Source organism: Echiichthys vipera (genome assembly GCF_963691815.1).
Source record: "Echiichthys vipera genome assembly, chromosome: 17".
Lineage (NCBI taxonomy): Eukaryota > Metazoa > Chordata > Actinopteri > Perciformes > Trachinidae > Echiichthys > Echiichthys vipera.
This window is the reverse complement of record NC_139842.1, coordinates 15,885,951-16,100,075: the sequence shown is the minus strand read 5'-3', so window position 1 is coordinate 16,100,075 and position 214,125 is coordinate 15,885,951. Positions and strand designations below refer to the sequence as shown.

Here is a 214,125-nt window from a genome sequence, read left to right as displayed (position 1 = left end):
ATTTTTTAATGTGTTTACAGCAGAGCTATTTGGCATTATTTTATCATTGAAATATGTTATCTCTGATTCAGTGTCACAAATGTTTAGTACTATTTTTAATACCTTGATAAGCCAGAAAAAAATGGAGAAAAATCTTTGAGAATCCTAGTTTGCTGGATACAATCACTCTTAAAAATGACGTATAATGAATTACAAATAATTATAAATAATGTGCCTTACACATTTCTGGTAGGTACATAGGCACGTAGCAGTGCTGACCAGCCAAAAGTGGTCCCCACGTTGCTCTTCTTGGCACGTACACTTCAAGCAACTGACGACTTTAAAATCAATGCATTAACTTCTGAGTGACTTGAATTGTTTTAGTTGTGTTCATCCTGTAAATTCACAGTTCCATTTTTAGGGATTACTTAATATTACAGCCAGGAAATTACAGTGGCACTTTGCACACATTGGGTTCCAAATAAAAAACACAGGAATGAGACAAGTTAAATAAGGGGGATCAAGTTTTTGTGTTAGGAGGGATAAAGAAAAACATTTGTCTGTGTACGCGAGAAAATTGTGGGGAATACAGTATTGATAGAAGAGATAAGAACTAGTGATTATAGTGGCATAATTATGATTCTGAAAGTGATTACAGTGTAGAGTATGTGTGCTGCTTAGCTGTACTTGGGAACCTCTGGGTAAAACTGAATACGTGTGGCTAACAAGTTTTCCAGGAAAATTACTGTAGTTGTGCCCTTCCTTTCTGCAGTTAAGTATATAGGGGACTTTTCTGTTCTTCAGTGGTGATAAAACGCAATTTAAAGGTGACTGTCTCGATTCTTTTCCAATCTTCCCACCTCAAAAGGGCTTTATTGTAACCCAGCATTATTAGGGATGGCTATGTTGTTAATTAGCCTAATACCTCTGTTCTCTGTCTCTGTTAAATGCACATTTTTTGTTACCTTACTTTCCATTCTAAGTATTTTATAGGTATTTAACCCTTTATTTAGAAAAAACAAACACAAAGAGACAACAAACCTACTTATTTTAACCCAAACTGTGATCTTTTCCTAACCCTAACCAATTAGTTTTGTTGCTTACAGTAGTTACGCTTCACAAAAATAACCACGTGTTTATAACTGCAAATGTTTCACAACATTAAATACAATTTATGTAATTTTGGGAATCATTGGCAAATGAGCAGCTTTAGGTGACCTGTAGTTGACCTAAATGACCTGCTAAAGCTGCTGCCCCCGCGACCCGACCCCGGATAAGCAGATGAAGATGAGATGAGATGAGATTGGCAAATGACCTAGTCTATCATTTTGGTCGTGTTGTTGAGGATGTGATGTTACAGCTCTCGGTTTAGTCATTGAATCACAGTTTTCCTCTGCCTGGTCAGAATGAAAAGAGCTACAGGTGTGAAAGAACCCTTGATTTTCTCTAACTTGTTGGGAGATTTCTGACAGTAATGTGATTTGTTGTGTAGTATTAAAAACGTTGTTTTTAAAGGTGCTTATCTATCTTCAACAAAAACCTGCATCATGAATCAAACACAGCTTACTGACTGCATTTGTCAACTTTAAATGAGTAACTATGAAGTCATGAGAGAATGAAAAACAGCTGGCCAGTGGAAAGCAGATGGAAGTAATACTGTGAGTGTGATCATCATCATCAGGCTAAAAGGCCTATTTCTGTCAGTGACATTGTTATAGTGCTAAAAAGATGTTTAATTCCAATTGATCTGAATACAGTCTAGAGAGGGGTTTTTTTCAAATATATTTTTATAAGAAGGCAAACATCTTGAATTAAAACACCTCGCGGTTTAAGATGAGAAATTAGACTTTCAAATTGTTATTAAAGATGAGAAACAGCTTTGTTCTTGACCGGGATGGGAATTTCAGAGCCCACTACTGACTTTGATGCAGGAGAGAAGTTTTGGTTGTGGGACAAAACCGGTGTAGGAAGCATTCATAAAATCTGCGAAGTGAAAATTCAAAAGAATACTGTGTCTTAACGGACAGAGCAAATGCGGCAAGATGTTTTTCCACATACCAAATGCTACAGCTACCCTCCCATATTTTTTATGGTCTTGTTCACCATTATTCAGTCCCAGCGGTGAGCTGTCATAACACATATTGTGCCTGACTGTACCAGTCCCATTTACTTTATCAACTCCATACTCCCCTTGTCCTATGCTATTTGACATGCATAATTCTTGATTACTTATCCAGACCACAGGACTGAGAGCATCCTGTGTCTCTGTAGCTTTACCTTGACATCAGATCGTCTGTTGGATCAGACGCCTGCTCTTTAGCTTTGACATGTTTTAACCAGTCTTCCTGGATACACTGAGACTCACGGAACTCACAACAATTACTCTAATTCCCTTTTTATCTCATTTCCTGTGCATTTTGTAGCCATGGATGGCATCTAACCACCACCACTGTAAGCCACGATTGAGCATGTTTTTGTATGAGCCGCTGCATTTGTTCCTCTTTGTCCCCTTTTTGAAGTTTCACACTTCTCTTCTGTTTAGTTTGATGTTTTCTCCTCACACTTTTTAAGTTCTGCATACAAGATGGAGTTGCTGGGAAATGACACAGCTAAGATGAATTTGACATGGTCTGCTATAGCCTTGCATAGCCAGTGCTCCACAGTCTCCACAGTGCTGTTTCAGAGCTGGAAACTGGTCTGACTGCACCACAAAAAACGTTTTGGTTTGTTTGTATTTCTTCAAACCAATCACATTTGCCTTGGGCGGTGCTAAGCCCCGGATGCAGCAATGGTGTCCTGGCAAAGTGGCTTTCTGAGATGGTGCCGGATGTCAGGCTATATCCCAGTACTGTACATCCGGTAAGCCAGACTGTGGCTGCTTTAAATCAATGGTGTTGCAATAGAAAACAACAATAATCACTACGTACAACCAAAGCTCACTAATGATTAAAACATGTTTAAAAATAACTTCCCCTGTCCCTGAGGACCCAATTTGTTTGTTCTTGTGGTTGAGTGCTACAAAAATTTCTCGAGAATAAAAGCAATCATGCTGTTTCTCATGGAGATTTACCCAGTTCTAAATGCCTAACAGCTTGTTTTGATCAACTATGTATTGGTTACTAGGTGAAGATCTGGTCCCTTGTTGATTATTTAAAACAAAGAAGTTCCACTGTATTTTGTGCTCTAGTATGATGAGCCCTCTGTGAGTTGAGCAAAATGACCTAGTGAGGGTTAACATGAGCAGCGCTGTGTTCCCTCCTCCTGACATTGACTGAGCACACACACACACACACACACACACACTTTCTTCGCTGAGGCCAGCACAGAGCTAGAGAGGAGGGACTGTTTGCAGCTCTGAGAGCCAGCTGTCGTTCGCTCAGAGCTGGGTCTATTCTCTGTCTGACTCCCTCGTGCTCCACTGGCCTCATCACTCCATGGGACTGCAGACCTGGCCACCAAGCAAACCACTGTCCTCTATGGCCTGCCTTGATGTGGAGACCCCTTCCATCTGCAGGGGTAAATTAAAATCAGGTGCTTTTTCTTTTCTTTGTCTAACCTGCATGCATCTCCGTTTTAATTGTATGTCCGCATAAAATAAAACTAAATTTTTTTTAATGTTTACCTAAGCTGGTAGCACTGACATGGGGGGTTGTAGTGACGTAGACGCAGCCCCAACAGGAAATGACAGGGCAACAGTGAAAGCTCATCACAATGACTCCTATCCAGCACCGTTCTTACAGGAGAGACTATTGTGTTGTATGTATCTTAAATCGAAGTTGCTCTAGAAAAACAGTCAGTCTGTGAGGGTGAGAATACTCAGTTTATACTTCCTATGTTTGGATTGGCACTCTGTTGAAACACTATTGTGGTTTTCAGTCACATAATATCAGCATGAATTCACACATGTAATGCAAGTACACACAATGAGCTTCATTCAGAAGTGCAATAACTAGGTATGCTGTTGATCAAGATTATGATAGTTTTTTTGCACATTGTTAATCACCCTTGTTTGCATTTATCTACAGCAAACTCCTTTGATTAGACCAGTAGTAACTTGCACTTAAAAATAAATGCAGTCTGATATTCAATGTCTCTGATGTTAAGGTATATACTAGATTATGGTTATCTTGTTGTAACATCTGTGAAGTCACCTCTGATGAAAACTCAGGTTCATGATATGTGTAGGGTGCATTTTGGATATGTATTGCATGTTAGTAAACAAAAAACAAAATGTAAATTTGTTTCTGTCAGGGCTATCATACAAGTTTCTCATTACATTAGAATTCCATGTCAATAAATTATTATGCATGACCTGACTAAATATAACTCTTTTTAACCAAACCCAGACCAGCTTGACAACACAGACTTGGAGGACACGCCCACTCAGAGGGAAGGAAACAAATGTGTTTTCTCATCATTTTGAGTCTGGCTTCATTTTAAACGCGTTTTGCTTTGGGGGAACAGCGACAAACCACTGTGATGTGGTTACAAATGATCTTAATTCCAGATAGTGACTGACTACCTACATCAGCATTTTATGCAGACATTCATTTTCAAGTTAAATCCAGTGTTCAGCAGCTACATTTTACCTTCTGTATACATTCTCCCTCCATATAAGAATCACCTAATTCACACTGCTTAAGCCTTGCTGATACATGTCTGCTTTGTTGAACTGATTTAAGAACATGCCAGCTGACATGTTTGTACGTAGACCTTTTAAATAACCACAAGCTGATTATACAATACTTGTTTTTTTCAAATTTCTTACAATATAAGACAAAGTCTATGCATGCAGTTGACTTCACGTGGAGTTTTTGTAAGTACAAGTTGTGAAAGTATTGTAGAAAAGTGCATATGAATCAACAACTGCACACACAAATGACTTTTTTGATAAACCACTAGAATCTGTATATTCAGGGTTTAGTCTATCTCTGGTTATAGATGCCTCGATCTTTGCTAAAATGGGATACTGTTTAGAGAATTTGGTATTTATAACAGTAAAGTCAATATAACCCAGTGTCCGTCTGTTTCTAAACTAAATTCAGCTTTGTCTGGGCAAAGAGTATCTGAAGCCTCACCAAACAGATTTTTGTTTTCTTTATTTGGACCGATTCTTCAAAAAAGAGAAAACAGAAAAGTCAAATAAAACAAAAGTTCTGATAGGAGACCTCCAGGGATGATTTGCTAAGAACAACATGAGTCTGAGATTAGAGATTACATCAGTAGACAGGGATTTCTGTAGAACAATCTCTGTGTTCCTTCACAACCTCTGTTTACGCTCTGCTGGTGAGCAAGAGAGCGGAGCCAGTGTGCATCATTGAGAGGTTAGCCAGGGTTCAGGTTGAACACAAGATGACACAAAGTGAGGATGGAGGACCCCGGGCATGAGGTGTACCCCCATACTGATGCTCAAATTAAATTTCCTTGTGGTGCTGGAAGGCAGCTTTTGATATTATTGATATGCAGCAATATGCACTCATAAATTCCCTTGCCTGTGGCATTTATTCCAAGTCACAGTGGGTATGAATATTGAGACAAACAAATGGAAATGTTTTATAATCTTTTGGTATGATCTGTCTCAGGCTAACCATAACCCCCTGGCTTGGGTTTGTAATAGGAAACACAGCAGGCGGGGCAGGCACACTGTGTTCTCTGCCCCAGAGTTGATGGGCTGCTGTGAGAGTAGATTCGGCCTCCCACCCTTTGCCTCAGCACTTGTCACTCTGTGTTCCTTTGCCCACCAGTGGAAGCTTTGAACGTCCCCTCGACTCTACATACAACTGGAGACCCCACCCCCTTAACTACCCCTAAATTTCATGGTTCCCAGGACTTGTTCTCACAGCTGCCCAGTTTATTTTTGCTACAGTGAGTCACAGAGGCTTGTTCAGACGCAGTGCTTTTCCCAGGAGAGTTGATCAGGTCTGTGTGTGAGTGTGTGAGTGGGAGTAGCTGTTTCCCCTGAGCCACTGAGTAGCTCCAGCAAAGCTGGCTTCACTTCACGATAGTGGTGACGATTAGGGTCTCATGTACCTCACACCGTCGCCTCATTCGTCACCATCACCCATTGCCTCTTCAAACAGTGTTCTTTTGCACTGAGTGGTGTAATTCTCCTGAACTAACATGTCCAAGCTCACTTGTTTATAAATGTTTAAACTGGGTTCTTACTGCAGTTTATATTAATGGGAAAATAACACAGAGGACTATCCAAGTTCTGTATGTGGGGCCTGCATGCAAAACTCAACCATTTCTGCTGGGAGATAATCATGTCTTTGATGTGCCACAATAACATAACTGATCACTGCTTATCCAGCCAAAGCAAGATTACAATTTTAAAAACAATTTATGAAATACATGCGACTCACTAGGCGCTTGCTGACCATCTCCAGTTTTGCTCATTATTGTGACTGCAGCCAAGCATTAATCTGTCTTTTATCTGTTTTTATTCTGTACTATAGTTACTTTGTTTGACTTCTCTACGTATTTGCATGCCACACAGAGATATTGCCTCTCATTCGGAAGGCTCTTGGCCAATCACATTGTGAGTAACTGTTATAAAACTTGTGGTAATCTTAACAACCATAGTTTAAACCATACAGGAAGTGAATAGGATGTCTGTGGTGGTGAACAGGGTTTACTGTTGGGCCTTTGGGCTAGCGTATTGATTGATAAATAATAAGTACTTTGTTTTATTTGAAGTCTGGCAGGTTTCACAGTTAAAGCCAGAGCTGGTTGTTAGTTGACTCAGCGGACTTGGCTCTGAATGCTAAAAGTTCAACTCTGACCTGTGTGTCTCTGCACTCTCACAGTCCTCCAGCTCTGTCTGCAGCAGAGGAGAAGTAGAGAGCAGCTTGTGGAGCAAGGCATCATGCCGCGTGAGTATCCATATTAAAAAAAAACTCTTACCTTGTGCTTTGAAAGAAAATCCTGATTAATTGAGTAAGGAATTTAGGATGGCCAAGAAGAAATTGACCAATATGTCCAGAATCCCGAGTGCCTTTCTCCTCTAATTTTATTCTATTATTATTTGTTGCTCTCACAAGCATAGTAGATATGGAATTCAACTTTTTTTAACATGTTAATCACCCACAGCATCTTCATTGACCAAACTTCTTTGCGACTTTTGGAGCGCATATTTGAAGTATTATGTTGTCATTTATGATATGAACTTTTAAGTGTATCCACGGCAACATGTACAGTATTCCTGCTTTACATGTATTTAAGGTGATGATGCAGTATATGTTGGAGCTCATACTGGTCTGTCAAAGAATTGTATAAATGGCTTAATAACATTGTTATCTGCACATAAAACAATGGCTTTATTCTAGACAGTGTGATGTGTATTGTCCTACTCAGACATTTGCTCATAGTCACGTAATTGTACTCGTGTAAAAATAGCCAATGATGGAAATTACTCAAAGATTTAACGCAGATAAGGCAGCACACCAGGAAGAACTAGCTCTTACTTGATACTGTCTGTCCTTTGATGAGACAAAAGTGGAGTAGACTCAGTCTTCACATTACACCTAATAAAAGATGTGAATATGTGACAGAATCATGCTGATAGCTGGAAAGGTAGAAAGAGAAAAAGACAAAGCTCTTTCTATTTGCCTTGGTCTCTATTGAGAAGCCTCCTGCAGTCGGGCTTTCATCTCCTCTCTGGCTCCACACAGCTACATGAGTCAGCGACTGAGCCTTGAGTGGAGGTCAGTGGCCTGGCCAAGTGTTGCCTGCACACAAACCTCCCAGGCCTTTCTCCACTAAAGCACTCTGCTCCTCCTACACTTATAGGCTTATGATAGGCATGCAGTGAGGTTTAGGTGACGAGCAGGAATGTTTTGCTTTGCTCTTCTGACACACTCCTCAGACTGCCCCTGCCCTTCGGCCAGTGTGTCCTTAAACCAAACAGTGCTCGTCATAGCAGGGGTGACTACTCAGTGAGCCAGGCCTCGCTTAAAACAGTTTATTCTGAGAGATCACATACTTACTCTCTGCAACAATCTCTCTGCTTGACTCAGTAAAGCTGGAACTTCCTATTGGACTCCCTTGTGCTCCTGCTTATTAATATCACCCTCATGCTGAACGACAAAGACAAAAACATGAAAATAATGATATGAATGATGGATTACACTGTCAAAAGGACATCATGATTACATCTCTGCAGGATATAGCCTTGTACTTTTTAGGAAGCAGCTTTGATAACTTCCTAACTATCTGCTTCCATTAGTCCGAAGACCATTACAAAGAGTGTTTAAAGTAGAACTATTATGTTATTAGTTCACATTATTCCACTAATGTTGTTACATCATCCTCTCTGTTATTGTGGAGATCGCTCTTATCAATAAAATGGTTTGCTAATTAAAGGTTGTCTGTTATAACTGCAAAAACAAACAAAAGGAAATTGCCTTTTGGAAATGGTAAGACGGAGGCCTTAAATCAATAAGGTATTATTTTAAAATGGAAGGAAAAGTTTGTTTCTGTGTGGAACTACAGTATATTGACAGAGAAAAGTTATGGATTTTGTTGATTCATCTTTTCCACAGCTCTGAAAACACCTGCTGCCTTTCATGAGCAGATTCGCAGCCTGGAGAGAGCCAGGGTAAGGCTAATGTCAGTATGCTGCAGCTCGGGATTTCATTCATTTAAATCTAGGTTATGCTTCCAAAATATATGTAATTTAATTTATATTTTAACAGACTGGGAGCTTCTTAAAGCACAAACTCTGCAGCAGACCCCAGCGCTCTGAGCTGGTCCGTATGCACATCCTACAAGGTAATCTTCCTCCTGTGTGTTCTTACTGAGTAATGGCATCTAGATACAGTAACAGAGATGAATAAGGTGCTTATTCATCCAATCGCACTTATTGCCTGTTTAAATTTGTTTTACAAAGTTAGAACCAGATAAATGTCTTTGAGGTTGACAGAAATTTGTGAGGTCCGGCTGAGGCGGCAGTGAGTCACCCTGACAAAGCAGTTAGGAGGCTGACTGATGCTAGTCATATCACAGCTCATGATCCTCTGTATATTTATCAGAGACACATGCTGAGCCATCCCTGCAGGCCACACAGATGAAGCTGAAGAGGGCCAGACTGACTGATGATCTCAATGAGAAGATTGCCCAGCGGCCTGGACCCATGGAGCTGGTGGAGAAGAACATCCTGCCTGTTGACTCGGGTGTCGAAGAAGACATTGGTAGATACATTTCGCTACTTACAGTCACCGCCACAGAGTTAACTCAAGCCAGCATTACAGCACATCATGCACATGTTTAAGCCATTATTGATGTTATTACACCTGGTTTGAGAATCCACACAGACATATCCCAACAACTGTTTAATATTACCTTTAATTTATTTCATAAACATTCATGGAGTGCGATGGATGAAGTCTACTAACTCCAGCACCACCATGACATTGACATTTTTGGTTATTAGTGAAACATCTCATCAACCACTGGATGAATTTCCATGAAAGTTGGTAAAGATGAGATTCAATTTAATCACTTTGGTCAGCCCCTACTTTTCATCTAGAACCACCTTCAGGTCAAAAATGTAAATTTGGTTCATGCCGAATACATTCCCATCAGCTGTCTTTGAGTTTAGTGCTTATTAGCCGATGATAGCACGCTAACATGCTAAACATGCTAATATGCAATCAGCAGCTGTAGTTCTTCTTCTCCTCATTCTTCTTTGGAGTTAAAGCAGCCAGCATCTGCAATCTTGAATTGCTGCCTCACAGAGACGCTAGCATGGCTGTAGACTCTGAAGAGTCTTGTTACTTCTATACAGTATGGTTGTGTGTACTTTCAAGTGATGACTTCTTTACTCTGTAGTCACTGATAACTCAAGTTTCGCTTTCTAATCATAAACCATATAGTTTTTATATATAGTGTATGTATAGACAGCATTCGCTGTATGTCTAAATGGGGACTGCCCATTGTTCTGACGGCCCTTTATTCTAAAACCCCAATAACCGCAATCCAAATAAAATCACGTTTGACACTCTGCAGGTACAGTATATATATATGCTGGAAATTCAGTCTGACAAATGTTTCTTTTTTCTGTTTGGATTTATCCTTTAAATTAATAATCAGATGTACTTGCTCATGTTTGATGCTGTCCCAACAGGTGGTGACACAAACTGCTCTAAGCCACCAGACATTTACAGCTTTGATGAGGACAGCACTGATGCCTTATCACCGCAACAGCCTGCCAGCCAAAAATCACCCGGCTCCAACTCCGCCTCTCCAGCAGAGTCTGGAGGGACTGAGGCCATTTCTACTTCCTCTAATTTAAACTCTCCCATACAGGTACACCAATACCTTGATCCATTACAATTTCTAAAACTGTCAGTGTCAGCAAACAAGCTGTCTTGAAAAGTAATCTTATATTGCAGCGTTTTAAAATTATACAATTATTAAAATTAAGTGAATAAACATATGTTTTAAGGATGGTTGGATCCTTGTAGAATAATATTTCAAGACTGAATTCTAACTGTATACACACTGTGTGCTAACTGTGTATAATGTATTTATCATTGGTAGAAAGTAGAGTGTTTTTTGGTTATATAATTCCAGTTGAGGTGCTTTTCTTTTCTTGCATGGGATGATGATTAACAGCCGTAGCGGCTTCACCGTTCTTACTGAACGGATCATGTGGTTTCTCTCTGTCTCTGCTTTTCTTAGCACTCCCCACCGCCTAACTCACAGTCCACATCCGATGTAGTCAGCCTTGTCTCCACCAGCGAGCAACAAAGCCACCAACAAGCATCCACACCTCAGCCAATCATCACTGTTGTCCCCAGTATCACACCAGTGCCACTTCTTGTGAAGGTGAGCTGTTTTTCCAGGTTAAAAACATTTCTCTTTTCATGTGCTTATAGTTGAGCTCTTTAAACTTTATCTATTTTCTTTTCTTTTACTTTTTTTATTCTTCTCTGCTCCTGCTTTTAACTGTGTTTTTTGTTTTTAGTTTTTAAAAAATGTTTTGTCGTTATGTAAAGTACATTGAGTTGCCTTGGTATGAAATGCGCTATATAAATAAAGATGCCTTGCCTTTTTAACAGCCCTAAGACCTAAGTCTGCTTACACTTTGATATTTTTTTAAAGATTAGTTAATTTAAGCAGTTTCTTCACTTACAGTCTTCTAATTTTTACAACCAGCTGACATGGAATTGACCTCTGGTACTGAGCGCCTTCTTTCTCTCTCTCTCTCTCTCTCTCTCTCTCTCTCTCTCTCTCTCTCTCTCTCTCTCTCTCTCTCTCTCTCTCTCTCTCCGTTCCTGATTTATGACTGTGTTTTGTTTTCTGTTTCCTTTGGAAATGTGACAGGAGATGCGACGTCAAAAGACACAGAGTGTGTTTTGTCATACTGAAAGCCATATCAGTTTTAGTGTTGAACTGAAAGTCAGCATTCAGCCAAGTTAAACGCAGTTCAAAGAACAACAGGGTTTAAAGTCATTTCACAAATCCTTGGGTTGAAAACTGTGCCAGCTACAGTTTGTCTTCAATTAGGGTCAAGTGACAGGCTGACCCTCCTCATTCATGCTGTATAAAATGTTAACCAAAAATCAAGGACAGAAGCGAAGCAATAACTTCTGCATTTATCATAATCCAGTTTTCCTCTGAGCGTAAGATGAACCCTCTCTCCCTCGGAATACAATGAGGGAATGGGCTTGACAAATTGAAGGGAGTGTGCTTGCTTAACCCAGCTTGAGTTTCTGGTTTCATAGCTAGAACCTGCTACTCTTATGCCAAGCTGTTTTCATGTGTATCCTGTAACTGCAGGTGGTAAAACAATAAAGGTCACATTTCCACTAACCGTTTCCCCATCCTGCAGTTCTCATCGGGCGTCAGAACAATGTTCTACCTTAATGCTTCGAGCTATAAAAGTCCAGTATTAGTTCCAAGTCTTGCAGTGTTGGTACTGGCAATTCTAACTGTATTCCCTGATAAACTGGACTGAGATCAGTCACAGGGATCAAATATCCTCCAGATGGTCCTTTCAGCTTTTACATGCCCTTTTTTATGTGTTGTGTTCTCCAGCAAAGCCTGCCCAAGCTACCCAGCGATAAAAGCCGAAGCAAAAAGAGCAAAGAGCCCAAGCCAAGGGTGAAAAAGTTAAAGTACCATCAGTACATCCCCCCGGACCAGAAGCAGGAGCTCAATGAAGTGCTGATGGACTCAGCTTATTCCCGTCTCCTGCAACAGCAGCAGCAGTTCCTGCAGCTTCAGATCTTAAACCAACAACAGCAGCAGTACAGCTACCAGGCTGTCCTGCCTGCCACACTCAAGTATGGCTCGATTTAGCAACACAAATGGTCCCTCTACGCAAACCCCACATAGGATTTTCTTTCCCACAAAGTTTACCTTTATGTGTATGTGTATAGGCTGATAACTTTGTGTTGAGTGCATTACTTAATCTACGGAGACAACTCAAAAGTACAAATGTTGCTTCCTTTCAAAGGTAAATTATTTGAATATTGGTTTTAAACATACTTAATCAAAATTTCACACCTGGTTTCACAGTAAGTGTTTAACCACAGCTGCTGTTTGTCTCAAAAATGTTATATTTCCTGCCCACGGCCTCCTACACAGAAGCTGTTTATTGTGAAAAATGCATAATAGTTTAGATTTCCTCCTATAAGCTGTACTCCCCTTTTTTCTTCTCATCTCATTACAACAGACAAACAACTGAGGTACAAACCAGCTGTTCCAGTGTTGTTCTAAGTGGAAATGCTGTATCTGCCCCTGTGCAGCCCCGGCACACTCAGACAAACCGCAAGCCAGATCATTTACCAGCTAATCTGGATGAGATGAAGGTGACATGTTGCTGCCTGCACACAGTCTGACTATATGCACCTCATAGATGCTGCGGAGGTGCTACATTTTTAAAAATATTTCTTTATAATCTGTTATCTTTACAGGTTGCTGAACTGAAAATGGAACTAAAACTCAGATATTTGCCTGTTTCTGGGACTAAGACAGATCTTATAGAGAGGCTAAGGTTGTATCAGGAGAACTGTAACCTCCAGACTGCTGCTGCCGTTGAAACAACAGGCGTCACAGCAGCCTCACAGTCTGAAAACAAAAAGTTAACTCCGCCTGTGTCCCCTATAGCCTCCAAGGTGTCCACTCTGGGTATAGAGGACAGTAGTACGGCAGACAGCCCAACCAAGCTTCCAGATGCTCTGTCTCCAACTCAAACCGCTCCCTGTGTGAGCTCCCCACAGAGAGCTCCACAGGACGATTGTCCCACAGAGACAAGGTACCAGGAGAAGGACTCTGAGAAGGACAAACGTCTCCACGAGAAGGAGCGTCAGATTGAGGATCTGATGAGGAAGCTGGAGCAGGAGCAGAGGCTGGTGGAGGAGCTGAAGATGCAGCTGGAGGTGGAGAAGAGGAGTCAACAAGGAGATTCCTCACCACAGCACAGTCCTGTAACTCCCCTCCAGGTGAAAGAGGAAAACCAGACCTCATCAAACTGCTCAGCGGCTTGTGTTTCTCCCGGTCTGCCAGTGTTGGTTAAACAAGAGGAGGTGGCGGATCAGAGCCACTTAGCTCCTCAAAATCAGTTCATCACCAGCCACCAGACTAATACAAAGCCAGAAAGCTTGCAGCCAGTCCAGGCTGGAGCTCAGATCCTCCTGCCTGCATCCCGTCTTGCCTCAGCAGTCACTATCCAGCTCCCTGCCAACAGCATTAAATTACACACTACTGTTAGCAGCACAGCCCCAGGCCTCATCCAGACCTCTGGACAGGTGCCACAGAAAATAGAGGCCTCAGCAGCATTACAACAGCAATGCAGCACTCAGACTCCACTACTGACAAAGGTAAGAAAACAGATTAATGCTTGCACGTGCTGCCTCGGTCTGTCTCTGTATTAGTCATCACTATCAGCTGTGATTTTCTGGTAGTTTTTGGATTTCTGCAAACTTGAGTTGCATGTGCTCATCCATATGTGTATGTACCTGAAACCATAAATAAACCTACATTTTGTTTTTGATGCAATATATTCAGGTTAGATTGCACATCATACATCTGGTGCAGTGTTTTCAATGGCACTGGCTAAATCAAACATCACAGGTTTTTTTTTGTTTTTTTACATTGTTGACATTCTATCATGGGTATACATCTTTCTTGTTGCCACAGTAATAACAGGCCTCAGCTGGGTGGTGAAATCCTTCCCTATTCACATCAAAAGAAGGCTTGTGGAAACTTGGGTTACTGGAGCAGGCGCTGAGTAAAGGCTGACAGTAGTGCCCTGACTGCCCTCTGTCGTCCCTCTGCTCTGAGCCAAACAAGCAGCCAGAATTAGCAGCAGAAACCACAACTCAATACTAACTGAGGAGAACACTCACGAGATACGCTGCATAGTGCTGCAAACACTGCAGTCAGCCGTAGCGTGAAAGGTGGTCATGCTTCAACTGAAGAGGGTCAAATGAAAATTAACTGAAGTAACATTGCTTAAAAAAAAGTGCAGAGCAATCTTCATTTAGGTTCCACAAAGATAACGGGTGTTTCCATGATGGCATCAATGTAGTCATTAATGCATGCCTCCGTGCTGACATGTTGAAATTTCTTTGCAGACTTGGAGGATGGGTACAGCACAAAGCTTACTCAACACATTCCCAACGAGTGGATGTCCTGTGGGAGCTGCCTCTCGCCAAGCCAGTCCTAAAGATCTGACAAACACGGTAGAGGATGAGCCTATAGTCTCTCCTACCTTCTCTCTTGTTTTTTACTTTTTCTCTAAAGCACTTTATAAGTCCTGTTTTGAAAAGCGCTGAGCCCGGTTTTATTTACTTTTCATGCAGCGTCAACTGCATCTGAATGATGGTATCCTGTTTTTCATTTTGTATAAGCGTCTGTTGTCTTTTCCTTTTAAACAGTCTCCCTGTTCCAGCAAGCCAACTTTGATCTTGCCAAAATTCACAAACAATGCGTCAAAGTGTAAAGACCCACCCCGCTATGAGGATGCCGTTAAACAAACACGCAGCATGATAACAGCTGTTCAGGTGACAAATAAATACACTATTTAGCACAGTATATCATTTAAATTCTTCCTAGAGCCAAACATTTATTTATCTCTTTATTTCTCTGCAGGGGCCCACTGCAGCTAGCCAGCAGATGGATGACTTGTTTGATGTGTTAATTGAGAGCGGTGGTGAGAAATACTGCAACTTTTCTTTTTTGGGGTGCACTGGTAAAATAAGACGTAATGCAATTATTGGATTCTCACACTGAACTTTCAGTACTTGTTTTTCCAGAGATCTCACCCTTCATCAGACAGGATCCTCCCAGCCTTGACAAGCCTCTCCCTGTGACAGCCAGTGTAACCACCCTTCCCATCAACACGGTTTTGTCACGCCCTCCACCCGTGGTCCAAGTTGCCCAGCTGCCTGCAGCACAGGTCAACCCCTCTGCCGGCTTGGCAGCCCTCACCACCGATGCCCGGCTGGAAACCCTCCTGGGTGCTCACACCGAGCCAAAAACACTGAAGCTGATGGAGGAGCTACACTCACCTGTGGTTACCATGGAGGTGGACTTTAATGAAAGCACATTGCCCTCTGCTTTGAACTTGCACAGCACCAACATGGACAATATGGATTGGCTGGACCTTAGCCTGTCTGTTCCAGCAGAGGGGGTCAACCCTTTGGACATTTCAGCGCCAGTGAGCGTCTTCTCCGCTGACTTCCTGGACTCGCATGAACTTAGCTTGACCTGGGACTGACTGCTGTTGAGGATAATTCATAACCTTTCAGACAGTTAACTCAGAAACTGGCCTTTTAATGCGAGCGAGGTCGGTTTTTGTTTCCTATGTGGAAAAATAAGGGCTTTTTGAGGTTTTGAGGCAGCTCTATGTTGCCTTCTGGCCATATAAAACAGTTCGGTAATAATCAAATTGTGTTGTGTCAGTTTATATGTTCCTGCATAGCTTCCTTTGAGGTCTTTAAACCCTCTGATTGCACGGAGAGACTGAAATAAAGTAGGACTGGTACCGACAGATTAAGCTGACAGTTGAAGTTTCAAACTTAAGTTATGCCGCAGATTTGTTATCAATCTGTTCTCATGTTACTGCTTTCTCCTTGTCATCTGAGCATAATGAATGTACAGTTTTATATTGGCTGTGTTAATTGCAGAAAGAGCAGGACAATGTCCTAATGCTGGTTAAAGAACTAATGGACAAACACTGCATATAGCTGGGGGCTGTTATATAGTTTCCTCCACCCTGTCTTGGGATCATATCACCATCAAAAAAGGCTGTAAACACACTCCTGCTAAATGTTCCCTGTGTATTTGTAAATTGTGTGGCATAAATTACATGTTTAACTGAATTAAGAGCGTGACCATAATAGTGATATATGAGACCAATTATCATAGTGTATAACTAGCCTGACCAACAAAGTATTTAATTTAAATGAGCAAATCAGCAAAATATTCATTCCTGCTTTGGTAGTGGGCCACTGACACATCACGTTAAACCAAAGAACACTTTCAGTGATTGGCTGAAAGATCTTGGTACAAAAAGGATCGAATGCTGTCATTTGACTGGATACGTTTCAGTACTACTTGGTAATGGGTTATTTCAGTCAAAATTGTAAAGGTGTTAAGTACTGATACTCAGCCCTAGTGCACATGTTTGGAAAACCAGTAGTCCTATTAGCTTAAAGAGAAGAATATAGTTATAGCTGAGCTATAGGTCTGCTGTGCTCCGTCAATACTGTTTACAATTGAATAATGATAAATTGTTCTTCGAACATCATTTGTTGACTCATAAAGGGTTAAAAATAATTGAATTATGGTCAGCTTGGTTTGTACTTAGGTAGTTTATTCAAGAAGTCAGGCCATACCATACCAGAATACAATATCTGTGCACAGCATTACCATTCAACAGACATACATACACATCAAATAACAAGATCTATCAGTGTGAACTAGTGCTGCTCACTTCATACTGAAATAACATTAATGCATTATAGTTGATTTGTATTGTAGTGACATCTGCTGGCCACATCTGGATCCATTCAGCTTGATCAAGCCAAGTCTGTATGCCTGTCTCCCCCTCTCTTTCTTTCTCTCCCTGGTTTCTCGTTCTTGTCCTCTCTTTCCACTCATGCTTCTCTGTGCTGGACCAAAGGCCGTCCTGGGACCTCTCTCTCTCCCCTGGTGCCTCGTTCCAGATGTTTTGGATCTGGATCTTTGTCCTGCAGGAGATTCAACATCTCCCATTGCCTCTCACTCTCCCCTGTGTGCATGTTGTCCTTGTCTCTCTCTCCATACAGTTTCTGTTTTTTTATATTTTCCCCTATTTACATATTTCCAGGAGAAAGTTTTACCTTATCCGACTTGAGGGTCTAAGGATAAAGGGTTTCATGCTGTACAGTTTGTAGAGCTCCTTTATAGAAAATGTGTTATTTGTGATACAGGGCAATATAAATAAAACTGATTTCACTTTGTATACAATGCACACACGTTGTGTATTTATGTTACCTTTGATATTAATGTAGCTTTAATTTTCAGAGTAAACCTATGACTATCCCCAGTATATCATCTACACTTTCACTTAAAAATACACAAGGAAAGGCCTTAATTCTGTAGTTTTGTTGAATAAACATCTTATGAGCCATAATAGAGAACTGAATGTGTACATGACTTCAGTAATTCCACATATTTGAAGTATTATAGTACATTGACAGTCATATTGATAGGACTTTCTAATTCAGAGAAAAGTAACGATAAGGTTGATGTCTGATGCAGTTCTCACCAGGTGCTTTTTTTTCTCAGAGCTTTTTAATAGATTGGATTAACGTTCGACACTTGGGACATCTGTGTTTGGTAGTTTTGCACTTATCGAGACAGAAAGGAATGAGGCAACAACCAGCCACGCAGCTGCAAAAAAAGAAACAGGAACAAAATAAAACATCATCAGACCTGGAAACATATACCAGTGACCACCCAGATAGTTTCATACCCAAGCGAAGCTGTGATGAAACACACCAGCCAGGTGACACTGCTGACAGAGGTATGAGTCTCTGTCATGACAAACTGCCAACACTCTGGACACTGTGTCCTGCTTGGCCATGGTGGAAGGTTTGCCACGTCCAGAATCACTGTAGGGGCTGTTAAGGACAGAAAGAATTCATGTTAGTTTCCCAAACAAAAATCTTCCTTCCCATTTAGAGGTCCCATATTACTCGTTTCTACTAGAACGTGTTTACATGCTTCAATGTAATTTAAAAAAAAAAAAACATTATTTTTCCCATACTGTCTGAATATACCTGTATTCACCCTCAGTCTTAACTTCACCGTTTAAGCGCCTGTCTCTTTAAGCCCAAAAAAGCTCTGTCTGCTTTGAGTGGTCAGTGTTTCCGAGTTTCCGCATCTGCACTCTCTGCATATTTGCATCATTATTGCAGTCGGGAAAAGACGTCAACCACAGCTTTCGATATACATTGAATGTTTATGTATTAGTATAGCTGTGACATCACAACTGTGACAAAGTCCTGACAGCTTTTTCAAAGGCACAGTTTTTTTGAATTGAGCGTATTCATACTTTTAAAGTATTTATATAGCGCCTCGACCTGCTTTGAAGATGTAGAAATCTCACTTAGGGGACTATAATAATCTCTCTAAACCATCTAGAACAAGGGTGTCAAACTGATCCAGTAAAGGGCTGTTTGGCTGCAGGTTTTCATTCCAACCAAGCAAGAACACACCTGACTCGACTTACTCAATCACCTGAACTGTCTTCACACGGTTGATTTGTTGGACCAGGTGTGTTCTTGCTTTGTTGGAATGAAAACCTAAAGCCAAACGGCCCTTTACTGGATCAGTTTGACACCCCTGATCTAGAAGAAAATAGTGAAAAACAGGCACTTAGAGTGAAGGGCAGATCTGTCTCACCAGGGAAATTAGGTGGAGGATCAATGTGGAAAATATCACAGACACGAACAGGTACACCAGGCACAATCTTCTGACTGGGGGTAATACTGACCTCTAACACAGAAGAAAAAAGGTGGTTACACAACCAAAGTATGATGATGAATAATGATTTGCTGCAGTAAATTCTCACCTTTCTTGCTATCCTTCTTATCTTCGCCATTGAGGAGGTTCTCGTGCCTTTCTCGGAGCTTTGCTTTTCTTTCTGTCAGTTGTTTCAGTTTGTCATCAATGCTGTCAATCTCACGCTGACTTAAGGCTGCCTCCTCTGGTAGGAAATATACATATTTAATATGAATATACAAAATACTTGAGATGGCTACTTCATTTTCATATAGTAAATATGTGTCTCATTACTGGTTAGGATCTTTTTTTATATACGTGTGACCTGTTTGTCCATATTCAGCACGATTCCTTAACTCCTGAAAAATGCACTGGATATTTTTCCTTTCCAGAAGTTGTTGTCTCCTGAGTGAAAGATGTTTCAACTCTGTAGCTATCATCCCCAGCTCGCTGTCTGGAGAAATCCTGGTGGATGCTGAAAAGACAGGGAATTGTTGGATTGTTGTTTTGTTTTTAGCATATAGGTCTGATATTTGGTTTACTGTTTAGTAAAAGCTTGCTTGCTGTGCATAGTGTTAATTAAAGCAGTAAATATGTAATGTATGCACATAGAATAGAAGCAGTGAAATTGCAGAAGAAGAAAATCTGATTTTGTAGGGAGAATACTAAATGTTACTTCCAAAGATATATTCATATGTGACCCCATTTTTTCTGTCGTGTGACTTTTTTTCAACACAAGTTGTTTTTAAAGTATTATTTCTACAATAGATACATAGTATTCACATGATGAATAGAATTTGAAACTTTGGAAATAACTCCCCGCACTTTTTGGTTATCTTTAATATATAATTACCACACTTTTTAAATCTTCAAAAATTCCAAAATTGTTCAATCTAATCTTAAGCAAATCTACTTACAGGTATCATTTGCATATTTCTCTTCCATCTGTAATATGAACCAGAGACAAGTTGATTAGGCAAAGACGACCAAAACTAGGTAATAAAGATTGTAGTGATGCCTGCCATGTTATCTATTCATGTAATCAAAATTTGACTGAAACATAAAAGTGCTCAGTCACTGTCTACACTGTACTACAGTACTGACCAAAAGTTTGGACACACCTCATTCAAAGAGTTTTCTTTATTTTCATGACTATGAAAATCGTAGATGCACTTGGAGACACTTTCAAAGTTTTCCTAATCTTTCGGACTGACTGAAATTCATTTCTTAAAGTAATGATGGCCACTCGTTTTCTTTACTTAGCTGCTTTTTTCTGCCATAACTTCCCAAACAAACTTTTGGTCTGTACTGTACATACATTCGATATTGATCGGTTAGTTTGTTTGTGTTATTGTGGGATTGATGTTTTAAAAGGGAAAGAAATTAACAAAGAAACTAACCAAACGAGGCAGCAGCATTTCTGCGAGGTTATTGTTTTTGTCAGTCGAGTCTGGTGGCTTTGGCGAGAGCATAGATAACAGCTTCTATTCCTCTTGCATAAACATAAACGTGGCAGTTTGACGGCAAGGTAAAGCTGTGCCTTTCTTAGGTGGCTAAAATACGTTCAGCTGCCGCCTCCATCAACAGCAGTACATTGCTTAGCTTTTGTGTCTGCTTCTCCAAACTGGGGGTGTGCTGACTGTCATCTTATATTGGTAATACACTGACTATGAATATGTACCTCATACATCCCCACCTCAAATAATCCAAACTGTCCCTTGTATTTGTGTAATGTATTTGGTAATAAAACATACTAAATATTGAGTCAGATACTGCTTTTCCTGCAAAAATAATTAATAAAGACAGGTAAAAACAAATCTATAAAACCAATTAGATTTTGAGCAAGCAGTAGTGCCAACTATAATAATTATATAAATTCTAAAATTTGTTTTCAAAGCAACATGTACCACAATTCCAAAGCACATTACTGTAATTACACTGTACTCACTCACTACACTAGGACGTCAAAACATTACTCAAACATATCAACTACTGACTTCATATACTCCTATTTAAACTGTATTAAAGTCAATATTATATTAAAGAGAAATAGTGTGTATTACCATATTTCCTCAGATGCTCGCAGTTCATCCTGCACAGGTAACATTCAAACTAGGTCAACAAAGGCATGTAGTGTTCACTTCTACCAGGAAATATTCAAATAGTCTGGTTACAATGACCCCCTCTGGAAATTACAGAATGCTTTTGTTGCAAGTAAAACACAAACACACAAATAAAACACTGTAATATATTTTAATGTTTGCAGACAACTATACAAAACCAAGAGGCTTAAAATGTAGCACTCCAGATTACTTATATACATTTAGCCTCTTTGAGAAGCATGCTCAGATGTAATGTGTACAAAGATGTGTTAAAACGTGTGAAAGTCATTGCGTGTCTGTGAGGCAGGTAGCAGCAGTACACGCTGCACAAACTGGTGTTTTTTTCCTGTCGTGACAAACATTGGCTGTGACATTTCACTTTTTCCTGAGTCTCTTCATGAAAGTTACTTCATCTCTGTTCCTGATCCCGTAGCTAAAGATATAAAGAGACCCAGAGTCAAACATTGCTGGTCATGACTGCATCACAAGTGAAGGAGGGGATTATTTTATGCACTTACTCTTTAAGCCTCATCTTGTCATCTTCAAGCTTTTCACCTTGAAATACTAACAGATACGTTCTCCAAACATATCTCCTGTAAAAGAAAGGGATCAAACAATGGCGATAAGTTTTTAAAATTTGAAATCCCTTTTATATTCTTGTGTCTGTGAGTGTATTTACCAGCTGATGTGTTTCACTCCGCCTTCACGTTGTTGTTTGAGCTCCATGAATCTGCGAATGGCCTTCTTCAGATCAAGAACAGTGGCATTTTGCACCACCACTATGGCTTAGGGAGGAATGTTTTTTTGTGTGTCAAATAAAAGTTAATATATAATTTTAAATGAGATAATTATAAAACATATTAATAAACATACAAGTTTTCTAGTGATGTTCCTAAGTTAATGATGTTCCGAAGTTAATGATGGTCTGAAAAACAAAACTCAACTATTGTTTTGTACACTTACGCATTATCTCTCCATCTGCCTTTAAAACCCTGACAGTCATCGCCTGGCCGTACTCCAAAGCAATCTGAGAATTGACCTCCTCCAGAGTCACCTAAAGTTAAAGAGCAGGTTTAAGGAAATGTTCAGGACTTCTTTTATCTATCAGTACAGATTCAGAAACAAAATTGACAATTCAAACACAGTTTGCCGGGTCCCCAACAGAATATGACGTGCAGCCATGGTGTTATAAATGAAAAGGTTGACCTGTAGTAAATGATCTTCAATTGCAAACAGTGCTGAAACAATTATTCAATTAAGTGATTGGTCAACAGAATATTAATTGCCAACCATGTTGATAAGTAAGTCATTGTCACCTTGGAGTCTGGGAATTTATTATTATTAATGTTTATTTTTATTAATTTTATTATCTGGACCAGACTACAATATATATCCGTTAAAAAAAACAGCAGACTAATTGATCATTTTTATATAACATTTAAGACCCTATTCTGTGTCACATCTGTTTAATAGTACTGACTATCATGTATTACCGTAAATTCATCAAAAAATAGATCAAATAGCTCACTTTTCTGTAGGTATAGTCTGAAACTTAATCATGGGACATGAGATGATGGAAGAAATCTTATTCTTTGTGGCTTGTTTTTTAGCTCGGACATTCACAGTGAAGAGTGGGAACTTTCTAAAAACAGATAAACGAAATTACAACTGGTCTAGAGTTATTTCAAAATAAGATGAAAGAAAAACAGGGATGTATTTCTGTGAATGTACTGCAAATAGATGTGACATTTTTCTTTTGGTATCTTAACACTTGTCTATTTCACAAAACATCGTTGTGACATGTTGCTTATTTCATTGCAGGGTATAAAGTGTCAGATCAAACCGATCTGAAGTGGCAAATCACAGGGTAGATAGATAGATAGATAGATAGATAGATAGAAACTTTATTGATCCCAAGCTGGGAAAATACAGTGTAGCAGCAGCCTTACACACAGTAACAACATACAGACGAATCAAAAACAGTAATATAAAACGCAATATAAAAAATACATAGAACATGTATGATTAAACGGTATAATAAGTGCAAAGAAAACCCACCTGGATTGGCAAATCACAGAGTAAAGGGTCCTGCACAAGTTGAGCAAGTCCCTCCTCGAAAATATCCAGAATCTCTGAGTGAGGAAGAGTCTCCTCATCTTCGTCCTCTGCTTCTAAAGCTGCCATCTCTGTCAGGTCCTCGCTTTCCATCTCTTCAGCCTTTACCTCAACAGTGTCCTGACTCTGCTCCTCCATCACCAGGCACTAAATTCATTCAACAAACAAGAGGGTAATGCCAAAACTACGAAATAATAAACTAATTTAAAAAAAAGAGTATTACATTTAACTTGAGGGTAATATTTAAGAAATTCAGTTGGCAAAACTGGTTTAACTTGAAGCAATTTCGCTGCAAAAAGCAGTTAAGTAAACAAAAATGTGTAACGTTACGGTAATTACATACCGGAAGGCAACCGTAGCTCCTTGCAAATGGTTCCCTATAATGGGCGTGAATTCAGACATCATTTTACTAATATATCAAAAAGTCAAATATTCCGGTTACTTAGTATTATTTATAAAATAATAGATAGTATTTTGCGATGTGGTCGTCAAATAGATGTAAACCCACTTACTCTCTTTGTATAATATCGTTTCCTGGTCGTTTCCCACCGAGCGTTGAAAAGAGTGGCACCATGCTTTCATCAGGCACTTCCGCTGCTCCACATGCACCAAACTGTTTACAGCAGGGAGACTGAAACAGTTTGACTAAAACTGGCTGAAATAGAGTCATAATAGTGAGTTTATTGCTTTAGTTTGTAGCTGTTAGCTACATATATATATATTACCGGGTAACATGCTTCTTTTTTGTCCAACTTGCGGAAATGTTTTAATTGTCGAGGAAGGACAGAAGTGTATGAGATTCGCCTGCAACACCTGTCCGTATGTGCACAACATCACAAGAAAGGTGAGTTATATTCATACTGTATACAGTCTATAGTTATATTCGGTTATTTTGAGATGAAACGGCAGAAACAATGCCTCTTCTTTGTGTTTTAAAGAAGTCTCAGTCCTTAGTTTTTACATTTGTGTTTGACGCAGGTAAATAACAGAAAGTATCCCAAGCTGAAAGAGGTGGATGATGTTCTTGGCGGAGCTGCAGCCTGGGAAAACGTAGACTCAACTGCTGGTAAGTGAAAAACACTTTCAGATCTCTCGGTTATGTAATACGTTTGCTTTGTTATTCTCATAGGTATCCCCCCCCCCCACTGGTGCTGACTCACTTGTGCCCCAACAGCCTGCACCTATTACACAATTTGTTGTGCTACAAGATTATTTTAACATCATTTCTTTATTTATCTTCGATCTCTATAGTGTTTTTGCAAATGAAAAACGTATATATAACATATCCGAAATTAAAAATCGACCATGCAAATGCATGGTTGTCTTTTGTGTACAGCCTGATTTAGACATTTAAGCCCTGTGGCATTTGTTGGATGTTTGCTATTTAAATCATGCAACCCATGAGTTAATGATGCTGCATGAGGCTGATGTCGGTAATATTCAGTGAAAGTCTTAATGTGTCACACAGATAGGTTATTCTGTAGTATGTGATATACTGTAATACATTTATCACTCAACAATTGTGAAAAATGTTGTGATATCCTCTATTATCTGCCGTTTTTAGCCATTTATAAAATCAGCTTTTTATTTAGGAATAGCTGGTGTTTTATTTTAAGCCCTCAATAAAAATAACATTCAACACCAAGGCATTTTCTGAATTTAAACGTTCGCACACCCTAATATAAGATGACATCCATAGTCATGTTTAAATGTAAAAAGGTGGATTAACAATTAGTTGTTTAATTGTTCAAAATTGAAAGCAGAAAACATTACAACTAATGGAGTGTCTGTAATCAGAGCGCTGCATAAAGCCTTTGCACAGAACTGAGATTACTGTTTAACTTTCTTGTAAAATCTCAGCACCAATTAATCTTGAGTGCCTGTTTTACTTGACAAACCTTTAGTAGAATTCATAAAGGCTGCACAGATTTCTTTTTCCTGGATACAATTATTTTAGTTTGAATATTAATCAGGTGAGCTTTTACAGCTGTATTGTCTCATACGTCTTCTCTTTTACACAGTATAAACCAAATATGGCAAACGGCTGGATTTCTTGTGACCCCAGAATAACACTTACTACTTGCATCCATTTACAGAAACTTGTCCCAAGTGTGGTCATCTTCGGGCGTATTTCATGCAGATTCAGACCAGATCAGCTGATGAGCCGATGACAACTTTCTACAAATGCTGCAATGCGCAGTGTGGCCATCGATGGAGAGACTGAAACATTTGCCCTTTTTGTAAAATTGTAATGTATTTAATGCTTATGTGGCAAATAATCTCCCTTCATACCTTGTCCCTCATTTTTGAGACTATTTATTCCCAACAGGCTCTGGTACTAAAGGGCTTTCCTCTGATGATTTCCAGTTTGTGCAGTTTCTCTTCTGTGAATAGGCCCAGCTAAAGAAACTTACATTTTCTTTTAGTTTTTGCAGATGATATTTACACTTGGTATCCACTTTGTAAGCATCATTCATTTTCCAAATAACATTAAAATGAGTTTCAAGGAAAAGTCATGTTCTGATTTTATTGATAAAATAGTACCTGTATACAACAGTCAAACAAATTTTGACTTACATAGTTATACATATCACAGACATTTAAAGAGCAATGCAAACCAGCATTATCCACAACATTGGCATACAGTACTTTGTATTAAAAGTTTAACGCAATCCTTCAACTCAAAATTCACTTTCTTGCACAGTTTAGCTCGCCTTAAGAAGAAAATAAATCAAAAGCACATATATTTAAAGAACTAGCCAGTGAGAATGATTGGTTTTGATGTGTGGCTCATGCAGACTAACTGCACTTTGTGAGTGAAGGTGAACGGTAGATCGGGCATGCTGTGGTGGGCATACAATGGTTGTTTAATTGTAAGTAGTAAGCTCAATGGAATCACAATGTAATTTTGCAAGATGTCTGATACAGTCATTTATTTAAAGCTTATTCCTAGTAGAGACTTTACTATTTAGTATTAGTCAAAAGACATCTTTGTTTATTATCTAACATGCATCTGAGCAATGCAGGTAATCTTAAAGGGCTGATGCCTTAATAGGAGGGTGACAGGCTAAACAGTGTTAAGCAATGGTGTCACCACTGTCATTTGTTTGCCAACATACTTTTCTAGAGAGGAAACAAGATTGTTTAGATGTCATCCAATGTGTCTCCTACTATACTAAAATGATACACTGCTTATGTCCACTGTAAGTCCTCAAAGCTCAAATCTCTCAAAGACTAATGATAGCTGAGGTTGATCGCTTTTACCAACGCATCAGAGGGGGGAATTGAATTCCAACTTAAAGTGCAAATCCTGGCTTTATTATAAGTACATCATGGACAGAGGGTAGTAGCTCTAAATCACTGAACATGTTGTGACTACTGACTGAAGCCCAGAGGATTAATACATATAGCAAGGAACATCAATCTTGGGCATTCCAAACAAGCAAATACATCGGTTTATCGCGCCGAAAATGGTTCATTAGTTTGCTCACATTCAAAAAGGGATAATGATAAAAAGAAAAACTAGATGTGTTAGAACAAAATGACCAGACATCGACAAAAATGTTCACAGTTCTCAATATTGTTAAAAGTGGATAAAATATATGAAATAAATACGAAGAAAACAAAGCTACCTCAGCATATTTGACTTCAATACATTTGCTTGTCAGCAAGATTCACAGATGAATTCAGATAAATAAAGTGACCATTTTCACAGCTTTCCCTAACTAAGGCTGTTTGTCTATCCTGACCTTTTGCCATTAACATGCGTAACATCACAAACTGTTTCTCCAGGCTTCCATACAGGATAAGATGCACCTGCTGCCTATTCACCTCTATGGATGTTTTAGTGCCCTACATCTTCTTTAGTTCGGTGAGATTTTTACATTTCAAATGCATGTTCATACATTAAAGTATGCTGAAAGATATATACAATAAATATTCTGTGAACTAATGAGAAAACTGCACTTACAATTTAAGAGGGCGACACAACACTTTGCAAAAATTGGGGGAGGGAGGGGGGCTGTCACTACCAGCAGGAGGAGCTGTGAGTTTATGTGTGTGCATGTACATGTCTCTGTAGAATACAGCTGTCGGTGGTTAGCATATACGCTTGTATGTGTAAATGTAGCCCTTACAGTAAGGGCAGGTGTGTGTCACATCCTTGAGGTCGTCAATCAGACAGGGAATCAAGCAGCAGCCGAGATCACACCTGAAAATGAGGAGCAGACACAAAATTTGATGTTGCAAATTTAAACATTTGCACATGCTTGTGTATGTTAAGCAGAAAATAAGCTAAGCCTATTGCAATAGGTCACAGACAGCTCTGTCTGCAAAATATGCAGGCGCATAATACAAGCTAGACAAGTTAAGCATGCTGAATTAGTCAAGAATGTGTAGGGGACTCTTGTAACTCTAGATGTCTGCATATTGACTTCCACAGAACCTAAGTATGAACACTAACAGTCAGTTAAAAGACACGATCATGAGTTTGAGCTGTGTTTTCTGATGCAAAGTATTTTTGTATACATCCAGTTTTTATCAATTACATTGCAATATTTAAAATAATGGATCAATTACCTGTTTCACCATTCTTTTTTAAGGAAATATACAATTTGACATCTTTAATATGTGTAAATGCAGAACCAGCCTTAAAAACTTAATTTCTTCCCCCCAGGTAACAGAGCCCTGAGTATTTTAGAACTGTTGTCTTATGCGTGTGTGAAAAGATAGTGTGCAAGCCTACCCACAATGCGACAAAACCCACCACAAACTAACGTTAGGTTGCCTTTAATCATTCTTCTACTTACCCTACAAAGAAGCAGAAGAGGCAGAAGAGTGTGTTCATGAGGCCGACGTCGTGCGAGATGCGGGTGACGATTGCCTGCTGACAGTGTGGACACACAGTCTGCACCGGTGAGGTCTGGAACATTTCCCCCTGCAGTACGGTCACAGTGGTGGCTGCTCCTGGAGGAGCCAGGACGGTCGCTGTGTGACCTCCCATATGGACAAAGTGACCGGGACCAGGGCCCATCTGTCCTGGCATTGGGTGAGGAAAGTGACCAGGCGGAGGTGGGTAGGCACCACCTGTACACAAAGAAATGGGATGTAATATACTGTATTGTATATGACTTTAGGCACAGAAAAACTTAACAGTAGCCAATAACATGACTCCAAACGGAACATAATGTTTCTCTATCTGCTTGCTCACACATTAGCTGGGACAACTTTATACACCAACCACATCATATATATCTCTCAAATTGTTTTGATGCTTTGTGTTTTTTTATGTATGTGTCTGCAGCACCTTGTGGTGGAGGCATAGGCATGGGCATTGGCATGGGCCCTTCTCCGGGAACATGTGGAGGAAGGAAGCCTGGGTGTGGGCCCTCATAGGGTGGAGGGCCGTAGTCTGGAGGCAAGGGTTGGCCCTGTATAGGAGCATTTCTTACTGAAAAAAGGGAAAATGGCAGTGAAGTCAGACATTTGGAGGAGAGGCTTGAGTCAGAGTCAACAAATGCTTAGAATTCATAATGCAATATTCAATACATGTAGTTCTTGGTATTGTGATTGGTGTTGTGGTTTAAGATGCGTTCAGGCAGCTTTATGATACCAGCAACCAGGATCCAAAATGAGCACTTGCCAAATGAGTAAAAATCTGTGTTGGAAAATAAGTCAGTAGCTATTGGCTGGTTGCTGAAATATGCCTACTCCATTGCAAACTCTCATCACTACAACACATTAGTTGATTGGCCACTTCTTATTTTGCATCAGCTCTGCAAACTGGTGGCTGTCTGGGACTATTTTTAAATCCCCATGGTGACCGTTTACTCAAGCCACAATGATTAAAATTTGTTCACCTGCTGCACCTGTTAGTGCCTATAAACATTCACCACAATACTGCATGTTTAGTTTTAGTACCTGGTTGTCCATTCTTCTCTTCAATAAGTGGGGCACTGGGACCTCCAGGGTACGGCGGTGGAGGATCACTGGACATACTGGCCGGACGACTGTATAGGGAAAGGGGTTAGACACGGAGCTCCCCTCACAACTCTCCTGTGGACTTTTAGTCTGTGAGAAAGAAGAAGAAAAAAAAACACATGCACAGTTTGAGTCCCATGGCTCATTACTCTCTGACACAGACTTCTCCCAAGTCATAAAATGTTCCAACAACAGTCAGAGAGGCTAATGATGTACTTGGTACTACTGATGTCAGTCTGCACATGTACCGCAAGTTTCAGAACAACTGAGTAAAATACAGTGAAGTTTGAAGCAATTTTGTGATTGAAACCAGTGACTTATAGTGTTTGTTTTTTTGTTAGTTTATTGAAGCACTGGGTGATATCACTGAATTATCGAAGTAATAATATAAAACGTTTTAAAATTGCGTGTGACAATAAAACAAACAATAATTGCCATTACAGGATCTATTTAACTGTACCAAAATTCAGAATAAACAGTTATTGGTGCGATTGTAAATAGGTAAATATGATCATGCCTGTACAAGCTTGATCTAGTGAGTTTTGTGGCAACTATGAATTTCATTATATGTAATGCTATAATTTTCTTCATGAGTGAATACCCTGGTTAGCACTGGCACAGTACAGAAGGCATGACAGTGAGCTCTAAGGCATTTTATAATGCATACCATGGCTGATTGCAGTGTTCTACAAATGTCTTTTAGGATTGTATAGTAAAGTCGGCACTATTATTTCACTATGAAGACATGAGCAACTTTGAATACAGCAAAACATGGAGTGTAGCTGCATATCCTGTGGCTCACCAACAGACAACAGATTGAGGATATTTCTGTTTCTGTTTGGTAAGTCAGTACACAGTGTGAGAGAGGCATGAAGGTGTAGGTCCTTACAGATGTGTATGAACCTAAACATCCAGAACAGGTGTGTTCACTGTATACAGTCAGGGGTTCAATTACAGATTAACACCTGTGCAATACAACAAACCAATTAGTACACATGCTGTAAAACTCTGAAACTCTCAGTGAGGTGTTGCTGCATCTATGTGGTTATTATTACTGAGAAGATATCTAGCAATACACCCTAATACATTTAAAGGCCCCTGGCAGATGATAATAAGAATAATAATGATAATACGTAAAACTGTCAACATATTCAAAAAACAGTCTAGTAAGTATTAAAAATAGGCATTTACCTGCTACTGGAAAAAGAAAGATTCCACCAGAGGGAGATCTGGCAAAGGTGCCACAACCTGTTATATGACCAAAATGCAAAAGTCATTTTAATAAGGCCCATAATATCACTGTAGTAGAACTCATTTACATAAAACCCAGCTGAGTGACACCAAAGAGAAACACTTCAAAGCAAGAGTGAAACACTATAGCAATGACAGGTATTTTCTGTAGGTGTAAGGCAATAATCAGCCAATTGGACAATAATGGCTGATCATTGTCGAAGTTTGTTGGGAGGCATTTCTCCTAAATGAATGCCTATCTGCCAACCATGCCACTGTGTGCACAATATTGCTGGATAAACACTGTATACAGATACTATCATTATTATTATAGATACTGCCACTTGCTGCTGCTCATGGAGGAATTGCTGGGTCTCTGTAAATTATTTAATAAGTCATAGTGGGGTCTAGACCTACTTTATATGTAAAGAGTCTTGAGATAACTTTAGTTATGATTTGGCACTATAAATAATACTGAATTGTACCAACTAACGCTAGCTAGCTAACTAGCTGATGTTTTTTTTTAAATCCATCCCCAGATAATCCAGCTCAAAGCTACTTGCACAACTAACCATGAATAACTCAGTTACGTAATGGAGTCGAGCGGAAACCAGCAGTGATGTTAACTTGAACTGGGGCGCGTATCTAGTGCAAGTATCTTGCATTATATCGGTGATAAACATGGTAGCACACGGGGATGGACGCGGGCGGTGTTGGCGTGAACGTTACTAGGGTTGTGTTAATCTTTCCTGATCCTTTTTGACAGGTAATGAACGACTGGCGGTGAGTGTTTGTTAGGTAACTTGGAAGACAAGGGTGTGTTTGTTCAGCTAAAGCAAAGCGATGTTTGCTAGCGTTAGCTGTCGTTAGTTAGCTACCGTCGCCATTCTAGACACAGAAACAACAGGCTGAAGATATAATGCCCGCACATGCAAATGAATGGACTAAAGGTGTATGCAGCGTTGTAAAATGTTGTTTCTGGGCGTAATGCTGCAGCTGTCAGTGCGCTGAAAGACATTATTACCTGTATTTAGTGAGAAACGCAGCCCGTCCGCGGTGTGACTGAAGTTGTTTGACGTTAGCAGCTCCGATCCTCCTGAAGAGCGTCAACATCCGCTCAGACGGATTTACACCTGACGTCATTAAGTATGAATAACACGGGCATGATGATTTTTTATTTTATTTATCAGATTATAACATTCCTGTGTTTCCTCAAGAACATGCAGTTGTCTTTGATGCAGTTCCTTCAGGTATTATCATTTTACTTTCTTTTTTGAGTATCAAAACAAATAATAGATGTATAAGGGAATTAATACAAAGATGCACAATTAGTAAACCTGCTTCTATATTTTTATGGAGTGAGCAGTATTTTGATATGAAATGGGAAAAAAACATGGTTATTACCCATGAAGTTGTTGTTTTTTTTAATCTCAGATAAGGTGTGAGGGGTGTCTCTGAAATGATTGCACAGATGTTATTCACATACATGATCCTGTTGATTCTGTAATTGTAAGATTATGTTAAATGTTGATCCTCTCTGCTCCTTTTGTCACATCACAGATGAAACAACACAACATCTTTTTTGGTAATGCTCTTTTAGTCAAACACTGAGGTATGAAATGACCCTCTTTTTAAACAGAAGGTTAGGTATACAACTCAAACTCCAAATGTATTTTATTTATTTTTTTGGTATTTTTGAAAATATATTTCTTACTTACTTTAACTCCTACCTGGACTCACAAGCATTGCACCAACTGCAAAGCTGTGAAAACCAAAGCCATTTGTAATGAATTTGATCTGTAATGCTTTATGTACATCAATGTTTTGTTTTATTTATGATATATGCACTACCTAGAGCGATATTGTTCTTGTTACTTTTGTTATATTGTTTGAAGCTTGAGCAGTAATCACTGTTGGAAGTCTATTTGTGTAAATAAAGTTAAAAAGTGGTCTGCTGACCTGTCGCATTCATTTATTAAAAACCAATACACGCCGTTTTGTGTAATTTAAGTGACATACATAATATAAAGTAAACAAACAGAAAAATAATAAATACAACTGAATAAATCTATTTATTTTGAAAGTATTCACCGGAAAAGTCGTTGTTTATGTTAACGCTAGCTTCACCATCTCTCGAAGGTGGACTAGTTAAAATATTACTATCACGCAACTATTAATCGTATTTGAATCGATTGCTGAACTATTTTATAATCAATCACACTATGAGTTCTACACATGAGTATAAATAGCGATTATATCGCTATCAACACGTAGCGTCATGTTAGCCTGTTGCAGTATTTCCGGTGCTAGTGAGGCCCACTGTCATCTCCAACTTGCGTATAGAAAATGCACTTTAAAAATGCACTATTAAATTATCAATATGCAGAACTCATTATTCGTCTTATAGTATATGACAACAGACAATCATATTTGTTTTAATAACACTTTGATGTGAAGACTAGTCTACCCTTAACCAAAATGATTTAGAATGATAAGTCTCTCCTGCCCTCTTCTGGTCACAGTGTGGAAGTGTAACAACGTTTGATGGCTAAAACTGTATCGTATTTTTAATCGAATTGCGACATTAGCAGCCATATAGGTTACTTAATATAACAGTTTTCTCATGTGGAGTGTAATCAAGAAGACTGCTGATCAAAGTTTCTTTAGAATATTTGTGGTCGCCCTCTTGTGGGCACAACGAGAAACGGCAATATTAATAAAGTCAAAGTAGCGTCAATGCAGACATCCATCCGCCGCTTGACCCTACATAGAGACAAACAACCATTCACGGTCACATTCACACCTACGGGCAATTTAGAGTCATCAATTAACCTAACACATGCGTGTCTTTGGACTGTGGGAGGAAGACGGAGAACCCACGCAGACACGGGGAGAACATGCAAACTCCACACAGAAAGGGCCCCATCCGGGATTCGAACCAGGAACCCTCTTGCTGTGAGGCGACCACCGTGCCGCCTCAATGCAGACATGAACAATGCAAAACTTCCGGTAAATACTTTCAAATAAATGTGACCAAGATAAAACTATGCATAGCATCTACTGTATGACACAACTGTATGGGGATTTTTTTTCCCACACCGTGTAATGAAGTTGGTCGCTGTGGCAACTAGAGGGCAGTATACACTCACAACCCACAACCATACACAGTAAAAGACTTCTCTCCAAACGTTATTGAAACAGATATATAAATACAATGATTACCTGTATTTATGTTACTGTTGTCATTTGTCTAGCGTTATATGTGTATGCATATGTAGTGTTAACCCTCCTGTTAACCTTGGGGTCGGTTTGGCCCCATTCAGTGTTTCACATCTCTAAATACATGGTTGACACTTTTTTTGCTTCATCTTAATGCCTTCTCCTAATTTTATGGGGACAATTGTGAAAACCTAAAATTGACATGCTTATATTGTTTCATTGTCCTGTAAACATACTAATCGAAACAGTGTTCCTTTTCTGTCAATTTGATCATTTTAATCATTAATCATTATTAGTACTATCTATTTTACAATTCAAATATTTAGAAATGTTTGAAATTGTTTGTTTTTCCTGAGGTCACATTGACCCTGTACGTAACTTATATTATAAATAACACAAAATAGTGCTTACCAATAATATACTTACTTTGAAACACACAAAAAAACAAATACCCCCCCGATGAAATTGTAGTTCAATCTGTAAAATATTGTTTTTTCTGTATATTTCCGAAGCCACGTGATAAGTATTCGGGATGTATGAGAAGGGGCTGTTTTTAATTTAAAATGCTATTTAGGTAGTCAACAAATACACGTGGAGTACCCGACATTAAAACTTGACTAACAGCTGTGATTATGATCATTTGTTGTTGTTATGTTGTTATTAAAATTTGAGCAGGAGGGTTAAAGCAAGTAGCGTAGGCCAACACTATTGAGCTACGGACAGGAAGGTTTGTTCCTGATCAGAATATTATTTATTGTTGATTGTCTTCAGCTACAGCCACGCTGTAGGAAGGTTAGCATCAGAACTGACATGTCAGTGTTTTCAAACCAATCATTTTACCTCTGCTCACTCTCTTGCCATCACAGTTTAACTCACTCATGAACGTGACTACGTAGCAGGCTGATATTAAAAACAAAAATATGACAGGAAATGCTAAACTTATTTTAAATTACATTTCACAGATCTTAGTTGAAGTGTTTTCTTAGTATTATATTGATTTAGTAATTCATGTTTCCTTTTTTTATTTTGTAGAGACCCCAGAGAGAGCTTGGGTACCACCTGCAGTACAAGTGCCATAGTTTGAGAACCAGTAGTATAGTATGTCAAAAAAGAAAATGTAAAAACATAATATTTACAATATTAGGGCAGCGTGTCTAAATCAGTCATAGCATAGATTGTTGAAAAAGTAACGAAAAGTCATAGTTTAACCTAAGTCAGAATCTAATATGTCCCAAAATGCTTGAATCACACAGCACAGTGTGTTTTAAACAGTCATAGACACGGTAGTGTCCAAAAAAAGAAAAAATATATGTCCAAAATGCTTAACTCAGTCATAGGACAGCGTGTCTTTAACAGTCATAGCATAGTTTGTGTGTGAGAGCACATTTGAGAGGGCGTGCGATGCAACTTTCCCAGCAGCCACCCTGAAACAACTGGTCCTGAAAGTAATGAATCTTTGTTCTTTATTGTTATACACATGCTGCTATACACACAAGGAAAGACAGGTATTGATTTTACAGAGCCACAAACCACCTACTGTGGAGTTATCCTGGATACCAGGTCAATAGTGGTCAGAACAAGAACAGGAAGGCACAGTGTCAAGTTGAAATGGCACATAAGAGGGGGTAAAAGACAAAATAACAATGCTACTTAAAAGCAGTAAGAGGTTTAAGCCTCCACAAATACACATGCAAATGCTAGCCCATTATTAAAATGCAATGTGTGCACTTATTGCATTGGATGTGGTCCTTCCAATCAAACATACATTAAGAGAATCTGCTTGAACCTAAATACTAAGATTAAATGCATAATTGATACATGGCCATAATGTAGTGAAGGAACAGTTCAATTTCATATTGCAATAAAAAGTTACATTTTTCTAGTAGCATGAAGTTTGCAATAGAAAAAAAAGGCTCTGTACATCAGCATCAAAAATCCTGTCTATGGGCTGAAAACTGTATATTGTGGCATTTATAAGAACACTAATGTCCAATGCAACAAGCAGGCAGCCATATCAATTCAAGGCACATAGAGCTATATGCATGGCGCTACACATACAGGACCAAGTTATGTAAAGGTGTTGCAGCCACACAAACACCGGACCCTATTTTTGCAGCTACATCACATAAGCAGACACTGGCATCGCCACAAAGAGACTGTACAGAGATCTGCCACATCTACGACAAGCACACCTACTGTGCCATAGTGAGTCAGCTTACATGTAGCTGGAGCATCTATGCTTGTTGCAGGCTTTAGCTATCTTTGAATTCAGCTGTTAGGATGGGAATCTTTAACGCTTATCGATTATCCGAGTCTTAAATAAATGTGCATGATAACTGAATCTAGTTCTGTTGTTTCAATACACAGCTTTTTTCTATGTAATGAGCAAGTACACAATATTGGAAGTAACTACACAGGACTCTAGTACAGTTATGGTACACAGACATCACATCATTAGAAATCATAAAAAAGTGACATGTAGATGTTTAAGACTGCAGACAATTTAAACTCATTTCATCATAAACTCATGTTATAAGGAATGGATTATAAATGATTTTGTTTTTGTGCGGAGTGCAAAATCACTTCAAATGGACACACAGATATATATATATGTAATATGTTTTCAGATTTCTGCTCATAACCCAAATAATCCTTACTGTAAAAAATAAGTTCTCAAGTCATTAATGTATTTCACTGATGAATGCAATATCTTGACACAAACAGTATTTCTAAAGTCTTCTGAATTTAGTGTTATGCAATAGATACAGAGTTAATTTAAAGTAAGTGTGCTTAAAACCACCATTACAGGTAATGAAATATCTCTGGATTCCACATTAGACTAGACCACAACTCTGGTCAAGACACACAACTGAACACTTGACAGTTAATGAAATGTTTTCAAAGGGGAAAAGATACCTATTTTTAAACATTAGTCATAGAATAAGGTACCAAGAACATCTTTGCAGGAGTCAAATTTCTTTTCTGTCATCAGAGACATTGATGGAATAAACAGATTCCTCCCTTGTCACGGTTGACTTTCTTTCAGGGCCGCCGTTGGCTCTGTTCACTTAAGCAGAAGACTAGGCTGGAGAGTAAAAGGAATAGAGGGCCTGGATGATCTTTGCAACGTATAAATCTGTTCTGATGGATGTGAAGGGAAAAGGCTGGGTCAGAGTCAGGGGTTGAGGTGCTCATCTTCCATATGAAGGCTGCTTGTGGGACACAGGAGAGGCTGGCTGGAGCAGTTTGTGCTCTGACTTTTCAGGCTTTCTGTTGACTCTGATGAACCTGGAGGAGAAGAAGAAGCAACAGATAAGGAGCATGGTGTGGCGAAGACAAGTTTCCAGTCAGACTTCACATAAATACAGATGCGCATTAGAAGATTCTTGATAAGATACGCCTATCTTGTGATTTCACTTGATAATACCTGCCAGATCTTTTGTTTTTTCTGGCTGTTATAGATGATGTTGAATCTACTCATTTATAGAGAATAGGATTAAGTGAGAACAGTAGAGCTCATACACAGAACCAGAGCAGACAGGAAAGCCTACATACCAGTTACTCCTCCATACCAATAGAGCAGGAATCAGGACCTAGAGCTGCCCAAAGTGAGGCGATACAAAGGGACAGGACGGCAGGGAACAGAGGAGGAGTGTTAGGAAACAGAGAAGCACAAGAGCACACAGGTTAGATGCAAAGCACCCTCAAGTCTTGGGTTTAAGAAGAGAAACGTTAAGAGAACCAGAACTAGAATCCAAAATAAGCAAGAACCAGAGGATTTGTAGTTGACAATGCTATGGATAAGCTTAAAAACATAGTCCATATTCTGCTTCTTTTCTTTTCTTTCCTGTTTATAGGGGCTTAAAGATTAACAGTCTGATATTTCTTCTCGGCCCCTGGCAGAGGATTTCTCACCTGGCAGAGACAAGTCGCCCGGTGGGTCGCTCTCTGTTTTGGTCAAGCTGCTGTGTTCACTGCTGCAGTCCTGTAGGATGTCTCCTCCAGAATGCATCCTGTCCTCTGGATCACACAGGAGAGTAAATGTCAGAGAAGCCAACTCTCAGCCAACAAATCTTTACAAGGGTTGGGTACAAAACTCTTTTAAGGGCATCAACCCAATTATGTCGGTACTACCGAGTTCAGATTCATGCTTAATCAACTGCTGCCAAATTGCGGGACCTGAGAGTGCGTTGGGATGAACTTTACTGTCCTCTCCTTTGCACATTTGACAGGGGCAGCTCCTAAACGCTACGTCAGCCCTACAGTTGGTTCAAGTCACTGAGTTAGGGCAACGGTGAGCCAAAAGTGGTCACATGCGCCGCAATATAATATAATAAAATATAATATAATGACGAGCTGAAAGTGGTTGCACTACCTCTGAGACACAAACATCAGTGTTCTCTATGCCCTGTTGACACACTGACAGGCTTTAGGTTGTAGGGTTTGTCAGGGGTTTTATTTTGTGGTATTTAAAATGTTCTGAATAAACAACAAAATGTTCAAAACAGGATAAATAGGTCTGGACTTATTTTTCCAACTGATATTACATTTTCATTATTGCACAGAGAATATAAAGCACCTGAAAAAGCTACCTTTCAATATGAACGGTACTAAACCGTGTGTCACATAATTAACTGTACAATGGCTGCTAAATTAAAAAACCCACCATCATCTGGAGATAGGGACTCGGCGACGTCCTCGGCGGCTGTGGCCTGGAAGAAGAAGGAAAGAGAAGAAAGCTTTTGTTTGATTTTCTTTGTTTCAATGTCAGGTGGTGAAGCGGTGGCTTACGTCAGTGGGGGCAGGGCTGCTGGACAGCATTGTGTTTGGCTGAGCATCAGACATCTCAGACAGCTTCTCCTCATCTTCTTCCTGGATGGGAGAGGATGGGGACCTAAGGGTGCTGGATGGGTAGACAAGACAATTAATCAATGCAGAAATACAAGTAGAACAGGTCATTCAATCCATCAATCAATCAATAACTGCTACTTAGATGGACTGATATTCACTCTAATTATACCTATATGGAAGGAAATCCGCAGCAGCCACTGTAATTTGTGGAAAACCAAGCCCAATGTAAAGTGATGTTTGCGATTCCTGTCCTAACCTGACTCCTTACAGAAATATGTTTGTGTGCATGTATGTGGAAATGTACCTGTCAGGTGACTTGCTGACTTTGCCTTTCTGCAGACTCCCATCACTTAAATGCTCCGGGGAGCTCAGCTGTCTGCCATCACCGCACAGACCCCCCGAGAAGTTGATTTCATCGTAGAGGGGGGCAGATGGAATGGCAGGAGACACTGACCGCAGACCATTCAGAGCCTCTAACAGCGAGATGGGTTCAAAGCCGGGAGGAACTGAATCTGTGCTCTGCAAAGAGACGTAGACAAAGCCTGGTGGTAACAGTGCACAGCTGATAAACAAATCCTAAGATACACTTTTTCATTCAGAGATGGGTAATTGAGGTGTCAGACACTGTAGTCATGAGTCTGTGCTGACATAAAGAATACATTTACCCCAAATAGTTGATGGATGGATAACATTACCAAGCTTCAATGGCAATTTGAGAAATAAGCCAAAAAAAAAAGGTGCAAAATTAAATTATAGATTTTTTTTGGTTAACCTTTTGTTGAGCAAGTTAGCTTTAGGTGGCTAAGGCAACATATCATGTACATCTCTGGCCTGCCTATGCTTTACAAAGCCATTCAGCAGCCTGGTGCTTTGCTCTCATCGGGATCCCGGAAGCTAATTTAACTCTGAAGCAGCTGCAGGCAGATGATTAAATGGAGGCGTTGACTTAGGCACAACATAACAACTTGCTGCTCAATAAAAGTTGGTAAAAATCTAGATAAGAGCGTATCTGTTTGAAACACATTAAAGTAGGAATGGACTTATATTTGTGAATTCCAGCTGTTCCAATCCTGCAATGTTTTTAATGCAGTACTTAATTCCGCAGTAAAGATATGCAACCTGAATGCATGCCCAGTTTGTCCTTAATTTACTGCACATCTTAGCCAATCTTATCTAATAATAAACAGATGTACATGAGACTTACCGAGTGCTCGTCATGATCCATAGTCTGAGCCAGAACAGGGCTGAAGGACACAGGGGAGAGAGCACCAGGCTTTTTCCTCACAGCTCTGATCTGAAGCAAGGCTCTGAATGCTGGTAAAATGAACACGAGCTCAAATCAAACCCAAAAATAAAGTAAATTCATTATATTTAACTTAGACCACTCTTCAAATATCAACAATAAAGCAGTTTAACGATTCAAATAATGTATGACTTCTTACGGAGCCTGCAGATTGGACAGTTGTTGGCCTGGTAACGCAGAGTGTCTGCGCACGAGTTGCAGAGACACAGATGTCTGCAGGGCAGGATGAGTGTATCTCGCAGGTCAGACAGACAGACAACGCACTCGTTGCTGTTGTCACTGTTCTCATCATCTGATGGCTGGAAAAAGAAAAGAAAAAGAAAAAAGTCACACAAATAAAACATTAAGTAACATTTACAGCATTGTGGTCCATGTATACAGTAACATTTTCACTGGAACCTTGGTTTCTTGGTTGTTTTTGTTCTCAATCCCATAGATCTCCTGTAAGAGGTAGCTCACACGGTCCACCTGAAAAGATGCAGCAACAGAAATTATGTTTCACAAACACAGCTCCATGCACACAATCAGGTCCAAGGGAGTTGGAAGGCAAAATGTATTCTACTATATGTATGTAATATATTCTCTTCACTGTCTTGTTTTGTCTTCATTTTATATATATACATATTAGAGTAAGATGTGAGCAGTGATACAAAAAAGTGACTCATATATTTCAATAATGAATATTATTTATGGTTATTAAAATACATCATCTGTCAGAACAATGTTTCAATGTGAGTTTATGTTAAAATACTTTGAGCCCTGAAACGTTTCCATTCAGTATCTACTCCACAGATCTGCCTTATTGCCAGACTCCTAAGTATTTTGGCGCAGATTTTTTTTTTTGTGGTTTAGCTTTTTCAAAAGCTGCAAAAGAGTGTGAGCATCACTCATGCTCTGCTTCGCATTAACAACATGCTGTAGCACACTCAGTATGTGCTTCAGGATTTACTGACTTTGATTTAGGGTGGTTAAAAAACTACTAATTGATTAAAACAAAGTGGGGATATTTACTCTACATTCAAATGAATCATTTGCTAATTCATGATATGATTAATAGTTGAAATAAGAACATTCAAAAACCTACAATTTGCTTCTGCTTCAGAGGCTTGACTGAGAAACTGCCATCAACGTGCTGGAGGTGAAAAAACAGAGAAACTTGTATTAGCTTTACATAAAAACTTGTTTCGTCAAGATTAATATTTTTTTTTCTTTTATTTCAAAGTATACGTACTCTTTCAAATGCTGCCAAAAGAACATGAGCATGTCCAAGGCAATCTTGAAAAGAACACACAATATTCTGGTTAATACAAATGTTGACCCAGATGTGTATTTAGTCTAAACAGACTGACTATTATGCAGCTTGAGTAACCTACCGTCCCCTTCATCAACCACAGCTTGGATTACCATGGGAAACACTCCTCGGTCAAGGTCAAAGTTCAGCTTGAAGGGAAAAAAATGCATGTATTTTATTAATCAATGAGGCAAGGAAATAAACAGTGTAAACGTGTGCAATAAGGTAAAAGTTGTGTTGTGCGAAAAGTGTTTAAGTAGAAGATTTGTTGGTGACAGATAATCAGTCACCAACGGAGCCACTTTGTTGTTGTGATGTGTGGTCCGGAAACAAACTCCACTAACTGCTACAGATACTTACATCTTCCTCTTTCCACTCGCTGAAATCTATTTTGAACGATGGCATGGAGAACTGTTGGCTCACCCCTCGCTTGTAATGCACAGTTTCAGAGACCAGTGATGGATTCTTTGGGCTGTACCTGCAAAACAGTATGTTCCAGAGAAAAATGATCAGCGTGCAGGAGGATGAAGAAATCTTGGATGGGGAGCGCACACTGTTTTCCTAACGGTGCAACAGAAAAATATATATATTTATCAGCAAGGAAAGCCCAATGGCAGCTGTCATTTTCAAGTATTCAATACAAGCATTAGTATCCATGGACAAACTGAAAATTAAGAAGATTGAATAGCATGGCACATAAGTAGCAAAATCTGATGTCTTTGATGCTGGAAAAAAAATGTATCATCTTTCTGTCTCTTCTCATCTTGACGCAATAACTTCAGTAGAACTATTACTTTCATCTTCTTCTAAGTCTTGCTGTATCCATGGCGACTGGAGGTTGCTAAGGACCCAACACATCTATTCTAGTCTTTAAGCTTTATGGTTTGAGTCTCACAAGTAAAACTGGATTTAAATGTCCCTGGCACACAGTTCCCACTAATATGAAGCTGCTGTGTCAGTGACAATGATCTGCTTATACGGCTCAAATCTGAACACCGGATCCTCTCATAGACAGATGGATATTCATTTCATAAATGGTTTCAGATGTGACATTTAAAATTAAAGAATAAAATACTCGCTAAGGTTGTGATTCTTGATTTTGAAGTAATGGTTCATCTTTTGTGCTTCTAACAGCTAAAGATTCATCAGCCAATAAACACGTTAGAGAGCAAACTCTTACACTGCCATCCCATTGGAGAACTCCTCAAACGCTTGGCAGTAGAGGGTGATGGCCACCCGAGCATCAGCATCAAAGGTGAACTCCACACCATACTGAACCTTTGGTTTTCCTCCTTCCTCCACTGGTGCGTCAGAGTCATCTTTATACCTAGAATAAAGGGTTTAAAGAATTTAGGCTTGGCACAATGTAAACTCTTTTCCCTAACACAATTGTTAACTTTTAATGTAGTTGTATCGTAATACTGCCTCCTTATCTTTACCTGACCAAACGCAGAGAGTCCTTTCGAATGTTGACCAGACTCCTCAGGGTTTTCACAGGCTCGTGGGGTGCAGGCGTCACATACGGAAACTAGTGAAACAGCAATATGAATGATATTTGATTTGAAATGATCAACATGGTTTGACTGATACTATTACTGACATGCGATGTAGAAATCCCTCATTGTAGTTTTAAAATTCTGGAAAATGTACAGCACTGAGTTCTCAGATAACTTTAACAACCGGGATGAAGAAACATCAGTTTTCACCTGCACTGGCCTATTTCCAAGAAAATTCAGGTCCATGTTTTCTCCAAAAAGGTACCCCTCTGGATGTGGCGTGTCGAATTTCTCTCCTCCCATGAAGAAGTGGCTCGCAAAATAATTCCCTGAGGACAAGAGAAAACACATGAATAATAAAGGTTCAGCGAGCAGCAGAATATTGTACTGATATTTGTATTTACACTTCTTTGTAAAAGGGACATTTCTGTCTGTGTCAATATAAATAACACAATATAAATACGGTTATTTCGAATGATCTTCCTTGTTGAATATGGAGAAGGAGCAGAACATCGCCATCTAGTGTCTCAAGATCGTAGCCGCAACAACAAAAAATTATTCCAGCAGTCGGGTTGCCAAGTTTGTTGCAGAGTGTGTCAAGCGATCAGCCTGCTCCATGTCAGTGATGAATCATACAGGGTAACGACTAATTTGGACTATTCAATTCATTTTACAACAGTATTTAACGTAAGCCAGTCTTCAACGGGAAGTTTTTCTTTGAGTGGTGTGTGGTTGCGATTAGCAAGCTCGCTCTCAACTCAAAATGATTCCTTGTTTCAGTAGCCTGATTGCACAAAGATAGCTGTCAGGCAGTGGTGTGGTGATAATGAATATAGAGATGGGCACCAGTCTACAGTAGCTGCGCCGAACAGCAGAAACCCTGGCAACCCCGCAATGTAGGCCGCTATTGACTGGTACAAAGTCAACAGAACGTGACAGAAAGTTATTGTCAAACCCGTCAAAAAAGTTTTTTTAACATTTATTCAGACTAAATATATTTTTTTATGGAAAAGCTATACTTTGATAATGAATTTCGTTCTGCATTGCTTCACTCATCCAAGTGGGCTTGCTCCATAGGACGGTGATTTCAGGAGGCTGGGCCTTATCCAAAATCCTTGCATGTGATTGGATAAACCACTTGTCCGTCATCTTTGTTAACGTTCTACTTCAACCACTCACATCGAAAAACCAACCCATGACGCTGATGAGAGCGAAGCAGGGAAAGCCAAAACAAAACAGCTGACATGGTTTCCACCGATAAAAGCCTTCAGAACCGTTCTTTTAAAGAAATCTTCACTAGATTGGACAACACAGAACGCGATGCGAGAATCACAACAGCCGCTTCTCTGCTGCGTCACATCTTTAAAACCCCTGCCCGGCGGTCATGAATGCCCGGCTACCTGAAATCCCTTTCCTATGGAGCGAACCCAGATGGTTGAGAGTTGGAGTCAAGGCGGAACGAAATTCATCTGGCGAGAGTCAAGTGAATACTTTCATTCTGTACACCTCAAAACACCCAGTGGACGTATATTTTATTTGTTTTAATATAGCTTTTAATAAAGATTCTACATACTCAACCTTTAACTTTGAAAATAACTAAATTATGCACTTTTGAAGGGGAAAAAAAAGTTTGCGTTTCGCAATCTTTTTGTCAGTGTCAAATTATTTAAAACATAACGATGTTGAACACTTTTTCGAGGGGCCCCATGTGAATCTTTGCCTCGGGCCCCAGCAGACTCTAGAATCGCCTCTGCCTTCATAAACAACTATAAATACCCAGCCATATTTCTATTACTCTGACATGTTTCCAGTCATTATCTAACTGTATTTACCAGCTGATCATAAGCAACAGAAAGGAAACAATAATTAGACCCTAAGTGGCTGACGTGCGCTCAGCGCCTCAATGTTTATTATTGATTTTTTTTTTTTTAGATCCGTGTTTAGAGACACTGCCGTCGATCACTCACCAGATTTCGGAGGAAATCGATAGGCCGAATTGGCCTGGATATCGATGTCCTCAACACCAGCGATTCTGCGACTCAGGATGGACCCCATCTTTCTCTAGCAGCTTGGCAGCTAACACCGCCTCGCAGCTCCGATTAGCTCTCGCCTTTCGAACGTACACTAACGCCGAAACAAAGATACCATCGACCAAGCACCGGCGCTTCGGTTAATTTAACATTTTATACGCTGTTCAGTTTGATCAGTGTCTGATGCTGATAATGCTAAATGCTAACAGGAAACAAATTGAGACGGGCTGTTCTGGCTGCTGTTGTTTTGCCAGCGCTGTTGTGACGTAGCAGCGGGTCAACCTGATTGGCTGTCTTCAAGCGTTCCAGAACTTCAGGGCGTTCGCTCTGCGCGCTGGGACCGCCCGGCGGGAGGAGGTCAGGGGGAGGAGGGTCGGGCCGATAGTCGTTATCATAAAGACACAAGTGAGATATTTGTAGATTTATTTTGTATAATATTACCTATAACTTCGAATTATTACTGTAAAATGTTATATTTAGTTATGTCAGATACGATACACTATGAGAAGGAACATTTCATTATCCAACCCATAATATTCTTTGCGAAGTTTTACATTTATTAATGAAAATTTTCCAAAGTAAAACCGCACTTTAATTTGTTCAAAAAAGAAATGGCGTTTTAAATTAAGACAATTACTTATTATTGACTATTATTACTTATATCTTATTACAGTAAGATTGTGCTCCCTGTTTAATGCTTTCAATACATTTATTTTCTATTCTTTAATGACCCCTGGCATGTTTTATGTTGTTTATGTATTCTTTTGTTTTGTTTCTCTTCTGCTTTTCTACTTGTGTGTATATTGTTTTTATTTTATTATATTTTTAATTTTTTTAAATATATTTTTCATGTATTTATATGTTTTAAATATCTTCTTAAGAAGTGATGTATTGTGTTTTTTTCGCATATGTAATGCATACCAAGTTTAAATAAAATGGGTTTTTTTTAAGTATACAGAGTTATAAAGGATAATATAGGAGCTTATAACACAACTGGAGCAGCAGCACCTCCCTCTGGCAGGGAGCGTTAACACTTAAACACTCAAATACACATACAAAACCACATACAGCGTGACCAATGGTCATAACAACTATACTATGACTATACAGTATTTCAACATACTATGGTCTTTTTATGACTTACTATAATATTACTTTTTCATGACATGCTATACTATGACTTTTTTGCCATACTATTATAGCCTACCATAAAGTGACTTTTTCCAACATACCACACTATGACTTTTTTGACATATTATACAATGAGTTTTTATGTACTATGACTTTTTATGACATGATACCATAAATCAACATTGTTCGACTGGCCGACTTGTGAAACAGACCTGGGGCCTACTGTTGAATAACTATTAGTTCTTACTCTTTTCTATTTTCCTTTAATGTTGATCTTTTAGTGGTGACACTGATTTTTTTCCTGGCATGAAGCACAGTTTTTCACTTGATTACTGTAGATAGTTCTAAGAATAAAAATAAAATAAAATTGGAGCATGTAATTGATTGATTTTATAGAATTAGCTCTCATCTTTAAAACAAGAACCGTGCTTTATTTTGTGCACATGATACACATACAGTATAGTAGCCTGCTGATGCGTAACAGTTCATTTCAGGAAGACTTTTCTAGCTGCCAAGCACTCTGAAAGTGTGTAATGTGTTTCAGATTTCAAACATAGTGACATTCTTCTGCAGTTTTGGTTAACTGTTGCTCTCTGCTCAGCTGGACCAACAGGTGTACACCAGCGTAAAGTTTAATGAGGATTCAGTTACACTGTGACCTCCAGCTTGCCTGTAAAAAGTGTGTGTGCAAGTGTATGTGTATACCGGGGCCTATGACACTTTCAGCTAGAGAAGGTTGTCTGGCGGGGTTTTACTGTAAACATATAAAATAATAAAATCAGAGTTTAATCTTCTATCAGCTTGAGAGCCAAAGTCCTGTCTCCTTTCCTTAACTCTTTTAAATTTAGAGTGTCCACAAAAGCAAAGCTGAAACATGTCGTTCAGTTGGCTATAACAGGCTGTTTTTAGAGGCCATGAGGAATTATTTCAGACTGCTTTTTCATCTCAGGACTCACAGATTGACAGAGTTGCATGTCAGAAAAGGTAACTTAATCTCTGGACACCTGTGTACGTGCTCGCCTCTAACATCTGATGATCTGATCTCACAGGAAAAGATGTTTTCGCATTTGTGATTGGTGAAACAATAATCCTCAAAACAAGGCTATTTTGGTTTCATCTCTTGAGGCTACAATATTAGCACTAAGCTCCAAGCCAGTTTAAAGTGGTGTAAAATGTTCCACCATTATAAAACCTCTATTACCTGCCCTACTTTCTTTATTAGCATTTGAGAAAGAAACGTTTGTGATAAAGTTAAAGCAACCAAGAATACTGTTTTAAAATATTAGACACTTGCACAACCATAATAAACTGTAAATAAAATACTCAGGTGAGAATTTTATGATAAAGCTTTCAGATTATCTTTACATTAAAAAACTGAAATGAAAATTTAATCTCACGAATATCCTGGCCTAAATAATTGTGATTCAAGATATTATCCAAATAATCATCAAAATACCCGTAAAACTCTCAAAATTGCACAAAACCCCTCTGAAATCACTTTACCTTTCATTTTATTACGAAACTAATATTATATTGTATCACAGATAGGCCACATATTTTTACTAAATACAGTACAATACAATTTTATTGACAGTGTAAAATTATAACAAAAGTGGTCTCTTGACACTCTTAAAGAAGGTAAGTATAAATCCTTAGGTCACCCTTATTCAAAAAGTCATAGTAAGCCTTTACTATGGTATAGTATAGTAACTTTAACTTGTGAGCTGTGGCCAAATTAATGTTACGGTTAGAGGACAAACTGAAGTAAACTGCAGTCAATTTGCAGGTCAAGTCACTCATGAGGATATTCACGATTAACTTAGTGTTTTTTTTATTTTATTACGTGATCCGTTATAGAAACGATTATTGTCCCATACTTAATTGTGTTGACAGTCAAATTGTGCATATAGGTTTACCTCAGACCAGTCAAAGCAAGTGCTCTCTCATTTAATTAGTCTGTGCTAAACCTCTTTGAGGCAAGAAATCATCCCAACAGCAATCCACACAAATCTCCACCCTCACTCAGTAGGGTTAAATTAGTCCACATGGCCCTGAAAACACAAAACATGTGTATCACCACATCCTGTCACACCACGTCCCTGAAAAATACACACCTGAGTGTACAATAAGAGCATGTGCCAATGTACACGTGTCAGATAAAAACTAATCTTATTCTGTCATCACATCTCATCTGTTGAAGGCAAACAGTGATGTAAAATAATATCTTCCACCATCCTAATAATATGTAATAATAAAAATAAAATTTCCTTAAAAATGATCATCCAATCTGGCGTAATATCATTGTCACAAGATACTCACACAGTGAATATCTGAAAATGCCAAAGATTTTCTCTTATGATTGAGATGTGGAAAATTTACAATTGAAATATTGTAATTAAAATAATCACAATGAAAAGCCGTGAGCTGTCTGTGTCTGTACTGGGATGCTTACAGTATGTAAATCACAAAACAAAGTGTTATTTGAAAGCAGAGGATTTAGAGACTTTGGAGACACGTGCAGACAGCCTACCTACTTTGAGAGGACCACTTTACAGTATGAGTTCAGAGAGAAAGAAGGAGGAGAGAGCAGGAGAGACACAAAGGTCATCATCTTGCCTACTGAAGTCTGTTACATTGAAGTCGGAGCTGTTGGACACACAGAGAACACGCAAAGTCTCGTTGGCAGGGACTTGATTTGACTGCATCCTTTATAGCATCAGTACAACATTTATTTTACAAAAGACTGGAAGAGAAGAAAACGGGTAATAAGAGAGTCTTCAAATAATCAGAACCTTCTGTATATATTTTATTGAGGCATCATGACACAGCAGGTCAGTAGCTCACCGTTCCTCAAGCCCTTCTTTCTGAAGACGCCTGTCAGAGTGGTCAGCCCTCTGCGACAGAGACGACACACACTCCCCGCCAGTGAGTTCAGGAACCTCACGGCACAGGACGCCATCAGTGTGTTTGAGATTGAGAGAGAAGGTAAGCCAAGTTTCCGCTCACCATATAACAAACCTGATATGTGTTTTTACACTACCATTAGGTAAGAACTTGACTATCTTGATGTGATGAGAATATACTGTATTTTACATCCTGTCATTGGGGGAGGTATGTATAATATCTTAAATTTTGCTTTGGGATATTCAATCTCGTTGAGTGCCAGTTTTAACTTGAAAGGGAATACATTTCTTTCATCCTTTGGTCTTTTCCTGATCATCATCATCATTACTCCCAGGCCAGGATCCACCGTTATGAACTGGTTCTTTTTCACCCCCTAGCATTTGTCTCTGTGTCTGGAGAGTGTCCACTTACCCTGGATGAAGTACTTAACTTCCTGAGTCAGTGCCCCGAGCTGTCGCTGGGTTGGTTTGAGGAGGGACAGCTGGTAGCTTTCATCATTGGCTCTGGATGGGACAAAGACAGGCTTTCGCAGGTATGAAAACACTTAGAACATGTTTAAAGAATAAAAAAGGGGACAAACCTTTTAATTCTATAAAAAATATTATAGATTTTTGACAAACTTGCTCTGATTCATGGAAGCTTTGGCTCATTGGTGCTTTGACTTAATTATTGTCTCTATTTAATCTCTTTTCTCCAGGAGGCAATGACTCAGCATGTCCCAGATAACCCCACTGTGCACATCCATGTGCTGTCTGTGCACCGTCACTGTCGCCAACAAGGCAAGGGCTCCATCCTCTTGTGGCGCTACTTGCAGTACCTGCGCTGTATACCGGGCCTCCGCCGAGCTCTGCTGATTTGCGAGGACTTCCTGGTGCCATTCTACCTCAAAGCCGGCTTCAAGGAGAAAGGAGCATCAGCCATCTCCATATCCAACATGCAATTCCAAGAGATGGAGTACATGCTCTGTGGGCAGGCATATGCACGACGGAACAGTGGCTGCTAGTCCATTAATACCTAACCCGACCCTCCTCCACTTACTCACCTCTAACATGGACTCAGGGCAGATCAGATTAACAAAACACAGCCAACACATGGACAGATAGAGGCGCAGGGCCGGTATGCACCTCCGGACTGGGTTAAGTATTGTTGTTACTGGACCTCCTAATCTCAGCACCTCACAGTATCCCACTGAGGACTGTGAGAGGACAGAGGGAACTCATACAGAGTGGATTCATGCAAAAAGAGGAACCAGTGGCTTTGATTTATTAGATATCGAATTATACTTCCTCCGTCATCGTTAGCATCTTGGCTTTGAGAGCTTAATATTGTTCCTCCATTTATTTATTATTTGTCAAATCATTCACAATGCACTGTTTGCAATATTATCAAGGCAATTCATTGTAAATTGCATCTGATGTTTTGATGTAAATACTGTTTTATTTTTTTAAACCATATAAATCAAAAGGTATGATGAATCCATTGAGTAATAACTGTAAAAGTTAGTTTCTTAAGGACGTACATACTAAAAATGCAGCCACTGAAAACGCTTGTTAATTGAATATTTGTAGCAGATATTTGCCGTTTCTTTGTTGCATTATATGAATAAACTATCAAACAATCTTCAACAGTTATTTTCTGGTAATTGAGAGAAAATCGCAGACCATTGTAATTTGTAGATTTTTTTTACTGTTGTTTTCAGTTACATGTGAGTAGACAGGTAGCTAAAACACTACCGTGTTCAAAACAATCATCACTTCTTGAGAAGCAATAAACAAATAAAAGAAAACATTTGAGTGCTCAGCATAATGTAACAAAAATATGGCAGTAGTTGGTACATTTATCAACAAGGCACCAACGGTATCAAGACTTGATTTTTGTCCCTGCTTCTGTACGAGGTTGCCTGAATAATAGATCTATGTCTGGAGTGTGATTGTAAAGAAAAATATCCTTCTCTCTGTACCAGCGCTGGCTTCTCTAATTCCTGCCTTACATGAAAAGGGCAGCTGGGAACTTTGATGAGGTTCAGAAGTGCCATACCTTTGTTTCACTGGACAGCGAAGGAGAGATAATGACTGCCGGTGAACAGGGAGGTGATTAAAGAAAGTGTTTAAGATGAGTGGCATAGGTATTCATACCGACAGAGTAAAAAAAAAACACAAGTACATTGTTCACAGAGAAGGGGACAGTCCCACAGTCACACAGGGGCAGAGTGGAGAAACAGGCTGGCTGATATCACCTGTTAATCCACATCTTTTGACCTGATGCCTTCCTGTTGTGCTCACACTGTCCACACATCAGTGGAGGTGAGCGTTGAGGTCATACTTCTCGCAGAATTTGTCCGTGAAGGGGATGCAGGTGAGCAACTCGCACCATTCACACTTGATTGGGTAGACATAGAAGAGCACCACAAGGCCCGAAAAGAGCCCGACAAACACCAGTAGGAAGACGATGATCTGACAGCGTTTGCGATACATGTCCATGCGGCCAAAGCTGATGTAGGGTAAGAAAGCAAAGGACAGGAAGAAGCCAGAGATGAAGCCACAAATGTGGGCGAAATTGTCGATCCAAGGCAACAGCCCAAAGGCAAAGAGGAAAAGGACCACACACAGCAGCTTGGTAAAGGCCCTCCAGGGCTGGGCTAGGATCTGCCAGCTCTGAAACAACTCCACGAACAGGCAGGCCAGGATCCCAAACTGAGAGCCGGCTGGGCCCACCTGACAGAAAGAAAGCAGGGAGAAGCGTGTAAGCCTACAGAAACATGTCCACAAACATTTATAATGTGATTTAAAACTTATTTGTATTACTTAGTTTTCTTAGTTAACCTAATGAGGTCCTAATTTCCCTATTTCTGCACTGATATTTTGTGGGTGTTAGACTGGTGGTCACCTCTGCTCTATAGGGTAAAAAGATGGCTGAGGCTAAGTTGCCAGTGATGCCGCTGAGAATGTAAATGATTGAGATGCGCAGCCAGCCTGCCAGCTTCTCCAGGTCCTTCAGGATGGTCATCTGGAAAGCCACCGACACCAGGCAGTGAAGGATCCTGGATGAGGATGGAAATGGACAGAGTGCTCATGTGTGTGCCTTGCAATGTGTGTGTGTGTGTGTGTGTGTGTGTGTGTGTGTGTGTGTGTGTGTGTGTGTGTGTGTGTGTGTGTGTGTGTGTGTGTGTGTGTGTGTGTGTGTGTGTGTGTGTGTGTGTGTGTGTGTGTGTGTGTGTGTGTGTGTGTGTGTGTGTGTGTGTGTGTGTGTGTGTGTGTGTGTGTGTGTGTGAAAAGCTGCACGTGCTGGGAAGATAATTCCTCTATTTAGAGGAGGCAAACCCCCTAAGCAGACCGATGACTTTGCGCATCAACAAAATTGGTCTCATTCTCATTGAAGCTTAACAAGTTCGTGTAGCAAGGGCACTTTGTTTAATTACTTAGGAGACAGATAACAGACAGCATGAAAATGCAGGGTCATCTCTTTATGCTGACTGACAGGTCTGAACTACACCAAAGTAGTGCTGTCAGTCTGAAATATACAGCGCATAACTGCAATTAATTAATATATTTAAGATATTTGTGATGTACAGTGTAGAATTGAGGGCGCCCCCAGCTATAAGTGAAAAAATAAGATGATATACTGGAATATGTAAGCACTTTATTTCACTGGACTACCCATATAATATGTATGCTTGTTTGTGCTAGGGCATGCTTTTTCTTCTGCAGTTGTTTGACCACTGTTTTCTTCTTTTACATATTTGCTGAAATCTTGTTATCTTTCTATGCATTTTTTTGTTGAGACGCGAGTATGAATACACCCAGAGCAGCTGACAGCTGGAGTTAATTTCCTTGTATGTACCAAACATATTTGGCCAATAAACCTGACTCTGATTCTGATCTTTTAATCATCCTGTTCCCTTACCACTGTGGGCAAAACACTGATCTAGTATATCAGCCTGAGACAAAGCTAACTTTCAGCTCTTTTATAAATCATGTTTTGACTGATTCATAGGCTGATAGACAGAACTTATCTGCTTAATTGCGCCTCTGCTCAGCAATATGTGCTTATATTTGTACTTTTGGGTAGAAAGAGATTTGTTTTTAATACTATTCATGTTTGAAGGTGAAAATAACTGCCAAAAACAAAATGAAAAACTCTCTGAATATAACTTTGAATAATACATCCCCTGTCCTTTGTCTGTTTCTTTTGCCAGGCAAATCTTAAAATGAGCAAAACAACTTGCTGACAACAACTGACTCACCCAGCATGCAGGAAAAGTGAGAGCCAGAGCCTATAAAACTGATCTGGGATCTCAGGGTTGAGGAAAGGCAACAGTCCACACACATCGTCCATGCAGTGCACCTGAAGAAGGACATAGCACAGCATAGTAAGTAATGCCACTGATAAAATAACACAGGCAAACATATACTACTAACCACAAATAACATGCAAATGAAGACAGACTACACATTTCAGGGATTCGAAAACTACACAACATGGTACACCTGATTTAAAATAGCAACAGACACAAATTAAGTTTTGCACTTTTGCATTGAATAGCTTGTCTCTTTTCCCCCATGAAAAATAATGTGTAATTAAAGACAAAGTTGATTACTTGAGAGCAGAGAGTAGCCTCCTCATGAAAGTAGCCATTCATGAAGTCACAATATTCCCGGGATGTAATTTCACACCTTGAAGAAAAACAAGCAGCAATAACAAAATCAACAAACTTGTCATAAATCATGTTTTTATTTTTTCTAGTCCAGCATAAACGTTTGTCATAGGTTCATCAGCTCTCCTCACCTCCCTTTGGTTCCAATGCAGCAGGGTCGGCCTGTGATGGTACAGTCTATATGAGGCAGGTTGGTGTGGTTCCCTGTGTTGTACTTGGTGCAAATCTGGAAGCCAGAGCAGTTTTTTTTGTAGCAGTGATTAAAAGTTTTATATCTTGTCTTATCGGTGCCAAAATGTGACACCCTTCCGATATTCATCAAAATGAAAACATGTACCACATATTTGAGTTAAAACCATAACAGGATCCTGCTGGTTTAGGTAGATATTTCTCATTTCATAATATATATTCATTTAAAACAAAATACAGTAGTGCTCTGGAGATACATATTTTTTTATAACAAACTGGTATGTTTAAACTGTGCATGCATTTTATTGAGAACATAATACAGCTGTATCATATCATTAAATTTGAAAAAAAATAAAATTTGAAAATGTGTCCGTCATTTTAGTGTCAGAATGTTCTGAAAATATATAGCTTGTGAAAAATGTGTCAAATATTTATTCTGGTGACAATGGGGGGTAATAATCTGTCATAATCTGTGTTCACGTCACTTATCTATAATCTCCCACTTTATTCCTAAATATCAAACAGGGTGTTACTGTACTCACTGGCCACTTGCTGATGTCATCAGGCCATTCATGAGGGGATACTGAGGCGGGCTCTTGACATATCCTGTAATGAGACAAACAATATGCACACATTATATTTACCAGTCAGTATCAGTTAATTTATACTGTGCAATGAATAAAGTACTAATGTATCTTACCAGGGATCCTGATGGCACACAGAGCCATACTGTCTGTCTTTTCCATTTAACTGGGGTGTGCTGGAATGCCTCGGCCACTTTACCCACACAGCTAGAGTACTCTAGAAATAAAACCAAAATAGATTGAGTTAGAAGTCCCCACAGCTTCCATTTGTAGTTGAATTATAAAGGTTGAGGATTGCAAATAAGCATTGGATTTGTTTACAGACCGAGCATTCCTCCTCTGAGGTTTGGACGCAGCCGGAGCGATCGTTACGCACACAGCAAGCAGAGTTGCGTTCGATAGCTCTCTTTTCCCTGATTAGATCATGCACCTGTTTGTCCTGTCGCATGCATGGAGAGAATTTGGCCCCCAAGTGGATCAGAGCTTCCTAACAATGCATAGAGAAAGGGAAAAAAAATCATTTATTTTAGTATTTATTTAAGTAATTTACAGATGATCATTCTTGATCTTCTATCAAGAGAAGAGTGCTCACCGACCCCGGCCCGATCCAAAAGTTCTCCTGCTGTACAAACTTGACATTTTCATACACACCTTTGTTTCTTAAAACCTAAATCAAAAGAGATACAAATCACAAATAATACAATCAACATGAAATGAGTCATAATGAGTTGAAAATATATTGAAAGTGTGTTATCAAATCATCATAACTGAGCCGTTACTCACAGAATCAACTGTCTCATGCTGGGAAAAGCCCACTGGGGCAATGCCATAGATGCATACTGCCAGGATAGTGATGAGCAAATGGACAAAGGTGATCCAGTATGTAAAAAAAGGCCTAGAGGAGATGGAGAGATGTAGAACAACAGCGCTCATCATCCATCCCAAAGAAAAAGCACTCATTAGTCAGCTCTATGAAGAGGTGCAGTACCTGTGGTCATCCATGTCCTCTATCTGCCTTTTGACGTAGCTGTCAATACGCTTGCGGTAGGTTCGGTTTGTAAGCTTCCCTACCATGCCCAATCCATAAGGCCTCTTCTCTCGGGCAAAAAGCTTCTTGACAGGCACAACGATGCGCTGGCCACGCCGCTGTCCCGTAACACTCACCACCTCCTGCCGCAAGGGAACCTTTGGTGGTCCTGGAGTTCCTTCTTTGGCTTTACGCCACCCTCGCTCCAGAGGTCTGGAAGAGTTAATAGAGGAGATGGCACTTGAGGACTTTAAGGGTTCAGGGGCATCATCTGGCTATATCACCAACCAGATCAATGATATATATATATTGTTTTTTGATTGGTTATCAGTAGAGCTGAGAAAACGGTTTAATTGTTTTTGTTATGTTAACCTACCTTCTGAGTTTGAGCAGTGCATCCTGTTTAATTCATATGTATATATATTGTATTTTTTTCACTTCATAGTGTGCATTTACTGTTGGTTTGACGTTATGTGCAAATCTCAAAGTAAAAACCCTGTTTATCATTATTTAGCCCTGTTGATCATGATTTATACTGTGGCCACAGTACAGTAACTTACAGCATGAGATGACTTCTCTCCAGCTCCATCTTATCTAGGGCACTGCCTGTCAGCTCAGTCTCATCCTTCTGGCTGCTGGGCTCTGCCTCTTTCATGGCTGCCTCAGATGGCGACTCAAACACCTCGTCCGCGTATGTGGACAACTCCTCCTGCATCAGAATATCCTAGAAAGAACAGTGTGTAGAGATAATTATTCAATTAAAATCAAAAACATGGTTACACAGTAACAACAACATGACAATATTGTTGTTTTGCTTCTCTTACTCTGGCAAAGAAAGAAGTGTCCAATTCATCAGGAAAATCGACCAAGTCCTCCTCCATAAAGCTGGCGGGGGTGAAGCTGCGTCTTTGGGCTCGTCTTAGAGTGCTCTCCCGTATTGAGCGCCCCTGAGACACAGTACCATCAAAGTCGAATAAAGTACAGAAAGTAACATGTACAGTGTTTTGGTACACATATTTTATCGTAGTATATATATTTTATTTTTGCAGGCATTGTACATATGTGTATTTAATCTGTTCAGATGATCTCATCCCTTTCACGCACCTTGACTAGTGCTGCTGCAGCCCTGAAGCTCATCTTTGCCACAGACTCCCTCTTACGTCGACGGGGCAGTCGGTTGAGACCTGAGCGTGAGCTGGTGAAGGAACAAAGCGAGGCAGCTCCAGGGGTGATGGGGGTCTGAGGCACGCTGTAGCCATCCACCTCCTCCACCATACGGAAGGCTCGTCCTCGTGCCAACGGGTCCACAATCTGGGGAAAAATGTGTTCAACAAGAGGTAGTTAGAAAAAGACAAACAATATGAAATAGAAAGAGACACCCATATTTTACCTCAGACATTCAACACATGCTGCAAATAAAATCACTTTAACACAGAAGAGTAGGTGAGATATTTGGCCTTAATGCACCCGTGAGCCAAGTCCCATTTAGCCTCTAATTTATTTCTTGTTTAAGTTCTTGATTGTCAACAATCTGCATTACATAATTACATTAAAAATAAGTATTCAAATAATTATTCCATTACCTTTTGCATGCCATATTGTGAGGATGGCACATAGAGAGGAGGAGGGGTCTCAGTGCTGGTTAAGGAGATGTTGTCCTGGCTGGGCAGATCCATCTCTCGGATCACCTGTGGTTTCAGCTTTCCATAGCGCAGGCTGCAGTGACGCAGGCTTTTCCTCTGCCATTTCTGGGTAGCATCTCCGTCCTTACTGACCCCAAACCAGTCAGCTGTTCCCCTAACACCACAAACACTGACCTTTCATCTCTGGGACACCAAACTTGCACACATTCATTTCATTCTTAATTTCTCACAGAGATATAAAATGCTATCTGATGTCTGTTCTATCGTGGTGAAACTTGAGATGAAGAGGCCTTCATTGATGACCCTCTTAGGAGCCCTGTATATGGAGAAATGGGTCGGTAAACATGCGTGGGACTGATAAGACTGCACTTCCCAGGATGTAGAGAAGTGTCCAAGATAGTGCAGGTAATAGACACTGTCGAGGGTACAAGTCTGGGCATGTTTATGTCCAGACACACAAGACAGGTAGCCAGGGACACACACACTCTGCAAAGTGGAGAGTCACAAACTCTCCCAACTGTACTTGTTCAAAGAGAACGAGAGAGGCATTTATTGGATTGTGATGCTGCAAACAGAATCCAATTCATTTTTCCTAATCTTAATTGACGCAAACAGACAGCAAATCCAGTTAGCAGAGAACAGGGTAGTTCTATTTTAAATCCTGTCCTACTCCACTCCCATTTCACCAAACCTTGATAAATATAAATGCATTGACGTTGTTGAAGTCGTAGCTTAATAAGTACCAGAGCAAACAATGTTATTGCACCCTGAGGGCAGGAAGTGGAAGTGGAAACATTCTTCAAAGGAAACTTCAGGCAAGCTAGCAGTTTCTACACTAATTACCAGCTGCAGAGTGAATGTTCAGTGAAGTTTAGTTAAAATCTATTTCTCACTTTTGCTCAGCTTTCTTTTTCTGTCAGTGAATACGTTTTGATGGATGTGCCGGACAAGATTGTACAGCTAATATTCTAGCATATGTTAGACTTTCTTTGTAGCAGTGGACATGGCTTCGCTAACCTTGGTTTCTATATAGGAGTGTTGGTGCACATAGGCATGGCCCAGATTTATCTAATCAGTATCCACTAAAGAAGCCTTCAGCCCTGGCATGTCAGCCTTAAAATGCTGGCTCACTGGCATGTACCATTCAGAAGCAACAAACGCGGTTTGACAGATGTGTAGGGACATGTGTGGGCCCCTGTCACTGCCGGACTGGGTCTTTACTGTAACTCTGAGTAAAGAGGAATTTGGAACAGGAAATGTACAGCTTTTTGTTTCAGGTCCTCTTATGACTCATTTAAAGAAATCATTGTGGCGAAGACATGACTCACAGCTGCAACAGCTGGGGATAGTGAGGAATAACAATTGTTGTGAATCTTGTGATGCATGTCTCATTTGTAACTCTGAGTCAAAGTGAGTACAAATCTTAATTTTTAAAGCAAATCAAGTCAGAATAATCATTGTAAGATAAACGTATATATATATATACACACATTTATAAACTCACTACACCTGATTGACCCTAACACTCGCAGGCTCGTGAAGGACTTCCTGCCGTACCTGAGCAGGGTTCTGGAGAGTGAGTGGTGTTTCCTGACGCTGCGGCGAGCAGCTCTCTGCCCCTTAATGGGAACCGTGTTAATCCGCTCAAAGTGCACCCTTCTGCTGCTGTGACCAGGCAGAGCCGGGCCGAAAGGTGGCGAGAAGGGACAGAAGGAAAGAAGGAAAGAGAAAACAGGCAGTGAGAAGGAAAAGTGCAGGACAGTGCTGTAGCCATCATGCAGAGAGAGCAAAGCAGGCTGGTTAAGACTTGGTTTTAATTAAGATTTATAGCATTAGTGAAGTTATTACCAGGCATATGATAGAAACAGTCATGCAATGTGGAAAAAAGGTAAGGAGAGCAGATGCACTGTAGTTAAATGGAAACGTTTTTTTTTTACATGCCATGGGACACAGGCTGCTAACAACCTCCATTTAATTCATCAATGTTATAAAAGCATGTGCTGTTTATATCACATACTGAAGCATTTCATTCCATAGCAGCAAAATCTGCAAGTTCTTAATATTCTGATCTTGAAACATGCTACAACCCACTTAAATTGAGATGTTAATATATAAATCCAGTGTATTGCTAGCTGTGATTACCTCTTTATGGTCTGAGTGATGGATGATTGGCGTTGTAAGACAGGCCGCCGGGTGTCAAAGAGGTCACGGGGTGGGGACTGGAGATGAGAGGTTTCCACCGGCATGCTGATGCTGCGAAGGAACCCCTGCCTCTTCACTGGCTACACACGAAAGGAGGCATATGAAAAGTGTGAACACAAATCATGACAAAGGTGACAAGATAGGGATTCAGTGAGAAAGAACACCTGAACAAAAGTGGGAGGCTCGTCAAGTGACATCTGAGCCGTGGGAATGTCCAGTCGGAGCCAGGGAGGTTTCTTCCTCTGCAGGCTGCTGGTGCTCTCCCGCCGTGGTTCAGCCATGTTCTCTGTCCCACCCTAGGCCTGCCAGCTACAGAGACAGAGAAGGAGAAGATGATATTATTATTATGAGTCTCAGTGAAACCCATGTAATCTTATTGTTTGCCATTATAAACAGGATAAACGATGATTTTGTGCTGCAAAATTGTTTCACAAGAGGGTGCTAAGGCCCCTTATTTGATTCAAGCATGGGCGTTTACATATTTCTGTTCATTAGATTGTAAAGGGGAAACCACTAAGAACAGCCTAGAGCCGTTTACCCCTTCCCCAAAAATAGTTCAGAGCAATTTAAAAAAGCAATTAATGTTTGTTCCGTAGAGTGGGGAGTTTGCAGTCTTAAAAACATCCCTTTATTGTACAGTTAAAATAACAAATTTAATCCCTCTTTGTGGTTAAAAGTTGCTCTGCAACCAGCAGACATCTATCAGAGACTAATGACTAGGTATGCATTCCCACGTCGAGGTCTGTTGACCAAAGAAGGTGCACACTAAATCTCACCATCAGAGAGCCTGCCTGTAGCTGCAGCCTCTTTATAACCAGGCCCTCATTTTATTGTCCCACCATCTAACCTCACCTCTCTGGGCCTGGTGGTTCATTTCCTGTCATTTTCTCATTATTCCCACGCAAAACTGAACTCCTTTACCCTTTAACAATGCATCTCAAATGATCAAGCAGTATTCCACCAATGCTGATTAAAACTATCGTTTTGCAAATACGATAAGAATTTACAAAATATCACCGCCTTTCTGCATCGCACAAATATGTAAGGTTGCGAAAGAGGGTGTCTCCTCAGCTACTGAGCTGTTAAAAAACCAAATGAATTTGAAGAATCCCTCTTCGTCCTTAAATTATTATTTTTTTCACAAGGTGGCATCACCACACACACACACACACAAATCAGTCTTGATGTCGCATCAGGGGCTTTGAGCAGGTCACATACTCGCTTCTCTTCTTACAGATCCGGCCCCTGGAAAAAAAACCCGTCCATGACGTCTCGTGACCACATCTGCTTCCCATTGCCATTTCATTGCACCACAGGCTTCTGTTTTAGCCGAAGTGATGATGGGAAGTGCTGTCAGTGGATCTTCGCAGAGACGGAAGACTGAGGGCAGCAGGGGTCAATACCAATGTGTTAATATTTAAACATGGTCTAGCTCTTGCTGAGAGATATTTCATAATCCACCAGTCCTCAGAAGGACACTGGTATAGTTACTATATGATATGCTGACATTTCTACTGCAATAAAGTTATTGAATGTTCTACAAGAGGCAGAAAAATAAGATGGGATTTTTATAAAACAGCAGTGTGCATTTTAAGCTGTTATAGTGGGGTTTCATCTTTCATTCACTGTCGGTCTGGAAGGTTTTGGCTTTGTGCAGCTATAGTCTTTTACAGTGAATGTTGTCCTGACCTTTAATGACATTGTCTGGACTGTGATACCAGATTAGCAAGGCAGACTGGACCAAAGCCGGCAGGAGCAGAGTTAGAGTCTGCAGAGTGTGGGAAACAGTGTGATAGGTGGATAAGGACCAGTAAACAGAGTGCAAAGTGACATATTTTGACATATTTTGACACATTCTGCTTTACCCTGCTCTACTTTTTTGTATTATACTGAGAAAAGACTGCAAATGTACTAAGAATCATCACAGACTTCCTCTTTCTCTCATGGACTGCCTACTAACATTAGGGAAATGCAAATCCCGTATCTCAGCTTGTGAACAACAGCCATCTCTCTTGCCCCAGGCTTGAACACCCGACATTTAATTACTTTCACCATCAGTTCAAACAGCGGGGCTCCTGATATAGAGCAGATCAGTGAAGGGATGGGGCTTCAGCTTCAGGGTCGCAAATTGGAATGGACTGAACTGAAAGCAGACAGCGAGGGAACCTAATTTTCCTCCATGCTAAACATTGTTTGATTGCTTGAGCTTTGGCTCCTCCTGCTTTAACTCAGTTTGCCCTGAATGTTGTGTGGACTCTGCTCTGCCTCCAGAGAATGAAGAAAGGATGGGCTTAAACAATTCTCATTGTTAATGTGCTGCACTTCTCCTCCTGCTTAAGCCTTTTTTTTCCTGCCTACTGTCTCCCACGCCTCTCGTCCTTACATGCATGCGGTCTCTGTGTGAGTGATGTGCCATTTACAGGCAATTATAGCTTCATGGTTTCTTTATGCCGGCTGTCTACTTGCTAGCCAGATTAAACCCACACAGACAGCCAGACAAAAAAAAACATTCCAATTATGTAAATGAAGTGAAAAGGTGGCTGAAATATCTCACAGCTTTAATTGACAGTGAGTATTAAACATCACAGCAATTGTTTACTGATCATGGCAAATACACTTCATGTAAAAGTATTCTTGAAGAAGATTCCAGCAAAACCTGATAGTTTAATGCAGCCATGCAACTATTGTTATGATTTTCCATTAGCCCACTGGTCAGTGGGTTGTAAGAGCATTTGGTCACAGCCCAAGGTAAACCTCCAACGTTGGACAGAAAGCCAAGCCAAGTGCCATGGAAGTCTGTCTCCCTCTTTCTCTCTTGTCCTCCTCCAAAGTCAACATGGCAGCTGAACTCGCATGGCCCTGTGACTCGTGTCTGAAAGGGAGTTTAGCTGGAACAGTTGGCATAGTCATTGGTCAGAAGCAAGCACGGTTATGACGGCCACAGACTCATTTCTCACTGGAAGCACTCAAAATGTCAGCCATCTCTCAATGGAGGGATAATTAGAATTACTGCACAGAGAAAGTAGGACTCAAGGCTGGTCTCCGCAGAAAGTCCTTCAGAAGGAGAAATATCCTTGGGGGAAGGAGAGATGATTGAATTTTGTGTTTGGCAATTATCCAGCATGGAGGATTAGCCCTCCCTTATGAGTGCATCTTATCTGTTGGACAGTTAAAGAAAATCCGTTGTAAGGTAAAGGCTTAGTGAGACAAGACTATACTACTGAATTCTTTCAACCTGACCAACTTCTTAGTCAGTGCACCACAATGTCTTATCTCACTTTCAAGGTGATTGTGCTTTTTCTGGTTGAGATGTCGTACAGTATGGCAACAATTCAAAGCGTGTAATAGTGTTTACATTCCCAGCACTTATTTCAGGCTCACATTCTTTGGACCACGATGATTTAATCTAGTTTCTCCAAAAGATTTGTTTTTACTTCAAGATTCACATCTAAAAAGAGGGAAAACGCCCACACCCATAACTTTGCACTGCGCCTCGCAAGACTGGCTTCCTACCGTCATTTGCTCCTTGTGAGAAACTAACACTTCCTACTCAATTACAAGACGCATGACAACCCTGCATTTTTTTTTTTATCATTCTGAGACTGCATAGCTTGTCCAGACCACTTCTTCTCTCCATTAGGCAGGGGAAAATAGACAGGCGAACAAAGCACAGAGGACAAGCTGATGTCTCACCAGGTGCAGGGACGTCCAGTGGGCAATAATGACTGGAGTTGACAGGCATAACCATCACTCTTTTTCTCTGTCTGGGGAGCGGCAATCTATTGTAATACCTTCTGCATACAAACTCAAGACCAATGACGCTTTCCATACCATAATTTAATATAATCACTTGGTAATAGTCTCCAGTCAGGCAGAGAAAGGCTTTGGTTTATGACAACAGCTGCCACAGATGAGGCCTAAAGTCAAACAGAAGACTGTCTCAGTGGATGGAGCTCTTAAGTGCCACCTTGGACACATTCAAGGCAGAGTAAAAACAAAAATAAAAAGCTAAGTGAGTGTGTGGGCCGTGCTACTGCTTCATTTTGTGTTTGTTCACAACATAACCACTCACGCTTCAAAAATGTGCAGAGTCTTGCAGGGGAGCATTGCCCTCCTGTTTCACATTCATCATAAATAAAATAGCAATCTGGGCATGGTCTCTTTTATACTGAAATCTGTCATGTTGAAATCTTCAGCCCCAATTCACTATTGTACAAGAAGAGAGAATGTGTAGAATGTACAATGACTACATGATTCTACAATACCACATGTTTTAGAAGAATAACTTACGAACTAAACACGTTTGAAGATTGTCTTTGACTGTGAAATATTTGTACATTTTTTTGAAATCTTCTCTATCCAGGGCCATTTCTAATCTCAGTGCATGCCATACTCACATTCCTCTAGATCGCTGGCTTAAACTAAACCAAGCTGAAATGGCAGAGAAGGAAACCACATGAAGCCTAACCATTATGGACAGGAGCTGGCTAGTTTCCGGGTACTGTGTGTACTCTACTGCTATGCGCTACTCTACAGGAGGCAGGCTGGCTGCAGCCACACTGAGGGTGAGCTGTGTCATTGAGGCTGACAGAGCCTCAGGTGGTTGGCCAAGTCGGGCCCTACTTTCTCCCAACAGGGATTATAAAGTCAGGGAGCACAGTAGACAGGAGGAATTGCTGCCTAGCATGCAGAGGCAGGGGCCATGATGGATGACCTCATTAATCTGAGTAGTGAGAAGGCAGGATACCTCATTCTTCAGAGCTCTGGTGCTTCCTGGCCTCAGTCCTCGTTTCCCTCTTTCATCCTCTGTCTTCCTGCATGGTAAACTTTTTGATCACTTTGGCTCAAATCATTATTGTATTGTTACATACATTTTTCAATGTATTTACAAGCATTTTATTATCAGGTGATGTTGCTACAATTCTGTGTAACGTAAGCAGGTTCCGGATTGCTGTCTTCCTGAAAACCTGGCACAAACAAGTTATGTTTAGTTTTCCCCATGCTCTAACACTTAGTCATTCGCTATAAAGGCTCCTACTATCCATTGTTTCTTATGCTTCTCTCCATGCTGGAGGCAAGGCTTGACACTGGAAACAATGGAGGGAAACTATGCTATGCAGACAGTCACTCTCCCTATTTTATAACTAGAAACATTATTGGTCAATTCTTAATGTAAGACATACAAAGCAAATCAGACATTGTCTCAAAAGAAAGGCCATCTACATCAGACACACTTAATGCTGCCATTGTGAAATCAACCTTAATATACAGTAGCTATAGTTCCCCTAAATGGGATTTCATAACGATGACCAGAAATGTGTGACCGCATAGTCATTCTAGTGAATGGGTGGAGGCATGTGGGAAAAAATATGAAGAAGCAACAGATCTGGCATTTCCCCCCAACAGACAATCTAAAGAGAAATCCTTTGCACCGAATAAGACTACAGGCATGTGTCGTGTGTAGTTTTCAACAGGCATCTGAGGTCCATCTGTGCATTAAGCACAGCGCTATCTTTTGATCTTGATATAACACATTGTACTTCTGATCAGGGTTGAATTAAGAAGCTTGCAAAACTACAAAGCTACTGATAATTCAATTGGGCGAGGAGAACAGAAACAGAGACCAAAACAGGCACTGAGATAAACTTGTTATACTGCAGAGCGGTGATATAACCAGTTGTGAAAGTTGATTTGGATACAGAGTTACAACTGTGCTATAAGTAATTAGAGCATTTCTCTAATGTGTCTCCTCATTTCTTAGCGCCCTGGTGACTAGGAAAGCCATGCGACTTTCCATACACACATTGCTGTCCTCAGGCTAGGGTTAACGCCTCTTTCGATCTCTCTTTCTACCATCTTACAGGGAAGAAAATACTCAAAAAAAAAACCTGCCGCAGCGCAGAGAGTGAAGTGCAACTGAGCAAGAGTAAAGCTGCCGTCATCTGAATTGAAGTGCCATGTGACAGGCTGTCACACCAAACTAGCCTTACAATATTAAAAAAAACACATACAGAGAGACAGCAGAAATATCCGTCGCAGCTGACCCTGAGATCAAGTGTCACAGCTAGCTGAGGGGCAGGCATGGTGGGGCGGGTGGGGCTGCTTTGACTTGGAAGGTGGGTGGTGGTTGAGGGTGGGCATGGCTGACATGGCCAGCCACGACGGGTGGAGCAGCTCATGGCTTTTCCCATGTTTTCCACAGATCTTTAGCTCAGGCTGTCAGCACTCGGTGGGATTTTACAATGAAGACTTATCCCAGACTGAAACCGCTGAGACTAAAAGGTTGACATATTTGTATCGAGTCCATTACCAGGCTCCCTCACTGTCATAACAGTGTTTACTAAATGACAGCATCGAGTGCCAGAGATATGAATAGCTCATGGAAGTATAAATGGCCTCCTAACGGCGGGCTACGTGCATGTGGTGTATTTTTAGAGCTCAATTGCAAATGTTCGTCTGGATGAAACTGTAGACCAACATGAAAAACATCCTGCTGCAGATTTCGCTGCAGTGGGCTGTTTTCTATCACAATGGGATGACACCTCTCAAAAAACTGTGCATATCAAACTAATTTTATGGAACTTGATGCGTTCGTTTATCTCTGTGCAAAAAAAAAAAACACCACCAGAAGCAATATCTGTATTCTCCATCACACTGCCTGCGCTGCTTCCCTTCTTCTTCGACGAGGCCTTTTATATTGCCAGACGAATGCAGAAAATTGCTTTTACTTATATTATCAGCACAAGAGCCAGCTTTTCTATGTGCAGCAATATCCTGCACAGGAAATCAATATGAATGAGATGTGAGATAAGTTAACACAAGAACCAAGATATACATTTACTTTAATCTTGGTGTGTTTACAAACAGAATATCAGCCAACTGAAAATCAGCTGTTTGGCACAAAGTTTTCTTCCTTTTCGCTGTACAGGTGAAACATTATTACAGCGTGGCTAATTCAGCGCTTGAATTATTTAGTTAGTCTGTGCAGGTGAATTATTTACACTGTTGCGACAGTAGCTGCTGTGCACATGGTGGAGGCTCCTTAGCTACAGCATCTCTGGTCTCAGCATTGTTAACGGGACTGTTTCACCTCACAACAGATAGTAAGGACCTGTCTTCACTTCAGTGGAAAAATAAGGCTCACTTAGTAAATCTGTGTCATGTCTCAGATTGTGCTTCTAATCTTGAGGAAGAAGTTGACAGTAAAAACTCCCTCGGCGTGGGCTATATATATACACACACACTGGCCGAGAAAACTTAATTCGGTTTTATACAACAACAAGGGAGTTGTGTGAATACTCCATGACCACCTCCGTTAGATCAGGTAACACCCTGTTAAATCAGCCCACAGTGAAACTGCCCTCACCACTTTGGGTTGATAAGCAGTTAGTTTTAGGCTGGGACTCCAGCTGCCAGACCTAAAACCTCTTTGTTTACCATAGAAGCTTATCTTCAACTCACTGTATCTCCAGCTGTACCCTACAAGGAAGCTTGGTGCCTACTACAGAGTGGGAAAATCCAGCATGACAAACAGGGACGGTAAATGAAATTCAAAAAGACTGTGATAGTCCAGAAGACATGACCTCATCTCAGAGGCTAACAGAGAACTGTGATAGATGTTTTAAAGCAAAAGCTACAGTGTCCACATACAAATATGGCTGTTGCACATCTGGACTCTGTAATGAACCCACATGTATAAAGTATAATAATGAAGTTGACTTTGTCACACAGGATTTAGAGCGAGATGAGAAGCAATTCGATTAAGATTGAGATCCTGTTTGCATATTACAAGCAAGGAATGTTAATAATGAAATTAATATAATTATATAAAAAATCCATAGAGACTCATAAATATGTCCTTTCCAAAGCATGAGGATAATTTAAATTCATTGTTACATTTCCAAATTAGAAGAGGCTGTCAATGCTGACCAAAATGAGCCCTTCAAAGTTAAAGTCCAAGCTAAATGTCAAAGATCTCTACTGATCCCTACTCTAGATCTATTACTCACCCTGATAAGGGGATCAATAACATGAGCATCAGACTTTCTGACAAGGTTGTAGTGTATTTCTCACCCCTTGATCTGCACTAGTTTTTCACAACATCTTAGATTTATGGCTTATTGGGGGAAGACGCTTCAGACAAAAAAAAGGAAGTAAGCCATCTTGCAGCGCCCAGTCCTCCCAAAAGTGTCCTGAGAGTACAACAATCACCTCATTGTTTGACATTCTCTCTTTAAGTGAGTAAGAGGAGAATCTCAGAAACAGTCTGCCCTAACAACATGTGATCCCCATCTAAATAGTTTCCAGCATGATATCAGCCTGAATCAAGCCTACAAAAGGCTGCATTGTATGGCCTGATGTGGACTGAGCTGAACAAGGGACATTGTGCAGCCTGATGGTAGTCAAAAAAAGCAAGAGCAGGGTGAAGTTTTCATTCCTCCATCAATGGAAATGGCGCACTAAGCAAATTGCCAGCTGCAATAATTACTCAGGCTGAGGCGCAAGACGAGTTAACTCCATTATGGTTGACGTCGTATTGGTGTGTATGGTTAATGGACAAAAGCTACATTCAAGGTAAGAATCTTTGTGATCTAATCAATCACCAGGATTAAAAATACTTCACAAAAGAAGGGCCATCATCTCTGTCATCTCACATCCTCTGTGGGAGACCACCAGCAAGGAGAGAGGTCAGGTTACTGCTTATTTTACCAAAGGAGTGCTGGAAGGAAGGAAGGAAGTGCAGAGCAGGGGATAGGGAGACGTGCAAAACGAAGGCAGGAAACACACTGCAGACTGGGCGCATTCTTTGTGTCCGGTCCACACAACCACGGAAACAACATACACTTGCGCACATGCACAGGAACACATCTACACATCCAATACCTGGCCGCGATGAAGCATACATCACTATATGCAGAAAATAATAGGTCTCGTTTGATTCAGGCCTGCTGCCCACTCTGGACTGGCGCAGAGCGGAAAGATAGTGATATCTCAGTGTAGTGTGACATTGAAACTGACACTTCTATTTAAGAGTGCAGATGAAGTGTGGCCTGTAGCACTGGCACAATGGGAATAAGCCATATTAGCATGGAAACAAGCAGAGGAGGGAAAGGAGGTTGGATGACACAGAGCACTACAAAGTCAAGGTTGGAGCTTAAAAGTGATTTTCAAAAGCAATAAGGCATGACTGTTTCACCTAAATACATACTTAATTATTCTATTTTTTTAACATGTAGGTTCTTAAAGGGTAAAACAATTCACAGCATGTGATGACGAAGGAGTTTAGAGGCTCACAAAATGCCCAATTTAATTTTTAAAGTCCACTTTAAAATGAGCCAACATATCACTCGCTACTGCAGTGAATATTAACTTTTCAATTCTTTGGGATTATATGAATTAACAATTAACTAGGCCTTTAGATGTTTTCACCTTCAAAATTGGTCAAAGTGGTCTGAGCAGGTTGAATTACCACTCTTCAATTTCTCTCTTTTTCTAGTTAACAGCAGCTGTTGGCCTTTCACAATTGCTGCTTAATCTCTCTAAAAAGCACTCTGTATCAACACGAGAAGAACTACACCTTTATCAAGGATGTAAGATAAAAACATAGGTGTAATAATAACACTCATAAATGCAAAGGCATGAAAAACAAAACTGTGAAGGACAGCTTACATTGACCTGTCAAGAACAGGATATCAATCATTCAGGCTATTCAAATACTTAAATGTCTGACTAATTTATTATTTTCGACATGAATCACCCTCGACTGTATTCTCTCTTTTGATTCAAAAACTCCTTATTTTATTTGTAGATTGTCTCAACTCTCACAAAGGCCTAATTAAGATTTTTACCCTTTCAATCTTTTAAACATTTCATGTCATAGCCTACACTGAAACTGCACAGAAAATTGATTGTCCTTGAAAGATTCGCGGACCTGTTACAGCCCAGAATCCGGATTATTGACTGCATGGATTTTCACCACTGCAGGCTGTGAATATACACACATGTGAGCGGGTGAGCATGTGCATGTGTAGGTGTGCACAGCCTGAGTTCACAGTCAAGTGAAGGACGGGGAATATCGATCGAGGTTGTTATGGTAGCAACCTCCTTCTACCCCGAAACACATTTAGTGTCACAAAGACACAGCTTTTCTGATTGGGATATCTTTGATTCTGAGGATCTTATTTTTGCAGAGGCAACAGCTGCAGAGACCTATTTAATCTTCAGGTTCCCCTCTGGATTGAAGGGAGGGGAAACCGTTTTTGTCGCACACGTGCACACACACACACACACGCACGCACGCACGCACGCACGCACGCACGCACGCACACATGCAATATTTGAATCTCTTTCATCTGGTACACAGGCAAAGATGTAGATGAAAGACGAGGGGAGGCAGAGAGTCATCATAAAAATTAATCACATGCAGAAAGTTTACCCCCCTCCTGTCTTTCTTAAGATGCATTATCCAAGGCACAATTACTATTGCCTAAATTATTAAAGGCAAAAAGCCCCCCAAATAATCTAAAAGATAAAAACAACCTACTTTGGGCCTATAAATAGCATGATCAATCATTAATCATTAGATGCCATGGTTCTCAGAAAACATTGATGTGAAATGTCTTGTATTGTGTTATTTTGTTTTAGTGTTTATTTAATTTAAAAGAACACAGTGCTTTGTAAAATAACGGAAACAATTATTAATTTTTTTTAATAAATGATAAAAAAACATGATTATAATTTAAATCCTATAATATTATAGAACAGTACTGAAGAAACTGTATAAATCATGAAAATGCATTGACCAAATGTTTTGCACAAACATGTCATCACTAAATTATACTTATATTCTGTTCTTACCTTAGAACAAATCCTAATTAAAGAAAACATTGGTGAATGAAGCCCAGTGCGTTTCTAATACGTTTTTGACATTTTTAAACTCACAGGAGAAATCTTTGGGTGTGACGGTTACTCTGTCTGTGGTGGTTTCACAAATGTGGGTCATAATGCATTTGGGCAGAGGCTGTGAACGACGCAGATTTTGGAGCAATGATTCAGATAAATGTGAGGTGAGATATTGGTCTCCATGTCAAAGCATGTGTGGATCACTCATCAGGTCTGTGCCATTTGTATGACTGGTCTTCAAAACCTTTTAGAAAATGAAGAACATCCACAGATCAATGAGTTACTCTTCTCATGGTAAATAAGTGGCTTGAATAGCACTGAATTCAGACTGGTTACATTAGATGCACTAATTCTAATGATCAGCATTACTTTTACCATTTAATCTCATATTTTCAATAGAACAATTGAATATTTTAGACTCCAAAGTGGAATAATTGTATTTCTGTTCAGTGTAATTTCACTTCTTTTAAAGATTTCCCAGACTCTGATATTGTCTATTCTGAGTAAGTGAGGGGGATCCCAAGGGAACACCCAGAAGTGAGTCCAGGGTCTGCAAGCTGGGATCATGGAGATGTCAAAGCGAGGATGATGGGGGAGGAAGGAGGAAGCATGAAGCCGTGCAGCTGGACCAAGAGATCAGTGGAAAACTCCCGACAAAAGCACAGGAAAACTGGAAAAGACTGGGGCAGGTCCTCTGGGGCAGTCACAGCCCCAGGGAGAGGAAGGCCTCCTCAATCCTGGTTTAACTGAAGAAAACACACAGACCTGTCTGCTTTCCCCTCAGTTCACAGAGCACACAAGTAGGGATGCTTCCTTACTCTGCTCATATTATATACTCAAGCAAATATTGTCATGCAGGAGTGGCAAATTATCAGGAAATGTAATATTGGTGAGAAGACAGAATGCCTAATTCAGCCAAGATGAGAGAAGTAAAACATAAATAAATAAAAATTCCCAGATTGGGAATAGAAACCCAAACATCCTCCAGGAATACATTACTTTGGATTTGCATTACTGTTCATGTTTGTTTTTGCAGAGTTCTGAGTGAATATGCTTCACCACATATTAGGCTTCCAGCATGATGCCTTCACTATAACTGGGTGTGATCAACTGGGCACCATAAATGAGAGGCTTTACATCATTTTCCCTGGCACGAGGCATAACAAGCTCTGTCAACTGGCAAATGGAAGGGAAAGTTGGCACGGGTGTGAAGAGAAGCAGAGGCAGTAGAAAAGGAAAGTTGAGGGTTACGGGGTAAGGTACATGCTCAAATGTGCCAACGGCACCTGGCTTGATTCCACATCAATCCATCTGAGTGACAAATATTGAACACAGTCCAACAGACAAATCTAGCTTTATAAAACAAATACAATTGAAAATAAAGTATAACTTAAGATGCACTATGGGCATACTTTAGAGACCTCTCTGCAGTTTTATTTCAACACTTTAATGGTTCAGGCTCAGTCAATAGAAAAGAGCATTCAAACCGACTAAGATCCACCTCTTCCGAAAAACACAGTAAAAGAAAAGTCAGAGGATTCCAAAACACACCCTCATTTCTGGGAAAGCTGCTGGAGTGAGTTTGGCACATGGTATGTGATGTTGGTGGGACTGTTGAAACAGTCCAGATATAACTGTGTGTGTGTGTCGCTCCATTCAGGGAGCAGTCAACTTGACTTTAGCAGTCTAGTACACAATGAGGATTCACAGCCTCTGGGTATGACGGCCGACTGTGCCAAAGATAGAGGGGAGCGGGGGGTGGGGGTGGTCTATCCTATTTAAAACTGCACCCTCATTGCTGCTGTAACAGTGTTGGGATACTGTATCAGTCATGATGTTCATTGAGTTGCTCCTCTGGCCTGACAATGATCTGAGAAAAAGTAAACAGATACAGCACAGTGCTGTCATTACAACCTTTGAGGCCTGTACTGCTTAGTTACACTACAGTCTCCACTGTAGATGAGCCATGCCCACGCACGTGCACGCGCACGCGCACACGCACACAAAAGATTTTCAAGTTGGATTTGAATATTAAGTTCTGGTCAATCTAACTCCCCTGTATGAGTACAATTTTAGAAAGTTTTAAAAGGTTGTAACTAATGGCTTTAATGATTAAATACATTTTTGACAAAAAACCCTGCTGCATATCCTCAACCACCAAAACCTGCACTACAGAGCTTCAAAGATTAATCGATTATTTGTTATTATTCAATTGCTCGCCAACTATTTTGATCATTTTAAGAAAAAAATCTGAATTTGCGGGTTCCAGCTTCTTAAATGTGAATATTTTTTATTATAAATAACAGTCATCTGCACAAAACTTTCCCACAAGGAGACTGCACTGATTTGTTGACCATCAAGTTGTACTACTGTTATTTAAGCTTGTGTGAGCTTTGAAACAGAACCCTCTTTCAAGACATTTCACCCAGGTAAGACTACGCAATTGCAACATACCTGACGTATATATTTCTGTCTCGAGGCACCCGGTAAAGAAAGATATTTATTGGGTTATCTGCGGACACGCCCTCTGAGAGCTCTTCACGCTTTAAGAGAAAGATCAAAGTTCAAGGAGTCATTGCTGCTTGTCTTTAAGCGCCAGCCTTCTGGGAAAAATTCCCACAGCCCTGAAAATGAGCATTGTCCTGAGGTTAACCAGCGTCAGACACCAGGTCAGTGAGAACACAAGCTACAGGAACAAAAACACCCTGTAACTACCAACCCCAAATTAGATGTTTTCATCTCTGCTGCAGCCTAATGTTGGCCTGAACCTGTAAAACCAATTCATGGTAACCTGCATTTTTGGTGTAGTAACGCCTCAGACTTTTCTTCAAACCTGTGCCTCAAAGGTTTCTAGTAAATGCTGTGAATGCCGGTTCATGTATGGCAGTCTGGCTCATGACAGATGAGGTGCTGACTGTGAGAAGGGCAGGGTGGCAGGGTGGCATGCTGGCAGACGGAGGCTCAGAGGTAGCCCTGAAATAGCCTTCCTGCTGCATGACAGTATTACATCACAACTGACTTCACCAGCATGGCTGCTGCTGCATCATGCCACCACCAAGATGTCATAGGATGGGCAGAACTGGACTGAGTCACACAACCGAGCCATCAAAAGAGGAAGAGGCAAGCAAACAAGCAGCCATAGGATGATGATGGGTACGAGCAACAAACACCACACTTCCTGTATCATTAAAACCAATGTACGTCAACAATACATGTTTTTTTTTCCCTATGATAATAAGGCAGAATGTGCTCACATTCCTTATTGCATATGCCTGACAGACACTAGAGACACAACACGGTTTCTGTTTTTCCACAAATACCACATTATTTGACATGAGAGAAAAATCACTGTTCCTGCTCCTGACAACTTAGTCAAAACCGTAACCACATCAAAGTGAAAGAAGGTACGAGCTGAGCGGGTACCAGTGAGAACTAGTTTAAACACTGCCTGTGGGCCTTCGCACCATCAATCCCCCGTAAAAAACATACCTGACATGCTTTTTAAGCTGATGTCTGTTTGAACAGTTGTAACCAATATATTTAAACAGGAAAGCATGTGTATTGTCTCCAAAGTAGCAGAACAAGTTTGTTAACATGTTTGACTTCTCCAGATACTGCTGCCATGCCCTACATTCACAAATCAACTTAGGAGAAGATCTTTACTGTCGCAGTTTTCACACAAAGCTGCATGTGATGACAGATACATGACATCTCAGAGAAAAATGTCATTTAACACTATAATACTTTTCATTAACTGTTACTCTAAACACTGACGGGGAGTATGCCAGCTGCTACAAGCTTAGAATTAGTGGACAAGCACTGTTTAAATCCGCAGAAATGTTCTTTAAATTTAAGTCAAGACCCCAAAGTTTCCAAAGATACTAAATATCTTGAGCTGAATTTTAGGAAATCGAGTATAAAATAAAGCAAAAAACATGGCATACATATGGCCTTAAAAACATGTGTACATTAGATATTACAGATAGAGACATGCTTAATACAGTGTGTTATATCCCCTTACTATTTAGTATTATTCATTTAACATATGGTCAGAGCAACCTTCTGTCTGGTCAGGATCAGTAATAAATGTCAACTTTAGGACGCCTGGAAAACAGGATTCTCAAGTGAACAATTCTTAGACTCGTGATACAGATGTGTTTGTTGGAGAAACAGCCTGAGGTTATTTAGAGAAGCATGTGCTCTGCACATATGGGACTTTTTCTGCTGTGGCGCTCATTTTGCATGAACTCAGAGCAAGCTCAGTCTAGAGACCGAAGAAAATTACCAACAATCACAGAGTAAAGCCATGTTTGGGAACAGGCAGATTTCAGATTCCTGCCAGGAAATCTATCACTGCTTTGAAGTCATCTCATCAGCAGAGCATCAAATCTACAAAGAATGACCATTCTGGGATAAATAACTGTGTCCTACTTGTAAATGGGGCATTCCATCAGAAATCAAACACTTTCTGACCTCACCGATTTGAACTGTTTTCCTGAATGTTAACCTATATGAAAGAATGTGGTTGAATCGTTCAGGCTTTTTTACACTGAACCAAACAAAACCCCATTGTGTGATTTTAGATAGCACGACAGAACTTGACAGAGTGTGTGTGTGCCTGTAGTCCCCGTATGCTGACTGTCCCTTTTACACAGACATCGATTTGGCTCTGTCAGTGCGTTTACATGCTGTTTAAAAACCTGATTATATTCGGATTAAGGGCATACCCAGGTTTCTCAAACACCATACCCCAGGTAAAATCGGAGTTCTCATACCCGGATTAACAGGCCTAGAGAACTCCTTCAGTACCCCGATTATTTGCGCATGTTAACAGCGTTCTCCGGCTACTGTCGGGTTTTGCGTATGCGCTGCATTTATAGCTCCCCTCTCCCCACTACGCGGTGGTGGCTTTTGACCCTGAAATAGAATCAACCAGGAAGCAACGGCGCAGAAAACAATGTGAAAAAACAAAAACAATAGAGCGTTACCTTTGAACCGAGGGAGGAGTTCACAACGGCAAGTAACATCTCTACCAAGAAGACCCGTTTTTGTCGTAATTCTGTCCAAAAGTCGGCCAGTCACCATAAAAAAAAGCCGTATTCAGTCCAGCTGTATGTTGGCAAAGCGCCACCTACTTCACCGCAGGTCGAGCTACTCCATCATTTTTCCATTCAAGCCCTGCTCATGTATACCAGGGGAACTTAAATAATCCGATCATTCCCGTAAGGCCATTTTCGGGTTACTGATGTGCATGTAAACTGATGTGAATGACTACCTTCGCTGCAGGTCTAATGGCAAGAAAACTCTGTCCCCCAATTCCATGTCCATACCTTTTATACAGAACAGTAAGGCGTAATAACAGTGCAACATTCCCACCTTTAACAGGCTGGGTAAAAAAGGCTACAGATATCTTTAACACATATAAACAACACATACTTTTTTGATTATCGGAAAGCTAACAAATAAGGTCTCAATACTTTTGGTCCAAAATAAATAACATGGAATGCATTTGTGTCTTGAGCCATGTTGATTCAGCCCATCAGCGGCCTGTAAGAAGCTACTGGCAGTTGAGGAGGGCGATGACGACACAAAGGCCACTGATTGTTCAAAACAACAATGGCAGCTCCAAAAGAGGTTAATGTAGATGCTGCGATAGCATAAGATATATCAGAACTGGAGAGTATTTTGTTAATTTAAAGAAGAACAAAGAACAGCACTGAAGGCTTTTCTTAGTGCAAAAGTTGTTTTCCCTCTTCTCCCAACTGACAAGCAGCCTGTTACAGACATACAGTATGTCTCATCCAAATACCTGTCAGGTATGTTTTGAAAGTGCCTTCCCTTTTCCAAACTGTTTCCAGTGATGGCTTCCCAGATGGTTCAGTGCAGCAAACCATCTGGCAAGTCAGCCTGGAATTACCAACCATAGACACAGAAATCTGCTGTTGCCCGGTAGCGTGCACCAAATGAAAACTTCCGGAGATCTGAGCCTATAACACATAACAAATAAAAAAATATATATATCAAACCACATTCTAATGCTATCTTATTTAGGTGAACATGTAGTGGAAAAAATTCAAATCAAAGGGGGTGAGGTCAGAGAGTGTTTGATTTCTGACGGAATTCTCTAGATGCATCATCTTGAAGTGATTACGCCACATCATGAAAAACATCACTATGGTGATGTTGCATAGTGATGAATGCTTTAAGATGCAATATCTACTGATGAATGGCAACAAATAAAGGTTGATAACATAACCGCTGAGCGTAAAATCACGCTCTGTAGCACTTTTGAAGGCAACACCATGTAGCAGTTGTACAGGATTTTGCACTTGGCCAGACTGACAGACAGACAGATACCGCGCCATGAGTCACGCAGGCATGACTATAGTGTGGCCTCCTCAGCAGCCCCCTGAAAAACTCACATACCAGCTAGTCAACACAGGCCAGCCTGGATGGTCCACCTGCCTCAGCAGAGCTACTCCAGGCTCCCTCCAAGTTTCACATACTCACATGCACCCACATAAACACCCAAATACACACACATTGGGAATACTCTCTCTGGAGTCCAGTTGGATCAGATACAGAGGATGAGGATAACTGCCACTATCACACATCAGAGCTTTATCGGTGTGATTACATCACTCATAGCCATGATCCCCCTCCCTCCATGTGATAAGGTTTCAGGAACACTGGGCACACAAACCAGGCCATGTGCTCCTATGTCCTGTCTGCCAAAATAACTCAGCAGTTTCTAATACAGTACGGCTACGGTTTCACTTCAGTCTGCCCAGGTATTGTAGGACATTGGAGCGTGTAACCTTTCAGATGTCAACAAGTTTGCAGTTTGTTAATATGTGAGCTGCCTTCCTGGAGCTTTCAACCTCCGATGAATCAAAGCTAGACATTTGAGTGGCCCCTCCATGCGTATGATTTTGTGGAATTTTTGTCCTTCTGTGACTGTCTGCCATGAGTCACTTTGAGTCACCATGTGTAAGTGCCTCATGAAAGCCACAATTCAGAAGAAAATAAAGCTCTAAAGAAAGAAATAGTACTTTTAGGTTCAAAGAGCTCCGAGAGCAGGGAGATGATATGAGAACCACATGCTGTCTGCTGCTCTTTTCGTCCACATTCTCACCATTAATTATGTAACATTTGTGTGTAGCCATCTAGAAAACGTACGGTGCTGCTATTTGTCGATTTACAGAAACATGCATATACGTATAGTCATACATAGTGCCTTTGAGGAAGGTGATGGTGAGGCTGATAATGACCAGGATGAAGAGGAAGGGGAGGAGTGGGAGGAGGATAAGTGAGGTAATGGTGTGACTTTATGCATGATGTGTTGCATGATTAGTCAACAACACAGTCATTTTAGGTTCATTCCTTTGTACAAAATTACAATTCCGGGCCATCGTCCAACACCCTCCAGTTAAATGTTACCCTATAATGTTGCCTGATCTTGAAATTAAACCATCAAGTCTTTGGCTCCTACAATGTGTCTAATGAATGTAATCTTTTCTGAATTTGGCCAAGTGGAAAAAATTAAAGAATGAAAGAAAGAAAGCTTCTTATCCTTTGGTTCTTTTTGGACATCTCACACCTCGTTAATTCCACTTCATCATCTCTTTAATGTGTGGTATTTCACACTTTTTTTAAAAGGTGATTAGGCCTCAAGGTGGACCCAATTATACCACATGAGCACTTTAAATAGCCTACTATGGAAACTCCACTACAAGCAGCGTAAATGGCACAGCACCGTGTAACTCTTGTAAATGATGCTTACTATGTCCAGCCTGTGTGCGAAGGATTCCCATGTCGACCAATTGACCAGTAATTCAATCGACTAAAGCTCGTTTATCCTCCTCGATCACGACGCGTGAGCGCTTCCTCCGGTCGCTGCCTTTCGTATGGACGGCCACAGGAGACAGTCATGAAATAATGACACAACTTACCCTTGTAACAAGCCGATCAGATGATGTCCAGCAGTGGAAAAAAAAATCCGGTTTCACAGATTTTTTCCCCCAGACAGCAGATGAGTGATTTGTCACATCATCCTGGCAGAGGGGCAGAAATAAACGCGCTCCTTTTCCCACCCCACAGATGTTTGTAAGCCAAGCCCGGTGCCGCGGTATTCAATCTGATCACTCTTGATCACACCAGCAGCAGAGGCAGTCCAGGGGTGGTGTGGCTGAAATGTAGCTGCCGTTCAGTTCTCTGCTTCCCACCTACGGACAGAGCATTCCCACACTGCTCCATGAATCAACCCGGGGTAAGTTTTCTTCAGCCGGTTGTAGCCTAATTCAGTTTGGCGGAGAGTCAGCCCCGCCCTGGACTGGAGAAGGTCGGTGGAGAAGGCGAGCCCGTCAAGATCCCCAACCAATCGGTGTGTACACAGGGAGGCGCTGCTTCTCCCGGTGACCGGCGGTGACTAAGCGATATCCTCAACCTGAGTGCGTCCGACCGGCGCTTTAACTCTTGATCCATAATCATTTCTGAATGTGCAGTGGGAAGAACTGGATGAGGGGAAACAATCCAGTTCACAGTGTAATGTGTTGTGGAGTTTAAAGGCTGACATTAACATCTGTGGCTGAAAATAATGTGAAACAAATCACAGTGAATTATTAAATAATGTGTCTGAAATGCAGTTGGTTATCACTTGGTCTAACAGACTGGAGCACTGTAAAACATAATGGCTTTATTTTTTCTGTGCTGCCCTGGGTAATCACTGAAACATGTTCTACACAGACCTATTTGATTAGTAATGGCCTAGCACGTGTTTTATGTGAATGAGCACTCAGCATCATCATAATGGAAGATTTCAAAATAAAAGTCCTAGTGACATACCATGATGATGCAACATTACAAAAAAGAAGGTGGTACATTCCAGTTACTTTGCTCTTATCCAATCCAATCTAACTGTATTTGTTAAGCCCTTTAAAACAACCAGTGTTGACCAAGTGCTGTACAGAAGAATAAATAAGACATCATACAGAAATACATATACAACAATAAATTAAAAACATTAAACATGAGTAAAAATAACATGGGCAAAACGACATAAAACATAAATAAAATCATAGCCATGCGATAAAATCAATCAAGAATAAGAAAAAATGTTTTGAGTACACCAGTCTGTATTTCACTGCATATTGCATCAACAAAAAAATCAAGACAACCTCGAAATTTGACTTTTTCATTCACCAGTAGGAAGTGTATTCTTTCAGGGCCTATAAAAACAGTAAGGCACTTCATTTGGGACAAAGGTAACTCAGTGTCTGCGCTCCGATTTTAGTCCACTAAATGGCCGATCTGCACCACCTCATTTATTTGACTGTAAGTGATGTAAACACAGACCAAGAATAATTCTGTGACTTACTTCAAGATTTATTTCATAGATGAGTATACTGTACAGAAAAAAGAAACTTCGTCAGACTCATCTGAGGCAATGGCACTATGCATCACAATCAGCACACTTTAAGGGGTCACAAAGGGACACAAAAGTATTATTATTATTTATTTTGCCCGTATGTAACTCATACCATGCCACCATAAATCACAACTTTGTAGAGGCTCGCCATATCATTCAAAAATACTTCAAAGTGAATCATTTACTGTGCTTATCTTTCTTGTTTGTTTGTCCTAAACAGCCAACAGCCTGTATCACTGCTTACTTTACTGTTATATTAGTAAATCATCATTTTAATGGTCTCACGCATGTAATGTCTCACCCCCAATTCTTCTCACCATCTCCCTTTTCTCCCAGTGTATGCGACTACTTTATGAATGATTAATTGATATGGATGAATATCACAACATCAAGTCCTTTTTTTAAAGCCTGCTGATCATCAGCCTCTGTGTCAGAAACTACTGTTCATTTGCATTGTAGTGGAGGAGAGCAGAGACGGAATGTCAAAAACTCAAATTATATATTTGTCAAACATTATTTCTTCCCCCATTTCAATCATTTCTTTTTAGGTGTGAATCTAAAATGTGAAGAATGTAAAGTCTGAAAATACGTTTTTTCAAATTTTAATAATGGGTCATTCTAATGGGGGGGACAATTCATGTTTTTTGTATGTCATGTTCTGTTAACTGACACTAAACACTTTCTGTGTACACGTCTACTGATCCTGCTTCGTCTTGTTTAGTTTCTTCACGCCGACATAAAACTCAAAAGCAATGGCAATGAATGTGATTGCCAATGTCAGGATATGTTCATAACACATAACACATGCAAAATAGAGTAACTACTGCACATGCAAAATAGTAACAAGACAGAAACATTGACATAGATAGATAGACCGATAGATAGATAGATAGATAGATAGATAGATAGATAGATGGATAGTCAAATGCACACAGCAATGTGTGGTATGTCATTATTTTCCCATTGCTGCTGAGATTCCTCCCATACTTGGCTCGTGGGATTCTGCAGCCACGTCTTAATAATGAGTTCACACACAAACCTCATGGGCATTCCCAAGTGTGAGACCATGAACAGAAACTGAGGCCAAGGTATTTTCACAGCAATTATCTGTGATACTCCATATCAGCAGTAATATATAATATATACTACATAATACATGCAATGTTTCTCTGAGGGGTCACTTCCGTTTCTGAGTTTTTGATAGATTAATGAATGCATTTAATGCATCAAATATATTAAAGAAATAACAAGAGTGCAACACTTCACATTCAAAATCACTTTGCTTCATACTGTAAAAGAGAAGATTTTCATTAGAGGAAATGGAGCCCAAACATGCTGCTGCTCCATCTGATACAAAGACCATTACAGTGCATTCCATCATGGTTTCAGTGAAAGCTCAGATCCACTTGGGAATATTCTTTAGGACAGACATGGATGTTGGGGAGTAGAAGGTTTCTGAGGTGCTGACAAGGGGCACCAAGTACGCCGTATTTCTCAGATGAGGTTTCGAGGGAAACAAGCAGCTCAGGTTCCTGCAAAAGTCTCCTTCATGGTTACTTCGATGTACTTCTCAATTAAGACACTCACCTCTGAACTTTCTGCTATGAGGAAGACATCATACAAGTCAATTTTTACATTGAAAGGGCAGATTTGTTTGTTCTATTAGAAGAAGGGCTAAGATCGACTCCAAAACTGTTACTAAAGTTTTTTCAGTAGATCATGGATAATGTTGTTTTTCCCAGGAGCCCATCCTCATTCAGCAACTTCCCTTGTACATTTGTTTGGCATAATTTCAATCAGGAGATATCTGTTAAAAATCACCAAAGCTTACTGTTCATTGAAATACATACTGAGCAAAAGTGAACATTCTTTCATTAAAACTAAAAGTATTTAAGCTACAGGAAATAAGTGTCCAGAGTGTGGTTTGGAATTTTGTAACACCTCCTCCAGCTAACCTAAACAACGTCAGCAGCTTTATTAGCTCTACAAAAGTAGCCAAAAAAATCCTATTCTTTTTTGTGGGGGTAAACCGAAATATAGCCTACAGCAGGCGCACAGCAGAAAGCTCTCACAACTAGTCGTGTCTGTAGTTCACAGTATGACAGACTTGAGCTTCCTCTCAGCTCATGCCTCCTCTCTGTCTTGCACCCATGGGTCTCGTCCCTGCCAGCATGACTGATGGGCACACTGAAAATCGAGCTGATTCAGAGACAGAGAGGCTCCTAAACTAAGCAAAAGACAGTATTTTCACCACAGGAGTTCATTGGGCTTCATCAAGTCTTTTACATGTACTCAGCTTTGTAAGGGCTCTTCAGTGGCCTACTGGGCGTCTCTGATTGATATACCATGCAGTTGAAGTAATTAATGGTAAAGTTTCCCCTCGGATGGAGGAGGGTTGAAGTTGGGGCAAAGGCAGCAATTAGGAAGCAACACATGGACCTGTAGGAGCACTCAAGGCCCCCTGAAGCCCCATCAATCAGACAGAGATAAAAGGGTTGAGTGCAAAGGTAATGTTTAGGCAAAAGGACATCGTCAAACGGTCCATAAACAGCTTCCTCTTTCTTCAACCCAGCAGAGAAGAGAAGGGGAGACCATCATTTCTGGGTTAAGACCACAGACAGTGTTTTGGTACATGGGTGACATGGTTTACCACACTTAAGAAATATTCAAAAGAAACCAAATACTGTTCACAATGTGATTTATTTTAAGGATGCTTTGAGGGTTCTATTGATTTAGCTTGAACAAGATCCTACTCTGTCAGAATTGATGGCACTTTAGAGCTTTGTATACAGGAAAGACATGTTCATTCACAATGTGTTATTCTTAATTTAAGGTTTTGTTTGTAACTAGCTCTGATTACACAATCAATAGCTGGGCAAAGCTGAAGTCACTTAAAATATAGGGCATGCTGATTTTTATTCAGTGATAGACCACATACTGTGCATTAGTGGCAAAGCAACCAACATCTGTTAAATACCCTAGCATAGGTGGGCTGTTAAAGAAATCAAAGAGGAAAGAAAAGCTTTTGCAGCGTGTCATGTTGAGCGGATTTATACTCCCTTGTTTTTGTGATAAGACCAGGGAGATTCTGCAGGCAGCCCTCCCTCCCTCCCTCCCGAGTCAATGGTTGTTCCCTCTGAGAGCCACAGGTGTGAGCCGAGACAAGGAAACTGTTATTAGTAGCTCGAGAAAGGTCAGGGGGATGTGAGTGCAGGCTCAATCAATAAACCAAACAGACGGAAGGCTGAGTTTTTGTCTTTTAATTATATACTAAAACAACTGTCAAACTGTTATTGACTCTTTTTTGTGTGCACTCTTCATGCTTTGAAACAGCTATATGGTTTTAAAAATACTATGGGTTTATTATTACTTGGTAGGTTTAAAAAGTAGATTCTGCACAGTTGTTTCAGTTTCTCAAGTGTGTCTCTGCTGAATAGGTGCAGACTAAACACTCTGTACCCGCCTCTCAAGTCAAGTGATGCATCACTAGTTTTCTATAATGCAGAACAAAACTATACATGTGGTTTATAGAAATACAAGGGAAACACAGACATATAGTCACATGTGTGTTATTCTCTAACCAGTGTTTATATATCGTGGTTCTGCTAAAAGCTATGGGCATGCATCCCAGATGTGGAAAAAGAGCTGTTTCTGCATGAACATGTCTCTGTTGTGCAGGTGTGTGTGTGTGTGTGTGTGTGTGTGTGTGTGTGTGTGTGTGTGTGTGTGTGTGTGTGTGTGTGTGTGTGTGTGTGTGTGTGTGTGTGTGTGTGTGTGTGTGTGTGTGTGTGTGTGTGTGTGTGTGTGTGTGTATCACATGGAATAATCCTCCTGTCTTCCCCCTCCCAGTGAGAACCCAGCCACCTGTGCAGCACACACCACACCTCTGCAGCAAACAAGTAAAGAGACTCATGAATCATTAATTGTCATCAATTAAAAATGAATCCCATCAAACACTGAGTATGCAGATGACTACCAGGCTCTGCCACTCATCAGCTTGGTGAGGAAAAAGCCTCCATTTGAGAATGTTACTCAAATCACAAAAATGATTCTTGTAAGCTATTTCAGAGGCTAATATACAGTCTTTGTATTTAGAGTAGAAAAAAACTGAAAGCTGATCTTTGAATTTAGGCTTTGGTATTTTAAAATTTGCATCAGCAATTTGCTTTTGACCAGACATGGTCCATAGAAGAAAATGAGAAAGAAAGAGCTATGACATAAAATAAACCCGTTAAGATCAGCAATTCATGAAAATGCCTCCTAAAGACCATTTAGACTTTTATATGACAATAAGACTCTCTACTGCCACACCTTGGAACATATCTGTAGTGGAATGAGGATGGATAACGCTAAAATCTGTTATAAATATGATGATGCCATGCAAGCAATACAAATTTAAACACAGAGATTATCCCTGTAGCTCAAAAGCTATGACACATTGCCACTAATAGTTTACAGTGTTTATTTAAGAACATCAGAGATGACTTTAAAAAAAATCTTGACTGTCATACTAAAGAAATGCAACAGCAAGGTCTCACATATATGATTGCAGTAAAGGCTACTGCTGAAACACTACCACCGCACTGCATGATTTGTTTACATGCCGTAAATGTGACAGCTTATCTGTTCAAGGACATTAGAGTCACACGGATGCAGGTCAAGGGTTTGTTATTCTCGTAAAATGCGTTTCCACAGAAGAAATCATCAAAGAAAAAGTAAACAAGTAAAGCTTTAAGACAATAAATACAATTTTCTGAGCCAATTAACTCTGGGAAAGTATCTGGACTTTTGCACTGAAGGCCCTGGCATTCAGACATAAGCCATCATAAACATGGCAGGACAAAATAGTGACATTATTTTGGTCTATCCATTTCAGTCATGTGTTTGATGTAATATTTTCATACAGCCAGAAATAAAGCAAAAATAGCAACGCCAGTCTGTCTCGGTTTTGAGACTATATACAGTACATGAATATATATTTACAGATTAATGAAAAGGTGTGAATCTTAATTTACATAAACATCAAAATACTCTCAAAATACTTTACTCAAAAACATGTATTTTTACTTTCTTAACACTGCATGATGAGAGGATATTAGTAGAACAACCCTTATTCTTTTTAGGATTCTCTGACTCATAGTGTAGTAAGTTATTTTCAGTCTGCCTACAGTCTGCTCCTCCATCTGCACACACACCGATGCGTCTCTGGCGTCCCTGAAAGTTGAAAGTGGTCCAGAATGCAACGCTATAGCCAAGCTGTGGATTATAAAGTTATCAGTGACAGCAACAATGAAAGCTGCCCGGCCCAGTCCTCAGCATCACTGCTGACGGGTAGTGGAAACAAAGTCAAAGCAAACAATGGCCTTCGCAGGTCCACAAGCCATGACAAAGTCAACAAGCCATGCCAGGACTGATCTTCTGAGCATGCTCAGCAGATTTCTGTCTGGATCATATCCTGGCTCGATAAATCAATCCAAGTCTTTATGTCCATAATCAGCATTATGTTGCTATTTGTGAATAAGCAATAACTGTTGTAAAATATATCAACTGCCTCTTATGATTAAGGATTTTTACTGTTTTGACAAAGCAAAGGAAAACTGAAAGAGTTATTACAAAATAGGTGTAACGACATCCAAGCCATGCACATATTTGAACTGAGAATTTTTATGACACTTTTTTTTGCTGCTGCCATATATCACCTTACCCTTGATCATTTTGTGTGGCCTTCACCTATTTACGCACCGAACCACACACACACACACACACACGCACACACGCACGCACACACACACACGCACACACACACACACGCACACACACACGCGCGCACACACACCTTTCTGGCACCTCTCCAAAGATCTGACTAACGAAAGAGAGAGGCCTCTGTGGGGGGAGACTTTTCTTTAGTAGTATTGCTATTTGTGTATCTGTGTTTTCTTCTTACAAATCGATAAATGAAAGATAGAGGAAAGTCCTTTTTATACTAAATGTAATATCTATTAGCAAAACAGTATACAAAAAATAGCATATTAAAGTGGAAATGAGAATGATTGTTTTTCTTACCCTGCAGTCAGGATAAACTCTTTAAACTCTAAACTTCACGCACAGTCGTAGTCACATCTAGCAGCCGCTCAAATGTTTTCTCATTCTGAACTTCTGTTTTGGGGAACTGTAAGCTATTTCAAATGGTCAGTGCACAGTAAAAGTAATCAAACCAATTTGATTAAAATACTGTTTGAATTAAAGAGTAGAGTGAACAACAGCTCTCTGACACTAATGCACACAAGGCTTGTTACAGTCTGTGCCTCTTTTGTAATCATAGTTTTTGATGTATCAAGTCCACTTACAGACTACTTCTTCCAGATAAGATTATAGTGGACAAGGTGAACAAGAAGCTGCTGCAGCAGCACAGCGCCAACCCAGCTGCACGAGGACAGGAGAACGCTCCCAGTCAAAGCACAAAGGCTTTCCAGATTAAAGACAGAGATGTGCCAAATCTTTAGTTCAGCAGGTAGAAACACAAGGCTGAACATCAGAACTAAAATAACGTCCAGTCTTTAAAGAAGGGCATAGTGAATCTACTCTATGTGTTAAGGTGCAGCAGTGAAACTCAGAGTGTTAATGGAGAAGGCCATCGAGTTTATTGCCTGCGATGTTGGGAACAAAACCATTTCCCAGCAGACAGGGGCTGTGCAAGCAAAAGAGATTGAGAAGGTCAATCTCCAGGTGAAAAACCTAAAATGTAGCCACAAAATGACTGGAATAAAAAATTACAAAAGTGCAGTGGTGCAAAACACTTGAGGATTAATAACTGCAGAATGATGAATTTAAAGAAGATGTGCAGAACCGGTGTGGGCTTCGACAATTTCAGTGATACAAGAAAGCCATGTAATTTCATAAATAATGTCACTTAAGCTATCTATTTATTCAACCTCTCTGCATTAATCCATCTCATCCACTCTTATATCAATAAATGCATGCATTAATGCGCTTTAGGTTCAGTACAGTGCTTCAGAACAAAAGCACAGCAAATTTGTTCTCCAGTTTGTGGCATGGGATCATGTCACACACTGTTAGTCTTCCAGAAAGCCACATGGACCCACAGTGCCTGGAGCCAAACTGGCGCCATCCACTTCCTGGGCACAGGCAGGCATGAGCACACCAGCTCTATTTATAACATCTTATTAGAGCGGAGTGTTTTCAAATGAGGCTGAAAAGATAAGACAGCAGCAGGAAAAAGGCCACTGGGGGGGTTTACCTATCAGCAAATGTGGTTGTTATTTGTAGCAGGAAGAAAACGTTGGGCTGCAAAGGCACGTTTGATAATTCGGTGGGAAAAAAACACAATGGACCTTTCTCCTCACAGCCTAGATAGACACCCTTAACAGGAAACCCATAATCACAACATCATCAAAAGTTAAACACAGTAGTGGAGTGTAACCAAGTATATTTACTCAATGACTTGAGTACAACTTTGACATACTTTTACTTTACAAAAGTATTGCCTTTGAATGCAATTTCTTTTTCTACATTTCAGAGGCAAATATTATACTTTTTACCCAACTAAATGTATCTTACAGTTATAAATACTAGTTAATTTCTACATTAAATTACAAAATTATGACATGCCTATGCAGTAATAGCCAACTAATCTACTCAGTAGTAGCCTATTTAAATCTAAAATTGTCTCCACCTTGTCCTACAAGGATACTAAAATAATGCATAATAAATAATAATACAATACGATACTGTAAAATGAGACATTCTGCTTAATGGACACTTTGAGAACCAGAATGCTAATGTTTTTGTGATTTTATTTAGACTAAGAAACATGTTAAATTCAAGACTCTTACTTAAAACATTAGAGTGTTTTTAGTACTTTTAAGCAAACGATATGAATGCTTCTTCCACCCCTGGTTAAAACGTATCCAGCTGCAGACCCGGAGCACAAGCCCCTCACTTGCTACGGTTAAACAGTAAAGGGTGCGCGGCCCCTTTAAGAGATTCAACACAATCGTTCACTTCCTGTATGTGCAAGTATTTGTTATCGAAGAGACAGTGAGGGTGTGGTACAGGTGTTTTTAAATGTTTCAAAGGGTTTCAGGATAATGGTATGATGGCAGGGAGAAAAAGAAAGATGTCAGCAATGACAGCAGCACCCGAACCAGCAGTAAATAAACCTAAAAACCGGAAGGATACGACACTAAAGGTCTCACCTGCCAAGCTGAAGAAGAAGAAGTGTGAAAATGCTGAAAGTGCTGAGGAAGAGAGAAGCCATTATTTCACCGAGAATGACATCCAGCAGCAGCACAGACTGGGACAGGACTTCTTCAACCAGTCCTGCATCAGTTTGGCTAAAGCATTCCTCGGCAAGGTAATGCTGCCATCTTACCTTATTTCTTAACATCCATTTATTTTGTAAGGATGATTTCCGAAAGCCATATAATGCTCTGTACACATATTTTGCCCAGCCTGTCAAAGCTACCTGGACCTGAGACAAGACAGCCTTATACGAAAGTGTCGCCACCTGTGCTTACCTTGTATTTCATGCAGGAGCTTCATAAAATTACTTCTGTCTCTTCAGTCTTTTATAACATTGTAACATTATATTTAAATTGATTACATTCAGCTACAACCTTTCAAAAATCCCAAATGCATCCAGAACGTTCCCCTTAAATGTAGGACTGCGATTTTCATGCTTCATTGATTAAACCTTTGGTCTATGAAGTGTGTGCAAATAGTCAAATATGCCCATTACAAGTTCACATCTTCAGATGTCTGGTTTTGTAGAATGAAAGAAGAAAAATGAAATAGGTAAATATTTGAGCTTGAACCTTCCTTTTATCAATCAAAATTGTTGACAATCACCCTTCTGTTGATTGACTAATCATAATAAAACATAGCGTTATCTGTCTTGTTCCTGCAGGTGTTGGTCCACAGGTGTGCAGATGGCACTGTGCTACGAGGGAGAATAGTGGAAACTGAAGCATACCTTGGTGGAGAGGACAAAGCTTCACACTCAGCAGGAGGCAAACGCACTGAGAGGAACACAGCCATGTTCATGAAACCTGGCACAATCTATGTGTATACAATCTATGGCATCTACCTCTGTATGAACGTGTCTAGTGAAGGTAATAGCTTTACACACCAAAGGTGTTCATGATAGCCATTTTGCCTACTGATGCATGTAAACAGGATACATATTTTAAGGGTTTTAATGTGACCTCTTTAAGTGTTTATCAGTTATATAAAATTAAATCAATACAGCAGTGTTTTTTATCGTCAGTGGGTAAAGGGCGAAAGGAAGGAGACAGAATGGAGCCTTGCTGATTTATGCATATTGTATGCTGTATCCCCAGAGGAGGGTGCTGCTGTGCTGCTGCGCTCTCTTGAGCCCCTGCAGGGTCAGCCCGTCATGAGGCAGCTGAGAGCAGCCAGACGCAAAGATGGAGCCCGACAACTGAAGGACAAAGAGCTCTGCAATGGGCCTTCGAAGCTGTGCCAGGCTCTAAATATACCCCGCTGCCTTGACCGTCGAGACCTCGCCTCAGACTCAGAAGTGTGGCTGGAGAAGGACCCCAACACAATTCCAGCAGAACCCGACGCTATAGTATCAGCACCACGCATTGGAGTTGAGTCCCATGGGGAATGGGCCAAGAAGCCCTGGCGGTTTTATTTTCGTGGGCACCCCTGTGTTAGCAAAGTACATAAAGAGGCAGAAAGACAATCTCTGTCTGGAAATGTAATAAAAAATGTAGGTTCCTCAGATGTGCCGTCTGACACAGTACAGCACAATGTCAAAAGGACGTTACAGTAATATTCCTGAAACTACTCTGCCACCTGTTCACTTTGTGAATAGCTGGTTGAATGTCTGAATTCCAATCTGTGATACAAAATATTTGTTTTTCATTTTGTAGTTTTATTTCAACTCTGTGTATTTGATGCAAAGTTGACCTGGAAAGGAATATATTAGAACTTTAGTCAGCTAGACGAAGACTCAATTCATCAGTGCCTATAAAACAATCAATTCTAAAATGTACCTTTACTTGCTGGTGAATCTTTTGTGTTTAAGTCTTCCATCTGGGGTTTTTAATAAACATTCATACTTAGGGAAATTCTCTTCTCAGTGATTTCACAGATGTTTGGAACACTTTGCTTCTCTCAGAGCAAAAAAGGGCCTGTCTGATGTTTAGTCTTCCCTTTCTTGCTGTCTTTCTCTCCCCACCTCTGGGATTCCCAAGGAGAGGTAGCTGGAGGTCTGGAATGATCATTACTCAGTGTGGCCCTCTGTGGTCAGTGCAGATTATCTAACATATCTGGGACAGGGGAAGATGAAGTTAAACCCTGACTCTACCAATCATTACAATATTCAGAGAAAACACGAGGCATTTCCTGAATGTATAAAATAATTTAATAATGTAAACAAACATTTGGCTCATAAAGGAAAAACACTTTCGGCATTTATACCAGCTTTAACAGTGATGCTGGTGTTTGTGTGTGTGTGTGTGTCGTCATGGCAAAAAGTGGTCCTGGAGGCACCCAATGTAGCAAGAACTACCACAGAGTCGGTTTTGAGAATTTGAGTATCTGTCTGTGGCTAGATTTTGTCACCGCAATGGCATCACAACCATGCAAGATACAGTCAAATAACTTTACAGGTGTATAGTTGAGGTCGGAACGAAGGCCAAGTTTAAAGCCACTATTCCATTGGTGACTGAAAGATCGAAATAATAGGGTCCTCGTGGTTAGTCACTACAAGGACACTCCGGAATTTGTCGAACAGCGTCTTGAGCTGCGAGCGCCTCATGTTCTCATTAAACATGATCTCTTCCAGGTGGTGATGTCCCCGAAAATAGTGCAGCAGCCTGGAAGCAGTCAACATAACAGGCAGAAAATTGAGTTGAGAGCTAGCCTTTCATTGAATTACTTGCTGTGTAAATCAACTGTTAACAGGACTTCCACAGTACGTGGCACCCAACACTGATTGGGAAGCTTTCTAGACATTTCCCATTTTAAACATGACACAACTAAAAGCTGGCAAATGATTTCAACTCTTCAGACAAAATTTAGTTAGTGCAATTAAAATAACTTTATCTTAAAAAACCAATGCACAAATGTCTTTTAATTTCCTAAGAGACAAAGTGTGTTTATAACCACATAAATCATTGGATCCTCACTAAAACAAATCCAATCTATTAAGGTGGCTTTAGACTGTACGCCAACAGTGATCGTGTAATTTTATTTTTTAAGTCACTGTGAGATGAGTCTAATAAAATGTTGGTCACAATTTATGATTGACTGCTTAATATCAGTGGATTTACAACTTTTTCTTTCATAAGATTGTCAGTTTTTGTCTCAGACAGCCCAAAATTAAACAGTGCAAAGGGGCGTTTAATCTGACTAAAAGCAAAGAGCACTGGAGAGCTGAACATTTAATACACTAACAACACAGCACAGAATATGCACTAGGCTTCTGGTTTACTTACCTGGCAAACATCCGTAGATCCTCTGGATTTTGTGCAGCAGGGATGTTAAGAATAACTTGCCTCTCATGCTCTGACAGACTGGCGAGCAGTGTCTCTGTCATCCTCTTGTTGAGAGGAGAGTCTCCACTAGGCAGTAACTCTGCACTGGAGTTGTCCATACTGGGACTGGTGAGGGTCATGTCATCACTGCTTGCTATACACAGTAGGCAGACAGATTATCACTGATTATCTATTACCCTGTTATACCGTTTAAGAATAGGGCAGAGAAGAGAACTGATTGAGGACATACTTGGGGAACCGAAGCTGAGAGCGCTGGGGGTGCTGAGACTGCGGCCTCCTACTCTGGCAGCTAGTGGAGGGTCTTCATCCCTCAACCCAGGCTCATCCTCGCTGGGCGGTACCAACAGGCAGACATAAGTGTGCAGCTGAATCATCAGACGGCGCTGGAGCATCCACACCACCATCTGGATCAGCTGGGCCTGTTCAGGAGCAGAGCAGCAAACTGCATAACAGCTGAGCACACTATAAACACTGAACAAGTGAAGCTGAACAGGCTTGTGTCCCCAACCAGGTCAAATGTTTAAAAATCAGCCGTTGGTACCACACACGCTCAAAATAGAGCCAAAAGAAAGAGCACTGGCTCTTATCTTGTTCCCATGAAAAATGGAGGCTGCAACTGCTGGAGCTGATGTCCTTTTTCCATTTGTAATTCAGCGCTGATGCTCAAGTAGCTATACCAAAACAAGATGGGTCAGAGGAGAACACCGGATGGGTCTGCTCTAACAATAGAGTATCTAAATTTACAAGAATAGCCATATATGTTCTAGGGATTACAAGAAAACTAGTTCCAGTTTGTTCAATCTGTACATAAATGTCTGTTTTTTTTAAGCTTTTGTACAGTGAGAGAAACTGGAGCCATGTTGTCCATCTATACAGAGACTATGGTACAGTTGCTTCAATCTAAAAATAATAATAATAATAATTCTGCAAATTGGAACTTGTTTCTTAATTACAATTAAAAATTAAATGGACTTGAATTGAAAACCAGGGAGAATATCTCACTTTTTCAGACATCTATGGTTTACATCGTGTGTGTGTGTGTGTGTGTGTGTGTGTGTGTGTGTATGTGAGTGTGTGTATGTGTGTGTGTGTGTGGTATGGAGGGCTAGAGTTATTTGCTGTGTATATGTACCAAAAAACAATAATCCTACCTCCTGTGCAGGAGCTTCCAGGGGGTTTCTGAACTCGGCCAGAGACACAGGCAGTGAAAACTTGGCTAACATGGAGGGCAAATCATGACCAGGAAACTGCTTGGCAAACTGCTCAGCCAATGGTGAGTATCTATTAAGAGAAAGATGGCAGACATTATTCTACAACAGCATGCTTTTCCATTAACACATTTTTTGAAATTGATTGAAGTTCTATGTATACAGAAGAAAATTACAAGTACTGCCAATGGCCCAATCCAGTTCTTTCATTCAAGTATAAATCTGAGTTTAATATCAATTAAGATTTGTTTTTGAGACATATGTATATGACATGTATAGGTGCTCAGCAATATAATGCTCCATTAGCTTTACAATCATCAGTACAGCCAAATGGCTTACATCACATCATGAACACTCACAGGCAGATGTTGGCATGAGGAGACAGCATGTAGACGTTGTTCTCACATAGTGGGTAGATGATGATCGCTTTGCCCCAGTAAACCAAGTGAGCAGTAATTTGAAAGATCTGAGGAGGAGAATTATTTAAAATAATATAAATTATGGTGTACCCCGCCTCACGCCCAATGTCAGCTGGGATCGGCTCCAGCCCCCCGCGACCCCGACGCTGGGATAAGCGGTTGAAGATGGATGAATGAATGAATGTTATATAAGACAATCTCAACAATAAAATTATTTTATACTGGTGGTCTTCTTTGAATGTGAATTTTTTTGAATATATATTTATGTCCACTAGATGGCAGTAATACAGCATCAACAGTATCCTCCCTGGGTTAACTGGTATATTCTTTAATAGCTCTCTGACATTAGGTATATCACTCCCATGTTGCACTTTTTTGTCTTATTTCAAATGTTTTCATACAGCTAAAAGTATATTGATCTTTGATTCTCCCTATGTTATACATGCACTGCATACATAACATCGATGACACTCCTTTTTATTTATTACCTTTTCTGTATTGTGTTTAAATGAAAAAAGATATTAAAATATAATACAACCAAAAAACTTTTTATTTGTGATTGCTGAATGAGCTCAATCATTGTATGAAGTTTTGAATAAATCTTCTTAATTATGAAAACATCCTTCAAGATAAATGCCTTTTAAGATCAGAGAATGGCATCTGGTGTGTTAAGGTGTAGTGGTGATGCAGCTGGTATGACAGTTCTCTACCTGAAGTAAGGCCAGATCAGCATCCTGTGCGAGCTGCTGCAGGTTTTTCACCGCGGAGCAGGTTTTGATGAGGCGTACCATCGCAGGCGAGCAGTCCAGAGGAAGCTGGATCAGCAGTGCCTTCTCACTTTCCAGCAGCAGCAGGGCATGATATGGTCTAAAGGATCGAACAACATGCGCACACACGATGCAGCCTCTGAATCAAAAGACATCTTTAGACATCAAGACTGCTTCCTTTATAGAAGCCATAGGGAATCAGCTTTAGTACCAGTCTGTACAACAGTGTGTACATGTATCCATGTACAGAACAAATGAGAATCTGACAGCAAAAATTGACCCTTCTGATTAATAATTAAAAAAAAATTAAAAAAAATATTTTTGCAATTCCATGGCTTGAATGCACTTGCACTAATTTCAACTTTGCAAATGTGCAGCTTCAGAAGACAGAAAAAACATACAAGGTATGCTGAAGTAACAATAGGTGGCACTATGGTCTACAAAAAGCGTTGCATGGTTTCTTTAGATGCTCTGAATAGTAAGTCAGTACTGGAGCTCATAAAATACACAGCCCTTTATTAGCTGTTAAAAACAGACCACTCCCTTGGCATAAACTGAAGAGGGATTAGACTCTCAGTTTTGAGGGTTGAGACTTCTTGTTAGTCATCCTACTGTGGGTCAACAGTGCATCTAACAACCAAGATAAAAAAAAGGACCCTAACAGTCTTGTGCTACTCCTTAGTAAAGTATAGGCCTTTGCAGGATGGTGGACTAAATGTAAGTGTAAAGTCTCATGGTTTTTCCAATCATCTCTTCTCCTCAACCAGGTCTACTTAGGTTCTTCTACCTTTCATATTCTCAAATCAAAAAACAAATGGCAATGTCAAAACACATGAACACTATGTTGTCTTAAGGTTTGCAAATAAGTATGTAACCATTTAAATGATGCACAGCAGCGGAAGGAAATTGATGTGTTGCAGGCCTACAGGCCTTTGTAAAAACTTATTTTGGAGAGCTGCCGACTTAATTTGTTAATTTTGTGATTTTTGATAAGCCATTATACTCCAGAGACATTTAAGGTGAGCACACTACTTAATTTGTTAGTTACGATACGACATTTTCAGAGTTACACTCCACAACTGCTGATTGAGGCGTTGCCAGAAGTGTCATTTGAAATGTTTCAACCCACATAGGACTGTCTGGAAACATTTTATTCTGTACATATAAAAGTAAAAACAAACCGTATAGCCTTAAGAGTCCGCTCTAATGCCTCAGGGGGGATATAGGTGCCGCCGATCCTGTGGATCTTGTGTGGTAAACAGAAGCTCACCTCGAGCCAGTTATTGATATGAAGTCGCACCACGCCAGTTGTACAAAGGCTGTGGAGACATAAATATTAGAGTCAGCTCTATTCACAATATACATTCTGCATGGTAAGAAAAAGGAAGAAATAACAGAAAAAAACAAAGAAACACATATAATGTGATTAAACACACACCTGTCATAAGCCTCTTTCAGGTCCCTGGCTAGTTTACATTTGGGAAGAATTTGTCTAAATGGGGACTGGGGGCTTCCATCCGCTTAGATAAAGAAAAACAGAGAACACTGTCAAAATACAGTTAAATCTCAACTATAATACATCATCACAATGTTAGCATACTGACGAGCTACATTGTTCTATGATAAATAAGCCATTATATACAATTACGCCTTTGAGATTCTATATATAGCTCGAGACCAGACAATAAGAGCAGAACATTGCAGCCAATCGTGAGGTTTGATAAGTGTGTATCTCACTCTCAGTCATGGTGGTAATCTCATCCTGGACGGCCAGCATTAGCTTGGCCTCTCTGGTCAGGTACTGGCAGCGCCGCTCCTCATGCTGCAGGGCTATTGCAATGCGCCGCGATAGGTTGTGCATACAGCTGATGACGGACGGGTCAGCATTCGCCTATACAGGCAAAAGAAGAGAGGGAGACACTTTTTATACACTGTTGAGGTAAACATGTCAGTAATAAATTAACAGAATCAGTCACCTATTCCACTGCATTTACAATATGATTGCTTTTATTTGTAGCTCAGTTAAAATTCATGTCAAACATTACCAGCCTGTTAACTGTTATGCCATTAATATTTAAATAACTTCTGAGCTCCTTTATGTGAGGTAAAGATCTTAGCATGTGACCCACGTAAAGATGAATAAAAATATATTAATGTAACACAGTTCAAATGATACCTCTGCTAAATATCTAAGTACTTGTCTAATACACCATGCTTATCATTTTTATTGTTAGTTAACAGTTTATTAGTTTCACCTGTTCAATCATCACTTGCAATGCAATCCAATGTAATAACTCCTTTTAATGTAATTTGGTTAAGTGGGGGCACTGTATTGCATAATAATAATGAGTTGTTTTCTAATATTCTTTTCTCCCCGGAATTTGAATGGTTAAATAAAGTGTAATCAATTTTAAATACACATAAATGTCCCCATTTTGAATATATGATATAATAATAACAATATCAATACAACCATATTAAAATAACCAAATGGGACTGTTGTTCTTACGGAAACCTCAAGGGGACAAATACAGTTACTGGACAGATAGTTGACAGAACATGACTGAGCACTTTTCACCTCATCTCAGCTGTGCTGAGACTTACTACGTACAGTGACTCAGCATGGGCAGGAACAGGCTGGGCCTGGTTGGACAGCATGATTAAGCTGAGTACATTAACCCCTACTCCCTCTGAGTTCCCATGCTCTCACCGATAGAGTATACTGGAATATTATCACTCACACACACCCCTCCCATTCTCAGAACACAGATTAACAGAACACAAAATAAAGATGCCCCACCCACTGCCATCTGACTTGTGCCATGATTAAAAATAAAATGTTATTTTTTTTAACAAATTAATTAAATTGAATTTAATATAAATATTTACATTATCCAGTTATTTCATCTGGTAGAGCAAAAAGCTAAACAATTACAATTGAAACTTGATTTTCATACCCTCAGTGCAAAGACCACATTGAACAAGATCATCGTAGGCATTTCTCTCTTAGGCGAGGGATCTGTCTTTGAAACCTACACGGACAGAAAAACAATTTATTCAGAAGACGCATAAAATAAACGTCATCACAAAAACAAAATCAAATGTAAATACACAGCATGAACATTTATACATCAATTTAATCGAAAAAGCAGTTAAATTCACAATTATAACACAATAAAAGCAGCACCACAACAATGTAATGAAACAGATAGCCTCAATAGCCTGGCAATAAATCAACTTTTTTCAAAATGTTCAGTAATGCTTTTTGTTGAGTCATGAAAGTATTAATTGAGCTATATGGTGAGTTTTAAGCCATGTACATTAGGTGTTGTTTTATTAATATAATGTCAGCGGTTCCTGTTATTTCCACATAATAGAATGTGTTTTTGGATTGCACTCTTTATTTGCTTGTCGTTGTCTATATCCTATGTGATATACATTCATCTTGGCAACACAGACAGTGACTCATCAGACAAAAAACATTCAGTAGGGGGCAGTCCTATAGTTACGATGAAGCTGCCAAAGTTTAAAGCTTACATACATTTAGAGGGTCATGGTTAAATGAGAAATGGCCTTATGGACACAAAAAGTAATCTGAAAAGATATTCTTTTATAATCAATTTTATAATAATATCATTTGAATTGGCACTTTTTAATTGATATCATCAATGACAAGTGTCAAATTCAGTTTATAATAACGTTATCCTAAACTAACACATAACTAAACTTCGGGAGATATGCCATAAAGAGAGATGTATCACACTAATAAGCAGCTGTGTGAAATCTTTTAAATAAAAAGATTTGTGTTGTGGGCTATGTATTACTTAATAATTAGGACAAGGCGACTATGGCTCAGAGGTAGAGCGGGTCGTCCTGAAACCAAAATGACACCCTGTGCTCGCATGGTTTAAATGATTAGATTACATGATGGGCAAGTAGCCTCTGCCATCAGTATGAATATCTGTGTGAATGTGACAAGTAGTCAGGAGACTAGAAAGGCGCCATATAAGTACAAATTGATTTACCATGATGTTTTTTTAAATGGCTAGGATAAAGCTGATATCAGTAACTTTCTGTCCAAACTGTTTTTTTTCTTCACATTTGCTGAAATTGTCACTATATCCCACTTAAGCACACTTAAGACAGAAAATCTGTGAAAAGGTAATGGCACTCTACCTCTTTCTGTTTGCGCCTAATGACATCTGCTATATTCCACTGCACCTGACAACCAATCAGAGCCGAGCAGTCTCTGACGCAGGGTCAATGACTGTTAGACAGGGCTTGGTGCTCAATTTGGTCACAAACTTTCTTATTTTACAGTACACTGTTTAGCTGTAAGTTGAGGTATCAGAAATGTACGTGAAAAAAGTGGTATTGTGTCGTCCCTAAGACATACTAACTAAAACTTAACATAGTAATTCTTAAGACAACATACAGTATCTCACTTGTTTTGTAGTACATTTACCAAGCATCTACAATCAATTTCACTTCCACACAAGGGGAAGAGACAAAACATGCTGATTTCCTTAACAGTAACTCACCAGAGAAAAATTCCCAACATCTTGTTTATGCTTGAACTTTATTTTACATGTTTTAGTGGGACTAATTTTGTTTCTTGCCTGAATGATGGGAGGATGCTGTAGGAGAGTAGGGTGACCCACAAATCGAACATTGTCTATCTTCAGTTCAAACTTCTTTCCACACATATCAGATTTGGTGGCAAGGATGGTGGCGAGGATGATGTCAGAGAACCTTAAAGAAGAAGGGAGAGCAGACTCAATAAGAAAAGTGTGCAGGGTGTGATAAGGGTTTATAGTACAGAAACAGCTGGGACAAGTAAGAAAGCTTAAATTAGCTGTCTTTTATTATCATTTTTCACATTCCTGTCTATAAGAGGGGTTGCGTTAATCAGATGCATCTGCCTGTAATGTAATTCAACAACGACATTGAGTATAAATAAAAAGCTTGTGTGGCTACTGGAGAGGAGAAAAGAGAAAGAAGCCTCCTTGCAGAAACAGTGAAGTCGCTGTATGAATGAAGAATGTGAAAGACACATGCTGGTTTGACTTAAGTAACTCATGCTGCAATCAAAGGGACAAAAATCAAGGCGTTACCTTCCAGGAAAAAAAAAAAATTAAACACACTATAGACTTACCTCACCAACACAATTTGAAAACAATGTGTAGACGTTGCTTGATTGTAGTTTGCATTTGATTTATATTTTGTTTTGTAATGCCGATTCTACATGCTAGAGGCAATATAATCAATGTGAATTAAAACTTGAATTACAGTTTTAAAGGTATTTGTTCAAAACAGAGGGGAAAAAAGCTCAAATCCTGAATTAACCAAAGGACTGATTCACTGGATCTGCTAATGACAACTGACTGAGATTAGGGTTGGGGTTCCATATAGGACACAAAATAGGAAAGAAGGGGATAAATAAAGACAGGGGTGATCTAAGCGAAGGAAAGGTGGTTTAGAATGATTTGGTCTTACCCTGCTACCAACTGTTCGTCAGTTAGTGGAGTTTGTTCTCTGAAATGGGAATTGGGCCATAAAAAAGAAGAAAAAAAGCAAACAAAAGGGAAAATGCAACACACAGTTGGGCTGAATGCATAAAAATGGACATCAAAACAACCCGCACAAACATGTGATACTGTGATGTGAAAAAGCTGGTCTGTAAAGAGGCGAACATATTCTTAATATAGTGTACACTTAAATAGATAATGATTCTTTTAGGAGAGTCTCTTTCTGGGTGGCTATAGTGTTTTGCGGCTGCCCTTGTCCACAGCAGTGCATTGCTTAGCTTCTGCGCTGGGACTCCTGTCTGCTTCTCCAAACTGGGGCCGTGCTGACCATTATCTGCTTTAGTACACCGACTATATGGATAAGTGCCTCATACAACCCCACTTCAAAATATCCAAACTATCCCTTAAATGTCATTAGTGTCTAAAATATTCAGTTAATAGATATGTGAGCTTAAGTGCCTGCTCAAAACTGTCATAAAGCTAACTAAAAATGTTAACAGTACTCAAAAGGATTCAGTGAACCTACTTTATGCCGTTATATTCAGCCACTTAAATATCGCAAACCACTTTATATTGGTCTTTATAAAGCTGTTTCTGTATGATATCAAACTGTCATGGTTAGTCGGGGTTCCTACACCTTTTCCAAAGTCAAATTTAAGCCCACTTCAAGCATTTCAATGTGTATTTTTAAGCTTTTACAGCACCTTATAGCTGTGATAAATTATATATCTATGTATAGAACATATAGTATACGCCAGGGCTTTCCAACATTTTTTCCTCTAAGAGCAATTTTGACAAAATGAAAGTGGCTGAGCGCTAATCATGTTTTAGTAACATTTATTCACATAGCTGATCTCCACCCAAACCAGCTGAATAAGCCTCTTTTGTGTGAACATTTACTAAATGTTGGTATCCAACGCTCACATTTTGTATTAAAACATCTTATATTCAGCAGCCAGCGTGTGTGTGTTTTTGTAAGCAATTTTTAACTTTTCAATATGTCAGGCTTATTCTAAATTCACATTTCAAAGAAAACAAAACAAATGATAATACTTATTGCACTTGTGCTTATTTTCTGTGTCTACGTATCACATAATTTCTCTTCATCATCTGTTGTTCACATGCATTCAGTCTTTTCTAGTTAGTAACCACTGCATTGAGTCAACAAGAAATTATTTTTATATCCACTTATGTTCACTCTGTCAGTTCTGAATTTAGATTTCATGACATTTATGTCAGAAAAGGCTGCTTTGCAATGCCGTGTAGATCCAAACAAAGCAGACATTTTCAGAGCTGCTTGGTGAAGGTTCTTATAGTTTTCTGACTACTCCAGATCCAGAAATGTTGTGAATGCTGTTGAGACTTTACCTGGGAATCTTTTGGTGGTTTATAATCTGTCTCCATTTCCACAGAATTGCCACCGAAAGGAAAACAGTATATCTTTTTTTCTTTTATTTGCACACTGTAGTTATTTTCCGCAGTCATTGTCAAATCTGGTGCGTGCTTGCTAGCCTGCTAACATTACCTAATGTTATGCTGCATCACTCATTAAATTTATAGCTGATTGTAAAATAACAATTTTGTGTAAAAAAGGGGGCTAAATGTCTGTAAATTTGACTTGATAGAACTTTAAACCCATTTTTCCAAGTGACTATGTTATCAAATTTACATTTTCTTTGAACCTTTACCTAGCTACGCAGAAACAGGTGGCAAGTTACCGGTAGCTCGTGGGTTTCTTGTTGCAGACCGCTGGCGTAAACAGTATACGGACTTTTGCATTTCTTTATCATGTTAAAATTAGATCTCATTGTGCTATAAACAACCAATTGTTTTGTGGCATTCTACAGAAGGGTTACCAATAAAGTCAAAACAAAAGCACTTTACAAACCTTGAAAACACCAGATTAAAATTCAAGTGTTTTCAAGATTTTCTAGCACCCGTTAAGAACCCTGCCCTCTCTAAAAGAGCATATAAGGTCATGCATATTTGAAAAGCTGTACAACTGAAGTACACATAGCCTGTTTGTAGTGGAGTGAGAAGGGTAAAACTGAGCAAAAGATTAAGAGTTGGGCCAGTTTTATCTGCCTGGTGAGCCGAATTGATAAAAGACTTTAAATTATCTGCTACTTACAGTCCTGGGACGAAAGCAAATTTGGGCCAACCAACAAATGACCCAGCATTACCATCCATAAAGTGGAAGCATAATGAAAAAAAAAACTTAAGACTGGAAAGTTATGTGTGTCTTATTTTCATATAATTTTAATTAACAAACAGTAACATATGAGTGTGCAAACACGGAGAAGCTCAAATTCTGTTCATGTTTCATTCAACTTCTGCCACAGTCAGTACCGCTCAACTGCTCATGAATATCTCAGAGAAAGAACTGAGTGTTTTACTTTATCTGCATTTCTTCTTTTTTTAACTGTAATTCACACAGCTGATGTTCAGAACACAATATTTAAATATAAAAAGGAATGTTTATTTTCTCATATTTGTTTTGGGAAACTCTTCTGTTTTTACACTAGAAAAATTTAGAAATTTGATATCGTCTATTTGTTGCTATAATATTGTTTGTTTTTACACCCTGCATGTTTGTACTATTGTCAGTGATCATATTCATACCCATGTGACTCACCACCAGCACACTTTACACCACTAACCACAGGTGAACCTTGGTCTAATATATTTAAATGACAAAACACATTCGCACATATGGTGTAGTGTTTGTGGACTAATCTGAGCATTACTCAGCTTAATTATCATATATGCTGCACCCGTGCACAGCAGTTTTACAAAGTTGTTCATTCAAATAGATAAACAAGTTTTCTTCTTTTATTTCCAACATTTCGTAAAACCATGAAGTGATGCAGCACCGCCACCATCCTATTTTTGCATCTGTGACAAATACCTGTATGTAATCCATTTTTTTTATTCACAGCCTCTTGTCCCAATAGGTCATGTTTTGCTTAAAAAGGTGTGGTTTAACATGTTCATTCAAAGTCAGAGCCCTGTTTTCTTACTAGCAGAGCTGACAAAAAATAAAGTAATATAAAGGAGAGGTTAGTTTTTATTACCAGTTCAGGTATGCAAGCATATTTAAACAGCAGCCGGCACTACGACAAATTTCAAGGGACATATGAGGAGGTGATTGTGGCTTTTGAAGCACCGCCTGTACAGCATTTTGTTATGTTTTTAAGAAGATTGAATGGTTAAATGAAGCTCATTATGGGTCAGCTCCTTAATTCCTCTTGAAAATATAAAATAAGCTCCAATGCCATTGGCAGAAAAAAACTAATAAGAGTAAGAGGCTCAAACAGATCTTAGAATTGGCTCTGTGTCCAGCTACAGTCACTTTCCCTATAATGACTTTAAGAACCCAGTGATATCAAACGAAGACCAATAAAATACCTTGAATCACCATCCTGATCTTCAAGACCATCCCCCGTTGTGTTCAGAGCATATGGACTTCGTTGTTTTGCTTGTGGACACAAATAATAGTATTAGTCGACATGAATATTGGTGCCAATAAAAAAACATGTTGTTAAGACACCTTAAGAGCCACAAAAAGCAAGGCGTTCAAATAATCTGAGAAACATATATTTGGCCTCTCTGTTTTATGCTCTTTGCCAAATCAGTTTTCCTGTGTTTGGTATCTCATTTTTGACCTATTTTTTCCATATCAGATGTAGGACTCCCTATCTTGATAAAAAAAAAAAAAAAACTTAAAGCCTATTAAAGTTATATAAAAGTCAGCCCTCAGACTGCTGCTAGTTTGTATCCAGCTAATTCAGATGACTCTGCTCTTCATGTTGTGGACAAAATAACAAGCACACGAAAAAGCACAATACATTTGAAGTACCGTAAGCTAAGTCAACAATACAGTATGCTTTAACAACCAGAAGGATATTTAAAACAACAGGAAAGGGGAACAGTCTACACAAGTGGGCTTTATCGACATATAGGCTATTGAAAGAAACGTCATATTTCATGTACACACAAGATTACAGTCACAATCGGATTAAGGTAAGCATCACATAATTCAATTCAATTTTATTTTATTTATAGTGCCAAATCATAACAAAAGTTATCTCAAGACACTTTACATATATGTCTAGACCACACTCTGTGATTTATTTATGATTTACAGAGACCCAACGATTCCACCATGAGCAGCAGCAAATCACACTTTTTTAAAATAAGATTGATAATACTAAAAATAATAATAATTGTATCTATATACAGTATTGATCTGGCAATCTTTTGCACATAGTGTCAACAAAAACCTTTTTAACAGGCAGGAATGTTGAACAAACACAGCTCTATGGATGAAAATCATCTGTCTAGACCGCTATGGGGGAGAGAGAGTGACAGACAGGAAGCTAGACACACTTAGAGACAGACAGACACAAATACAGGCAGACAGATCCAGATATGCAAGCAACCACAAAATTAACAATAACTGAAATAATATCTACAGTAATGTGAATATGACTAACAAGTTATGGCAGTTAATATACAGTATTATGAATAGTAGTGTGAGAGTGGGCGCGGGTGTGACGTCAGAGAGAGGCGACAGTGGGTTGTTGTTGTGTTCGCGCAGAAAAAGGTTAATAAACGGAGTGTGTTGCTCAGGTCCAAAGAGTATTCTGTTCGTGAGTTTTTGTCAGCAGTAAAGAGTGACTTCAGAAGCCCTGTACACTTCGGAACGCTACAGTTGTAATAATGATGGATAATAATGGAGGGCTGTGCTACTGAATTATATTTGGAGGTGTTTGTAACTTTGTCCAGCCTCTGTCGTGTATATTTACGTGAAAGTGAGACCTTGATTTCGTTGAGTTTATTTCCCGAACAACTAAATGTTAGAACAAGAACTGTGACTTGCTGGCCAATGCTAGCTAAGCTAATAGTACGCCTACCTTTTAGAGACGACGGACAGTCAGCCACTCGTTGGAAAGGGTATCGAAAAAGTAGTTTGTTCCCTCGGCTGCCCGAGCTGACCAGTATAACACTGATAGGGCTGGTTTTATCCCCACTTTTGTACAAGCTATTTTGTGACTGGCTGTACATGGATTTTCGGTTTTCTGGTAACCCGGTTAATGGGTTGAACGTCATGTTAGCATTCTAGCTAACTTTACGTTCGCTGCGACACAGTGCAGTCGGTTATCTACGACCGAAAAAGTCGCCGTTAGCTTTTTGCAGCCGTCTCAATGTAACACCGAGCCTGAACAAACAACCTTAGTAACTTATATGACTGCAATTCACTTGGGAGGCCTGACTATGAAGTAATTCCCGCCGCACGAATCATCCTACTGCTGCTTTTGTTTTGTGTTACCTTCAAATATGTTCGGCTGAAACAGCGGAAACGGCTTTAGGATCCCCTGCTCCAACCATACTCAGTGCTTTCCTACGTGCCAGTTATTAATTAAATATTTATCTATCTATCTACCTAACTACCTACCTACCTACCTGTCTGTCTGTCTGTCTATCTATCTATCTATCTATCTATCTATCTATCTATCTATCTATCTATCTATCTATCTATCTATCTATCTATCTATCCATCAGTCTATCATGCTAATGTACGTAATAACTTAGCATTTAGTGGTAGATTTTACATAATAATAAATGCAACAAAAGCAACGTGTTGCCTGAGGGAAATAGCCCGTTATTAAATCTGACAACGAATCCGTTACAATCAGTTTACTATCAGTGTCTTTGACGGTCGCTAAATCTAGATCTAAAACTCAAGTTCATGATTAACCCTTTCTGATAAATATTTCCTGTGTTACATTATATCCACTAAATGGCACATTTGGCTGATTGTAGGGGACTTGACTGTATATGGTATGCCTGTGTACAGTAGACTTTTGAAAAAAAAAAAAACCTTATCAGGACTATCCACATTACTTCATGACACAAATCACTAATTCCATTGTTAGTAATATCAGTCTCCTGGCTATGGGAACATTTTTATGTTCAATCAGTCAGTGCATGAACACAAACGGTATAAGATATTATCAGGTTAGAATGCTGCAGAATAAAGATAAGTCACAGGACTTAAATTTTTAAAACATAGCCTATTTGTAGTACTTTGTGTTAGTCTTTTGCTTCGATTCTATGCTTTAAAATCATGAACTGTAATGCATAATCATCTTCATCACATGCCTACACACTCCTTGGGCTCAATGTTTATTTTGCCCTACATAGTCTGCAAGTGCAAACATACTTCCACAAACATTTAGGACTTTTTTTTGGTGAAGGAGCTGTCCAAGGTACTGTAGACCTGTGACACACTGGCCTCTGTGAATAGAGGAAGAGATGCAAATCTCTCTGCCTCACCACATCCAACACTCTACTTTCATTACCACTTTCAAATCTCACCTGAAAATCCATCTTTTTAGACAGGCCTAGCCCCTTTAATTTCTTTTTAGAAACTTGAAATCAAACTGGAATGACCCCACCCTTTTCTCTTTGTTTCTGTTGTAGGAATTATTATGTCGTTTTGTGTCTGATTCTATTACTGCTGTTATGACTGAGTGTTCTTATAGTTTGATTTTGTAAGGTGACCTTGAGTGTTAAGAAAGGCGCCCATAAATAAAATGAAATATTATTATTATCAAATCTCTGCATGTATCTTACAGTATTGCGAATAATGGGTGCATCCATCTCCTTTTGAGATCAAACACTGTTTCCAGCTGATACTTTGTGCTGACCAGTGTGAGCTGAATTGCATACTCATCTTGGCTGAAACAGCGGATGCTGGTAAGCCACAAATTCAGTTCCATGAATAATGCTTCGACATTGTAACTTTATTTCTGGAGATCTATGAATCAAATGCATTTATCAGAACACGATTTGGGCCATTTTGGCTAAACAGATGAGTAAAAGAACACAGAGGAGTTCGCCCTCACAAATACTGAGATTAATAAAAGAAACCTTGCTCATTTTAAATCAATTGTATCAAGAAAATGCTATTATACGTAATAAAATGGATAACTCTAAACGTATAACTCATAAATTAAAGACATTAGATCATGTAGGCCTATCACTATGAACTATGAAAACTATGACCCACACAGAGAAGATTTTATCGTTTTTAAACAGTGGCTTTTCGTAAAAATCATACAATATCTGGTAGTTTTAACTTTACGGTGCACGCGCTCCCGCAAGGTGCAAGCAGGTAAAGTAAGGTAGCCTACTTCCGTCCTTTCATTAAATTAAAAATACAGGGTTCTTGAGAAGTGCAGAAGTATCAGCGTACAAATATAGCCAAAAGTACAAAAGTAAAGGTAACCTACTCATTCTGAAATTACCCATTTCAGGCTCACGCATAGGCTATTATGTTATTGGATTATAATTATTGATTAGTTCATGTTTTCATCACTTTAGCCCACTTTATAGCCTACTGTTTGTGAACTGTTTGAGCTTGTGAACGCCACAGTCTTGGGTTAAATCTAGATCTAAAACTTCATAGTTCATATTTAACCCTTTCTAGAAGAAGACACTTAAGTGAAGTACAATCACCTAAAATTGTTCTCCATTAAAGTATGTCACTTCCAGTGGAGTAAAAGGCTACTGACGAAAATATTATCAAATAGAAAGCTGCTCTGGTGCCTCTATAGCTGGGCATATATAGGAATACTGTAGCCAGTATTGTAGAAATTGTACACTAGAAGTATCTGAACTGTAAAACTGTTCATTTTCATATCATGGAATCGAATCGGAGCGCGTCCTTAGGCCCAAACAGACAGCTGTCAACCCTTGGGCTGTGTCCCTTAAGTTGTTTCTGATCATGTTATGTGGCCTAATTACAGAACATAGCCAGCAATATTTATTTCCTCAACTTCGGGCATAATCTAAGAATTGCAGATTATTCAGTTCCTTATCACTTTTGCAAATCCGTAATACTTGGTCAGCCCTCTTCCCCACTTCATCCAATGATCGGGGTGGATTCCAATCATATATTTTGGGAGGAGTGAGACGATTCTTTAAAAAGTTGCATCTTCTACTGACCAACACTGACAAGTGGAACAAATCTAGAACCGGCAAAATGGTTGAATGGACAGATTTCGAGCGCGCCACCATCGCGGACGTCTTCTCCAAGTTAAACTATGAGGTCGTGGGCCCTGCAGCTCTTGCCAGGTGAGACTTTGCAGTTTAACATTTCTTATATTTAAGGACTATTATTATTTTCGCCTCGTCTACTGATGCACAAGTGTCCATTTCCTCCCCCAACCCTGTAACACTGATGTTTTCCGTGTTCCGTCAGGTGTCTGATCGTCTACCCCTGGACTCAGAGGTATTTCGGCAAATTTGGAAACCTCTACAACGCCGCAGCTATCATGGGAAATCCGGAGATTGCAAAACACGGAAACACTATCATCCACGGTCTGGACCGGGCTGTGCAGAACATGGACAACATCAAGGCAATCTATGCCGACCTGAGCGTGCTGCACTCCGAGAAACTGCACGTGGATCCCGACAATTTCAGGGTAAATTTGTGAAACTTATGTAACTTTTGATATTCATAATCAACGATTATTCAAGAAACAACCTTCCACGTTGCTGATGTTTTCTGATGCTTGTTGTGTTGCAGCTCCTGTCAGACTGTCTGACCATTGTGGTTGCTGGTCAGATGGGCGCAGCCTTCACTGGTGAAGTCCAGGCAGCTTTCCAGAAGTTCCTGGCCGTGGTGGTGTCCTCCCTGGGAAAGCAGTACCATTAGAGAGCTGCAACAGAAGACCATCACATGCTGATCATGAAAAGCTCTTTTTTGTCGTGTCCAAAGGCTTAAATAAATAAAACGAGCATGTTTAACAAGTTTGTCTCCGTTTGTGTAAATGTATGGTAGCAGGACGATGTAAAACTGGTATTGTAAAAGACTGTCTTTCAAATTGAAGATCTATATTTATCTTGGTAAATCGTACAAAATGATATAGTATATAGTAAATGATATAGTAGCTATACACAACACATAATGTGTTGTTTTATCATCATAATATGTTATTGTAACATTTCTCTCTGAAATTACAATATTCAAAGAAAATCACAAACATCTCACGCCCTGTATAGCCACCACTCTACTTTGTGTGTTGTTTGTTCTGTCTCCCTATCTGTAAAGCCTCTATAAATTATAATCAGGGATGACCGTGATGGATTTTTAAGGGCAGATGCCGACTTTTTTTTTCATCCACCTTAGCCGATGGCCGATACAGACTGCCGATTTTCTTGAGCTGATATTGTGAGCCAATACTTGTTTTGCTCCCTCAATTTACATCGTAAAAATTACACATTGATGATAACAAATGTCACAGTCTCAATTCTAAAAAGGAACATTTATTGAACTTAAAAAAATGCGTCTCCAGCAACACGGAGCTGCCTGAGGACGCCTGTCCGTAAATAATGCTGGGGGAAAAAACTATCCGTGAACGCAGCAGCCTGATTCAGCAAATACCATACACCTAAAAAACTTCAATATCGGCCGGCCATGTATCGGTCTGTCACTAATTATAATACGATTATTTAATATATTAATTAGTATTAGACAATAATAATAATAATAATAATAATAATAATAAGGCATCATTAACACTTTGAAAATCACCGTTCTGCATATTTTTATTTGTGATATTGCAACTTGCAGCTTTGACTAAAAAAAACGTAAAGCATTAAACAGTAGTACGTAGAAGATATACTCAGGGTATTTTTGGTTGTAATAGTAGTAATAGAAGTAATAGAGATGCATTAACTCGTGCTCTTCAGTTTTACATGTGCAAACTCTGTACGTGTGGCACTGAATGTTTTAGGGTCCAAAGCCCTCCAGACCTGTCAGGACGCCTGGGACAGTTCTGCTCTCTGTCCCCAGAGTCAGAACTAAACATAGAGAAGCAGCGTTTAGTTATTACGCACCGCATTGAACAAAACTGCAGAAGTCGCTGCAACTCTCAGTTCTTTTAAACCAAGGCAGAAAACGTTGGTGTTTGACGCTGTCTTTTATTAAATCAAATCATTATTCATTTCTTACACTGTCCTGTAACTTTTATTCTTGCATGTTCATGAATGTTTTTGGTTGCTTTTTAATGCTGTAAGTCGTTAGCCCTTCTTCATAAACAACTAGTCCTTTAATGTTGCTTTAGATGTTATACGAAAGACCACACCCTTTGAATTTGGCTCCAGCATTGTATAAGCCTAATGGGTTGTTAGTTGGAATGTCGTTGACCTGCATTATTCCAACTGAAATACTGAAGTGTTGACGTTTTGATCTGTTTCTGCACGATACAAATTCACTCCAACACAAAAAAGTTTAATTGCATGTGATCTTTATTTCATCCAGACACAGAGAGAGAGAGAGTATTCAAACCCCCCTGTCCGACATCTTCTCGTGTTTGCAGTTTATCTGTATTTCTCCGCCAGGGCACGAGCCAGAGCAGCCAGGAACTTGTCCAGAGACACATGGACCTCAGCGGTGAATTCTTTGGGGAACATGATGGCCATGACCACAAGGATGTTGTGAGAGAGAATCTGTGAAAAGAGGATAATGGAATTGAACCAGTCCTAACATGTAGCCCACATAATTACCCTAGCTTTTAAGGCCCAACAACAGTAGAGTGCCAAGAGCATTCTTTTAATTTCAGTCTTGAAAATAAGACTGATGTTCATCTTTCTCCTCTGCTCTATCTCCTCCAAAGCCATGTGGCCATCATCATCAGTCAAATCTACCTTGAAGTTGGCAGGGTCCACTCGCAGAGTGAAGGCATGCAGCTCACTGAGGCCCTGAAGACCCGTATTCAGGTCGTCGATTTTGCTCACAGCATCTGCAACTCCATTCATCACGGTCTTTCCGTGCTCTTTCACCTGGGCAGAGCCAGGGCTCAAGTCCTTCCAGTGGCTGAAGTAAGTCTTGGTCTGCGGGTACACCACCAGCATCCTGGTTGAACAAGAATGTGAGTACGCGAAAAGAACGGATGAAAAATGAACAGGTATTGTAGGAGCAGGTGAGTCAGTTTGGGCTCATATTTACCTGGCCAGAGCATCAGCGCCGATGTCAGCCGATCTGCTGGACACTTTAGCCCAGAAGGCTTTGACAGCGTCCTTGTCCTTACCATTGAGACTCATCTTGCCTATTTGTTCTTTTGAATGCCTACCAGAACAAACGGGTTTTTTCTTTATACGAAACGGGGCATGGGCACACCCGGGCCACCTCCAAGATAGGCTGCATGCATTTGGACGGATTCCAAATGATATGTTGCAGCTTGCAAGAGATAAACTTCTCACGATGGCTCTGAATACTAGTTTGAAATACACGACCACACGTTAGAATACTATGAGATAATAATAAGACATGTTCACATTGTCCTCACTCATGAAACCCAATACATTAATTACGTTTAATGCGCATATGTGAGCCGTAGACAAAGGTGTATTTCAACAACAATTGCTGTGGGGTTCTCTTTCTAAGAAGAGCCATCTGTCCATCATTACGGGATTGAATTCACCCCCACATCCCCGACTTAAGTCATTAATCTATTTCCAAAACCTACTGCGAGACCAAAGGTGTGACTATTGGGGCTTGCGTCACGAGTATTTGTAAACCGTGTAAATGTCCTCCTGTAGAGAACCACTTGACTGTCCCACAGTCTTTTCCATGTGGAATGATATATGAAAATACAATATACATAATGCATTATTCATATACAATAAAATAACTTACAAACGGCTCCTACAAAGTAAAGGGTGGTGAATAAACGTAGCGGTAGTTTATAATGCCCTCTATTGGATGATTTGACATAATTCAATTAGTCATCTGAATTAAGGTGGAACTAAAACATGAATGTCCTGTTGTGAAATGACTTCAAAATGTCCATCAACACTTCCGCACTATAGAGTGAGGGGAGATTATATATTCTATAAATGTATGCACGCTTTATTAGCGAAAATAGAGTGAATTAATATTTTAATAATGACATTAAATGTGAACGCGTTTGAAATAAATCGTCGTTCCCTTAAAGACCCCAGGGGGTCTCCAAAACCCAGATTACAAAAACCCATTAAAGTAGCTATATCAAAAAATGTCAAAGCTGCAACTTCTTTCACCTTTTGACCACATATTGACATTGTTGCAAATAAATGCAAACTGAATCCTTAAGCAATCACTCAGGATTGAAGAGATATTTAACTTGTTTTATCCTATCAGGTTTAAAAGTCCAGGGGCAGACGCCCATGTCGGTGTGAGGGATAATTGTTCTTTTGCATGCAGAGTTTTTGCATCGTGAACACATTTATCAGACCCTACATGCTTAAGATGAGTCTGAACCATACACTATTAAAAAGCCCATTAAAATCCAACCTAAACTAAAAACAAATGGATAATAATGTGCAAAGCTATGGACAGCGGCTAGTGCTGAGTGTGGTCCAGACTTACTCTTTACGTGTCCTGGGATAACCTTTGTCATGATTTTACACTAAAAATCAAATTGAATTGGCGTGTTTATGAACAAGACTACCTCAGTGGGCAATTATTTAACAGAAAAGATCTACTGAACTATACTGTATATCATTGTTTTCTAACAGGGTAACCATTTACAAACATATGAATGAATGAATGAATGCTTTATTTCAAACATGCATACATACTATAGGTTTTCTTACTTCCTGTGTATCCTGTTTTTTTTCTGTTTTTTGTTTTTTAATACGCTCAACAAAACAAACAATAACCAACAAACAATACAATAACCGCTTGTGTAAAAATAAATAAAAGACAAGTTTGGCAAAAAGTGAGAACCCTAATGTTTGTCATCCCCCTCTTCTTCCGCGTACCTTGTAAACACCATCCGTTTGTACTGTTGTTTGAATTTGCTCATGGTTGGACATTGTCTGAGCTCCTCCGCTCGTCTGTTCCACAGTTTCACTCCACATATTGAAATGCAAAAGGTTTTTAAAGTTGAGCGTGCATACATATGTTTTAGATTCAGTTCCCCCCTCAGATTATAATATAATATAATATAATATAAAATACATAACTATATCCTGAGCTTGAACTTATTATGTGTGCAAAATCATATCATCCTAGCCATATCTATTTCAATTTTTATTTCATACTGCACAATTTAGAACAAAAACATGAATAGTATATTGATATAGGACAAACGGACATCATTGATTTGAACCATCAACTCTAAATCCAGTTTTGTCGAGAACATTCTAGGCGGTGCACATGCCCTTATCCAAAATACTTGGCCAGCCCACCGCCCATCCAATCACATGCTTTTGGGAGGAGAGCAGACTGCTTTAAAAGCAGCATCTGGTGCCGGAGAGCACAGGATCTTCTGACCCACACAGGAAAATCTAGAGCCGGCAAAATGGTTGCATGGACAGACTTCGAGCGCGCCACCATCGCGGACATCTTCTCCAAGTTGAAGTATGAGACCGTGGGCCCTGCTGTTCTTGCCAGGTGAGTCTTTGCAATTTTGCACTTCTTTAATTTAAGGATTATTTTTAATGAAGTTACTGATTCACAAGAGTCCATTTCCGTGGCACACAGAATTCCTCCCCCAACCCTGTAACACTGATGTTTTCTGTGTTCCGTCAGGTGTCTGATCGTCTACCCCTGGACTCAGAGGTATTTCGGCAACTTTGGAAACCTCTACAACGCCGCAGCTATCTCTGGAAATCCAATGATTGCAAAACACGGAACAACTATCCTCCACGGTCTGGACCGGGCTGTGAAGAACATGGACAACATCAAGGACACCTATGCTGAGCTGAGCGTGCTGCACTCCGAGAAACTGCACGTGGATCCCGACAATTTCAAGGTAAACTTGTGAAACTTGTGTAAATCTTTTTATTTAGATTCAACGATTATTTGAGAAACAACCTTCCACGTTGCTGATGTTTTCTGATGCTTGTTGTGTTGCAGCTCCTGTCAGACTGTCTGACCATTGTGGTCGCTGCTGAGATGGGCTCAGCCTTCACTGGGGAAGTCCAGGCAGCTTTCCAGAAGTTCCTGGCCGTGGTGGTGTCCTCCCTGGGAAGGCAGTACCATTAGAGAGCTGCAACAGAAGATCATCACATGCTGATCATGAAAAGCTCTTTGTTTTTGATTCAAAAGAAAATAAAACAAGAAGCAAATCTAACAAGCTCTTCGTCTATGATGATGTTTGTCTATTCTCTTCCACAAAAAAGCAATACACATACTTCTACAATTTAATAGTAATGATAATAATAACAACAATAACAGTAATAGCAGCTTTACTTATTATATTGCATGGTATTGGATCAATTAGAAAATGAAATATAAGGCCTGAGTATTATTTAAGTCGAAATATTATTGCAGTTTATGTTTTGAAAATATGAAAACAACTACAACAACAACATCAATATTGATAATAATATTAATAACAATCGTGATAATAATAATATTTGGATGAATTCGACCTAAAAATCTATTTAAAACTTATAGGAGATATCGAGTTACAACATATTATATTTTATACGAAGTATTACTATAGGTTATGTTTTTCGAAAATAAACTACTACTTGCCTATTTGTAATAGTTTATATTTATGTCAATAATAAATATACATACATACATGCGCACACGCACATAGCCTTGGCTACATATCTGAGTATTAGTTGCGCGATTCTGCACAAAGTTGAGGCCCAGGTTATTTTATGCAAATGAGCTGCCTCGAGCGCTTTTCAGTGTCCAGTCCAATTTAGTTAATAACCAGAGAGAATCATAAAGATGACCATTTTTTTTTAATAAAAGAAGAACCTGTAGAAATCATTTAGTAAACTGATGAGATTCTAACAAGTTTAGTTTGATGCCATTAAATTAAAATAAAAGGAACAACCCTGCTGTTCTTGTTGAACAGACTTCAACTACAGCTCTGACTTTTGAAGTGCACCAACATAATAAAAAAATCATCACACAGGAGTTTTTTTTGTTTGCATTTAATTTTATTTATTTTATGCAGAGTAAACTCATGCTGCATTCTCCGTCATCTTCTCCTGCTGTTTATCTGTATTTCTCAGCCAGGGCCAGAGCCAGAGCAGCCAGGAACTTGTCCAGAGACACATGGACCTCAGCGGTGAATTCGCTGGGGAACATGATGGCCATGACCACAAGGATGTTGTGAGAGAGAATCTGTGAACAGAAGACAATCACACAGATGTTACATATATGGAGAAAGACGTGTTGCAGGTCTGAAAACCTCTCAGCTAGTTTGGGAAACACTTCATGTACATTTCAGGCTATTGTCTGTTTTTATCAGTTTGGCTGTGCACCTTGAAGTTGGCAGGATCCACACGCAGAGTGAAGGCATGCAGCTCGCTGAGGTTCAGGAGACCTGCTTTCAGGTCGTCGATTTTGGTCACAGCATCTGCAACCCCATTCATCACAGTTATTCCGTGCTTCTTCACACTGGGAGAGGTGGGGCTCTGGTCTTTCCAGTGGGAGAAGTAAGTCTTGGTCTGCGGGTACACTGTCAGCATCCTGGGGAAACAAAATGTGTGTGAGTGTGTGTACAATTGAATCAATAAATTTTACATTAGTCAGCTATGATCATATTTACCTGGCAAGAGCATCGCAGCCAATAGCATCAGACTGTCCAGCCACTTTAGCCCAGAAGGCTCTGACCCGGTCCTTGTCCTTTTGAGTGAGAGTTGTCATCTTGACTTTGCCTGACTATTGCTGACTGAAAGCCCAAACAGCTGGCTTTTTATGCTTGAAACAAAGCGCGGGCACACCCGGGACCACCTCCAAGATAGGCTGCATAAGGTCCACGTGATGGGTGGCAGTTTGTTTGAGATAAGAAAAAAAATATCCTTCCACTGTTACTCTGGAACCAAACCTAACATTGTCATTGTCAGCAATGATCACGGGCAAAATATGTTTTTCAGATATAATATTTCAGACACGATTATATTAGTGCAGATAAATGCATTAGGCAGCTATTTCCATAAACAATTTGATGGGTTTTGCAAAATTTCACGAGTCACTCCAGAGCTACTCACTACCCCAAAATGAAAGCAATACAATGGTTCATTTCAGTGTCTGACTGCAGTTATTATCATCTTGTGTTCAAAATGTTCAAACATGCAGAAACCAAACAGGCCAAATTCAATTTTAAGGTCTGCAATCAAGTAATATTAATAATTATAATTAGATTTGTTGAAAACCTTCCAACATGGGGTCATTTTCTGTTTCTATTTCTGTCATGTGTTGTGTCTCTAAGGCTTATCTAACCCACTACACTGTGGCTGTCAGGGCGGACCCACGCAAAAGAAACAACAGATAAGAAGGGTTTTCACTGTAGTTCAGCTGATATTGAGTGTAGTCTAAGTTGCACTCTGCTGCCTTTCATAATAGGAAATTGGCAGTCAATTAAAACCAAATGAGAAGAGTAATTGTTTTAGGGCTAAAGGATTTAGCATGTCGATAGAGTTAGGAGCTTACTATTGTTTCATTGATAGTCATGTGCAGAGCTATGGACAGCGCCTAGTGCTGAAATGAGGTCTGAACCATAGAGTGGTCTAGAATTACTCTACATGTTTAGTGCCCTAAGATAACTTTCGTCATGATTTGACACCATACATCCAATTGCATTGGCATGCTTGTGAATGAAACTACATCAGTGGGTGAAGATTTAACAAAAAAATATCAAACAATATATCATTATTTGACATCCATTGACATCCATTTACAAAGAATACATTATTATGAAACGTTCTGAACAAAAACAACGCATTTACCTAGATGTCCAGCAATTAAAGAACAACAAAATATATTCATCACTATATCCTGGGTTTGAAATGATTATGTCTGCAAAATCACATCCTCCTTGCCAATCATTCATACATTTATATCCATTTACATTCTTATTTCAAACTGTACAATTTAGAACAAACATAAATATGAATTGTATGTTGACAGTGGACAAACGGACATCATTGAGTTGAACCATTACCTCTGAACTAGTATTTCTGTGGAGAACATTCGAGGCGGTGCACATGCCCTTATCATGGCTGCAGATCCATAAGACAATACTTGGCCAGCCCACCGCCCATCCAATCACATGCTTTTGGGAGGAGAGCAGACTGCTTTAAAAGCAGCATCTGGTGCCGGAGAGCACAGGATCTTCTGACCCACACAGGAAAATCTAGAGCCGACAAAATGGTTGAATGGACAGACTTCGAGCGCGCCACCATCGCGGACATCTTCTCCAAGTTGAACTATGAGGCCGTGGGCCCTGCTGTTCTTGCCAGGTGAGTCTTTGCAATTTTGCATTTCTCATATTTTTAAGGATCATTTTTAATGAAGTTACTGATGCACAAGTGTCCATTTCCGTGGCACACAGAATTCCTCCCCCAACCCTGTAACACTGATGTTTTCTGTGTTCCGTCAGGTGTCTGATCGTCTACCCCTGGACTCAGAGGTATTTCGGCAACTTTGGAAACCTCTACAACGCCGCAGCTATCTCTGGAAATCCAATGATTGCAAAACACGGAACAACTATCCTCCACGGTCTGGACCGGGCTGTGAAGAACATGGACAACATCAAGGACACCTATGCTGAGCTGAGCGTGCTGCACTCCGAGAAACTGCACGTGGACCCCGACAATTTCAAGGTAAACTTGTGAAACTTGTGTAAATCTTTTTATTTAGATTCAACGATTATTTGAGAAACAACCTTCCACGTTTCTGATGTTTTCTGATGCTTGTTTTGTTGCAGCTCCTGTCAGACTGTCTGACCATTGTGGTCGCTGCTGAGATGGGCTCAGCCTTCACTGGGGAAGTCCAGGCAGCTTTCCAGAAGTTCCTGGCCGTGGTGGTGTCCTCCCTGGGAAGGCAGTACCATTAGAGAGCTGCAACAGAAGACCATCACATGCTGATCATGAAAAGCTCTTTGTTTTTGATTCAAAAGAAAATAAAACAAGAAGCAAATCTAACAAGCTCTTCGTCTATGATGATGTTCAAAATAAATGATATTATGACAATACATAAAACCACAGTGAGTTTTTACAACACTCTAGTTTATAGAGGAACAAAAGGTAAAATGTGAAAAATGATAATACATACTTATAACATGATATCAACATGTTTAATTCTGCATTCTCTAATCTATTAGTGTGTATTTGGTCATCGAAGCATGGCTGAAAATGCAAGCTATTATTTAGAAGTAGTATTAAATGAAGTATATTTTTATCATACAAATATTTCTACAAATTAATAATAATACATTTTTACAAACTAATAATAATAATCATAATAATAGCTTGGTCTGATATATAAACCGGTGGATTGCTTTCTCAGGGTAGGGAATGAGTCCTTACCCCATGTGAAGGAGTTCAAGTACCTCGGGATCATGTTCACGAGTGAGGGGAGGATGGAGCGTGAGTTTGGCCGGAGAATCGGAGCAGCGGGGGGAGGTCTTGCAGTCGCTCTACCGCACCATTGTGATGAAAAGAGAGCTGAGCCGGAAGGCAAAGCTCTCGATCTACCGGTCAATCTTCGTTCCTACCCTCACCTGTGGTCATGAAAGCCGGGTCATGACCGAAAGAACGAGGTCGCGGGTACAAGCGACCGAAATGTGTTTTCTCAGGAGGGGGGCTGGAGTCTCCCTTAGAGATAGGGTGAGAAGTTCAGCCATCAGTGAGGAACTCGGAGTAGAGCCGCTGCTCCTTTGCGCTGAAAGGAGCCAGTTGAGGTGATTCGGGCATCTAGTAAGGATGAACCCTGGGCGCCTCCCTAGGGAGGTGTTCCAGGCACGTCCAGCTGGGAGGAGGACTCGGGGAAGACTCAAGACTAGGTGGAGAGATTAGATCTCCACACTGGCCTTGGAACGCCTCGGGATCCCCCAGTTGGAGCTGGTTAATGTGGCCCGGGAAAGGGAAGTTTGGGGTCCCCTGCTAAAGCTGCTGCCCCCGCAGCTGTTGAACAGACTCAGACAACCGCTGACATTTGAAGTGCACCAACATAATATAAAAATCATCACACAGGAGTTTTTTTTGTTTGCATTTAATTTTATTTATTTTATGCAGAGTAAACTCATGCTGCATTCTCCGTCATCTTCTCCTGCTGTTTATCTGTATTTCTCAGCCAGGGCCAGAGCCAGAGCAGCCAGGAACTTGTCCAGAGACACATGGACCTCAGCGGTGAATTCGCTGGGGAACATGATGGCCATGACCACAAGGATGTTGTGAGAGAGAATCTGTGAACAGAAGACAATCACACAGATGTTACATATATGGAGAAAGACGTGTTGCAGGTCTGAAAACCTCTCAGCTAGTTTGGGAAACACTTCATGTACATTTCAGGCTATTGTCTGTTTTTATCAGTTTGGCTGTGCACCTTGAAGTTGGCAGGATCCACACGCAGAGTGAAGGCATGCAGCTCGCTGAGGTTCAGGAGACCTGCTTTCAGGTCGTCGATTTTGGTCACAGCATCTGCAACTCCATTCATCACAGTTATTCCGTGCTTCTTCACACTGGGAGAGGTGGGGCTCTGGTCGTTCCAGTGGGAGAAGTAAGTCTTGGTCTGCGGGTACACTGTCAGCATCCTGGGGAAACAAAATGTGTGTGAGTGTGTGTACAATTGAATCAATAAATTTTACATTAGTCAGCTATGATCATATTTACCTGGCAAGAGCATCGCAGCCAATAGCATCAGACTTTCCAGCCACTACAGCCCAGAAGGCTCTGACCCGGTCCTTGTCCTTTTCAGTGAGAGTTGTCATCTTGACTTTGCCTGACTATTGCTGACTGAAAGCCCAAACAGCTGGCTTTTTATGCTTGAAACAAAGCGTGGGCACACCCGGGACCACCTCCAAGATAGGCTGCATAAGGTCCACGTGGTTTGAGATAAGAAAAAAAAACCTTCCACTGTTGCTCTGGAACCAAACCTCACATTGTCATTGTCAGTAATGATCACAAGCAAAATATGTTTTTCAGATATAATATTTCAGACACGATTATATTAGTGCAGATAAATGCATTAGGCAGCTATTTCCATAAACAATTTGATGGGTTTTGCAAAATTTCACCAGTCACTCCAGAGCTACTCACTACCCCAAAATGAAAGCAATACAATGGTTCATTTCAGTGTGTGACTGCAGTTATTATCATCTTGCGTTCAAAATGTTCAAACATGCAGAAACCAAACAGGCCAAATTCAATTTTGAGGTCTGCAATCAAGTAATATTAATAATTATAATTAGATTTGTTGAAAACCTTCCAACATGGGGTCATTTTCTGTTTCTATTTCTGTCATGTGTTGTGTCTCTTAGGGTTATCTCACCCACTACACTGTGGCTGTCAGGGTGGATACACTCAAAAGAAACAACAGATAAAAAGGGTTTTCACTGTAGTTCAGCTGATATTGAGTGTAGTCTAAGTTGCAATCTACTGCCTTTTATAATAGGAAATTGGCAGTCAATTGAAACCAAATGAGCAAAGTAACTTTTAAGGGCTAAAGGCTTTTGCATGTCGATAGAGTTAGGAGCTAACCATTGTTTCAATGATAGTCATGTGCAGAACTATGGACAGCGCCTTGTGCTGAAATGAGGTCTGAACCATAGAGTGTGCTCTAGACTTACTCTACATGTTTAATGCCCTTGTTAAGATTTGTGTTTGATCAGGACCCAAATGCAAGACTCGACTCTGGTTCAAAGTGAGGTCCCAGGATCCTGATGTGGTAGGTGAAGTCACCGAGGAGTGCGTGGATGCAGGTGGCGTGATGTGAGGCAGGTTCACAGGCAGGCAGGGAGGAAGCAACGCTCAGGACTGCGCAGCAAAGCACAGTTATCTGAAGCAAGTAGCAAAAACACAAGGAGATTAGCTTCCCAAGCTAGATCTGGCAATAAGCAGGAGAGAAACCAGTGGCTTAATGGGAAACTTGATTGTAGAGTGAGTTCACCTGCTTCACCTGTGGAGCAGAAGCCATGCCCATATGCACACACAGCATAGACAGGGGGAGAGACACAGGAGGAATAATACAGACAGGGACACAAAAACACACACAAGGAAAACTCAGGGCTGCCATGGTGGAATCATGACAGCCCTGCTTTATTCTCCGAACAAGAGAATAAAGCCAACGTAGGAGAAGTGATCTTTTAATTCACTCTTGGAGACACACAACAAAGGTTCAGTCACTGAGTAAGTGTGCCTGCTTGAAAGTCAAAGTTGATGTTAGTGGAACTTTTTACCTTAATGGAATTAAAAATAGCCACATCATTTCTAAGAGACTGGTAGGTGTCCTTAAGAAACAAACCTAGTTCATAACAGCACTGTCATGGTACAGACTGAAGGCAGTGCTTACACTAGTATGTTATCTTATCAACTCCTCACAAAGACAAGCAGCTGTCTGAGGAAAACAGCTGGTGCTATGACAAGTGTAATTCTTTGAAACTGTGACCAGTGCACTTTCAAAATGTTACACACTGTCGCAGTCTTTGTAAGGTGTGTATAGAGCTGCCCATTGCCTCATAAGTAGTAGTAACTGCATCTGATAAAACACTTTATACACGGGTCTTGAAATGAACATGTTTAAAATGTGTGTTTGAACATCCATTCATACAGCATTACTGAGTATATAATGATTACTTCAAGTGTAAACAAATATAAACCAAATGTGCAGGAGAAAGAACAATGTTTTCCCCACAGGAGTCCCATTGTTATCATGAGCTACATGTTTTAATTAGAACTTATTCTGATTGAGCAAATCAGCTGGTGCAAACTGTTAACAACACTGAAGAGAACGTGCATGTAAACAAAAGTAATATTGATATACAGTAATATATAATGATAAATTCAGTAATACTGAATACATCACAACCAAACTTAAAACGAATTGATAGGCATGTGCAGAGCTATGGACAGCGCCTAGTGCTGCTATGAGGTCTGAACCATAGAGTGGTCTAGACTTACTCTACGTGTTTAGTGCCCTGAGATAACTTTCGTCATGATTTGACACCATACATTCAATTGAATTGGTGTGTTTGCTAATTCAGTGGGTGAACGTTTAACAGAAAATGTATCAAACTACATATTATTACAAACGGACATCATTGATTTGAACCATTACCTCTGAACTAGTATTTCTGTGGAGAACATTCGAGGCGGTGCACATGCCCTTATCATGGCTGCAGATCCATAAGACAATACTTGGCCAGCCCACCGCCCATCCAATCACATGCTTTTGGGAGGAGAGCAGACTGCTTTAAAAGCAGCATCTGGTGCCGGAGAGCACAGGATCTTCTGACCCACACAGGAAAATCTAGAGCCGGCAAAATGGTTGAATGGACAGACTTCGAGCGCGCCACCATCGCGGACATCTTCTCCAAGATAAACTATGAGGCCGTGGGCCCTGCTGTTCTTGCCAGGTGAGTCTTTGCAATTTTGCATTTCTTATATTTAAGTATGATTAATAATGTAGCTACTGATGCACAAGTGTCCATTTCCGTGGCACACAGAATTCCTCCCCCAACCCTGTAACACTGATGTTTTCTGTGTTCCGTCAGGTGTCTGATCGTCTACCCCTGGACTCAGAGGTATTTCGGCAACTTTGGAAACCTCTACAACGCCGCAGCTATCTCTGGAAATCCAATGATTGCAAAACACGGAACAACTATCCTCCACGGTCTGGACCGGGCTGTGAAGAACATGGACAACATCAAGGACACCTATGCTGAGCTGAGCGTGCTGCACTCCGAGAAACTGCACGTGGACCCCGACAATTTCAAGGTAAACTTGTGAAACTTGTGTAAATCTTTTTACTTAGATTCAACGATTATTTGAGAAACAACCTTCCACGTTTCTGATGTTTTCTGATGCTTGTTGTGTTGCAGCTCCTGTCAGACTGTCTGACCATTGTGGTCGCTGCTGAGATGGGCTCAGCCTTCACTGGGGAAGTCCAGGCAGCTTTCCAGAAGTTCCTGGCCGTGGTGGTGTCCTCCCTGGGAAGGCAGTACCATTAGAGAGCTGCAACAGAAGATCATCACATGCTGATCATGAAAAGCTCTTTGTTTTTGAATCAAAAGAAAATAAAACAAGAAGCAAATCTAACAAGCTCTTCGTCTATGATGCTGTTCAAAATAAATGATATTATGACAATACATAAAACCACAGTGAGTTTTTACAACACTCTAGTTCATAGAGGAACAAAAGGTAAAATGTGAAAAATGATAAAACTAAAAATACTTATAACATGATATCAATATGTTTAATACTGCATTCTCTAATCTATTAGTGTGTATTTGGTCATCGAAGCATGGCTGAAAGTGCAAGCTATAATTTAGAAGTAGTAATTAATAAAGTATATTTTCTATAATACAAATACCTCTACAAATATAATATAATACATTTTTTACAAATTAATAATTATAATAATAGTAATAGGGCGGCTGTGGCTTGGTGGCAGAGTGGGTCGTCCTCTGTTCGAGAGATTGGTGGTTCGATCCCCATCTCCCCCTGGTCCACATGTCGAAGTGTCCTTGGGCAAGACACTGAACCCCGAATTGCTCCCTGTGCTGCGCATGGGTGAGTAAATGTGGTGTGAATGGTTGGATCAGATTAGATGGTATGTAGATGTCCACTGCCATCAGTGTGAATGTCTGTGTGAATGGGTGAATGTGACAGACACTGTGAAGCGCCTTGAGTAGTCAGATGACTAGAAAGGCGCTATATAAGTACAAGTCCATTTACCATTTACCATTTAATAGCTTGGTCTGATATATTATATTGCATTTTATTGGATCTATTGAAATATAAGGCTAAAATAATACTTTTATAAGTGAAAATATTATTGGACATATCAAGTTAGAACAGGTTATATTTTTGGAAACATAATAATAGTATCATTTTGTCTTGATTTATTATATACTATCAAATACATTTAAAGATGAAAATTATAAAATATCAGGTCACAATACAAAATATGTCCATAGGAAATATTTTGACAAATATATAGGGCTATTACTAGCCTTATATAGTTATATATATATATATATATATATATATATATATACAGTATATATATATATATATTAGTGTGTGTCCCCAAAGCAATTTCAGTCAAAAGCAACTGGACTTGGTTATTTGTCTAGGAAGACGTTTCACCTCTAATCCAAGAGGCTTCATCAGTTCATGTACGCATCTGACCAGGCTGTATATGTACATATGTGTGTGTCAATAATAAATGTGTAACCATCAATAGTTTGTGTATATATATATATATACATACACACACACAGTACCTGTCAGAAGTTGTAAAATGAAGACAGATTCAGCAGCTTATTTCTAGCATAACATGTTTTTAGAATGTAAAATATTTTCTTAATATCAGAGAAAGTTTCCAAACAGCCTCCATGTTGGTTTGTTGGAAATCCGAGAGCAGACAGCCGTCGTGGTTGTAGGAGGGTAAAGCCTGAGGCCATTAAAGGGAAATTTATAACCACAGTCATGAAGATGACTTTTTTTGTAAACTTTTAGACATAAATTAGTAAACCGATGAGATTGTACCAAGTTTAGTTTGATTACATTTTAGTAAAATAAAAGAAACAACCCTGCTGTTCTTGTTGAACAGACTTCAACTACAGCTCTGACTTTTGAAGTGCACCAACATAATATAAAAATCATCACACAGGAGTTTTTTTTGTTTGCATTTAATTTTATTTATTTTATGCAGAGTAAACTCATGCTGCATTCTCCGTCATCTTCTCCTGCTGTTTATCTGTATTTCTCAGCCAGGGCCAGAGCCAGAGCAGCCAGGAACTTGTCCAGAGACACATGGACCTCAGCGGTGAATTCGCTGGGGAACATGATGGCCATGACCACAAGGATGTTGTGAGAGAGAATCTGTGAAGAGAAGACAATCACACAGATGTTACATATATGGAGAAAGACGTGTTGCAGGTCTGAAAACCTCTCAGCTAGTTTGAGAAACACTTCATGTACATTTCAGGCTATTGTCTGTTTTTATAAGTTTGGCTGTGCACCTTGAAGTTGGCAGGATCCACACGCAGAGTGAAGGCATGCAGCTCGCTGAGGTTCAGGAGACCTGCTTTCAGGTCGTCGATTTTGGTCACAGCATCTGCAACTCCATTCATCACAGTTATTCCGTGCTTCTTCACACTGGGAGAGGTGGGGCTCTGGTCTTTCCAGTGGGAGAAGTAAGTCTTGGTCTGCGGGTACACTGTCAGCATCCTGGGAAGACAAAATGTGTGTGAGTGTGTGTACAATTGAATCAATAAATTTTACATTAGTCAGCTATGATCATATTTACCTGGCAAGAGCATCGCAGCCAATAGCATCAGACTTTCCAGCCACTACAGCCCAGAAGGCTCTGACCCGGTCCTTGTCCTTTTGAGTGAGAGTTGTCATCTTGACTTTGCCTGACTATTGCTGACTGAAAGCCCAAACAGCTGGCTTTTTATGCTTGAAACAAAGCGTGGGCACACCCGGGACCACCTCCAAGATAGGCTGCATAAGGTCCACGTGATGGGTGGCAGTTTGTTTGAGATAAGAAAAAAAATATCCTTCCACTGTTACTCTGGAACCAAACCTCACATTGTCATTGTCAGCAATGATCACAGGCAAAATATGTTTTTCAGATATAATATTTCAGACACGATTATATTAGTGCAGATAAATGCATTAGGCAGCTATTTTCATGAACAATATGATGGGTTTTGCAAAATTTCACGAGTCACTCCAGAGCTACTCACTACCCCAAAATGAAAGCAATACAATGGTTCATTTCAGTGTGTGACTGCAGTTATTATCATCTTGTGTTCAAAATGTTCAAACATGCAGAAAGCAAACAGGCCAAATTCAATTTTAAGGTCTGCAATCAAGTAATATTAATAATTATAATTAGATTTGTTGAAAACCTTCCAACATGGGGTCATTTTCGGTTTCTATTTCTGTCATGTGTTGTGTCTCTAAGGCTTATCTAACCCACTACACTGTGGCTGTCAGGGCAGATCCATTCGAAAGAAACAATAGATAAGGAGGGTTTTCAGTGTAGTTCAGATGATATTGAATCTAGTCCAAATTGCACACTGCTGCCTTTTATAATAGGAACTTTGCAGTCAATTGGAACCAAATGAGCAGAGAAATTGTTTTAGAGCTAAAGGCTTTTGCATGTCGACAGAGCTAAGAGCTAACTAATGTTTCTTATTGTTTCTTTCCAGTTTGGCCTTACATGCTCATAATAGTCATAATGATGATGAGTCGTACAAGAGAATAAAATTAATGTGAGAGAAGTGATCTTTTAATTCACTCTTGGAGACACACAACAAAGGTTCGGTCACTGAGTAAGTGTGCCTGCTTGAAAGTCAAAGTTGATGTTAGTGGAACTTTTTACCATAATGGAATTAAAAATAGCCACATCATTTCTAAGAGACTGGTAGGTGTCCTTAAGAAACAAACCTAGTTCATAACAGCACTGTCATGGTACAGACTGAAGGCAGTGCTTACACTAGTAAGTTATCTTATCAACTCCTCACAAAGACAAGCAGCTGTCTGAGGAAAACAGCTGGTGCTATGACAAGTGTAATTCTTTGAAACTGTGACCAGTGCACTTTCAAAATGTTACACACTGTCGCAGTCTTTGTAAGGTGTGTATAGAGCTGCCCATTGCCTCATAAGTAGTAGTAACTGCATCTGATAAAACACTTTACACATGGGTCTTGCAATGAGCATTTTTAAAATGGTTGTTTGAACATCCATTCATACAGCATTACTGAGTATATAATGATTACTTCAAGTGTAAACAAATATAAACCAAATGTGCAGGAGAAAGAACAATGTTTTCCCCACAGGAGTCCCATTGATATCATGAGCTACATGTTTTAATTAGAACTTACTCTGATTGAGCAAATCAGCTGGTGCAAACTGTTAACAACACTGAAGAGAACGTGCATGTAAACAAAAGTAATATTGATATACAGTAATATATAATGATAAATTCAGTAATACTGAATACATCACAACCAAACTTAAAACGAATTGATAGGCATGTGCAGAGCTATGGACAGCGCCTAGTGCTGCTATGAGGTCTGAACCATAGAGTGGTCTAGACTTACTCTACGTGTTTAGTGCCCTGAGATAACTTTCGTCATGATTTGACACCATACATTCAATTGAATTGGCGTGTTTGCTAATTCAGTGGGTGAACATTTAATAAAAAATGTATCAAACTATATATTATTATTTTCTTACAGCATTAGAAGCATTTGCAGCCATTTACAAACAAGACATTTACATTTTATTTTGAAACGATCTGAACAAAAACCAACACTTTTCCCTACATATCTAGCAATTAAACAACAAAACAAACAAATATTCATCACTATATCCTGGGTCTGAAATGATTATGTCTGCAAAATCACATCCTCCTTGCCAATCATTCATTCATTTATATCCATTTCCATTCTTATTTCAAACTGCACAATTTAGAACAAACAGAAATTTGAATTGTATGTTGACAGTGGACAAACGGACATCATTGATTTGAACCATCACCTCTGAACTAGTATTTCTGTGGAGAACATTCGAGGCGGTGCACATGCCCTTATCATGGCTGCAGATCCATAAGACAATACTTGGCCAGCCCACCGCACATCCAATCACATGCTTTTGGGAGGAGAGCAGTCTGCTTTAAAAGCAGCATCTGGTGCCGGAGAGCACAGGATCTTCTGACCCACACAGGAAAATCTAGAGCCGGCAAAATGGTTGCATGGACAGACTTCGAGCGCGCCACCATCGCGGACATCTTCTCCAAGATAAACTATGAGGCCGTGGGCCCTGCTGTTCTTGCCAGGTGAGAGTTTGCAATTTTGCATTTCTTATATTTAAGGATCATTTTTAATGAAGTTACTGATGCACAAGAGTCCATTTCCGTGGCACACAGAATTCCTCCCCCAACCCTGTAACACTGATGTTTTCTGTGTTCCGTCAGGTGTCTGATCGTCTACCCCTGGACTCAGAGGTATTTCGGCAACTTTGGAAACCTCTACAACGCCGCAGCTATCTCTGGAAATCCAATGATTGCAAAACACGGAACAACTATCCTCCACGGTCTGGACCGGGCTGTGAAGAACATGGACAACATCAAGGACACCTATGCTGAGCTGAGCGTGCTGCACTCCGAGAAACTGCACGTGGACCCCGACAATTTCAAGGTAAACTTGTGAAACTTGTGTAAATCTTTTTATTTAGATTCAACGATTATTTGAGAAACAACCTTCCACGTTTCTGATGTTTTCTGATGCTTGTTGTGTTGCAGCTCCTGTCAGACTGTCTGACCATTGTGGTCGCTGCTGAGATGGGCTCAGCCTTCACTGGGGAAGTCCAGGCAGCTTTCCAGAAGTTCCTGGCCGTGGTGGTGTCCTCCCTGGGAAGGCAGTACCATTAGAGAGCTGCAACAGAAGACCATCACATGCTGATCATGAAAAGCTCTTTGTTTTTGATTCAAAAGAAAATAAAACAAGAAGCAAATCTAACAAGCTCTTCGTCTATGATGCTGTTCAAAATAAATGATATTATGACAATACATAAAACCACAGTGAGTTTTTACAACACTCTAGTTTATAGAGGAACAAAAGGTAAAATGTATAAAATGATAATACATACTTATAACATGATATCAACATGTTTAATACTGCATTCTCTAATCTATTAGTGTTTATTTGGTCATCGAAGCATGGCTGAAAATGCAAGCTATTATTTAGAAGTAGTAATTAATATAGTATATTTTCTATAATACAAATACCTCTACAAATATAATATAATACATTTTTTACAAATTAATAATTATAATAATAGTAATAGCTTGGTCTGATATATTATATTGCATTTTATTGGATCTATTGAAATATAAGGCTAAAATAATACTTTTATAAGTGAAAATATTAAGTTAGAACAGGTTATATTTTTGGAAACATAATAATAGTATCATTTTGTCTTGATTTATTATATACTATCAAATACATCTAAAGATGAAAATTATAAAATATCAGGTCACAATACAAAATATGTCCATAGGAAATATTTTGACAAATATATAGGGCTATTACTAGCCTTATATAGTTATATATATATATATATATATATATATATATATATATATATATATATTAGTGTGTGTCCCCAAAGCAATTTCAGTCAAAAGCAACTGGACTTGGTTATTTGTCTAGGAAGACGTTTCACCTCTCATCCAAGAGGCTTCATCAGTTCATGTACGCATCTGACCAGGCTGTATATGTACATATGTGTGTGTCAATAATAAATGTGTAACCATCAATAGTTTGTGTATATATATATATACATACACACACACAGTACCAGTTGTAAAATGAAGAAAGAATCAGCAGCCTATTTCTAGCATAACATGTTTTTAGAATGTGAACTATTTTCACAGCCACCCAGTGTTCATCCAATCAGGTGCAGCCGTCGTGGTTGTAGGAGGGTAAAGCCTGTGGCCATTAAAGGGAAATTTATAACCACAGTCATGAAGATGACTTTTTTTGTAAACTTTTAGACATAAATTAGTAAACCGATGAGATTGTACCAAGTTTAGTTTGATTACATTTTAGTAAAATAAAAGAAACAACCCTGCTGTTCTTGTTGAACAGACTTCAACTACAGCTCTGACTTTTGAAGTGCACCAACATAATATAAAAATCATCACACAGGAGTTTTTTTTGTTTGCATTTAATTTTATTTATTTTATGCAGAGTAAACTCATGCTGCATTCTCCGTCATCTTCTCCTGCTGTTTATCTGTATTTCTCAGCCAGGGCCAGAGCCAGAGCAGCCAGGAACTTGTCCAGAGACACATGGACCTCAGCGGTGAATTCGCTGGGGAACATGATGGCCATGACCACAAGGATGTTGTGAGAGAGAATCTGTGAACAGAAGACAATCACACAGATGTTACATATATGGAGAAAGACGTGTTGCAGGTCTGAAAACCTCTCAGCTAGTTTGGGAAACAGTTCATGTACATTTCAGGCTATTGTCTGTTTTTATCAGTTTGGCTGTGCACCTTGAAGTTGGCAGGATCCACACGCAGAGTGAAGGCATGCAGCTCGCTGAGGTTCAGGAGACCTGCTTTCAGGTCGTCGATTTTGGTCACAGCATCTGCAACTCCATTCATCACAGTTATTCCGTGCTTCTTCACACTGGGAGAGGTGGGGCTCTGGTCGTTCCAGTGGGAGAAGTAAGTCTTGGTCTGCGGGTACACTGTCAGCATCCTGGGGAAACAAAATGTGTGTGAGTGTGTGTACAATTGAATCAATAAATTTTACATTAGTCAGCTATGATCATATTTACCTGGCAAGAGCATCGCAGCCAATATCATCAGACTTTCCAGCCACTACAGCCCAGAAGGCTCTGACCCGGTCCTTGTCCTTTTCAGTGAGAGTTGTCATCTTGACTTTGCCTGACTATTGCTGACTGAAAGCCCAAACACCTGGCTTTTTATGCTTGAAACAAAGCGTGGGCACACCCGGGACCACCTCCAAGATAGGCTGCATAAGGTCCACGTGGTTTGAGATAAGAAAAAAAAACCTTCCACTGTTGCTCTGGAACCAAACCTCACATTGTCATTGTCAGCAATGATCACAGGCAAAATATGTTTTTCAGATATAATATTTCGGATGTGATTATATAAGTGCAGATCAATGCATTAGGCAGCTATTTTCATAAACAATTTGATGGGTTTTGCAAAATTTCAGATATAATATTTCAGATGACGTTATATAAGTGTAGGTCAATCCATTTCACGAGTCACTCCAGAGCAACTCACTACCCCCAAAGTCAAGATATAAAATGGTTCATTTCAGTGTCTGACTGCAGTTATTATCATCTTGTTTTCAAAATGCTCAAACATGCAGAAACCAAACAGGCCAAATTCAAATTCAAGGTCTGCAATTAAGTAATATTAATAACTACTGTATACTAAGATTTGTTGAAAACCTTCCAACATGGGGTCATTTTCTGTTTCTATTTCTGTCATGTGTTGTGTCTCTAAGGCTTATCTAACCCACTACACTGTGACTGTCAGAGCGGATCCACTCAAAAGAAACAATAGATAAGAAGGGTTTTCATTAAAACAAAATGAGCAGAGTAATTGTTTTAGGGCTAAAGGCTTTTGCATGCCGACAGAGCTAAGAGCTAACTAATGTTTCTTATTGTTTCTGTCCAGTTTGGCCTTACATGCTCATAATAGTCATAATGATGGTAAGTGGTACAAGAGAATGAAGCCAATTTAGGAGTAGTGATCTATTATTTCACTCTTGGAAACACACAAGAAAGGTTCAGTCACTGAGTAAGTGTGCCTGATGGAAGTCAAAGTTGATGTTAGTGGAATTATTTACCTTAATGAAATTAAAAAATAACCACCAAATGTCTGATTGTCTGGTAGGTGTCCTCAAAAAACAAACCTAGTTCATAACAGCACTGTCATAGTACAGACTGAAGGCAGTGCTTACACTGGTATGTTATCTTATCAACTCCTCACAAAGACAAGCAGCTGTCTGAGGAAAACAGCTGGGGCTATGACAAGTGTTTTGTCTTTGAGACAATGACCAGTTCACTTTCAAAATCATACTTACTGTCGCAGTCTGATGCAAATTGCCTCGTACAGTAGAAACTGGACACAACACCACAAGGAAACCCAAACTCATGTTGATTTTAGTGATGGTTCCAAGTTGTTTCTACGACTACACCATCCTCGATTCAAGTCTCAACACCCAGATGTGCATTATGTAGGACATGCTGATGTTCTTCCGAGAGCTGCATGAATCCGTCAAAGCCTTCACCATGTGGTCCCTGCCTTTACCCATGTTTTCATAAACATAGTTTCTGCAAGGGAAGAGACAGGGAAGGGGGACGGAGCGATGCTGTAGAAAAATCCAACATTATACTGTAATTCAGTACATGGTTTTATTACAGTAACAAACTGTAAAGTAGATTACAGTAGGGGAACTGTAAAATGAACAGTACAATACTGGCAACCCTGCTGCCACTATTCTATTGTTAATCTACAAGACAATTGTTGCCAGTGCAGCAGTATCAGTATTTGTGTCCACATTACAGAGTGCATCCTATGGGAAATTGGAATTAGCAATGTAACTCCTTTATGTAATTCCTCTGGGTTTGTTCCCCTGAAGGCATTCATTATACATTGTATCATCATATTCCTCTGTAGCTTTCCAAAGAGGAGTGATGATGTAATACATATCCTTGCAATACAGTATCCTGGTCCTCCAGCTAAAACTACTGTATGCATACACAACATATTCTTACATTGATCCACAGAATGTCTGAAGTCTGAAGAAGGGCCGTCATGTTTTAGATTTTTCAGTGTTCATCAATGAATGATCAATGTTATTTGTTTGTTTGTCACAAATTAATTATGCAATTGTATCATTTTTATTCTACACTTCAGTAGAATTGTGTGGAAGTGTGTTATTCTGACCTTCCTGTGAGAATGTACTGTATCGCTATCATCTAAATAATGATATGTATAATGTATTTGGATTTATTGTCGTATTGTGTTTACAACATCACAGGGAAATGTATGTCACATGTACAGTATACTGTAATGCTCTTGAGACTGATAATTTCTAAAATAGAGTCTAAGTATATATATGACATCGAACAGGTCACTACAGTTAGGAATATTTAGAGACTTATGATGATGCCAGTAGGCTTTGCAATGAGTAAACAGTGCTCAGTGTTGTACACCAGTGATGTCATGTGATGAAGAACTTTGTGGTTCTGTTTAGGTTGGAACGCCCTCTAGTGGACATTTTCTAACATGCACTACTAAGTACTGTATATACCAATTATGTCAAGTGTACACAAATATAAATCAAAGATGCTAGAAAAGAACAATGTTTTCCACCCACAAGAGACCCATTGTTATCATGAGCTGGATCTCTTAATTAGAACTTACTCTGAGCTGGTGCAAACTGATGGTCACTGGCATGCTAACAAAAGTAATATTGAATAAATGCGACAGAAACAGTGTGGTCCACATTTATTAATTCATTGGTTTTCCAAAATGCACAAATTAGAAGAGAAGAAACATCGTCTACAAATTTTACATAAACCTTCATAAAACATAAAGTAAAGAGCTGTGCGATTACATAAAAGTGGTGTGAGCTTAAACCTTCTAAATGTATAAAAAGATAGATAAATTAAAAAATTTAAAGTTTATAAAAAATTCAGTTGCTTAAAAGTGAATATGAAAATTTTGGAAAAGTTTTTAAAAGGTAATAGAAATTTTGACATCAATAGCCTATGCACCTTCAAGGAATTTGATTTTAGGCATAATAACTACCAGTTTATTTTGACATATATTATTTTGATATTCACATCTTACATGGCACATCCTATAAAGACCCCAATCAGTCACTTTCTTTTTCCCTGACAAATCTTTCCAGCATGACCACAGCAGAGGTGGCTACACCAGCTGCTTTCAGCCATTTCTCAACAAAGTCTTGTTAAATCTTATAAGCACAGAATATTACAAACACAGATACTTTAATCTTTTCTGACTACCATTCCAAAATACCTACACATACAAAAATACAAAGACCATAGTACCGTAGTCTTCAAACAATTTCGTTGATCTCTTTCTTCCTTCACAATGATGCTAGGCCTGTGTTAATATTATCACCACAATATACAGAGTCACAAAGCTGATAGGAGAGATACATCTTTGAGTTTATGTGGGGAAATGTTGTTGACGCATAAAATTCATTTCTTTCCTCTTAAAAAGGTGTAATAAGTTGACCGTTGTTTGGGAAATAAAAACCGTAATCCTCGGGGGTTCTGAATTAGCTCAAAATTTAAAAATCAATATCAAAAATACTCTAGAGTAAATAAAACTTGTGTATAAATATTGATTTCCTGTAGAAGTGGTGTTTTCGGTATTAGATTTTTGTAGCACCAATGATATACTTGATGCAAGGACACTTATCCACGAGAGGGCTGGCTTTTGTTATTCCAAATGACTGATGGTCACACACATAATTATGCTACTTCGTAAGAGCTATTGAACACATTACAATGAAAACACATCACTCTATAAAGCAACTAATATGAGATCCATATGGAATAAAACAGGTGAATACAATTAAACTGTATAATGTAATTTAGTGAACAGTTTTGACTTATATGTGCCACTAAAAACAGTGCTGACAACTGGATCACTGTGAGACCGGACTAGTGTCTAAACAGATGTTCACTTTTTCAGATTATACCACACAAAAATCCTTGTTTTCAACCATTACTATGATTAAAAAGACCACAGTGTACAAAATGCAATGGATAACAATGCTGCCAGCTGTCATGTAATTATCTGCACATTATAATGTAATTAAATTATGGAGGGTGAAAACAAAATGCACGCACAAACTCAATGTTTCTTGTAAGTACACAGATGAAAAAAAAACATCACACTGTTGTATGAGTAGTTACTGTGGATTGGCTGTAGCAGGCTTTATTTTGTTTCACCGGCAGGAGGAGAGGAACCCAAGAGAGGAGACTTTGGTGAAACCTGGAAGTTTCAAAATCAAGATATTATAGTTGAAAACGTTGATGTCATTCATGAGTGTTGTGTGATTTGGAGGTGCAGCTACAGTCCTTATGTACTTAGCCTTGGACCAAGTATACTGCTGAGACACCATTATACAGAGTGGAAGTTTTTATTGCATGTGAACTGCAGTAAAATACAAACCCACACTCAAGGCTGTCGTAAAGCTGTAGGAAAAAGTACAGCTAATGTGTGACATTTAAAGAGTTTAGATACGTTTATGCTTGTTTCATACAGCTCAACATCAAATTTTTAATGTTAAGACTTTTCAAGGAGTTCTGCCTGTGCTGATGTTCTATTTTTTGGTAACTTCAATCTGCTTCATCTACCCCTTCTTCAGTCAGTCATTTCCTGCATTACACATTGCCTTACAAAGACAACCCAGTGGACAAATCCTTCACCAACATCATCTTCTTCTTTGACAGATTTCTCACTGTATGATTGTTGAATGTTGGTGCAAAATTGTAACTCTATATAGAAGACCTTTATGACAGTAGCAGTAAGTGTGTGTTGTCATCAATGTATCAAATACTCACAGGGGAGGGAGGCTTTGCAAAGTTGAGGTGAGCATACAGAAGCACAGCAATGTCATTCTGGCTGGCCTCCAGGGCAATAGACAGAGCAGTGCTGCCATCCTGTAAGAAATGAGAGGATGTTGGTGAGATGATGGGTTTTCTAAAAGAAAACCTAAACAAGTAGGACAGAGAGAAAGGAAATATATGCTTACGTTGTCGGTGAGAGTGGCATCACACCCCGGCACAGACAGTAGCTGACGCACAATGTCCACATGACCGTGTTCGCAGGCACACATGAGTGCTGTGGAGCCGTCGTCATCACGGATGTTGACCTGTGCCCCGCACGACAGCAGCGCCCGCACCATGTCCCCCCGACCGTGGCTGACCGCTAGCATCAGTGCTGTCTGACCGGCCTACAAACACGCATTTTAAATCTTTAAACTCATGTTCAACGTTCAGACTGTATTTATCCACAAGCTGCAGCATGCATCTGGTGACTAAAACTGAAACACATTAAAAAAGCACATGTAAATGCTCTGTAAGTCACATGGGATGTGTTGTGTGTGGAGGTGCAGTAAAATCTAATAAGCAGTGGAGGGCGCACCTGGCTGGCCTTGGCATTGACGTCCCCTGTGCGCAGCAGCTGCAGGACGGTTTGAAGGTCATTGTCAGAGTGGAAGGCGGCCAGAGCTGTCAGCATGATGGCCGTGTAGCCCGCCTTATTCTGCTTGTCAGCATTACAAAGGCCTGTCAGGAATATGGGGCAATCAGTGTGACAGGTGATACAACAACAGAACAAACAATGACAGGGATGTGTGACATGTTGGAGATGGGAATGTGTAAAGATGTATGGCACTCAAACCTGAAGGCTCAGGAAAACTTTGAAGCATTTAACTCAATGAGATGAAGAGGAGTTAATATCTTTATGTGTCATTTTGAATGCTTTAGCTAATATCCTCAACGTATCACCCACCTCTACATTTAAACCACCATTATGTAATCTTGTCTCTCTCTTCCCTTATTTCTCAGACACACTAAAGCCACACATATACACACAGAGAGACACACACCAGTGTCCAGCAGCAGTTTCACCACAGGGAAGTTGGAGTGGGAGACGGTGTAGTGAAGAGCTGTATTTCCGTTGCCGTCTGCCATGTTGATCACAAACTCCAGCAGCTGAGGGGAGACTGAGGCGAAGGTGTTCATATAGGCCTTAACAACAGCCGTGTCCGCAGCTTTGTGACAGGACACGCGCAGCCACTCCTGCAGCACGGTGGTGTAGGCTGCCCTCTGAGTTCAGACACAATGAGGACGATTAGAGACACAAATCCTCTTGACAGACTGGAGAAATGCAACAGCGACAGCTCTCAAACATGCAGACTGACCATAATAAGCATATAACAATCAAAAATGAGAAACACACAGGATATATGTGGTTTGCTCTTCCAGTAAGAGCTCAGTGAATCAAAACATTAAACTAAGAAAGCAAGTTGAGCTCTTCTGCTAAAAGTAACCTATAACCTCTACTTTATAAAACACTAAAAATAGTTAATTGTGTACTGAATTTAGTATTGAGGAGCTGTGTTTGTGGTCAATGTGATCTCTTCTAAACAAGGGCCCTCCTGGATTTCCTGGAGAGTAGTGTCGATACTGAGTGGATTATCCTGGTAAAATAAAGTGAATTAAATGAACACCTACTGCTCCTTGTTGGCTGAAGGCATTGGGATCCCCAAGAGCCTTCTGCAGGTCATGAAGAGCTGACATCAGGCTGTCACTCAGATCCAGCCTGAGAGAGATGAGGAGACAACATCAGTCATTGACGCTCTTACACAGACACAACTATATCAGTTTGTCTGTCAACCATGTGTGTATTTACCTGACTTGCTTGGCCGATGCTGTAGCAGTGTCATTTGCAAGGCTTTCAGTTGCCGGCTTTGGCTCTGATTGGCTGGAGCAGATGGTTGTATTTGACTGGACGATGTATTGCTGCTCGGTAATCCCAGTGGTTTTACTGACACACAGTGATGAAGGACAGGTAACTGAGGACGTTATGGAGCTTTGTTCCGGTGTGGATTCAGTGCTTGTTGATGTGGAGGTGACTTCCTGGGTGACTGTGTGCTTCTTTGATGACTGGGTGACAGTCTCTTTAGAGGCAGCATCATTTGATGGACATGGATGAGTGAGAGTGGAGTCAGAGGCAGTATCTGTTGCTGGTGGCTGGTGTGCTTTGTCTGGCAGTTTTGTGTCTAATGTTGTAGACTCGTTGGGACTCTGCTGTGAGTCTGGAATGCTGGCTGGCAGTTTCACAGCAGTCTGTTGAGGTACACTGTTGCTTTCTGGAGGCTGGGAAGCTTTGCTGTGGGTTATTTGTTGGTGTTGAAACGCTGACTCCGGTAGTTTTTCTCTGGCTTCGTGATATTCGCTAGAATCACTCTCTTCATCTGAGCTCTCGCTGCTGCTGTCATCTGATGAAGTGGACTCGTAGCTGCAAGACAAGAGACACGTTTTACTGTCAAACAGAACCTCGTCTTTGCAACTCACACCTGTATTATCACTTACATAAGCAACATTTCTACTTTATAACTCTATGACATTATCCTGTATACTGAGTCAGTGGGTGAAAGTAACTGACACTTACCCTCCATTGACTCCAATGAACTGAAGGTTCTTCTTTGTAGAGGGAGATCCTGGTTCACCTTCTGCTTTCCGCTTCATAATGGACCTCAGAGAAGACTGGGGAGATGAGGCTGGAAAAAATACCAGATATCACATCGTAGGAACATGATGTGGATAGAACAAGTTAGAGTAATGGTAAAGGGGTGTTTTGAACAAAGATCAGTTCAGTTACCTGTCTTGGGGCCTTCTTGTGACTGGACAGCCTCTGTGGATGTATGCAGGTGTGTCTCTTCTTCTTTTGAATGCAACAAACCAATCTGATTACCACATGTGCCTACAGCAATGGCAGTATTAGCTACAGGTACTGAAGTGGACAACTCGCTCTTTAGGACATCGCGCACCTGCTTGGAGCTGACTGCAATCGGCAACTCAACTGGAGCCTCTGTGAGACAGAGAGAAGACTTCAACTTTTCAGCCTTAACAAATACAACATCTTATGGAGGAATGCAGTAAAATTAAAGTACACTACTTTATCCATATTTTTAATAGCTTTTTGTTTTAAAGTTATCCGTTTATTGGTTACAATTGTACAGCCTAATATAATCCAATGGAAATGTAACATTGTTTGTATGGTTTATAATCTTAAATTTCAGTATCAGAGACCTTCAGCTTGTCCTCTGTTATGGCCCTCCACGACTCCACTAGCTGGTGGAAGGGACGGGGAGCTGCAGGTCTCTGCACGGAGCAGTGTGCCCACCTCCACCACAGTAGGCTGCTCCAGTGTGTACACCTGGATTCCCACAGTTCTCTGTTCCCTCTGTTGGGGCAGCTGTGTGAAGCTGACCAGAGTGTGCAGGCTGCAGCCTTGTGGTTCCTGCCAGCCCACACTGGTAGCCATGACTGGATGCTCTGCCTGAGGGGCCTTCTGGACTGCTTCAACCTGCTGCTGTGCATCCTGCAGCTCCTGCACCGTCCTCTTTAGCTGGCCCTCAAGCTTACCCACTTGATTTCTAAGAACCTCTGTCTCTGGCAGCAGTCCCAGATCCTCCTCCCGAACCCCAACTCCCACCTCACGGCTGCCCCCCAAGTTCTCTGGTCCCACTCCAACGGTGCGCACTTCCCGCTTTGCATCTGGTCGTGCTCCACCCACAATCACTGTGTCCTCAATCTCACAGCCCGAGTCTTGAAGCTTAGAGCCCTCGGGTGTGGTGGGAGATAGTGATCCTGCTGGCTTGTTGCTACTCTTAGCCCCAATGCTCGACTCTTCTTCAGGGATGTCGATGTAGAGCTCTCCTCTGGAACGACCTCGGCTGAAACCCAAACTATGACCCAGGAACTTTTGGCTCTTCAGCTGGACGCTGAGTTGCCGTTTCTCCTCCTGCAGCACAGAGATTTTGACCTGCAGAACAGGGATGGTCTTCACCTGCTCCTCAAGCTCCCTTATCTTCCTGAGAGCTGCAGCCATCTGCTCCCTGACGTGCTGCAGGTGCCCTGGTGTTGGGGTGACTGGGGTGGACAGGCCGGAACTCATTGGAGTGAAAGATCCGCTTCCACCATGGGCTCGGTTGAAACTGTGTGCACTGCTGAGAGAGGTGTTAGAGCCTGCCACGCTGCTGTGCATGCTGCCCAGGTTGGAGTATCTCCGAACCTCTTTCTCCTCCTCCAGCTTCCTGCGTGCATCCAACAGGGTCTTCTCCACTCGGGCAGTGCTGAAGCTGGGCCTCTGTGACGTGTGGTAGCCTGGGGCACAGTAGGAGAAGGAGGAGTGTCGGCTGTCCATGCTGGTGTTGGAGCACAGAGACTCTGTGGAGGTCCACCAGGACCCAGTGTAGCCATAGCCACGGGGCAGGGAGCCATAGCGTTGCCGGCGTTGGATGGGCACCTTCTTGATAGTGTTTCCCTTCTCTATGTCGTTAACATATTTGAGGAAGTCTAGGTCCAGTCTGTAGCCATAGGGGGTCTCCACTGAGTAGGGCGCCTCCTGTTCTTTGCCGTGCAGGGAAGAGGGAGCAGGAGGGTTGAGTTTCCCTGAGGGGGAAGGAAATCAACTTTAAACAAACGGAAATCTGCGTCTAATCTTGGGATCAGACTTTAGAAAATAGCATTAACTTTGGGCTATACTGTGTATTTATGTATGTACTCTGAAACAGTCAGAAAATTACGTACAAAGTGGAATGGCAGAGTTTCTAGTGAAATTATTTTAATTATTAGTGTAAATCCTAATAACATTAGGAATTAACTAATTCATTCTCTTAGAATAACCTTATTGTAATGTGATGTTCAGCATTGTCCGGAATATATATATAAATATATATATATATATATATATACATACATGTATATATATATATATCCAGGAAAAAAACACTGTCTTATATTCAGGACAATACAGTTACATTATTAAACAAAAATAGAAGCTGGACCTGGGAAGCCGGGGTCCATATGCAGCACCTGAGCCATAATGAGCCTGTGGCTGCAAGTCCAACAGTCACCCACCAACTCTCACCTGTGGAGAGACAGAAACAAGTTGAATTTATAAATGAGTACACCAAATACCTTTAATCAGAACGATAGTTGCTTTTCTTGTCACACCGAGACAGGGGTTAAAGCAATAATACATGATGTGTATGCCCAAAAGAAATCTGACAAGATCAGTGTTTGTCTGAACTTCTTATAAATAGGCCTTTCTCACAGTAGACATTTTGACTTATCATAGGAAAAGCACAGGTTTTTACTAATAACACTAATGATGGCTCCCTTTATTCAAATATTCCTTCGAGAGTGACAATGAGTAAGTGGTTGAATTGTAAGTCAGCGAGGGCTTACAATACCCACTGTCAAATGTCAAGTGCTTGAGGGCATTTTTAACCTTTTGTGCAAACTTTCCATAAGTCTACATCTATGCAGACTTTGCCTGAGGTAATTACCCACAATTCATAGCATTGTGATGTGAAAAAAACAGGATTACCTGGGGAAGCCTGGAAGCGTTAAAAAATGAAATGCCAGACATAATTTTGCTTTGATGTTGCCGTTTTGACAAAAACAAATACATTGATTATTTGACAATAACCTCTCGTCCACCCGGTCACTCAAGTGGCTTGGCCCTGAAGAAGGTAAAAAACATAATAAATAGGCCCAGGCCCACAATTGTACGTAACATTTTTTGGCGTCATCAAAGGAGTGCAATACTGTATGTCTCTGCAAAGTGCTGTCCCATATGCATGTATATCATTTCAAGTCCTTGCAGACTCTTGCACTCGAGCGCTTAACAGGTGAAGTCAGTTAAGTCTGTGAGTGTTCAGGCCAGGGCTTAGGCGGGGACTTTGGGATTGGGCCAGTGAGCAAGCATGCACAATAGCCTGAAATCAGCTAAATGGAATTCAGAGATCATTCGTTTTATAATTTACACCTGTGCTTTTCCTACTGTGACTGTGATGTCTTCCGTGAAAAGGGACTGAATAGATGTGAGTACTTCATGTGGTTTGCACTCCGGGAATAAACGATTGCTATTTTTTACCCACATTTCTATTTTTGTGTGATGGTCATAAATTGTTATCCCGGTCTAATATTATCTGTCCGTTTTTGGGAGCGTAGTGGGTCACAGTCGATTGTGTGTTTGTTTCTGTTCTGAGCGTCCAGAGAAGAGGAGTTACAGAGGAAAGTTTCCTGGCAGCTAATTCAGGGACAGAGGTTTGAGCCTGCCAGTTACAACCTTATTAGGAATCATCTGTGCACGCTAACTTCGCCTCTGAATTTAGGGTTTACAGACACTCTCTCCACTTTTTCTCCCTCACTTTCTCCATATCTCCCCCCTCCTGTGTCTTCTCTTATTTGTGTTCTTTTTGGATGCCTTCTCCCCCACTCAACGTCAGCTGACGATCAGGAGGTTTCAGCTGGTCACTGTCTCTCTCATTCCCTCCGCATTCACTTGCTCAGTACTTCGACACAGAAAGCATAGTGAATTGCTGAAACTTAATTACATTTTCCACTCTAGAGATATTACTTTTTGACTCTTTATAAACAAAAGATTGTGCTTTTTTCTCTCCCACAGAGAATAACAAAGTGCCAGGAACAACAGAGCCCACAGCGTCAATGCCTCCGAGTTTGTGTCTGCTTGGAAAAGATTAACTTTCTAGGTCATCACTTTGTTGGAACGGAGGATGTAATGTTTAAGCCATCCCCAGCATTAACCAGCTGAATATCATTATATTACTTTAGACTTTGAGGAGATAAGATCAGAAGTTTGGACTGCAAACCTCTACTTTGTCTTTTCAGTTCGCTTCACTTTGAGGCTAGTTTTCTGTTTCTTCAGCAAGAACTGAGTCGGTATTCTCTAAGTTGAGCTCTTTCTCTCCATATCTTGTGATTCTAGTCAGTGCTGGCTCATCTGTGAAAAGTAGGGCACTTGGAAACTCTGACTAAATTGACTTGGTATTTTTGAAGTCCTGCAGTCAGTTTAATGTCTTGGTGCCATTCGCCTTATCTGTGCCCCTTCATCACCCTCTCATACTGAGAATGACACACACTATGAGGCATGGAAATACTGTATGCACGCACATACCGTATAGATCCATTTTAGCACTGACAGAAGTAAAAGTACTCCTCACTCCACTGTGATAGGAAAATATTACAATGTTAACTTTATAGGGCACTGACACTGTATTTTAGCTTATAGTTGTGGAATTTCTTAGATGTCCTTGATGTCAATCTTAAGACTGTCTTACATTAACAATGTTGTGATCTGACAGTGTGACTGTCTGTTTATCTCCAGTATGGAATGAAAGCGTTGGATTGATTATGTGTTGCATGTTGTGCAGTGCGGTCTGCCTACATGTGTGGGAAAGTGAAAACAGGACAGAGGTGAAGGGGAGTGGTTGGGAGTAAGCATGTACTCCTGTGTGTGAGAAACTGAGTGTGAGAGAAATATGTGTGCAGGAGGGTGGAGGATAGCACCGACAGGGGACAGTCGATGAGATATAATTAGAATCTGCAGTTTAGCAACCACACATTTCAGACGAGATGACTGACACTGTCCACTGCATTTCCCTTTGAATGCTGTTTTCTACTCCTTCAAATCATTCATCACTCACATTATTCTGTGCTTCCCAATATCCCTTTCCGTTATTGCTTCTCCAGGTGCCATTCATCCCACTTTACCCCCCTCGAAACGCCCACGCCACCACGCCACCACGCCACCACGCCACCACGCCACCAGGCCTCCACATCTGCTTCTCCAACAGTGGCTCACTGGGTGTTTTAGATGTGTTAGGATGTGTCTGTGTGGCTGGGGTGGAGTGGTTGACCTTCCTCCCTCTCTCGCTCTAAAACAGAGTTCCTTTGATGACATCTGAACAGAAACTAGTGTGCGCCCTTCCCCAGCGTCACAGTAGCATTCTTCAGACAACTTTCCCTGGCCAGCTTCATCCAGGACGAATGCCCTGCTCCCATTACCCCCACCCCCCACCACCTCCCTATACAGCTGCATACCATACCAACAGAATTTAACATCGCCTGGTCTACTCCCTCCTTTTGCTGCTATTAAGATTAAGACTACGCTCGGGGGGTAAGATGCAGGTCACCCAGCACAAATTACACGTCTATGGTATGTCCTGTAAGATGTCATGAAAATAACAGCATTACACTGCAGTGTGCACGCAAGGCAGCTTCAGGTTTATTCATTTACAACTAAACTCTTGCACGCCGTATCTGGAGGATTAAAAACTGAATGTGATTTACAGCATGTGTATAGATTCTTGTGCCTTGGGTGTATCAGCGGATTGAGACCACCCTGAAAAATACTTTAGGATGCCAGGCTTCATTTCGAGGTCAGCTCTCTCAAGTTTATCAAACTCATTGCTTCCATTCATTGAGTCACCTTATTATTATTGCCATTACAAAGGATTAGACCTCACTATTGCTAAGTCAGAAATACCCCTCTTCCCACCACCCAAAGATCTTTCCACTGCTTTACAGACTCATGGCTTTTGGTGATTACGATTCTGCTCAAGCTTGGGAATGGTTAGTGAATTAGGAAAAGAGGGATTTATTTTCCGCTTCATACCAGCTGCTTGTGCTGCAAGGATGGGATCTCTCCTCCCCAGGCTCCTTGCTCTCTCTTCCTTTTCTTGCACTCTTACAGTCAGCACCTGTGGGAAACAAGAATAAAGGAAACTTGAACTTTGGCAGTCACAGCTTTTAACAGTAACAGTTTGTGGCTGTAGCATATGAAGAACAACGGAGATATCTAGACAAGTAGCAATCATAAGGCAGTAAAACTCCATTGAAAGGTGTGAAGCTCTGTTGACACAGAGATAAAAACAGACAGGTTACAAAAGAGTGGCCCACGCAAGATTATAAACACAGGTTGCAAAGTCAGAAAATACATTCCAAAACATTCCAGTGGTTTGACTGACAAGCCGGATGGGAATAATATACCCCCATGACATGCCAATCACTCTCTGACCTTGTAGTGCAGCCTGGATGAAGCCTGAACCATACAAAGCTGCGTTCCTCCTCTCCCAGCTTTCTAGAAACACTTTTCCCCCACCCCATTCCTCTCTCAAATTCATGGCTCTCTAATCAATTCAAGGCTGGAAGCCTCCCTGCCATGTGATTGGGCAATGTTTTCTGTTTTCTTGCCTCTGTGACTCACACCCCCAAATCCATGGGTACACACGCCCTCTAGTTTGAGTCATCATCTGCACAGATCACCTAAAAGCCAGACTGATTTCATGAGCCCTGTAATGTATTCCCGTCATGGACAACACAGATTTGAAGCTGGCGCTGTAACTTCTGCGTGCATGTCCACCAGATAAGCTGCATGACTGTGTCTGCTGATTCTCATTCTGCTCCGGCTGCTCAGGGTCAGGCTGCTGTGCAAGTGTGGCCGACATTTTGTGGGGGGGCCTGGCAGCCTAAAAAACCCTGATAGATGACCTTTGCAGAATATCATAACAATACTTGCTGCTGTTCGGTCCATTGTTTCATATTGTTGTCAAGCCAATACCACCGAAGGTGGAGGGGGAGAAACAGACCTTTAAGGCTCCAACGACAGCTAAATCACAAAGAGCCATTCATTCAACCCCTAGTTCCACAGCTGGTTCTAATATAAAGCAAGGAGGGGCAGAGAGGGAGAGAGAGAGAGAGAGAGAGAGAGAGAGAGAGAGAGAGAGAGAGAGAGAGAGAGAGAGAGAGAGAGGGGGGGGGGGGTGTACGAGTGTGTGGTCAGGAAATTTGCCTCTAAACAAACAAACAGTTGATGAAGTGCTGTTATGGACCCACACAGTGACAGAAACTGGAATTACAAGGATTGATATCTAGATCTAGAAGTACCCGCGGCTCCAGAAATGACCGGCTATCTGCGTGCTAATTTTTATGCCAAAAACTTCTCTCAGAGGATAGGATTAAAGACTGTGAATTATGTGGTTGGCAAATGTTTGTGTTAGACAAATACCAAACGTTACAGGAGACAACTTGAACTCTTATCGACTCCCACACAACAGAGATGAACACATTTGAGAGCCAATTGATTTAGCTGTTTTTAATTTGTCTGTCTGCATCTGATTTAGTAACCCCCCCCCCCCCCTTAAGTAGCAACATTTGGACTAAAGATGACAACATTCACATTTCTAAAGACGATTAAGCCTAGAGAGACATTGCATGTGCCGCTATCGTCACACAAAGCTAATTGATGTGGCAAAACAGACAATGTGGCAATAGTCTGAAGTCTGATGAAGAAAGGGTTACAGGAAAAGGGAGCTCCATCTTTCTATCCCCAAAGGATCCAGAAACAACCCAGTCACTTCCTCCCAGCCCAGGAGAAAGAGTAACAAGGGGAGAGCATACACTGGAAAGAAAAAGGGGTAAGAAGGCAGAGGAGAGCAGTACAGTGTGAGGGAGGGTGGGAGAGAAACAGTGGGAATGTCAGGGGAGAAAGGCAAAATTGCAGGAGGAGGGGGAGGGGGGGGGGGGGGAAGAAACACTGCTGAGAGTTTTAGATGGAAATTTCTCGAATAAGAAGACCATGACTGTTTTCAGATTTGGACTCCACCAGTATGAATCACTGCTGCCGACACCAGAATGTAGTTTGTTGCTGTTAATGCAAGAAGAGCATCCGAAATATCACATAGGCCCCTCACAATGAGTATATACAGTTTCAAAGGACCTTTCTTCATAATCTTAAATGGCTCCGCCTAGAAGATTACCATCATTTGTGCATTCCACCCCTAAAAATAGGTCGACAATGGAGAATCCCTATGAGAAGCGGCACTTTGTCTAACTAAATAAAGCTGATTGTTGCTGAGGTTTTCTTCTCAGAGAAACAAACCGCAAAGACCTTAATTTAGACATGGAGAAGAGTTTTAAATGGTACATAAAGATCACAACAGGAGACACGGTTGTTGATCTATCTACTACGACTTCTTTGTCGTCCTCCTCACTCTGCAGCACAGATGGCCTCATTCAGCCAAATGGTCCTACATGAATAATATATCAGAAAAAAATACAACAAAACTCTACCCTGAGAAGCGAAAGAATGCTAAATGTAGAAGCAACAACAGCCATTTGTCACCAAGCATAATGTGGTTGAATGGGTGTACGTCATTGCCTGACAGACGAGGCCTTCACCATGTGTAACGAGGCCAGATGATCTCATATCAACATGGCAATACAGTGTGTTCTTGTGCTGCTGGTGGACATGTGGTTTTTGACTAATTTAGGCTTTAAACTGAGGACAGTGAAATCATAACCCAGTGGGACGTCCCCTCCAGGATTTTCTGCCCTTTAGCAAAAAACCCTGCTTTTTACATTAAGGAGTGGTGGTATGGAGGAGCAGACGGCGCTGGGCTGAGCAGTCTGGCTAGAGTATGGCCAAGGGGAGGGGCTGGTCAGCTCCCATTACTCCTGGAACAGGAGTAGAGTAAACACCCGCCAGTCTGCTATTGGTCATTGTGCTGAGCTCCGACAGGAAACTGAGCAAGGGTGGGGCTGAGCGTCAAGGAGCGGCACCGGGAAGAAAAAAGACCCAAAAAAAGGGGGCATTTGGGAGAAAATTCCTGTGCAGTTGCGGAGGTGGGGATTAAGAATGATGCCGAGCAGAGAGGCCATAGTGCTGCACTATTTTGAGGAAACTGTGGGCTCTGGAGGGGAGTAAGACGAAGTCCAGATGGCAGTAAGACGGCTGGTGGGGAGCCGGTCAGAGCAGTGATGGGGTTAAAAGCTCAGGTCAGCGTGTGTTGTGGTACCGAGCAGACAGCAGAGCAGAGGAAGTAATCTTACTGCAGCGGCGATGTAGTTAAGTGGTTCCCTCATAGGGATCTAATCAATTACTTCCTGATTCAAAGCGAGTGTTGATCAAAAGACTGTGGACATAAATAAAACAGGCCAGGAAAACATTCACAACAGTGCCTATTCCAACATGTTTGTGTGGTTTACTGGACAGAAAAGTCCATCTTGCTTTTCTGAGTGATTAAAGGGGATCAAGTGAGATTATTTGGGCAGATAATCACTGTCCCTTGTACCTCAAAAGCCAGATTAGACCATATGTTCACTGAAAACATTACTATACTGGCTGCCCCAATCAATATAGCTAAGTAGGAGCATTAACCCTCTCTGTCTCAACCAAATCAGGCTGATGCTCCTTCTGCAATACCGGGCTCTATGTTTATCCCTACTTTAACTAATCAACCTTTAATACAACTAAGAACTTTGGGTTTAATCATCATAAGAAGTGATGTTGTAAAGGTTTACAAACAGCTTGCTTTGATGGGTGAAAAAAAACTTTTTTTTTTCTGATCTAAAAGTAGGTGCAGATGTAATAATGAAAAAAAAAAAACCTGAATGCATGTACCTGTATATTTACTGTTAACAACATTATGGATCATTATATCCCTAACTTTCCTTATTTCAGCGATGGAAATGATCATTAGAGCTGTGTGATGTTTTAATAAAAACAGTTCATTCATCACGCAGTAAAACTGTCTAGAATTGCTCATCAGTGGTAGCCACCAGCCATTGACAGACAATGTGTCTCATGCAGGTCCAGGGTGTTATTTCATTAGCCTCACTAAACCATTTAAATGCCCCGCGTGTGGCCCAGTGTGCAAATGGGGGTTTATAACTCTGCATTCCTCAACAGCACCCCTGTGTCCAAAAGCTATAATGAGAAAATCACATTCCAGCTCGGTTAAAAAAAAAAAAATGCAGAAGGAAACTCCAGCTGCACACAAAACTGACCAGATTCCCAAACTGGAATCATGGGGACTCCCAGGGGTCTCCGATGGGATTCCAGGGGGTCCCCAGACAAATGAGGAAGTGTCAGTTTTCACTATTATTACACTCACTAGATCTCAAAACAATGAGGAAATAGTATCTCGCCTGTTTATGAGGTACACCTGGCTAAAACAAATACAATATCCCTTAGTCTTAGAGTTGAATTGAATTGATCCCTTTGGGATGATTCCCGCAAAGGAAATTGAGTAAACTAAATATTGTACGGCCCATGTCACAGCATAAATGACAGCAGTGAGCCCATCTGAGCGCAATGCAGCTGCTACAATCTTTGGCAATCCACTGGTAGGTGATTAAATACACCCAGCAGCCCATTACGCAACTGCAGGACAGTGGTGTGTATTGTATGTATGATGGCAGTGTAACAAGCCGATGATGACGCCCCCACATCCTGCCAACTTGTGCATGTCCTTCATCATAACAACATCTGATGTGTTTACTGACAAAGACAGATCTACCACATATCACAAGACATCCCATCACATAAAGTTCATTATTGAACAAACAATCCTCCATATCTTAAATAAGACGATTACATATTCAAGGGGGAAACATCCATGCTTATTAAGACCTAATACTAGTTTATTAAGGGGAATCAATGAGGGTCATGAGTTTAGAGAAAGTGCCTCTAAAAGCTTTTGTTTATCTGAAAATCACAACAGTTTTAAGTTGGTTTACCATCGTCCTGCCCAGCTGATTCACACAACTCCATCAAGCCTCACCCGTCTTCTAAGGCTATAAACCCCCTCCCTCAGTGACCACTGGCCGGCTGCAGGCGGCGAGATGAGCAAATTTGAGGGCAAGAAGCGGCAACGAAAGGCTGACGAACATCTGGAAGTAATGAAAACTTGCAGAATGCACGGACCCACCCTCTCCCCTGAGTCTCAAGTCTTCACTGAGCTTTTCATTTAAAAAAATAAAAAATAAATTAGAAAATGGTTAGTGCAACAGACCATGTGAGTGAAGCATGGGGGGGGAAAGTTTCATAATGAAGGGGAAACAGAAAACAACCACCCGAATGTGCTGCACGTCGAGAAATGACGTGGGATTTGGGAATGCAACAACATACAGTACTACACTGTAGCTGCCTGCGACACTGAAACTGCCGCTTTAATCCGTGTAGGCAAAAGTTGAGGTCGGGGGAAAAAATGTCCTTTTTATGACATCACAACACTCATGATGAATTTAATACTGTATAGAAAATGCACGGCTTTTGTAGAGAGGGTTTTCCCTGTAACCTAATAAAAACCCAATGAAATAAAGGGTCGCTCACATTTAAGCTTGACAGACTCACTTTTAATTCCTAGGGGGATATGTATAATTAATATTATACTGTAATATTATGATATTATAGAGATTTTACGTTAACCAGCCTGAGCAGCGACCAATGATGCTCTGGACAAAAAGGCGCACGCACCGGAGGAGGAGCGACCGTGAGACTCAGTGAAACGTTCCTCTCTAAAAAGGTAAAATAGATACCCATGTTAAACTATGAAACCTAATTAGAGCAGATAGTAAACGGGGGTATAAGTGAAGCTGGGTGGTTTTGGAGGACAGGACCCGTTACTTCGTAGAGAGAGAGAGAGAGAGAGAGAGAAAGAGAGGACCGGAGGAACGGGCAGGACCGACGCTTCACAAAAGAAGTCACCCTCACAAGAAGGCTCCTCGTCTGGACCTCTTTGTAATATCAGTTTGACAAAGAGGGACGAAAGACAGTTTACAAACAGAAGAAATGTAACTTATTAGCTGTTCTTACCTGCCCTCTACAAATCCTTTCTGCCGCCTCGGCCCACGAGCGCTCACTGACAGAGACAAAAACACCGCAGCCAAGATGCTCCGCGCCCCCTCCCGCTTTTCTTAAAGGGCCAGCGGCCACGAGGCCGAGCATGGGCGCTCCCGCTGCTCCTCCATCATCTTACAGGGGTCTCCGATCATCTGAAAAAGCATTCATTTACCTCAAGTGACCCGTGCTTATTCGTGGACCTGCGAGAAAAACCTGCCATGAAGGAAATCCAAACACCTCCACCAACACTGCAATTACTTTAAAGGCCGCGTTCAAGGACCTCCATGAGTCATGACCCTTTATGGACATGAAGAATCTCAAGTTACAATTAGTCCACTATAGGAAAAATATAGAATTTGTATTAGCAGTAACATATTACTAATAAAGCAGAGTGAATATTGTCAGGGCTGGATTATTATTAGGGATGCGTAACTGTGTATGTTATAGCTGGCTATAATGCAGTTTGATCTGCATTTATAAAGTGATATAATTTGCACATTAAATGAACAATATTCACCCCTGAATTGTAGTGTAGTAGAAATATAAAGTAGCATAAAACAGAAATTCTGTAGTGTGTAATAATTAGTCCTACCTCAACATTAAATGCCCGGACCCTCTTAGCTCTTATCATATCAAGGGCTTAACAAGAGCCTCCAGGTTCTCCATGGACATCAAAGAACCTAAGTAGAAGGACCTGCAAGATCCCCTTTAAAACTCGAGGGTGTCTGCGAGGACCAGCAGAGAAACATCTGCAAGTACAACGAGCTTCACAGGAAGTACAAGAACTTTCAAGAATATCAGTAAGGAAGTCCAAGCCCCTTAAAGGACATTAAAGGACATGCAAAAACCTCCAAGTACTCACGCATCGGGGAAAAAAATATCAATGGCAGATGAGAGTGATTGTCATATGCAGGAAATAATATTTAAATGCTGAATACCCACAAAATATTTAATTAAGATGAAATAGGAAAATGCATCGACAACTCAGAAACAAAGATTTTGAGATCCACGGTTTGAAACTTGATATTTACAGTAAGCTTTTTTCATTACTTGACAACAACTACAGTACTGAGTATTGAGTGATCTTGTTAACAGGAATACTTCCAGTCCTCATCTCTGATTGACTGAGCCCTCGCAAGTCTTTGTAAACTACCTGAATATAAATGTGAGGCCCTTCATTTTGGTAAATTAGACAAACATTGCCGGCTATAATGTGGATTATCTTACGGCTGCAGGAAATGAAGACTAATGGTATGGAAAAGAAAGGCCAAGAGGACATCTGGATCAAATATATCTCTGCCTTGTCTTTATAACCATGTCACACAACAGTTGGTGGACAGTGCCTGAGTGAATGTAGACAGCAATGCGATTCAGCACAGGACCCTAAGTACTGAAGGTTTCAGGTTTCAGGATGTTTTAATGTTTACCAAAAGCTACAGTAGGTGAACTAATGTAATTCAGCTGTTTTATCTGATAATTAACTGCAAGTAGTTCATCACAGAAATATACCTGGTGTTTTTGGTTAAAGCTTTTGATTACAAAGCCAGAGGAGGAAACACAACAGACTTTACTGCACCAGAATCCACAAACACTCGGGTAGGAAAAGGGAATAGGATAGCACCAGTATGTTCTTTTGTACTTCCTTTTTGGGAGATGCCTTGTATTGTGTGGTGTGTATAGTCTGAATTTTCCATATCCTTTTTGTTGCTTTGTTCTGTTTCATGTGTTTAAATAATCAATAAAGACAAATTTACAAACATAAAACTGTTGACTCTGCTAAAAAAACACACACCATATTAGTACAATAAAGCACTGACATAACATGTCAACAGTAAAGACTCCCTCATATTACATATTTTAAGTTCTTGTCAATACAAAGCACTAACTGTACGATAGCGAGTAAAATGATCAATTACACCACTCCACTACAGTGTCTTTTCTTCAGTTCTGTAACACCACACAAATTAAAGCTGACCCGAGGCGTAGGAACAAAAATTTAATAGAAGGCAGTAAAAAAGACAGTGTAAATAAATAAAAAAAATGTTTATCTAATTGGTAAAAAACGCCAAAACAAAACAGTTTCCAGCTTTGTCAAATAACAAAAGCGCAGCTATTTTAGTAGTTACAGTGTTAATGTGCTGCAGTTTGTTTACAATAGTGCAATATAATAGATACAGTAGTTGGAAATAGCTACAATGAATATAAATCTGCCACAACCAGGGTGTTGGCCTAAAACAAGATATTTGGAGTGCTTTTTGACAGCAGTTCAAATGCAGTCAAAAGAGGGCTTGCCTTATACCACACATGCAAAATGTATTCAGTTATCAGACTGTGCTGCAGGGTGATAGTCAATGTCACAGTTTGAACATATTTGTGTGGGCGAAGGAGATGGCCTGGCTGGCGGCAGTGCTTCTGTGATAAGCATCTGATGTGACTGCAGTGCATTACAAGATAATTTCACAGTTTAAAAAACACATTTAAACATCCCACCCTGCCTTTTTTCCCACTAAAATAATCCTTTGCCTCCTAAATGCCTGCCTCCTACTACAGTTAATTCCTGCTGGACTCGGACAAGGGCCGAGGCCTGAGCTTGGACAGAATGATCCCACCTCCGCTCTTTAATGAATTCTTAGTACGAGTAAGCGGCAGATAAATGTGACAACTTGAGGTAAAAGGAATGTCAGTTATTTGGTCTGTTGATAAAAAAAGAAAACTCCCTGGGACTATTTAATAACCAAGTCTGGCAGCGACTACTTCCAGGCATAGTTTAGAAAATATCTCCTACGAATAAAATAAGGCCTCGACACAAAACAGACAAACTACAGTCTCTTCAAAAGCAAACACTAGAAGTAAAAGGAAAACAGATACACTCCCAAAAGATTTGGATACAAAATGTGTGCGGCAACACTAGTCCTGTAAAAATTTGAGTTAAAACCAGATCAAGCTCAGAGAGATTACTGTGAGGACACTACTTTTGAAAGCTTAGTTTAAAACACCGAAATGTCAGAGCCTTGCTCCAAATGTCCATGTTTACAGTGCAGATAACCTTCCAGTATAAACAGCCGAGGTTTTCTCCTATAGAGGTGTGAGAGTGGTAGTGTCGGGGGAAATGGTTCAGCAGGGAAAGAGGTGACAAGTGTGTGTGTGTGTGTGTGTGTGTGTGTGTGTGTGTGTGTGTGTGTGTGTGTGTGTGTGTGTGTGTGTGTGTGTGTGTGTGTGTGTGTTGTCAGTGGTGGCGGGGGGGATTATGGCGTGTCTGGGTGGCCCAGGGGGGGATGGAAGGGGAAACATAACGAACTAGAGTAAGAGGACAGTGCATGTGTGCTTGTGACAGTTGGTGTGCAATACTGGGGGGTTGGGGGGTGGCAGACGGGATGAGATGTGGCTAATTTCTAAAGCTTGTTTTTCTGTGTTGTTATCCAGTTTGCTGTGCCTCAACAGTCGGCTCTGCGGAGGCTGGACCTACTGTAGGAGTTCCTGCGGGAGAAAAGCAAGACGATACAGAATGTTTTACTTCAAGTGTTTCGGACGATTTTGCTTAAAACTGTGTCTTAAAATCTGCAAAATTAATTGAGGTGTTATAGGTGTAACACTGAATGCTGTTATACTTGAATTATTGGTTATTAGTTCATTTTAGAGACAAAATCTGACCCAGGGAGTGAAGGATTTACCCTGAAAGCTGTAAATAATATCTTTTTGTGGTGTTGTCTCAATATAAGCCTGCAGGAATTTGAATGAGTATCAACTTTCAAAGATTAAGAATGAGGTAAAACCACCTCATCATTTTATTCAGGTGTTGGATATCTGTTCACAGAGTAATATCACGAAGTGATATGTTGCCTCAATACAATACTTTCAAATATATTATATTTAGTTTAATAAGTCTGGCAGAATCATCTGAAATATAGTCAGAACTTAAAATCATCGCTCTGGCAGGTGCTATTGACTGTAGCTCTAACCCGGGTTATGAAGCAGCAGCCCTCAGACCCTCAAATGTACACACAGGTCTGATGCCAAAAGCAGATGAAAACAAAAAACATATGGTGATAGTTTCCATAGTCAAATAGGCTACAATACTTCACGACCTGCACCAACTTTTTTTTTTTATAAACAAACGCAAAACCTTTGAGAGATGTGACAGTTTTCAAGCCACTTATTTTTGCCTATGACCTAGATTATGATAAAGTTGAATTTGCCTATCGTGTTGGATCATCTGATGGAGTTGGAGAAACAGCATGAGCTCATTTTGTGTGTTTCAGTGCGTAGGCGTGTGTACGTGCGCGTGTGTGTTTAGTGTCTCAAGTTACCGTTGTGTTTGCGTAGTCTGAGCTGGCAGGGTTCTGTATAGCTGGGGGATCTTGCGGTTGATGAGAGGACCCAGAGATTCTTTCAATTTATTGTAGTTCCTCTCCATCTCTCTGTGGTACTCCTTCTGATCTGGTCCAATCAGGGCTTTATTCTTCCTCAGGGCATCCTCACACCTGCACGAAAAAAGAAAGGGCAGACAGAGGGAGTCAGGGTTTGTTTTTATTAGTTACACGGCAGTCTGCGTCTGGGCCTTGGAGTGTGTCATCACCTCTTAGTGAAGTCTTTAAAGCAGAGACGCAGTTTGTTGTGATGGCGAAACAGCTTTGGGTCATCAGGAATGTCGGAGAGAAAGACCTGCGCCACCTCAAGGGGGCCCTGTGAAAGGGAGAAACTGTTACACATCTGCTTAGGAATGTCTGTCAATACTTAAAACACTGAACCACATTCGACCCCATTTGGATGAGATTAATATTCCAGGAGGATGTGGGCGTTTGACATTTTAAATGCTTAATGGTACATTGCAAAGTATCTAAACAGGCACCTGGTTGACAGTGGTGCCCACAGAGCCCTGAAGCACCATCTGCAGCATCTTGGCGTCAGCGGGGTCTTGGTTTGTAGCAAAGGCGAGCTCCTGAGTCTTCTTCTGCATGTCCTCAATGGCCACTTCCATGGGGACAAGAATGATCTGGAGAACCAAATACAACATAAATAGTTAACTTTTCACCCCCATGCGCTACATTTCTATAACAGCTGACCAAAAAATCCCTCCAGAAAATATAGCCACCTCCTCCTTGTGGATAACATTGACACGTGTCTTGATGTAAGGGAATGCGTGAGATGTTGTAAGGATGCTTTTGCGTTTGTACTGCTCATTCAGGTCGCCGTGGGCTCGGCCGTCCAGTGTGAAGGGAGTACAGTACATGAAAGTCCGTAGGTTGTAGTTCTTGTCAAAGTAGGTGATTCTTTCCTTTAGTTCGTATGTGTCAAAGAATGGTTCAACGTAGGTGATCTGGAGGTAGGCCTGAAACAAGCACAAACGGTCATCAGTACACTTATACCTTTTGTAAAATCTCTATTGATATATACTGTATGTACACATCATGCTACCTTGTTAGGGTCCAGTTTGTTTTTGTCCACTGGGTTGGAGTCCTTGATAATTTCAACCATCTCATCCCCAAACCTCTCTGAGTAGAACTCCTGTGCACCAGAGAGATTCATCTTTAGAATTATGTTTCTCATAAATCACTAATGACACCTTTATTAGTATCCTGAGTGGTTAACATGCCTCAAGTCTGTGGGAGATCTCGGATAATTTGGTGATTGATGGCTCTTTGTAGACAAACTCTTGTTCATCCAGGTCTCCAAACCGGCAGCCATAGAAACCCACCCGGAAGTAGGTCCCAAACATTCTCTAAACGCTAAAGACAGGATGAAAAAAGAGATCATTTTCTGAGCATCTTGGGGGAGTTTAATTTAAGAAATAGGGCGTATTTGATACAGAGAAGTAAGGAAATCAATCTCCCCTATTAAGACAATTGAGATTTGTTGGAAAAGATTATAAAACACTACTTTTGTAATCTTTTTTCAAACCACTCACAGTCTGGGTGAACCATAAAAAAGGCTAAGCGCACTGCAACATGCTGTAACAGAATAATATACTGTATGCATTTTCCTGTTTGTCCATGCCTTGTACTTACACATTTTCTTTTCCTTTGTTTATTTTTCTACTATAAGTATTGTTATCATTGTTATTGCTATTATTTCAGTGTAACTTGTTTTACATCTTCTATCATTTATCTCCATTATGGAAATCTTGGGAGGGGGGAGGAGTTTATATTGATCATATTATATATTTTGTTGTGGAGAAAAGGACAATTTCAATTTACACCACATTTTCTTTTATTCTTAAAATAAGTACACATCAAGGCTACACAGATGAAAAGACTCTTGCTACTGTATAATGATGACAGAATATTTTGTGATAGAAAAGCAACTGTTGTAGGACAAAGAGAACATATACTTCTAGGCTGAAATGTAGTTGCACCACAGTAGGGCAAACAGGGATGGAAACTGTTTTGTAACAGCGGTGTGACAAAGTTTTGGATCACTCACCAGTAAGAGGTCGTTCACAAGGGAGGCGAGACGAAGACAGGCAATGAAGAAGAAAGAAAACATAGTCAATACAAAATACAAGGAATTGTTGAATTAGTTTTACCTTAAATGTAATATACTCAATAGAACGTAGAAGAATGTTACCTCCCATCCTGAACTCTGGAAAAGTTGAAAAAGAGAGAGACATAAGAAAGGAATCCAGGATAAAGTTCATTTTCTCATCAACACTCACAGCGCAGTTAACCGTTGGTAATTTCAGGATCAAACTCACTTGGTTGTAGACTTTGTTGAAGGCTTCCTGCAGCTTCCCGTGCACAGTAGCCAGCTTTTTGAAGTCTCTGTTGGCTTCATGGATGGGCAGCAGGATCTTGTACACTTCATTTATAGCCTCGTACATGGCGGCCTAGTGTTACAGCATAATGGAGAGCCAGTTTTACACATACCGCCTGATCACATAACACCCCTTCTGCCATGTCAATGCTGCAACGTTGTGCTGTGTTAACATGTTTGCTGTCACCATGTGGTCGGAGAATAGGAGTCGTACCATGTTAAAAGAGGCAGCTGCTTGCTCCAAGAGGCCCACCAGGCCAGACTCACTGAAGTACTTCCCAGCACAAATCCCCTCCTCCTCTGGAGACAGGACGTCATCGGATACGGCTGACTCTTCCAATACGTTGGATGAAATATTCTGAGAGAAAAACAGAGAAGTCATAACAAATATAAAATCTTTATATTTGCACATTTCAACAATCTTGACGCTTGTGTCTCCTTGCTCCAGTTTTGGGACAACCGCCATTCTCATCCTGCCATACTGCTGTTATTCCCCCGTTAAAAAGCATACACCTACCTGAAACGAGACACAACCAATTGGAAGGTAGCGGCAATCCTCCAGCATGTTGAGGTATTCTGCCACCAGCGCTGCGCTGTGGACGAGACAGTGGGCAGCTTCAGCATGGTTCCCTCTCTGCGAGTGTTTTCCTGCCATGTTCTGGAGCCACGTCAGACGCAGGTCAGGGGAGTTCTGGTAGCCCTTTGCAATCCTTAATAAAAAATGTAAAAAAAGATAGAAGTCTGAGTTTATTTGTGACACATTATTATTACTGTTTGCAGACGTTATTAATGTGCATCACAGTACCTGTACATAAGGTCAATGAGCATCTCTGGATCCTGCTGATGCTCTTTCATCTTGACAGTGTCAGTAAGAATCATGTGCAGGTTGAACACCAGATCCTGGACCTGCAGTTTCAGAAGTGCAGCACAGCACATTAGTATATAAGCAAATCTATTTCAGCAGCTCCAGATGAGACTTTGAACAGAGGATGTTACATACCTGCTCTGGGAAGGGCGTGTCACGGAGCTCCAGGTCCTCTTCAGCATATGTCAGGATCGTCTTGAGCGAGTGGCGGAGATGCTCCTCATTGAAGTTTTGTGACGTTCCCACCAGTGATGACAGGGACATTGTGACCTGCATCTTTACTCGAGCAAAGTTCTGGTCCAAGGGTAAAATTTGGACAAATTGTTACCCACAATATTAATGTAGTGTCTATATGTATATGTATGTGTCCTTGATTATACCAATCTATACAAAGACAGTGTCCAGACTTACATTTCCAATCTCAAAGTTCTGCCTCATGAGCAGGTAGAGAGAGGCGGAGGCGTGACTTCTGACGGAGCCGACACTACTGCTGCAGTGACGCAAAAGACGCAGGCAGAGATCTGCACAAAGCTCTGTGTCCTCTTCAAACAGCATCTCTGGGAACTACACACATAAACGCACTCATTTCATATACACCTTATACAAATATATGAAGTATGATTCACTATTTGTTTCTTTAAAATTAACACATTACACTTGTAAAACACACGCAGAGTTTATATCAAATGAACATATACAATTTGTTGTCGTTATCCCTAAAAAGTACCGTATTTTTCGGATTATAAGTCGCAGTTTTTTTCATAGTTTGACCGGGGGTGCGACTTATACTCTGGAGCGACTTATGTGTGAAATTATTAAGACATTACCGTAAAATATCAAATAATAGCCCGGGCTATTATTTATGTCAGTCACATAAGAGACCATGCGTATGTGTGTTGAGTGACTGTGCCAATATTTCTAGATGTATTAATATTTGATTGTTAAATAAAGCTAATAAAAGTATAATGGAGACATTTGTACTTATATACCTTGAAGACCAGAGCCCTTTGTGTAGTGAAGCAGTGCTGCAGGAAGAGGGCACTCTGGTTGCCTGCCATGCTGTGGAGGAGCACTCGCAGCACTCCACCCAGAACACTTTCCTTTAGCTCAGATGCCACCACAGTCTGACAGTGGACAGACAGAGACACACACAGCACATTACAGCAAAGTGATTCTCCGTTTAATGAACAGTGCTATATGTGTATGATGATGATTTATCCAACTGACATGCCCGAAATAAACAAATAAATATATTGCTCTACCTTGACTACAATCTCCAGCGTGTCCAGTACTATCAGAGAGGCCTCAGTAGCTAAGTTTCCATCCACCACAGACTCCTGCTCCACCTCAGCTTTAGTCCTGAAGGAGACGTGTTATTTTACAACCATCAGCATGCAAGCATGATTTAAATGAAGAGTCAGAAAAATATACCATGTTCATAATTTAAATTATAATCCAGATATCTATAAGTAATCAATGTAAACATACTTGTCAACTCTGTCTGTATTTTGTCTCCAGTGAGTGACATTTTTCCTCCACCTAACATTCTCCTGGCTGCCATATGGACTCCGTTCTGGAAGGATAAACAAATCACAATATCCATGAACACAAATTTATATACACAACAACCAAGAACAAGCTTCTGACTCACACACATTACTGACTGCTGTCATGCTACTTACCTCTGCAGCGACGGACCATTTCCTGACGAGCACCAATGGTTCCCAGTATGGCCTCCTCCAGTCGGGCCTTCATGTCCTGAGACTTTTTAAATGTCAGGCTGTTGATCCTCTCCAGAGACTTCTTCCCCTGCAACAGCCATTGAACATCAAAGGACAGGGAAAAACAAGAGTCAAACAAATTTAAATTAAATAAAAACCTCCAGTATAAATGAGGTGTTACCTGTTTATCTACTTAAGACTAAATATCGATTTAACAGTGTAGAAAAAAAAAAAAAATGAAGATACTTACGACACTTAAACAAAACAACAGCATACTGCATTACTGCTAAATCAAGACAAGCAGACTTCCTTAAACAACTACTGACATTTATGGAAGATGAAAGACTCTCAAAGTGACACTGCCTGGTTATTGTACCTTATATTCAAAGCAGGAGACACAGAGATGCAACAGATCCAGCAGGCGGTTGATTTGCAGAACAGACAAATCAGACACCCAGCGCTCCAGTAGAGTAGCATCTGCATTCTTCAGCACCCATAGGAAGCTCACCAGCAGAGTCCTGCTGCACTCGGCAGACAGGGAGCTGGCCTGACGCCCAGCCTGGTGAAGACAAACACATAAACTCAGTGCGAGTCTTTAAATCTGCTTCAAAACAAAATGTCTGTTCACAAAGTGTTATAAAGGAAAAGGACAGAGAGCCACCTACAGGCTAAGAGGAGCAGGTGTACTTCAGAACAGAACAACATGGGAAGAATGCAAGTGCTTTTTGAATGTCTGTGTGGAGTTACAGAAAAGTCAGAGTGATCATCTGTTAAAGAGAGACAGCAGCCTCCCACACAGAGGCCGATCTGTGACCTGTCAGTCTATAGGGCCCGGGGGAACGGCCTGACCCCTGCCGCTATCACTCACCACTGTGGGCAACGCAAATGGGTTGGCTTTGACATGTGGTAAAGGAGAGCCGGCAATCGCCATGGCAACAGACTGACTGATAGTGTTGCCGCTGTCTGGGTCGGCATCGTCAGCGTGGGCTGAGGCATGGCGGACCCGAGCAGGCGAGGAGTCTAGAAAGAAATACAAAAAAGCACCCTCAGGTGTTGTAATACTGGAAATAAAAACATTTTGCAAATGAAGTAAGTGTGCGGAGGAGGTGGATAGCCATAACAATATGAGTAGGATGCATATATGTTGTGCTGACCAGAGAAGTCGTGGAGCTGATGCAACGTCTCCATGACAATGGGGATTAGGGGCAGGTAAAGCTGAGCGACGTGGGCTTTGACCTGAGGGTCTGTGTAACGAGGGTCTGCATCATGGCTGCACAGCAGGGAGTGAACAGCACTAATGGCTTTTTTATGAAGGAAGAAAACTCTATGGGTAAAAAAAAAAAAGTATCAGCACATTTTGTGTGTTTCTCACTGCACACATGTACATAATGTAATATTGTATTTCATTTTAAAGTTCTAACTCCATGGGGAAGGTGAATGAAACTCCTGATTCGTATATATGCGACTAGTAAGAGCCTACCCTTCTCCATCAGGGTCAAGGATGAGAGAGAGCTCAGTCAGCAGCAGGCCAGAAAGGAAGTGTTGCTGGCGGAAAGGGACTGAGAGCTCAAACATGGTGGCCACACCCTGGTCTTGCACCATACTGGAGAACGCTGAACTCTGTGGAAACAACAACCGACAGGAGGGTGAGATAAAAGGATATTAAAATAAAACATGAGCAGCTTTAATCAGTTCTATTGCATTTCCCAGCTCTATTACTTGTGAGGTCGTGGAGGAGGTTGAAGGGGAGGGGGATGCCGGAGGGCTAAGAGTGGAGCATGGCAAGTTGAGGATGACGTAGTGCTCGTGGCTGCAGACAATACGAGTGAAGTCCACCCTCAGGGCATTCAGGGAGCTGGGGTTCTGCGCTGTGTGAAGCTTGTTGGCAATCTGTTAAACACACAAGTATGGTGGAGAAAGTTAAAACCTGTTCTAAATATATATGTGGGAGCATTGGGAATTAAAGTATTTGATATCAAAGGAAAACAGGTAGAGAAGCAAGAGACACCTGTTTGTAGTAGGTGCGGATGAGGTTGAACACAAAGCCCCGGTCCATGAGAGACAGCAGGTCATTCAGGAAGAAGGCCAGACTGCTATTCAACCTCTCCACAAGCTCCACATCCTGAGACAGAGAGAGAGGGAAATATTCATAAGGACAGAGAGCGAGGGGGGAAAAGAGCAGGGGAGTTTATATCATCAGACAATAGGAAAGATATGATATCAAAAGAAAAACAGACATTATGAATTTTTCTGGTCACTGTACATTGGGTTATTTAAATCAATGATACCAATAACGATTGAGCTGTGCACAAGCGATAAGGCAATTTCCTATTGCACAAAAACTTTAAAACACCCTTTGGCCATCTTTTACAATTCAATACTTTAGTCAGTGGACTTTCAGCAGTTCATTTCTTTGCTTTGCTTGTAGAGTGGATTGTGGGCTGTGTACCTTGTGGTATCGATTGGCAATGTCTGCACTGATGGCGCACACAAGTGCAGCGATGTCGTCCACAAAGCGGTCTGGGAAACGCTGTCGCCTAGCAACATCCAGCTTCAAGGTCAGGAATAAGTGATGGGTCACGCTCTTTGTCTACAGAAGGACGGCAAATAAGAAAAACAGCCCCAAAATGAATATGACCTATCCTGCTATAATAGGATTCCTGCAGAACTGTATGTGGGTTTTGAGGGTTGTTTTTGTAGTATTGTCTTTAGACTCTAAAAAGTGTTGTAAAATTAATATAAATGCACAAAGACATACTCACCATAAGCTGGAAGAAAAACCAGGCCTGCTGCAGCGCTGCTTCTCTCACTGCGCTGGTGCTGACCACCCACTGCAATGCCAGCTCCTCATGGAGCAGCTACATGTGAACCAACGGAGCTCATTTTAGCATTTATAAGCAAACAATGTTAGATGAGCTATTAAGATTAAAGTGGTGTGTTTTTGTTGATATTCAAGATATGAGCTGTAGCTGGGTTAACTGTGTAACTAATTAAGGTAAAGTGACCTCAAATAAAAAGCTTTATTAAAATTACTTATCAAGTGATGATTAATTAAGTTAAAAATTGATAGTACAAATAAGTTTAACGCCTTCTTCAGTAAGTCTGCCAGACAAAGGCTTTTAAAGGTCAGTGTAGAAAAAATAAATTCACACCAATTTACAGAAAGACACAATGGTTAAAATGTCATGAGTGACGATTAACTTTCATGACATGGAAAGTTGATGAATGTTAGGACATCAAAATGTGTTAGTTTGTTTTGAAGAATGTCACTTTAACAGCTTGTTATAGTGGTAGTCGGTTTTACCTTCTTGGTAATCTGCCTTGGGGGACCTGAAAACAAGGCCACGCTGTCCAGAAAGGCAGACATGCGATTGCAGCTGCGGTCGTTTGCCTGACATGGAGTGGCGGTGAGGTGAACACACGGAGATGAGGACAAAGTGATGTGAAAATGGATGAATGGAAATGGATGGGTGTCCAGGGAACTTTCTATGAATTCTAGTAAGAAATCTGACAAGGCCCAGGAACAGATTGTGTCTCTCAAACACAACAGATGCGGTCTGTTAGTCGGCGGTGAGAGGATGAATTGTGAAAGACAAGACAAGATGCAAGAGGTGTGACAGGTAGGACATGGCTGGCAGAGTGAGAGAAAGATAACAGACGCAACCCCTGAGAACTGACGTAGGAAATGACCCACACGAGTTGGTCAGAGATGGTTCAGGATGGAGGTGAAGGTGAGGAGTAGGAGGAGGAGGGATTTGGCACCTGCTTGAGCTCACAGCTGGAGTTGGGGTTTCGACGTAGCACAGATCTGGAGCCCCCGGGGGCATAAGCAGAATTTACCCAGGAGTGGGAGCGGTCAATGCCCTGCCGTAGCCACCAGAGACACACACAAAACACATACACAAACACACGGTGTGGCAGGAGGCAAGGGCACAGTGAGTAAAGGGAAGGTAATTACCACACAAGATTATTTGAAGGATAAAACTGGGAAGAAACAATCAGCAAAGAAAGCAGGAGAAGGGAGAACAAAGGAAGGGCTAGAGGTACTGAATGAAACACAGGGGACAGCGGCACAAAGCATAATTGCACATAAGCAGCATCATTGTCACCCCGAGCTTATTAAATCGGCTGCGAAGAGCCGAGACACTGGGATTAAAACAAAATAGCAAACTGAATGTTACAAGCTGGACAATAAATAATAGATCATTTCTTTTTCTTTTTTTTAACTTAAAAACAACCTTCAATGAAAGAGAAAAAGAAAGCATCATTTTATGAACTTCTTTCATTTCACTCAATAATGACTTAAAAGGCTTTTCAAGAAGTTCAACACGCACTAAACACAGCGATAGTTGTATAGCTCAAATAAGAATAATACAATTTGAAAGACAGATGCAGCTCACCTTTCCTCCAATGATCCTCTGCACCTCTTCATCAGGAGAAACTGGACTGCTGGCCAGATCTGGGTTGGAGTTGCTGATACTCTTGGAGCGTGACAGGTGGAGGCTGCTTGGGCGGGCTGTTGCTCTCGATATGGTGGCGTACTGCATAGGCATCTCGTAGGACTGCATGCCAGCTACTCGTGGTGATGGACATATAGAAATATAAACAACCATGTACACAATCAAATGTCTGCCAGTAAAAAGGCTCTCTTTCTGTTTCTCAGATACAGACTGTCATGTTCGTATTGGTGACTCACCTGTCGAGGGTATTGCAGGTTCAGCGGTTGGCAGGCGGAAGCAGTAGTGGATGTAGGACGCCAACAGGTTGTTGCGGCCGTGCTGGTCCTGGTTCCCCTCCAGGTTTTTGTGAATCTGGTTGACCAACAAAGCCATGGCTTCAAAAGCAGCCCGGCCCAGGTTCACTGTGGATAAATTAAGAATGAACGCAGAATGGGCAGATCAAATCATTAATACAATTTGATCTTTTCATAAATAGGTATTACATTGGCATCTAGCATATATCTGTATTGTTTTATGTGTCACCGAAGTTAAAAATAATTCAGATTTAGATGTACAGTAAGATGCATAAAGTAAATCCTAAAAAGATTATTATGAATCATTATCACATTATCTACTCAAATTATCCGAATTAGGATTTCAGCCTTTCCCCGAGAAGTGCACTTCAAATCTCAAATAGCTGTCCTTCAGAATCACTTACCAATTTGACCTGAAATGACTGGTGGGTAGATAATGAGCTGAATGAGCTTGTTGAGCAGCTGGTGCAGGAACCTGACACAGGTATCCAGCAGAGCCCCTCTCAGTGCAGCCATGCTGGCCTTCAGCTCCCCTTCCATGTTTGCCTCGGTAATGATGACGTCCTTCAGGCGGAAGGGGAAGGAGTACTCCTCCAGAACATACACTAGAGTGAAGAACTTATCCAGGTGGGGGTCCTAGAGTTAACAACAGAAAAAATATCAGACATCACTTGAACTGGGTACATTTTTAACTTTCAATAAAAGCTTTTGATACAGTTGAAAAGACTTTTGAGACAAGATTGAGGATCTCCGATTTTCTGAATGTAAAGAGTTCATATTTACATTCATACAGGGATAATATTATATGCAGGTCTACGACATGTAATGCACTAGTACTAGAGATGTAGTTAAAATATTTATTATATACTAATCTCAATATATGTGCATTTCCATTCATAACAGATGTAAACTATTGATGCTATTAGAAAAAATGAATTACAATGTCCAACACTTCTGAAGTGACACTAACCTAATTTGAATGTGACTTTTGAAGGTTGGAGGAAAAAGCACACGGGAAAGCAGAAACTATAGTATAGAAAAGCACATTTGTGTACCTGAGTATGAACCGAGGAGGCTGCCGTCACCTCGACATTGAACACTCCTTTGTGATTATCCACCCACTTCATGCCCGGGAGCTGAACCTGTGGCAGTGACATCCAAATCATATAACAGTAGGTTTCATCACAAAGAAGTAGGTGAGGGCAGGCAAACTGATATACACTCACGTCCGGGGTGAGCACAGAGTAGCTAGGTGGGGGCTTTTCCACAGAGACAGGCAAACTGAAGGAGCCAGTTCGTAGCCGGCCGTGCTGCATCAGAGGAATCCACTGCAGATAGAAAAAGAGAGACACGCGATCACTCACCGATGGCAAGACAACAGAAGGAGCTATCAAAACAAGTAAGTATGTGGGTGGGAGTGTTAAATGTGGGCCAGCTGAAGGAGTGTACTCACGGTGTAGCCCACAGGGGTCTCCAGAAGAGTGTTCTGTTTGGGCTGGCAGCTGATATGGTAGAAGGTGAACAGCAGATGGTGGTTGTCTGTCAGATTGGCAGGAATCTTCATCTTCATCTCCTCATAGAACTCAGGAGACCTTTTGAGTAAGAGTTACACACAATGTTTTAGGAAGACACAAGTTGGACAGACTCCACTGGAAGGTCAACAGTGAGGGTCAACAGATGAGTGAGCCTTACTTGTTATGATAGATGATGGGAGTGTACGCCTCTTGCATGAACTCAGCACAACTCGACTTCCCAAAGATGACCTGGTCAAACAGCAGAGTGTAAATATAGTGACAAATAGGAGGAAGTCCCTTGACATTACTGTAATCCTCATAGTCTGGTCAATCATTTAAATAAACTATTTTCAAACTTAGTACCAGAGCAATTTTTCCAATTGTTCAAAATGAGGAGAGAGCATATACGGCCACATGCGATCGCCTATAGAACAGGCATTGGACCCAGCATCTTTTTTTCTGCAGCAAATTTTTTCTGTGCAGTTGCTCCGAGCATTTCTAATTGAAAATCTATGATTTTTTCAGAAAAGTGCTGATGTCATCAGGGGAGCTCCTATTCAGGAAACTATCACAATAAAGACAGCAGAGCCCATTTGTGGGAGCGGATCGACCGAACGCTGATAGTTGCTTGTGAGTGCTTTTATCACTGCACAAATTGTAAGCTTGTTTTCCGTCTATCTGTAAGGCCACCTAGCTAATGCAAATGCCACAGAATTGTCACAGAAACAAAACCCACAGGCAGTGCTTCTTAACACTGGGATGAAGTGTTCCCCCAGCGTCTTTCCAGCTCTAATGCAATAACGTACTTAACATGGTTTTGGCAAACTGTAATGTTTTTAAGTCTACTAAACATGTGGACAACAAAGGTGAAGTGGATTATGTTGATGATGAAGGACTTTGAGAAGTTTTCTCTGGATGTCATGGCACAGTTATTCTTAAATGAGCAAACTACAAATTTTCGCCTTCCAAGTATACCATTCAGTTATTAGATATTCAATAGACAAATATAGTTATAGTTAAAACATGTAAGATCACTCACTGTAATAAGATGTTTCCTACCTACGGGCTAAAAAATATGTCCCTTTGAAGATATTCACTGTTCCAAGAAGACATCAGATACTATTTCACTGCTTCAAGCTGCTCTTTGTGACTGGAGTTTCCTTTTCCTCAGAACATCGTAATCACTTATTATCCTTGACCGTGACTCACCGGCAAAGCTTGACTGGGGTCCTCTGCTGCCATGAACTGAACCTTCACAGCAATGTTCCTCACAGAGCCCTGACGGCTGCTGAAGTTCAGACTTTGTGGGTAAACATAGAGCAAATTCCTGAAAGGCAAAATTATGGCCGGCAGAGAATGAGAAAGAGACAGAATAATGAATAATAGAAAGCCATTAAGGAGTTAAAGGAACATGTTGTATCATACCCCAGTTTAAGCTGTTATGTTCCCGATAACCTACAATAGCATTTTGTAAAGCAAGAAAAAGATAGTGTGTCATGTGTGTTGTGCACGAGTGTGACCCAGTATTGGCTCTGTGAGAGTCAGCTTAGATCCTGTCCAAAGCAAACATTAGCTCATATTTTTGAAAGTTGAGTTTATCCACATATCAAGAAACAATGAAGCACCACAAAATCACATATTCAAAAAAAACATTAAATAACTGCGCAGATTTTGATTTTGCTCATACATTTTCTGTATCAAACACTAGTGTGGTGCATGTAGTGTATGTCACACGTGTTTGTGTCCTAAATAAAAAAATCGGTCTCTCGGGGTTAAACTTCAAGGCAGGGTCACTGAGACAAAGGCCACGGACAAGACCTGTGATTGTACCACAGCTGAGCTAATGTTTTACCATGGTATTGCATGTACACATCCAATATAAGGCACACCACCCTCCAAATTCATCATCCACTGGGTATTCTGATGATGCGAACATCTTCGCAGCTGGGATAGACAATTGCGTATTTTATAGCTTTCTTCCTCATTTGCGAGATTTTACATCAGGCAAGCTTTCTCCCTAACTAAGCTGAATTGTTTTTTTATTCTTTTGAACAACTGAAAAACAGGCAACCAGACTAAAGTTCGTTAGCAACTGGTATTATGAAGATGATTTGTAGCCTGTGCCTGCTATGTCTGGCCGCAGGCTTAACAGCAGTCCATGCAGGTCCGCTCAGGAAGACCAGGAAGACGAAAGTCAAGGCTGCGCCACAGGAAGAAGTCAACGTGCTCATGTTTGGCGTCATACAGTTCAGCGAATCCCTTAACTATGTTTATGAAACCACTGAGGCAAAGATAGCCAAGATCAGCCAGACTTTGAGGGGCCATGAGGGGACTCTCCAAAAGCTGGAGAGGCAGACTGAGCAGGCTGCAGAAGTGGAGAAACAAATCAAAAAAGTGATACAGTTGCTAGAGGTAAGGAAACAGAAATATGTAAACAACTGATTCCATTGATGTGCTGTTGAATGGATGAGTAATTACAAGCGTTAACCACTAAGAATTACAATCAAACTGCAGATCTTAAAAGGCACAGTATGCAGGAGCAGAGGGAGACAGAGGAAGTACTGTATGTCTAGTATGTAAAATCCCTATCAGATTAAACTTGTGTGTTTTTCTGCTCTCAAGATAAAAACAGCTGAACAGACATAACAAAGCAGCTCTTTATAAGTCTACATAAACCCGCATGGAACTGTTCATGATTCTTCTTTAGTAAGACCCATAATCATCATACGATTCCTTCATTTATTTTCCTGATGTATATGGATAAATGTAACTCTTTCATCTGAGATGAGAGAGTGAGAATGTCATTAGAAAGCTGCATGTCACATTGTGGGGCAGGCAGCTGCCAGCTGCACTGGGATCATTGTTGGTGGAATAGGAAAATATGGGCAGATGCTCTTTTGACAGGCCCAGATGGCCAAGCAACAGGTTCAGACCAAGATCACCAAAGACTGGCTGGCCAGCATGGAAAAGGAAGAGGTGGCCCTGACAACAAAAGTGAAGAAGTTGGAGCTGTATGTCAACACCAACATCAGCATCAAAGAGCTGCAGGTAACAAAAAACAGGAACCCTCTCTGTAGTTACAACACCAGCCTGCCAATATCCAGGTTAGGTTTATGAGAAAGCACTGTTCAACTTCCCATATTTAAAACACCAATCACTGATTTATTAAGTAGGTTACTTTAACTATATTTCCGTTTCAGGAGAGAGCAGAGGAGCAATCAGACATCTTGAAAGGTTTACAGCTTTTGACCCAGTTTCAAAAAGAGAATATTGAGACTCAGAATGAGCAGCTCTCCAAACTGCAGAAGATGGCAAGTGACGTGTTCAAAACATCTGCTGCTTTGAACTTTTGATGTTTTTCATTTAATACAATTTACTGTTTTGTTTTCCTCTTCCAGAGGGAAGCTATGACAGGGCCGTTTTAAGATTCACCACTGACGTCTCTCAGTCTGTGCAGATCTCAACTCTAACGTCACTGCACTCCCTCCTAACCCTGCAAGGCGTGCTATAGATCTACTGTATTGCTAGAAAACCTATTTTATTAGTACTTGCAGCTCTCATCCATTTGTGTCGTTTGTTTTTTTTCACTTTGATGTGCATGTTTTTAAAAAGACGCATTTGAATAAAGTTAAGTTATTTAAGATTTTGTTTCACCAAACTATCTTGTGTTATTTGTAAGTACATATATCAATAAAACTCAAAGATGTTTTTGTATTTATATATTCAACAAAACAATGATATCAATAAAAAATGTCAATGTCAATTTCAAATTCAGATCCTGCTGTCCTCTTTGCTTAAAACTACAGACTAAATTGAAGCCAGAACAACCGTGTTAAAAGTCAGCATACAAACAAGTACAGTAAACCATGCATGATTTGAAGAGGTGAATATACTGTATATTTGTTCTATGGGTCAACTTACTGTACAGAATGTGTATATATGGTGAACTCTTACCTGTAGGTTGTGTGCGGTGTGTATACGTAGCGAGCAGGGAACTCCAGCACGTCTTTGGTCGGGCGAACACGCAGATCAGGGTAAGGCTTCACATGAAGCAGTTCTGGTGACAGACAGTAATGAGGGGAGTCCGGAGCTGGAGAGATGTCGATCTTTAACTGGGCTGAGGGACATAATGAGTCTTCAATACACAAGATACAAGATACACAAACTCTTAATCACAAATAATCCAGGAACCTTATTACATGAATTTCACATAAATACCTTGACTACGTGAGCATATTGCATTTACCTGTGACAGGCCTCAGTCGTCGCAGAACAGAGGACGGTCTGCGCATATCTGCCAGATACTTGTAGAGGTCCTCATCACTCAGTCTGTCCCCCTCCTTCATGTTAACAAACAGAAAAGCAGAAGTTGTGTTGAGATTACAAAAACAAACTATAACATGTAGTTACAATAGCTGTCACTGCTAAAATAGAGCACAACAGAACTGTAATACAATGTGAAATACTACGTGTTGTGTGCTTGAAGCATTTGTGCACATTTATGGGGGATATCGCAGATTGTATTTGCTGTTATCTGACTAATAGAACAACAACAAAATATTTTACATCAAAATCATGGATTTTACCAGAAACAAAAAGGGTGGTGACGCCGCAAATGTGCGCTCATATTGTAAGTGTTACCATTTGCATCGTCAACACATGTGAAGCAATTCTTGCAGACGGTAATTGTTCTGTTGACTCTTTTCGTTCCTCTTGTCACTGTATTCAACACCAAAATCCAAAAATCCAGTCTTGGAGTTACTACAATTTGCTCAATTTGCTCAATATTTACTCGGCAGGGAGGCGTTTCCCCATCTGCTGCACGTGAATACATGCTGTGTTCAAAGCTCAGAAAGAGCCCATTCAGAGAGAAATTCAAAGCATAGAAACATGTATTTTTATTGCTAAAACTGAAAAAAACTTGTGTATTGAACCGTGGAGGGCGTATGCTATGGTTTAATTATATATTCAGAGCCGGATGGATGGATGGATGGATGGATGGATGGATGGATGGATGGATGGATGGATGGATGGATGGATGGATGGATGGATGGATGGATGGATGGATGGATGGATGGATGGATGGATGGATGGATGGATGGATGGATGGATGGATGGATGGATGGATGGATGGATGGATGGATGGATGGATGGGTGGATGGGTGGGTATGCCTGACAAAATCTGACCTGTTTAAAGAAGTTGGTGACGGTCAATGTAGCTGGACGGAAAGTGGCAAAGTTACACATGTCATCCCCAACACTCATCCGCTCAAATCCCTTTTTCTTTCTCTCGTTCCATGTTCCATGACATTTTCGCTCTGGCAGGAAGGAAAATCATTTACTATTAGAGAGACATGTGCATCAATGTTCAACTCATGGAAGCTTTTTGTCACTGTAACTAGTTGAATTTCTTGTTCATGATCGTGTACACTGTACAAGATTAAGGATGTGTTTTAAGTCATCGGTACCAGAGTCAGAGTCAGGGTCAGACCGATCCAGACCTCCCACACTGCTGACGATGTTGAGAAGGTGAATGGCCGTCCAGGCGAAAGGCATGCGAAAACGGCCAAGACGAGTACACGACTGCTCTGCCTGCAAACGCAGCTTCTCCAGCTTCTCCTTGTGCTGAAGCGAGATAAAGAGCAGACAAGATATGATAACTGAAATCAAAAAATAATGAAAAGGCTAAAATATCTGCAGTGGCCAAGAGAATTGACCTGCCAAAGAGGATGGTAAATATTGCAGCTACACAGACAGAGTTGAGTAACGCTTCTGACTAGACAGTAAAAGTCCCTGAGCATTGCAACAGTTTAAACCACGTTTTTGGCTCCATTACCTTGGAGGAATCAGACTCTTTCATGACCATGTAGGGTTCACAGCATTCTCCAAAGTCTCCTTGTTGAAGTACTTTCTCAAGCTGAAATACATGCACGGGACTGTTAACACAGTAAAGCACATTCTAACAGTGAAACTTAATTTTTTTTAATAGAATTTTATTTAGGTAGAAAATATTTAGAATTATGAGCTGCTAAGAAATAATTATTTTATGCCAATAACATTAAGCCAGATTCTTTGGTGTAAAAGTGGGTTCTCTCAGTACCTTAATGACCAGGAATATATCTGCAGAAGGGTACGTGATGGAGAAAATGGCAGAACGGGCCAGTGTGGAAATGGCTGTGTGAGGTGTGTGGGGTTTAAGCAGCCCTTTCATCTGATCCGAGTTCAGGTCAAAGTAGAAATTCTCAGAGATCTATTGGAGGGAAGAGTGAGAAAAGCGGAAAACGACAGAGGGAGGGGAAGGAAAGATGATAATGGAAAGGTTCGCCAAGGGATTTTAATTCAGTTTTGCCTTGGTGATCTAAACTGCAAGACCACTTAGACCTTTTCGAGACAAGAGCAATTAGATTAGCATGAGCTCAGCATTACGTAAGTGGTTTTACAGAGTGAAATTCATTGGATGAATAATCATTGTATCAAATAAAAAATGATGTGCTGGATATATATATATACCTTTTTCTTTTCCTTGACGTCATACAGGGCTAGTGTGCCAAATATTGGCTCAATTTCTATTTCAAACCTGAAAAACATACAAAATAGAGTTATATGCAAATATGAAGAGCATTGTGGGTACTTCTAATAATAAATCAGGATGACAATCGGGAAGACAAGATAAGTCAGCCGTTATATTCTAAATGTCACTCACTTCAGAGACAGACACTTGACCATTATCCTCTGGCCACAGTGTTCCTTGGGCACTTCAGGGACAGAGCATCTCTCTACTGCTTCATCCTGACACACACACACGAACGCACGGACGCACACACCAGCATAACATTTACACAGATGTCATGGCAACGTGGCGGCGGAGAAGGCGACAGTGTGTACACAGATATAAAGGAAGAAGGATGGAGCAAGAAGAAGAGAACATTGAGGAAAGGAAAGCAAACAGTTTTGTGGAAGGGGCTGGGATTGCAGACATTATGGGCATTTGGGAACATTCAATAATGTTCTCTAAGCTGAACAAATGGTAACTACATTTACCAACATTTCCAAATGAGAAAATCTGCTGTTATTATCATTTGGAATTTAGAATTAAGTTTTCATGAGTGTATAATAACCTGTAAAAAAACCTATGATAAAAACTAAAAAACGTTGTATTTTCGTTAGCTTATCTACATAGTGGGTGGGTTCTCTTCCACAGAGCCAGCCAGGTTTCTACAGTCATCCAGAAAAGATCAACCAAAAACTGGCACTTTACCTTTCCTCAAGGCTACCATAGGTTCTACTACAGGCTCAGAAAGGAAGGGGTGAACCCACTAACCCCAATCTGAAACCTCACCGCTCGATACCACTAAATCCCATCAATCTGTGCTGTTAAACACATACATAACAGTGAGTATTAGTTAATTACGAGACGGTCAAGACAATAGGCTAACTCATTAAATATGTGGCCTTTGCTGTGTGATGTAATGTCATTGCTAATTTTTCCAAAAGCTTACAAAGCCTAATATTACACTAAAAAAAAGATGTAACAATTTCTACAGAGCTTAAAGACACCCTTCATTAACTTGGTAAAAATTAAAAGGAACCATTTTGTAAAAAGTGCATCAACAGAGAAATACACACAGCCTGTATTCAGAAGCTGTGCCTTTTAACTTGCTGCAAGGACTTCTGTACAGTTGTAATGTGTATATATTTGAAAAGTGCCGCTATAGTGCCGTTACAGTTATTCCCCGGCTGTAATGGCGGTGCAGAGACGATGAGAAAGCAGTTGCGGAAGACCTGAAAAGGCTGAAGCTGACTAAGCATTTAAGCATGTTCAAGTAGAAACCCAAATACAAGTATGAACCTGAATATGAGCATATGTTCCCTTTACCGACTGTATTATTTAATACAAACTTGTGATCAAGAGTCGTGTAGAATTCTTATTTATATGATAAAGTCACAGGTTTTCTACTTCAACAGAGGCAGATACAGGATGGTTTAAAGCGAACCTCATCAGGGGGAGGGTACAGGCCCAGCAGGTCACTGTGGCGCCCCTGCAGGCGGGCCTCAGTATTGTGGCGGTCCATGTCCTCTGCAGCTGCACGTTCCAGCACAGACGGCAGAAGAGCGTCTGGGGAGGAATTCTTCAGGTCAAAGATACTGGAGGCCCAGCTCCCCCGAGGAGTCTCATCGAGGCTGACTGACCGCCGTTTTGCGTCATCCTGGAGCATGAAAGAGGGAGATGAAGAAGTGAGATCATGTGTTTTTTTTCTTCCTTCCAGGCAAATATGTCACCTAAGTGCTCACTGCAGATGTTTTAGAAACAAGAGGAGAACAATAAAGTAGAGATCCCATTACCTTATTACACATTTGTATGACTCATATGGAGACTGTGTAATGGATAATGGACAAGGTTTATCCATTTATCCATTACTCATTCTCCATATGATCAACTCGCTCTGCGGAATACAACTCATACTTAAATCATTATTAAATAAAGAGTTTCAGGACTGGAATAAATCCTCTAAGCTTTTACTCCTGGCAACACTGTATGTCGATCAATAAAATTAGTTTAATGAACCTAAAATGAGTCAATGGTCACTCTGTATTTTAGATAACAAGTCCTTTGAACATCACCATCAGCTACCTGGTCGTCCTGGCGCTCAGCAGCAGCAGCCTCGTCCAGTTCAAAGGTCTGTTTGACCAGCCCTCGCTGCCTCTCCCTCTGTCGCTCCGAGCTGTGCGGGGTGTATATGGTGCTGTAGCGCTGATACCTGCAGGAAATCAGAAAAATATGGTTGTCCCTGTAATTATGTAACTGTCAATCACATGAGCAGTGAACAGGGAAAAGTGGTGCACATTATTAAACAATTGATGAAACGTGTACTGTTAATTTAGCTGGTACCACAACTGACACCACTTACTTTCTTTGAATGACGAGCCAGTCATCTGTGTAGACTGCCAAGGCATCTCTCACTCTGGGATCCAGGGCACTACACAGAAAAAAAACATTAATAATTGAACAAAGCATGCTTTTAATATTTATGTTCATTCAGTGTCACAAAGAGAAAGGCTTTGTTCTGATCTGTGGTGATGTCTGTCCTACATTTACAGTAATATTAATCCCCTGTGTGTCGTAGTGTAAAAACTACAGCAGGATGTGTGTTACAGAGCGTTGTGTTGGCCATTAGCAGTTGGACTCACTCGTCCTCCTCAGGCAGTGGGGGCTCCAATGTAATGCACTCTTTGTCCAACGGGTGGAGCTCCAGATCATCCTGGGGGAACTCCATGAGCTGTCTGAGCGGGCCGGGCTCCACCCCAGGAGCGTGACTGCTCACATACTCCTCAAAGTCCACAGGCTCAACCACCTCCGTCAGGGGCAACTGCCAATCAACATTAGACTATTACGTACAAATAACTATGACATGGCCATAATGACAGATATTAATCTGATCAGCAGGATCAGAAGGACTTACAAGGTGCAGTAAAAGGAGACATGTACCATCGGGATAGAGCGGTTCAGGATATTTGATATTTAGATAATACAAAACAAAGAAAATTAAGGATAATGAAAGAGAAAGGTAGTCATGTCTCTTTAGTGGCCTTGGGAATTTGTTTATGAAAATAACAGAAAATATAAATTATTATTTCTATTTTGAAATTGAAATTAAATCCTGCACAATGTGCATGAACATGTTCAAAGATGCTAAAGGATACGTTTAGAATTGTATTTGAATGGTGTTTCAGTTTTTGGCTCTCAATTCTTCAAATCTTCATGCACTTACTTCCCTAAGTTTATGTTACAGTCAACAAATCTGACACAGGCAGGATTGTTTAGCAGTTACTTATCATATGTAAAATCACTAGGGTTTATAAAGTATAGTTTAATACTTTGTCTCAGCGATATTTCTCTGAAACCCATTATCGCTCATCTTCTTTGCTCTGTTCCAAAGCCTATGTCTGGTTTCTGGTTCACAGCACCGTCTGTTGAGGATCTGTAAATGTCTCCTGGACCTATTCAAAACTCCACCATCATCCTTGTTACATGAAAACAGACATTTTCCAAAACACAGCGTCTTATATAACTACCACTGTTAAACAACACAGGTGAGTGAGAGCGGGCATATCATGTTTCAAAACCCCTCCCTCCATGCCAGCAGTCAACACTAATGAAAACTACACTCATCTGCATACCTTTTACCTAAACCTAATTGACACAGTTACACCCATCAACTTGTTGTGACCTTGCTGACTGGAGCTTTAAAGCAGCTGGCTTGAAACTCTGACACAGGGCGACTCACAGGGTGGTGTGCGCCTCCTCGTTTCTTGGTCAGCTGAGGAGAACCATATTCTCTGGATACTTGTTTTCTGACCTCTGCTGCTACCGTCCTGAGCAAGAGAAAGGATATAAAAGATTAGTCAGCTACTCAACAGAGAACAAAGGCACAAATGTACATACATGAAATGACTGATTTGGATGGGTGCATACATCTCACTATCATAAGGATCCCAGAACTAAAAACAGCTGCAAGAGAAACAAGGCCTTGTTGAATAGATCAATTGATCTTAATACTATCTGCACAAATAGCATGCTTTTTGAATTTATAATGTTCATTTAAAGCAGAAGTTGTCAGCTTCTGGTACTGGTAGAGATGCTAAAGGCCAGCAGCTGTTCTGAATAGGGACTCAAGCTGATCTCACGAGAGGTGGCAAGCTGGCCCCAGGGAGCAGGCACAGAGCCAGAGCTCTGTCCATGGCCTTTATGGACCAACGGCAAATGGAAGGCTTAAAGAGAAACAAAGCAGGAAGGAAAAAACAAAACAATCCTCTCACAGAGACAGCAAGCAGCTGCTCCTCTAGAACCACAAAATGGATTTTTCTCTCATATACACAGCTGCAAAGGCTTCAACATTTCCCAGACCATGATCCACATAGCTACGGTCCGTGCCTTCATTCCATCAATACACACTGACTGTAAGGCAGAGATGAAGACCTATGTCCTCTAGTCCGCTCTCCAAGATAATGTCCTGATGATGAACTGGCATTCTTTGAAAACAGTCTTTTTTGTTGTTGTATGCTTACATTGTATGAGCACGATATTCTCGAAAGATGTGGACACTGTCTACAGCCTTCAAACAGGAAAAAGGAAAGCTATCGACTGCAAGGGCAATAGCCAGAACACCCCTTCCCACCCTTTCCTGCATCCGGCACTAAACAATGGTTAAGTCCCACTAAGGAGAGGACAGAATGCAGGGGGAGACTGTTCGACCAACCTTATATCTCCACAGGATATGTTATTGATGGTCAAAAGGTATATAAACATAGTGACAGCCAATGGTGCAATATACTAATCAAACTAAAACCACTTTGTGAAGGAGCCTGATCCATTGTTTATAAAAATCACTACACTGACATGATTTCAGCGAGGCTTTCACTGGGGTGAGACAATATTGACTAGCAGGTCAGTGATAAGAATCTGTAATCCTGTTAGTTTTCTCACAGGTTTCTGGAGGAGCTATCTCGTATTGCAAGGCTAAGCTGTTTCTTAATGAAATAACGATAAGGGGGATTTGGTGCAAAATTAAGTAGAACACAGACCAGCACAACCCTGGATAGAAATCAAGGTTTGCAGGATCCCAATTTGTTTAAAGATCTGTTGTCTATTGCAGCCAACAGGGACGCACTTGGCTGCAAATTCTCCAGTGTTGTTAAGCATTAAGCATGCTATTCAAAGAGCCAGTTTACAGATGTGGCATGCCTTTAGGATTTCTCCTGGAATCTGATCAACATGTTGTTAGTATAATGACACATACTACATTTCTAGTTCATGCAGTAGGCTACTATAGCTTTCCACGACGAGGGAAAACCAGTTTACAACATGTGGAAACAGGCTGCTACAATAATGCTGCGAGGCGTTCACACGACCCTGGGACAAAACAACTTACTGAATGTTGCTTGGTGCAATTGTGTTGGGTGTAAAGCATTTTTTCTCGGTTTTACTACGTTTTTAATACTCATAAATTACAAATCTGAGTCATTTTTTAGTCCTGGTGTTATCCTTAAGTAGCTTAATCATTGTTGGTGACAATGCTCTGTAGATGCTACGTTAAGGTGCATGTAAAACCCAGCTATTAAACTCCTCAAAGTGTAGGAGACCACGCTGCTTCAATAAATATTGGTTTCGATAGAGGAGTGGTGTTTATACTGACGGGTTTATGGTCAGTAACCTTTCAAATCCTAGCTTAACTGGCTATGTGTAACGTATGTCCAGCAGGTCACTCTCACGCAACTGTAGCTGTTAAACAATAACTTCTGCCGCTGTCTCACCGGTTGATTTTATGAGCAAACGCCCTCCTTTCGCTCGCTGTAGATGTCATTTCTTTTCCCCCATGTAAAAGAAGCTCTTCGAAGTCAAACTGAAAGTACTCTCCTCCTCCTGCGCTTTGGCTCAGAAAAGTCCCGTCTTGTGTGGGGATGCGGACTGTCTCAGACCGCTTCCTTCTCCACGCCGGGACTGGGCTTTGGATCCCTTTAGTTGTTCCTCCTAGCGGCCGGGAGCTGAACCGTGAGGCCGTTACAGCGTCAAGTCCGCCACATTACAATGGACGCGAAGTTTCAAAATAAAATACAAAAGATATAAGATATAATAATAAATATATAATCAGTTTTTTTTAATTAGGAAATCATATTTTATCTGATACATACGCAATACTCCTTAAATGTTTAAGCTTATAGGGAATACGTTTTTAAATGTACGGTGAGTAGACTCACAAATAATATTTTTCTTAATGTGCAATTCAATTTTATTTTTATTATCTTAAGTTTTATTTTATGTGGTTAAGTATGTTTTTATTTTGGTTGCTGCCCTTTTTATTTGTATCATTTCATTGTTATTATTATTATTATTAGTAGTAGTAGTAGTATTAGTATTAATATTATTATTATTATTATTAATTTATTAATTCATTTATATATCCCTCCTTTACTTAAACAACTGACCTATGATTAAGAGAAGATAGTGGTATGGGGGTATGAAAGGGAAACTATGGTCATAAACATGTATGGCCATACATTTTTAGTTGTATTTACTTGTTTTGTTATGGTTATTACTATTACTTCTATTACTATTAATATTACTAGCCTACTACAGTTATTATTTTGTGTATAATTTTCAATTTTTCCTTTTTCGCCAATTTCCCTTTTTGAAAAAAATAAAGAAAACTGCATGAGGAAATGATGTCTGGTGGATATTTGAATGTGTATCAATAAAAAGCGAATTGGAAAGAAATGTATTTTTAATCATATTTGTTTAATATATATATACATATATATTACATTATACGGAATAAGGTAGTAGCAGTTTTGTATATGTATCAATTTCAAACGAGCGCAATGGTGTGTTTGAACCATAGACTGTATGTTTGAACTGTAACTGCGCCGTGGAAGTCATTATTGTACTTCCGGTCTTACTAGTCTTCCACACTAATATGACCAGCTTGCAGGAGGCGGCCCCCCATCTGTTCGTGCTGAAATCTCACCTGACCGGTTTACAGCAACCTGCAAATGGCGCCTATCCACCTCAGTTTAGGGTTTCGCTGGTTTCATTTCCTTGTGAATTTTAGGAAGCAGGATTAAGGCGTTTCAGGCCCTAGGTTACTCTCACAATGTTGCGCTTCAGAGGGGATTTTTTTTTTAACTTTGATAAAAATAAAACCAATTGGCAAGAAAATCTAAATCTAGTGGACCATGATTGAATATTAGACCGTTAGCTCCTTCAGCTCACAAGGACTGTCCTATTGTTGATGCCGAGTTTAATCTCATTATAAAGAAAAATGCACAATAGCAACATCTAGAGGACTGCTTGCTCTACATCATCATCTCTACAAGACAGTGTTGTTAGGAAACCACACCAGCAGGTGGGGCTGTTCACCATGAATGGAGAAGAAAGAAAGCTTTGCCTCATCAGTGGTTGTTTAAAAATCGCTCCTCAAATTTGACCTCTACAAGGATAGATGAGAAATAGCTACAGCTTTGTTTGTTGGCCCACTGCCTAAACCAGTGACTGAGAATCTGACTTATGTGACATTTTTTTCTAAAACAAGTGGCCATAAAATTATTCAAAATTCTCTAAAGTCACAAACAAATATGTCAGAAACTGTATTTCACAGGCCCTTTGTCTGTCTGTTTGAGCCGATGAGGAATGACATTATCAGTGAGTCTCCCCAGTCCCCACTAATGGAGGACTTGTCCGTTTTATTATAAAGGCAGGTCTACATCTCCCTCCTCCCTGCATGCAATCACTCCATATCCCCATGCCTACCATGAGGAATTAATATAGCAATGCTCGCTGCAGCAGCCCTCCCCCCCACTGCTCACTCCTTCTACCCCACAGTCGTCCTATTCAGCACCCTGGAGAGCTGCTGCAGGTACTCGGGCCGTCCTCTGTGAGATGGCTGATGAATGGCATGAATTGTATGGGAGTGATGTGGAAAAATGGAAAGAGGGGAGATGGAGGTAAAATGAACCTTGCATGACAGAGGCATGGCTGAAGCTGAGCAAGGACAGACGTCTCAGGGTTATATGTTTATGCATGCAGCAGCATCAGAGTTCGCAACACGCATGTCTGGTCCATAGACACTGCTAATGAAAATAAATGAAGCTTATGCTCTCCATCTCTCCTCTGTAAAGACACACTTCCATCAAAATGGCAAAACTCATCTTATTTTCTCTGCTGCTCCATTGATCAGCAAATTCTAATTTATTGTGCAGTGGTGCTTTCCATAATTAATTAGTTTATTAATGAAATATAACATTCTTCTTTTCCAGGCATTCATACTTACATATATATCCAGAATAAACTAACATTAATATTATATGAGTTAGATATACAGCACTGTGTGTTTGTGTGACATTGCAGCGTCCTTGTACGGTTGGAAAACCCACCTACTATAATTGGCTTTATGCCTGCTTTATCCTTCTGTCTGCACCTTCCCTGCTTGCTTCCTTGCCTTTCTGTTCATCGAAGGCTTTCAATTCCTAGATCGGCACTATTGTTTGAGCGCCCAGCCCCCACCACCACCACCATCACTGCTGTGTTACCAAAGAACAAAAGAGAGAGTGTCAGACACCACCCACTAGATCTCTTTCACACCAGAGCCCCCACCTCAGTTCCAGATGGGGTTGCCTTTTTTCAGGGTTTCTCTCAACCCCAAGAGTCCTCCAAAATGGAGGCCCCCTCCCCCCGGAGCCCACTACTCAGCTGCCCGTCATCCACCTGCTCCGCCGCCACGCGCCCGTGGCCAGGGCACGTCCCCTCTCTATCCCACCCCACCAGGGAGTGCTATTAAAATCATTAACCACTTTTTTTGCTTTCAGGACATCACTCCGCCAGCAGTAAAAACTTTAACAACATTAACTCCTAAAAAGGAAGGACAAACCCACAATATATCTTTTGGATAAAAAGAAAAAAACAAAAATGATGGTTTAGTGAAGGTTTTCTGCAACACTGTGCAATAAAAAAATTGTAAGGTTAAAAAAAAGGTCACCCTATTCCCAGCTGCTCTTAAAGCAGGATGGAGGAATTACACCAGACTGAATACTGTAATCAATAATGCTAATTCTAATCTCTATCATGTGGTGGTGTCCTATACAAGGGGCAGGCAGATGCTCATTTGGTTTCTCTCAAGGCATCAACATGTAGCATCTTCAGGAGAATCTCTGCTTCGACCTCCACCTCTGTCTTGACCTTTCCCCTCCAGGGACAGAGAGTGAGGTGTAGCAACAGGACACATCTGCTACAAGACAGCTGTTAAGTCTCCTACAGTCGGTGGTGTTTGGGGGGGGGGGGGGGGGGGGGGGGGGCATTGCTGGTTTTCTTGAAATTGGCTTAATTGCTACAGAGCACACAAACCTACCTCTTAGTATTCATCCATCCTCCAGTCACAAGAGTATATAGAGCTTAGACAGAAGAAAAAAATGATGCCTTTCTAAGCTTATTAACTGATACACCTCAAAGAATAAATTGGACGTATCTTGGACAGCAACACATAAGGCTTAGCCACCAGTATGCACAGGCACACTTTCTCCTCTGCCTACATTACATGCATGGATGCATGCAATGCTGTCACTCACTAACCAAGATTTATGGAAATACTCCCTTCTAGCTCCACTCAGTGCAGTGCACAGAGTACACTGCTATTCATGTGCTCCATGTATAAATATATGCAGATATATTCATATAATATGTTTATGAGTTCTTTACAGCACTTGCTTTAGACTTTTTACAGGTTCTGTGCTGCAGGAAACGACTAAACCCCCATCAGCATTACCACCACCCCCATCCCACCACCATCCTCCAGTCCCTAAGGGTTCAAGCACCCAAATCAATTGAAAGAAAGAAAAGTGCATTGTGGTCCTCCCCCTACATCTGTCAGGGAGGGAAAGCAGGAGGGGCCGCACTCATGGGCTGTACAGGGGAACAATATCACTCCATCTGTCACAAACCGTTTCATCTCTGATGGGATGAAATATAGCTCACAAATACATCTACGTCTATATCATCTATGTGTATTAGCTTACTGGTGCCCAAGCCTCTACCAATTCCCAGAAGCATACGCAGTGGCTTTTTGTCTCGTATTACTTTCCTCCCACCAGCCAGCACTTTCCAACCACCTTGCAAATTACACTTTTAAGCCAAACAGTGTGTTAAAAGAAATTATTCCACTTTACATAGTGAACCAGTTAATGGAAATGGAAGACTACCAAGTAACAAAATTTGCATGTAAAAAGTTTTAGAAGGAATGTACAGTGCAGCGAACCCGAAAGCTTAATGAAAGAGACAGCACATAATGTATTTTGGAGAAAATACTAGGGGGGGAGTAAGATGCAATCTGCTAATAACCAGAGAGCTCTTTCATATTTAAATGGTGCTGCTGGTGTGTTTGAAGGATGGGTGTGGCCCGCTGATTCTTCTTGCCTCCTGAGCTGTCGCGGCTTTGTGACGTCCACAATCCAATATGCTTTATCAAATTATGCTATCGGACTGGACACTGTTCAGTGCGGAGGACAAAATGACAACCCTCGCAGACAAAATGACAACCCTCACAATACATATCAAAGTCCACAGCGCTGCACACTGATCTCCGACAAAACAAGGTAGCCCAGTGATCCGGTAAGCACAAAATGGCTTGGCTGTTGACTGGAGGCAGGAACGAAAAAACTAAAACCCTTTTCCCCAAGAGCCATCATGCATCTCTCTCAGCAGCAGGTAGAGCTGCAATCTCAGTCATTCATATTTAATTCCACAAGAATTTCCGGCCAGACTAATGTGCTATTGATTTCATGGCTCCTATTACTGAAACAGGGGAGGGCCATGATGGGGAGAAGCTGGACTACAGGGAGTGAGAGCAAAAGATTGAAAGAGGAGTTGAGGAAGGAGAAGGATGGAGGGGGGGATGGTGATGGAGATTGCAATGGCTAAACCAGTGAGTTTCTCTAGATAACATTATTATATTCCATTTTAACAGCCTGCGGTATCTATCCAATAATCTACTCTTTCTCCGTCAAGTATATACGGAACAAATTCGACATGAAAGCACAATTAGCACATGTCATGTTGAGGCAGGAAATGTGTTGTATATTATTTATTGTTCATTTAAAGTCGGGCCATTTACGCAGCTCATGAGGCTAAAAACAGCATCGCCTAAAAGAAGCACGCATGGTTGTATCTCTTCCATTTGTTTGATTTTTGTGTCATTTGTGTGTTTTGTTCATGTCAGACAGAAAGAAAGCAGCAGGAAAAGGAGCGAGAAAAAAACAAAGAGAATGTCTAAGAGCTTTGTGTATTTAAGGTCTCTCCCTAGACACCTTCTCAGACAGGACAAAATGAAAGATTAATAACCACGGCTTTATATTTAAAAAGGTTTTCAGTAAAACAAGGTCTCTCTAAATGAGGTTAGTTCTGTTTTACCCAACCTCAAAGCTACATGAACATGCAAACTCACCAACATACTAAGGTGGCACAGATAATGTTACAATTAACATTATTATTATTATTATTATTATTATTATTATTATTAATTAACATTATGGCACATAAACAGAGCCTGGAAAGGTTCAACTTTTGAAAAAACAAAAGACAGGTAACTGTTCACCGAGAATTAAACAGGCGCATGGAAAGCAAAATATAATCCATAAATAAAAAGATGACAAGAGCGTCTACTTCAGAGACTTCCTCCCACCAGCCTGTCTACTCTAATAATAGCCCAGAGACAACACATCCAGACACACAGAGGGAGAGGAAGATATCGAGAGACAGAGAGGAGAGAGAAAGAGAGAAAGTGCAAGAGTGAACCCATGAGGGAGACCACAAGAAAATTGCCAAATAATACATAAATGGTTGAATTAGGCCAGTTGCCATTATCAACAAATGTCCTTTTTAAGAAGAGGCTAATTTAATTTTGGATCCTTTCCTGAAAGCAATAACTGCTTCACTGCTGCTGCCACAAAACCCTGAATTGCCAAGAGCCAGGCCTTGTGGAGAGACCAGTGAATTAACCAGACCTGAGGCTGAATCATCCTACCCATCCCCCAGATACACTGTCATAGTGTCACTCTCTCTCCCTCTCTCCCCACCTCTCTCCTTCTCTCTCTCACATACACATGCACACACACACACAAGGCCAATACCTTACCTCAGGGCAATGGCAACAGGCTTTCATTTTGACGTAATACTACAAGAATAATAGAGATGATAAACTGAAAAGTCTGGGCTAAGGAATTCAGACCTAAAGGCTTTTTTGCAATTTACAAAGTCAAGTTTCATTATATATTTACAATCTAGAGTTCAAACACATAATGAATTTGTAATTCACATACTGTACTTCTGGCATATCCTTGCTGTTCTGGTAGTGCTACACTGATAAAACAGTATAATTACAATTAAAAACCCTATGCCTTTTTTGCTCCTTCTACTGTATTTTCTATGATAACTGCATAGATGGCAGTGCTTAGTATGTTTCGGCTGTGGGTTGATTAACTTCAAAATCAGTTATAACTTATTTCGTAAATGCTTTGAGTTGGCACCAAGGAGCATTCCATGATATGCCAAGAGAAAAAGGAACACTGCAACAAGACTCCTAATCACCACTAGTGAGGAACCCTTAACAATAAGAAAATAATCAGTACAAGAACAAAAAGGCTTTTAAGCAAAACCAATAGTTGATCCTTTGATTCAGTAATGTACAATAGGCGCTTCAAATGCCCTCTTACCCACAGGGAGGATTCAGCTGCCGTGCTACTAACCAGGGCTCTAATGAGGGGCCACAATTAAGCCCATTTATTCACATTAAGTGTGAACTGTAAGTGGGGCTGCAGTCAGTTAACGGACCTGGGCGCTTTTGTATCACAAGAGCCGCTTTTATTCAGCAAACAAAGACGGAAAAAACACAAGCACCTAATGACTGAATCTCGCCTTCTCTTACGTTCGAACACTGGCAGAAACACTTGTGTTTGTGTGAGTGTGTGTGTGTGTGTGTGTGTGTGTGTGTGTGTCTGTGTGTGTGTGTGTGTGTGTGTGTGTGTGTGTGTGTGTGTGTGTGTGTGTGTGTGTGTGTGCACAAAGACACACACACACACACACACTCTACCTCCCTCTTTAACAAACTGACTCAAAGGCTTCAACGCATCTAGGCTGAGTTGAGTCACTGCTTGACAGAACGGTGGGGGCGGGGTTAAGACAGACTGACAGTGGGGCTCCATCTCTATCCTCTTATTAACGCTTAACGAGTGCTTTACTCATGCAATATTCATCTCCACTAATATCATCCAAGCTCTGTGCCGAGCTTGCTACTTATGTAAGGCAATTATGTAAAATATCAGACAGGACCCATGTTCAGAATCTGACTGGAAGAGAGCTGCAGGACAATGACAGAAAGAAAGAAGGGGTAAAAGAGTGACTGGGATGGTGGGAGAAACAATAAAACACATACAGTACAAGGAAATGAGTTACTTGCATGTACTGTAACTTCATCTGTGTATAGACATCATCCACATATACATCACAGGAAGTTTTGTTTAGTGTCAATACTACAAACCATTTCCTCCCTCGCACCATCACTCCTTACAGCCGGAGACATCTAAGGACTCCTCAAGGTCAGTCAGGGAGGGCAAGGTGGAGAAAGATTGTTGCTGCAGGAGGACTCACATCAGCACCACTTGTCCACTCATCTGCAGATAAGAAATCACAAACAGGAAACATGAATTCAATACAAACACACAGCTTCCCTTCACCATCTCACATACAGACTCAAACACAAATAAACAAACATACACTGATTTACACTCTCACGCACGCACGCACGCACGCACACCCACCCCCCCAGGTCAAGGCCCTATGGGGGTCTGCACAGAAATAGGTCATTTGTCACACATGATGTCCCGGGGCAGGGGATGCATTATAGATGAGCCCAAACAGCATGTCTCAGTGAGCACTCGCCGCACAGGAGGGAGCAGCAGGAGGTGGGCAGAGAGGGATGAGAACTCCTCAGGAAGAGGACACAGGGATGTCGTAAAGTAAGACAAAAATCACTGCTGGCCACGTTTCTGTTCAGAAAGCAAAGAAAAGAGATCATTCAGCACAGCCTGATCAGAGCTACTCTGCACCTTTCTCAACTTTTCACTGAGTAGACATGAATGTATTCAGGGGGTATCTAATTTGTTATTCCCATGTCTGCACCTGACCCTATAGCTAGCCATCTGCCTTGCATACGAGAGGTCCAGAAATCATCCACTCATTAGTCGTATTATGGATTTAATGCTTTGTTTGTAGCCACAGTTCACACCCAATTATTGCCTATTTTCTGTCTTTTTCCCCATTGCTTCAATTCTGTGATTATCAGCCAAGAGGGCTCAGAAAATCTGACTATCTACATTTTAAAAAAAACGCTTTTATTTGCGAAGACAAAGGCCTAAGGAGTGAAGTTGTTTGCTTTGGTTTCAAACAGACCTAAATGGAGAATAAGAGAGAAAGAAAGGGAGTGTGCTGAGGGAGAAGTGAGTGCAAAGTGTGGGGAATGAGAGAGACAAGTCTGCTGTCTTCTGCTGCACCCATCTGTTCTGAAAGTGCAGGTGGAGCCCTATTCACTCCGCTCTGCACGTGTGTGTGTGTGTGTGTGTGTGTGTGTGTGTGTGTGTGTGTGTGTGTGTGTGTTTGTGTGTGTGTGTGTGTGTGTGTGTGTGTGTGTGTGTGTGTGTGTGTGTGTGTGTGTGTGTGTGTGTGTGTGTGTGTGTGTGTGTGTGTGTGTGTGTGTGTGTGTGTGAAGAGGGGGCAGGAAGAAAGGAAGGGCAGCAAGAAAAAGGGAGTGGAGAGATGGAAGGGCAGGGATGGCTGAGGGAGGGGAGGGGGGACTCTTGGTGATCTCTCCTGAAGGGGATAATGGGAGAGGAGCGCATTGCAATGGCTGCCATGTAGTACCCTCCCTGCACAATTAGCCAATCAGCAGCTCGCTCTGCCAGCCAGGAGGACGCATAAAAGAAGAACATTGCAGCAGAGGCACAGAAGGAGACTGCGAGAGGAGCAGGGAATTACACATAAAAACAGCAGAACCAGAACACCCTCCCCTGGACACACCCTGCTGAGGATCACTGCTTCTCTTTTTTTCTGAACCATCGCCCACACCACTCGGAGAGAACGCTCTCCCTCATCATCATCCAGTAGAAAACTCCTTTCTCCTTATTTTCATCCTATTGAGGACACCTACAATCTCAGAGGGCTGAGATTCCCTGGTGAAGATTGTATTTTTTTCATTTTTTTCTTTTTTTTCTTTTCATTTGGACTCCTGACAGAACATAAGGGCCATATAATATAAAGGCCGAAGAGCATATAGAGACTCAGCCTCCAGCTTCAAGACTGTGGAAAGAAGGACCTAGATTTCTTTCATTGTACGTCAAGAATGGTTACTGTACGTATGACTCCATTTCTCTTATAGTTGTAAAGGGGATGTTGTAGAAGCATGCTTACATTGTATCTCCATCCCTTAATGTTGAATTTGTTATGCACTACAACGCAAGTACATTTGTGATGTAGTCATACACAGATTCATGTCTTACTGATATATCTTTAGTGGAGACTAATGTAATTTTAAATGCAGCTCCATGGCCATGCCAACATGCTAAAACATAAAGGATCGTTCGGATTAGTGCTTTTTTTTCTGGTATGTAGTGCCATATCAATATTTTAAGATTTAACGATCGATAGTGGTAATTAGCAATCTCGTACTCAGTGTGGTGCGCCATGCCGGCTGCAGTCTTCATGAGCGATGGATAAAGTCTTTATCCTGCCATTTTAGATAGCGCAGCCTTTACGTGTTTGTATCGCAGCCACTTTGATTCCCTAAATGTCGTAGCATTGATTACATTTCCTAAAAGATGCAGGAGTCAAGATTCAGGAATTCCGCAAGATTACAGTGATGGAGATGGAGAGAGGCGATGAGGCGCTGGGTTCAGAGGGGGAGGGGGGACTCGCTTTCTTTGCCTGGTTGCAGCACAAGGATGCTGGAGACGGGTTTCTGAGACAAAACATGATGCCTCGGAGGCTGCGGGCCCATACAGCAAGGCAAAGGGAAAAAAGGGTCGAGTCATTCCGGGAGGGGGAGGGGGAGGGGGGAGGAGGGATATTACGCATCCATTGGTTTGCATTGAATCCAATGTCCAAGTTCAAATTCCTCAGGGTTCGCGTTGCGATGCAACCGAGTAAATAGGCTGGAAATCTCAGAGGCCGTGACAGTGAGGACTCTCGCGGACATCTCCGTTTTAAGCGCATTTTTCCTACAGTAGTAGACATATATCACATCGCACACGTAGCCTCCAAGATGGCCATGCTTGCGTTGCGCGTGTCGGATAAAAGGAGATGTGAGCGGTGATAAATTAGCTTTGCTCTGAGCCGACGGCCGGATTGGGCGTGTCTCTGCTGGACCTAAGCACCAAACGAGGCCCTTGAATCCTCAAAAGGCCTACTCTGTATTTTTTCCCCTCTTGACACGCTCTACGTCTGACAGCAGGTAGTTTATTTAAGCAGAGCGAGGAAGACACATTTGCATTCAATTATAGAAGCCATGAAATAAATAAGAATCAGCGTGATTGCTGCTCAGTCCAGACTTAAAATCACCTACTATGTTATTAAAGTGACATGTAAAAAAATCCCTAAACTATTCTATTAGTTTAGTTTTGTGGAATCATGAAATTACGTCCACACATGGCAAAATGCCAATCTTTTCAGGCTATGACTAATATAGGACCACAATATCAATTATTTATCACATAGAAGGAACAGGATGTGAGAGACGGAGTTGGGCCCATGAACAGATAAGGACACATTTCAGATTTGAAATGGTCAGAATATGGCTTCGAGAAAATATATAAAATGGAGGTGGACAGCACGTTGGTTCATCATCTGTGAGGCTCTAACTGCCCACTCGACACATTTCCAATCCCAGGATTTTATTTTCTCTTTGTTGTACATTACCTATTGTCCCTTTCAGGCCTAGACAGAAGCCCACCGACAGTGACTGTAGTTCCCCTCCACATGGTCCGCAGTCCTCCATGCCTGTACCGCAGTGCCAAGCAAATAAAAGCGTTGAGTCAGATAACCTATCCCAGGCACTTACACAATTCAAGGACAAGGGCAGCCGAGGCCATCGCTGTAAACCAATCTAAACAGTTGTTTGATGTTAAGTTTAAAAAATGAATCCAGAGTTAAATGTAAATCTTTTTCTCTTTCTGGCGATTTAAAAGGTTAGGGGGCATATTTTTTTTTATTGTCTGTCCAAAATAAAACGATTAAAAGGCTTCGTGAAGTGTTATATTTTTGTACAGTGACCTGTCTAACTTCGCCTATGAGACGTTCAATGTAATTATGTTATGTAAGCGGTGATTCGCCTCCTGTTGCCAACGACTTCGTGTAATTATCAGCAACAAATATAAAGCCTGTAGGGAAGAAAGGGGGCGAATGTACCTTCCATCTCTGAGGCTGCAAAATCTCTTGAGCTCATGTTTTGAGCTATCACATGTTAATTATATGCACAAAGTATATACAACTGTTAATATAGAGTTATATTTTCGTGAATGTTATGGAAAAACATTATTTTCTCTGATAATATTTATAATAGTGGCCATTCGCCTTACAACCAGCTTTTACAACTAACACTGAATACAACACTATTGAGTCTTTTACGAGCCAAAATAGCAAATAAATATCTCGGATTAGTGATTTTTATTTATTATTTCATGGCGTTTTTGACTTTTGGCTGGCAACTGTAACAGTCATTGTTCCCCAGTCCTGCAGCCCCTGGCCACGACACAAAGCGCCACTGTTTACATTAATATTCATAGTGCTGCCATAGCCTCTGCGAGGGAGAAGAGGAGGAACGGGTGGCTCTTTTGTTTGGTCGTTTCAATACGTTTATTCAGCAAAAAGGCGCTCCGGTTCATGAATGCCTGCAGAGCTCACAAGTCTTGCCTTTAAAAAAAATAAAAACAGGGATAAATAAGAGAACCGGGGGAAAGGAGGGGTTATGTTATGCATCTGTCATATTTAAATAGCCGTGTATAGGATTTATTTCTGTATTAAAACGATTTCAAAGTCAAATAAATGAAAAAAATAAATAAAACGAGTCTTTGCTGGATTCAGGGGCCTCCGTGGCCTCAAACGAGACCGACCGAAGGCCACTCCCTTTTTCAGCACGCTGGATAGCGCCCCGCATGCTACAAGGACTCGCAGGGCAGATTTGTCTCCCTGAGCCTTTGACGTTGTCTGCTCTCATCTTATCGAAGCAGCACATACTCAAGAGAGCTGAAATCTTTTAGAAATCTTTTCTTTTTAGTCTGCGGAGCGGAGAATAGGATGGAGCCTCAGTGCATGGCTGACATGGGCTGTGACTCCTGTCGTCCTGTTGTTTTACAGCTGCCACCATGATCCCTTAAGCTGCAGAGAGTGTGGCTAATGCCCTTTGTTTGGGATAATCCTGTAATCTGTGTTATTTAGAGGGCTCATTTACACTTCAGCCTAGCATTCGGTTTTGATTCATGCCTTCCAGAAAAAGAAATCTTTATAAAAATGCATTATAATGTGGACCGGTGACAAGGTTTTATGTTAAGAGGAGAAATCAGCATCATCAATATTCGTTGAAAAGATCCAGGTGGATTTCTTGAGAAAGATTGTTGATTTGTTTTGTAAACAGGACTAAACTAAAATACATATATTACACAGATACATCAATTTAAATCTACACTAAGCCTCAAATTCCCAAAAGACTCTGTCTTTTTTTGTTGTTGTTGCTTGGACAGCATACCAAAACAAAATACACACAGTGGCCATGCCATTTTCTCTCTTGTTATATCTTTCATTCAAATTGTGATTCTCAGTGCATTGTTACATGTAATGTGGCAAATCTCATGTTATGACTTGGGAGACGATTATTCTTCTGTACATTATAGCCTCCAGTGCTGCGCTGCATTTGGAGCAGAAATGAATTGGGGAAAGCGGTTTATAGGCATCAGAAGACAGAGAACACTGACTGCATTTACATTTATTCATGTAATGCTTCTGTGTTTTGTAATTTAATAGTGTACAGTGTAGGTGGTACGTGTGCTTGGCAGTGGAGGCAGGGCTCTTGTTTGCGTGCAAGTCTGGGTTCATGTGTTTGGCAGAGGAGGCAGGCCTCTTGTTTGCGTGCAAGTCTGGGTCCATGTGTGGGCGATGCTGATGCAGAGCATTAAATATTAAGGGAGATCTCACAGAACCCCAAAATAGAAAAAAAGCTGTGTGGGACACATAGTGCTACTCAAACTACTGCAATCTTTTAGGAATTTTAAAAGAGGATTTTAAAAGAGATTATTTTTAGGGCATGTTTTCATCCGTAAGGAAAGTAAATAAAATACAAGTAAACAAGAAATATGTTGAGAGAAAAGGGACAATACGCAACAAAGGACCTAGGCCAAATTTGCACTCAGGACATCATGGTTACAAGGTACTCCTCCTGGGGTGGATGTCTTTATTGTCTGTAGAAGAAGATGTCTGGAGTCTAAAGCTGGAGTAGATCTATACTTAGCGTATCAGTATTATTCATGCTATCGTTAATCCTCTCTGAATTGTTATCTTTTCTATTTGTTTCAAATAACTTCAAAGCATGCTGTTCATCTCTATTTCTGTATGAAAGTCTTAATCTTAGTTGCTGCTTGTGTCAGCTACTCTCGGTGTGCCCAGCCCATACTCAGTGGCCCTCAGAATTATATAACTTCACGCTGTTCACAGGGGATGTGTTTTCTGCCATGTTGAGGGTTATTTCAGCTGGCGAGTCAAATTTGCCCTAATATGTTGTTTTTTTCCCCCTTCAAAATGCTTTTTGTCATATTTGGGACACCTTCAGTTGCTCATATTTCTGTTAGTCAGACGCATCACATCACACATAGTATTACCATAAATACAACATAACAGCTTGATTCCACCTTTTTGAACGTGTGCACATCGTATCGCAATTCATAATGGCATGAAAAAAACAGTCAGCAGGCATTTTAGCCATGGATCAAAATGGTGTGACAGATTGCTATCTATGTTTCACTGCATTCGTGCGTAGATGTGCGTCTGAAGAATTTTATTTTTAGACCTCTTCCCTTGTCATTTTCAATTTGACTTACTGTTATTCCCTGCTTCTGAAAAGCCATATATTAATACACAGAGGAAAAAACGTCTGACCTGCATATCTGCTCCTAATAAGCACACACACTGAAAGTAAGAAAGCCATTCAGCCATTAGAAACAATGCAGTCTTTGAGGGGCTGTTACCTGGGCAACCTGAGGCGAGGTGAGGCTCAAAGCGGGTTACAGAGATGAGGAGAAAAGGCAGGTTAGACAGATCCATTCGCAGAAGCTAAAAAAGAAGAAAGAAACCATGAAATGACACATAGACCTGAAGACACAAATGAAAAAATCAAATATTCTACTAATGTGATGATAACACAGAAAATCAGCCTAAGCAAAACACAAAATGTGGGTGGATATACAAGGTGCTGGCGAGCTGTGTATTAAATTAACAACATCGCATCATCTGTGTCAATCCTTTTCATCTTTTCTGTATTTAATCCTCTGTTACTTACCAACAAAGAAAACTACTTAAATATCCCTCTTTGGGGATAAAAATAAAGTGTGTTTTACATTATTTGACATAATACATTTGTCTCAAAATACCATAGGGGCTAGTTGCCGGATAAATATTTCTGTGATAAAGAATGTTTATGTTTCAGTGACACCTACAAAATTTCTCCATCAAGTCAGGAGACCCCCCTTAATATAATTTACTAATCCTGAATATTAATTAATTAAGTCCCTTTGTTACTTTGGACTACAAGACCCCAAGACTCATTTAGCCTTATTGACATACATAACACCCATCAGTTAGAGATCTGCAACAGTTCAAACCCACAATCTGATGTAGCAATTTACATTTTGGAATTACTTCCACACTGCATATGCATTAAAACTGTTTATCTAAACACCTTACAGTTTTGTTTGTGAGAAAATATACAGGCATTGAGATTCATCAAATTTAAATAGTGTACTGCAAAACGTGTAAAAGCACACACATGGTAATGTTAGAGGGGCTACTTTTACCTTTACGTGCATGTACTTTGGCATGTGCAATAATTCAATTTTTCAATCTATTGATGTTTGAACATGAAAACAACAGATGCAAATAAATTGCCTCTCCTCGTATTCAATATGTGTCAACAAAATAGGATGTAAAATTAAGATGGTTAATAGTAAGGCTGAAACTGTTGCAGGTTTTCAGTATAAAACCCCTGGTTTGTTTGATATTTTTTTCTAATTCAAACAGCTGGACAACTCAGTACATCAACATCACACCAAGCAACAAAATAGCAACAAATTATCTTGAAATTCTTTGTCATCTGTTTACACAAAAACAGAGTTCGCAGTGATTTTCCGTGTAGATTTACACAGTGAGCTGAGTGTTTTAGTGTGAGGCAAAGGGAAAAGGAAAGTAGAGCAGGAAGTTTTGTTTCTAACCACACAGATGCTCTTTGAGGAGCCTCTGTAGATCAAAATAAGCGACACAATGTACTCCAGAGCAACACAGACACTATACTGTACACTAACCCACACCCTTACTCCAAAATAAGTCAGTTGACCACAAAGAAATCTGAACAAAATCCAGAGAACAAGCACATTATCAATCCTGCAGTTTAAAAATTATCCTAAAATATTTTTCCACCAAACCATGATTTTTTTGTAGCATAAAATCCATTTAATAACATCTCGACCCCTGCTACCCCAATCTCCCCCAGCCTGCACCACCATCGCTATTATCCATCCCTGCGTAATGATGTAATGGTGTTTGACCCTGGAAGAGAGTAGGGGGAGGGGAAGAGTAAGGAAAAAGGGACTGTGACATCTGCAGGACCAGCGGCAGGGAGAGAGAGGGGGGGGGGGGGGTATAAGTGGGGGAGGGGAGATGATAAACCAGACCTTGTATCCATCTCCATTTTAGCAATGCTGATTCCTGACCTTTCCCTCTGACAGTGACAGAGTGGACAGGCTGTGCGCGTGTGGTTCTGTGTATAGTATATTTGCGCATGCATTATTATGTTAAATATTAGCATATGCTCATTTATATATCTTTCATTGTGTTTCTTTGTGAACTCTGAATCTAACTCCACCCTCTTCCTCAGCAGATAATCAGCACCATGGAAACCCAGGTGTCCAACGGTCCAAGCGGAACCAGTATGCCTAATGGTCCAGTCATTAGCACCAATGGCTCCACAGACGACAGCAAAACCAATCTGATCGTCAACTATCTGCCTCAGAACATGACCCAGGAAGAGTTCAAAAGTTTGTTTGGTAGCATTGGAGAGATTGAGTCCTGCAAGCTAGTCAGAGACAAGATAACAGGTACAACATTTTTTCCATGTTGAAAAAAATAAATAGCGTTATTATAACCAGCTTTGAGAATCACTGACACCATGGTGGCTCTTTCTTTGTCTCCAGGTCAGAGTTTGGGGTATGGCTTTGTAAACTATGTGGATCCAAATGATGCAGATAAGGCCATCAACACACTCAATGGTCTCAAACTGCAGACTAAAACAATCAAGGTGAGCTACTTTCTACAAATAGTCACTCTTCATTTTTCTGATTCTTGAAGATAAAAAAGAAAGGAAGTGGAGATTTTGTCAAGGGGGAAGGGTTGTTGAGAGAGGTGGCGACAGACGTGACAGAGGGAGGGGAGGAAAATGGGGAGGAGGAGGCAGAAGGGAGCAGTGGCCAGAACAAAGGAAGAGGGAGAAAGGGTGAAAAGAGCAGGAGAGAGAGTGGAGGTCAGAAAGCAAGGGGCGGACAGCATGCAGAGGTTATTGTGATGGAAATGTAATTAGGAAGTCTGACTGCGGTGCACTAGGGTCAGTCTTGGTTATCCCATCTGCCTCCAATCTAGGCTAATTAGGGGGCATCTTTGTCCCAAAATCAGATGAGGGAAAGAGGGGGCATATTATTAAACACTACTTCCTTCCATCTCCCTCTGACCTGATCAAAGTACATCAAAGTTGGAGACAAACTGCAGGATTGAGAAATCTAATCAATGAGAGAGCAGAGCAGGTGATCTTCCCACAGCTGTCCATGAATAGGGATGTTCTGACTGATCCGACTGATCAAACCTTTAAGCAGGAAAAGTCAAGTACAGGATTTGGTTCCTTTTTTGGAAAAACAAATATTGCTCTGTATAATGTCATTCAAATATTATCCACAACATTGCACAAGATAAATGACTTCTTACTCAGGAACAACCGTGCAGAAAAAGTGTCCAGTGTCATGATCTTGTACGATGATGATGTCATTAACTTCTTAATAATTTATTCTCAAATGTAAAAAAAATAAAGAAATAGCTCCTCTGGTAAATAGCATAGTACTTTCTAATTTCGCAGGAGGCTCCATATAGAGACGGGTGAGGCTGTGAGGGAAGGGGCAGCGGTAGAAGGGTAGGGGGTAGCTCGGAGAGTAGAATGCCAATGACAGGATTAGAGGCCATATGGGCTTTAGGCACCATCTGTACTGTGGGAGCGACAGGGAGAGGGTTAATTATAGGGCAGCCTCCGCTCCCCGAACACAGCAACTCCCCCCTGAATCATCCAGAACACCCTAATCACTGCACCACACAACCCTCCTGCTCATACAGTCCGTCTGTGTACACAATAGAAGCTGGTGCTTAGTACTGATGGAGGAAATCAGAACACCTGTATTCATCTGAAAGATAATGTATTTTTATTCACATCAAATCCTTATTTGTGCCTGTGCAATAAGCAAAATACATTTCAAGGCTAAGCATTGACGTACAATTACATTACATGTAAAATTTGCAAACATTTATATTTATCACACCATTAATGACCAATACAATATGTATAAACAGTGTGCGTGTTTGCATGTGAACAGAGTGTTTAAAAGTTGTCAAGGATCCTGCAAGTCTTGTGATGCACTTACATTGTTTGCTGTTTGCCAGTGGAGCTGTTCACCCCCAGAGGATAGAGACAAAGGAAAGAGGCAGGACAGGGAGAGCAGCTCGGCCTATCTCAGACAACACTCACTCTGTCTCTCCATCATACACAAACACAGCACTGACAACAATGCACCGGACTGGATTATCTTTTACACACATGTTCACACGCTACACATAAACACAAAAACAAGAACATGTGTATGTACTTTTTCTTTTACAATCAATCAGATATTCCTCTGCAGTACTTGTTCTGAAAAGTAGACCAACAGAAAACCATGAGGGATATAAACACAGACGAACCAAGAATGGCTGCGTACTAATTAAGTCACCAGTGAATTCAGGAAAATACATCAACTAAGGCTGATGTTTTTCAGTGCAGAACAACGTTGACACTTGGGCTTGTTATCTGATGACTGGTATCAGTTTGGGTAATGGTTATCATCACAGTGTGTATGTGACGGTGTCATTATAGCCAAGTGTGAGCTTAAAGGCACTCATTAAGCCCACAGATAGTATTAGTCTGTGGAGAAATCAGCAGGCATCAAAATGAAAACTATTTGTTGGGAACTCTCTCCAGTTACATCAGGTCTTTCTAACATGTTCCAGAAATTGTTTGTTTTTCGCTGAGAGAAACTTGTGATTTTGGGGTAAATAAATATAATGCACTCATTGATTTATTTTATTTGGATGTTATAGGTATCATATGCCCGGCCAAGCTCGGCCTCTATTCGTGATGCCAACCTTTACGTGAGTGGACTCCCCAAAACCATGAGTCAGAAGGACATGGAGCAGCTGTTCTCCCAATACGGTCGCATCATCACATCCCGTATCCTAGTGGACCAAGTTACAGGTATAGCTTTATTTCACCTCTCATGCTGTCACTTAAGTACCACTCCATCTCTGAATTTAAAAACTGGTAGGCAGAAAATGTCCTAGATGCCAAGGTAGTAACATTGTTTTGTATTCTTAATCGGAGCAGGCATATCACGAGGAGTGGGTTTCATCCGGTTTGATAAACGAAACGAAGCAGAGGAGGCCATCAAAGGTCTGAACGGACAGAAGCCTTTGGGTGCCGCCGAGCCCATCACTGTCAAGTTCGCCAACAACCCCAGCCAGAAGACAGGCCAGGCCTTACTGACTCAGCTGTACCAGACTGCTGCCCGTCGCTACACGGGGCCCCTGCACCACCAGACACAGCGATTCAGGTACTGAACCTTTGGCAACCTCACGCCTCCTAAGAGTAAAAAGAAAAATCAATCAGATGAAGTGGCACACCCCAAAAAAACAGCAAATGTCGTCTTATTTTATAATAAGAGTATATTGTGTAATTGAAAAACATTAAAAAAATAAGAAATCTGTCAATATTAACACAACGTATTAGTAAACTGTTCCTTTAAGCAATATTATTGCTTTACAGCTCAGGAGGAATTGGCAATATTGCATTGTCCCTCCTTCTCACTCTTTTTCTCTGACTTTCTTTTAAACTGCAGCATGATCCCTTCACTTGGAAAGGGACCAGATCCAAATAACAGCTCAAAACCAATGTAAGAGACCAGACTTTTCCAAATACAGTAAAAAACGTAAGCTAAATAAATCTTTGATTAAGAATAATAATACTGAACCTTTAAAGTCTGCCTATACTACATAGGCATTATAGGCATCTTAAAGAGTGGAATTTCCAGATGTTGGCCACATCTACATTGGTAATTTTGAATAAAGGTTCAAAAGGTTTGAAACTCAAGGGCCTCCAGTATCAAATATTTTAACTGACCTCACAAGCAACTGTAAATACCCTCTCAAGTTGGAATGCTCACTTACTCAGTATGGATAGTTATTTTGAGGCAGTAGATGTGAAATGGCCTGGGATGAAGGATTTGTTACATTTAAACCATTAAAGGGGAATCTGTTTTGGAGCTTCACCAACTGAACTCACAATGAACAATGAATACCAGCTGAGGCACATACTAACAGGACTATTTTACACGCCATCAGTTTGTGGTTGGATGGTTTTGGGACTGCGTTGCTGTGAAGGATGCCCTCTGGAGGCCAGCTGGTGAAGGAGCAACATGTTAACTGAAAGCCCCCCTTCCTTGTAGATCTCATAACTAACTTCTGCATCCCCTTCATTCTCCCTCTTGCGTTGCAGACTCGACAATTTACTAAACGCCAGCTACGGAGTCAAGAGGTAAATGCCAAAGGTGTATTTTCAAAAGCATCCATGCCAAAATTAAAACCTCAAACAAAGTGCCTGGAATACCACCTGCTGACTTCATCAGATATAATGGCCATAATTCTCAATACCCACTGCCCATTTAAACCACGTTACAGAAGCAGCCCAGAACAACAAAATACTATCTGTAATTGCAATAAGCAATGATGCAAGCTTCTAACAGCAGGGTATTCTGGCATGGCTTTGTTTAACCTTTTCGTTCTTTTATTTTAATTAATAGAAATAATTTCTATGTATTTATTTATGAACTAACATTGTCAGTTTCAGTTGCTTTAATGTCCCCTTTTTTTCACCAGCATGGACATACCAGATTCCGTTTGCGTCTCCTCTGTTTGCTCCAGTTTGTGTATGATTTGATTCCAATTTGCTTTTCATCCCTCTCTAGGTTTCTGTGTTTTGTTCAATACTGTAATTTCTGTTGAACATTGTGATTCATGTGTTTAATTCTTCCAGAGGCTTTGGTCAGCAGAGAAAATATGCACATTGTGTGGGTCTCTGTGTCTCAGGGCACACAGTGTCTTTTGTATGAAAGCTGGTAGTTTGGAGCCACTGGGGTGACCACACATATTTATCTACTTATTGTACAGCAGAGGGGATGGAGATGGTGTGCCCCGACTACAATCTTATCTATCATTTCTCACAGATACATGCCAATAAGAGACAGTATAGAGAACTGAATTCTGTGTGGAACTTCAGAATGACACCCATGGTAGCTCTCCTACTCTCTTCCCCAGATTCTCCCCCATCACCATTGACAGCATGACCAGCCTGGCCGGGGTTAACCTTACTGGTCCAACTGGAGCCGGCTGGTGCATCTTTGTGTACAACCTGTCCCCGGAGGCAGACGAGAGCGTCCTGTGGCAGCTCTTCGGGCCTTTCGGCGCCGTCACCAACGTCAAGGTCATCCGTGACTTCACCACCAACAAATGTAAGGGCTTTGGCTTTGTCACCATGACCAACTACGATGAAGCCGCCATGGCCATCGCTAGCCTTAATGGCTACCGCCTTGGTGACCGCGTGCTGCAGGTTTCCTTCAAGACCAGCAAGCAGCACAAGGCCTGAGAGAGAGGCTGCTGGCACCAGCTCCTTCGACCTGCAGATGGAGCAATCTGAGCTCCCTGTGTCATCACTCTACATGGGCCTGGACTGAGTCTCTCTCTGACACATTCTCACAAAAAATCCATAATATATTATCACAAACACAGACATGCAGATACACGCATACACGCACAGACATAACCAAACATATTTATACGTGCAAGCATACACAAGTCAGAGTATCAAACAAACACACTAGTGGAGTTTTTCTTTTTCTCTTTACACAACATGCTAGTCCTTCCCTATATTTGCCTGGATTTAATTAGAAGGGGTACGTAGCTGGTTTGTTGGGTAGGGGCAAGAGCTATCTATTTAGGAGACAGTCTAACGAATGTGACAGAGAATGTGTACTGAGTGCTTTGATTGAATTCAGGCAAATAATGACAACTGATGAACAAAACGATCAAAAATTTTAATGAACGAATATGTGCAATTTACCCAAACTCTTACCCCACCATCTCTCCTATTATCTTGCGGGAGAGGATGTAGTCACTTTTTTACACTTGGGCATTTTGAATCAGCGATTTTTTTAGATCAAAGAAAATGAAATTAAAAAACAGTGTTCTCTTATATACGTCTATTAAAATATAACTATATATTCAATATTTAAGGTGGTTATAATAGCCGAGTATGTAAGCATTTTCTAGAAACTTTGACTACTGTTTCCTGACCTGCATTAGGTGGTGCCTAGCGTAAAGGCAGTTTCTCTACCCTATGTGAGCTTGTTAGCTCAGACCCAATAAGATTTAGGCTAACCAATGAATACTGGTCACAGAAAATAGTAGTCCGAAAGCCATCAGATTCATTCTTTTCCTCACAGTCTCACACCGAACAACATTAAGAGTACACTACTCACAGAAACGCAGTTCAAAACTAGAAGATATATTTAGTCCACAAAAACATTTTTTTTAAAAGTTAATGTATTTCTTCTAATCTATCCTCAGGATGGAACACGAGCAGACTGTCTGTGAACTTAGAGCAGAGTGGCAGTGCTCCCATGGTGACAGTGTTCGTTTGTAATTCTCTTGTGGGCAAGAGAGTGATGAGTACGAGGGGGAAACCGTTTCACCATAACACAGCCACTTCAAAGAAAAATACCGGTGTTCTTTCACTTTTTACATCATTATTTTTCATTGCACATGTATTTTACATTATCCACAGGCCATTTTATTTTGCATGGCTTTGTCAGCCAGGATTTGGCGCGAAATCCCTTTAACTGAAAAGCCACGTGGTGACAAGATAAAAAAGCAAACAAGATGTCAAAATCATATTGTTTTGGCTTACAGGCATTGATTATGAATGTCACTGTACTTAATACAGGTTAAATATTCAGAGTAATTTAGGTAAATTGAAGCAGGGATATTGATACGACTACAACTCAAGTAGCTGCTCAAAGTAACCGTGAAGAAAATGTCCAACAACACACTTAACGGACTGAATAATGGTCTAGGCTGCAGAAGAATAACCCAGATGAGCAAAAACGCAAGAGCACCGGTATTATTCTTCAGTCTAGTGCACAGATAGAAGCTCCTCGAATAAATGAGGTCAAAGCTTTGCCATTCAGTGGAACACATCTACAGTACCAACATGCATAGAGCAGATAAGACGACTGCCATTCGAAATGACTGAACATTTGAAACTTGACGTAATCACGTGTGTGAGCGATAATATCTGGCAAGGTTAAAATGATCACTGATCCTTTGAGGAGAAAGATTACCAGTTCCTCCAGCTTTGCAAAATGCTCCTCAGTTTTATTTAAAACCCCTCAATTATCTTAAAAGCTTCCCAGAAACTTTGAACTCCTGCCCTCTCAAAAGATGACTGTACAACATCAAGCCGGCAAATAAGTGTCATTATTACACTTCTGTTTACGACAGAAAGGTATTTATTTATTTGCGTCAGATCTGTTTGGCACTACCACAAAAATAGCAGTTCTCAAAATATCCCCAACCCAATTGCATGAAAATTATTTATGGCACCCTTGATGAAACATTAAGGCCAACCCGTCTAGTTGAAAAGTCTGTCACAGACCAGACTTAAGATTTACCATGGGGAGAGCTAATGTCTTTCAATATCAAAACATCTGCACATGATAATAGATTAAATAAGGTCAACTATATTCAAGACATTTTTGCTTTTGCTTTTCTAAATGACGCTGTGTTAGCCAAAGAGGACGAACTCTTTGAAAGGATTACATTAGAGATAAATCTATTTTTATACATACAAAGGAACAAGACCTTGTGCTGAATTTTTACAGATTCTTAAGCTTGGAAAAATTGGGACATCGCATGGCTTTATTTTAAACCCTCTGATCTTTGCAGAGCAAGGGGGAATAAGCATGCGGTGTATGGGTGGGGATTTAGGGTAGGGGCGAAGGAACATTGTATCTCGTACAAACTTAACCGTTCAACCACATCACAACAATTGAAACAAACTAACAAAAACAAATTTGATGTAAATCAAAAAACAAAACGAAAAATTGAACAGTTGGGGTTATAACCTGACAGACATATCTATACTTTTGAGTGCTTAGACACTCCCATCTCTTGTCCTAAAGTTGTGTACAGTGTTGCTTGAATGATGGTGCAGTGAAGTGAAGTTCTTTGACTTGAGAATCCCAGACGAGGCTGCAGTGAGACCAGCTCATTGCCCAGCTGAATAACTGAATAGCTGCTTGCAAATAAAAAGGTACAACTGCAGATTCAAACAGTGATGCAGATTCATATTGAACACTGAGCATGATTCTTTATGATTAGATAGATTTGATTTTTGCCAAAGAATTGCTTCGCAAGTCAGTACCAAGAAGGATAAATTAAGACTAACTATATTATTCCCTCAGTAATTGCTGTACAAATCTATGCTATTTATTGAATAAGGACCCTCTACAATTTCAGTTATCATTACTTTTGACTACCTAAGTTGCGCATATCAGTTTGCATTTGTTAATCCTATAACCACGAACCAAATGCTAAAATGAAACAGTTGCAAGAAATCCCATTTGCACAAATTGTATGCACACACACCGAATGATAAAGAAGGCATATCAAAAAATAAATTCCGATGAATCAGTTCACCTCTTGATAAAGGAAGAGTTGGATGCATCCATAAAATGTATTCCCCCCCAACATTTGTATCATCTGCTTTGTCTTGTGACCAATTTAATCCTTTAAAACTGTTAACATTGCACCACTTACTCTGATATCTTTCGATCTGACTCATACTGTTTCATCCCATGAAATACTCTGAATGATTGTTGCTGGCGTTTCCAGAGCTGACCACACAGAAGGACTAATCTAGCTATTTAGGGTCGAGCAATTTGCGAGAGTTAGCACCGTAGGACCGAGCACTTGGCTAAGACAAGTGATAGACGTTACGAAAAACCGACATAACAGGCCACGTTGAACTGCAGCTGGAGTTGTTTTCCCAGCCATGTCCTATGTAGTACAGTCAACCCACAAACCAAATCCACAACCCGAAATGACTTTTCATACACAGTCTATACAAAGACCTACACCTGATGTACAGTAGAGAGCCAAGGACCATGGCAGGAAACAGTACTACACTGCTTGAGCAACAACAATAATCATTGAAAAAGACAAAAAAACTTTCCTATGGAACAGTAAGTGCAATGTGCTTTGTTTTTATATTGACTGAGAGCAAATGATATATATTTTTAAAAAAAGAAATTAAACGTCACACTGAAAAGGTTTGCAGAGTAGTGAAAGGAGCAAAAGTTCAGACAAAAACATTAAAATGAACAGACTCATTAAGAAAATCAAACAAGCAATGAGAGGTCTGATCTGTAAATTTCCATAATCACTTCCTCAGCCCCTTATTTGTGCTCTGACCACGCAAGCTCAAACAAACTGCATATTTGGCTGACTTAATAGAGCGATTCTCAACGACCTTGAAAGGAATACTGTCTAATATATCATCAGTTTTAGCCCATGTCAATTTCAAATATCATTTTTTTTTCTTGTAATTTATTGATTTCATTTACATATCAAGACTCACTTGTTAAATTAGCGTATTTGTGTTGTTGATGTTGCCATAGAGAACACACATGGGTCAAAGATTATGTTTGGTTGCATTGATTGGGTACAGTTTGTTATTTTTCTTCCATTATTTAATTAGTTGCAGTTTTTACAGTGTATGCAGATTTTAGACTTAGTTAGATTTTTTTATTTCAATCAAACTGTGTTCAATTGTGTTTGTAAAAGTCTGTGGTAGCTTTTGTTGCAACATAAAATAATTTAAACAGAAAAAATTCAAAATAGCGCCAACAAACTTGTATTATTTGGGCGACTTTAAGCTTGTAGTTTTAACTTATTGTTAACTTAAAAACTATTTATTATGATTATTATTATTGCCTCGTATAAAGTATGTTTTGTGTATATTTATGGTTTACTTCATTATATTTGCAAGTTTAAAAGATTTTAAGTTTGCCAAAATTGTGGTTACACCATTTCGTTTCTTAAAAAGGGGGACAAATAGAAAAACAGCTTTAGAAGTACGATTTGGAAACGTTCTCCATAGTCAAAGAATGCACTGCTATATTTAACTAATTGAAGTGTATAAACATACATGCTGTGTGCTAGATGTTATGCCTTTACTGCCTGTGTTCTGTTTGTCTTGTTAAATGAAAATCTTTTAATTATTTAATCTAATCACAGTCTTGTTTTTTCAACCACTCTGTGAACCCGAGACATGGGACAGCCCCTGTGGCGAGGCTTTGGCCCATTTGAGGGTCTAGCAACTGGCCAGGAACAGAGGGGATGTCCTAGGTTTGATGTGCTCACAAGATGCTTTCCTGTTTATGCTGCTGAGTTGACTTGTAAAAAAGATATTAAGGGTTATGTTTCTGTAAAAGCATTGTAATACTGAGACCATCTGTATCAGTTTCAATTTGTGCTATTGAAACGAAGGTGTTCTTTAGAGGCAGGATGCATTTGGAAACCTTGCCAAGAACTTCGGCAAAATATAACAGAACTCAGAAAAGCTGCAGGGAGGTTTTCTTGGGAGTCTCTAGGGTAGTAAAGGGGTAAGTGGTCCTTCTGTTTCTCAACCAACTGTATTTTGTGTCTATTTATTTAGAAGAGGGGACGCAGTAACTTAGTGATGTTTTTCTTACATTTTCCTGGAATGGTAGAACAAATCAAAAGGTGAAAATGATCAAAACAGTTCTGCTGACACCAATGTCAGCGGAAGAAATACAAAATCTCATACTTCCAAACATGACCAAATGAACAATGTCAAAATTGAATAAAGAAAAAAAAAAGAAACCTTTCAGTTTAGTCTAGGATATTTATTACTGGGATTTCAGCTGAAGACGCTTGAAGACTTTTTCATGGACTTGTTTAATTATTTGTACTTTACATGCCAGAAAAAAATAAAATAAAAGTTACAAATATTGAGTGACCCTATTTTTAATGACTGTCAAAATATCATTGTTATGAACATTTCTGTTGATGCCAAGTTGTTTCCTTACATTCTCCAGTTAGGTATATAATAGGTCATTTTAGAAGTAGGCATTTATTTTTTTTATCAATTAGATGAATGCAGACTAAGAATTATGCTAAATGGTTTGAGAGTATGAAATAAAGGACTTTAACTATTGTATTTGTAGGTTTTCTACACAGCTCTTCCTATTGTGTTATCGACATGTTTTAGAAGTACAGTATATTTAATTACTAAAATTAATTAAAATTGCATGTACCTTATTTGGAAGTCACCAGTTGATTTGAGAGCCTAGTTATAAGAAAATGAAGTTTTATACCAGAATCAAAAAATGAACACAAGTTTTGAACATGATAAAATTGACTTTATTTGAAAACAATGGAATGACTACATTTGACACAAATCAGAGAAACAACACAACAGGTAGCAGTGGAAGTTGGATGTGTAGACGGGATAACTACTCATTGGAATTTCCATTGTTTATTCTCAATTGTTTATCAACGGCAAGGTGGTGCCGCTCACAGCATAGCAACGTCATGTTGCTGCAGTGACTGTGGTCCCTCAGGAACAACCTGTGGACGCATACACATTCATGTCAATGGCTTGTTTGCTTAAGTCATGACTTCCTAGACTATTTGTTAAAAGGGAGGGGCAATTTAGTTGCAATTAATCCCTTGCGGTTTCTTTTCCGAGTACCAAGTGTTTTTCACTAGTGATAAATATACTTCTTGTGTTATCTGGGAGTCAGCACTTTCATTGGGTTACGCTGTTCATTAAGATCAGACGATGATGATGATGATGATGATGACGATACATTTACAGAAATTAAAATTCTGTTGACCCAGACCCTCTCACTATCACAGTCGCTTGAATGTATCAAAAGTCATCCACTCTATCATTATAATAAAACCCAGCTTAGTTCAATACCCTGTTTACAATATCACCATCAATAATAAAACCCAGGAACAGGAGAAGTTTTGTTATTTATCTGATTTATGTGCACTTCACTTTCAATTCAAGAGTCTTTACTGTGTTTTGCTGTCATCTACAGTCGTGCTAGTTTCTCTCCTCTCTGCTCTTTCTGAGAGTGGGACCTAGCCCATCCACCCACACAAAAGGAGCGGAGCAGAGGAGACACAGGTGGAAGAGAAGATAACGTTACTGGAGTTGATTGCAACTCGTTACGTTAGTGCAAGCATACTGCAAGCATAATGGAAGCTTCCCAACATGTGTAATATATCCATCTAAAACCAAAGATGGACAGACCGGTGAAGTGAAGATAACATTACTCGAGTTGACAACAACTCGTTACGTTACTGTAAGCATAATGAAAGCTTCCCAATAAGAGTACTTTATCCATCTAAAACCGAAGATGGACAGACATCAATCCCAAATGTTTGAAATTCAGGCCAAAATATCTGCGTTTTTCAAACGCACCCAGCTTGAATCTGGCAAGGATGCTATAAGCTCTGCTGCTAATGGCAGGCAAGCTAGTCCTGGCAACAGCACGAGCAGTTCTCCTACTAATACAGATGCACCCCCCAGACAAGCGCAGGAGGACAGGCTTTGATCCATCTTGGCTGTCAGAGAGGAAATACTCAAAATGTGGAATCGCTAAACCTTCACATTTTGCAGCTCTGTCACTGATTTTTTGATTGAGTAAGCACCATTTAGAAATTGTGATCAGTTGTTCACCGTCGGTTTAGTATATTGTTTGCTCAAAAACATGTCTTCCACACAATCTTGGCCCAGTGGTGCCGAATATCTTGCTGGGGAAAAATATGTTTTCCTGCAGCAGACAATACTGTATGTGTCCCACACAATACAATGTGAGACTGTCTAAATTCATTTTTAAGGTTTGTCAACAAACACAGAAAAGTTGATGTTACTCACAAATCTAGTGGACCTAGAGCTCCTCGTGCCCATGAAGCGATGAATCCAGGCTTGGGGGCTCCTGACACACAGCAGGGCTGGTAAACTCCATCTGGTACTCGCAGCGGCTGGGCTCTGAGGTAGATGTCACAACTGTCTCCTTTCCACATGTTAACTTAATCTGAAAGACAAATAATTTTAGATTGTCTGTTGTTTGTCCAATGAGAAACATTAATGGGATGTAAAATCAGAGCCGACTTCATTAGCTCACCGTGGTGGATCTGTTGGGGCCTTGCCAGCACCCTGTTCCATGTTCATACTTCATCAAAGAGTAGATGTTATCCTCAGGGCCTGCCCAATGTCCCCATGTCCTACAGATAGAAAATGAAAGTAAAAGAATATGGGGCGGGTTAAGTGTGGATTAAAAAAAAAACTTAATTAAAATAAGATCCAATAACAAAATAATAAGAAACAAAAGAGGTATTATCTTACCCCAGATTAGTCTCTGATCCACCATACTTGGGTTTCTGGGATACTCTGTTGAATGGACAGAGCCTGTAGATGTACCTGGAAGAAACAGATTAACTCAGTCTTCCAGAAGTATGAAAATATAACAAATAATAATTAATAAATAAAATAATGTTCATAGTCAAAGAGTGCTCATACTCGCTAGTAGACAACTCATAACACTGGCTATAGAGATAGGCAAACTCAGCATTGGGTCCAAAGTCAAAGGAGATTTCCTTCTCAAGGTTCCTGCAGACAAAAAGCAAATCCAAAATGTAATTGTCAACTAATAAAAACACTGATGCAACAAAATAATCCACTGATGCTGTTGGAAGTTAGAGTGCAGTTGTGGTAACAAACACTGATTGCATTATTGGCAAAAAAGCTCTAATTTCTAGTACTCACTTGATCTGATCATCAACTTCCCGGAGAGCTCTCTCAGCCTCATCAAATGCATCCCTGGCTTTCTGAGCAGCTGGGAAGCAAATGCACAGAACTCAAATATACATTTGAAGTAAATTCAGTCCATATATGTGCATGCACATCCACCCGCTGATGCTTTTTCTAAAAGACGAGCAATAGACCTCTGCCATGTAAAAGCAACACATTTGTTCACTAAATCTTGTTGAATTTCTGATAAACAACGTATCTGCCCTATCAGAAGGAGAAATTACTTTCAAGTAAGCATGTTAACATTCAAACTAATAACAAAACTAATGATAGCTATATACAGTCACATCTGTGCTTTTTATCTTTTAGTATTTCACAGTGTGACTCACTTACCCATAAATGAGGACTGGCTGAGTCACTTTCATACACACAAACACACACTTACCATCAATAAGGTTCTGCGTTTCTTGGTCGTAGGGTGGCATAGTCCCCTCAACATCGTCATCCTTCTTTTCTTGGGGCTGCATCGTAGGAGGGCTCTGCATATCAAACAGACAAAAGTGACTCACAAGAATAAACTTGAGTCATCCACAGGTTTGATGGAAACACCCAGTGGACTAACCCTATAGTCTGCATCATCTTGGTCATCGTCTTCATCCTCTTCATCATCATCCTCTTCTTCATCTGGGATGTCATCTTCAGGGTACTGCTCAGAGTCGCTGTCGGATACCTGCTCCCTTATCTCCTCTGGTGGAGTCTCAACTGGTGGTGGGATGTCTGCGGTTGCCTGATGCCAAGAAAGTCTCACATTTACAGGAGTCAAGGCTTTAACACATGGGGCTTTCTAGAATTGTCATCGGGTCTTACCTCTGATATGTATTTTTCTTTGATGTTATTCCAAACAGACTCAAATGCTACAGTGTCCACATTGTCTAGTCCTCCCAACAGTCCCTATACAAACCAGAGATCATATTTACATTTTCATTCGTTCAGCTCCTTAAGATGGGTTACATTTTTTTTTAAATACTTATATTTAATGATAACAACACTTAAACATAAGTGTATTATAAGAACAATACAAAAGAAAAACATTTACCTGAGCCTCTGCTTCTGTGAATGAACCATCTGAATCAGGGTCGAGCTCAGAGTGGGACAGAAGCTCAGCCACTGAGACACTAAGTCAAAAAAAATGCATCATTCACCGAGTTATAGTAACAAGAAGACTGATTTAATATGACACAAAACATAAGCCAAAGTGAACATATGAAAGACATGAACAAATAATATTTTTAGAGACATATACTCTAATCCTAACACTATAATTTTAAACGTTGTTCTCAAAGTTGTCCCTGGTAAGCATCGCTATACTGAAGCTTACAAGCCCCTCATCAGGGTGCTAATCGTTTGGGAGGATGCCGATACTCACAAGCCATCTGCATCATCATCCAGTTCAAGAAACACCTCAGCCATCCTTTCCTTGTCCTTCTCCATTTGAATAACAGCCTTTTGATCTAAAAACAAAATTTTTTACTTTTGAGTTATCAGTGATTCTGATGACACAAACACGCACTTAAGGTCAGAAGCCTTGTTTTTGGTTAGTACTAGTGTATATGGCATCTAGGCAACTTAGTCTAGCTCAAAAACAGGTTAAAATGTTTATTCTATCTGTAATGTGATGCTCTGTACAAACAGTAGATGGTGATATGTGTTCACATTCTGATGTACCTTCCCAGGCCTTCAGATGGCGTTCTTTGGCTTCTTTCTCTGGCTGCTCAGCTGTCTCCTTTACAGTTCTCAGAGCTTCCACCCTCTGTTCTAAATCTTTCTTACCAATCTGAACATCTGCATGTTTGGCCTGTTGGGACAAATCAAAATAATAAATTTAACCAATTTAAGATCTATTTAAGAAAAAACTGTCAGATGCAACCACAACAACGCATCAAATGAAAAGCAACAGTAACGTAGTTCACAAAGGCAACCAGGAGGAATAACAATACCGTGCCACCAATAACCTCCAACAACTTGGAAGACCTGTAGGGGTATGAGAGTCGAGAACCGGTTCTAGCTGAGAACATGGTACGGCATTGGTAATAAAATCTGATTTATTCCTATCCCTAAAGAACTGGCATCTTTTTTACAAATTGAAATTAGCTTAATTGTTTGTTTGTGTTTTAGCAGGGACTTAAGATGGCCAGCGTCTAGTTTCTGCTTGTGAACCAGGTCCACTCAGAGTTAGTGAGAGTGATGTGCTCAACATTTTGTCCCTCCTTCTACGGCTGCTTTCAGTTCACATCTCTACTGACATGTCAGTATCTCTGTATAAAACATATTTGACAATGTGATTATCAATATTTCAGAGCTCTATATCGTGATTATTAGACAAACAAATATCAAAATGTATTCTTGTCATTCACACCTTCTTTTCCTCTAGGCCTTTCTTGGCCTCTTCAATAAGTTGTTGTTTAAGCAGAAAGCCCTCCTTAGCGATCTCTGCCATCTTCTGCAGGCTCTCCCTCTCTTTGCGCCCCAACTCCCTGTAAAGCACACATGGCATACAGTTAACAAAATACTCAAAACAAATCTGGAAACGTATGTGAGCAGATGTATAGGCTCTGTGGTGAAATCTGGCTCAGACTGTGAAGCAAGCGTAAGTTATTAGACGTATAACCCAAAAACATTCCCACCTGCAGGTGTTCTGACAGGCAGCACCACTGTTGTACTCATCTGTTGTGTCACAGCAGTCTGTATAAGACACAGGCATTAAAATAAAAATCCTGGCCACACAACATACCAGACAGAAAAAGTTAGCACAGTTTCATTCATAATTCATACCACAGATTCCATCATTGATGCGGGAGGAAGGGATGAAGCCTGGACGGAAACCTGCATTGGTGCAGTGGAAGCTTCCATTGGGACAAGCAGCAGTGCCTGAAAATAAATGTGTCTAGATTTACATTTGTAGCTGCTTGATATTGCCATGAAGGAGAATGAAGACTAAGTAGGCCTCCTATACATTTATTAGTCACTATTTTGTTTAATTCAGTGAACTGTGGGAAAAATAGTACTAGACAGTAATACAGGAGTCTCCAGCATGCAGGAAATACCTACCTGGCTCATCAGAACCGTCCCGGCAGTCACAGTAGTCATCATTCACTCTGTCAAAGGGAATAGTGCGGGAGCCATCCAGGCAAGTAAAAGGTTTGCCCTCTTCATAGAACTGCCGCTCTTACAAGGGTGAAAAAAAGAAACGGGTCAGTGCCATGACAGCTCCAAAACTGCAGGGAACTCATTGTGAACTTTCACCCCAGCACAAATTATGTTACATGTACTTATGGATCTGTCTTATTAGCTGTGATTAAATTATAAATGCTTACTTGACAACGGGACGCCGCGAGGGCGTTGGACTTCCACCGCCGAGATTCCCACACTCAGGAGCAGCAGCAGCAGCAGCAGCAGGCACTGACAGGACATCATGATGATGTGGCTCCACACTGGGTCACTATTTAGCAATATTCAGCTGCTCCGGGAACCACACAAAACCTGCAGATTAATACAGGAACCACTCTGTAACAACTATAAACATTACGTGGCAACGACGATAGCAATATAAAAACACAAAAGCCACAACACTACCCCCAGTATCTACGCTTATTCTTAAGCATTTCGGCTTTCTGTCAATTAGCCGAGAGCTAACTAGCGAATTTAGCTTAAGCGTTTAGCCTCAAAGCAACTCTGAACTAACATGTAAATTTAATAAAATACCAAGAGTTCGCAAGTCGTTACAATAACATCATAATAATTCTAACATACAAGGTTAATAAAGTGGGTAAAGACGAAGAAACGTTACAAATGTTTTCTTAGAACAAGATAATAATTACCGGTCAGTCACCGCCTATTTCCGTAGTGTCAAAGCGCATGCGCCGCTCTCTGTCCTGTTTCACTCTGATTGGACGACTCTTTGTTTAGCCCCTGTGATTGGTGGAGAGCCGTGGCACCTGGAGTAGAGGATTCTGGGGAGGATGCAGCCATCTCATGCCAGAGGTGCAGGTGTAGTTAGTGATCACTCTTTTCACCTTGAATCGCTGTCTTCAGAAACTACAGACCAAGTCCGAATCTTTGGCGTTCTGATAGACTCAGATTTGACCTTCAACAGCCAAATCAAATCACTCACTAAAGCAGCCTTATCAACTTAAGAACATATCCAGAATTAAGGATTTTATGTCCCAAACTGATCAGGAGAAGCTGATTCATGCTTTCATCTCCAATAGACTCGACTACTGTAACGGTCTTCTGACAGGACCCCCCCCCCAAAAAAAAGTATCAAACAGCTGCAGCTCATTCAGAGCACGTGTTCTTATTGTTTTTATTCTGTTTAAAAAAAATGTTTTGTCTTCATGTAAAGCACATTGAGTTGCCTTGGTATGAAATGCGCTATTTAAATAAAGATGCCTTGCCTTGCCTCCACTGATGTTCCTATATTTAATATCAGCATAAAGACTAATAGGTTTCCAATGTAGTATTGTGTAATTAATATTTTAAAAATACTAAAAATAATCTTTGACACCCAGAGATGCTGCCTGCAATATCCAGTTATTTCAATCAATAATCTAGTTAATAAAGTCTTGCTGGCCTTACTATTACAGTACACTACCAACATTAATAGTTTTAGTAACAATTAGGATTATCACACAAGAGAACTAATAACAGCAAACATGACAATGGTATTGCATTTAATATAAAAATTTTACTTTATTGTATTTTTAACACACTTTACAGTACCGAACAGTGAAATAAAAGAAAAATATACTGATATACTATAATATTGTTTTATATATAGATGTTTGCTTATTAAATGCATTTATTCACAAAATGACACCTCAGCTCTGTTAAGAGGAAAAACTTTCATAAAAATAATATAATAAAAAATAACTCGGACACATTTTACACATTACAGCAAGATCATTTACAAATATTACAATCATTTCATGTTGTTTTTTCCCTTTAATAATCTTTCTTACTTGTGAACAAACACATGAATTAAAGCCCAGAGAATTATTCACAGAGGGAGTCAGCCTGCAACAAAGTAACCTGACAGCAACCCAGATGGCAACCAGCTAGTTAGGCCTCCACTGGATAAACATTTAGGCTATCAGGCTAGTGAATAAAGTTACTAAGAAATAGAGGTGGTAATAGTACTGGAAATGGCCAAGTTTGATTAAGGACACATTTATTTCCTTTGAACAAGTCACATCCTATGTGACTACATCATCTTAAATTTGACTTTATCAGTCAAATTAGTTAAATCTCACATGGACTATTAAAAGAGAATAGTTTGTTTGATTATGCCTCTAGAAAAGGGGTTAACACTGACTACTGCACAATGATGGTTTGTGATTTGGCCCAATGGAATATTGGATGACTGCCAATGACCGGACACTACCTGAAACACACTGTCTGCCTCAAAACCTGACGAAATAAAGTGCTGGTACAAATATATTTGATTTTAACAATAAATGTGGACGATTAAAAAATCTTAGCACAAGTGAGTGAAAACATAATCAGGTAATGGAAAGGTAAGGATGTGATCTGCAGTGTTTTAGTGGTTCACTTAATAACCTTCAGTGGTTATTTGTCAATCATTATGACTTGGATAAATTTAAAATTTACAATCCAATATTACAATATATACAAGAATGGTAATGCTTATAGCTATATCATCAACACGTGATTCATTTTCCAGACCATCCACCAGAATGATATAAAAATAAACTGTACACAAACTGTTCAAAGAAAACGCTTCCCATGGTTTTCTTTTCATCATTTAAAAAGAATGGCAGCAATCAATCAATTGAATAGTTTTCTTAATAAGAAACAATTGCTACAGTATCGTGTTTGTATGGCAAGTAAATATTAACGTTTTTATAGCTTATGATATAACAAGAAGCCACAAAAACAAAGCAACATCTTCAAAGTAAAAGGCCGATGCATATGGGAATCTTTTATTTAAGTAACTGCAATAGTAATCCTGGATTCCCATTCCACAAGATGAAAGCCTGTGTGGTGGCCCGGCAGCTCTGCTCCATCCTGCGACAGAGCAGGTCAAACACACAGGCTTCCTGATGCACCGTGCTGTGGTGTCTTCAGATAAGCTCAGTTACTGACCTGCAGAAACTTGTTCTTACCCACCAAAAGAACCACACTCACATGTTTTTTTGTTGTTTTTTTACCCTGTGAAAAACAAAAACACCAAAACAAACTGTGACCTATATAAGCTGTGCTGAATGTGCCGAATCCCGAACACCATTCAACAACATGTGGTGATGCCAGTGAGGGACCGATGACACAACATCTTTAGCATCCTGCCCTCTCTTTCAGTTACTCGCTCGCTTACTCATGACCACACAATAAGCCACGCAAACAAACACATACACGCATCAACTCCATGTCAACAAATCAATATCTGGTCAGATTCAAACATCCTTATTCATTCTCACCGCCTGCAAAAGTCTTAACTCCCATTTCTCATTTCCTCTGCATGCCTCCAGGTAGCTATAAGATTTTTCTATCTTATCTTTTTTTTCTAAGATTTTAAAAAACAACACATTCTTTATGTTGGTCCGAGCACAGCAACAATAACTACTTGGCGGCAATGTTTCTCTTTCCCCTCCAAATGCAATGCTGGATACATTGTGTAAAGACACACTGATACTCACAGAAATAAGCATACAGACGTGATATAAATATACTAGTATATCTATTATATATCTTATAAATCTACATACTGGCAGGTATGTATCCTGCATCTGACATTAAGGCAAAAAAGCATCAAACGTAACAAGGATGATTGGGGACTGCTAGACCACGCTTCTTTCTCCTGACATTCTGCCTGCCTGATTTTCTTATTCATCTGTGTTCCTTCAAATCACTTCACCCCCTGACGTTTCTCATCCTTTACTTTGGTGAGAATCATTGTGTATGAGGAGACATAACCACACAGGGCAAGTAGGTGTGAGATGGCGAGTGAAAATTTGTTGACGTTGCTGCCGATAAAATAATTCTGTATCCCTTCAACATATTTAGCAACTGTTAAATAGAAAATAGGCAAAACTTATGCTTCAAAGCATCACATGGCTTATTCTCAGAAAGTTAAAAAAAAATAATTCTAATAAGAAAAGAACATAAGCTGGACAAGAGTCCACTGGTGGTTGTGGTGGTAATGATTGCTCTGCATCTAGAGTTCTGAGTTATTATATTACCAGAAGAGCAACAAAGGAAGACTTACAGCTTAAAACATATCACCACAGAAACTGTACGTGTGAGATACACACCACAATACCATGAACAGTAAAGAGAGACAATCAAAAATGATGACAAAATCAGACACTCCTGTCCCACAATGCATTGCTTCATGACAGCTCCATTCAGGAAGCTGGTGTTTCAGAAAGGCACAGAGCCATCTTGCACCAGTAGCACTCTCCTCGTAAAGGGAAAAGGGGTATGGGACCTGGCGGCCCCTTCGTCGCAGCATCTTCTTTTCCTTCGATATCTTCCTCCTCTCTCTCCTCCTCCAACTCTGTGGATTTTCTTATTTTTCTTTCCGACAGAAATGGAAAAAAAAAGTCCTCCGGATGTGTCGCTTTTCTGAGGAGAGTTTCTGTTGAGGTTCTTACGCACATGAATTACTAATACTGACTGAACACTAGTTAATACTCCATTAAGAGATGGCTTTTTCCAAAGAGATTCATTACTGATCATAGCCCCCTCATGTTAATGCACACATATAAGCATACAGTCAAGTGTATGTGTGTTTGCATCTGCGCTGCAATTATACTGCATGACTGATGCATGCACGTACACACCTTGAATTGGTCTCTTCTACATGACTTTCTTCTGCTA

At 40.4% G+C, this 214,125-nt stretch overlaps 24 protein-coding genes across 30 annotated transcripts; 11 read left to right on the top strand and 13 right to left on the bottom strand.

The window, feature by feature from the left end:
• Positions 1-3,413: 3,413 nt before the first annotated feature.
• mrtfbb (myocardin related transcription factor Bb) lies at positions 3,414-16,642 on the top strand (the record flags this gene model as incomplete). 2 transcript variants are annotated; one of them, XM_083931788.1, is made up of 14 exons in its annotated part: positions 3,414-3,495; positions 6,786-6,851; positions 8,520-8,575; positions 8,673-8,748; positions 9,009-9,167; positions 10,103-10,284; positions 10,660-10,806; positions 12,019-12,266; positions 12,659-12,794; positions 12,900-13,805; positions 14,562-14,669; positions 14,865-14,990; positions 15,079-15,139; positions 15,243-16,642. In XM_083931788.1, 14 exons carry the CDS (start codon positions 3,414-3,416, stop codon positions 15,704-15,706), a joined length of 2,817 nt encoding a protein of 938 aa, XP_083787914.1. In that variant the 3' UTR covers positions 15,707-16,642. The 2 variants fall into 2 exon arrangements, with proteins under 2 accessions (XP_083787914.1, XP_083787913.1); XM_083931787.1 differs by having other exon boundaries at positions 3,414-3,510.
• A 4,640-nt stretch (positions 16,643-21,282) lies between these two features.
• snrnp25 (small nuclear ribonucleoprotein 25) lies at positions 21,283-23,406 on the bottom strand. Its single transcript, XM_083930872.1, has 5 exons — positions 23,139-23,406; positions 22,044-22,134; positions 21,760-21,865; positions 21,599-21,673; positions 21,283-21,513 (listed from the first exon to the last, which is right to left on the bottom strand). Exons 1-5 carry the CDS (start codon positions 23,331-23,333, stop codon positions 21,456-21,458), a joined length of 525 nt encoding a protein of 174 aa, XP_083786998.1. The 5' UTR covers positions 23,334-23,406; the 3' UTR covers positions 21,283-21,455.
• Positions 23,407-23,812: 406 nt separating this feature from the next.
• On the top strand, positions 23,813-25,671 carry polr3k (polymerase (RNA) III (DNA directed) polypeptide K). Its single transcript, XM_083931986.1, has 3 exons — positions 23,813-24,039; positions 24,174-24,261; positions 25,292-25,671. Exons 1-3 carry the CDS (start codon positions 23,929-23,931, stop codon positions 25,417-25,419), a joined length of 327 nt encoding a protein of 108 aa, XP_083788112.1. The 5' UTR covers positions 23,813-23,928; the 3' UTR covers positions 25,420-25,671.
• A 32-nt stretch (positions 25,672-25,703) lies between these two features.
• cdip1 (cell death-inducing p53 target 1) lies at positions 25,704-31,513 on the bottom strand. 2 transcript variants are annotated; one of them, XM_083931984.1, is made up of 6 exons: positions 31,429-31,513; positions 30,366-30,422; positions 29,115-29,264; positions 28,501-28,644; positions 28,004-28,280; positions 25,704-27,405 (listed from the first exon to the last, which is right to left on the bottom strand). In XM_083931984.1, exons 3-6 carry the CDS (start codon positions 29,188-29,190, stop codon positions 27,294-27,296), a joined length of 609 nt encoding a protein of 202 aa, XP_083788110.1. In that variant the 5' UTR covers positions 29,191-29,264; positions 30,366-30,422; positions 31,429-31,513; the 3' UTR covers positions 25,704-27,293. The 2 variants fall into 2 exon arrangements, with proteins under 2 accessions (XP_083788110.1, XP_083788111.1); XM_083931985.1 differs by lacking the exon at positions 30,366-30,422 and having other exon boundaries at positions 31,429-31,494.
• A 3,596-nt stretch (positions 31,514-35,109) lies between these two features.
• mgrn1b (mahogunin, ring finger 1b) lies at positions 35,110-44,841 on the bottom strand. The gene is made up of 16 exons (XM_083930813.1): positions 44,532-44,841; positions 42,775-42,893; positions 42,508-42,596; positions 42,249-42,395; positions 41,429-41,546; positions 41,151-41,217; positions 41,009-41,052; positions 40,862-40,909; positions 40,177-40,245; positions 39,917-40,076; positions 39,679-39,788; positions 38,779-38,993; positions 38,415-38,526; positions 38,290-38,335; positions 37,539-37,643; positions 35,110-36,911 (listed from the first exon to the last, which is right to left on the bottom strand). Exons 1-16 carry the CDS (start codon positions 44,617-44,619, stop codon positions 36,799-36,801), a joined length of 1,650 nt encoding a protein of 549 aa, XP_083786939.1. The 5' UTR covers positions 44,620-44,841; the 3' UTR covers positions 35,110-36,798.
• A 3,703-nt stretch (positions 44,842-48,544) lies between these two features.
• aanat2 (arylalkylamine N-acetyltransferase 2) lies at positions 48,545-49,632 on the top strand (the record flags this gene model as incomplete). The annotated part of the gene is made up of 3 exons (XM_083932108.1): positions 48,545-48,710; positions 49,007-49,161; positions 49,327-49,632. The coding sequence occupies 3 exons, from the start codon at positions 48,545-48,547 to the stop codon at positions 49,630-49,632; spliced, it is 627 nt and encodes a 208-aa protein (XP_083788234.1).
• A 708-nt stretch (positions 49,633-50,340) lies between these two features.
• On the bottom strand, positions 50,341-78,081 carry rhbdf1a (rhomboid 5 homolog 1a). The gene is made up of 18 exons (XM_083931636.1): positions 77,783-78,081; positions 59,093-59,237; positions 58,869-59,008; positions 56,667-56,880; positions 56,188-56,394; positions 55,908-56,030; positions 55,644-55,807; positions 55,045-55,296; positions 54,840-54,951; positions 54,649-54,723; positions 54,382-54,543; positions 54,173-54,273; positions 54,015-54,078; positions 53,415-53,509; positions 53,227-53,302; positions 52,873-52,973; positions 51,516-51,669; positions 50,341-51,343 (listed from the first exon to the last, which is right to left on the bottom strand). Exons 2-18 carry the CDS (start codon positions 59,207-59,209, stop codon positions 50,924-50,926), a joined length of 2,577 nt encoding a protein of 858 aa, XP_083787762.1. The 5' UTR covers positions 59,210-59,237; positions 77,783-78,081; the 3' UTR covers positions 50,341-50,923.
• Positions 78,082-87,320: 9,239 nt separating this feature from the next.
• On the top strand, positions 87,321-89,350 carry mpg (N-methylpurine DNA glycosylase). Its single transcript, XM_083932064.1, has 3 exons — positions 87,321-87,631; positions 88,184-88,388; positions 88,617-89,350. Exons 1-3 carry the CDS (start codon positions 87,371-87,373, stop codon positions 89,072-89,074), a joined length of 924 nt encoding a protein of 307 aa, XP_083788190.1. The 5' UTR covers positions 87,321-87,370; the 3' UTR covers positions 89,075-89,350.
• Positions 89,351-89,694: 344 nt separating this feature from the next.
• nprl3 (NPR3-like, GATOR1 complex subunit) lies at positions 89,695-104,021 on the bottom strand. 2 transcript variants are annotated; one of them, XM_083931878.1, is made up of 14 exons: positions 103,642-104,021; positions 102,134-102,203; positions 98,694-98,732; positions 97,817-97,949; positions 96,155-96,229; positions 94,935-95,088; positions 94,636-94,717; positions 94,379-94,516; positions 93,141-93,297; positions 92,371-92,477; positions 91,955-92,084; positions 91,033-91,222; positions 90,744-90,936; positions 89,695-90,122 (listed from the first exon to the last, which is right to left on the bottom strand). In XM_083931878.1, the coding sequence occupies exons 1-14, from the start codon at positions 103,835-103,837 to the stop codon at positions 89,957-89,959; spliced, it is 1,830 nt and encodes a 609-aa protein (XP_083788004.1). In that variant the 5' UTR covers positions 103,838-104,021; the 3' UTR covers positions 89,695-89,956. The 2 variants fall into 2 exon arrangements, with proteins under 2 accessions (XP_083788004.1, XP_083788005.1); XM_083931879.1 differs by lacking the exon at positions 98,694-98,732.
• Positions 104,022-106,733: 2,712 nt separating this feature from the next.
• On the top strand, positions 106,734-107,545 carry LOC310960014 (hemoglobin subunit beta-like). Its single transcript, XM_083931588.1, has 3 exons — positions 106,734-106,867; positions 106,995-107,217; positions 107,322-107,545. The coding sequence occupies exons 1-3, from the start codon at positions 106,776-106,778 to the stop codon at positions 107,448-107,450; spliced, it is 444 nt and encodes a 147-aa protein (XP_083787714.1). The 5' UTR covers positions 106,734-106,775; the 3' UTR covers positions 107,451-107,545.
• A 1,499-nt stretch (positions 107,546-109,044) lies between these two features.
• Positions 109,045-109,850, bottom strand: LOC310960016 (hemoglobin subunit alpha-1-like). The gene is made up of 3 exons (XM_083931590.1): positions 109,746-109,850; positions 109,445-109,652; positions 109,045-109,246 (listed from the first exon to the last, which is right to left on the bottom strand). Exons 1-3 carry the CDS (start codon positions 109,838-109,840, stop codon positions 109,118-109,120), a joined length of 432 nt encoding a protein of 143 aa, XP_083787716.1. The 5' UTR covers positions 109,841-109,850; the 3' UTR covers positions 109,045-109,117.
• A 2,179-nt stretch (positions 109,851-112,029) lies between these two features.
• On the top strand, positions 112,030-112,860 carry LOC310960015 (hemoglobin subunit beta-like). The gene is made up of 3 exons (XM_083931589.1): positions 112,030-112,175; positions 112,314-112,536; positions 112,641-112,860. Exons 1-3 carry the CDS (start codon positions 112,084-112,086, stop codon positions 112,767-112,769), a joined length of 444 nt encoding a protein of 147 aa, XP_083787715.1. The 5' UTR covers positions 112,030-112,083; the 3' UTR covers positions 112,770-112,860.
• An 865-nt stretch (positions 112,861-113,725) lies between these two features.
• LOC310959528 (hemoglobin subunit alpha-1-like) lies at positions 113,726-114,401 on the bottom strand. Its single transcript, XM_083930903.1, has 3 exons — positions 114,298-114,401; positions 114,011-114,218; positions 113,726-113,870 (listed from the first exon to the last, which is right to left on the bottom strand). The coding sequence occupies exons 1-3, from the start codon at positions 114,393-114,395 to the stop codon at positions 113,742-113,744; spliced, it is 435 nt and encodes a 144-aa protein (XP_083787029.1). The 5' UTR covers positions 114,396-114,401; the 3' UTR covers positions 113,726-113,741.
• A 1,468-nt stretch (positions 114,402-115,869) lies between these two features.
• LOC310960183 (hemoglobin subunit beta-like) lies at positions 115,870-116,671 on the top strand. Its single transcript, XM_083931806.1, has 3 exons — positions 115,870-115,990; positions 116,131-116,353; positions 116,458-116,671. Exons 1-3 carry the CDS (start codon positions 115,899-115,901, stop codon positions 116,584-116,586), a joined length of 444 nt encoding a protein of 147 aa, XP_083787932.1. The 5' UTR covers positions 115,870-115,898; the 3' UTR covers positions 116,587-116,671.
• A 1,124-nt stretch (positions 116,672-117,795) lies between these two features.
• LOC310960243 (hemoglobin subunit alpha-1-like) lies at positions 117,796-118,461 on the bottom strand (the record flags this gene model as incomplete). The annotated part of the gene is made up of 3 exons (XM_083931875.1): positions 117,796-117,936; positions 118,077-118,284; positions 118,364-118,461. The coding sequence occupies 3 exons, from the start codon at positions 118,459-118,461 to the stop codon at positions 117,808-117,810; spliced, it is 435 nt and encodes a 144-aa protein (XP_083788001.1). The 3' UTR covers positions 117,796-117,807.
• Positions 118,462-121,003: 2,542 nt separating this feature from the next.
• On the top strand, positions 121,004-121,779 carry LOC310960238 (hemoglobin subunit beta). The gene is made up of 3 exons (XM_083931868.1): positions 121,004-121,104; positions 121,243-121,465; positions 121,570-121,779. The coding sequence occupies exons 1-3, from the start codon at positions 121,013-121,015 to the stop codon at positions 121,696-121,698; spliced, it is 444 nt and encodes a 147-aa protein (XP_083787994.1). The 5' UTR covers positions 121,004-121,012; the 3' UTR covers positions 121,699-121,779.
• A 1,657-nt stretch (positions 121,780-123,436) lies between these two features.
• On the bottom strand, positions 123,437-124,102 carry LOC310960185 (hemoglobin subunit alpha-1-like; the record flags this gene model as incomplete). Its single annotated transcript, XM_083931808.1, has 3 exons — positions 123,437-123,577; positions 123,718-123,925; positions 124,005-124,102. 3 exons carry the CDS (start codon positions 124,100-124,102, stop codon positions 123,449-123,451), a joined length of 435 nt encoding a protein of 144 aa, XP_083787934.1. The 3' UTR covers positions 123,437-123,448.
• Positions 124,103-126,434: 2,332 nt separating this feature from the next.
• Positions 126,435-127,221, top strand: LOC310959526 (hemoglobin subunit beta-like). Its single transcript, XM_083930901.1, has 3 exons — positions 126,435-126,545; positions 126,684-126,906; positions 127,011-127,221. Exons 1-3 carry the CDS (start codon positions 126,454-126,456, stop codon positions 127,137-127,139), a joined length of 444 nt encoding a protein of 147 aa, XP_083787027.1. The 5' UTR covers positions 126,435-126,453; the 3' UTR covers positions 127,140-127,221.
• A 1,280-nt stretch (positions 127,222-128,501) lies between these two features.
• Positions 128,502-129,155, bottom strand: LOC310959395 (hemoglobin embryonic subunit alpha-like; the record flags this gene model as incomplete). The annotated part of the gene is made up of 3 exons (XM_083930720.1): positions 128,502-128,630; positions 128,771-128,978; positions 129,058-129,155. 3 exons carry the CDS (start codon positions 129,153-129,155, stop codon positions 128,502-128,504), a joined length of 435 nt encoding a protein of 144 aa, XP_083786846.1.
• Positions 129,156-131,802: 2,647 nt separating this feature from the next.
• Positions 131,803-148,545, bottom strand: kank2 (KN motif and ankyrin repeat domains 2). 3 transcript variants are annotated; one of them, XM_083931484.1, is made up of 13 exons: positions 148,505-148,545; positions 142,523-142,607; positions 138,885-138,967; positions 137,125-138,489; positions 136,694-136,903; positions 136,484-136,592; positions 135,722-136,330; positions 135,544-135,631; positions 134,916-135,135; positions 134,450-134,592; positions 134,058-134,258; positions 133,867-133,965; positions 131,803-133,294 (listed from the first exon to the last, which is right to left on the bottom strand). In XM_083931484.1, exons 3-13 carry the CDS (start codon positions 138,919-138,921, stop codon positions 133,238-133,240), a joined length of 3,138 nt encoding a protein of 1,045 aa, XP_083787610.1. In that variant the 5' UTR covers positions 138,922-138,967; positions 142,523-142,607; positions 148,505-148,545; the 3' UTR covers positions 131,803-133,237. The 3 variants fall into 3 exon arrangements, with proteins under 3 accessions (XP_083787610.1, XP_083787612.1, XP_083787611.1); XM_083931486.1 differs by lacking the exon at positions 148,505-148,545 and adding an exon at positions 147,427-147,451; XM_083931485.1 differs by lacking the exon at positions 148,505-148,545 and adding an exon at positions 142,925-142,985.
• A 3,199-nt stretch (positions 148,546-151,744) lies between these two features.
• On the bottom strand, positions 151,745-176,580 carry dock6 (dedicator of cytokinesis 6). 2 transcript variants are annotated; one of them, XM_083930926.1, is made up of 49 exons: positions 176,447-176,580; positions 174,421-174,508; positions 173,324-173,502; positions 173,044-173,112; positions 172,767-172,893; positions 172,129-172,341; positions 170,838-170,923; positions 170,645-170,711; positions 170,235-170,384; positions 169,971-170,051; positions 169,603-169,759; positions 169,322-169,452; positions 168,381-168,474; positions 168,089-168,251; positions 165,344-165,461; positions 164,313-164,383; positions 164,074-164,212; positions 163,847-163,948; positions 163,676-163,762; positions 163,025-163,256; positions 162,564-162,728; positions 162,268-162,440; positions 161,630-161,731; positions 160,630-160,725; positions 160,317-160,457; positions 159,876-159,989; positions 159,587-159,757; positions 159,348-159,487; positions 159,022-159,191; positions 158,736-158,887; positions 158,244-158,426; positions 157,829-157,955; positions 157,635-157,719; positions 157,409-157,505; positions 157,136-157,270; positions 156,558-156,710; positions 156,282-156,440; positions 156,087-156,187; positions 155,799-155,991; positions 155,496-155,639; positions 155,223-155,354; positions 155,096-155,110; positions 154,125-154,250; positions 153,947-154,036; positions 153,624-153,860; positions 153,381-153,524; positions 153,108-153,214; positions 152,839-153,012; positions 151,745-152,008 (listed from the first exon to the last, which is right to left on the bottom strand). In XM_083930926.1, the coding sequence occupies exons 1-49, from the start codon at positions 176,494-176,496 to the stop codon at positions 151,966-151,968; spliced, it is 6,273 nt and encodes a 2,090-aa protein (XP_083787052.1). In that variant the 5' UTR covers positions 176,497-176,580; the 3' UTR covers positions 151,745-151,965. The 2 variants fall into 2 exon arrangements, with proteins under 2 accessions (XP_083787052.1, XP_083787053.1); XM_083930927.1 differs by lacking the exon at positions 161,630-161,731 and adding an exon at positions 161,172-161,258.
• On the top strand, positions 166,241-167,559 carry angptl8 (angiopoietin like 8; the record flags this gene model as incomplete). The annotated part of the gene is made up of 4 exons (XM_083932070.1): positions 166,241-166,546; positions 167,039-167,182; positions 167,335-167,445; positions 167,533-167,559. The coding sequence occupies 4 exons, from the start codon at positions 166,241-166,243 to the stop codon at positions 167,557-167,559; spliced, it is 588 nt and encodes a 195-aa protein (XP_083788196.1).
• A 10,005-nt stretch (positions 176,581-186,585) lies between the features above and the next one.
• Positions 186,586-198,121, top strand: elavl3 (ELAV like neuron-specific RNA binding protein 3; the record flags this gene model as incomplete). Its single annotated transcript, XM_083931269.1, has 9 exons — positions 186,586-186,731; positions 187,657-187,723; positions 192,862-193,078; positions 193,175-193,278; positions 195,372-195,525; positions 195,652-195,880; positions 196,166-196,219; positions 196,822-196,860; positions 197,619-198,121. 9 exons carry the CDS (start codon positions 186,586-186,588, stop codon positions 197,965-197,967), a joined length of 1,359 nt encoding a protein of 452 aa, XP_083787395.1. The 3' UTR covers positions 197,968-198,121.
• A 5,712-nt stretch (positions 198,122-203,833) lies between these two features.
• Positions 203,834-209,764, bottom strand: prkcsh (PRKCSH beta subunit of glucosidase II). The gene is made up of 17 exons (XM_083932039.1): positions 209,604-209,764; positions 209,338-209,454; positions 209,062-209,157; positions 208,914-208,971; positions 208,646-208,763; positions 207,955-208,084; positions 207,656-207,740; positions 207,326-207,404; positions 207,097-207,180; positions 206,852-207,016; positions 206,675-206,768; positions 206,245-206,314; positions 205,999-206,088; positions 205,825-205,899; positions 205,604-205,703; positions 205,354-205,513; positions 203,834-204,032 (listed from the first exon to the last, which is right to left on the bottom strand). The coding sequence occupies exons 1-16, from the start codon at positions 209,701-209,703 to the stop codon at positions 205,367-205,369; spliced, it is 1,608 nt and encodes a 535-aa protein (XP_083788165.1). The 5' UTR covers positions 209,704-209,764; the 3' UTR covers positions 203,834-204,032; positions 205,354-205,366.
• Positions 209,765-214,125: the final 4,361 nt, after the last annotated feature.

Coding starts and splice junctions, on each gene's coding strand:
- LOC310959528 (XM_083930903.1), bottom strand. CDS start 114,395: ATGACAACTCTCACTCAAAAGGACAAGGACCGGGTCAGAGCCTTCTGG. Junction 114,219..114,297: donor GGCTGCGATGCTCTTGCCAG/GTAAATATGATC, acceptor TTGTTTCCCCAG/GATGCTGACAGTGTACCCGC. Junction 113,871..114,010: donor TGGATCCTGCCAACTTCAAG/GTGCACAGCCAA, acceptor TTCTGTTCACAG/ATTCTCTCTCACAACATCCT.
- nprl3 (XM_083931878.1), bottom strand. CDS start 103,837: ATGACGTTCAACCCATTAACCGGGTTACCAGAAAACCGAAAATCCATG. Junction 95,089..96,154: donor ATGTGGTCTTTGCACTGAGG/GTATGAAAATCA, acceptor TTGCCTGTATAG/GCGAATGCTGACCCGTCCGT. Junction 94,718..94,934: donor GATTACCACCATGACTGAGA/GTGAGATACACA, acceptor TCTTTATCTAAG/CGGATGGAAGCCCCCAGTCC.
- mpg (XM_083932064.1), top strand. CDS start 87,371: ATGATGGCAGGGAGAAAAAGAAAGATGTCAGCAATGACAGCAGCACCC. Junction 87,632..88,183: donor CTAAAGCATTCCTCGGCAAG/GTAATGCTGCCA, acceptor TTGTTCCTGCAG/GTGTTGGTCCACAGGTGTGC. Junction 88,389..88,616: donor TATGAACGTGTCTAGTGAAG/GTAATAGCTTTA, acceptor CTGTATCCCCAG/AGGAGGGTGCTGCTGTGCTG.
- polr3k (XM_083931986.1), top strand. CDS start 23,929: ATGCTTCTTTTTTGTCCAACTTGCGGAAATGTTTTAATTGTCGAGGAA. Junction 24,040..24,173: donor TGCACAACATCACAAGAAAG/GTGAGTTATATT, acceptor TGTTTGACGCAG/GTAAATAACAGAAAGTATCC. Junction 24,262..25,291: donor AAACGTAGACTCAACTGCTG/GTAAGTGAAAAA, acceptor ATCCATTTACAG/AAACTTGTCCCAAGTGTGGT.
- LOC310960238 (XM_083931868.1), top strand. CDS start 121,013: ATGGTTGAATGGACAGACTTCGAGCGCGCCACCATCGCGGACATCTTC. Junction 121,105..121,242: donor GGCCCTGCTGTTCTTGCCAG/GTGAGTCTTTGC, acceptor GTGTTCCGTCAG/GTGTCTGATCGTCTACCCCT. Junction 121,466..121,569: donor TGGACCCCGACAATTTCAAG/GTAAACTTGTGA, acceptor GTTGTGTTGCAG/CTCCTGTCAGACTGTCTGAC.
- prkcsh (XM_083932039.1), bottom strand. CDS start 209,703: ATGATGTCCTGTCAGTGCCTGCTGCTGCTGCTGCTGCTGCTCCTGAGT. Junction 207,181..207,325: donor TCACAGAAGCAGAGGCTCAG/GTAAATGTTTTT, acceptor TGGTTTGTATAG/GGACTGTTGGGAGGACTAGA. Junction 206,315..206,674: donor AACGCAGAACCTTATTGATG/GTAAGTGTGTGT, acceptor TTTGCTTCCCAG/CTGCTCAGAAAGCCAGGGAT.
- dock6 (XM_083930926.1), bottom strand. CDS start 176,496: ATGACATCTACAGCGAGCGAAAGGAGGGCGTTTGCTCATAAAATCAAC. Junction 161,732..162,267: donor AGAGGATCATTGGAGGAAAG/GTGAGCTGCATC, acceptor TGGCTACGGCAG/GGCATTGACCGCTCCCACTC. Junction 160,458..160,629: donor GGTTTTTCTTCCAGCTTATG/GTGAGTATGTCT, acceptor GTCCTTCTGTAG/ACAAAGAGCGTGACCCATCA.
- snrnp25 (XM_083930872.1), bottom strand. CDS start 23,333: ATGGAGGAGCAGAGTCAGGACACTGTTGAGGTAAAGGCTGAAGAGATG. Junction 22,135..23,138: donor TCTGTGATTTGCCAATCCAG/GTGGGTTTTCTT, acceptor CTTTAACTTTAG/GTGACTCTGGAGGAGGTCAA. Junction 21,674..21,759: donor GGAGTGAAACACATCAGCTG/GTAAATACACTC, acceptor TTTCTTTTACAG/GAGATATGTTTGGAGAACGT.
- LOC310960016 (XM_083931590.1), bottom strand. CDS start 109,840: ATGAGTCTCAATGGTAAGGACAAGGACGCTGTCAAAGCCTTCTGGGCT. Junction 109,653..109,745: donor GGCGCTGATGCTCTGGCCAG/GTAAATATGAGC, acceptor TTGTTCAACCAG/GATGCTGGTGGTGTACCCGC. Junction 109,247..109,444: donor TGGACCCTGCCAACTTCAAG/GTAGATTTGACT, acceptor CTCTTTTCACAG/ATTCTCTCTCACAACATCCT.
- rhbdf1a (XM_083931636.1), bottom strand. CDS start 59,209: ATGGCTGAACCACGGCGGGAGAGCACCAGCAGCCTGCAGAGGAAGAAA. Junction 55,297..55,643: donor GAGAGAAGTCATCTCATGCT/GTAAGTTACTGT, acceptor TAACTCTTCCAG/ACCTCTGGAGCGAGGGTGGC. Junction 53,303..53,414: donor TGCATTGGAACCAAAGGGAG/GTGAGGAGAGCT, acceptor TTTTTCTTCAAG/GTGTGAAATTACATCCCGGG.
- LOC310960015 (XM_083931589.1), top strand. CDS start 112,084: ATGGTTGCATGGACAGACTTCGAGCGCGCCACCATCGCGGACATCTTC. Junction 112,176..112,313: donor GGCCCTGCTGTTCTTGCCAG/GTGAGTCTTTGC, acceptor GTGTTCCGTCAG/GTGTCTGATCGTCTACCCCT. Junction 112,537..112,640: donor TGGATCCCGACAATTTCAAG/GTAAACTTGTGA, acceptor GTTGTGTTGCAG/CTCCTGTCAGACTGTCTGAC.
- kank2 (XM_083931484.1), bottom strand. CDS start 138,921: ATGGCTCAGGTGCTGCATATGGACCCCGGCTTCCCAG. Junction 135,632..135,721: donor GCATCGGCCAAGCAAGTCAG/GTAAATACACAC, acceptor CATCTCTCTCAG/GCTGGATCTGAGTGACAGCC. Junction 134,259..134,449: donor TCAATGCCAAGGCCAGCCAG/GTGCGCCCTCCA, acceptor GCGTGTTTGTAG/GCCGGTCAGACAGCACTGAT.
- cdip1 (XM_083931984.1), bottom strand. CDS start 29,190: ATGTCCAGTGATCCTCCACCGCCGTACCCTGGAGGTCCCAGTGCCCCA. Junction 28,281..28,500: donor GCCTATGCCTCCACCACAAG/GTGCTGCAGACA, acceptor CTTTGTGTACAG/GTGGTGCCTACCCACCTCCG. Junction 27,406..28,003: donor CTCTTCTGCTTCTTTGTAGG/GTAAGTAGAAGA, acceptor CCTCATTTTCAG/GTGTGATCTCGGCTGCTGCT.
- mgrn1b (XM_083930813.1), bottom strand. CDS start 44,619: ATGGGGTCCATCCTGAGTCGCAGAATCGCTGGTGTTGAGGACATCGAT. Junction 40,077..40,176: donor AAAACAACCAAGAAACCAAG/GTTCCAGTGAAA, acceptor TTCTTTTTCCAG/CCATCAGATGATGAGAACAG. Junction 36,912..37,538: donor GGGCGACTTGTCTCTGCCAG/GTGAGAAATCCT, acceptor CTTCTCCTCCAG/GTTCATCAGAGTCAACAGAA.
- LOC310959526 (XM_083930901.1), top strand. CDS start 126,454: ATGGTTGCATGGACAGACTTCGAGCGCGCCACCATCGCGGACATCTTC. Junction 126,546..126,683: donor GGCCCTGCTGTTCTTGCCAG/GTGAGAGTTTGC, acceptor GTGTTCCGTCAG/GTGTCTGATCGTCTACCCCT. Junction 126,907..127,010: donor TGGACCCCGACAATTTCAAG/GTAAACTTGTGA, acceptor GTTGTGTTGCAG/CTCCTGTCAGACTGTCTGAC.
- LOC310960183 (XM_083931806.1), top strand. CDS start 115,899: ATGGTTGAATGGACAGACTTCGAGCGCGCCACCATCGCGGACATCTTC. Junction 115,991..116,130: donor GGCCCTGCTGTTCTTGCCAG/GTGAGTCTTTGC, acceptor GTGTTCCGTCAG/GTGTCTGATCGTCTACCCCT. Junction 116,354..116,457: donor TGGACCCCGACAATTTCAAG/GTAAACTTGTGA, acceptor GTTTTGTTGCAG/CTCCTGTCAGACTGTCTGAC.
- LOC310960014 (XM_083931588.1), top strand. CDS start 106,776: ATGGTTGAATGGACAGATTTCGAGCGCGCCACCATCGCGGACGTCTTC. Junction 106,868..106,994: donor GGCCCTGCAGCTCTTGCCAG/GTGAGACTTTGC, acceptor GTGTTCCGTCAG/GTGTCTGATCGTCTACCCCT. Junction 107,218..107,321: donor TGGATCCCGACAATTTCAGG/GTAAATTTGTGA, acceptor GTTGTGTTGCAG/CTCCTGTCAGACTGTCTGAC.